General features: G+C 40.8%; 5 protein-coding genes across 14 annotated transcripts; 1 reads left to right on the top strand and 4 right to left on the bottom strand.

Moving 5' to 3' along the window:
* Positions 1-6,130: 6,130 nt before the first annotated feature.
* Positions 6,131-55,273, bottom strand: SOS1 (SOS Ras/Rac guanine nucleotide exchange factor 1). The gene is made up of 22 exons (XM_035552902.2): positions 55,161-55,273; positions 46,526-46,651; positions 44,012-44,143; positions 43,310-43,474; positions 39,522-39,731; positions 38,907-39,050; positions 36,466-36,576; positions 36,263-36,361; positions 23,832-23,959; positions 22,183-22,838; positions 17,513-17,594; positions 16,984-17,106; positions 16,344-16,447; positions 15,003-15,225; positions 14,207-14,326; positions 13,719-13,881; positions 13,241-13,358; positions 11,767-11,939; positions 10,697-10,813; positions 10,301-10,565; positions 9,091-9,209; positions 6,131-7,724 (listed from the first exon to the last, which is right to left on the bottom strand). The coding sequence occupies exons 1-22, from the start codon at positions 55,245-55,247 to the stop codon at positions 7,230-7,232; spliced, it is 3,960 nt and encodes a 1,319-aa protein (XP_035408795.2). The 5' UTR covers positions 55,248-55,273; the 3' UTR covers positions 6,131-7,229.
* Positions 55,274-59,637: 4,364 nt separating this feature from the next.
* Positions 59,638-140,932, bottom strand: MAP4K3 (mitogen-activated protein kinase kinase kinase kinase 3). Of its 4 annotated transcripts, none has more exons than XM_035552890.2 (33): positions 140,683-140,932; positions 130,845-130,902; positions 127,586-127,676; positions 120,983-121,047; positions 118,806-118,861; positions 116,096-116,143; positions 113,900-113,942; positions 113,350-113,422; positions 110,703-110,834; positions 110,352-110,414; positions 110,187-110,268; positions 109,963-110,073; positions 104,927-105,002; positions 103,897-103,955; positions 94,360-94,418; positions 93,199-93,237; positions 92,863-92,916; positions 89,359-89,401; positions 88,331-88,493; positions 87,193-87,302; positions 85,383-85,424; positions 81,537-81,621; positions 80,424-80,503; positions 77,752-77,812; positions 77,553-77,664; positions 74,904-74,962; positions 72,328-72,431; positions 71,310-71,481; positions 68,672-68,740; positions 68,461-68,553; positions 66,528-66,598; positions 63,530-63,585; positions 59,638-61,050 (listed from the first exon to the last, which is right to left on the bottom strand). In XM_035552890.2, exons 1-33 carry the CDS (start codon positions 140,800-140,802, stop codon positions 60,963-60,965), a joined length of 2,637 nt encoding a protein of 878 aa, XP_035408783.1. In that variant the 5' UTR covers positions 140,803-140,932; the 3' UTR covers positions 59,638-60,962. The 4 variants fall into 4 exon arrangements, with proteins under 4 accessions (XP_035408783.1, XP_035408782.1, XP_035408786.1 ...); XM_035552889.2 differs by having other exon boundaries at positions 77,553-77,670; XM_035552893.2 differs by lacking the exon at positions 93,199-93,237.
* TMEM178A (transmembrane protein 178A) lies at positions 140,904-144,959 on the top strand. The gene is given in 4 exon segments (XM_050709834.1): positions 140,904-141,003; positions 142,472-142,607; positions 143,331-143,459; positions 144,710-144,959. Coding segments are annotated over 4 exon segments (567 nt in total). The 3' UTR covers positions 144,912-144,959.
* Positions 144,960-147,596: 2,637 nt separating this feature from the next.
* On the bottom strand, positions 147,597-157,744 carry THUMPD2 (THUMP domain containing 2). 2 transcript variants are annotated; one of them, XM_035552887.2, is made up of 10 exons: positions 157,569-157,744; positions 157,089-157,221; positions 155,411-155,826; positions 154,125-154,202; positions 153,593-153,645; positions 153,207-153,294; positions 151,931-152,002; positions 151,194-151,308; positions 149,997-150,114; positions 147,597-148,438 (listed from the first exon to the last, which is right to left on the bottom strand). In XM_035552887.2, exons 1-10 carry the CDS (start codon positions 157,659-157,661, stop codon positions 148,123-148,125), a joined length of 1,482 nt encoding a protein of 493 aa, XP_035408780.1. In that variant the 5' UTR covers positions 157,662-157,744; the 3' UTR covers positions 147,597-148,122. The 2 variants fall into 2 exon arrangements, with proteins under 2 accessions (XP_035408780.1, XP_050565521.1); XM_050709564.1 differs by lacking the exon at positions 154,125-154,202 and having other exon boundaries at positions 157,569-157,680.
* A 2,742-nt stretch (positions 157,745-160,486) lies between these two features.
* Positions 160,487-205,952, bottom strand: GPCPD1 (glycerophosphocholine phosphodiesterase 1). 6 transcript variants are annotated; one of them, XM_050709484.1, is made up of 21 exons: positions 204,354-205,379; positions 198,476-198,627; positions 198,059-198,144; positions 191,247-191,331; positions 189,925-190,009; positions 183,533-183,608; positions 181,521-181,562; positions 180,139-180,262; positions 178,780-179,026; positions 177,537-177,699; positions 177,314-177,446; positions 177,028-177,082; positions 175,263-175,355; positions 173,400-173,477; positions 172,583-172,622; positions 171,750-171,811; positions 170,329-170,394; positions 169,627-169,763; positions 168,362-168,497; positions 167,890-168,050; positions 160,487-162,251 (listed from the first exon to the last, which is right to left on the bottom strand). In XM_050709484.1, the coding sequence occupies exons 3-21, from the start codon at positions 198,105-198,107 to the stop codon at positions 162,047-162,049; spliced, it is 2,037 nt and encodes a 678-aa protein (XP_050565441.1). In that variant the 5' UTR covers positions 198,108-198,144; positions 198,476-198,627; positions 204,354-205,379; the 3' UTR covers positions 160,487-162,046. The 6 variants fall into 6 exon arrangements, with proteins under 6 accessions (XP_050565441.1, XP_035408737.1, XP_050565442.1 ...); XM_035552844.2 differs by lacking the exons at positions 198,476-198,627; positions 204,354-205,379 and adding an exon at positions 205,761-205,952; XM_050709485.1 differs by lacking the exon at positions 198,476-198,627 and having other exon boundaries at positions 204,354-204,479.
* Positions 205,953-233,184: the final 27,232 nt, after the last annotated feature.

Consider the following 233,184-nt stretch of genomic DNA (forward strand, 5'->3'; position numbering starts at 1 on the left):
TTTGTCCATGGACCCAGAGTTTTATCAATATGGGTGAATTTCCTTCCCCACATCATCCCTATCCTGTCATGCTGAATTTACTTGCTGAGAATTATATTATTTGGATTTTGAATTTTAGTCCACTGTAATGCACTGATGCTGTCAAGGGCTCTGAGTCTTGTGTCTTCGGGTATCATACATAACAAGATCTCTGTCCTTCACAGAACAAACTTGCTCCTCACACTTGCCAGACAGATGCCAGGGTAGAAACAGCAAAACAAGAAAAACCTGCGTGCTAACATCTCCTGGGTGAGGAAATCCTTCTAGAGTGGCAGACCTTTGCTTGTAAAATGCACATGGATTTTAGCTTCTGTTTTAGTGATTTAAGGCATGGTCAGAATTGATGGTTATTATTTCTTTCTGATCCTGTATGACTTCTTACTTCCAGGCCTATATTTATCATTTGAGATATCCTGAGTATTTCCTTGTACCTGCTCAGAACTTGCAAAATGTAAATAAAACAAATGAAAACTGCTCAGCACCACAACAGAAACACAGCCTCTTGCAGGATCTGACCCAACTTCACCTTTAGTATGTGTATGTACTCTGGAATATTTTTCTTCCTGTGCCAAATAAATGTTGCTTTTAAATAATGCTGCTGTCTCTTTTACACTGAATCAGACATAAGACTGCATGCATTAAAAGGAGGAACATGTTTCCTAAGGCCCTTTTGGAGGCGACATCATTGAAAAAACCCTGTTCCCCTGAGCACACAGACTCACGTAAGAAGACTGTTTCCATACACCTTATTTCTAGGCTCTGAACCAGAACTCAGCTAAAAAGCTCTTGCTCTCTCTAGACTTCTGGTCAAGATCTGCTCCTGCTGTTGGTGCAGCTCAGTGGGACATTTCTTCAGTGCCACTCTCCATCTCTTCCTGCTGCCACTGCTACAGACGTAAGCCTTCACAAAAAAACCCACAAGCCTAATCCACTGACATACCCAACACTGTAATTTCAGCTATCCAACTCTGCAAGAGATCTTAGTGCATTCCTGTATGAATAACAAGTATGTCACGTATCAATTCAATCAAGAATAATTTTTAATGATTCCCTCTTTAATCAAGGGGGGTAACCTCAGCCCTGGTGCTTTTGCCTTCCTGTGTCACACAGTACCTGCAAGCACAAGTAACATCCCTACTACTGCTCCCTGCAGCCTTGCATCCCTCGGGACAGCAGTCTCAAAGATAAGAATACACCAGCTGAGCTTGACATCAACAGCAGAAATACAGTTCGACTCCTGTGCACACCTACTGGGGTGTTTCCTCGTCAATTCCCCTTCAGTCACGTGGATGCAGAACATGCCTACCAGCTGCTGGGAACAGCCAACGCCTGAGACAGCCCCCGAGCAGACACGCTCTCATCATGGCTGTGACTGTCCTAGATCACCTCTCCACAGCTTTACTCCCTGCTTAAGGCAGCCACCTTAAATTCTCCTCAGATTGCGATTAATTGTGATTAACTTTGACTGTCAGAGCTAGCCCAAGTTTATCCTCTCACCACTACATTTGTCTGAGACAACATAACTGAGGCTAAGTTTATAACAACCTGGGCACTTTCTCCTACTTACTTTCCCAGAGTTGCAATGTATCACGACTTCCTCTACATGTTCTTCAAGTACTTTCACCTCAGTAGAGGTTATGCAAATATTCCTTGGTAAAGGCAGGAACACTGCAAGATGTTCCAAGGAATCCAGTTCTTTTTTCCAGACACCACACAAGATACTTTGGACCCTTTGCTCATGCCTGAACAGGAGAGGAGCTGGGGCATTTGTAGCACCGTCTTTGGCCGCTGTTTGGGTTTGGAGGGGGTTGCAAGGTGGATTAGATGGAGGAAGCTGCCATGAATATAAAGCAGTTTCTACTTGCAAGTGGTTTTCATTTACTGACTCTGCTCTTTGAAAGCATGTTTTGTACGTTGCCAGATACAAGCTATTAAACATACCATCCCTTTAGTATAATCTTATTCAACAAGAAGACAAGACACAGGCTCTTAGATGAAACCAACTAGCTAAAAAAGTCATTCAGCAAAACTGAAGCAACAATATTTACCCACTGACTGCAGATCCTGCGATGCAGTAAGTTGTAACAGAAAGCTGCAGAGCAGGAGTTACACCTACAGAAAATAATCCTATGGCAGAGAACACAGTTAGAAGATGCTGTCATTATCAGGAAGCCATGTTGTGACCCCTACTGCACACACACCTTGCTTTCTACTCCATCCAGAGTACCTTCTGAGCAGAGGATGCTGTATGTTAGCATTTTACTACCCTAAACAAAACCTACATTTCTAGCAGATTCACAGATGCCCTTAATGTCAAAATACATGGTATTAAGCTTAAGGCAGCCAGTCTCAGACTACCAAGACTTTCAGCATATCTTAAATATTCAGTGTACATTTCTGGGATACATAAGGCTTTTTTATTATTATTTTTAGAACATATCTTTTAATGCCAAAACGTAACAACCACTATGAAATTTTCGCTTAAATGCATTCTGAATACCACTGCAGACACAGCATACAAAGATCATCCTACAGACAGACAGGTACACAGGTCATCAGATGTGCCAAAGGAAGTTTACTACTTCTCTTTTTCTGGACTGACACAGCTTTTAGCATTTAGTCATTTTGGCAAGTAACTGTGCCGTTAAACAAAGGCAAAAGTACACGTATACTTGAACAGACTTGTCAGAACCTAAGATTAGTTCTTTTCACAACCAAAAAAAGGCTCATTCCACCGTAACTTGAATGAATGTGTCCAAAACAATGCCGATAACATGCACCTCGATCATCTACGTTCCTCTAACCTTGTAAATATTACAGATGTTCTTTTCATAAAAGGCACATTTGGCAGCTACTGAAGTTATCATGCATCTGGGACATTTTTCCCCCTTTCCAACTTTTCAATCATCTGCTACGTGATTTCACACTTGCATGCCAGGAAGTCAAAAGAAGTGACTTTCTCTTTCCTTTGTTTGCCCTATAATGCTGCAGCAGTTGACAACTCAATTCACTGTTTTTTCTTAAAGGCAAAGGGGAAATTTGCTCACAGTTGACAGAAAAATGCACTTAAAGGTGTTGTTTTAGTTTTAAAGGAAAAAGGCATGGAATTTACAAACTAAGTTAAAAGCACTTTTGGCTTCACAACTATATTGGGCCACATATTTCTCTCCTTAACGAATATGAGCTTAAAAGGTTCCAGCCCACGCATCACCTGCGTTTTAAAGTTATAACTCAACAACTAAGAAGGGTATTTCACACCAGGGGGCATCTATAAGACTTTTCAAACTTTTTAATATCATCTTAAAACAGCCTTTTTGACTAAGCTCCTACTTGCTGTCTGGAATGACATTAGCATTCAGGAGAAAGTCAAGGAAGGATTTTTACATCCTGCAGCTAAATGCACTGCTCATGGCAGCAAAACATTAAGAAATGTTTTAACTTTCTTGTAATTTTGTAATAGAAATATTCACGAATGAGGGTTTTTTTCTAGTTGAGCTTGAATTGCAGTAATACTAAAAATACCAGTAACAGACACTGCCTTAGTAAAATGCCACACTAGCAACTGGACAATAGCCACAAAGAAGTGAACTGACGCTAATTATAACACACTGGCTTCTCGACACAGACTGCTGAGATGCAAATTTGTGCAAGCATTTCTTCAGGTTGAAAAAAGCTTCCATGTATATAACAAAACCCTCTCCCAGAAGTACAATAATCTACTGACCTCAGTAGTGGTAACTCCAGTGACACCACTGCATTAGAATCAAAACCCAACTGAACAGAAAGCCTGATTCAGATATACATTAAAAAATAATTAAACATCCAGCAATTGTCAGTCTAAACCCTGAAGTACTTAAATCCAATGCACTAGCATAGATTTATTCTTACTGAGACAGACCTCTCCCTCCCTGATTTAAGAGGGGCATATTAGAGAAACAGGTTAGAGATGGTTTCTTGAGAAGGGAGCACTCAAACACTTCCATGGTATGGATCCGTAAGTAGGACAATATTCTCTGCTAGCAGACAGTTACAGAAAACCTTTGCCTGAGGTGCTAAATGTCATGACAGGTACAGGTAGCTTGGGTCACCAGGCAGCAGAGAGCTGACTTTCCATACAGCACGCCGAATGGAAGTAAACACACCGAGCTTGCAATACTGGCACTTCCAAAGTCTCAGAGGGCTTCTCTGGGCTAATACACAACCATGGCATTCTCTCTGGAAGAAAATGAACAAACCCAGATGCTGCTGCTCTAGACTACATATGAAGTAGAAATCTTGAGGTGACACAGCACAAATCGTTAAGTACCACACCTATAAAGTTTTGCTGACCTCTGTAACTGTTCAAGCACTTCATTTTCCTACTGTGCTGACACATTTTGCTGTTGTTTTGGCTGACTTAGAGCCACATATCAGGCACTCTAGAGATATACAGCAACTCACCCAAGCCAGCTGCTAGCCTCCACGCAAGCATGTTTCTTTGTCCAGGAGGCCACCTCATCATCCCAGGCCACACCAGAACATCCAATGTCATTTACCCAGGAGCCAGATAGCATTGTAAAAATTATTTCATTTTCCATGTGAAAGTATTGTCGCTAATGCAAACATGGTCCAAATAAAAAGTCATTGTAGATTAAATAATCATTAATGCAAATGAAACTGTCATGAGACAAACCAGGGGCTTAGAAGTTGTACTCAAATCTCCTGTCCTAAATGCAACAGTTTTTTTCTCATTCTTCTTGTTTGCAGCTGAGTCGACACCATGATTTATGCACTGTATGACTGACTTGTTCTGCTGGGCTCCAAAGCACATTTAAGCTACGTTCTTGCACATTGGCCGTTATCACCTGTTGTCCAGGTATCCCACCAATAAAGGAATTTTATCCTCAAGCACAGAGATGCAAGACAGCATTCTGACCATTTCACAGAGGAAAACAGAGGCCTATTGACATTCAAGAAACGTGCTGATTAACAGGATCAATGTGAGATCCCTCTCTTCTAGTGGAGGACTTCACCAACTGATCATTCCTTTTGCTTGATCTGTCTTGACTACAAATTTATCAAGAGGGAGAGATACAGATCAGAAAGTCTAACTTTAAAGAACTTTCCCTGGTAATCCATGGATGAGCCAATAATTTATATGACATTTCCAACAGTAACAACATTTTCAACATTCATGTTGCTTACATCTGAAGAACCAATAACCTAAATCACGCCTTCTATAGCCTGAGGGTTTTTACCAAGATCCCATTTAAGAACGTTCTCCTCTGAAGCCAAGGTTTAGAGATCTTCATTTTTTTCTTCTTTGACCAGAAAAATGTTCCAAAGTAAAGTTGTTAAAGACATCAAAGAAAGAACACAACTGACACATTTCAACATTTGACCATGATGAAAACTGCTGTTTTTGTTGACGGAATTGGAACACTTTCTGAAATGTAAAGACCACACAAAAGGATCAAGGTGCATTGCTCAATGGCATTGCAGAAAGCATTAAAAAGGTAATTTCTATCATCATTCTACAACACCATCCCTAATGACACAGTTTTTTAAGATGCATCCTGCTTCCAAAGAAGAAATGTGATAGAATTTTACTTTGACCCATGAGCCATATTAACTGTAGATGAGATACTTCACACTTCACAAACATACCGTAGTGGAGATTATAGAGCTTCTTTTCTTCAAGAACTGGCATGCATTACTGTCAGTATTGTCTAGAATTGAACAGTACACAGGTTTATGGATAATCCATGTCATGATACTTATGCCAGTACATGTTCTGTCATGTGTATTTCAGACACAGAAAGCTTCTGTAAAGATTAATATAAGTTTGAATTTCCCTAGCAAGTGGAATATAAGAGGTTTGAGGAAATTTTGTAATGCGTAATAGTTCACTTTGGGAGTAAGCTAGCTTCTCAAATATTACTAAATTATTACTTTGATACACATGCCAAAACCGACTTCTATTTAGACTCTTACAACTCAAGTACATTGACAGAACTAGGAAAAATATGTACCACAATGTGTGCTTTATACCCTTCAGTGCTTACCTGAAAAGCTGAGTTGTACATTTGTCTGTGTAATAATTTAACGTATGTCAGCCAAACATATCTGTATCTTTATTTCAATTAAATTAAAAACAATCTGCAAGTATATTTATGCAACATTCACTATATACACATGATTTATGCAACTGCAAGGCAATTCTATGTATGCTGATTAATCTATTGTTAGTAAAACATGACAATAGCTATGGAAGTTGGCCAGTGAGTGCTCCTTTTCACAAGTGACTCTTTTCATGGCATGACTGAAAAAGAATAGCTACTAGCCATGAAATGGATTATCAGTAAACCTTAAAAAGAACATGACATAACCTAGCAGAGATTAACAGTCTTCTAAATGTAGTAGTATATTTACTTCAGATGATAGTGCTGCCTTTTTTTAAAAATTTGCTGTTGTTTCAACGATGTAAGACTTTCATCTGCTCTATCTAAAGAAAGCAATAATTAGACATTATGCTTCCTGGCAAAAATTTATTTTTGAACTGGCACCATAATATTTCAGAAAATAATAATAAAGTACCTCTTTGGTGAAGCCTAGGTACCCCCTACTACTCATTGTAACAACTTGTAAACAGGACCGCAATACAGTGCTATGCCTTAATTCTAACTCGGTTAGGTACCACAGATCTTCCTCACAGTCCTTCTCATAATTTTAGGAAAGTATTTTAAAGCAGGGAGTAAAGCAAAGGAAAATTAAGAAGGATATAAAGTTCCCTGTTTGAGATTTAAAAAAAGTGCATAATGTTTTCATTCCAAAAACTGTGCCACTGTATGGAACTGATGGATACAAGACTGTTTTCCTTCCTGTACTGGGCATTATAGATCATTACACAAACACAGTCTCTGCTCATTGGCCAAAGAAGTCCCTCAAGTCTGGTTTCTGGTACAATCAGTTGTCCAATTATCTTAGAACAATGTCCTGCATACTAAAAGAAGAATAGCAAGTTAACCGGTTTTTCACTAGAATGTCCATTTTTGCAATTCCATTTCTGTACACTGCATTTCCAATCCATTGGAGAGTTTTTAGTGTTTGGCATACACATCCCAACTCCTTGGCACCACCAGGTTCAGTGCATCCATTGCCAGCAACAGACGTAGCACCAGGAAAATGTGACTCCCAGCGCAGGGGACAGTTCAGGAGGAGTGGGCATTCTCCAGCAAGGGCGGTCCGTCTCGATGCATCGATGGGTGTGTGTGCTCCCTTTTGTAAGTTTTTGGAGGAAGCTTTGGGATATGTTGAGAAGTGCTTTGTCGTGGAGGAACAGGTGGTCCAGCAACAGAATGGAGGTCCACATCTTGTTGTATCAAAGGCGGTGATGGAAGATGCCTCCGCGCTACATGTGGGGAAGGTGTCTGAGGGGGAGGGGGAGTAAACGGAGAGGGACTGTTTGGGAAAAAGGTGTTACCAAGTTCGCTTTTTCTCCCCAGTGGTGGAGGTTGGAGGTGTAGTGGTGAGCTAGAGAAAACATCTGGAGTTCGCACAGGTTCTCGTGGTGGTAACACAGGAGGACTTTCAGGGGGGTCAGAGATGCAGGTCCGGTCAGGCACTGAGTACCTTGGTGAATACACTTTAGAGGTTGGTTGCCTAGGAGGGATTGCTGGTGGGCTGTCCAGGTGCGCAGAAGTAATCTGAGGTACGCAAACATTTCATTCAATAAAACTTTAGAGTGGCAGCAAAAAACAAGACCCTGCTGTGAAATGGGAGCAGAGCTCCTGCCCTGCAGATTGCTCTATGCGGTTAAGCAAAAGACACAGCAAGCAAGTGCACAATGAAGATGAAGAGTAAGGAAGCAAAAGGGAGTGGCGGTGCCTGAAACAAACATGTTTCTCAGTGTGATACAGACAGAAAAGACAAACGGACCAGATGTGCAGGAGCGGAAAGCATGGGTGTATCAATACATGACTAAACAGCAAGGGATGCAGGGAAGAAAGATGCACTGAGAGGGGAAAAAGGCAAGCCAAAGAATGATCAGAGAAATAGTTTCCGTGCTGGTTCTGGATCTGCCTGCTGGGTAGGTCTGGGTATCTTCCCCTGCCTCCCCAGTAACAGGCACTTAGGATGGGTAATAGCACCAGATATTTCTCCAAGAAAATGTGGAAAAGGGAGAGGCACATGATGCTGAACAGAGGAAAAAATGAACTATGCTCAGAAGATGGAACTAAGTAGACATGATTACTGAAGGGAATGGTTCCCAAGCTGCAGCCCACAACGACAGTTTCCACCGCCTTACTATGTTTATGATGTTTTCAATTGCATTTTGATAGGAACACAACACATCAAAGTCTGCTGGCTGACAGCAGAGTCACCTGTAGTCTGAAAAGGACATCTTGCTGAAAGGACATGCAGAAGCCCTCTCTAAAGCCAAAGATATACAAAGTAATTTTGAGTGGAATTTTCAAATCTACCCAATTCTCTGAAGCCATCAACCAACTCCCGCTGAAATCAAGAGAAATTTGACACTGTCTGCAGCAAAGGCTAGATCGGATCCCAAATGTTAACGGAAAATGCAGCAATGGCTGAAGCAGGCAGACAAGACAGGTAATGAAGGGAAAGCACTGAGCACCACAGCATCAAGGGTCAAATATTCCAATGAACCTTTTCAGGGGACTAAGGTATATTCATCACCTTCCATCATTATTTTTCAGTTCTTTACCCTGACAAATACATCCCAAAATGATGCTCCGGGACAATTATTGCAGATGGAAACATCTACCTGAAGCTTCAAGTTCTAGCAGACAAAGTGAGAGCCTAATCACAGTGAATTTGTAGGCAGGACAGGAAGACATTCTTAATCCTAAATTTAGGTCTCATCTGTTAATTCACTGGTTTGGGATCAGGACATAGTAAGGCTGAGCTGTGCAGGCCTGAAATACATGGCTGCTTACTGTTTCACATACAGTTGTTAAAAAATACACATACTATCTTTAAGAGTTCCTTTTCTATCATACCCTTCCCTCTTCTCCCAGAAAAACGCCCGTTTTTTGTCTTACTTACTTTTGATGGGGAGGATTCAGCTGGGGCAGACTCCGGTCTTCTTCGAGGAGGAACTGGAGGGGGAACATGAGCTTCATCTGAATTTTTGGTAAAGTTTATGGATGACACAGAAGCAGATCCTAGTGGGCATAAAAAGAAAAATCCTGATAATGATGAACTTTTGTTCAACACGGTATATTTCCCTTAGCATTGTCAATAAAGATATCATTAAAGGCAGCATGCTTTTACTTTAGTAAATTACTTGTTTGTAAAAAGCAGCATGGAACAAGAAGGTGTTAAAGAAATATACAGCTAAACAACCCTCTATCTTGCACATCCCAAATAAACTGCTTTTCTGAGTTGCAATCATCTGTGGCCACCAGTTCCTGTGCTTTCTTAAGTAATCCTTAAGACCAAAACCCACACCACAAAGTTGTCCTTGTAACACAAAAGCACTAAAACAATATCCTGAACCTGAAGTCAGTGGGTCAATCCAACAATGAAGAAATATCTTCTCATGAAGAAGTATTTGGGAGACCTAGCGAGGACACTCAGAAGTGCCACTGCTCTGCTAAGCAACCTTTGCTTTTTAGCAAGTCATTTCACCCCCTTGTGGCAACCAGCTCAACAGGGCACTAACCTTGTATTTCCTTTGACAGCCCTCCTACATGTACAATATGAAGTATTGAAAGCATACCATATAGTATAAGCTTCCTTGTATGTTAAGACAGAAGAAAAATAGGTGCTGATTGGTCCTGATGCATTTATAGCAGGGCAATACTGATCTTAAGACATTCAGGAAAAACATCCGCATACCCTTAAGCCAATTTGCAATAGCAGACAGCAAAATAAGGCATCCGCAGAACATTCATTTCTATTCTTATGGGTCACCATCAAACAGGTACTCACTGAATACATTCAACATATATATATATATGGCAGCAAATCCCACAGCTGTTTAGGACATACATGAGCAAGAAAGATATACCTCTGCCTTTCTGTTTTGACAGTTTGTCCAAAGAAATGTAATACCCAGCATGTCTAATTCTGTTCAGTTTCTCCCTTTACAGTGAAAACTTATAATAAAAATGGAGTAAAATGCACCCAAAGTTTTTGCCACTGCAAGGAGACTAAAGTGGCTATAGAGACAGTCAAGACTAAACATGGTTTTACCTGTTTAAGACCACAAAATCTAATACACAGTATTGGCAGACTATCCATTTTCACCTACTTGCATGAAAAGGACTGGAAGGATCTGAGTCAAATACACTGCAGGCATCGGTTGTACTCGAAGTAGCAGAAGCAGGGGGTGGGGTCAAAGGTGTTCGTGGAGAGTTTGGTGCAGATGCTGTGGTTTCAGTCTCACTCTCTGGGATGCGACTGTAACTAATTTTTCTTGGCTCCTGTTGCAGGGGCGTAGGATGTCTCATGGTACCTGGCCTTGGATTAGATGGGCGAACACCTGGGGACTTGAGAGGATAGTTGTACTTTTTGGGCTGAAATGACAAAACAGAAACAAAGCGTCACACAAAATCAAAACACACCAAACAAAATCAAAATGCCAAATAAATCACCTCTCTCTGAAAGACAAATGTAAGCATTTGGGAGGGGGGGGGAGAATACTAACAAATCTTGGTGGAGGCTTGACATTTCGTGGCTCTATCTCTAGGGACTTGTTGAACAGATAATCTGTAAATTCTGTCTCCATGCTGTTTCCCATTGGATTCAGGTTTTCAAAAAATCTCTGAAATAGAAGAAGGTAAAAAAAATTACATCAGCTAAGCTATTTCTTTGGTGCTTGTTTCTATTGCACAAGTGATCCCAACTGCTCCATAGAAGAGAGAAAACGTTCAAGTCAGAAGCAGCAATAGATTTTTAAGTTAGTAAATGCTTGTTGCCAGCCCTCTGATGGACATTCCTAGCGCTATGCTTGGCCTGAAGAAACAACTGTGCTAGTACCATAAATATTTTCTGCAGTGCAAAAAGCAGACCAGGTTAGCTTGAGCACCCTCAGAAGTTGTACAGCCCATCTCTACATTGATGCAGGGGAAGACTGCTCTCAGAACACATTCTGTCAAACCCTGAGGAGAAAAAAAATACCAAGAGAAAATCTTGCAGTCTCTTAAGATAAACAGTCCTATGGCTCTTTGAGAATACATAGCTGAAAATACATTTAAAGAAAAAGGAGAAAGAAAAGCAAGCAGAGGACTGCTTAGGGAGGAACACACAAACCAAGGAGAACAAGCACACAAGGGGACAAAACTGTGAGCATCATCACCAATACATGAAGTAAATGCAGTGTTATCAGGTAAGCCTGAAAACGTAAAGGAAGAATAACAGAGGAGGAAAAAGACAACTGGGCCCACTACAGGCCAGTGACAAACAAAGGCAACTGAGTGAAGGACAGTGAGAATCTGGCAGTTTCTGTTACTGTTAACACTGACCAGTAAGATCTATCTACCAACACTCCAACAGCTGAAATTAAAAAAAAAAACTACAACAAAAAAAACAAGAACACAAAAACAAAACAATCAACCCCCCCACCAAATTGCAAGCATTGAGCTTTCTGCCTTCTCTTACAGATGACAGAGATTTTATGGCAAGCCTTCTGCTAATCTCTGATTCAGTCTCGATCAGCTGATGTTATCACAACAGAAGTACCTCAATGTGTGGACACATGGAAATAATGCCACTTACCCTGATGTCAAATTCTACTCTTAAACAGTATGGCTGGTTCTGGTACTGCTGTATCTCTCCTGTTATTTCAGCTACCTTTCTTCTCTTGCTGAAGTTTATAAGTTCTTTCCCATGTCGCTTTAGAAATTCAGGGTTGCCTTCTTCTGTTTTCAAAATGTTAGTTAAGTAAATTCCTAACGAGAACACAAAAGAGATTCTAAATATGTAATACAAAACAAGTGGGAAGGCATATGGCTGGAATACAAAGAATTCTTAAAGAACTCAATTTGTGGATTTTAATTACTTAGAAAAATTTTCAGTTGGGGTCAATTAGTCACAGCTCATTTTCAAATAAGGCAGTAATTTAAATATTTTAATATGCCTTCTTGTGAACTCTGACTTCTGCATCAAAATCTCAAGGTTTATGTATCCTCCCATTGTTTAGGAACCTCACACAACTGAACACTACTAGCAATTTGCAAGACAAGACTACACTGAACTGAACTGCTTTCTCTCAACTATTCTGCTGGAACTCAGCTCTATTCCACCAGAGATCCCAGCTAAGCCCAAAAAAAGTATTTCTGAGTTTTATTCTTCTGTTCCACTCCTGCCCTCATAATTACATCAAATCATGATGATTAGAGAGAGGAGTTCATCTCAAGTTCATGAATGACCTAGCTGGAACTGTCATACGACTCTTCTGACCACAGCTTGAGAAGTAAATAGAACTATTCATGTGTCATCATGCTAACCTCTAGTCATCTCTGAAGCAGGACAGAAGGTTTCTTAGCTAACCTTATCTTTCCTTGAAGAGCTCTGGAGTTTATGTTTCCCAAATTTGTGAAAGGCCAAAAAAGCTATCAACACCATTTTCTTTCAACTGTGAAGTCTGTGCTGGACAAGTACAATGTACTGTGAATGAGAACTGCAGCAAATGTCCAAGCAGCAGCAATACCTTTTGCCTAACTTCATAATTTGCTAAACTTCAGAAATTCCAAGCATTCTACTTGAAAGAACTCCTCAGTCTGATGATCCAGAACAGGGTTCTTTACTAAAATCTATTTTTATTTCTTGAAGTTCTCTGGGAGTATGTGGGCATGTTCCCTTCTTACCTGCTAGTAAATATTTCTAACGCGCCCACCTTCCATTTAAGTCACAACATTTCAAACTGCATTTAAAGAAAAAATGAATAACTATGTAATTAAGATATTCCAGGTATACTTATTCTTGCCACAAATAACATATGCAATTATTAGTCAATTTAACATTTCTTTCACATACAGGCAATTAACAATTTCCTTTACACAATCAGTCCTGCTGCTAGTTTAAGCAAGCCAGGGAAAATGCTTTGATGTCTGGGCAGCTGAAATTCAAACCCGAATATCCTGTTAAAACTGAATTCTCACTATTGTTCATACTTTTGTTTAGTGCCTCAGCTCATTATTTTCCAAACGTTTATGCATGATATAGCTCGTTCAGAACCAAACATACTTACCAAAAAAAGGCACACAAGGAGGATTAATGGACCTGAGTTTTGCCAAGTATTTCTTATAGTGATCCTCACTCAGTTCATAAGCTTCTTCCAAAATCTTCTTCTGACGACTTGGAATTTGCTACAGAGAGATGAAACAGGTTATTTGGAAAACCAGTGTAATGGCGTTAAGCCAGCAACAATACTGAGAGTAAGCATCTCCCACTGATATTTAAGTCAGTGACCACTAGGACAGTGCCCCACCATCTCAGGATCTTGCTACCTTTTTCTGCCTTTCTGAAGTGAGGATTGATTTCTTTCTTCTGAAACCCAGAAATAAAAAAACAACTCTTACACCCTAATTGATTTGGTTGTTGGGAGATTTACCTTCCTTGTTCCTTCTTTGAAGGACATGCCTACTGAAAAGGTAAGCTTTCAATGTAGCTAAGGTGTACTGCATTACACTTGCATACCAAAAATGGAGAACATTTCATCACTGTACCTCAAATGTGTGATCCAACCTATACACTGCTGCAGAGTTCATTGCACTGACAATCTCAAGGACGCCATTAAAGTTGTTTAGCTCTTGAAAAACTTGCAGGATCTCAATTATTCGGCTCACTACAATTACTCTTTCCTCTAGGTTTTCTGTTTCTACAATACATCTAAATAAACAAGAACATTTGATTTTGTATTGTAGTGTTGAAGAGTTTCCCATAAGAAAATATTAAGTTGTAACACACATAAGTATGAAAAGTTTATCAAATTATTCAACAGTTCTGAAAATGTTTAGAAGAAAGTCTGCTTTTAAGAATTAAAAGACTAAAAAGCTGAAATCATTATGGTAAAATTATCTCAGGGACCAGCTGTAGCATCTAAACACTACTTAAACTGAAATTCTCCCAGAACAAATTTTTTCACAATATACTTCTGAAAGTACTGTACATGTCCAGTAACGGACTAGGTGCATATTTTAGGAAAGTCACTTACTTTTCAAACCACAAAGTGAGGTTAGTTGTATGCCTTATCATTTTGAGAAGGTTAGGAGAATTAATTTCTTTATCTTCCTTTGTCCACACACTTCCAACTAGTTCAGATGGCTGCACAGCTCTAAAAAAAAGTAGATGCATGTATCAAAAAATGTAATCACAAGTGTGAAAGAAGATACTATTTTTCCAAATCCTCTTCATTTCCAGGGAATTTGAAATTAATATTTGGAACTGAATTCTTAAGGTATCAATTCTGTGATCTTAGGCTCACCACATGACTCAAGTGACTTATATTTCTGTGCTTCTTTTCTAGCGTGTAAATATTTCTTAATTGATATGACTATTAACCACCTCTGTTCATCTAAATGAAGAATGAAGTCCACATCTCATTCACCATAATAAAATGTGAGCTTCCAGCATCTTAACAAGCTCTCACAGACATCTGGTGAGATCTGACATGGTCCATAATTTGCTTCACAAACTAGGATACGAAGGAAACCGATTTAATTCACGTTCATGCTTCTCAAAGGCTGATTTACTCAGAAAGCATAAGGAGAAACCTGCAGCACAATGCAATTAAAAGTATGCATCAGTCACAGGTACTGCACGTTCGCTTGGGGATGACAAAACAAATACTAGTTTTTAGATTTTTTGTCTGAAAAAGTAACAATTAATATACAGCATCGGTAAAGTCCCTTGACCTACCGTGGGGCTTCACAGCAGGGGCCCGCAGAAACAATTTCATGCTGGAGGATATTTTGGTTTGTGTCATGTGTTTTTCAATGGAGGAAAGTTACCTGTAAAAATCTGACTCAAGTAAAGTGAGCTGGCGAGCAATTTCTATTGGATGCAAAGTGAGCAAGTCAAAAGTCTCTGTGTGTCCTGGTTTGCTTATGTGCCATTCGATCGCTGGAGGTGGGCTTTCAAAAGTAATGTTGTGACTTGGCCCAATGGCTTGTGCCTGCTTTTTCCGGTTGATTATCTTGGTGATTGATTCAACCCATTTCTTCATTGCTTTGCCTGGCACAAAGAGAGAAAATTACTATTTAGTCTTGACACTTTTCCCAGAGGTTTGTATGATTGGGAAATTTTTGATTCAATACCCATCCCCATGCCGCCAATACAATTAAGCAACCATATATTCATTAGAAGTGCATACATGGTGTTCCCAAACAACTCTCAAAGCATTCAGACATGTTATGAAGAAACCCTCAACAGCCAATGCTGAGCACGTCAGGTTTGCCCAAGCACAATTCAGAACATCTAAATTTGGCTCCTGCTCTGAATCAGCTGGCATTTTTCTCTTTTCTGACTTTACAATGAGTTTATGGAAACTGTATGGAAACTAACTTTCTTTTGTCCAAAGTGCATTTCTGTGAACAACCTGAACTTTTTACTTTGGGCAAGAGTACATGCTTACCTCAGAAGGCATAGAAGGGAAGAATAATGAACAGGGAGAAGCTTCTCCCTCAACTGTATTTATCATCAAAGCTGAGAATAAAACCCAAAGGACAAACGCCTGTTTAGCTCTACACCATAAGAATTTCATATGTGAAATGGCAAGTCTACTGAAAATTTACCAGTAATCCACATTAAACTAGCTGCCTCATTCTCCACCTCTTCTAAATTGCTAAATAAGCATGAAATACTTCTCTACTGTAATATTTTCCTACAAACTACTCCTGTAGCAGTCCCAGTTGTTCTTGTAAGGGAATGTGAAAGACCTGTACAATCACCATTGGAAGGTGACCTACAGGCCTGATATGCACTGTGAAATACCTAGAAAACCCTTGCTTTAACAAACCAGTGGTTTCCACCAAACTTTTACAAAAATTACACCTGTGTATTGTTTAAGAGGACAATCAAAGCAATTATTCTGTCCTGAGCATCACTCAATTCTCATAATTTGTCATTGATTTCAGTCACCTTATAGCATAGAACTTATCAAATAAAGGTATAAACAAAGCGTTCTTTCTTCTGAACAAAGGCCAGACATTGTAGAATTTAACAGAATTTAAGTATTTAATAAACTGTCAGCCCTGTTTTTTTATTCACTCACTGTAGGGCAAAGTTATCCCATTCCATACCTTGGAAAAGGAATGCTTTACAAAGACCAGCACTTAGGAAAACGTAAGTACCTCTTACTGTTCCAATGAATTCCTCCAAACGTTGCAAAAGATCAGCATCTCTTTCAAAGTCATAGAAGTGGTGTTCTACCCAGTGTCGACATACATTTAATACTCTGCAGAAGAAAAAGATCAGTAAGTATTCCACATGGTCTGTCTTCATATCTAGCATTTCAAGGCTTTTAGTTCACAGGAATATCAGAATAGCAGAACAAACAGGATTATTCTACTGTCTGCATTTCATCAGCTATAAGCATTTTTTTCTTTACATTCAAAGAAGCCATAGTAATGTTACTATTCATTAAAATAACATTTAAAACATTCTCTATATATATCTTTGTGGCAACTTTACAGTGTACAAGTTTGCACAAACACGGATTCCATAAAAGCCATGAGCACAAGAAACTGATTTGCAGACTAATAGCCTAAAACTCAGCAGAAGCCTTTCCCAAGGCCTTTCATGCCATGAGTTCAAATTCCCACCACATTTTCAAGCAGCAAAGTCAAAATGTCTGACTGCTCCCCTATGCTGTCTATCAAAGCATCTACAAGAAAGGCTCCTGGCTATCCAAAAGAGCCCCTGCATCCAAAGGTTGGTTACTTTAAAAACTTAAAAGGAAGTCAGGTTGGCTCACATTGCTGCAGTACTCACCGTAGCTGCACGGGTTGTATGTACTCTTTCCGAAATCTTTTTAACTCAGCACTAAGGGGCTGGTCTCCATTCTCCATTGCAATACGATCAGCTTCTGTTGGCTCAGGCTCTGGAATTTCAAACCTAGCACAGAATTTGGGGATAAGTACCAGTCACCTATTAAACTAATCTTGCTCAAATGAGTACGTGTTGATTAAAGATAGCTCAAAATTCAGATGGTTTCTACATGTCAGGATCTTATGTTTTGCTAAACACAGGAAGATTCTAAAATCAGCATTAATATGGATTTCCAAGACAGAACTGTGGGGCACTGGAAGTTACTGAAGACACCTAAACAATCCTTAAACTTCTGGATATAACACGTGCATTTTAATTGTACTCTTTGTCATCCTTGATTTTGACAACTTTGTCAAGTGTTTGGAGTAAAACAAAGCCAACTGGAAAACAAGAATCCTACAAATTCTACTCCATGTAAAAATTTAAACAAAATATTGCACTTCATATGAACAATATTTCAACAGTGGCATACCTTTCTATTAGTAGACTCAGCAACTCTTGAGGTTTACAGAAGGATCTATATGTTGTGAGAAAAGTCCGAACAAAGTTGGGATCTAAGACAAAGAATAATGCCTGTGTCAGCAATTATCTACTGTTTTATACTTGAAAATAAGTTAATTGTATCCTTCAAAATGAAAGATGCTAGAATATCAAATGCAGAAAGAAGATGGTGTAAAATGAAACTGCTTTGGTAACAATTCACAACCTCTTAAAATAGCAATAAAAAGCAGAATTTAAAAGCAATTTTAATTCTGTTTGACAAATCATAAAAATTACTTTCCCTTCAATTATTAAAAGATTGGACTCTCTTCCAACAGCTTTGAAAATAACAGATCATTTTATTTAAGAGCCATCTAGTAAACAATTGTTTTTGACAAAGATCAAGACAAGTAACTCAGAAAACAAAACAAGTAACTTTGTATTAGATAGAAATGGCATAGCTCTCTCTTCTAGGGGAGAATGTTTTCCCAGAACAGGTACAACTTGTGACCAACTGTGGTTAAGGTAGGCTAGGTATTTTTTCAGTTAGCCTACAGTCGTACTGAGTTTATTTTACTTCCAGAAAATAAGTAGATTTCATATTAACTGATTAAGTACATATCAGTATCTTCAAAATATTCAAATCAGCTTTAGAAACAAGTATTCAAAACAAAAAGCAATGCACTTCCCTTCATTACAAAAGCAAAACCATTTGTTTTCAAGTATGAGGAAATGCAGTGACAGCATGCTGGCACTAGACAGAGCTGACTAGAAACCAAGTTAGCATTGCTATCACTAAACAAAACTAATGAGCAGGTTGCAATGGCTTTACATATTAAATGCATATATATTTTTCAAAAAAAGGTAATTTTTCTAATACAGAGTGGCTGAACAGCATATAGCACTTGAAACAGGAGTTCTTATAGGCTGTAATGCAGGAAGAAACCCAGCATTATTTGACCCAAAACTATCAAACATCAATTACACAATTGGATTTGTTTCCTGGGGTTTTAAGACCTTTATAAAAATCCTCAAACTACTTACCAGCATCTCGTCCATATGAATGAACACCCTACCTTTTTTGAAATCCCACTAAGTTCTTCGTTTAGTTTACTGTAATCTGCCGCACAGATTAACCGTGTATTGTGCCACACAGCATTTCCTTGCATTTCTGTTGTATGCTAATTCCCATTTCCTAAACAATACATCGGCTAGTATGCTTTATCATCTCAATTTCCTTCATTACTGTTTTTCTTATCATGACACCTCTCACCTCTCCTTGAAACCGTATAGTCTAAAAAGCCTTCTCAAAGGCAAGTCTCCAAATCCTTTTGCACAAAGAATGTGATCCCTGTCCCCATCGTCCTCATCATGCAAATATGTTTTTTTGTGTCCTAAAAAGCAAGAATTTAACTAAACACAGTAGCTCATGTTTTCACAGCTTGCATTCTGTAGTAGGCAGCAACTGCCCTAAACAGTATTTGTCTGCGTGAAAGCGAAGCAAGGCTCCATAGCAATTAACGTTTTCAGATCACTGCAAGCTCTGAGTCATAGCTATTGTTATTTACAGGTAGACTCAGTGTCTAAATCTACAATACATATTGAATTTCAAATGAAGTAAATCAGAAAATGAAATCTAACTCTGTTATCTTACTAGCAAAATCTGCAACTCAAAATAGCGTACAATATATGAGCAAGTGTTAAAAAAATACAGACAACACACTGGTTAGTCAGGATGTCTGCTCATGTGATAATTCTCTCTTCAATACAGCCAATTTGAAAGCTAAAAAAGAACAATAACTTGTTCTACAAGGATTTATAAATAATCACCCTTGAATTCCTTAAGAAAGGAAACGGACACTATGATGACGCACAAGCACTCTTAACATATCAAAGCCTTAAAAATAGAAGAGCACTGCCCTATAGATAAAAAAAAAAATTGCCATGACTTTCAAATCTTGGTACCACCTAGCCGAGCTGCTCTTAAGCAAGCATCAGGAGGAGGAGATGATAACCACAGAAACACATTAAAACAAGTAAAAGCCACCAGAATATGGAAATGGGGTCAGAATCTGAATTTTTAATTAGAGGGCAGCATCTGTTGGGTAAGAACACAAGGCAAGTTGCTTTAGGAGACCTCTCCCAGCTCTGCTGCTCCACCAGAGGAGGGTTTTGACAGCCTGCTGCACCTCCTGGCCAGGCAGCCCCCAGGGTTGCCTCCCTGCCCTACCTCCGGTGGTGGCTGGAGGGCTCATACCCTGCCACTAACTCCACTTTTTCAGCTATTTCCACCAAACTGGCATAACCTTTGCAACCTTATCTATTATTACTCCTTACAGTATTTGACTTGGAAGAGAAGACTCCCAACTGCAGCAACCAACTGCCTTGACATTGTCAGATGCAGGGCTACCATAACCACGCTGCATTTGAGGAAAGACACATTAAATAAGTAACAGCTTGCTGTTCTGGCATATGTACATAAAGTCAATACAATTCTTTTAAGATGATAATCACACGCATAATCCTTTGTGGGACAATAAAAAAATCCACAACTTATAGCTGTTTAGCTAGATGCCACAGGGACACTCATGTTCCTACACCTGAAAGCAAAAGAGAAGCCCTGCACTTGGCTGATGCATGCACAGAACAGCTAAAGGGTTACTATGGAAAGCTGTTGCCCTACTCACTGCATCTCATAAAATGCAACAAAACACTGAATGATTTACATAGTAAATGGACCTCGTTTCCTGTACAACAGAGCCTTTTTGGCTGAGTCACTACATCTATTCCTTTGTTTCCCTGGAAAAGACAGCAAAGAATGGTTAGAATGACTACATTTGTCCCCACAGAGAACCAACTGCAAACCAGAAGCTATGTAATGAAAGATAAGAGCTTAGAGAAATGACACACAACCGAGCAATTCAGCATCGGATCCACGCATGTTGCGCTCAGATCTCTAAGGTTACAGAGATGGGCTAAATACATCACAAGACAACCCATTTCTTTCTTTCGTTCCCCTATTTTTTTTTTGGGGGGTGGGGGGACAGATCCAAGTGCTTCAGGCTATTTTGCAGTACCCATATTCTCAGCTGAGCCAAAGAGTGGTTTGGTCAACATTGCACAACTCTAACAGGAGGCTTCGAGCAACAACCGACTTCAGGTTTTATTGAACTGTGGCTGTTGAGAGCAGGGATTTAAATGACTGCGGAACTGAAAGTGCATCTAACCAATAGATTTGGGTACAACAAGAGTCCCTCTGCATAGGGAAGATGATTTCCCAGTGGTATGCAAGCCAGCCAAAGCGAAGCAAGTGTGTCACTAAAGCAGTACTGGTTCTGCTAATTCTCTGCCAAATACAATTTTAGCTCAAAACAGAACAACGAAAAAAAAAGCCACTCTTCCTTTCTCTAACACTGAATTGTTTTACTCTAACTTCCAAAACCATAAAATTATGTCATAAATCATGCCTGTAAAATTTGAAGCCAACAGCTAAAAGTTTATAAAAACACAAGAAAATGAAGACAGGCACAAAACTTCTCTGGTAAAAACTGCCAGCAAGACATTGCATTTGTGTTTCTAATAAGTGATAGGAAAGCTAAACTGAATGAAGTATGGAGAAGAGCAACAAAAGTAATGGAGTAAACAGACTTATTTGGAAGCACTTTAAAAATAAAAGTACTAAACTATATTGATTATATTCTGTTTACTCCTGGCTTCTTCCAAACAAACATTCCTGCTCTACGCTGGACTCCAGTCTCATCAAGATAGAGCCGCAGAAGAACAATTTCTTTGAGTAAGGAGTGAAAAGACAGACAAAAATCTGCAGCTGAATATGAGAAGTACTTATACCAAGATGCATAAAGTTTAGAATAAGTGCCCATACAGGTAGAATCAAAGAAAACAAATGAACAAACCCAAGCCTATGCTTTTCGTCACAGCTTATAAAAATCCTTGAGAATTATCAAGAAAAACTACAGGCAGACTGGACTGGATGAGCCATCCTATTTCACAGATATGCCATTCACCACACATACATTAACATATCTTCACAAAAATAAACGTATCTTCACAAAACAAACACAAACCTGAAGTCAAAAGTTCTTGAATCAAATCCCCACTGAACTTCTGAATAAGGTGAAAATTATGGAAGTGCCTGCTTCTAGCAAGCTGTTATTTGATCTATTCATTTGACATCAGCATGGACACAGGTAATAGTTTATAGAGTGCAACTCTTAACTGAAGAAACTGGGCCCACAATTCTTGTCTGCAGTGCTAGCGCCCCTTCATGTGCCACCCAGCCATGGAAGTCTCAAGGGAAGGCAATTCTTGTAGCCTGGGGCATACAGGAAGAAGTATCGTCTGGAGCTCAATTCCTGCTGGACCCTGACCCCCCCCCCCCGCCCCATTCCTCACATGAGAATAACCTTATGCACATGCCTATCCCACTACGTTCAGCCAAAAAGGATTTGTATTTTTAACTGCTACAGCAGTGCAAATTTCAAATTCCGAACCTTAACTCAAAATGCATTTCACAATTTGTGCACTGCAAAGCACATTCACTTTCTACATACTGTATATATTTTGCTATACATACTTCTTACAGAAAATAGGAAGCATAAACTAGTCATCAGCTGCTCTGGCTATCGAAATAAAGTGCCTCACCTGCATACATGTGGTAAGTCAGCCTCTCGATAAGCTTGACAACGGTTCCTGCCTTGATGATCGGGATTCCGGATTTGGGCTGCATGTTTTCTTCAAACACAATGTTCTCTTCAGAGTCAGGTTCTGCAAACCTATAGAGCTCAGGATTTGGAAATCTCATCTGCTCTTCTTTTTCTTCCTGCAACATCGTTACATCCAACATCCTTTCCAGCGTGCTTCTATATTGCAAAGATATCAATGCTGCCATCCAGTTGTTTTTCTCTTCAGCTGATTTAGCAGCAAAAATAACACTGTTCTCATCTTTTAAGATGATTTCAAAAGCATGTCTGTACTCATTAGTGTCGTCTTTGTCATTGATTTGTACCTTTCGCATGAAGAACTTCTCTTTTAGACGATATTCTGCATTGCTAGCACCAGGAAGTCTTGGCTGGCCGTGATTTGACTTACAGCAAATCATCAAGCCATCAAATAGAAATATGTGTCTCTCATGCTTTGCTCCTACGCGCGTGAGCGTTCCTTCCATGATGAACTCATTACAGCATTGTCCGATGTCCTTACCCTCCCAACCATCAATATTTTTCTGGATTTCATTCATTTTCTTAATTGCTAGCTGTTTCCCCTTCATCTGCTGAGTATAGAATCGGCATGCAGATTCACTTCAACGTAGGATGGGAAAAAGGCAGCCTATTAGTATACGATGACTTAAAAATCACAATCACCACTAGCAACAAAAACACAAGATAATCTCTCTGAGTGGTGAGAGCTCCACTGAGAATACAGTTTAAACACTGAGTATCAGGTTCTTCTCCTGAAAGCACTATTACAAGGCTTGACTAACGTTTTTCATAAGTGCACCAACTGACAAAGTTCCCACTTAGCTTCTATGCAACAAATGTTTTACCTAAACACAGGCAACCAGAAGTAGTCAGGCTGTTAGTGCTTCTTAGCCTAGTACATCACTCATTCTCATAGCTGACAAACAATTTTAGAAAGCATTAATTTAAAGAAGCACATTCAGAGAAAATAAGCTGTTAAAATGCATTCATGTCCAAGCCTAAATACAACATTTAACAGTAGAAATCTTATTGGGCAAAGAAAATACTAAAACAACCTTAAGATCAAAAGTACAGTTTTAACATGTTTAAATAACTGGTTAAGAAAATAACCATTAACATTAAATCAAACGACAAACGATATAATCCAAGATTTCACTCTAACATTGCTACCGAATGTTATCTACATATCTATTTCTGTTATCCAGCTATAACTTTAACTAGCCGTTGCACATAAAGCTCTTCAAATTGCTTTAAGCAGTTTCAAATTCAAGAACATTTCCTTCTAATCACACAAATGCACTTTTAAAATATTTTTAGGGTATTTTTAATCTGAGCGTAACTTGCAAATGCTGTAGCTTTCTACTTACCAGTGAATTTTCGGAACGTTTCAACTACCAGTAAGCAAGGACACACAGAAATTCGAACGGTTTTAAAACAATAACAAATTATCTTGGCTTTGATGTCACTTCCTCTGAAAAAGCAGGCTTGTCACAAACTATTTTGTTCATTGTTTACTAAAAGAGGAAACTGGGAGCCCTGGATTTATAGCAAAGCACTAAGAGCAGAAAGCAGGAAAAATGGAAACATGTTTACCTAAGCCTTCGTTTTGCAAGACTTTTGGAGCATATCCGTTCCATACTGCTTTGAAGATTCAGTAGAGCTGTTATTGCTTGCTTTAAGCATTCTTTATCTTCTTCATCCTCACTCTTTTCTTCTAGTTGCTGTGAACATTGAAAGTCACATACAGTAAGTATTACAAGCATTTTGGTACGTGCAAATCCAGAAGTTTGACCTAAGAAGAACAAATCCAACAACTTGCTGATTTGGCGTGCTCGTATTTGTTATATAAATTAAGAAAATAATCAGGTGCATTAGTGACACAGGCAAGACACAAAATTCTCTGCTAAGCTCATTCTCAGTTAAGATGAGAGCAGCAGCCATCAGTCCCCCATGTACAGATGAACTCAGGCACACACATTTACCTAAAAGCTACTTTGATTCACCTTGCATCTCCAAAAAAGAACCCATTAAATGTGTTACCTCCTAGGAGGAGTTAGAGAGGAAGGAGATCCACATATGTACCATTCTACAGCATGAGATCAAATGTTAAGTTTGTGACATGTAGGTGACAAGCTTTTGGAACATGAGAGCTGGACGAACAACTTCAGTAAAACGTCACATTTAAAAACATAATATTACAAGGACTCTCACCTCACTAGCAATTAACAGCCAAGTCAGTAACTCAGGCAGGAAAGGACCTTACATCAGGCTGCCCAGGGCCAAATTTGAGTTTTGAATTGCCCTCACAATAGAGAGGCCACAACCTCTGTGGAAAACCTGTTACAACATCTGAAAGCCCTCACAGTGATTTCTTTTCCCCTAATAGCTCATTGGGATTTCCCTTGAAGTCTCCATCTCCCCAACCCCATCACATGGTGGAAAACAGCAGGAAGGTTCACCCCCTCCTGACTCTCCTTTCCTCCAGATTTAATAAGCCCACTCCCCCTGTTTCTCCTTCTCCTCCACCACACACTCCACTCCATCCTCCCAAGCATCTCAACAGCCTTCCAGTGGCATCGCTTCGGTATACCGGTGTCAACAATAAAGCCCAAACTGGCCGCTGGGGAATTGGGGCTACCAAATCCTTCAACCACGCTGGCTCCCCGCTTGCTAGCACAGCACAGGATGGACTTGGAGCCTTAGCTGCTGGGGGAGGATTTTGCTGGCTCACGTTCAGCTTGTCCACCAGGACTGTGAATTTCCATGTGGAAAAAAAAAAGGGGGGAAGGTAAAGAACAGTAACCTGAAGGATGGTAGGGAGAACTAAGTGTTCCTCCACGGCTATTCAGAAAATAAAGCGGCATCTAACTACAGCCAACTTGTAAAACCAGCATACATTAAGTCCCTATCGGAGAACACAGCTGTACTAACACATTTACTTCCAACTTTCTTAAAGGACAAAGCAACACAACTGTAAACTAAAACTGCAGTAAAAGGGTTAACGTTAATATTTTGTGCCTAACAACTGGCTGTGACAGGTGACTTCTACAAAACAACCTATGCTTTTATCCAAAAATCATTACATTTTCATCTTAAACCTTGTAGCCTAAAGCACAGAAGTGTTTCACCTGATACTCAGTGAAAAAAATGGTGCCTACAGCTATGGCTTAGCCATAAAACTGAGGTATCTCATATCAATCCTGTAAATAATTGATAAGCATTTCAGACTATTACACCAAAAACTGATTCCACACAACTGAAAGATTTATTTTGACAGAAGAGGTAAAAGTGAAGCGATGTGCTGGCATGAACTAGAATAACAGACACCCTTGCAATGAGTACAATCGCGTGGTTTGCTTCAAGTATGAAATGGAAGCGTTGTTTTCCAAAATCCAACTGAATACAACACATTCACAATTGACATACAAATGAGTCAGATAACAGCATTATTTTTTTTCCCTGACCAGATCTCAACATTCAGTGCAAAAGCTGTCAATGCCAGACACTGCTTTATTTGTGTTTTTAGCCATCATTACCACACCTTTCATTCTAGGCAGCTTTAGCTCACTTAGCGCAATCTGTCATACTGGAGCTAAACATTAGCCACTAGTGCCTAATCATGCAACGAGCACTGAAATAGGGCTGACAGCGACCAACGCAGGCTTAACTTCCAGAAAGGTCTAAGGAATACATCCCTCCGTGAATGAACAGTCTACCCTTGTCGTAGTCTCTCTGGATTTAACACACATACGTATCGCCTTCCCTTTATTTCAGTTGTACAGATCATCTGCTTTTAGAAATGAATCCATACAAATAAGGCAGGTGCAGCACTGCTAGCAGAAATCCTAAAAGACAGCCAAGACCAAGGTGTAACACCCTCACACCCTCCAAGCTTTTGTACTGTTCCTGCGCTAGAGTTCAAATGAGGCCCTTTGTTTTGAGCACTGCCTCTTCGTCAGCTTGCACCAGAAGGAGGTTGGCTGGATTTCCTACCATCTTCTGGCTACTGACCCTTCAAAACCAGACAGGATTGTTTTAACCCAGCCTCCTTAAAACAAGCTTTATTAGATCCTACTGTATTTTGCCACTCACTTGCAAAACAATCACAGGAGATAAGCCAAGGAGCAAAAGGAATGCTAAGTACAATACAAGTTCGATACAAGTTTGACAAAAATCAAACTTAAATGCAACAAAAGTCATAAAGTCATTTTGTTATTTTAAAACTGTCTGTATAACCTAAACGTTCCAGTCTAACAGAGAAGTCTAGCATAAAGAAGAACAAACATCCCATATCCCAAAAAGTGAAGAACGTTTTTGAAGTCTGGAAAATATAACAAAACAAACTTGCAAAGGTAGGCTAATGTGTGTAAGGGGAAAGCTAAACCAATCTGGATAATAAAAATCCACTAAGCATATAAGGATTTCATAGAAGGATTTTCTCAATAGCACAAAGGTACAATAGGTAGGGTTCAGGTTGGATATGAGGAAAAGGTTCTTCACCCAGAGGGTGGTTAGGCACTGGGACAGGCTCCCCAGGGTAGTAGTCACAGCACTGAGACTGCCAGAGCTGAAGAAGCATTTGGACAATGCTCTTCAGGCATAGTGTCTGTTTTTAGGGTGGTCTTGTGCGGATCCAGGAGTTGGACCCATTGATCCATTTAGGTTCCTTCCAAGTAGGGATATTCTATTTTTCTAGTGCCTTACACTAGAGTACCTGGAAAAACAACTGCTTGTACATTCTCTTCAGGAACGTGCAGACTAATGCTCATTGCTGTAAACCACGCTACTCCTGTGTTAAATTTACAAAAATGCTTTTAAAATAATCTCGCTCCAGTTGCAAAAAGATTTTTGCATCAGACAAATCCATGTCCAAAAGCAAACTATGTGTTTGTATACAGAGGTGGAGAGAAAGAGAAAAAGCAGTTGTTTAATGACAACATTTCTGCATCTGGATGCAATGGAAGCAACATACATTTCCAACCATATACACGAACTAAATCTAAAATCAATGGCTGTAATTACACTCCAGGTTTAATATTCAGAAAGCAGTATGTGGAAGTATGTATCACATGTAGACCAACACAAATTGCAAATCATATGGTGCGCTGAAGACATTTCTTTAGAACACAAATAGAATTTGAATTTTTTATTTTCTAGCCTGATGTAATTACCATAAACTGCTATCAAAAACAAAGAGTCTTAGTCAAAACTGAGCTTAAATCGTAGCAATGTATTTCATCTTCCACTGCCCATAGACAGTTTGGAAGAGTCGGCTATGGAAAGTGAAATGGCAACACTGGAAATGCATCCAAGGTTCTCTGCAAATCCCACTGATTCTTCTGTAGATGTGCAGTGCCCTCTAATGAATGAATCAGGTAGATGCTAGGAAGTGTACTTTGTTTATTTGTCTCCTATGAAGGATACCGTATTATTACAGGAAGGAGATGCAGATTTCTGATTATCAGTAGTATTAAAAATACAATAATGACTGTAATAATCTTACAAGTTATCAACTTATAATAATAATTTTAATCAGTAATGTAATAGGCGCAGTATCCCAGCCACTCCAGGTTACTTGAAGAAAGCAAACTTGGAAAATAGACCGCCAAAGGGAAATTTCTAATAAAAACAAGCACTCTAAGTTCTAGGCTGCAAACACTGAAAAGATAACAAGAAGGGGAAGATGGGGTATTTTCTTCTACCTGCTGCATAACGCATGGATTAAGTAATATTTGTAAAGCCAAGTAACAGGAAATTCCAGAGATACAAAAGAAATCCTCCTTATACACTGCAAGTTTACTCCACAGTAGTCCTTTCTCTTAGCCTGTGAGGGACACGTCTATCTAGAAAGACAATGAAGACAAAAATATTTACACATATGATGAGAACATGCAAATATAGCAATACTAAAAAGTGTCATGAGGGATATAAAATCTTGTACCTCTGAGCTTACTTCAAGATATAGACTGCTGTCTCCCTAGAAGATTAATCTAAACCTAACCACTGAAATTTAATCTAAACCTAACCACTGAAATTTGTGAAGTGCAGGTTCCCCGATTCATCTGAGAAGAGGCCTGCCATAAACAACAGCATACAGGAGGCAGGGAAATCATAACTGAACTTGCTTAAGACCACTTGATTTTAGGTGCTAACAAGTTGTTGTCCCCCAAAAACATCAAGCCAGGAAGCTGAATGCCTAAAAGGTCCCACATTACAAGAAAAAGCTGCATACAGCAGTTTTCAGAACAACTAGCCCAAGCTAGTGTTGTTTCAGAGAAACATCTTCAAAAATTGTTAGGCATTTTCTTCAGATATCCTGAAGCCCACAGGGAGGCAACAAAACACTTTGATAGCTAGCAAAGGAAGCCTGATCTGTAGTATGACCTAGCTATCTTCTCTGTAGGGAAATGCTACATAAATAAACAACTCTCAACATTCGTGAGAACTTGAAGCTCACTGACATTAGTTACTCCAGCTTTTGTTCTTATGCCTCAACACTTTCTTCAACGTGTTTCTGAGAATGAGGGACCTCCTGAAATGGGCTCTTTTATAACCAAGAGTAAAAAAAACAAACAGCATTTCTCTTCTTACAAATACAAGCTGATAGATTTGCTGGCATTCTGCTAAGAAAAAACAATGCTGGAAGCCAGTTTTCTTAATAGAATGGAGCTCCTGAGAGCACTGACTTCTTGCAATTCCTCCAAATAATAAAAACTCAACCCAAAGCAGTAGTATTCTGGGATAAACATGCTCTCATATCTAGAAACTTCTGTAATTTTTAGAAAGCATTGAGAAATCATCTACAAAAATCAAGTGGGGAAAACTGTAGGGAACACTATATTTCTGCAAAATGACAACAGGCTACAAGGCACTTCACAGTTGAAGCTTAAAGGAAACTCAGCGTGCCATATTCTTGGACATACATCCCCAGTTTTAATGCACTGGAATTTCAAAAGTAATTTTATTTTCATAGAAACTCAGACAATCTTGAGCACAGTGTAATAAAGATATACATGCATGTAACTTTATTTATATTTACATTACAGGAAGAGTGGAACAGAAGTTAACATATCACCAAAGCAACAGCAAAACCTTCTCCTCTCAAAATTAACCACAAATTCTCGGTTTAATTTTCAAGGGTAAATTACATTAAATTATGTAATTTTAGATAAACATGTCAAACATTAGACCCGAGATACTACATAACTAGTTACAAAGAACTCCAACATTCTCTTGGAGGTCCATTTTCAAAGAGAGAAAAGAGGAAAAAGACCTCATCTTTTATTTCACATTAAGTTTAAACTCTCATAACGAAAAAATGAGGTCAGCCCACTGTGAAGCACACTGTATGAGTAAGGCATGAAAACATGAAAATAAGCATTGTTTCAACTTTCAGTACAAGCTTCGCAATTCATGCACAGCTTGAGTATGTGACTTTAAATAGATCTGAAGGGTACACGGCAGGTTTAACTGTCAAATTTCACTTGAGTTCAAAAAAGTAAGACAATTTAAAGTTAAGCTGGTTAAAGAAAGGTGTGACAGTAAGGGATTGCTACTTTGGTTACTTAACACGGATGCTTTTATTGGCAGGACTCAGGGGAGTGTGTGCAGTAACTGAAATAAAACTGCTTCAGGAATACATTACTCTGAAGTGTTCTTTTTCAAATTAAGATGGCTACTGAGCAGAAGTCAGAAATACATAGAATGCAGAAGCCTGTCAGATGACGTTTCACCAGTTCAACACTTCAGAACTCCCAAAGCAGATTTCATGTGCCAGTCTGACACCACTATTCCCATGAATGGGTATGGCCTGTCAAGAGACCATATTTCAGGTTATATCTGCTTAAATGTGACTAGTCTGCTAGATGCTTCAGTAGAGGTCTGCTCAGCTGGAAATAATATACTTCGCTCTCAGGTTGCTGTGTTTTTTGTTTTGTTTATAAGTGGCCAAAGAAGGCATTTGTGTATGTGAACAATTTTTATTATTGAGCTTACGTGATCAACATCTACTTCAAAAAGGAACAGCAAAAAAAGGTCTTGTTTTCAAGTAAGTTTCTTGATGTTCTTGTAAAACCAATTTCTAAATATGCAGTCTTTTTATAGGCTACTAGCTGCCATATATATATACATTTTATATGCCCAGATTTCATTGCTTGGGAAATGGCTACCTTATCTACAGAAGACTTTGACTTCTGAGAGTATGGAAAACCCATGTGCTCTGCATTCTTCAAAATGATTTTGTTTTGCCCCCCCCCCCCCCTTTTTTTTTTTTTTGCATATGCTGACATCTCTTCCATGGCAGATTCATTACCTTTCTGCAACAAACGTACAAGTTCACACAGATCCCTCCAGAGCCTTCATGCTCTGAAAATCTCTTCTTTCCTACTGTCACTTTGGTTTGTCTCATCATTATCAGAAGACCTGCACAATACATTAGAAATTTAAAATGCATAATTAAGTTGATAACACATAATTAGATTTGTATTTGAAATATCATAAAATATTTACCTATGAGATTCCAAACTTGTAATTGAGGTCTTCCACTTTCTTCCAAGATTTTCCATCAAAGTAAAGACAGCTCAATTTGAAAATATCTTCCCTTTCTCTTTCACAATTCCAAAGTAGACTGAAATCTACTTTCACTGCTTCAGCGCAATTCAAGTCTGATCTTTGCCAGCTAAGTTTGCAAGGCCGTGAGCTCAAGTGGATGGCACCTCTACGTTTGGATAGAAGCACATTAATTTTTTGAATGATACATCAGATGAAATCACAGTTTCAGAGATCATTCTGGGAAGCAATCCTGTTGATTTTAAGAGAGGATTGCAAAAAAAACAGCCAAGGAAGTGAGGAACAAGCAAAATTCCATCTGTAGACTTAGTCTACAGAAACAACAAATGTAGCTTGTTGCGTTATTTCTATTCATTATTTTTTTTACATCTTTCCATGGAAAAGGAAAAAAGGACAGGGAAATGGACTACTACTGCTGTTAAGACTGCACAGCAACATAAGTTTCTCAGGGACTGTACTATGATTGCCACAGTCACAAAAACTAACGCCAACCTAAAGGCCTTGAAAGTCTCAGCTAGAATAAGCTTCTTCATGTACAATCCTGTATGGATTTCTTGTGTCAAAGCTTGAATTTAGAAGGAAAAAAAATAAAAGTTTGTCCAAGTTCCTGCAACACCCATCTAGTCTCACAGAAGTTTGTCCTTGGGTGTTCAGCATATACTGCTGCCAAGTAAGGTAAAGAGCCATCTACCATCATTAGCAGCAGCCATCGAGAACGAGGAACTGACCACCAGCTCCAGAGAGCAGTCTGCCCAGCACAGCTCTCCTAATTCCTAAAGCACCAGGGAGGTTTTGCCCTGCAGGTATGCCTAGGAAATTGATAAGAAAGCAGGCCACTGGAACTTTAAGGTTAAATGCATAAGTGAAGTGAAAAGACTCGATTTGGTTAGTGTTTCATTTGATTCTTCAAAGAAGGCATCTCGGTAAGAACGGCCTGGCACAGTGCCACCCTACCCTCTGCTTCAAGGGATCAAAGTACAACATTTGTTGGTCTGGCAGCAGAATGACAACAACACAGCACAAGTGACACTGAGTTGCAGAGTAAGCAGAGCAAAAGGAGGGATTTTTACTTCTAACTTTTGTAAGATTTTACCCAGCTTCTGCCATTCAGCAATTTTAGTGGGATAATGGATTAAAAAAAAAAACATACTCTCCAAGGTAATTCCTTCTCATTGGAAAGCTTCCTCAAAAAAGAAGTTTGCTTTTCAAAAGACCAGATGTATCTTATGCAAAAAGAAAAAAAAAAAAACTGTACAACAGAACAAGCAGCCCCACCACAGCTCCATTATACATGGCATAAGTCACTGACAAATGAAGTGATATGTGCATGCATGCATCTCAGGTATGGAGATATAGACAATCCATCAAAAAGTACCACAGCAAAAAAAGAAAGTTTCTTTACTGAAAAAGTTACCCAGAGTGTATTTACCTCAGAGACCCCAATTAATTAGATTAACAGTAATGAAGTTCATGGGATAAATATGCACACACGTGATAGAGTTTTATTTTTCCCTTACCATCTTCCCTTTGGCTGTCACACACACACACACCTATGTTAGAGTTTAAACCTGCCAGCATTATAAGGAGAAAAGCAAGAGAAATGTCATCAAAGCAACCACACAGGCAAGCAAAAACTACAGAACCTCATGTAGCTGCCTTTATCACTTCCCACTTGTACCGCAGGAAGAAGTTCTGGACCTTTACAGCACTGCAGCTGTAATTTAAATCTTCGTAGCTTCATCATATGAAGGATTTTTTCGATTTTTTCCACCTATCGTCACATTTTAGGAAGCTTCTTCTTAGACTTGAGACCACTTTTGACACCACCCCATCTTTTTTTTTTTTTCACAAAAAACACTCAAATACACTATGCAGTCCCTATTGTGCACTAGCTGCAGTTCTGTCAAGTTACATGTTCTCCAACTAGGCCTCTAACTAGGCCTCCAACAGGCCTTCATCTCTTGCAAAGACATAATTCCACATTCTCTCTAATGAAGGTAAAATTCATATTCTTCTGCCGTTACATATACAAACACATGTAAAACAGTAATACGTCTGTTTTTACTATTATTTCAAGACAATATTGTACATACAAGCTGCTGTGCTTGGAAAGACGTGGGCCAGACTACAAAGTGATTTGGGAGAACAAAATCGTATGCTGACAATAAGTAAATGCTTTATTAAAATAATTCATAGTTAGTCTGAATCTGTGTTTTTGTTCTTAATATTCATTTAAGGAGGCTTTAAGAATAGATTAAAGCAAGAGAAGCTGTTAATTACAGTGACTGCACTAAATACAAGCAACACGAACAGCATTTCAAGACAATGATCTATAACTGCAGACACTGTAAAAACTCTGCAGGCTGCCAAAGTTCAACTATTAAGACTCAGCGATTCTCCACCCTGGGCTGGGTTACACCAGTTACAGATGGGATCACAAACCAACTTCATTACATGTGTTATGCTCTGGATCACGAGCCTGGATGAAACACAGCTAAGAATCAAAGCGAACTCAGAGCCCCAAAATACATTGGGCTGTGCTGCCCAACATACCACACAAAAGCTTTACAGGATCAATCTGAAGAAACTCTAGTCCTAAACTAGTAGTGTTTCACCATCCTGTGTGTTCTCCAGCAACACATAACACATTTAGTATCATCAGGCTATGGCAAGGGTGGTTTCTTATATTGGAAGACCTTGCCAAATCAGATTTTGATTTTTTAAGTTACATTAACATAGTATTTCCACTCAAGCAGAACTGCCGGTCAGTAGAAATTGAAAAGTCATTTATCTAAGAAAAAATGAAAAAAAATCAAATAAAACCCACTACATGCTATCGTGAAACGTGAGCATCCTGAGAATTTAAGCTCATTATAGTTAGAATTCCAAGTTAAAAAATACTTGCCAAGAGACAAGAAATTTCCATTCATAAGTCATGGTAGCCAAGTCTGCACTTGATTAAATGCCTATTTAGTTCTCCTATTTTCCAGAAAGTATTTTATCCAAAATTTATATATGCTTTGAGACACTCCTACTTAAAAAAAAAAAGTAATTTAAAGTAATCTTCTATTTACCCAAAGAAACCAAAGAAGAGTATCACATCCACACAAATTTACACCATCTAAAACAGAACCTGATTCAATTTAAAATTCCTGTAAGCATCTTCAACTCATGGTTGTGAATTCTGCACTATTTGTGCCACCCTACATTCCAGTTATGAGTTCACACTTAGCAGCTTCAATAGTAAATTTGCAGCTATTAGGAATGGGCTTTTCTATTTTATACATTCAGTTTCTTATATAAAAATTTGGGGACTTTTAGGCTGCTTGAAGGAAAACACAGCCCTTAGTCATATGCTAATTCTCCAACAAAGTTACAGCAAGGAACTTAAGCTAAAAATAGAATATGTATTTGTGTTCCTGGTGCCCTGCCAGACTTCAGGAGGGCTTTAGTTTCTAAATATGATAACCATCAGTGGATAGAAATTTTATTTTTTGTAGTCTGCATAGTTAGAAGGTAACTTTGAGATGCATTTTAAACAGATAACTTCAAAGCACGTGAGATTAGATAGCATGCTCAGAGAAAAATGTTAAGCCCATTATCATTCAGAATACCTCATATTCAAGAGAAATAATTTTTTCCCCACTACATACAATACTCTGCCAACATTGTCTCCTCATGTTGAGAGATCCTTTTTTGTAGCATTTAGTTTGATTATTCATAGATATGCTTACCAACACCAAATCAGACCTCTTACCACATAAAAGAATTCAATACAACTTTGCATCAAGGAAACGTGGGGATTATACAACAGAAGAATTCCACTAATACCCTTCTGTAGCAATTTAGTCAGGCCATCTTTAAGTACAACCAAGCTGGAATCTATCTGAAGATTCCAGATGTACAAAAGAAAATTGCAGCAGAAATCATTTGAGGAAGGTATTCATATGCTGTGTACACATGCTCTAATTGACAGATGAAACTAATGCCATGAAAGCTACCGTCTCTTTTCATGCATTTATTATCAATCATTGCCTATCATGTGTATCACATCTGGCAGACCACAACGAAGAAAACCTGGAAAGCTACTATAAACAGAACCAAATCCAACTCAGCAATGTTAGATTTACACAGGGCAAAGGAGAAGGAAGGCAGGAATTTTACCTACAGCACAAGTTAGGAGTTGCAAAAAGACTGATAACCTTCGGGAGCTAGGCTTAGCTTAGACTCCAGTTTACCCTACAAATGAAGAAACATAAGCAGCTCCAACCTTCCATAAGCGCATATGACCTGTCTCCTCCGCTGTAATTACCAATGGCAAGAGGAAACACAGGATACTTGCATTTCAGACATTAATCTATGCCATGCCTATTAAGTAAGACAATAACCATGTTTACGTGGAAGTCAGCATGCAAAGCCATAAGGTACTGCATTTTGAGACTGTATGATAGAAGCATGAGCAGAGGAAACTGATCTGTATAGATACATCATACAACCCTTCCAACATACAGTCAGGAAACGTTTAATATGTTAAAGATGTCTGAAAAGTTGGACAAACAGATCAAGCATAAGTTCCAAAATTTTAAAAAAGCACGTTATATGAGATGAGCTACATGCCAAAACTGTACTTTGAGATCTATATCAGTAAAAATTGTGTTAAAACTGTAGAGACAGCCTCAAAGATGACCTAGCTACTTAGTTATCCCAAGAAAACCAAATAAACATTCAAGAACAAAAACAGGTTTCTTCAAAAGAACAGATGGTGTTCTTTTTGTATTCCTTAAGAATTCCCATTAAGTCAAAATTGAGATTCTAGTTGAAAGTTTTACTAAAAGTTCTTCTTCACAATTAATATTCAATGCTAATTGATAAATCCTCCCAAAAAAACCTTCTGTAGCTATTACCTATACACATGTATGTTATGCAGACTTTACTGTTAGCCCAGTGACGCAAGGTCTCATTACAACAAGCTCAAGAAGTCTACACACAAGCCTTCCCCTTGAAGAAAGGTAATCACCTGTATACCCATCACAGGATGGGCACTGGAAAGAGAACATGGGAAGTTTCATGGAAATAAAATGAAGTCTGAATGAAATCTTACTGTCATTTTAAACCTACAATGCAACATCTTGAGAAAGCCTTGAACACTTTCTGTAATAGTTGTTTGCCATCATTTCCTACCACTGTTCAAACCATCATTCCAAGAATATTAATACCTAGATAGATCTCACTTCCTTTCTGAATTAATACTAACTTGATTATTCAACAGAAAAAGCATTAGAAAAGCATTAGCAGCTGTAAAACAGTTATAGTGTACACCGGAGCATATGACCTGCTTTTCATTTTATCAGTTTTATTATTCAAATTCTAGCACGTTTTACACCTAAGTACACAAAGCTTTGGTATCCAACATGCAACATAGCAAAAAAAAAAACAGATTGACACAACGTTCTTACTTTTAGCAGTTCAAAATAATGAAGACAGTGGTAAACAGGGGCAAGGAGCAGCCGGGGTAGAACATACTGAACAGCTTCTTTAAAGCCTTCACCTATTGACTAGAAACAAAATAAGTTTCAGTCTTAAAACAAGCGTATTGAAGCAACCATATAATGTAATGAAAATTAATAATAATAATAATGCTTACTAAAAAGAAAGTTACCTGTAAATAAAATGCTGCTCCTGGCTTTGATAATTGGCTTAGAAAATGATCATGAAAACCAGGTCGCAAAATATCTTGTGCATATGATTCATATGGATCAAATGCTAGTTCCTATGAAGAAATACAGAATGATTTTTACAAAACTGTGATCTCAAGTGCTACACAGAAAGGAACCCTTAACCTGCTAGCTACGGTTTTCCTAGTATAACTAAGTATGAGCTTAGACTACACTACAGCAAGGGCACAGTGCTACTGCCTGAGAATCTCCAAGCCCTGTTGAACAGTGGTGCTCCCTAACCAAGCAGCTGGACCATCACATGGGGTTGTTACATCCCAGGTGCAGAACTTGATGTTTTATTTAACTCCATGAAGTTTCTGTAGGTCCATCCTCCAGCATGTGCAGGTCCCTCACGAAGAAGCACTGCCTTCCAGTGTCTCCCCCTATTTTGGCTTCATCTACCAACTGGACGAGGCAGACCTTCTCCCACTTCATTAACAGGTATTAAGCAGTATCAGCCCTACTATCGAACCTTGGGGAATGCCGCTAACCATTGGTCACCAAGTGAACTTTGTACTGCTGATCACAGCCCTTCAAGCTTGGCAGTCCAGCCAATTTCCCACCCACTTTACAGTTCAACTAGCTAGTCTACATCTCACCAAGCCAATTATAAGGATATTACAGGAGCCTGTGCTGAAGGCCTTGCTTAATTCCAGATAAGTGATAGTCACTGCTCCTCCCTTGACCAATGGAACCAGCCATCTCCTCTCAGAAGGCAGACTGGTCAGGTACAGTTTGCCCTTTGTAAATCTGTGCTGGCTGCTCAGAATCACATTCTGGTCCTCCACATGGCTGGACATGAATTTCAGAAAAATTTGTTTTATAACCTTCCCAGTGACTGAGAGGTTAATCATCTTCTGGTTTACAGGATCCTCCTTCTCAGACTTGGAGAATAGGCATTACGCTATCTCTGGTAACTGGGGACCTCCACAACTCACAACTAAACTTGAAGAACTCTGGTCAGTGGCCTCGCAATGATACTAGCCAGCTGCATCAGCATCCTGTCCTGCTACAGAGACTTACATATACCCACCTTAGATGAATAGTCCTTAACCTGATCCTTGAGTTTCACCCCTCTCCTTCAATCTTACCTGGGAGGCCTGAAAGCATATCTGGCCAGTAAAGACCAAGCAAAGGAGATTCAGAGTACCTCAAACACATTTTTTATCTTCTAAAACGGAGTGTCTCACCCCATGAGCAGGATACCCACATTTTCTATCGTCTTTCTTTCCATGCTATTTTACACATTAAAGCATTCTTGCTTTCCTTCACAGTCCTCATCAAGTTTAACTACAGATGAACCGCAGCCCTCTTAATGCCATTTCCACCTGCCTAGACAATACTTGCACATTCCTCGTGAGAAGCCTGTATTTCTTTCTGCATTTGACTCAACAGGAATCCCCAAACTGTACTCACCCTGGCCTCCTACTACACCTGGCCTTTTTCTTGGGGACTAGGAAAGCGTAATTCCTGAACACACTGCCTTTAAGAATAAGCCCACTATCCTGAGCCCCTTCTACCCTGAAAGCAACCAATACGATTCTGTTTACCCATTCCCTGAATGAGCTAAGTCTGCTCTCCCAAAAAACATGGTGTTCAGTCTGCTTCTTGTCTCCTCTTTCCTCAAGACCTTCAACTCCACCCCTGCAGCCAAGCCTGCCACTGGCTTTGACACTCCTGCCACTGCTCCCTTGCTCCAGAGAAAAGAGGTGAATTGGAGCACCTTACCTAGATAGCCCATAAGCACATGCCACAAAATACTGTCCCCATTGCCCTCCAGAAATCGCCTGGACTACTTGAACCAAAATAAGTTGTCCTCCCAGCAGATGTCACCTTGATTATTCTACCAAGAGAACCAAGGCCCACGATAATGAGATAACTCCTGTTTGTTTGAAGAAGGCTTTGGTCTGTTTTTGATTGGCAGGTCTTTGGAGGAGAAGCTCAACCACAACATTCTCTTTGGTAACCTCCCCCTGATTTTTTCCAACTGCACACTTCAGTCTCCACGCCCTAACGAGCTTAGTTTAATAGCTTTCCTCACCACCTTAGCACACCTACAGACAAAAAAAAAGACCTTGCTCCACTGTCTTTGCACAGAAATCCTGATTTTCAGCTGATTTACAGAATTCTCCATTTCTATTGGAATCTAGTCACAGGTGGTTTTGTTTGTTTGTTTCCTTCTTGTGCTAACTACAACTAAACAGCCCACAAAGACTGAGGACTAAAATTATAGAGGTGAAAGCAGTCCCCTCATGACTGAGGGGACAGTTGGAAGAAAAAAAATCTCAACCTAAACAAAGGCACCTAGAAGTGAGATGCATTTAGCATCTACGTGCAAGACCTTAGAAGACATTTGAATAATAAAAAATAAGTACTGTCTTACCTCAGCCATGTCTTCAAAACAGCTGCCTACTAATGGGTGAGGACTACCTTCATCTGTCATTTCAACAGTGTCTTCTATATGACCCAATAACTTCACACTGAGTTCGTGAATGTCCGATATACGACTAAATATATTTTCCACATCCTGCAAAAAGCAACAGAACCAGATAAAAAAACAAGGAATTATAAGTAATTTAAAAGAAAGAATATTATGTGCAAAGCTACTCTGTTATGATTAGGAAGTTAAAGACTTGTTTAATTAAAACAAGATTTTAATATATATTTTGTAATACTAGTACATAAAAATCACATAATTTATTTTTAAAACAATAACTTTATATAAGTAAGTATAAATATATGAAAATTTACAATGAATCAGAGATGGCACAGAACACTGGCCAACCTTAAATTACAGGCCTGCAAGTGAATATAGAAAATCAGGTCGTTTCTTCTACAGAAGAAGTGGCTCCCCACAAGTTCCTTTACAATTCACATTTCAGAACTGGTAAGTGGTTTCTCTACTATGGATATATTAAACTGGGCAATAGTTAGGTTCTAGAAACATTAACTTAGATTTATAGACACTATAATTTATTTATTTTTATACAACACTTACATGAGATGAAAACAGTTTGGAGTTGGAGGCATATGGCTCTCTAAAAACTCTGATAATGAGATTTAGTTCCCTTATATACTGGCGAACCTCTGCCATAAATGACTTCACTAGGTCATAATAGGTTTGCTCCCCTGAGGTGGAGGGTTCCTCATCAGATAAAGTTAGTGCACTTAAATCTTCTACGTCTTGATGGAACATATCCATTAACACCTAGGTAGCAAAGAGGGAGAAAGCCACAAAGTGACAAGAACTTCTTTTCAAGATCTACCAGTATGTTACCAGAAAAGGAAATTATTATTGCCATGAAATCAGAGCAATCAGCAGCAATATTTATGCATGTACTTCTGCAATTGGTCGAGCACTACAAAAGCAACATTCATTATTATTAATTTGCAAGTCATTATTTGCAGTGGAAATTTCTGTAGAATCCCGTCACTTAGACCGATCCAGACATCTCTCAGAATATGGTCCTAAAATCAATTATTATTCGAAGTGTTCTACGAAGTACAAAGAGATGTTTAGCCCTTAACTGTATTCTGTAACTCTGAATTAGCCAACATAATCTAAGTTTCTGAAGATAATATAGTATTTGAAGTCAAGAAGTATGCACATTTTGGCTTTTCTCCTTTAGCTTTAACAGGAAGTCATACACGATTTTGCTCAGAACCCTGTTATCTACCTGTGATGAATACTCGCTTGCCCACTCATTGCAAATGTGCTGGTTTCTATCCTTAATAGCTCCTGAGTTTTCTTGTTAAATTGGACCCACAAGGAAGGGCAGCAGCTTCAGAAAAAGCTGTCAGTCAAGGTGCAGAACTGCACAGACAAAAGGACTTGAAGAACCCCAACCACCAGAGGTCCCAGTTCATTTGTCTACCCAAGCAAGGTTTACCAAACACAAGCAATTAGTAAATTGAACTTCGAGAAAAAGACTACGTGAATCACTGAACCTCTTCCAAACATGGAATCTGAGCTAGGAGTCATTACAATGACTTAGCAAGCGACAAACTGAATTTTCTCTTCGCTTGTTGTCTATAATACCTGAAGAACAACTTAATGTCCATGTGTTGACTGCAAATTAGTAAAAGGCATTTTAATCTGAGTTATCTTTAGAAAAATAAAACACTACAGTCCGCACGCAATCTAAAGTGATGCAGCTTAAGAACGAGCCAGCAAAACATGTAGTCCAACACACAAGATGACTTAGTCCTGGGATAGACAGATGAGGACAGCGTTTATAAACAAACCTACTGCCCACAGCTACTCCCCTTCCAGGAGGCCACAGAATGTATCAAACAATCCACATGAATTTCAAAATAAATTAGGACTTAAGTGCTGCCTGCCAGCCTCCCTTGCGAACAGATGGAGGTGAAGCCATGGCAACCTACGCCTGTTGCTGCAGAGACTGAGGTGATGGCTGTCAATCACCAAAAGACAGAGGAAAAGACTGCAGGATCGAAGCTGTAAATACTCATTCGAGAGCAACATGAGGGAAGGCTAACACGTAAAACACGAACCAGAGTTTTTTAAATGGCAGAAAACAGAGCAAGTGTTTCTCAAAATAATTACAGAACTGGAGATGAAGAATTAAGCCTCTGAATGAGCCACAACAAACAACTGACATTTACCCTGGTGTTCACTGTAGAAGTCTTCCTTCTACAATGCACATTACACAGGCACTTCTCTAGAGGACGTGCCAGTTAGCCAAGCTGTTGAGTACTGGTACTGGACAAATGAGCTATTCTGCAAGAGAATACTTGGGGATTTGTAAGCACTAGGGATGGTCTCGTAGGTTCATCCAACTTCAATACTGGCAGAAATACACCTACCTAGAGCAGGCATTCTTCACCCGGGTCCTGGTCTAACAATCCTCAAAAATACAGAGGTCTAGTGGGGAGGGAAATGGGCACGCAGCAGGTTCTCTCTCTTTGTGAGTCAAAGGTCCCTGCTACACACCCTGGTCTTAAACTTCTCTGAAAGCAAAACAATGGACGTTTTGCATTAAGCCTGACTTCTTCTGAAGACATGTTCTAAGAAAAGAAGGTGATTCATCTTGTAAAGTCAGAAAATTTACATGGAACTCAGATTACAATCAGAATCCTAACTATTTCTGGGAAACAGGACATTACATAGCATCACCACTGTGGGCAATTACATGGGGTAACATAGGTATTCAAGGAGGCCCCAGCATTTATAACTTCATGGATACAGTTGTAGTACATACTTGATCTAGAAGATTCCAGGTTGCAATCACAAGGCATACCTCACTACAGTGAAAACAACAGAAACAAAGCAACCATAACCCAAGATACTGAATTTAGAGCATTCAGAAGCATGAGCAGATAGTCAAATAAAAACAGCTTGCATTCAAATGCAGGTGGGTTTTTTTGTTTGGTGGTGGTGGGTTTTTGTTGTTGTTGATGATGTTTTCCCCCTCTCGGAGGAGGTAGAATTTTTTATATGGATGGGTGGCACAAAAGCAAGTGTGAAAGTGCTTGGGAAAAAAAAAAAGACACATGGGGCCAACAAACTGTTTTGGTTGATTTGTTTCAAAAAAAAAAAAGCAGAATGCATGTTGGCAGTAAGAACCTAGCATACTAAGAAGGTCCTTGATGTGACTGGAAAAGAAAACACCTTGGGAATACCTGTCCATAGCTTGTTCCACTGTGGTAGCAAAACCAACATGCCTACTTTAGAGCCTTTCAAAAGTTTCTTCTGTGTACATATTAAAAAAAAAGAGTTGCTCCCATATAGGAGTGGCTCATGTAATGGAATTTCCCAAATTAGTCTTTTCTGCTTGCTACCTTTCCCTAGGATACAAAGACACACACAGCAACAGCACTGTTCCTGTTCTTTATTCAAACACGCGCCTCTAAACACTGCCATAACAACCCAGGCAAGTACACCCAAAAGCAAGAGGGACTAAGACAACTGTCCTGACTGAGAAATACTTTGCCCTTCTTGACTTCACAAGACATCTTTCTTTTCTCTCTTGAGATGAAGAGAAAAGCAAGACGGAAAAAAACACAAGCATGAACAAGACAAAAGAATTTGATGAAACAGAGACAATTCCAATCAAAGACACAGATTAATATAGACCAAGAAGCACCAAAAAGAGGTGATAAATCTGAAAATCCCTAGACTGCAACAAGATCCCACTCTCAGGTACCATTTCTGAAAGAATCTACTTCAAGTTTTGTTTTTTAAACAATGGAAGATTTGAGATGCTCAATGAGGTGGCCGCAGAAGCTAGAGCACAAAGGCACCTCAAAGACAGACAGTGGAACCTTCTCCAGCACTGCTGGATCACCAAGGAAAGAGGTAACTGCTTTCTGAATCGAAACACTCCTCTGAAACTACAGGAAAGACTACCTGCAGATAAAAATACGGACCCCCCACAGAGTATTAGTGATGCTTATGAAGGGATTTTTCAATTTATTTTTGACCACTGAAACACTGCTTTTTACATGCAATATAGTCTTAAGCATGGGTGGTCTCCCAAAATCATGAAATTTTGGGGTTAGTGCAGCTTCACAGTAATTTTTAAAGCATCCACACATTGCTGGGATTAGTCAAGCAATATCATAAGGAATAGACACTTAAATATTAATAAGCACAAGCAACAGCTCTATAAACTCAATTAGCTTTGCTGTATTACTGGAAACATTTTACTGCAGCAACTTCTTTCAAATATACAACACCCCATTTACCCACTACGGAATAGACACTGTCCTATCAAAACTTAACTAAAACTTTCTGTTAACATTAGAAACAAGAGTTATGCTTACCTTATCAGCACACATTGCCACTTTAATATCTTGTTTTGTAATCTCATAATGCCTTATATTTCGTACATAATTCCCAACCAATTTCAGTATGTCTGCAGAAATGTATTCTAATACTGCCACTATGTAAACAGACACTTGGTGGTCAATTTTGTAGCCTAGTACTTCCTGAAAGGAAAATTAAAAAAAATAAATCAGTGCTACACTGTTATTCACTAGATGAAATATACACAACAGGTTACAACTAAACCTTGCAAGTTTCTAACTCCTCATCATAAACATTCAAGATGTGCAGTCTATATTAGTTAAAGAAACATGGTCATCTGTAGGCCAGGAAAAGAAACAGCATCACTGTAGACTGTGGAGGTGACAACAGCCCAGAACTGTCCCGAAAGCCTCACTGAAAAGTTAGTTTACTGTCTATCGCATAAACAAAGCTAAGCACTCATTTGATTCAAGTTTGATTGTTCTTATTTCATTTTGCATGACTCAGAAAACAATCAAGAAACTTCCAGAGAAGCTCTTAAATGTACAAATGGAAGAAATACACACAATCAAACTGAAAACTCTGAAAATTAAATTATGTTGAAAACAGGTATTGCTACTGTTCTCTTATTTACATTTCAGGCAGCACGTAGACACTAGACAAAATAAAGCTGTCAACCTCCAATTGCATTCCAAGAGAAAGATTATGTCACTACTTACCTTTAATAAAGGGTGGATTTTTTCTACTGGGAGAGATAACGGATTTCTTCGTTTCCTCTTCTCAATAGCAGACTGGGCATCAGCTATTGCCCACTTATCAATAGGATGGGGAAAACTTTTTTGAACACGATCCTTAAAAAAAAAAAAAACAAAACCAGAACTAGAGGGTGAGTGCATAATCGGAATGACCTGAGCAATACTAATACGCTATGAAATCACTTCTCGTTAATTAACAAATTAGTGTCTGCTACTGTTAATATTTTGACTGTGAGAGCTTCTATAACAAACTATCATTTTGGTACATGGTGCTCACTACATTCATAAGGCTGTATCAGAGTATCATTTCCATAGAAAAATCTACTGCTTAAAATTTGAGAAATGCCAGAATGAAGTTGCCCTTGCAGGCACAATTTGCTTCCCTCATGCACATGCCTGATAATTCAGCAATTAAATACATTTAGACATAGAATGGTCACTGAATGAGATGATGGGAGCTTTGTTTCACCTTCACTGATGAGCACACAGCCCAAATTGTCTATCACTCGCATGCAAACCCCTCTGAAGACAGCAATGAAAACAATAGGAAAAGACTGCCCAACAGTTTCATAGTCTGCAGTTGGACCAATCATGCCCAGCTCAGCTTTGCCCTCATTTTTTTTCCTACAGTTTAATTACTGCATCCAGCACTCGGTGCTGGAACACACCTACACTCGCCCATGCTCTGAATAGCTCTCCTGCTGGAACTCACACATGGGTCTCTGGAGATTCAAAGCCTTGACTGTTTTTGGTAGCCCAGGTGTTTCAGAAAAGGTGCCAGAAATCTAATTTCTCAGATAGCTTCACATATTTTTTCAGACCACAGTTCCCACTGACTGTTTCAGTTGCAAGCGCTCGCTTACGTAAATATGACCCCAATTTGAGCAACCACGAAACGAGGAAGATGAAATTAATGACCACTTACAAAGAGCTGGTACAGGGCAATGTACACAAACAAAAACTTTCCAACAAAAAGAACTGGGACAGAATACAATTCTATAAAGGTGGCAACCAATGTTCCAAAGTACAGATTTGTTTTTTTTTTTTCCTCTCTCCCTTCATCATAACACTTCTGCAAGAGGAAAGTAGAAATCTTACTTAAAAAAAAATCTCATTTGATATCTAATACTGATTCATTCCCCCTAATGTAGCCCAGCCTGCTGACTGAAGAATGAAGGTGTCCTGGGGGAAAAATAACCGTGTATGACCATATAATTAAAGACAGAACCATCACACATAAACACAAAGGGGGTAAATTGAGGTTGCCTGATCATCTTTAGTTCTTGCATTTCTCATCCTAAGGGCTTGACTTCACAACCATAAGACTCTTAAAACAACACTACATTTAATCCTGGCTTTTAAACAATGCTACCAGAACACTTCATGCAATCTTCCACAAACCTCTGTTACTTCAGTTGGCCAGAATAATGTTGCAAAACAGGCTAGCCATGAGAGGGGACACTGAAACACCATTAGGTGTCAACATTCAAAACAAGAGGAAGGATGAAAGTCATGAATCTTGAACTCTTAGACAGCTTAGTGTGTTTTTTTTCTTCTTGCTTGTTTTAGTTTTGTTTCTTTTTTGGCTTTCCACCATCATTTTAATCAAATCTTTGTCCATAAGTTCTCAGCTCCTCAGCCCTCTGCGTACCTGTCAGAGCATTGCCTACACTTCTCCTCTTCTATACTTTCTTCAGAACGTGAGGAAGTTGCATCTTGTTTTGCAACCTAACCTGGCACAGCACAGCCGCAGCCCCCAAGGACTGGAAACCAACACGCACACTGCAAACGGAGTCTGCAGCTGGGCAGCAAAGTCTGCAAATCGTGGTTAAGCACAAAGGGCTACCAAGATATTCACAGGCTTAGAGTGAAACTAAATTAGGTTGTTTCTAAAATGGAACCTCTTCTCAAACGTCAAGCTGCTTTTCTGAGCAGAGGTTGTAAACCTTTGAAAAAAGGATCGTAAGAGAAGAGGCTTCCTTAGAGAAGAAAGAAGTGTTCCTCAACTCATTCTGAGAAAGCAGCTGAACTATTTTTGTTCAAATTTCCGGGGGGGAGTGTATCAGCCTGTATCACCATGCTGAGAAAGCAGCACGAGATCTCAGACGAAGCAGCTACAGTTCGCATGCTATCTCGGGGCGGGGGGAGGCAGCGAAAAAAAAGCCTTTTGGAAGGAGCCCGTCAGCTTTACGTACAGAAGTTACACTCACCAGCTATTACACAGTAATGCGGTTCACAGAGACTGTTTTACTGGGCATTGAACAACAAACCCAACTGATGGGAAAATCACCTATTAGGTAACTCAGCAGGTTTTCTGCTGAAGGTTCTGTTACATAAACATACATAATTACTGCTTCTCTTTCTTATACCAAGTGATCCTTTTCACATTGTGAAATGATTACTATATGAACTTTTTATACAACAGCTCAAATGACATTGCAAAATGCAGATCAGATTTGTAATAAATATTCTCTGTACCTCTACATCCAGAAAACTTCTGGGCTGGGCTTGACACAGCATATTTAACAACTGGAGAATTAACTCCTCCACGTACTGTAACGCATCTTCAGTAGAGGAAAGTTTAGGATGGACTTGCACCTGAACCTGTACGAAACAGAAGAATCAGTCTTACTTTTTGCTCTTTCCCAAACTACATGCTTTAGTTGCAAAAAAAGATGACAAAAGAACGAGCCAAACAGTTCAGAAAAATCCAGTGAGAACTGCATGTGTGCTGAGCTCTATTAAGGCACACCGGACAGACAAGCGAAACACTCATTTACACTTGCTAGAAATACAAACCTCAAATACTAAACGTACTCAAATGGCTGTAAGTAATATTTAATGTCAAAAAACAGCTAATTAATAACGGTGTTCAGCAGTGCAATTAGGAAAACTCCTTAAATACTCTGCATAAATTCATCTTTCCACCCCAACTCTTACACCATTTGCAGAACACGCTGTAGACATGGGGTTTTGTCCATTTACAGCTCCCTGCACACCACTGCAGCTACAATAACAAGATCCAGAACTTTTTTCAAAGGCGGAGCACTATAGAAACAGCAAAGATTTCAGCAGTATTTAGCCTTCCAATTATTTAATTCATTGTCAGTCAGCTCTCAGTAAAAGAAGATACGTTTAGAAGTCTGTTTCTGTGCTCATTGTTTTGATGTCAGATGCTAGAATTAAAAATACTCAAAAAAAGGCCACAGTCATCCTGGCATTCAGAGGTTTTGGTCCCCATACATTTACAAGTATGTCGTCGTAAGCACCTGGGAATTCTCACTGGTGTAAACCCACTGAGGCACACTACTCCTTGCTCCTCCCAAGGGGTCAGGTTACCAACTTATTTTTCTAGACAGCCATTTGAACTGCAGCACAGCTTCTCTCTGTGCTTTTGCAGGTAACAAAATAGCACTGTTTTAGCCCGTTTAAGTTTCAGGTATGCAAAGCTCAGTGCTCCAAGAGCTTCAAACTGACAGGCAGTTTAATCTCGACCCTAAGCACTGATGGCAAATATTATGCCAGAGCAAGCTGACTGCTGACTTTCGCAACACATTTCAAGCCCCAATTTCATCATTTTACCATTCCCACCGCACTCAACTCAGAATGCCTCCAGTTCTCTCAATCACCTCCAGAAGAGCTTAACCGCCTTAAACCAAACCCCAACAATCTGTCTCATCCCAATATTAAACCCACGTCTATATTCAAATTCTGCTGCCATAATTATTTAATTTCACAGCTGAGTTCTCATTCCTACTTGCAGCTATAGCAAGAATTAAATGTTATGAAGTTCAAACACGCAACAGCCTCAAATAGAAATCCACTTGCTTGCTAAGGCACTCATTAGTTTGAAAACTTCATGTCTGGGCACAGCCCTGGTGCTCACTTAGCTGCTGTAGAGAATTAAACGTACTAGATCAGGGGTTTAGTTACTTGCAGGTTGTGTACCTTGATCCACTAGGTCTTAAAGAACGCCTCTGAAGTTTGTTGCTTTTTTTAAACTTGAAAATACTGTCCGGAGAGGAGAACTTCTCCCCACGTGACTAATGAAAAGAAAAATGAAACTGTTGGGGTAATCGAAATACCAAGAACTCGGCCACGCACAGCCACGGAGTGTGTTTTTGGAGGTACCTGCGTAACAGCATCCTCAGCAGTCCCAGCGATCATTTACAATTCAAATACCGATGTCTGAAACACTGCACCAGCTCGGGACATTTTAACATCACAAATTACAGACCTGCAGAAGACCTCTCTTAAAGATGAGAGCTGATCCGAGCTGCCTGGAGGTAGCCGTCTTGATTTATTTTAAGGCAGAACTGAAAAAAAAATCTCTATTACGTGAACCCTACGGGTTTCTCTAGCATTCTGTACTTGGAGAAGTATTAAATTACCGAGTCAATCAGGCAGTAAGAAATACAGAATAGGATAAAGCTGAGTGATGAAAACCGTCTCTCTTTTCTCCTTTTCTTAGAAAACAGATCGTAGAGAATGGACTCGTCATACCCTGTCTGCCCGTAATTGTCCATAGGAGTAAGAACAAACAAACAAACACCACACCGGGCTGTGACCTGAAACATTACCCACAGTCAACCAAAACAAAGTCAACACCGATAACCTACTTCTAGTTCAGGAGATAAAGTTCCAAGCATTTTTCCTAAGCGTTTGTGTTTGGGGAGCAATTACACCGTGCTTCTCGAAGGCCACTGTCTGCTGGCAGCGCCGAGCTCTGCCTTAGCACAATATCCACCTCGGCAGAGAAAAACATCATGAGGTGCCTCCGGCTTGCCGGCACAGTTTATCTATATTAGGCAGGCAGTAAATAAGCTTCATTGCTACTTAAGTGAGATTTAGTATCATTTAGGGTTCAAAGTCAGACCAGCAAAAGCAAGAAAACAACTAGTCCGACAGGGAAAATTACAGGACGGCCCGGTGCACAGCCATCACAGGAACGTGTAATTTGGGTATCTGCGCCCCGGCAGCACCTCGAGGCCCGGGCCGAGGAGCAGGCAGTGCGTTTGAGGGCACGCGAAGCCAGTCCCGAGGAGTTCATCAGCTGGGGCATGATGCAAGAGCCGGGAAGGCGCGGGGTTTGGTAAGGGAAGGCACCAAGCGAGAACATCTGCTACTGGGCGCCACCACGTGACCCGTTCAAAAAAAAAAAAAAATAAAAAAATAATAAGAAAAGGAGATCGAGTTACCGGGGGGTTTCCATCCTTTGCAGAAAGTCTGCTCAGATTTGAAATGAAAAATTAAAATATTAATTAAAAACAAACAAGCAGGCCACCCTGCCTTATCACCCCTGAGAACAGTGAGCGCTGCGTGAATCCCACCAGCCCCCTCGCCAGCCCATGTCAGGAATAGGGGCGATAAAAACAGAGTAACAACTTCTGAAGTGTAGTGATGTTTAGATAAGATCCTTATCTAAGCATTTAACCTCTCCCTTAAATAATGACAGAACCCATCCCTTCCCTCCCACACACTCCAAAACGTCTATCTCGTGATAAGGGGAATTACCACAAGAACAGCTTAAAAATCTTTTGACAAAAGCTTCAGTTCTGCAAGATAACCCAACAAATCCTAAGGGGAAAATACAATTGAGAACGGCTAGAAACCCCTGCCTCCGTTTCACCATTTTCACCCAATTCTTTCCTTTTTTATTTAAGACATGCATTCCTTCTTCCCTTGATTTTTGGAATGGAAACAAAACCCACCAGGATTTCCTTTAATTGAAGACAAGCCAAGCAAGCCTTTCTCCAACAACTTTCCATGCTCTGTTTATGAACAGAGAAAGCGCAACACCTGCTTAAGAAAATTTGTAGCACTTCAGGAAAATCCTATGACCCTATGACTTGGCATCCCCCCACCCCCTTTTCTTTTAATAAAGTCAACAAGAGCAAAGAATTTCTATCAGGGCAACAGACTGGATGGCAACAGACTGAAAATGAGGCACCAACAAGCCTAAACTGTCTGAAAAAAATCAGAGAAACAGAAGAACACCTCTCTTTAACAAACGATGTAAAAATATCTGATCTTAACTTATAACCCTTAGCAACTTGTTTTATATAAAAAAATTAAACATTTCTGATACAGCTTTTTCAAGCAGTAAACCAGAATACACACCTGTTTCTCATAGGAAATACATGAACTAGACCAAATCCAGAAAGAGGGCTGAGTCCAAGGAAAGCAGATTTTACAGCTCCAGCTTCCACAGGGGTTTTATTTTCCAGCTGGTCCAACAGAGCAGCTCCGAGGCTGGCCACAACATAATCCAAACCCAAGCCCAGACCAATATTCTGGGGTTTATCCTGCACTAAACCGGTGTTTGTTAAATTTCCTCTGTGAGTTTTCCCTTTTACCTGTTGTCAGTCTGACTGGTAATGAACCAAGCTCCCTTCACAACAATTTTCAGTTACCCCTCCCTCATGCCTGCAACAGGAAAGGGTAATTCACGTTGAACGTGAAGCTAAAAAAAAAATCTCAGCCTCTGATGAAAGCTCTCCATCCTACATACGAAAGGCTGCAGCACAAGATAGAGAACCGCGTGCCTCCACGAGCAGCAGAAGCTTCAGAAAGGTGGATAACAGGAGGAAACCATCCTAAAGCCACACAACAAACCAAAATGAACAAGTGAAGCATCTTCTGTCGGGCAGAGAACGTCATTTCCATATCCAGGCAAGGATACCCATCTCCCGGGATTCTGGCACAACGTCAAAGTATGAATCAAACACCGAGATGCACTCAGCAAACAGGCACGCTTCGCTGCCAAGCACAGGTACCACCACACCGCGAGTTTCTCTCGGTGGCAGCTGAGGCACTTGTAAGAAAGCTGAAGGAAAAACATCGTGTTTATCACAGCGTCTGGAGAGTAAAATGGAAGAAGCTGTGATAAGACAGGCTGCAAAAGTAAAGCAAGCAAGCACTGCCCTTCCTTGCCTGCTCAGATAGCAAATGCTCTCCAGCTACCGGTGGGGGGAATCCATTATTTTCCTTGCACTCTAACATGGTGGGAAGAGGCAGGACCTCTGGCACCTCTCCCGAATCAAAGACCAAGCTGTTTTCCAAAACACAGGGCGAGACTCAACTGATTACGAGCGTTTCTCCAAACCTTCGAAATACTGAAGACAGACGTGGAAAACACAAGCCTTCACAGACAGCTTATTACATTATTAGAAGCAACCTGGTGGCAGGGCAAGCTTTTTTCTCTGCCCCCACTTGGGTTGCTCTGAGAGTCTTCACTAATGTTACACCCCTCATTTTTACACAGCACAGCTTTTGTTAATCTGCCCTCGATGACTACAGAAGTACCGACAAGCAGCTGCTTATCGCTAAAGTACTCTAGGATGAAATGTTTTACGGACAGCTTGCATGAATGAGTGTTCTCATAGAGCAAACACCCCATAAAAACAGGGTGTTTTTTTTTTCTCGTACAACTCCACTGATACCCCGCAACTCTGCAGAGCTTACTGCACTTTTCTGCTGTTTACTGAATTTTTAAGGGATCAAGCTAAGTAAAACAAGCACAGGGGTCTTAAATCCGCGCTTGAGCAACTTCAGGATCTTAACTTTATCCTCCGCAGCCATCAGAAGTACAGAGAATCCAGAGCTATCAAAACTTAAGGATGTCCTACATCTGCAGTGAAACCGTGCCAAGAACAACTACTGCTGCTCGTTACTCAGAATGGCAACTGGGCCGTCATCAGTTTAGAGAACTAGATAATTAAGTCAGGTAGAAATGTTTGTGTCAGCCACAGCTTCCCAAACCTTCTGAAGTCATTTCAGGAACTTCGCTTGTCTCTTTTGCTCCATGAAAGGCAGAAGAGATTGACTAGGCGATACACTGAGTATCTGGGAGCACACTGCCTGGAACAGTTCCCTTCACTGAAGCTGCAAATCCTCCTCAGCTGTCAAACCACTTCAATCCAATCATTCTGACCACAGTAAATTCCAAGAGCACCCCTCGTTAATTGCTCAACTGCTTCAAAACAACTCGAGGTATTCAAGTGGTGGTACTCCTACATCTGTACAGTAAGGAAGATGTTTTATTTCTCTAAATGATTCAACTACTGAAGGTAGCCAGCAATAAAGATGACACTTTCTGCAGTCAAAACCAACGTATCAGGGAAGAAGCAAGTCATAACTACACGGAGAAATTCCTACTGTACAAGAGTTATACAAGCAAGATGAAGCCCCAGGGAAAGATGTTCAAGAAAAACTATCCAAAAGGTTCTGATCAGAAGGAAGCGTGTATGTTCGCTAGCAGAAGAACACCAATGTCTCAAGAGATATTGCTGTGCAGGCGTCCCTTCCAAGCCTGTTTTCCGAGGTGTCCAGAAGCCACGTCCCTGTCTCCAGCCACCCAAGAGCTCTGGTGTTTCGTATGTCTTGAGTCCTCCGTCTTCATCGGCAGCATCTCACCTTCTGTCCATTTCTGCAACCACAATTTCCAACACCAGCTGACATTCTTACTTCCTTTTCTTGTAGCTCGTCACCAGGATTACTGTCTTTTGTCAGCAGCTGTGGGGCTCTGTGACACTCCTCTCCTGATGCTTCAAAGTAACAGTGACCAGGCAGAGAAGCATCTCTCACTACACATCATTTTCTTCCTAATTGAGTGCACTGGAGTATATCTTGACAGGATCTGAAGAAGAATGGGAAGAAAAGGGATTACATTATGATCTGAATGGTACAAAAGCTGCTTTTTACAAATGCAGCTGTTAAATGCAAAAGACAGTGCACTACAGAGCCTATTGTTAAGGCCCATGTCTAATGAAATACATGGCACATGCTCTTAAGAATTTATTGACTTAAGAAGTGATTTATTCTTACTACATATGCTTGGTTTTGTTGTTTGATAAAAACATAGAATCAAAATAACCCGGTGGGAAAAAGAAAACCCTTTGCAATTATTCAAAGCCTATTTTTAAGAAAGTCATTCTAGCATTGTTGCTCGAGCTCCACATTAGAAGCCAACGTGAAGTTACAGAAGGGTAACTGCAGCCTTCCCCAGGAGCTGGGAAGGCTCCATCCTGGTATATGCGCTTCACCGACGTTAAATTAAACCGCCGCTCTCTTACTCGGAGATAATAATTCAGCGTAGGCCTCCCCAAAGCGTTAAGTCTCACTTGCAGCTATGCAAGAAAACATAACAATCCTGTCCGTGCACCTGACAGGTTTCAAGGTGGAGCTCGGAAAGCAGCCTGCTGCCACTACCTGAGAATGTGCTCAGCTAGTTGGGAGCAGGGAAGGAAAATTCTCCTCCAGATGCACATCGGCTTCGGACAACCTGACCCCGACTGAGGGAGCGTGCTCGCTGGCAGTTTAGCGGACAAAGCCACACAGCACCGCTCTCCCTCCAGGCCAGTTCTGCCCTTTGACCTTGCTGGCACACGCTGCCACGGTCCCTATCTTACTGGTCCCACATGCAGGCTCCAGGGACAGTCCTGGTCTCTGGCTGGCAGAGCAAGGGGCAGGGTCTCAGACCCAGCCGCCGCAAAGCTTTTCCTGAGCGAGGATGGATGATTGGCAAAGCACGCACGCTGCAATTCTCCCCATCCTACCTGCCACTTATGACAGGTTCATTACGTTATGGGGCCTTTATCTAAAGGACTAAACGCCCTAGCCAACATGACTTGTACCCATGTAAGTTAGCAAAACACCCTGTTTGGCTTCTCTGTTAACAAAGAAGCCATTAAGAGAACAGCTTGATATTTTTGTCTACCATTTAGTTCCCCTCTAACTCAAGTATTTGGCTGTTCAGTGAAGCAGGTGACACGGACAGGTTCTCCATTTCTACGGGGACAGGAAGCAGCAGCAGCAGCCTGCGCTTCTGGAGCATGCTGGGCAATAGCCTGAGAGAAGATAAGAAACAGGTGGCGACCTCATGAAGAGCTGAGGTTAAGAGTTAACATCTGCTAGACAGTTGTGCGTTTGAGTGCCAAGCCTCCAGAACTAACTCCATGTCACTCCCGCTGTCCCCCAACCCGCAGCAAGGAATGGCGCACAGCACAGTGAAACCAAGACAACGTACCTTGCAGGGCCAGTTTGTCATCCCCTGTAGCTTGTCACCGCCGGCCTTCTTTGTTGACTTCAGACTCCAGAATTCCTCCTCTGCTTTTTGCCCAAGCAATTCATCCAAATCCCTCAGCAAGCATCTTTAATCCAGGGTGGCTCCATGACTGCCTTGCCCATTGGGATAAAATCTCATGCTTCAGATGTAGAGAGCAATTCCAATGTCTTCGCTCATTTTTGCCTTGAGATCCTCAGTTTATGTCCTCCTCCAGTACTCAGCACTGAGCCTGGCTCCAAGTTTGATGAATCCCTGCTACTCCATGGAATAAAACAACCTCCAAAGGAGCGAGCTCTTGCAGTTTTGAGACCTTGGGTGGCTCCACTTTCCCCCCAGGTTCCAGCTGGGTGGCCGTCCAAGAGCTTGCAAGCAGCACAAGGAGCAGCCAGGCCGACAACGTGCACAGAAGTTTACTTTCAGAAAGAGCCTACCGATGAGGGATAGGCCGTTAGCACCACAAGCTATGGATGAGACAAGCAAGAAGACTTCCAAGATCTGGACGAGAGCACACCGCTGGAGACCTCAAAGAGCACGCCCAGAAAAACGAGGCAAGAGGAAATTAGGAAGAAATACCATACCAGCACAACTGCAGCACTTGAGATTTCCAACCCACACTGGGGGACGCAACAGTTCAGTCAACCATAGGAGCAAGTGCTTTGAGCAAAAGTCGCTTTTAACCGTGAGAGCTACGTAGACTTGTAAAACGTCGCCGTGTCAGACTAGGAAAGCACCGAGGGCAGTCTGAGCAGCAGCACCAGCCACCTCCCGCTTCAAAAGCCTTCTGCTTTCGAGCTCCGGGCGCACAAGTGGAAGAGGAGCCCCCCCCCCCCAAACAACACCCTCCTGAGGAGCCCCCACAGTTTCCTCCCAGCCCCCAGACACCCCCATCCCCACCCCGAGGGCACCCAGCCCTCTCTGCTGGGTATCGGGGGGGGGGGGGGGGCCGCTCCAAACCCCCTCAGCACCCCCCCAGCGCCGTGCCCGGCCCCCTCCTCCCTCCCGGAGCCCCGCGGCCCGCTGACAGACCGTGCCCGGGGCCTCACCAACCTTCTTGAGGGCGGGCACCAGCAGCCCCCGCCACTTGGGCGCGTTCTCCTCGCTGAAGAACTCGTAGAGCAGCGGCTGCGCCTGCATGGTGCCGCCGGGCCCGGCCCGCCGGGGGCCTCGGGCGGGCGGGGCAGCGCCGGGGACGCTAGGCCGCGGCGGGAGGGAGGGAGGGAGGGAGGGAGCGAGCGGGCGGGCGGCCCCCCCCCGGCGCTTCACCTCACCAGGAGGCCCCGCGGCCTCCCGCCGCCGCCGCCGCCGCCACCGGCGGCAGGCCCGCAGCGGCGGGGGGAGGCGGCGGAGGCTGCCGCATCCCCCCCGCACGGGCTCTCGGGGGTCGAACCCGCGGCGGAGCGGGAGGGGATGGAGGGAGGGGGGGGGGTCACGCGGCGCGGGGCCTCCTCCGCCGCCGGGGCGGGGTCGGGAGCGCGAGCGCCGCCGCCGCCTCCCCGCGCCTCCGGGCTCCGCTCGTCCGCCGCACGGCTGGAGGCCGCGGCGCGTGCGCGCAGCCCCCGCGGCCCAGCAGCCTCTCGGCGGGGGCCTCCGCCCCGGCGGCGTGACGTCACGCGGGGGCGCCGCCTCCCCGCGCGCGCGGGGTGCCGTGGGGGTGGCGGTGGCGGAGCCCCGTCAGGGAGCGCGGGCGGGGCTGGCACAGAGCAGCGCCTGAAGCCGGCCCTGGCCGTGTCTGAGGGCAGTTGCACAGACACCTCGGCTCCGTCAGGCTCAGAGCCGTGCCCACCGCCCTGGGGAGCCTGTCCCAGTGCCCGACCACCCTCTGGGCGCAAAACCTTTCCCTAACCCCCAGCCTGACCCTCCCCTGTCCCAGCTCCATGCCGTTCCCTCGGGTCCTGTCGCTGTCCCCAGAGAGCAGAGCTCAGCGCCTGCCCCTCCGCTCCCCTGTGAGGGAGCTGCAGGCTGCCATGAGGCCTCCCCTCAGCCTGCTCTGGGCTCAGCCACTCTCCTACATCTTCCCCTCCAGACCCTTCACCGACTTTGTACCCCTCCTTTGAACTCTTAACTTTCACGTCCTTCTTACACTATGGTACCCAAAACCACACACAATACTTGAGGTGAGGCCCCACCAGCACAGAGCGGGACAATCCCTGCCCTCGACCAGCTAGCAATGCCGTGCCTGATGTGCCCCAGAATGTGCTCAGCCCTTTTGGCTGTCGGGGCACACAGACTCAGAGACAACTTGCCATCAACCAGAGCCCCCATATCCCTTTCCACAGGGCTGCTCTCCAGCCTCTCATCCCCCAGGCTGTACGTACAGCCAGGGTTGCCCCTTTGCAGGTGCAAGATCTGGCACATTTGTTGACTTTCACGTGTTTGGTGACTGCACAGCCCTCTAATTTGTTGTGATCTCTCTGCAAGGCCTCTCTACTCTGGAAGGAGTCAACAGATCCTCCTAATTTAGCATCATCTGCAAACTAACTTAGTATATATTCGAGTTTGATCCACTTCAGACTTGAGTTGTGCTGGAGGAGTCAATCCCCAGCAAGCATCTACATGTATCCTACTCGCAATGGCCCCGAGGCCTTGCTGCCTGCAGGCCACAGCTGGGCTCCTCATGGGCACAAGGAGACAGGTCCCATTTTGGGGTGTCTGGAGATGGTGAGGCAGTGTTACTGTGCCCCGGGGAGCTCTGTCACCTGTCATTAGAAAGATGCAGGCATCTCACATGTAGCGAGGTCAGCGTTCAAGCAGCACAAGAACAGCCTCAGGGGTAAAAAGTGGGAAAAAAGGCCAGAAAAAACAAAGCTGGAACATAAATGATGCCCTGTGGTGTAAGCAGGACAAAGTCCATGGTGGTGTGCAGGGCCTGGCAGGAGGGGAAGCGGGGCAGAGAGAGGAGGAGGGGGCTGGAAACCACAAGCAGATTCATTGTGCTCTGTTCTGCAAGGTGAGGAGCCAGGGACAGCCTGAGGACCAGAGGAGGATACAGTGTGCTGCTGCTGGGACCACAGAGAGGGAGAGAGATGTGGAAACCTTTGCAGGTTGCTGGAAGGATGGTTTAGGGCCAGCTTTCTAGCTGGAAGGAGAGCGAGGTACCCACACAGATTGCTTGGGCAGAGACTGTGGAGTCTCCCTTTTGTTTCAAGGGCTGGTCACGCACACACCTGTCAGGAATGGCATGCACATTGGGAGGCTCACTTAATTAGTGTTTGTGAAGTGCTCTGAGGACAGGAGATGGTCCCGAGACGCTGAGCAGCACTTCAACATATAATGGATGGAGCTTCTCAGAAAGAGACATCTTTACCCTACAGCTCCGCCTCTGGCGCTTCTCCTCCAGACAAATACTGCTGTCTGAAGGAGTCAGACTTCTGCTTTGAACACGCTGGGACCATGATGAAAGGAGGGGGTATTCACATCTCAGAGCTGTTTGCTTGGCCTAGCAGGCTGCTGGCACATTCAGGGGCGCCATCTCAGCATCTCGCAGGCTGCTGCACTCACCACTGTATGGTGAAAATTCAGTCTGTCAGCATTTAAATCCTGAGGCGTAGCACCTCAGCTGCTATCAAATATGTGCAGCGCTGGGTGTAAAATTACACTTGTGCTCTACTCGCCAGTCCTTCTCTGGAGATGAAGGCCCCAGGTTTTCGGTCTAAGGCTCCTAAATACCAGTAAATGACCTACAGCATCTCAATCCTTCAAACAGAAGAACACTGGGAAATGTGATATACTGGGACAGTTCAGAAGTTTGGTGAGGCCAGAGACACCCCAGGTCAGAGCTGCCCCTCCATGCAGATCCATCAGCACCAGCTGCCTGCCTTCCTGCTCCTGGCTCCCAATGCCCATTTTAAAACCCCCGCTGGACAATGCTGGAGCCTGGGCAGGAAGGAAACTCTGTCTCCCACCTGAGCACCCAGTATTGCCCAAGCAGGCCTGACTTGGGCTGTTGGTGCAAGGCTGTGGTTGCTTGCTCGGCTTTCCTTTCTGCAAAGGAGCTGAACAACCCCACTTCTCACTTCTCTTCAAGAAGCTCAGTTTGAGGTGGGACCTAACCTCAGCCCCTGCGCTGCTCACAGCTTGGCTGCCAGGTTGGCGAGTGCTCTATCGCTCGGCCACATCGCAGTGCACTTCCCCATATTAGCAACAAGGACCGATAGCTAGAAGCCAACGATAGCAGCCACAGTGGAAGGGGCTGGGAGGAGAGAGAAAACGGGAAGCCACTCAAGCTGCCAGAGAAGCTATTTGAACTAGCTATAGACAGATGTCTTGCTATAAGCTCATCTGGCCTGTGATTTGTGTTCCTGGCTCTGGCCGTGCTCCTTTCAGCCAGCCACACGCACATTCTGATCCCCATCTGACATCAAGGTAGGTGTTTTGGAAGCTCCCAGCGAGTGGGAAGCTCGAGGAAGGTTTCTGTTTGTGGCAATTGCAAATGTAGAAAAAGAGACTTCTTGCTCTACATGTTGCTCATCTCCTGGGCTAAGCACAGGGCAGCTTCCCTGCTGAGCAGCTCTGTCCTGCAGGAGAGCCAGCTCTCCAGCACAGACCCCAATTCCTGCAACAGCATAATCCCTCAAAAGAAAAAAAAAAAAAGCAGGAACCCTTCACTTCTTCCTCTTATTCCAGTCTGGAAAGCAGCACATGGGAGCCAAGTTGTCTTGGCTGTAACAGTAAATTTGAGACAGCCTGTCCTAGCACAACAATTCCCTTCCCACTTCCCTGTCCTCCTTGACTTTGGTGATCAATTCCAGCTGCATCCCAGCATGCAACCTTGTACCAAAAATGCTCAACCAAAATAAAAACCATCTTCCCTAAGCTCCTGTTGCCTGTAGTTCAGCAGTGGTCCAAAAGTCCCAAACAACAAACCAGTGGGCCCAAGCTGCTGCAGAAACCTAAGAGGAGGGAGCTCTCATTTGTACATCAGCCATACTGTACTTTGTTAAAATTTTGCTACTTTTCGCATGTTGAAGTGAAGAATAGTCCACAGGAGGGAGGATGGAAATCCCCCCTTGAGCAGCAGCAGTACAAATGTGCTGTGAAACACCCAGAACTTCTTGCCTTTTCTGAGAATTGAGCTTCTCTGCAGCAGGGCTGGTGTCACCACCTCTCCCACAAGGCGTAACTGAGGTTCAGTGCAAGGCGAGACATGGGGCCAGCAGAGCCAACAACTCATAGGCACAAAAACAAAAAACAACAATGCTGAAAAGAATAAAAATCAAATTTCGCAACCAAGAGAGGAGGGGCCAAGTTACTGTAAGGAAAAAAAAAACACAAATAAGTTGGAATTTGGAGAGGTGTGTCCAAAACACAGATATTTGTTGCTTAAGGGGAAGCAAGAGTAATAATACCTACCCTCAAGTGCTAGTCTAAATTCAGCAGACCTCCAGCAGCTTGATCATTCATACATTCCGAAATGCTCAGCGTCTGTGTTTGGCACAAACATTTAATAGCAGAAATCAAGACTGAGTATGTTCCATCAACAGATTTTAGTCTTATGTGGAAATTAGTGCAGGTGGTAATCTACTTGTACAACAACATGTTAAAAAAAGTTTATTTTACATTATATACATTAGGGAACATATTTCAAAGCATTACCAATCACAACAATAATGCAGGCCATAAATCACTTTAAATTTAGTTTGGTTTTAGTGTATATTATCACAAAAAAATATAAAGAACATATACAAAAAAGGAGTCAAATGTGTGCATTTTGCTAAAACTTGGCATTTACATACTCCATTGGAAAATAGCAATCAAAAATACTTCTGATCAAAACTAAGTTCCTGTGATGCGTAGTAACCATTGTATTGTTTGAATGAGGTAGTAACTAAATTATTTTGGCCATATGTTAACATCCTAAATTGAAAAAAAAAAGTGTGAAAATGGTTATAAGGCCAAAAAAAGTCAAAAATGACAACATCTTTGAGCCATTTCCACAATGTGGAATGTTGCTGCTTTTCATTGTGATATGAAACTATTTAGTAAGATGAACAGTAATACTAATTTTTATCATTGTATACACTAATAATTCAAACACACCTATTGCAGTGTTACAGGAAGGTACCACTAGTCTGGGATTGACACCCATCCAGAAAGTATTGTTTTCAAGCATAGAGAAGTAATCGTAAAGAGTTTTAATTAAATATAAAAATACAGGTGTTTAACTGGTTTGTTTCACAAAGAAAACTACCCGAGTAAACTTAAGGAAAAAAAAAAAAAAGGGAACTGTGAAGCCCAAGTCATATCCACAAAGTCACAGCTTACCTTTGTGACTAAATACATCACATCTCAATACGTTGTGCAAACATGAACACCAGTGTGTTGCATCAAAATTAAAACAAGATTGTAATCTGATTACAGCCTTGGTTACAATTTCTAAAAGTTAGGATTTATTTGTATTAGTAAATTACATATAATAAAATACAATAGTGTTGTTAAATGAATTATATTTGTTGCTAGCATCCCACTTTATAATAAACACACGACAAGTCTTTAAAATAGTACCCCGATTTCATTTTTGCATCCTCAGTGACTTTTACATCTGTACAGGTAAGACACTTGTACTTAACAGGAGGACTACTATCTACAAAAAGTCAGTGTAGGTCTTCAGCACGAAGTTTCACTGAAAAATACTGCATATGTACAAAGATTACATAACAGTAAATTAAGCACTTCTGTGGTATCTTAATGCTTATGTGTCCATACCACAAACAACTCTCGTCTTTCTCTCATGCCACAATAAATTATAAAGTAACTGAAGTCGGGTTACTGCAGCTTTTGTGCAATTTCAGCCAGCCATGATCGCTGCAGCAGGAGTGCTATCTTGTCATGGTGAGCTGCCGTGCGCTGTTCTCAGTAACTGTTCTCATGCCCTGCCAGGATATATAAATTGCTGTTGGCTGTTGGGTTGTCTGTCGGCCTACTCTCCAGCACCACGACCCTAAAATGAAAGTAGAACAGCAACAAAGTCAAGTTAACCTTCACTTAAAAACAGCCCTGGATAGAACTGCAAATATTCTTTCCCAGCACCAATTTGTCCACCTGATCAGAGATTGTTTCTCTTTCCCTGGAGGGCCTGTAGTCCAAAACCCACTCAAATCTAGCTCAGGTTGCTGAGAGTCTTGACCAGGCAAGGTCTGAACACCTCCACAGATCTCTCAGTCTCTCTGTGCTGCTACTCAGTGTTTTACCACTCTCAGCATGATACTATACCCCCACTTTTATCCGGCTGAAACTTCCTTTGCTGCAACGCATACCTCTCACTTCTTGTCTTTTCAGCAGGGGCTTCTGAGGAAGGTCCTGCTCCATCACTCCCTACTGCTTGGGCTTGTGCTTCCTTGGAGTCTTGCAAAGCTAACCCCTTAAACAGGCTCCACTTCAAGAAGTCCTTAGTCTGCCCCTTGCCATTGGACACAACAGATGACCATGGTCCATTCTTCCGTGAGCAATTTTAGCCTTTCCCTTAGCCCGTGTAAGCTATCTATGGTCCCTAAATCCACAGAAACTTCCTTCCAAGTCCCAGAGACACTAAAAATTGTGAGCTGAGAGAATTCTTCAAGAATGCATCATTATATGCAGAATTTTCTCTTGTACTCGTTTCTTGCCACCCACTTTTGGCCAACATTGGAGACAGGACACAGAGTTAGATGGATCTCTACTACCACTGCAAAGGCCTTAAGGGATATCCTACATCAGACTACTCTCTTCAAAGGAGAGAAGTCAGCAATCCTAAGGCAGTTTCACAAACTATTTGAGATGTTTAATCAGGCAAGAACTGCTAAAACCGCTCAGTGTACCAGGGTGTACTGAATTCTTCTCCACAAACAACCCCCAAAGAGAAGGTAGGCTGTGAGAAATCCATATCCAGCTATTGTGGATTCACCCAAAAAAAGGTTGCTTGCTTCAAAACTAATGCTCTGCCAAATGTGCTCCACAAAGGGAATAACACCTCATGCCACAAGGGATTCCCTGCTCACTGGGAGAAAATAACATGCCAGCTTTCATCACACTGATGCCAGGTTTCTTGGCTTCTCAGAACCCCAGTTCCTACGAACTGCCTAGGAAATGACGTGTTACTGGCAAAGGTTTCACAGCTCAAGCACAAAATGTGACAGACCTGCAACCAAAACGAGGTCTGAAAAATTTGCAATTAGGCTTTATTGCAGTATGAAGTCTTCAAACATTGTCTCAGATTTGGGAGACTATTAGTGCAGGATGAAAATAGACGGAACAGTGCTTGAAGAAAAGGACATTTTTCTCCAAGGCAATGACTTGCAATGTCATGTTCCATTCTGAAGCCAGGCTTGTTTTTAAATTGAGCTGTGCTGTCTCTCAACAACTGAGAAGTGACACAAAGCCGAGCTCCATGCACACCTCGCTGGCACAGGGAGAGTAAAACCCTCAGGTCAGAGATGAGTATTGCTTACAATTACTCATTACCAAAAAGCTACCAGGTATTGCACCCCCAGCCAGCAAAAACTGCCATGAGGTAGGTAGCTGACAAAGCCACAGCACCATTCAGTGCCGCTGACGTTAGAGGTAATTACAGGGCTGCGCATCAAGCTTGGGCAAACAGAACACGAGGAAAGCCTCTGGTTGCTGCGAAGCTTATTGGTAGTTCCACGATGCAACAAGAAAGTGCGTTTCCTGCAAGTGGCATAAGACAGGCAATTCTCCAAAATCAAAATCTGGCTTTGCACTGCACATGAGTATGTTACTGGTGAAACCACCATGTCAGCATGCACTCCCCAGAAGACAGAACATCTGCTGCTTTCATGGCTGTTAATGAAGTACAAAGTTCGACAGCAGGGCAGAGAAAGTTGAGGAAGTCAGTGACACTCCTAAAATAGCAGTGACTGACTGGGCAAGCTTATATCTGATGGGTCAGACAGACACAGCATTTGTGTCCTGCAAAAGAAACACCAAAGAACAGCTACGCTAAAAATTATGAAGAGCTCTTCAAGACCTGGGCTGTCTTGTTGAGAAGACAACGGTTAGAGCTCCTTCCTGAGGGAGAAAGTTAGACATCTAAATTTATTATTTTATTATTTTTTTTTGCATTTTTCTCAAGAGGTAGATACCGATGAGCTACTGCAGCAGAGCATCTGAAAGTAAAGATTTCAACAAGTTAAACAAAAGAATTATGGTGCAAAAAGGAAGACACTCCTGGAGACTGTAACTGCAGCCAAGTACAAGCTTCCTACTGCTGCTGAATACTTCTAGAAGCCCACACTTTCAGAAGATTTTTTTTTTTTTGGAAGAAAGAAGTAAATTTAAAAGACTGAAAGGTGGACATGTACACAAAGGAACGAATAAGATAGCTAGAAAAGGAATCGCAAGAAACAAGCAGAAAGACCTTCCACAAGGTAGGAGGAAAACATTCTTCTATTTTAGCATGCCATGCTCACTTCTCTTCATACCTGTCAGATCCCAGAAGCCTGAATATCCTTGTATTATCAGAAATTTCTTGTGTGATCTAGACAAAAATAAAACAAGTATTTACATGTTAAGTGCACATTTTTATTTTTAATTTTTTTAAAATCAACCTAGAAAAAAGAATTGACTATGACTGATGTTACCCATTTATTGCTCATTTAAGGTAGCTAGAGAGTTCAATGCAACTATCAGTCTTGAATGAGATCTACGTGGTTTTTGGTGGTGGTGGTTTGCTTGTTTTAATTCCTGCCATGTTATGCGAGTTCCTCTGGTAGCAACTGCAATCAACAGGCTCAGCACAGCACCTGAGCTACTACTGGTGCAATTCTCTTTACAGCCATGACTGAAATAGGTACCTGTGAGGGTGTCATTTGTCTCACCCTACAGTAGACATTTGAAATGGGTCAGGTAAGTGACACACGAAATACCTATGCATTTTGTTGAAATTCTGAATCATAATAGCGATGCAGGAAGTTCATCTTCTGAAAACCCGAACAAGGAAACAATTGAACTTGTGGCACTTATGCCCACTGTGTAAAGAAAATATAGTGTTTTGACATTTCAGACTAGTGCAATAGAGCTTTGTACACTGCTGGTGAATTGTATTTGAGATGCATCTTTATGATGATATGAATACCAAAGAAAATAGCACGTTATTAATTAAAGTCAACCAAAGCGCACTGCATACTCCAAAGGATATCAAATCACGCTGTGAAAGGGAAGCAGTGTTTACAAAGATCCCTTTCTACACAGCCACATTTCACGTTTTTGAGGACAGAAGAGATTTTTCTCTCCTTCCCAGGTCCTAGCAGCATTAGCTGACTTTGTGAATTCACTTCTGGCACAGCAAACTCAGAAAAGAATTTTAATTCACATCAGCGAAGTTCCCCACTTTAAGAAAGTTACTTCCTGCTTTTTGAGTGTCTTGTCTCAGAATTCAGACAGTTCCTTGTTGTTTCATTCTTCCCAATCAATCAAATCAAGCCACTGTGGAATGTCACAGCCACGGAACGAAAAGGTGAAGCAACTTTACAAGTAGGTGAAATTATCTTCAATTAGACCGGCTAATATTAGACTAGAGCATCTCCACTAACAATGTCTTCAAAGATAAATGTGCTGCAAAGTTAGGTTGGTCATTTTTATTCTTTTTTTTTTTAATTACCTTAGCACACAGTACAAGAAATTCACACAAAGTAATGAATGTACTAGTACAGCCAGGAGAGATAAAGAGTTGAAAAAGGCTTGAGAGCTTACCCTATGTGTGTTCTACGGAAAAAAATAAGTTTTGGGTGGCTTTCCTTCTGACAACAGCTCAGTTCTGCCGTCTGTTCTTCATTTAGGTGCTGGCTTTGGCTTGACAACAACAAACCAAGATGACAGTGTTCCTTATGGTTTATATAAACAATATAAAGCATCCATTTGTGCTGCAGCACTCTGGGGCACGTCCTCTCACAACTGGATCAGAGCTACTGAGTGCCAATGGGTGGAGTAATACGCTGAGCCTTGCAGAATGCTGCTAGCAGCAGTCTGGAGTTGGAGAAGTGCCTAGCAGCGTCATCTCCTCCTCACGGTCTGTGCTAACAGCAGGGGTGCTGCAGCTCAACATTATGAGTTCTTGGGAAAACGACAATCACGCCTGGTGATCAAACATGCACAAATGCCACAAAAAGCATTTGCAAATTTGGAAATAAAAAAGCAGTCTGACTTCAGTCCCTGGTCCAACTTGCCACAAAGACCAGAACTACTGTCAGCACAGATAAGGTCAGCTGTGGCTTTGTGCAAATAAATGGAGTTGTGTAACAATGTGGAGTATCTAAGTTTGGCATGGTGTGACTCTACGTGTACATTAAAATACAACTAGTCATAATGAGCTCGATCTCTCAGCAAATGTGACACTGATGAAACAGCTGGTTAAGTCTATAAGCAGTCTTTAATACTCAAACTAAAATACTCAGGAAAATCCTGCAAAGCACAGTGTTTTCACTAACACCTGGTTGCACAAAGTTTACAGCAGGAAAAAGGGAGTTGTAAAGGTATTTACAATGGTTTGATCCAATTTTTAGACATTGTTGAAGTGGCTGCAAAAAGGGACTGCACTGAAATTGTAGAAAATAACCGTTACATTAATCTCTTTAGATGGAAAATAATTCTTCTGAAAATGAGCACTAAAAACTTCAAAGGACTCCAAAGCCAAGTAAACATGGAGGAGAGAAAATCCCACCACAAACAATGGGCAACTCATTCAACACTTAAAGCTCAGCACTGGAGCATGCAACTACTGGCAAAGCCCAATTTCTGGTATCCACCTTGAGATGCTAAGGGACTACTGAGGTTGGTCTTCCAAGCAATTTAAGCTGAAGACTAACATAAACCAAGAATTAGGCTTGGATACATTTTATGGCATCACCGCCAGGTCTCTTATTGCTTTCTGCTTTGTACATTAGACTTGACAGTGACTCCTCGTACAGCTCCATATCAGCCGTGGCTTGCAACATTCCAGGTCAGCTCACTTCCCAATTAGAGAAGAGGCACCACTCCATTATTTCTGATCAGTTCATGAAGCTTCCTTTAAAAGATGTGTGGCCCACCTAGCAGAAAAAAATCTTGACCCGTGACAATTTGTTTTGTTTGGCTAGATTCTCCACTGCTCCCCCCTACCTGTGTAACGTGAGCATCTTATCCCACCCAAGTTACAAGGACAGCACCCCCAACTCAGCTACTTTACACGGCATTCCACCAGAGAAGGAATAAAAGGTTCTTGGTTCTCAATAAATATTCCAACATTTAAGGTTTCCTCTTTGGAACAGCAAGTCTAATTAGTTTATAGCTTACGAGACAGACTTGGAATGAGACTTCAGCTTCCAGGTCTCATGTTCGGAAGTTACTGAAATGTTTTAGTCTTTTCAGCCCACAGCTTTATGCACTTATCTTGAGCTTGACTTATATTAGAAACTAGAATTTGAAGCAAAACGCAGTACTCACCTCATTTGATCTAAAACTCCTTCCTTGCATTCCATGTTTCCAGAACGCTAACACACTGTCCTGTAGACAGACTAGTAACAAAGAACACTGGAATCAGTTTTCAGGCATAATGTCAACACTTTCAAGGCCAAAAGCATATGGCTGCAATTTCAAAATTTGTATATACATATTTTATTGTATTATGTTTATGCACACAGACTACTTATTTAAAGAGCAGGGTTTAAAAACATTCTCACTCTACTAGGAAAAGGCCTTTCTGTCTAGTATTTAGCCCTAAAAATGGTCCTCTCATGAAAAAGGAAACACCTTCCCATTCTAATACTTGCTGAAAATATACATCAAATTTTAGCGTAAAAGTTACAGGGATACTGCACTGATATTTTTCAGTCACCGAGCATCTGTTGGTTAATAGGGTCTTTACGCAACAGCTAAGCGGAGCTTTACGGAAACCTCTACTTCCCAGCCCTTCCCGTTGTCACACAAACAGAACCACACGACAGACACCTGCATTCGAACCCTGTGAAAGGAAATGGGCCCATGGCGTTCCTCAAAGACAGAGGCACAAGCATGTAGGTCTCTAGGAACAATCTATTTCTACCTGCATCCAGCACCCTGCCTCTGTCAATCAGGGCAGGATGCAGGAACTAGAGCAGAGCTCTTTGGAGACACTTGTTGGGCCAGAACAGGACAGCAGCAGCTCACTTGTAATGAGCAGAGGCAGGGCTACAGCACGTGCACAGGTACTACCCACAGTGAGCAGCTTCAAGTCCATTTACTCCTTCCTTTCCCCCATTCCTAACCAACACGAGCCATAAAAAAACGTTTTCCATGACAGTGTTTTTTGTCCTTTCCTCTGAGTTTGTGTTTGAACTACCTGAAACTTTTAAGCTTCTCCTCAGAAAGAAATCCCTCCACCTCCCTACTATTTTTGTTCTCACTGTTCTTCCTCTTCTGGTGCTACCCTCCACCTGCGCACACATCTGTCCTTGTCCCTCTCTTTCCACCAGGGCTCCAAACTATGTCTTCCACACAACTCCTCCCCCTGATCACCTAACCTTGGGTCCCTCCTCTCATCCACTCCACAGACTGGAACTAAAACTGCCTTTGCCTTCCCAACAATCTAACCCTCCATCCACTCCCACCTCTGCAGAGCTTCCCCGTTCAAACTCAGCCTTCTCCTGCCCTGGTGCCCTCATCTCTTCCCTACCCTAATCCCTCAAAACTCTTTACAATCACTGGGAGATTTGCTAGGGCAGGGTGAGGATTTTCTCCCTCTCCATTCAGTAAGCTTACGCATCCTGTAAATGCTTCTGAGACCATGAAAACTCGCATGCAATGCAGTTTCCAGCCTTTTGGTTTGAGGCTTCAACACGGAAAGGGCTGCCCTCTTGTTTGCTTCTCTGTTTGTGAGAGTTAACTTCCTCAAGAGTTACACAAGTTCAAGGTTTCAAAAGCATGTGATGTAATTCAGGTATGTAACCCCCTGAAAACTATCAAAATGGATGTATTCTGTCTTCCACAAACCTAATTCAGATTCTTTACAAGAATACATAAACAATGCCAGTTGTTAAGTGTGACGTACATAAATTTTTTGTTTGAGCTGCTTTATAAAAATGGACTGCATGAACACACATGCAGAATGAGTTGGCCACGTGTGAGTCACAGAGTTTAAGCAGGCTGCGTTAAGGTTTTCCATGCTGAAGGTCTCCATCATATTGCCAGACCATTTAGTCTCATCGGGGAAGACTCCAGAGTTATTGCTCCCAGAGAAGCATGTTATGCAGCATGCTCAGCCTTCTACTAAGCCTTCGAGCTCAAAGTGAGCATGTGATGTTTCGCATACCAAAAGACTTGACAGTTATCAAGTAATTCTGTGTTGTAATAGTAAATAATCTAATCAAATATTCAATACTAATAACAAAAAACAACTTACCTATTGATTCAATTTGAAAGTCAAATGTGAGCTCTGATGACAGCTTGCGGCTGGATTTTAACCTGCCTTGCAAATTCACTATTTTTATGCAGCCTAGACAACAAATAGAATACATCAACCAACAATTAATCTTCAATATATGACCTAATTTGAAGACATATAGTATGCATGTGCATGCATATGTATATATTTAGTTGATACTGAAACTTACAATCCAAACACACCAAAATGGTATCTCTCTCCAGCTGTGTTACATGTACAACACTTGTCTCTGTAGTGTCTGTAAAAAAATGACAGTGTTAGTTTGTAACCTAAATTACCATGAATTTGAAACTGAAGTTCCAGAGGTTGAGACAATTTAATGGGTTAGTGTGTTTTTATCTACTTAAAATAATCATCTTACCAGTGACATTTCTCTTCTGTTAGAAAGGCATGTCCACTGATCCAACTTGTTGACTGTGATGAGAAAACTGAAGCTGTAATATTAAAGTATGGACTTAATCCAGCCTTTTCTGAGCCAAGTCACAAAAGCAAACTCATGTACATTGTTGTTCTTTTGTTCTCCATTCGTCTCATTTAATATTGCTGTTGCAAAAAAAACGCATACATCTGAGTCTGTTCACACTAAATCTGAATGCTGTTTCAGTCCATTTTTCTTCTGCTGTTATTTCTAAATCTTGCTAGGAACCTTTATAATTAGAACTTAATTCTTGCTGCTCTTTTTAGACTTTCCACCCGCAGATATGAGAAACTGTGGGACAATTTCCTTCTCCAAACTTTCAAAGGAAAGGTTACCTTCCTTTCTTCTGGGTTACAACTGCAGCAATCTTCATCACAGCAAACAGGGGGATCTGACCCGCAAGCGATCAGTGGACATGTCAACTCAAAAGAGAAGTGTAGTTTGGTCCATTTGTTTGCTAACTTTAGAATTACACAAAAAGCAGCTTTTACTAACTCAGCATTGCTGCCAGTGATTCTGTAGGCATTCTTTCATACAAAAAATAGAAACTCAATAAATCTGTTAGAGTTGAGAAATTAGAGCATGCTACCTAAAATACATAATAAATTCCATGGTGCTGTTGAGAAGTAAAAAACTCAAGGATGATGGCAGAAGTGTGCTCCTTGAGACGGCCTCTCCATCTCTCTTTTGCTGTTTGGTGTCTTGGAAGGTATACATTAACGACCTTAACCAATTTCGAATGCGTGATCTTAACCAACGGTGGATATAGCCATGATGAAAGCATGCAACAAAGACTGGAGGATATACACCTGTGCAAACACATCATGTGATGTGGAAACATGCACTTCGCTGGCTGAAGCTAACAGGAGAGGGATGGGAAGGGAAGAAAGCAAGCCCCTGCAGTAAGTCTCCGACAGCTAATTGTCTGAAAAAGACTTTTTTTTGAAAGAATTCACAAATAAATGCCAAATGTCAAACAAAAAAAAATATTTGTGACCATGTGGTAAACACTTTCCTCATTAAACAAATATCTTTCTGATTGCATTATCGCCTTCCTGCCAGCAGAGGACAGGAAAAAACCAATACAACGTGAGGGTTTAAATTAATGTTAAATAAATTGAAAAAAACACAGACACAATAAGGGAAGACACAACCGACTCAAGGAAGTTTAAGAAGTATTTCTGGAAAGCACAATGCAGTGTTAAATTACCAACATTTTAAAAAAAAAGGAATTGGGAAGGGATTACTATTCTTGTATTTACATAGTGATGCAGACAATATTGAAAGAAGAATGACAACAAGATGTTATGGTTCAAAGAATTTCCCTTCAGCATGCTATTTTTATTGACTCTGCTGGAGTCACAGTCACATAAATATATACGAGCTTGAAAATAAAATGCACCAACTCTGACATAGTAAGTGCATTAACTGGCCATCCACTGATCACTTTGGTTTTGTACCAATTCTTTAAGCTGTGTCACTCTGACATATCCTTTTCAGCAGCAAAAAAGTCAGCAGGCATCTTTCCAATGGAAACTACTACTTACTGAATTCCACAGTATCCAATTAGCCAGACTGATACACACATATATGCCAGCACAGGGCAACATATAAATTCACCGTGGATCAACAAGGACTCTATGGCTGGTAATAACTAAGTTATTTACTGCTTCTAAACCTGCAAGCCATAACTCGGGTTGGCTCACTACTGTACATATGTTTTGAGAGATCCTTGCAACTCTAGAAAAATAATTCTTAGCACATTTCCTTTGCAAGAGTTTCTACTGTTACACCGAAGGTGGCCTCCTTACTTTTACAGCACACAGACCAGTGACGGACAGGTGCTTGGCTCTCTTCTACCAGTGGTTCTAGTTCTTTTCTCATTCCATAAACATCAAAACAGAAAAATGCCCCCTCACAAAAGGAGGCTGACAACACCATTTCTGACCCTACTAGCTTATTGCAGGAGAGCCAAACCACACCTACAGTGATTTTGAAAGAAATAGCTCAGAGAGTAATTCTATTAAAATCTATTAAATAAACAAAAGTCGTAGTGCCAGTGTAAAGCACAGAACAGCACAGTGGCTAAAAGTCAATTACAGGCTTATTTATGGAAATGCAAGAAACCACAACTCCAACCTTGAGACTGAGTGTAACAAAAGTCCAATTGGTTCAACAGTAGAAACATTAAAAAAAACAACAAAAACAAGGGTGCATATACAAGCAGGTACAACCAGATACCCCTTTAAACAAAAAAGGCTTATCATGATCACTTCGTTTTAATGATTTAACCATTAGTTTTGTCAAAGGAAACTACCTTTCTAGTACTTCAACTCTAATAGACAAGCAAGGAACACTTCTCAATGCAATCACAACAGCATGCACAAACCTGTTTCTGTAAACCATGAAGAGGTAGAATTTGGGTTGACAGTCTCAAACTTCACCACCTGATTGAAGTCTCTTCCTCTACTGACACCGACACAAACTAAAGGGAATTCCTGCTCTGGGACTACCAGCATTTCAAACAATCTCAGTGGACAAGGTACAGGAAAATCTATGTGCTAGATTAAGAAACAAAAAATATATATTAGAAGGGAAACAAGTTTAGTTCAAGTTGCTATTAGCTATTTAAACCATATAGTAAGTTTTATTTTGTATATTTTATAAGACTTAGTTTACTTCTTCGGATAACAGTATTAGACAGATACAGAAAGCCCAAGTTAAGAAGATTAGAAAGTCTTCATGCTGATTTGGTTAAAATAGATGGGATGCCTTTCATCATGTGTGCTCTGTGCTGCTGCTTACAGAGGACAAGAGTGCTATACCCAGGATTGTCCCCCTTAGATATGGAGGCTCTAAGCCATTGCTTCCTAGGCTTATCAAGTCATAGCAGCTGCCTGTCTTATAAAGGAGTGCACCTTGGTTCCATTTCTTCTGATGGTGTCAAAGGGGGAGAAAACAAACATTTCTGGGCACCTACAGCATCTCAAAGCACAGAACATTTGGCTACCTTCTCTCTGGTATGGAAGCAAGCCCACTTCTAACCCCTGTTCTCTCTCCATTTGGCCTTGCCTCAGCCTGCAAGCGAGAGTTTTCTATTGTGCAACTAAAAGGCAATGCTCATGCAAGGAGGGCTTTGTTCTTCAACTGAAGTGCACCACAAAAGAAAAAACAACATTCCTATATACATTTTGAGTCAGTAAATGGATATTGAAAATAGCTTTTCAAATATCTGCAATGTAATTTAACAGAAATCGTGAGAAAAGTCAATGCATGGTAATAACTAAGTTATTTACTTACGTAATGTTATTAAATAACACAGGTAATAGCCTATACTTATTCATAACAAATCACTACAAGACAAATAGAAATGAACATCGGCGTATTTGATCTTATTGCAGTATTACCTTGATTAACATGAATTTTTGCATTGGTTCAACCCATTCTAACAAAACAATGCTAGACTGTAGTGCTCCACAAAGGTACTTGTGACCTGTGTAGGGATTCCTCACTGCCACAAAAAGGAGAGGTAAGGTACATTAGTATACTAAGCAAATATAAATCATAAACAATTTTCAACTAAATAAGTTCATACATTTCTGGAAAATATCCCTCCCATCCCTACCCTAATCTTTCATGAAGGGAAGCTGCTGAGAAGTCAACATCCATACTTTGAAAATGGTGGCAGTGAGCATGCTGGAGTGGGGGCTGCCTTTCCGTTGGGCATGAACAGCAAGAAGCTGGTGCCAAATAAGCCATAATAAACAACTCTCACAAGAGAGCTGCTGCATGTTTCACCGCTTCAGCTCGAAATAAAGTTGATTTTTGTTTTTTGAAACAGTAGATGGGATTTAATACTTTAGACAATTAACTTAAAAAAGGGGGGGCACAAACATTTGAGGTATCATGCTCTAGCACGGTGGTTTGCTTAAACTCTCTCCAAATTATCATGAGAAGCTATTAAGGAATAGCTTTTTCTCTGAAGCATGGACAATTACCCAGAAGGAACCGAACAGCCACTGTCACTTGAGAACTGCTCAGCTGCCTTTCAAGCACCATAATGCTAAGTCTGAAATCCATGTACTGCATTTCTGATTAGCACTTCTTGACCAGCATGAAATACAGTTTTAAAGTGACATCAGTTTCCATTCAACTGCTCCTTTTCCATTCTTTATCAGAGATCAATTTAGAATTGTAGAGAGGACAATAAAGTTGCAAAAATTAAGCACCGTGAAATCTGGAATTCTACAACTTTAATTCTACAGTAATGACAAAATTTCACTCCCTAATGGATATGCTGGCACTGCTTAAGAACAACAAGCGTTACTTTGCACCTTGTACAATTACATCTAAAGACCAGATGTTAACTTGTAAACTAACCATCAGCCAGCCACCAGGCAATTAACAACAGAGTTCAAATAACAAGCATCTAATGCAGCACTATCTACATAGATGAAAAATGCTCATGCTACTCCACCGCCAAGAAAATCCACTCACAATCCACTGGCATCTGAAACACAAAAGCTCAATGTCGTTAACCCAAGTTCTCCTCCACCATCAAGTCAAGCCAACTGCAAAAGGCAGCAAACAACACTTGGCATGACCCTCAGTAACGCTGAACTCAGCAGCAGAAACCACAAAACAGGCAATTAGCAACACCTGTAAGCTGGAGAGACAAGACCAGAACTTCTGGTCTTTTTCTGCCTCCTATGGCACTGCTGCTTTCCCCAGGCCAAAGGGATCCTTATGCTGCCAGCAAGAATAAAGACTCAGGCTGCACGTAGTAAGCAAGGCAGTAGGTGGGGTCCTGCCTTTTGCAGCTGCCCCTGTTACAACCACAAATTCCCAGTGCCCATCATGCAAGAAGCGCTCCAGGCTTATTAGGTTAAGCTGTCCCTGAGCACCACGATGAACTCGCCCTCATCGTGCCAACTCCCACAGCACTCTTGTTAAATTCTGTGCCTGGTAGTGTAGAAACCGTAAGAATACAGAGGAGCATACCCCCATGTCCCTCATTTAACAAAGAGTTATCTTAAAACAAAGGGGCTCTGAAATGAACTTTAGTGTCAGAAAGCCAGCGCTTGTACCTGCTCTGATCCCTGCCTCTCCACATCCCCCAGATAACATCCATACCACAGAGAAGTGAGAGACTGGAAGCTTTCCTTTCAGCATCTATTAACATTCACAGCTTGACTAGACGCCTCAATTAAGGCAAGGCCTGAACGTACACAGTACATATCATTAACACCCTACCACACCCTGAAGGATTTGTATCCCAGAAAGAGACAAGTTTTAACAGGTGAGCTGGGCAAAGAAGCGATAACAAACATAGGATGTTTTAGCAATCCTGGGGAGATTTTCATCAGGATAAGCAACAGATGCTCACCCACCACTGAAAATCTCCTGTATAACTCCTCATACCAAAGACTGGATTATGGAACACCAGATGAAACATTCCCAGGGATAAGAATTTAAGAGATCATCCACAGCTACCTTTCCTCCCTTTAAAACATTCTTAACACACCACAGCTTTAATTCTTCAGTAGTTGGCACTTTGAAGACACTATGAAGTCTTCAGGGACTGTCCCCAAAGAACTGAAAACACTATTTGCTTTTATCATCCAATATAAATCATTGGATCTTCCACTAGTAAGTCAGGTTACTTAACCTGACGGTAACATCTTTAAGTCACTTCATCCATGGAGATTAGGTTCTTCCTGAGGGCTGGCTTAAATTTGACATGCATTTTGCCTCTCTGCATTTTCTTGAGAAATATCTTTATCTTCAAAAACACAGAGAAAAATGGGCAAGTTTTCATTGCCTAAATGCAAGGATTAACACGATGAGGTCACTGTCTGCAGATGCATAGTTTCATAATTACAGAAAAGCCTCTTCTCCCTTGACCTCCAAAAACCGACACAGAAATCTTAATACTGCCACCATTTGTACTGCTTATTGGCATTAACTGCAGATCTTTACTTACCAACACAACACTTCTGACACCATTTGGTGTCGGGAATTTTTGTAGACACCGCAAACTTCCTACAAGATAAACACAGAATTATCAATCAACTAAAGCAACTGAATATATTTGCTTTTCAGAATGTTGTTGCTGTGAAAATTGTACTTGTCCCCCAGGAAAGTTACACATTTATTTCTTCTCAAAACAAAATGCCTAGAACACACAGTGCGATCCCTCCACGAAGCACTGAGATGCTGCTCAGTTATTCAGCATTATGAATGCAGTTAGAAGTCAACCTATAACTTGTTGCATCTTGTGCTGGATGCTAATACAGGTAACAAAATCCATTCTTGTCCCGAGGACATTACAGTTCAAGACAAGACATGGGGACTTGGAATGTGGAAAACTATGTTGTGCTGGATAGCTTGCTGGACTACTGTCCTTGCAAACTCGCACCTTAAGATTTTTATGAAAGCTTTTCATAGGCAACACAGCATAAGTTTCAAGAGCAGGTCTGAAGGAGGACAGGAAGACAGCTTTGCAAGATCTCTCGTGCAGGGGACACTCCCTGAGAAACGACAAAAACAATCGCTTGAAAAATTATCAGATAAGCTGGGGAGATGGTGTTATTTGCTGTAAGTGGAAATCAATGCTTCTGAACAGACTAGAAGACTACAGATTGTATGGAGATTGCTCACAGTAGTAGCCTAGATGGTAAAAATAACTAATTTGACTGATGCTGCAGAAAAGATGGGAATAAGCGAAGTGATAGGTAGATGCTGTGGTCAAAGCTATGAACTAGGAAAATACTTGCATAGCATTTCAAATGAAGCTGTCCAGAAATGACTGGTAATGCAGTAGGACTGAGCAGTGTAAAAACACTATTAGCCACAGATTTTGGCTGGAGAAGTCATGAAAATCTTGAAAGGACCAACTCAAGGACATGCAAAGGAAAGAAGCTGAACAGGAGACTTACAGCAGACTTATTTTCTACTTCTGAATACTTGTCTACCAAATATCATACATTGAGCTTAGACCATTAGGCAGACAACCATACTGAACCTCGCATAATGACTTGGAATTTTACTTTGCTTCACATTTTCTCTACAGAAAACTTTGCTTTTACTTTATCTACATTATTCATGTTGTATTCACCACAGTGTTATCTAGGAACTTGCTGCGGAATATACTTTGTGGTCTGATAGGGGAAAAAAAATTACGCTTTTCTACATACTTCAAATATAATTCTGGTAGTCTGCCTGGCTAATGTTACTACCCTGACGCCTTACAGCCAAAGGATAAAGCAGCAAAATGGATTATCTAAATTAATCTGTCCTGCCTTTGAACGACTAGCTTGGCACTCGCACATTCAGGTTGTGCTGCATTTTTCTTGGGATGTGACAGGACTGAACAGGAAATTTTCTGAGCCTTCTGGAACTTAACTGAGGAGTCATTCCAGGCTGAACATAGTCTGATTTTTTTCCGCACATAATCGTTGTAATAATTATGATCATCAGTCCACTGCTGATAAAATCCTCAAGCCAAAGCCACCCCGACGAAGTTAGTTTGGAAGAGAAAGGAGAAGAACCATGGTGCAGGCACACAGAAGACAACATTTCAAAGTACAAATTATCTCCTAGGTAATATGAATTTAGCCTCTAGGAAGAGCACAATTCTTAGATAAGTGTTGCACCTATATGTTTGTAGACGACTGAACGAGAAGCCTTTCCTGAATCTGAGAATTAAATGTTAATAGGCTGTCAGCAGAACCAAAGGTAGTCGAGAATCAGGTCTATAACACAATTCGCTAATAAAAAAGCCTATTACTTGAGAAGATGATTAACTATGCCCTCTGAGAACCAGAAGTTTATCTGCAAACTAGATTAACGTTATTATCTCTTCCTCTTGAATTTGAATGGGCTCCTAAGGCTTGTTTGGTAGACACTGTACTCAGTCTCTGGGATTTTGCATGCTCTTGGTGGTAAATAAAGTTGGAGGGACTGCATGTACAATTACTGAAGGCATCTGGGGACACAAATTTCCTTGTAATACCTTCCACCCTCACCTGCAAATGACTTGCCAATGATGAGTGTCAAATCTGTGTTCTACTTCTGTTTTTCCCAGCTTTCAAAATAACCCATCAGCCCATTCCTTTTGCAGTAAGGGTCGCCTTAATCATCTTGCCCCCCTCCTTTTTTTTTTTTTTTTTTTAAACACAGTAAGGTGGGGAAATGCATTTAAGTGCAACTATTTTTTTTTTAATAGAATGGAAACAGAGTGCCCAGAGCTCAAGCAAGTAACTAACATAAGATCACCATTTCTACCTGACTGAAATATCGCAGGTACAATACTAATCTGAGATTCTGTTTCACAGGGACAATCATGACTTCCCATGCTAGACTACACTTGACAAGACCCATACCCAGAAGCAAGAGGCTTCCAGACAAGAAGGTAAAATGTACTGAAACTCAGTTCTCTGTTAAGAGTATAGTCACATCTTGATTCACGTAAACTTAGAAGTCTATACTCTAACACCCATATGAGTTACTTATGGAAATGTGTGAACATGTGAACAGAGTTCCAAATTATTTGGGATTCCCAGACTTTCACAGGCATACCTGAACTCTTAGAATTAAGATATTCTGATATTATCTGATGATGCATACTTACCTGGGAAGTATTCGGTCAGGGAGTTTATGTGCTGGAATAGCAACAGGTAACTTTTGCATTTGCCTTGCATAATCAAAGAGTCCTGGCAGATTATGGGAATATAGCTGAGAAGCTTTACCTGGAAATTAGAAAAAAACACTTCAAATACGAAAACAAATGTATACAAATATTACCACTCACAGGTGGCAGAGCAACTTACCAGATACTGATAACAAACAATTGTTCATGACATATAACCACGTACACCTTCGAGGAAATAGCTGATAGGGAAGAAAAAAACATACATTCAGTTCAGTGGACATAAAATATGAGCACATTAACTTGATCAATTAAAGTCTGCATAGACGACAGGACAAAACTAATATTGACTTGCTTTTTGTAGCAGAAATTAGCTTAAGCCAAATAATATTTACCTGGATTCCAGAGTTAATTCAGAGTAAATCTTAGGCACACACACTATATTTAACATACACATTAACATTTAGACAATTGGAACATTTTATATTCAGGTCTTCAAGTATACTATAATTAGCCCACAGTGTCATTATAAAGATCAATTCATCCTTTTTCAAAAATTTTAATAAGCACCAGCCTTTCTCCTTCAAAGGAGAAGCACTTAACAACATAAGTTTCAGTAAACAAAGCATGGTCAATGAACTAAAGCCATCAGTATTCCAAATGTCTTGAAACAATTAGAACTGGCACTTGAAGCGACTCTCCATCTGCATATGGTTACACGTTTCACTGAAGTGATCAAGGAATGCAACAAATGGTCAAGGCAGAATTGTTATTTGTCATATCAATGACAATGAATTTCTATCAATTAACAGAAAGAAGGGTCTGAAACTATCAAGACATCTTTTAAGAAAAAATTAAAAAGTTTTTTTTTTTCTTTTTTTCCTTCCTCTCACAGAGCTTCTGGAGCTTGTTGCCACAAGTGGTCATGGAAAGGGACAGTATCAACAGTGTAAATGAGGGATTAGACATACTCGTGCCCAACAGGCCCATAAATGGACACAAAGGCAAACAGGCAGGGACATACCCTCCAACATGCCTGATTCAATGCCTGTAGAGAAGTACAAGGGGACTGACTGTGAGGGGACATCAGAAAGTGGCTGAGCCCATGGGCGTTTCCTATTGCCGCTGTAGGAAACAGACTATTGCACTAGACAGACCACCCAGCAGGAGATATATAAAATTACTCTTAAAAACAAAAACTGTAATCTCCCTGCTGGTGTATTATAGAGATTTGAAGAGATATGTAGATTAACTGGAAGATTTTTCTGTAAGAGTGAGAGATCATTCTGAAGCTGTACTGACTTCTGGAAACACGTATTATTTCTGCTTTGTCCATTAGCGGAGTGAAATGAAATGGAAAATAACCAAGAATACTACTTTTGCTTTTACAGTGAATTCTATCAGACCTAGAGAGTAAACAGCAAAGTGAAACACAGGATTCAAAAATACTATTTGAGTTAAAGCCCTATTGACTGTTATCATAAATAAGGATGTAACAAACGGTCAGCACAGAGGGTGCACTTCTATTCCTGAAGTCTTCTCATAACCTAAAGACTATTAAAAAAAAGCAACATTCTAACAGCCCAACAGTATCTGATTTTAATTTGCACATTTGATTGATCTTCTGTAGTTGCATAAGCATACTGTGACTCAGTGGGTTGGATCTGAGGATTAGAAAAGAACAGCAGTACTTCAAATATGCAGGTTGATTAGGCTGCCACGCATTGCTCCAGTGACACGACTGGCTGTTTTTACTAGCACCTCTTTGTGTCTGCAAGTGCTTATTAAAATACTTAAAACATCATTTGACAATGCACTGCAGAACATTGTACTTAAAGAAAACATGGATGGATATAAGAGCATTAGTTCCATTTTATCTATTCTCCATTTTTGCCATTTTTCAAAAACCTTCGTTGGCCTGTTCGGCCTGCAGGAATTATTGCATTAGTGATATTCCTCAAGGCATGTTTTACAACTGCACTGCAGCAGCAGAGAGGTACCTGAGCTAAGTTTTAACCAGCTAACTCAAGCACCAGTATGATTATGGGTTACATGGAGCTCAGTGCAAGCTACCTAAGCCGCCTTCTCAACACAACAGACATCTCTACAAAGTCTGGACCCTGGAAAATGAACAAACACCAGTGCCTCCAGCTTACAGTGTGAAGGCTGTCCTTGCAAATTCCTCCATCTTGATGGCAGATGCATAGCTCCCTAAGTTAGGGAGAAGGCAGGAAAGAAAACAAGTCTCTTAGAGATTAACCAAAGAGCTGGAGAAGTCACCATATAGAAAAACCTGCAATTGGCATTTCCCCCTCCCCACTATCCCCTCAAAAAATTACTATTTATCAGATTCTGCAAAGACAGAGTTTTAACTGGGATTCAGTAAGTTGAGTTTCATCAGCAAAACTGTTTTTAAGACTGAAAGAATGGAATCTAGCATTTAAAGGATCTTCTCATTTCCTTGTAGCTGAAACATAACGCTTGATGTAAATATCCTATCTTGTAAAGTAAAAAAAAAAAAAGAGACCTTCATACAAAACATGTCAAGGAAATTCCATACTATTGAACAAATCATTTAACTCCAGGATAATGCAATAAAATGAAGTTCAATGCATTAATATATGCAGGCCTCCTACTTAAATATGGTTTAACCTACAAAAAAACAATATATGACTGAAATGTATAGTAAACAAGTCAAATCTCAGTGTAACCAGTGTCTATGTAACTGCAGTAAACACAGCTTTTAGAAGCACTATATTACATTAATACGAGTGGCTAAAAACTGTCAAAGATGGTGGTGGGTTTTTTTGCTTCTTTTTTTGTTTTTACAAAAGTATCTGAACTGAAACATACCTGCTCCATTGAGGTTTCATGAAGTTCATTGAGGTTCAGCGTGTAAATACCTTCTTCTGCACCAAATATCAAGTATTGATCTGCAAACACAAACAAATCCAGCAATATTGATTTTTTTTTTTTAAATTAAGTGTATGCAGTACTTTACCAAACCTTTATCAAAACTAAACTAAAACAATTGCACATGTGGAAATCAACTGACATATGATAGTTATGGTGTCTGAAAATATAACCTCACCAAGGAAGCTTAAATTTACGAAGCTGTTGTAAGACTTGAAAGAGGTTTTTTTTGTGACTAACTGGGAAAAAAACCAGCAGTAATACAACCACAAGGAAGAACTGACTGAAGTATTGACTGGAAAGTTTTCTCACTATTTGAGGGGTGCATCACTTCTTGAGCATGATTCACCTGTTGCTTATTGCAATTACAATGGAAGTTAATTAATACCCTTGTTTGCATTTGGACAGCCAAACAAGGCAGGCATCTCATATTGAGAAGATGTCAACAGCAAAGACTGACTTTCACAATTTCAGTTTCTAAAAAAGCACTAAGTATTTTTTTGCTTACTGGCTCAGTAGCACGTCTATGTAGCCCTATAATCAGAAGGTGAAACTGCAGGTAATATGAGTACAGTGTTACCAATTATCCTTTTCATCAGGCAATTTAATGAAGCACTAAAACGTATGTAAAAATGAAGAGAGATGCACCAAACTAACCTGTACAACCAAGAAGATTTAGGGGAAAAACAAACAAGAAGAAAATGATGAAGTAATAAATCTCAAGTAGGACCTCTGGAAGTCAGATTTTTAAAAATAAATTAGGAGCAGTATATTTTGGACTACAATGTTGAGAAGAGTTGGGTCACAACCAGAAAGATGTTTCTTTGCCTTTATTTAGCATGCAATTTATTCTTTTTTAATTAAAGCTGAAAATTGTGCCCCATATACTTCAATATAACTTAAAAAAAACACACTGTACTTGAGACAACAGTGGTATAATTAAAGAACTGCTTACATAAATAAAGTTACTTTAAAGGGAATAGTCGTACTTATCTAAACACTCCTGAAAGCCTATGAGACGACAAAATAGGTAAAATCGACATAACATACTACCTCTTGTATCTGGATTTATCCATGATGTTGCACAATGAATTTTTAATGGACAGCCATTGAAAACCTTTGAAAAGCAAGCACCCATCTGTAGAAGTAAAAATAAATTAATAAAAATCTACAACATTTCCAATGGGATTATTTTGATTTTGAAGTATTAACAAGTTAAGGGTAGCTTCATTTGCCACATGGAAAATAATCTCATCCAGACAATATGCTGGCAAATAGAATTTTTTTTTTTTTAAGTGATACTTTGTCTATAAGATCCTTCTGAACAAACATACCAGAATGAGCATTTCTGAAGTAGCTCTTAAATTACTAGTCTAAGCATGTACTTCCTACACATGTGAGAAACCTGAAAAGGGTTCCTGGTTTCTGTGATTTTAGAAACAGTCTGAAAAGTGAAGTTTTATTCTTGCCATATTTCACAAACATGAAACAAAACTCGAGGACATGCCACAATTAAAATCTTAGTTTTGGATTTCCTATTCGTTGTTCTGAGTTGATTTATTTACAGTACTGATAGGAAAACCTCTGGTAGAAGATTCCATTCCTTGTTTAGCATAATCCAATTAACTTCAGTTTGCCTGCTAAATAGGAGTCTTGCATAGCATATTATAGTCCATCTCTCCATCCTCCCCCTAATGAAGCACTAGCACTCAAGGATGTCTATAAGAATAATTAGTAAATTCTTATCACAATGACTGAAAAGCAGAAGCCAGGGCTTTCTCCATTCTTCCCTGAACATCACAACAACCCATCCTATTTTGTTAGGAAACAGACCTGATTGATAGTACAGTAGATAACAGGAACTGATACGGTAGAAACAAGTAGTAAAGTGAAATGCAACTATTTACCAAAAGACGGGCAAACATAAAAGTCACTCCTAAGTAAGTGTTGCCATCCAAATATGAGCAGACATCACCTTTATGCAAAGCTGCATATTCTATACAGAGCTATGGAATGACGTTTTCACTTTGTCAATACTTCATGAATTTAACAAATAGCTCTCGTGTCAACATTTGAACAATTTCTTTTGTTAAACTTCTGCTGAATAAGAAAGTCTGCACAAATTTCAGTACCTTCTGAATGCAGTTTAGTGTAAAAAAGCAAAGAAAATAATTCAGAATTAACTGTTTAAAATTAAAAGCAGCAGAAATTAGACCCCTCTTTGGGCTTTGGACATCCATCTCTTGCATCACTATCATGAAGACCATGACTTGGTCTGTATTTACTAGTGCACGAGAAAAAAAATTCAATTAATGGGAACAGCAAAATGTGAAAGACCCCATGGCACAAAGAAAAGTGGAAAGACCTCAGCACTGGTAGTATTGCTGCAGAAGTCTCAGTACCAAGGAGGGAGCTGGCTGCTCACTAGACAATGAGTTGATCCTTCTGCAGACATAAGAACATAAGAGATAAGACACAGATGACAATGCAGGAGAATGAGAAGATACTGACAAAGAGTGACCTCAATGTACACGCAGCTTCCATGGTGTCAAATCCCTTGGCATCAAGGAGTTTGAAGGGGGGAATATCAAGAAAAACAATAAAGGGATTTTTGGAACTGTTTATGGAAGCCGCCTTCCACGCATGCAGGACACTGAATGCACTCAACTGGAAATTCATCAGATGACACTCGAGGCTCTGATCTCTTGGAGAAAACAAAGCATTTCTGCTGCTCTGGTCAGCAGCTAGGCAATTCTCCTTGACCCTGTTCCAATCACTGGAGAGAGAGGCTATGGAGGAAGCTATTGCTCATTGCTAAGACCTAGCTGAGTTCTGCAGCATGAAGATGGCTAAGAAAGAAGGAATGGGTAGAAAACAGATGAGACCAGCCATTTTCCTCTGGCCTTTCTCAGCCTTGATCTCTGAGAAGCCTACAGAGCCAAGATGCTGCTATAAATGCTTTAGAACAGTAAACAGAGCCTGAGGGTATCATCTCTAAATAGCAAACAAATCCCAAGGATACAGCTGAGAATCAAGCAGAACAAATTATTAAACTCAGTTGCTGGGGCTGAGGGGGAAAAAAAAAAAAAAAACACAAAATAAAAGGTCAAAGCAAGGCAGCTTGAACTGCCTGCTGCCATGGAGGCATTCAAGTCTGGAAGGAAATTCAGGAGGCAAGGCATCCCCTCTGAGGTAGTACCTAATGCATCTCCCCTGAACTGCAAGCCATCCAAAAATAGCAGGGGGCAGGAAGGGGAGGAAAAAAAAAAAAAACAAAAAACAAACACGCACAACCAGAGCAAGTTATTAAGAAATCTGAACCAAGTGTCTCGAGTCACAGACAGCCATGCATAGATACCATTATAGAGACCCAGAACATCTCGCTACTTTAGACAGCGGTGAGAAGCAAAACACTTCCTGCCACTCTGCAGCATACAGATTTGCAACTGATTATTTGGCAGCTGATGGACACAGGAGGTAGAGAGGAGTGTGAAAGTGCCAAATCAGTCTCTAATACTTAACAGGAAGGTTAGAAAAAACTGATTATACATAAAAGGCAGGATATGATGAGGGAAGAAGAAGAGAGGGGAAAGTTTCTAACCCTACGAAGGACCCAGCAGAACCACAGAATTAATACCACAAAGATGAGAGAACATGCAGAGGGCAGTCAAACACCAAGGACTCATCCGATCAGCTTCAGAAGTTTTACTATTCAGTTAGTTTATTTTACAGCTCCGCTACATTGGCAGCTGACAGTCTCTGAATGGCTTGTCCATGCAGTTTGTAGCAAGAGTACAACACGTATGACTCGACACTTCGGGCTATTAGACTTTCTACCCTTTTTCTCAGTCCCATCACCAACTACCTCATCTCTCCCTCCCCATGATGCGATTCAGTTCTTTTCAGTGCCAGGAGTATTTCAAAATTGCTATCATCCACTAGTTTCACATGCACACATTTATGCCATGTATTTAGTTTAGCACTGAGTTTATTAAAACAGGGTTGACATCGATAACCAATGTTAAACGTATCAAGAATTTGGAGCTCGGGAACAATCCCGTGCATTTATGCAAGATATTACAGTTGTAAGAAAAAGAGGCAGGACTCCTGCCTTATCCATTCCTACTCCCCTAAAATGGTTAGGAAACAAAAAATAATATTATCTACCATTGTGCATCCTTGTAGCTATTTCATTTTCTTATGTAAAGATGAGAAACTGATCTGGCTTAGGAGTAATGTACCAAAAGGTTTAAAAACACCTTCTCTGGCTCCCTGCACAACTACATGAATGCACACTCCAGCATCGAGGAGGAGAGTGGTAAGGGCAGAAACAAATGGTCAAGAAAAGGGAGAGACTAGTTCTTCTGATGGCAGAGCTGGCTAGAAGCACAATGACAAGTCCACAGAAGTATTACAATGAAATTCTACTTTGCTTTACATTATGAAGGTGCACTTATGTGATTGTAGCAAGTTATTTCCAGCCCTAAGGCATCTACGAATGCTATGTTCAGAAGTTCCGAAACCTACAGCTGCACAGTATGAATTTAGTGTTATGTCTGCAGTTCCTGAGATGCATCAGCTCCTTACATCCTACAGGGAAAGACTGATCAGTAAGTACCTTCAGTAAACTTTAAATTAATTTATGGTCACAGAACTCTCATTTCTATTTAAATGTTGCAAACGAACCAAAAAATTTCCAGAATTTACTTAGCACAAACTCAGCTGTGACTTCTGAAATGCTATACCTGTGGATTAACATTTCCAAGAGATATTTTTACACTTTTTTTTTTTTTTTAAAATTTTAAATACAACAAATATTCAGAAAGTATACTTTCTCAGCTTTAATAAGAAAACACATCCTGCCTTAAAGATACATTTCTATGTCTCAGTAATACTCACATGTACTTTAGGTGTGGGAGGAAGGCCATTACTAATTGGTTTCTAGAAAATAAAAGGTAAAAAACTGTTTATACTCACAAGTGCACATATGCATGGACATGCATATTGTCTCCCCACACTACAGCAAAACCATAATATAAATGTATATTAAAAATGTACACGGCTGTTAAAAGCAGTTAGTGAATAATCAAGCATAATTACATTAACAGAAAATAAAAAGCCTGTATTTGTATCTACATAAATACATATAAAACCCTCCCTGTAGATTTTTTTTAGACGATAAAGATTTCTGTTGCATATTTGTAATAGAAGGCACCAGGTACCTTCTGGGACACATCGCTGTGTTCAATGTCACATACCAGATCTGAAATCCATGGCAGAGCTTTGTCTACACTCCTATTTTTGAGCATGACGTTAGGCTACAGACTTTCCTTCTAACCTACACTTCCTTATTTCCATACAACTTTGCTAACCACCCCTCCCCTACTGACCACACACCCCAAACCAGGAGCATCATCTCCCTTCGTTAAAACCTCTACTATTATTCCTTAATATCTCCTCATTGAATGTCTGCATAATCTCTTACACAGCATTCTCACGTTATGATGCTTGAAAGAATGTTATATCCAGTAATTTAAGCAATATTCTAGCAATTGTTCAACTGTTCAATACTTCAAGCAGCGTTAAGCTCTATCAATTGGTACTAAACTCATTGTTCTGTATTAACATCAATTCCTTCTAGTAACAACACTTCTGAAGAAATAGGTTTTACAAAAACACAGAAAACTTTAAACATCCAATTTAAAAGGTCCGGTTCAAAGCAGTTCAGGAAATTATACTGTCTGAAGCATTACCTGTATTGCTAGCAGTTCCTTAAAACAAAACAAAAATGTTCACTAGGTTTCTGACCTATTTCTTCTTCACTTCTCTCAAAAGCACTACATTTCAGTCTCAGAAGAAGCCACCAAAAGGTGCAGTTTCAGTTTTTCTGAAACAGGGAAACCTGAACAAGCTTCCCACTCTTTTATCTCATATTCCCACTTCCACTTTTATATAATAGTAATGAAGCAACCACTCTGGAAGCCATGTGCTGGTTTGATCGAAAGAAAAAAACTCACTTGGAAGAGGAGGAAGGGATGAGGAATATTCCCTTTCTTCAGCCCACAGCTGGTTCAGATGGTATATAATCGCATTCTCTCCAGGAGGGCAACTTCACATGAATATACACAGCTCAAGTTTGACACTGCACCTAAACTACTAAACCCTGAAACCTAGTGCTCCAAATGCCAGTAGGCAAGCAGCTCAGGTATCTGTACAACCCTCCCCAGATTTAAGTTCTTCTTTTTTTCCCTCCTGAACACCCAAAATGCTGTATGCATGCACTGGGATAGGAGGACTCATTTGGGAACAGCCCTGATGCTGTTCCTTTCTAGGATCAGCCAAATCCTCCAGCAAGCCATCAGGTGGCAGCATATTCCTTAATTTCCTCATTTGCTTATGTAGTCATTACTCAGTACAGCACATTACATCTCTTGCAAGAGCTCCCTCTCATTACACGTCTCTCAAATATGTGAATGTAAGCAAGCCTTGTATACCCACGATTATTTTAGTTTCTATTGACAAATACTGACTCAAACTTCAGCATAAGACTGTATCACAACTAGATGATCTAGCAAAAATGTGCTTTGAATAAAGTAAACAAGATGCCGTCCAACATTATTTCTACTCTAAAAAGCATACTTGCTCCTTTCCGTTGCTCATTTAAAGCAGCTGAGACATTAGAATAACATCTAGAAGCTTAAATACCCACCAGTATTTCTTTCTTTTCTTTCCTTGAAAAATTAGTGTCTCTATCTTCATTCTGTTGATGTGGTGATCCCTCTCTTTCACCATTTAATTGTACGGAAGCGAAGCCATTACCTAAAGAAATTCAGATTTAAAAATGTGTTCTTCTGCCTTAAACTGAAGAGTAGTCTAGCCTAAGAACAGTTTTGAAGGGCCAAAATTTCTGGATGTGTCATTTCCATTGATGCAAGAACATGGTCCAATACCATATTTCTAAAGCATACATGTTCCCCACACATGCACACATAACCATCTATAAAGCCACATGCAATCTCAGCCCACGGTGTTTGGAAATTAAGGTAACAAAGCCAGTGTGGACAGAGAAAGGGATGCAGTCATGGTTATAAGGAAAAAATGTTTTTAAAATATCTAAAGAGCAGCCTGGATATAGCTAACAATTCAATTACTGACTTTTAGTTAGTAGCCTCGAGGCATTCCTCAGCACTAGATACTTGAGTGTTACAGCGAAAGACTTAACACAACAACTGCAGTAATAAAGATATAGCAAGGAAGACCTAGTGAGATATTAAACAAGAGTCAGACAGCAAACTTGCTTAAAATAAGCCAGTCTAATACAGCACTCAGAGCATTAGACCTTAACAAAAGCATCAAAGGAACAGCCTGAGCAAGCAGCAAATAAGCACTATTACCTGGTATACTGCCTAACCCTGTTCACTACATATAAAAATTTAACTTGGAAAGCAAAACTATATTCTTGACATGTTTACAGATATCAAATTACCATAACAGTTGACACACAGGGCAAGAATCCGAAACTTACACACAGGAAAATTTTTATTACCTGTGACAATCTCAGTATACTACATTACGAGCACGTTGCTTAGAAAAGGAACTATGTCACCACTGACATCAGCAAGGAATCATGTCAGTGGCTTTATTTGAAAGTACATTTTACCCTCCTAAGAGTTTCTGTGCTTTTTTTTTTTTTTTTTTTTTTTAATTTTAATGCACCTTCAGTTACTCACCCACCACAAAAACACCCACCCACCCAGCATGTTTTAATGTGTGCATAGATGTAGAAATGAAATCACATCAGATTATCGACGCAATACCTCCTGCACACTTCTTGATGTAACTCTTACCTAAAACGTTAGATTTCTGTGGAGGTAACCGTGGTGGGGGTGGTCTGGGTGGAACTTGAGATGCAGATTTTGCTGGACTCTCAGATGTTGGGCATCTCTTGATTGTCCCTTGATTATCATTTTCAGAAGAGTGAGTTTCTTGGGGGATAAAGATGGATTTAGGCTGAAAAGACATAGTCGTAATAAATACATAATAAAAAAGACTCAAATACATAATAGAAAAAGACTTCTTGGTGAGAAAGACATTAAGTATTAGGATCTTGGAATTTTCACAAGTAAATCGATAAAGTAACGTTTTGCTATGAAGATTTCTTTTTTAAAAAAACACACGAAAAGGAAATGAATAGTAATAAAGAAAAATCTTGTCATGACAAAAAATCCAATTTAAAATTATATTTAAGTTATGCACTAAACAATTATTGGACATACGGAAACGTCACTGTTCATGACTACTGATAACCAAACCAGACATCTAAGTAGAAACTAGGGAATGTACAATGACACAGCCAGAAATTTGTGTAAAGAACCCCAAATAGGGAGTGCAGTCACAAAGGACAACATTGTTTAGACACTGGCTGCACTAAAGCTGCTTGTAAAATCCTTTTCAGTTATACAAAGATAATTAGTGAAGCACAGTGAGTAATCAAACCTGCAGTTTTTGCCTAGCCAACTGATAGCAATCTGACAATTATTTTTTCTTTTTAATTCTGCTCGTATTATGGTAACTTTAGTATGAGAAGATTCAGTTACTCTTTGATTGCATGCAAAACCTAATGTGATCTAGGCACACCTCTAAAGATCACCACTCATGTACCATACAGTGCAAGACTTTATGCGCATTTGCTAGGCTGTGAACATATGGGTCAGCCCCCCGCCCAAGAACACACACTTGACTTGAAACTTGATTCTAGTCCTCAAGTCACGGTTCACCTCAGAGAACCATCAGCATTTCTTCATTTATTTATTTATTTATTTATTTTTTTAAAGGCGTCCCTTTTATTCTGGGCAACAAAATCCCCCTCACTTGCCTTTGGTGGTAAAGGAGGTGGTACTTTAGGTTTCATAGTGGCACTGTAAAGAAAAGAAACACGACAGGTTGCGCTGTCTGGTATAGTTCTTTGAATTTCATATTGCAGTGATTAGGATACAGGATTCTATAAATTCTACCCAAATAACTCCTATACATACACCATTAACTTGTAAACAGCACTATTATATCAAAATAACTGCATTGTACTTGAATACCTTCAAACATGTTTCTTATTGTTGTGTGTACCACATATACTACCAGAAAACTCAAGCATCACAGATCCTTGAGAGCACAAATGACATGAACTGATTTGTTGGACATGCTTGCGTGGAAAAAAAGCAAGGAGATGCAGAGCAGGCCAGATATTTACTCTGAGAGGAAAAAAGTTTGGGATATCAGTAAGCTTTTCTAGAGAGCCATTTGTAAATACCTAAGGCAATGGGGAGTTAAAACTGATGAATACTGTTCCTCGAAAAAAATTACCACAAACTTTTCAGAACAGCCTTACAAACAAAAGTGAAGAAAAAATGCAATGTACAGCTAACCTACTGTTTTCTTCCCCGCTCCCCTCCTTCTTCCGCGAGTTTCTTTTTTCACGTTAAGTCTTTTGGGAAATATATATTTAACTTAATCATTCAGCAGGTTGGCTCAACAGTACAAGGTAGCATGAAATAAGAAAGCTGAAGCATCAGGAGTATTCTTCTGTTGGTTTTGCATTTTAAAAAATATGCTGTATTTTTCTTAAATCTTAATTTCCTAGAATTTTGATGTTTTTTACAAACTTTTGCAGTGTCCTGTTTCCTAACCTTTTGGAACAGAAAATTATTTCCATTAAATAAATCAGGAATACAGCTGTGAAAACTTGACATTCTTGCACAATATTTTGCTTATTTTTAAATTACGTTCCAAAGTTTCAGGAGAATATCCAAGTAGTAAGATTATCAGTTTGCTTGTTTACAGCTCAACAGCTTGCCTGCTTTGCATCATTCTTCTCAGGAGTTTCCGTTCTAGCATCTTATCTGCTTTTATTTTAGAGAAGCTGGAAGAGACTTCTGAGAACAGGCTACCCTGTGACAGGTACGTCAGTCACAATGAAGGTGGCAATCACCTTGAGCAGTGAACCAAGCTGAAATCTTCAGAGTCATGGGTGTCCAAGCTCCACTCTGTTTCTTTCACATCCTTCTCTGCATTTCGGACAGCCACCACAGTGTTACTGGGCAGTCAAACCCAGTTAAAAAAAAAAGTCAAAGCTTTTGCCAAATATGATAGATGTTTGTACAAAGGACTGTGTGCCCTGGTTTCAACAGCAAAGTGCACGTGCACTTTGATCACACAGGACAGTGCATCAAAACTCTCTGCCTTCTCAACTTGCATAACCACGAAGTTCAAGCATGACCAGATTAGCTGCGTGCAAGAGAAAAAAAGAAGTATCAAGGAACCGAAATCCTTAATTGAGGAGAGAATTCTGTACTATTCCCTGAAGTGTGTGTATTCTCTGCTGCTATGAATCATCCAGCTTTGGAGTCATGCAGTGGCATCAGTTTGGAGTGGTGAGGGGACAGCTGCTTCATTGTTTGTGTTCTGGATCTGAGGGAAGAAGCTATCAATGTCACATGTGCTCTTCAACTGCAGCTCCATCTCACAGAATATAAAGCAAACAAGAGCCCTGAATCTTCAGTGGGCTCCAGAGAAAGCTATGAGAGACTGAGCTGATCACACCGCAGCAGAGCTTTGGGCTCGAACAGATACCAAGAGGAGACAGGCACATGCAGAACCCATCTGAGTCAAGGTTGAGGCATCTGAGGCTTATTGCTGTGCTAACAGGAAAATTTTAGGCCCTCTCAGTAGAAAAAGAATACTAGGGATAAAATGTGAGAAGACACAAAACTCTCAAGACATTTTCGTACCACCAGCTGTGACTGTCTTTAGGGTCAGACAAATCAGAACCTCTCTGGAAGCTATGGGGTGCTTTTTTGGTCCCAGAACATGACTGAAGTAGATGATACTACCCGCAAACAGAGCAAGAAAGGGGGGGGGAAAAAGAAACAAAGCAAAAATGAACGTGGACACAGCTGTATACAAGAAACATCTAGAGATTAATACAGATGGAGGAACCAAGCTGAACTGGCTCACAGCAGTGCAGATATCCAGAGTATCTTCGGTGAAGACCAGAGTAGATCTGGCAGTATGGAGCTATAGGGGACCGTTTCATCCTACAGTGAAGGAAGCCTGATTTATCATTAGCAAGGTCTATGCATTTATGAGCAAAGGAGGCTCTTAGATTGGTCCAAATGCAGGAGAATAGATCAATGAGTGGTGTTATCACTCTCTTCCCCTTGAAGATAACACTTGGAAGTTTCATATTGTTGACAAACAATGTAATTGATCATGTCTTTATACAGCCACTTAACGAAATATGAAGAATTTCTCCAGGAATTAGCAAGGGAAAAATGCTTGCTAAAACTGACTAAAATAATTTTTCTTCTGTAAATGTCACTTGCACCAAACAGCAAACAGACTTGTGTTTTGAGAAGTTGATCATTAATCAATGCAAGTTTAAAGTACTGTCACCTAGCTGACATCAGACACTATAAAGATCAGTAGCCTTACCCTTCTTCAAGAGGGCTGTCCCTCACGTTCATTGAGGTGATAAAAGTCCTACCTTTGTTACAAGGGAACAAGAGTAAAATACCTCAAGAAAAGAAATACGAAGATATTTGCTTCTCTGGAAAGGGGTAAATAGTCCAGTGATAGAGAATGCATGTTTTACAGGTTTCTGGTATGAAGCAACAGCTTTCAAAATTATCCATTAACGGGAAACTAAACAAGGAATCTGTCTCAACGGCATCTTTTTTTTTTGTCTTTACATCGGATTTATTTAAGAATGTTAATTTCCACATACTTGCTGTGTGTTGGAAATTTTTTCGGTGCTCATCTGTCAAGTGAAAATGCCCCCAAATACTTGTATCAGTTGAATTAAATCTGAGCATAATTACTTTAATCTATGCCTATCAACACTGCCTTAGCAGTCACAAGAAGCTGGTTCTCTCTGTTCCAACATCCTCAAACACCTAAATAAGCATTCTCCTGGCTGAGAATGCGGACAGAACAACCTCAGTCATCTAGAGAAGATGGTAACACATATCTTATGTATTTTTTTCTTTATGAGCTTTACATAGTCATCATTTCTAAAAGACACATCCAGGACAGGGGTGAGATAATTTACTGTCTCAACAGAAGTACACAGATTTTGTTCAAAAATAGAAAACAAAAAGCCAACTATATCATGTGAGGAACAAGATTTTTCCCCTTAATTTATCACAAGTTTATCAGCACAATAAGCAAAATTTTGGTGATGTAACCTAGGAAAAACATTAAACATATATCTTGAATTCAGCATTTTATTATTTTTTCTTCTATTCAAGTACCAGGTTTTTTATATATATATATATATATATATATATATATATATATATATTTTTTTTTTTACAAGAGGACTTACTGTTTAGCATCATCGTCTGCATCATCATCATCTTCTAAATGTGCCACGTGTCCCCTAAGAAAATGAAGAAGGTACTATGGCTGAGTGAGTTTTAATAAAATTATTTGGATACTGAAAAAAAAGAGATTAAAGGGCTACTACCCCTTTTACAGACTATTGTCTTTTAGCTTTTTATCATCATTATTATTCTTTAAAGCACAGCTGTATTCCAGACAACTAGGCCTCTCCCTTATCTTGGCACATACAGGGACAAACAAGAACTAGTTGTGACAGACAGAAGAAATCAATGTGCAAATGACTTTGAAACACACAAGAGGAAAAAAAGAATAGAATTACCGCTGATGCAGTTCTTCTTCAACTGATTTTAAGAGACTCCTTCAGCATTAAATAAGAATAAGAAGACAGTTTAATTGTGGCACACAATCTTAATTATCAAAAGCCAAGGCAAATGCTCCCATGATTCTATCAGCAAATAACGTAAAGCATATTATTTTAGCTAGCTTTCAGAACATGAATCAAACATCTACATACAAACAAACAGAGCTGCACTTTTCCAAGTTACACAGTACACTTCCGTTTGCATTTATTAATGTATTGCTATTAAGTACAGTCGCCCTCGTTCCTTGTACTGTAAAACAAGGGCTGTTTTAGCTTGATCAAATTTCAAAGAAAACCACACTAATCAAGAAAATCATTAAAAAAAGCTGAAGTAACAAGAGCATTCAACTACTGCTGGAATAGATTCATTGTTTTGTGTCTTTGAAAACACAGACAGAAGAATAACAGGTGAAATGCAGGAATAGGAAACAACAGGATTTCTAAAGATATTGGTATATAGATTTTCCTAATCTATAAAAGATAGTAAAAAACCCGCATGCTTTATGCTTAGATTTCCTGCATTTTTAAAATATGATTTGATTTAGCAATGCAAAGGTAAGCATCCTAATTCTGACATGCATAAATGGAAATTAAGAAACTGGGTGGAAATGAATGATATCTTTGAAAACTATTTCACATGACTAATACAAGAAAATTATTAAACCTATAAAGTTAAATGTCTTTGAAACAGGTAAATTTTACTTTTCAAAGCCTCTATAATTGAACACTCCTCATGTCCTATAACACTAGGAAGGGTTTCATATAGGAACTTCAAAGAAGAGCAGTGGTACTTACTAGATGGGCTAAAATTGTGCTCTTAACACCTACCATGCAGAACATTTTGTTAACAAGCAGACCAAGATAACAGCTCTTGAAAGGAGACTCACAGCACCATATAGACAGTACTATCGACATTGCCTCAAATACTGAAAAGTGCTGTAATTCTGTATCAATTACTAATATTGTATAAATAAATAGTGACTTTGGAATCATAACTGATATATGCTTGACATTTTACTACATCCATTTCAACTGATGTGTTTAAACACACATTTGTGAACTTACATTAAAACAGCCTTGAGTGAATATACATTACAGAAAATGCCATTGCTTACTCACTTATTTGCACCCAAGAAGTAGCCACCCTGAGGACCATGACCATATTCTAGCTGTAGATCCTAAAATACAAGAGAATGAATCTTTAAGATGAACAGGTGAGCAAACACATACCCCACATCATATTGCTGTTACTCCTCTCTATAACACCTGAGCTACCACACAAACTAGTTCCTCTGGCCTCTAACACCACTCTCAAGCCCACCACACCTGAAAATCTCCTCTGCCAGTTTGCTGCACCTCTAATTCCTTTTAAAACTCTGTCATTAGCTTCTTCCTTAGCCTCACAGATCCTTTCCTCAAATAAGTCAGCTGCAGAAAAGGAAATAAAAAAACAAAAAGGACTTTGTGATGGATCAAGCCCCATCAAATTGATCACACTAGTTTTTGCAGAAGCTAGCCATCCCTCTTTGGCACATTAATAGTATTCCTTTCAGATGGGGAGTTTTTCTGGCAGAGAGCCTGAAATGCCTTTAGCACATGGCGATGTTAAAGAAATAAGCAGAGAAGACACTAAAAGGGTTTTTATAACTCTGGTTATCTGATATATATTTGAGGGATAACTATGTTCTTATATATATTTTAATAATATCTTCTATATCAAAAAGAAAAATAAAGCATTAACAGAACAGGCAGCAAAGTAAAGCACTCAAGCTATCTTAGAGGGCTGGCTACTCAGAAAAAGAAGTGCCAACAGGCCTCAGACACTACTATTCAATGGATGCCGTATGGCATACAAATTTAATTCATTAATGGGAATAAAGAGACCATACTGAGGCACCAACAACTTTGCATCTGCCAGAAGGATACTGCTATAATCAAATGGTATTGGCTTCTTCAGATGGATCACAATCTGGGAAATCTGCACATAAACTTGCCTCCCAAACTACTGTGCGTGTTCACCAGGAGAAATTAGTAGTTTATCACCTAAGTTAGTGACAAATGAAGCTACACTGCTCCTCCCTAGGCAACATTTTAACGGTCTTGTAATATCTTCTGTAGAACAGGCTTCTTTTGGCTGCAGCCTCTATCAAAACCATGCCGTCCTTCAGAAAAGTGCCCAGACAGCCACGCTGCAGGAGCTTGGACTAGGCAACGACAACTCACGGGGCTGATCTCACAAAGGCTGTTTTTAAGAATCAGGGGAGAAAGGGGGAAATGTCTCCTACATGATTTTCCAGTGCTCCCAGATACCAAAGCACAAACCACCACAAGCTTTCAGTCCCAGACTGAAGGGCAATCACTTCACACAAAGCTATAAAAGATTGTTTTCTGCTTGGCAAGGAGTTCCAGGTTTTGTTTACTGCACCCTCAACTCTACTCTCTAAAGGTAAGTAGTAGTTTCCACATGGGTGTTTCTACCACAGCTGTCAGTAGCATTTGATTGCTTCAATGACCTTTCATATTTTCCCAAGACAAGCGAGATATTGTGGAAACAAACAGCACGTAACTGATATGGTGTAAAAAGGTAGAGATCAGAGGGTTGTATAAAAATTGCGATGGCAAGCCCGAAGCTGGCATTTCCTGAACCTTGGAGAGACTGACTTGTCAGCCTTAGTATGAGTTTATTACACACCTCTTTCCAGAATTAAACAAAGAAACCCCGAACCACCAACAAACCCTACCCACTCCCATGGAAAAATGAGGTGACAGGAACGAAGGGCTCTCAAATGGCTGTGCAGGTGGAAAGCTCGCCTTCCTCCATGGCCATGTCTCAGGCTCCGTGAGGTAGCAGGTGAAAGTGGTTAGGCCTCAGTCATGGGTATCATTGATGCCTTCTGCTATCCTTATCTTCCTTCTCCACAGTTTCAATCTATTCCTGTACCCCAACAGCTCGCTCAGTGAATCTCCCTCCCCTGTGAAAGGCCATCCTAAGCCCTCTGCAATTTCAGTCTTCGTAATTCCCAGTAGCTGTAACATTACCCAGATAATTTCTTTCTGCTGGTCCTCACCATCAGCTGACACACTCCAGTCCACCAGAGGTACACTGATTTAATTCTCCTGACTGTGAGTCAGTAATTATTTCTAAGCAATCTCAAAAAGTTCCACAGCAGCCAAATGTAAGCACAGGTATTTGGGGATTCAGGCCTGCGGCAGAAAATAACAAGACTGGAAACATAACAGATCACTAGACTCACAAACAACGAGGTTAAACAGGCGGTGTGAGTCTGTGTAAGAGGATGCCAGAAAAAGGATTGTTGGAGAAAAATAACCCCAGATCGGTATAATGAAATCTGAGATTTTCGGTTTAAGTGTCAAGTGCTTTGTCTGCATGTTGCACAATCACATTAATCAAAAGCAGGAAACAGAAATCTTATGCTGGCCAGACATAAAATGCTTGTCCATTTTAATTTACACATCATGCAATGCATGACCATATACACTGTACAGCAACGACAGGAAAATTAATAAGAGAAAATAAGCAAAGAACCTTCACCTGTCACCAGACCTTACAAGCTTCACTGGATTTCTCTTTATGAAAAATGACATCTGCCAGAATTACTCATGTTTAAATTCTTTAAAAGGACAAAAGCTTATTTTTTATTCAGTTTACCACTGTGCTATTAGCATTTATTTCACTATGATTATAATTAGATATATTTTTCAATCCCTGTCCTTGACTAGCCTGTTAGCATTCTTGCAAACTTTAAAAATATTTCAGTTTTCAACCTAAATGTGGGGATGTGGGATCAAGTAACCCACTGCTAGGGAAACTTGTTCTTTTTCACTCTTGACAATCAGATATATGTTGAGAGCTAGTCAGCTTTTTGGAAGTGCTAGTTTTTGTGTGTTTTTTTCTTTTATACCATTTCAAATATATCCTGGAATTGTGACTTTATAGACCTTCTAGCTATATATTTAATACACAAACATAGGTAAGTACTGCATTTATCATGTAAACCCTCCACAGAGCTATTATACTTTATAAGAACAAAAAGTATAAGTAGATTTTTATTTTTAAAGCCAATTGTAAACATACTTAAACAAAATAGAAATATTATCAGGTATGGATTCCCACTGGGAAGAACAAATTAGCATGAATTACTAAATGATGCAACATCTGGTTTAATAAAGGCTATTACCTCACCCACATCCTTAAAGTGACCCACCAACATTATTAATCTCCATGAATATTTTCATTTAAGATACATACCATGCCAATTAGTTAACTAAAACTCTTTTCAATCAGACAACATTCACACTAAATGAATATGAATGACTTAACGTTTTCCAAAAGAAGCTCAAAACCTACAGCCAGTAGGAATGAGAAAACCGTCAATAACTTTGCTGTTAAATCTAAGATGCAACCCCAGATTACTCTGCATTCAAACTCAGGTTACTAAGGACCCGTTCCTGAACCAACATAACTGTGTACAAGACAGGCGGCTATTTGCTGACAACAATCACTTTGGAAAAGAGAGAATACAGGGAATAATCACTAGTTCTTCTCGCCATTCTGGGTATAACTAAAGGAAGAAGTCATGTAAAAAGGCAAATTACACCTTCCAAAGAAATCAACGATGCTATAAAACAAATTCCCCGAGAATGATTAAACCTACAGTATCTTCAGCAGTTGAAGATTCAAAAAAAAAAAAGGTATTGAATTTTCTGTAGAATTCCTTGATGAATTAAGCATTACTGTAAATTTTAGTCTTCTTTCCTAATCAACAGACTTGTTCTCCAGGGCTGACATATACTGAAAAATTTATTTGAAGTGTTCAGTCTTTCAAAAAAGCAAAACTGTATACAGTTAACCTGCAATTCACAGTTACTTCCCACAGCTTCTAATCCTGAAACTTTTATCTATTATTTTTTTTTAGTTCAAATGACCTTGTTTGTTAAGACTTTAAATCCACAAAGTGCTGGGGAAGTATATCTGAATTTTAAAGACTACCTACAACCTTTGACTGCAAACTTGCCAAACAAGAAGGCACATACACATCCCTATTTCTTAGTAAGACAAATGATTAAGCAGTTCCTATCATACTGCCCCATAGAAGAGAATGTTTATTTTAAGATAAGCTTAATATTGCTTAATGAATATACTATACTTTCAATGCCTTCATTAAAAATCACATTCTTTAATTTATGTGGATAGCAGAAATAGCTAATTATATATATTTTTAACCATGAGCAAAAGTAATTCCTCCCTGGTGACTGACTGAGGTTTTCCTGTGCATTACTGCTACGTAGCTATTGTTTCCCTCTTCCTTGTATTTCAGTTCTCTATAAGTCTTGTCTATGACTGTCCACTTGGCACAAACAGCACTATTTCACATCCATGTAAGAGAACATCACCACCCTAATTAACTATGGTAAGGTCTCAATCAAACAGGCACCTCTACACAACATTTTTAAACTGCCTCCTAGCAACGAAATTCAGCATCTCATCTTCCTGATTACTTTTGCTGAGGTAGAAAGTACTGAAAACACACAGTGAAGGAAAAGTAAAAGCAAAAACCAAACACACTTGAAACCCTTATATACTTTTCCCTCCACTTATTTACTTATTTTCTTCTAAGGATCACACAATTTCATTAACCAAAGCAGAGCAAAGTACAAAGATTTTCTGAAATCCAGCTAATAGATAACTAAGATTAGAACTCTAAAAACATACTACAACTAAGCAGGATTAGGAGAATATGTGGCTTTTAACAAAGTGAAAATCATACATATGCATTTGTAGAGAGGAGAAAAATGACCTAAACAAACCAAAGAATAAGTCTTCTGGGCAAAGTTTATCATCTAGGTCAGTCACTCCTCTTTAACTTAAGGTTTTCCTACAAATATGTCAATTTCAATATGTCAATTTTGTGTCAAATGCCACAAATAAATAACTAACACCAAAAAGCTATGATGAAACACTGCATTCTGAAAATTAACTGCTGCCAAAGACTATTAAAAATTATTAAATCTAGGATGTTTATAAGCAAGAAAAAAATAGGATCTAATGTATAAATACATCTGGGAAATACAACAGCAAGCACTACATGATAACCACAAATCCCTTACTGAATACTTTGCCAGAGAAATCTAAAGTGAATGCTAAGTTGACAACAACTGAAAACAATTTCAGTTTGAAACTTGACATTTTCACTTCCTCCATCCCCACTTTCTAAGAAAGTAGAATTCAGTACTTTCCACTGAACATTGAATACTCCAGACTAAATTGTATAAAGTCCAATGTATAATCATTTAATTTTTCCTCCAATACAAAGAAAAAAAGCAACTGCACTGTTATTCATCAGTTACCAAGACCAGGGTGGATGCATCCAAAAACAATTTTTCAGCTACGAAAAAGATTTTCAACACAATATTTCATTGATGATCAGGATAGCCCAAACTAAAGTATTTCTATTTGCTCAACATGACTTTTTGATTTGAAACAGGTCAACAGTAAGCTCTATTTTTCCACCAGAACCCATCTGGTGGAAAAATAACCTGGAAGAAGTTGCAGGTTGAGAAAAGAATATTTTTCCTCAAGATATTACATACCTGAGGCTATTTCTGAACTAACGCTTAAATACAGCAAAAATATTTTGACTGAAAGAAATTTGGCCCTGCTATACCCTCTCATGACTGCAACATTAGTAGCTCATCAATTTCATCATAGTAATCATTTTTGAAAATGTGCAAAACAGCACATCATAGACTCATAGAATGGCTCGGGTTGGAAGGGACCTTAAAGATGACCTAGTTCCAAGCCCCCCCCCCCCCCCCCCATCATGGGCAGGGATGCCACCCACTAGATCAGGTTGCCCAGGGCCTCGTGCAACAGAAGGATGGTCCACTTGGGAGACGTGTTCTCATCTCCCCTTTAGACCCACAGATTTTAAGCTAATGGGATATGTGACAATGCCAAACGAGATCTGAAGAAAAAAACATCAAAAAAGCAGCAACTGAAAAACAAAACAAGGCAGAACAAAAATAAAAGCAAGAAAAACCCATCCCCAAAACCAAAGCAATTGCACAGGATGAGGTGTTCCCACCACATATAGAGAAATCTAAGCTACTAATCTCAAAACAATTTGTGAAACATTTTTCCTACCAAGGAATTCCACATGAAGTTCCTTCCAAAAAGGAGTCAAAGCTCTCAGTAATTACAGTACTGAAAGATTCAAGATACACCAAGCCAACTGATGCCAAAAACAACAACAAATCACAAACAAAAAACATCCCCAAACACCTCAGTTTTCCATTTCCCCCCCAAGTATACTTATACTAAAAAGCTCAAAAATCAAAGAAATCCACTAAAACAATTTTCATCTGCTACAGAAAGTTTCTTCAGTTTTTCCACCGCATAAGAAGATGTCATAGAGTCAGAAGCATTACTTTCCTAACTACGTTGTGCCTGAAGACTAAAGAAATAAGAAAACTTGCTTTCTACGGTAATTTCCACGCTGCAGTGCTAACAACTGAATTCTTTAGCAGTGTGGTAACAGAAAATTTGGAAAATATATCGGAGTATACATGGTGCCAAATGCCATTGAAAACGCTTACGACCCTGCCTTCTGTTATTTTTATTAAGTTCATATTCATTCTGTAATATAACTACTATCTGGAGAATTTGGATATTTAAATTTATATAATTTTATAATCTTTCATGGGACTATTTAAAGGAACGACAAAAATACTAAGAGGATTTATTTTCTTTTTTAATCACCCTCCATAAAATTAACACGTTATGCATTGTAAAGCAGTTTAATAAGTTTGAATGAACGTGTAATACTGAGCCCCTTCTACAGAAGTGATTCAATGAAACATGAATATGGGTTAAACACTTTCAGTACTGCACATTGTAAGAATTCCATCCTACATTACAGAAACATAGATATAGAATAATCCTTGCACCAAATGGCTTTTACACAGATGAAAACACCACTACAACAACAGGACAAAACATGAGCTTTGGAAAAGGAAAACAAAGACAAAACCAACACTGACAAAGAAAGGCATAAGATGAAAAATACCAGGTTAGATCTTGCAGTGTAGTATATATCCTCTGAATTGTCCAAAAAATCGCTACTGTCAGGCTGTTCATTAGATAGAGATCAAGAAACTCAAGTTATTTACATTGTGACTGAAAGCCAGGTATAGATAAAGGGAAATTTTCTCGCTAAAAAGAAAAAAAGAGTTGTTAGTTGAAGCTCAAACCACGTTAAAACAGTTCAGGCGGGACGGAGGAACACAGCTAAGGGTATTGTCACATCACCAAATACTACTGATTCACACCAAAATAATGACTTACTGTTCATCACCTGAGCTGTGGTAATGGGTGACAAGCTGCCTCAGTAAGAGGCATGTATGTACCAGGTTAAAATATAAGGGCATCACCAACAATAACTCATTATTCAGCAGTGGCCCAGACCTTTGGCTTGTGCGCTCATACCCTTAAGTAAATTAGCATGAAGTTTAAACATGCCTTAGCGAGACAAGAGCAAAAGGGTCAGAAGAACTGCTTTAATGAAAATAGATTCACATTATTGTTGTTGGAAGAAGAGAGAGCATGTCTTGCTCCTGTTTCCATTTAAAAGTCTCTCTCCAGTCCCCCCCAGTGGGTGTAGATTATTACAAGTTTCTCCTTTAGCCTACTTTGTACTAAGGCTCTTTGCTAGAGCATCCATTCCTTGAAAATGCCAATTGCAATTGTCCGTTTGTTCCATGGTTGGTTTCTAACAACAAAATGCATTTTTTTCTTTTGTCTCTAGACCCAGCATCATCACTTGGAAAATAACAGTTACGCTTCTCTTCTTGGCTAACAGCAGTTGTTAAGAATTAAAACAACTCTTCTAATTCAGTCTACAAAAACAGCTACCGCAGATGCAAATATTTCATGTAAGCAGTTAGGTAACTGCAGTTACCTGTAGGTAGCCTACAGGAACTATCTATCTTGCTTGCATTTTTAGGTATGTCACAGTAATCCTGCGACAGACAAACTGATGATTGTTTCATTCTTTCCCATTCATGCTCACACGGAAAACAAACTCAAATAATTAGACCAGCACTATAGAAAAAAAAATCCTGCCAGGTAATCAGAAAGAATATATTAATCTTTTTAAGGTGAAAATTATGTAAGATGTCCTAAAGTAAACGATTTTTATATCTTGAAAGGACAAATCATGTCTGTATGCTTCATTCTGTTATGGGCACTGGGGCAGTTAATTTCTTTATTGAGAAAGATCCATGAAAGCAGTTATAGATCTTTATAGAGAGATAAAACAAGTTCTTTGGACAAGTTTGAAATATGTAAACTCTCACAGGGATACATAACAGTAAAATATTTCCTTATCAGTAGAATTAATCTGGATAGTTCAAGTCCCTTCTTGTAGCAGAAAGGGCTTCTAAGATTCTGAAGTGCAAAGGTCCTCATTGCTAACACATGCTGTGGGAAAAGGCCCACTTTCTCTTTTCCAAGCATACCTGCCAAAAAAGTGCTCTCAGAAGTCATGCTTTAACCCCCTGCAGAAAATCTCTCTCTGCTACTTAGCAATTCAGGTTCCTATGGTACAATGAAAATACCTCCCTGCCCCGGTGAAGCTGTCCAGCTCACTAGTTGGTTTGTACAGTGACTGACTGATAAAATAAAAATGAAAAGAAGTATTTTAAAACTTCAGCTTCTCCATTCACGTATTTTTGCGATTATGATTCTATATATATAAAATAAAATTATTAAAAAGCAAAAAGCATCATACTTTGAATTATATGATGCCACCAATTTTCTTAATCCAGACAATGCAGCACAGAAACAAAGTCCTGATAACTTGGAATTAGTTCAAAAATGATTCTGAGGTAACTGGTGAGTTGATGGTAGAAACACTGGCCTTCCCAGGAACAGGAAGAAACTGCCCAAGTGCACAAATGTGGATAGCAACAGCCTCCGTCACAGAAGTTACTGCAGTGGTATGTGAGAGACAGCACAGACACCTTTTCCCCCACTGCCTGAGTTCTCGTAGCCCTTGTACTGATGGACCCATAGGAGGAAAATATCAGCACTATATCGTTACACAATACACCAACTTCCAGACTCACTGTGGCTCAGATGTGATTCAGGGCTACAAAAAGTTTGTTTGCATGGGAAAATAAACCTCCCCCAAAAATCCATTTTCAAACGCATCATACTTTTTCCCAGGCTCTCAGTTTTACGATTATTTCCAATAGCAATCATTATCAAATATGAGCATGAGGGAGAGAAGCATCTGAGTACACACAGAGCAACTCTACAATTAAAACTGTAACTGTAAGCAAAGGGAATGATATATTTGGCAGTGAGGTATAAAGGATAGAGGAAACCCACAATACAAAGAGCTGTTGCTTAGCACATACATCACACCTGGTAAAGCCCACAAAGAAGGGGGTCTTGATGCGTACAGTCTAATGACACCAAATAATTTAGGACCAATATGTTCCCCCTTGTTCGAAGAATGACTACTAACTTTAGTAATGCTAAGGAAATATGCTATGCATCTTATATTTCCCCTCCTCCACTGATATTTGCAGGGAATAATGTATTGTGCGTTGCATGTGCTGCTTGTTACTCACAAATTCATGATGTGGCTCTGTTTCTTTCCTCAAAGGTGGATCAAATTTTACTTGACCAACTGAAGAGGAGAAAAGGAAAACAACAACTTAAGTTAGGCAGCAATTAGACAAAACTTTCCTCCAAAGGTTAACACAAGAAATATATTCAGTTTAATGAGTGTATTCTATGCCCACTGATGGAAACTTTTGACACGTGCTAGTATTCTATCGCAGAAGGCAGCACAATCATCATTTACCCTACCTACTCACTCTACAATCCAGAAAAGGATTCAGTGAATAGGGCATGGAAGTGCCCTCTTTAAAGGTCTAGCACAGCTGTAGTTTATAGAAAAAACATCTATTACGTGAATTCACTCTTGGATCTGTTCTTCTGGGAGACTCATTAGCACTAAAGAGCCTTGAATGCAGTTTGGAGAAAACTGATCACACCTTCTCAGAGCTCTTTGGCAGGTACTCTAAGACACCTCCCCTCTATTTTAGTTAAAGAAAACTAAAGCTGCAAGTAATGCTCTGATTTAATTCAAGCAAAGGAATGAGGAAAACTTGGGGATTTGGGGGTGGAGTCTGCTTTTAATGGCCGGTGATCAACCTTCTCTTTTCCCAGTTTTTATGTATATGTTTCAATTCAAAAGCAAACATGACAAATATACTAAATTAAGGAAGGAAAAGCTTTCCTTGCCATTCTGGTACCCAGCGCAATCTGGCATCACTCTGAATATCCTTGCCAGAGTGAGATATGGGGCTATACCACGCAGCTATCAAAAGATCTCAGGCTGTGCACTGTTCAATTAATATGAAGCAAAAGTAAGATTTACTGAAGTGCTGACAAAGTGTGCATTCAAGTATTTTAAACAAATATTTATTCTGCTTCCGGAACCTGTACCTGTAGGTGAAACAGCATAAGTTTTTATTTTGCTGCATACCAATAAAAATGTTTCTGTGTCAAATACCCAGAATACCAGTTGAAATCATAAGAGAATATTAATGATTAATTTAAGAACATTTAATGTTATCATCTACATATGCTTACAGTTTATTTCAGAGCGTGTCTTCTCTTCTCTCACATTTCTACTTGTTGAATGAATTCTATGAGGCACTACAAGAGGCTGGAAAAAAAAACAATACTTCAATATCCACGTATCCTCATTTAAAAGGCAGTATTGTGCATGTTTTTTTGCATATTTCTTTAGCATAGTATCAAAAAGAAATCAAGCAGAAGCTAAAAATAAAGATGCCCTTTTTTTGTACATTAAAGTTAGAAATATTTATTTAAAGTTAGAATTATTTAGTTACAATGTCTCCACATTACTCTGAGAATGTCATCAAGTTCAGTATAAGGGTTTTTAAACTCTGGATTTGAGCAAACAAAGATAATGCTGGCCATGATTCACTTTTGCTCGTGTAACATTTCCTTTCTGTGCCTTTCAGTTTAGTAGTATTGATAGTTTCCAAAGTAAGCTGCAATACTAATTCAGTCTTACCAGCAGATTTTCCTTTGTTTAGACAACCATATTTTCCCAGTTTTTAATCTAAACCAATTCCTAAAATGTCACCAGTTAGTTTCTTTCAATAGATGACAAGTTAGCCTGAGTTTTTCAGAGCTGAACAGAAGAGATAGTATCCCTGGTACCACGTAGCAAGTTCCTTGTGTTGTATGGCAAGAGCGATGCCATCATTTCTAGAAATTCACCTTCATATTTATGGGCCATCTCTATTTTTCCCTGGATTTCCATTTACTTCTATACCAGACGAAGCATCATGAACTTCAAGACATAGCTTTCTTTTCCTTGACCCTGTCGGATTTTTGCTTTTCCTTCACATCTACTACTGCAAGTTTTCTAAGAAACCATAACACAAGGTTTCTTAGCAAGAATACAAGACCAACTAACTGATGTGTACAATGAGGCCTCAAAATCAGCAACAGAAATCCTAATCGTGTTTTCAGTATGTCCTCTGTTACGAAATCTTACTCTCAAGAAAAAAACTCCCAAACTTTCTCCCAAGTAATCTGTGAAAATCGTATGTTTGCTATGTTTCTGTTGAATATATGCCAGCAAAACAATTTTTAATGAAGGCAATATGACATTGTAGTGTTAGAAATTTGACATGCTTGTAAGTTAAGTTTGCTTTTACAAATACTCATCATAATCTTCACCTGGCAACTTTTGACTATGAAGCGATGACCATTAGAGAAATTCAACTGGTATAATACCACAAGAAGTCACAAATGCTCTGCAACTCTGTTTACTGTTTAACCCTCAACTATTATCTGAAAGCTTTATTCCCGTCCTCTTTGCATCACACGCAACTGCCTTGTTTTATATTATAAGCCAAACATACGTACAGAGTGCTTCACCTCACTTTTATGTTTGCTTTGGTCTTTTTTTTTAAACTGGATAGGCTTCAAGACTGTGGGTGCATGAGAGAAAATGCAACTCACAGTCAGGCTTGCATTTTTGGAGCTTGTGACAATCCTCCTCTTCTATAGTTCTGGTTTGTCTATTTTGCATTCTTTTGAGCTTTAAAAAATTTGCAGTTCAATGTTTAACCTTTTTTTCCACTTGAATATTTCAAACACTAAGCACTAAAAGGTTGCTTACGTCTAGTCCTTGGTTGAGAGGCACTGCCCACCTGCAGAGGGTAAATGCACATTTGTGATGCCAGCATCAGGGGCCAGGTTTAGAGCGGGTAGAAAGCATTTTTGCCTTCGCAGCATTACTTTGTAAGTTCCCTGTATCCTGCCACAGATGTCCACAGATATTCACACTGTACTACGTGCAGAACCCGCCCTCACACTTCCTTTTCCTCGGCTAACAGAATTACTGGAAGTAGTCAAATCCTCATCACTCTGTCATGAGGACAGAGTCTGCAATTCACCTTGAAAGACCTATGCTGACAACTAAACAACAGAAGCAGCTGACACCCAAATTGTGCCCGAGGGCAAAGAAATGTAGGTTAACTTCCCAACACAAAATGCCATTTGGGCACAACGTTAAGCATGGTACAGATCTCACAAACAATCTCATTCCCAAAACAGAGAGGGTGCTAAGACTCAAACGTAATAAATAGGATTATAGGGAACAGGCAGTTGCCAGCAGCTACAATACCTTATTCATAAGGAAGTCCCAAATGGAAATTGTCTTGGAATCAGAAACCCACTGAGGTACTACTCCGTTAGTTGGAGTAAGGAAAACATCAAAAATGCCACAATTACAGATATTGCTGCCAAACAAATACTGACCGTATCCACGGGAGACCTTTCTGATTACATCCAAACAACCTGATTGCATTTCCCCACACACACTAACTGTTTCATCTTTAAGACAACACTCCAGACTATCCTACCCAAAAAGTAACAAACAGTATTCCCATAAAAGCACCATGGGCCAGGTGAAGAGCTAACATGAGTGGGCAGCAGACCTGCTAACACCACTGCTAGCTAGAAAAGCTCCTGCGTCTCCAAAAGCCAACAAAACACAGTGACCAACTACCACACACACAAGAACAAACCAGGGTGCAGGTCTAACATTCAGGATTCTCCCCAGGGTTGTTTGTACCACGCTACGTTGCTTCTTTCAGTTTTTGGTGGATGCATTCGGGTGACTGCTACTAGTAAAGGAGTGGTCATTCCCCAAGTTCAGATGAACATCTCCAGCCAGCCTGTGAGCAGACAGGTCTTGGAGCATGTTCAACCATGTATATGAGGAACATGGACATTTCTCATCTTCTCTGACACACGAGAATGACTGCAGTGTCAACCACAACTTTTATCTGTGATAGGATATCTGAAATACAAAACTTGCTCAAGATGCATCAGATAATTTATCATCTGCTTTATTCGCAGAGGCAGATTTCTACACTCGTTTATTTTGTAAGGAAACATTTTCCCATGTGTCCCTATCAATCTCATTTTGCAGGCAGATTAAAAGCCGTGATGGAAAGTTATCTGGTAACAAGGTTTGGGCAGACATAAGAAGTGACATCTAAATTGTCTATCTGATGAAGATGATCCAACACCACAGGTAATGGTATCTGAAGCCCACTGAACAGACCAAGGCCATGTGATGAATGCAGAGAACTGGATTATGTCTAGCTGTAAAGTCCATGAACACAACAAAAACCCCACATAAGCCACGTAAGGTGAACAACAAATGAACTTGCATCCAAAAGAATAAACTGAAAAGACATTCAAGACAACTTGCTCATCCCCTTGATACTGTCAACCCATACGGCTCCTTTATAAATGATGAAAATATGCGTTTTTCTCTGATCACTGTTGTTAGACAGTTTTTATTGTATTTTCTCCCCAGACAAGCCATAACTTTTTCCTGATACCAGGTTTTATTACGGGATAACTGACAAGTGATATACATCGGACAACTGAAGAGACTTCTTAAAGGTAAACCAGAATGGACATCAGAACGATTACTATTTGAAAGCCACAGATAACTGTCACTAAAACGTGTGCCGAAGTGACTCCATACAGAAAGAGAAGAGAGGTTCTCCAGCCAAGTGGCCCAAAATAAAGACATATTCTTACTGGAAAATATGTAGAAGTGACACGGGGAAATGGCACATCAATGATTCAGTACAATTTCCAGGAAAGCCACTCAGTGCAAGCTAGTCTGACCCAGACTCTTACCTAACATAAGGCACACTGAAAACAGCTATCTTACTTCTTATGACCTCTTATGAAAGCCTTATTTTTCTGGTTTCTACAGAAATACTGCTTAAGGGAGGCCTCAGAGTTGTCTACCATCACTGAACAGACAGTAAGGCAAAGAACACCACCTGATCCTCACGGGTTATGGTAAAGAGCAGAACCAAGTTCCTCGGTGCTGTCTCCTGATGGAGACATAAGGAATCAGAAACTTTTCTCTTGGAAGAGTCAAACACATTAAGGGTTTTCTTGCATGTTTAACTTAAATAAATCAAATATAATTTAGTTAGATTTATTTTACACAGCTTGACTACTTGGAATTGCTTTTAAGAGTATTGACTATTCAATCTTTATGCCTTCCCCTCCTTCCCCACTTGAAGATTGCACTCCACAATAAAAAACAAATTTTACTTATGCTTCTTTCCAGTTATTTATTTCAACTTCTAAGGAAGAAAGAAGCAGATTCAGTGCATGTTAACTTGTCCTTGATTCTACAGAACGTACAAAACCTCATTTAACTTTCAAAATCTGAAAGCGGGTATCTTAAAGTAGATGCTTTTTTAAGCCTATTTTCATTTGAAGACATTTTTAGACTAGTTTATCCCTATTTAAAAAAAACACAGACAATACACACAAAGCACAATTATGCAATAAATGAGTCAATTTGTGCCAAAAGGATTTCTTTTCCCCATAAGAGGTAATTAATTAATGAACTGTAAACATCTCCGAAGTCTTCACTAAGATACAATTAAATATGACAGGATGCAATAACAAAATAAGTCTTCTCTTAAGAATCAATTCAGTCCTGTTCTGTTTATCACCTTACATAAGCATGATATTTTTAACTTGCTGTTAAAAGTAGAAAATCAGAGACTTTGCATTTGATAAAATCATGAGGGAAAACAAGTCTCATATTCTAAGATAGAAAATAAAATCTGCAAGAAACACAGCAAAACAGTTGACAAAAACAACTACAGAATCGTTATCTTCTAAGTAAGAAAATTGCTGAGACAGTAGATTAAAAGCAAAGAAACAAGTTATATATGGATATAGAGTGATTTTATGAATGCGTTCTTTGCATGCAGGGTGCATGACAGAATGCAGGACTGGAGGAGTCCACATTTACTTTAGCACCATAAAATGTGGAAGGACAACAAATATAACTAAGATGTTTAAATCTCTCTTCAATCTTTTCTCCCTCAAACACAATGAATTTTGGTAAGTGTTTGATAAGTGTCAGAAGTCTACACATGCAACAAGAGAATAAACTGAAGTGAACAGAACGCTGCAGACCATTCTGAGATCACATTTCTGTGGCTCAGCAAATAATAATTAAGTATCTAATCATTTAGTTCTGTTGGCAAACAAAAACTCAAGCTGATTCTATGGTTAAAACGTATTCCTACCTCAGGATCGTCATCATCAAAGTCATGGTAAGTGGAATGATCAGGATTATTCATTTTATCCAGAAGTTCAATAGCAAGACTTCGATTTAGTGGCTGAGTAACAAAAGGATGCTGAAAGACAGAAGAAAAAAAACGCATTAAAATACCAATCAGTCATAATAAACACATTTTAGTTTTACACCTTCAAAAACAAAACAAATCAAAAAAACACACACAAATGATACCTGTAGTAACTTTTCAGCTGTAGGCCTTTTCTTAGGATTTTTTGTAAGTGCCATTTTCACAAAGTGATGGAAACTATTGGACCTGTAAAATGAAATGGTAAACATTAGAATCAATTGTCCAGCAAAATACATGACCGTTATCTACTGAAATGTTGAAGTGCTTACCATTTCATTTTGTCCTTTAATTTAGGAGGCTGGAAGTTGCTTTTCGTCATTAGAAAAAGTGCTCTGAAAAAACAATATTTAGGTGGTTTGCATTGTGAGATGGATACATACATGCACACACACGAGACAGATTAGTAAATACATGATTTTGTTGGCAGTAAGAAGTCCATCAGTTTAAGAGACGCTACCAGGACAATACCACATATTTATGTACCAGAAAAAGTTCTTACGATTGCTACAACCCAACATGCTTGCAGTAGCCCCAAACACCACAAGCACACACAGCCAGCCAATCTAAACAGATTATTTATGAAGCTGTGTTTATACACCAAGCTTTAACCCCTTGCTAACCTCATTGGATGTAGGTCAAACATTGGAGGCTGAAGTTCAGCAAGCTCTATAGCAGTTATTCCAACTGCCCACAGATCACAGAGTTGGTTATAGCCACCTTTTCTTTCCACTGCAGCAACTTCTGGTGCCATCCTAAATGACAGAAGATGTCTTGTTTTAGATACACTTTTCATCACAAATCAAACATTCTTCTGTATGCAGCAGCACGTTTTTCATTTCCCCATAGCTCTCAATTAATACACAGCATATATATTTATATTTTTCTGTGTATATATACACACACATGCATACGTGTACGTGTAAAAAGGTACATCATATATACATTTCTTGATTTTGAACTTCTAAATTTCAACCTGGAGACCACAAAACTGTGTCAAGTTTTTCCCTAGTTCCTTTTTTCCAAATGAATAAACACCGTGGTACTTGTTTATTCATCTGAAAGTAGTGATAGGCAAACAATTCCCACGTTAGGATCCCTCCTTCACTGTAGCAAGGATGCAGTTTTCCTCTATTACCTACCAGGAAGGAAGTGGATGAAAATCTTGTGCAGGAGCACAGGGAACTAACTACCAGTGGACAACCAAACCAGAATAAAATCCAAACAACACCCAAATACACACATAGCCCAAGAAAGTAATCACATGACTTTGAAGATAAAAACTAACTAGAAATGCAACAAAAAAGACAAATTTTCTTTCCTCCTAAAAGCATAAGGCCTGAAGACTTATTGTCAGTTCTGCAGAGTACTTCTTGTTTGTAAAACCTGCTTCACTGTTATGTCAAGGACCTCATTTAAGTCTACAAAGTAGCTTCGGATCTTCAGGGGGGAAAAACGTTTACAAACATAATCAACATAAATAGGGATACCTAAATAAAATAATTCTCTAGAAATTGTGGAATGCTTTGGATCGCCAAAGTAAACCATGGATCTCATAGTCTGATATATCAGATGTCAAAAGTGCTGAAGTTTTTAAACTTTGAACTTAGTTAGCCCAGATCACCTGAAAAGGACCAGTGCAATAGGAAATGCAGCACAATATAGGAAAGACTGAAGAACGTCACTTAATGAGTGCTACAGTAAAGCAGCAGACAGCATTACTTAAGAGACATTTCAAATGACGTATTATTTAAAACAGATTTTTTAACTGCAGATTTGAAGATAACATCAGATTTTTGTGGTATGATTTATTTCACGGTTGGCGTAAACTACATCTACATAAACTTCCATTAGAATTCATTAAAAAAATAATCAAAAAGGAGGATACTAAGGGAGGAAGGAGTTACCAGTGTAGAGGGGAAATATGCTAACTTTACAAAGATGTGGAGGAGAAGGAACACAAGGGTAAAGAGTGGGATTTTTAGAACTGAAGATACTGCACAGAAGTTTGGCCTTTCATTTCTCTCCCATCCCACCATGGTGCCCTTCCCTGCCCATACCTCTAACGATCGCTCAAATCTTCACCCTGCTTACAGCTAAATTTTCTTCTCCACAGCCTCAAGCTTTGCTTCCTCGCTCCTACTCCCCAGATCTGAGATGACTTTCAAAGAAAAACTGATGCTTTTTGTCAGTATTTAACCCATGTAATGCTTTCATAATTATTGTTTAAGGTTATGGCATGTCATTTGAGAAACGTGGCCCAGTTTGGAAGTTACATAGCGATACAGGTCAGGACTGAAGTCACTCCAGACATCTCAGTCAGGAAACAGAGCTACAGTCCAATTACACAATCATGACCGATGGGTGTTTGCACTGCTCAGGAAGGGAAGTGAATCTGTGCCTTGGCGTGACTTACACTACAGAAAAATGCTAAAAATGCTGTGCTTGAGTCTATTTCAAGACTGCATATTTGAATGTAGCTTTTTTTTTTGTACATACATTTTTCTCATAAATACTATGCTGTCACACAATAGAACTTGCGATATCTGTCTAAGAAACGTACAAAAGTGCTATCTTACAGTGAAGAACGTGCATCATTCACTTCAAGGCAAAAAGGGAACCACGTCCAGTACAAAGAGAGAGAAAAAAAAGGAAAAACCTGAACTTCAGAAAAGATAAATTATGCAAACTAGTTTACTGAGGAAAAAATAAAATATAGTACAGACTGAACTTAAACTTCAGGTTTTTTTCTATCATTTTTTGTTGTGGTGGTGTTTTTTTTTTTTTTCCTTATATGCCTAAAAATAAACAGAAGTCTTAGAGAAAACATTTCACAAGTGGCAAAAGAATCTGCAGAGACAAACAAATGAAACTCATTACCAGCTGAAGAGTTGCAGAAAAAACAGGTCTGGCATAAAAGGGAAGTAACCCAAGACACCAAAATGGATATTGGGGAAGAAAAAAATTTAAGATCAGAGTTAAAAACAGCCAAGACCACAGACAGATTTAAAATCAGACTAAACTGAGATACACTGGACAATAGTAATAGCAGAACACAGACAATATTTAAGTTTTTCAAGGTATTTGAATGTTTCTTCTGATGCTCAGCTAATTCAGGACGTGGCACAAAAACAGACATGATCCCACGAAAACTGGACGGCCTTTACTGATTAGTCTACTCAGAAAGACATAGCATGCTTTTAACACAAGATTTTCAATAGTATTATGTTCATTACTATTATATCAACGAACAATTAAAAACATAGTTACCAATATGGGGTGCCAATAAATGATTTCCTTTTGGCAATTGTAGCTGTTATCTGTGCAGACACTCCAAAATCAGCTACATAAAAAAAATAACGAAGAGTTAATAACTGATCTGATGCAATTCACTGTTTATGACCATGACAGTTTGGTTTCTTCACTTTTAAGAGTTTGCTACACATACTGGAAATATTTAACAAAAAATAAGTAACAAAAGTAAAAAAAGCCTAAGAAATATGCAGGCTGCACACAAACATGTCCCTCTTATCAACACAAGAAAGAAAAAGGCTAAGTTTTATAAAAGCCTATGATTTGATTTTTTACATCTCCTGTACAACATCAGAAAGTTTCACTTTAGTGTTCCAAAACCAGACTCCAATTACTCCGAAGATATTAATGTGATGGTGCTGAGTCAGATATTATCAGCAAGAGAAAATGAATTCTAACATTCATTAATTCCTTACCTAATTAAACAAAAAGACTGCTTAGCCTGCACACAATTTAGACTGCTTAGACTGCACACAATTTACAGCTTAACAGATTTTTATTTACTTACCTAATTTTACGTGTCCATTATCCGTTAAAAGAATGTTTGCTCCCTTAAAAGAAAAAAGTGCAGTTCAATTAGAACATGCAGATTTCCCTGATAGTATATTAAAAAAAAATCTTTATGTGAGATCTAATGGCAAACGAGGGGTCAAAAGATAAATCAAGGATTGCATGTTCAAGGAAACTGTAGCTTTATCAAGGAGATGTTTCTGAGATTATCTACTCGCCATTCTGTGATATAAAGGTACTTAGATATAAAGGGTTTCTCATGAATTTCAAGTTTAGTATCCTTTAGCCCATGGTATTACAAAGTTTCCCATTGTACACAAAGCCCTCTCAAAGAGCAGAATTATGATCATTTGCCTATGCGGATGAATTCTTACTTTCTTTTTTCTATTTACAGTGATTGAAAGGAAATAGGAACTCTAAAGGTCACGGCGGAAGTAATTTGATTTTCTTTTCATATGCAGGAGCTGGTTTTGTCTCATCTGAGAGCCATGATAATTATAGCCTTAAGGACCTCCCTTGATATTCAAGTGTTTTACAAAACTATTTCCATCTTTCTGCAGCAGAGATTCTGTTAGAGCTCGACTGTAAGCGTTCACTGCTGTGGGGCTATATGCACCACTTCAATAATCAGCTCAATAATCAAAACCAACCCCAAGCGACAGTTGATACCATAAAATTACCACACCAAAGGACTGTGAACAAACCTGACTGGAAGAAGGAAACCAGTTACAAGCAGAACTGAGCGAAGGTTGGAGATGGCTAAGCAAAGCTGGATAGAGCTACGAATGTCAGTGCTGCCCATAAACCGGGCAGAAAGGCAGCACAGAGGGCTTTCCAAACATCATTTATATATAGGCGGTGGGTTTTCACAGGGAAGAAATCAGACCTGCAGTCCTACTCCAGCCACACAACTCATTTTGGCAAATCCTGCACAAGTACAGTTAATGAGCCTCAAAAATGGAGCTAGGTAAATAGTCTAACAGCCCAGTTAACATGCTCTTGACCTTGTCCACCTTTCAAGACTAACAGGACAGATACTCTAAATACATAACATAACTAATGAGGAAAGCAAACATAACTCAGTAGTCATGAGAACTGCAGATGAAAACAGTATTTTTCGATGCTCATGAGAACAGCTTGTAAAAAAAAGCAATAAAAAACCTCACTGTAAGCATTCCGAGTGGTTTTATCAGCACAGTTCTGTTTAGAAATTAATATATATCCACTGTATCCTTATAGGATGAGAAATGATGCTTGGAAAGTATGATGAAAAACTTTCAAGTTTAGTGTCCAAATTAATCTCTCATTCAGAAATCATTTTCACGATTGCTCAAAACCCAAATATCCTCCTGCAGTCAGTGAGAACGCACCTACAGTTAAAGCTACTATGTATACTGTATCCCTAGTTTGGGAAAAAAAAACACAACTAAACAACAACAACAAAAATTACATGCACAACACAAAGGAGTCCAGTAATTTGCTGTCTGATTTCCAGGAGGGAAGCCTGCCAAGTTTAAGCCAGAGACTGAGTTTAGAAAGGCAAACAGCAGGTAATAAAACTCCAAGGACAAAAAGTCAACAGGAAGTATCAGAAGGAAACTATTAACAGAGAGTATAATAGTATGAGCAAGCTACTATTGATACAGCTCTGTTGAGATGAAGTTTTACCTAAGTCGGTGCTACGAGCCCTGATTCGTGGTACCCTCTCTAATTTTAGTACCTGAGGAAGGAGATGCAAGTAGTCAGCAAGAACCAAGCAGAACGGCAGCCACTGCCCTGCAATCTGCTCCCCAGAAAAGAGGCAAGAAGCCAAAGCAACAGCTGTTTACTCGCTGGTTCAGCCGGAAGGGTACTTCGAGCTTCTTGGAAAGGTGGGGAAAACACCGAGCCTTTCCTTCAGCACAAAGCACAAGCTCAGGGCCATCTGTACATGTGCCCTTCTGGAAGGCGACTGATGCCGGAATTCTACAGCCCTGGACTAAATGTGTGTGTGGCTCCGATCAAAAGAACAAACTGTTTCTATGCATTTTCAAATTTTTACTTTTGCTGGGCAAAATATATATATATAATATTAATAAACAGAAAAACCTTATAAAGATGATTTCCAAAACTGCTGTGTAACCATAAAGACCCTTAAGAGGTGATGGTGTAGGCTACTTTAAAAACACCGAAGTTCCATTCAGTTTTTACTTACCTTTATGTCTCTGTGCATTTTTCCTTTACTGTGAAGGTAATATAATCCCTGCATAAAATATTTACACAATAATTTAGTCCAACATTTTTCACTTTATATGCATTTGATATTTAATCAACAAACATACTTAGGATCCATTTCAGTCATCTAAATGACTTTCTGACTGAAGAAAATTCTTTTACTTCAGTGTATCTTAAATGCACTTGCAAATTCAATATACATAGTAGGGTAACATCTAAACACAGGTTGGAAGGAAAGAATACCAGCTACTAGTCTATTGAGACAAATATTTTCTATTCAAATTTTCCTCTGGACATGTTAGCTGTCACCTTTCTAGACCAAGTTAATTACTTTTAAATTGCCTAACACTGCTCTATTCAACAGTCTGATCACTAGATACCTAATGCAGAGATCTCCTAGATCATTACAGGCTTCAATTGACTCCAGAACCATGCTAGCAGGCAGCACCCCAGGGCTAACACCAGAGTTCAACGCTAATTCATGCATTTCTGCAGGAAGTATTATTCAGCTGTCCTTCTAGGTCTCTGTCAGGGCACCAAAGCATTTTAGGACTCAGTGCCTTGATATGAGTTAGAAACTTGAAATTATCTGGAAGAATACTAATGAAGCTGAAACCCTGCAAGAGGATTCAGATCTCATTGCTTTTGACGCTCCAGGCTTATCTTTAAAATTCTCTTCCACAGGGCAAACTGCAGGTAAACATCCCTGTGGCTGTGCGGTCATGAACCTCCACAAGGACTACATTTCACTGCAGATATCCATGTCAAGACAAACTTGGTTTCCCCCCCAGCCGCTCATGCAAGACATCACATAGTTGATTCCAAAAAGAAATTAGAATTGTTTTCAATGATCAGCATTTTCATGGATGGTCCTAAATACACCCAAATGGGGAAATGCTTGCTTACGTGGCTTGGTGCTTGAGACGCTGAAGTGAAATTTTCAAAATATTCTTTGTTCATATTGACAACTGTGCCACTGAAAATATAGTTTTGGGATATTTTTTTCTTCGTCAGTTCACAAAAACCTGGATGCAATATAGCTGAAGTACTAATCAATGATGAAATTCAACAGACTACAAAAGCCCTGATCGCTGATGTTTTAACCTAGGTTTTCTAAGACAAATGACTAAAGATACAGTTGGACCAATAGATTTTTTAAGAGTCCTCACTGCAGGCAGGTGTGCAGATAAAAAGTGGACTCTTTTTTTTTTTTTTAGTAAAGAGTGCAATTAAAGCATTTGCCCGACCATTGCAACAACTGGCATTAGCTGGGAGAGTCACATGTATACTCCTTACATTTAAATCTCAAGGTGCTGCTGGCACAAAAAGCCCAACAACTCACCTTTACCACTACCCAGAAAGAATCTGAGGCCACCCTTTTCAAAACTGAATGCCTAGAATAAGGTACTTTAAAGTCCATACTTAGAGGGCCTGTATTTTCAGAACCATCAGTGAGTGATTTGTGTTTATACCATTTAATGGCTTTCTAAATATGGACATCAAAAGCTAACTTCAGGCATTCCCATGAAACTCCAGACTGAAGGAAATTAATGTCAAAATTAACATTGGGCAAATCACTTGGACAGATGGACTATATTCTTTGATTTTTCACTAGGAAGAGTGACTGCTAGATTATTAACTACCACAAGATACCAGAAATTACAAACATTGTATTTGGTCAGAGTGTGGTGTAAGCATGCAGTTACAGACAACTGTAAAACAGACAAAAGAAGTATCCATTGATAACACTTAGAAAATAAACACCAAGTAGCACACTTCCTTCTCATAATCAATCTACACATACTGGCTAAGAAGGCTTCCAAACAATAAAAAAATTCACAAATTAAATTCTAGATTATTTAACCACTTTTCTCCACTCTGAGAAGAACAAGAGGGATTAAAAGTTCAAATATCAAAACACTCCCACATGCTAGGTAAGCCAAGACTTCATTGTAAGAAAAAAAGAAGTCACATCTTCAAAGTCAGCAACCTCTGGCATAGTGCAGAGAAATGGTCAGTGGCATGCAACAGAGCTGGCTCAGGGACAGAGCTATCTTGAGAGAGTGTTTGTGAGAGGCAACAGCTCTCAACTGATGGCATTCAAGAGCTCTGCATTCAGTGGAAGCCAAGAGCTGCTCTCTCACATGGAGGCAAGATGCAACAAAAAAAGCTGGTCCTCATGAAGTTTTACTGGTGAGTTTAATATTTAATTTAGGAAAGAAATATGAAAGCTAGCATGACCACGAGGAGAGGCTAATGACCTTAATTGGAACATCTCAAGTACAAAGGCATTTTTTTTTCCATTTTCTTTTTGGCACAGATCAACAATCAGATATGCAAAACTGTCTTTAAAAGTTTTCCTTCCAACTTGCAATAACTAGCTTGTATTACAAATATAGACAAATAGACTCCTCCTCCCCCCACCCCACACCCCTTAGAAAAAAATAACAGCAGAAAGTAGATGTCAGTTTTCCCTCAAATGATCCAGGATAATTTGGGGTTATACAATTATATGAACCAGTTCTAGGCTATAATAAAGGACTTCCTCAGAAGTCTGGGAAAAACGTTAAGCCCTCCAAACACTGCACTTCCATGGTATGATGTGTGTTTGTAGCTTCTACTTTTAGCTTTTAATATTTTTACATTAAATGTGAACTGTATACAACCACAAGAACCTTAGAACACACTACCTGTAGTGTTTCTCTGCTAACATATGCAATCTGCTGTTCTGAGAGCGGTCCAGTCACTGAAATGGAAGGAGAAAAAAATGAATAAAGCTCAAAATCAGATAAGATACTGTCCTTCCCAAACCCATACCTCAATTAATTTCCATTCACACCAATAGGATCTTACATCAGTAAGATTCTCAAAGTGAAAGTGCTTAGGCTTTCCCTTAGGTGGAGCATCCCAAATACTACCAGAAGGTTTTTAAAGCTCAAGAAATGTGTAGCCCTATCAGAATGGAAACGAGTTACTTGGTACATGCATATATCTCACAGCAATTAGGAGGGAGAAAATCAAACAACAAACAGAAGCAGTGATTTAAGCACAACTCTTTCCCTTGCACAAACCCATTGTGTCCAGGACTTCCAACTGAGTGACTCAGAGCTGAGCTCCGGCCCCTCTGCGCTCCACGAAGTTCCTTCCACCCTTTGCAACCTGCTCTCTCCTCCCATCCTTCCTGCTGCTGTGGGACCTGCTCTCTGCTCCTGGCCTCCCTGCAGCCACACAACCTCCTCATCCCTTTTCTGCACGAGCTGCCAGCATTATTGCTCCTGGGCCTGCCACACTGGGCACCTCCTCACACTCTTCCTCTGAGCACTCTCAGAAGCTTTCCAAGAGTCTTCCTCTCCTCCCTCCATAGCCCACGTTCACTCAACTCTCTTAAATGAAAACAATTACATTTGGAACAAATACATAAACCAAACACTGAACCACAAGCAAGGAACAGCCTGTGACCGTCCCCAGTCACCAGACTTTGATCCCGAAATTACAAGGTTTTATGACCAGACCAGCAGTCCTCACTATTTTCTCTGCAAAACACTAGAAGATTGCAAACTGAAAAGTTGGATGGGGTTTCGCAAAGGAGCAGGGAGTTAAAAATTAAATAAGATTTAAGCACCTAACTACTTAGCTTCTTCAAAACCCATGTTTATTTTGAGAAACTGAATGCTAATTAAATTAAATAGCTTTTTTTACTTGAGATTTAATTGGTTCAATTGGAATAAAAAATTGGAACATGATTAAGATTGGAAAAGAACCTTTCACTCTAGCTACTAGCAGAGAAGCCAAAAAATCAGCTGCAATAGGAAATGGCTCCTGTACAACATCTGCTCAGGCATTTAAGCAACATGAGCTCATTTCCTACTCTACAGGTGTTCCGCGAAACAAAGCCTATCAGGCACAGTGCTCTGATGTTGATCACTGGGAAGGTATCAGGGATCAACAAGGCCACACTCAAATGACTGCACCATGAACGCAGCATGAATTTGTGAATTGGTGCCTCGTTAATTGCACCCAAGTTAAACATAAAAACACATGCAAGCTGTTTATGCACAAGGAGGATGTGAAGAACCTAACATAGAAAATCTTCGCAATTTAGAATCTGGATGGAGTTCCTGTCTGAAAAACATCACCTGAAAACCACAGGAGCCAATACTTGTTTGTGACACAGTCTTTTCCTAAAGAAGTCTTATTGCCAGGGCAATAAAAAGCCCTTAAAACTGATTTTGTCTCTTGAAAACCAGCAATCAACTGACTGATCTTGACTTTATGCAATAGATTTACACACACTCCTTGTTTCTTTGACCACTCATAAGCCCAAAGCAAATATATAGGTCACCTCTGCTTTTCACAGGTCATGCATAAAAAAGGCCCTTTTGGCAATACCGCAATACAAACATACATAAGGTCAAAAGGACAAGAGCATCCATGTTAATCAATCCATTTATCTAAGTATCTGTAGGCAGTGGTATTGATTTTATTAAAGCAAAGTTCAAAAGCTCAAAACCAAAACAGCTATGAAGTAAAGCAGCGCATTGGGATACAAGCTTTTTTTTTCTTTTTTTTTTTACCAACACAACAGTGTCTAATTTTACAATCTTAGAAAAGTAGTGATTGGTATATGATCTGATGAAGGAAGGAAGGAACTTCTGTTGCTCAAAAAATCCACCCCACTATAGTTCATTGTGTTTCACAAAAACAACCAATTACGTAAATACCCAAGTAAGCTAAAACTGACCTTCAGTGGATTATTATGGATACTAAATTTAAGATTCATCCTCTTTGATTTCAAAACACTGTAATCATCTCCATTTTTTAAAAACAAGCTTTACTTAGCTTTTAAGGAATTACAGTCTTGACATACCATGATAAATATCTTGTAAAGAGCCACCTCCGCAAAACTCCATGCAAATCCATAGCTTGTCTCGTCTAAAAAGTGAAGAAAGTAATTCATTAGCTGTCAGAAATGAACTGTACCTACAAAACACAAGTCAGAGGACTCAAGCATTACAAAGCACAACATAATGAGCTCTGTATTATGAAAAGTACAAGTCAAAATAATGAATATGATTTGATCTTCAGGTGATAATGAAATACCCAAAATATTCCAGGGTTTGCTGTATTAATTGAAACACGTGCACACTAAATTTTCTTAAAGATGTACTAGGAAAATTAAACTTTTACTGAGAGTAGAGAGATAATAGTGGGTTCTCATTTCTTCCTCATTTTCACTTCTCCTCCACTTCTTTGAGAGCAGAACAATTAAAAAAAAACAACAAACAGAACAAAGAAACAAACCCAAAACACAGAAAATCCCTAGGGATATCTTTCAACTCAATTTCTTTCAAAACAAATGGAGTAAAACACTAGCACTGTAGTCAAAGCTAGGCAGAGTGGAGCCCATATCATGGACTACTCAGATGACATCTTTTCCCTCAGAAATACCTGTGGATATTTTTGGTGGCAGGGGGCACAGGGTATTTTTGATTTCTCTGGCAGAGATAATCAATTTAGTTTGACTCACTGTGCCACACTAAAAGGTGCTTTCCTAAAACAGACAATGGGCTGAAGGATTCAGAGAAACAGCAGAGTGCAAAAAGTGTAGTTATGGTTTTCATCTTCCATCTTCACTTAGTATTTTTCACTGATGAGGCAGATGTCACAAGTGTGAATGCAGAGGGGCAGCGCAGCCTGGAGATCAGAAAATCTGGGGCACGCCTGGTCATTCCTGGCCGTCAAAACACACAGGAGAGAAAAAAAACAACCACCTCAGGGCCGACTGGTGATTGTTCTGCAGCTTGCTGTGACCCCTGATCTGGGGTTTGTTGCATTGATGAGGCTTTGTGAGAATAGCTAGGACACTCCAGTGAGAAATGCCAACGTTCATGGAAGTGCTTTGCAGGGTATAGGTGTAAATGCTGAGCTTATCCTTTGGGCTGCAAGTTGCAAGGAATTCTCACCAGTAGGCAACAGCAATAACAGCTGCTGTTCCAAGGAAGAACTGTTTTTTTGGGATCTCCTCCTTATCTAAGTCTATCCTCCACAGGATCCTTAAAGCAAAGTGGCTGCTTCCACTAGTGGTGGGAAAGGTGTTGTTCTGGTGCTACAGAAGTTTTAGGCAGTGGAAGTCACGGTTACACCATACATTTGGAGTGGTTAATTAAAGCACTACTACTTTGAAATAATATAAAGACTTTTCACTGAAATAAATTATCAAAATCAGACACAGAAGCAATACCAGTACTTCTGCAATACATCTGAATTAGCAATGGCAGCAGGGGAGCAAGAGTGAAAAAGAAACCTTGAAGATGAGAGAGGCATTTGCAAGTCCCTTGTTTGTTCCCCACACTGATACAGGACTCCGATGGGGACACAATGGGAAGCACTGGGCTCATGAAAGCCAACCTTTCCCATGTGGCTACATCCTATTTTGATGCTGGCATCAAAGTGGAGAAAAGCTAGGTCAGTCCTAGCAGTCTCAGGACAGCACCAAAGCACCCACACAGTAGGAAATGTGAAAGTTAAGTGCTGTTAATTCACACCTCCGCTCACCAGGCACTAGCTTCCCCGTGGGGAAAGGCTCTACTATAAAGTAAAAAATGTAAGAGCATCAAAAGAGGAGACTGCATTTCTAACTCACCATCAAGCCGTTTATTACGGTGCCTAAGTGCTGAGACAGGTGAAGATCCAAATAAATCAACGGTAACAGTGTACACAGTTGTCTGGGTCTGCAGAGCACACAGCAAGCACAGCAAACAAAACCCTGACAGCATCAACAGTACCACTTAGTGTTTGCAACCTCACACCAAGGCTAACAGCAAGGCAGAAATTGGGCTGCCTGGGAAATCCATATGTAAGCAGAAGAAAAGCCTGGGGAGCAATGTGCAGAAAGGTGCCAGGTATAGGATATGATGGTATTTTTCTATTGTTCTTAGCACTGAAAAGTACTTGCAAAACAAAAGGTCAGACAATGAGAGGCCTCCACGGCAGCCATTCGATTGTCCAAACGAAAGAGAAGCAGTAAGTACACCATCTGCCAAAGAAAGGGGAGGAGACCAAGCAGACACACAAGAGTGCCAAAATATAAATTGTCTGTGCCAATGTTACATTCTAGGTCTACCAAGGTGTATCTTGATATTCTCTGACCAGAGGAAAACTCCCCTTTCCCCCACCTCTACATAGAAGCATCGCCAGCCTGAACACAGTACGATGAGAAGCAGCATCTGCTCAATCTCAAGACTTATATCGAAGTGGAATGTAACAATTATGTTTGTTTACAGTCCATTTTCATGTGAAGTCTCAAAAATCACCATGAACAGCTTCTTATTAGTTATCCTAAGCAATGTGTTCCCACTATGACTGGTTAGAGAGAGCAGCTGGTAAGACAGCTGGACGCATGTGTCAGTGCCTCCACAAAGCAAACAACCTCACCTCCAGGAACAAACCCAAGTGGAACAGTTATTACATTCTCATCAGAAGTTCAAGTGTTAGAAAAACAACTCAAGGTAATTTCAGCAGCACGACAGAGCCCAAGCCCTCCCTTCTTCCATTCCTCAATTACCTCCTCCTTGTAAATGTTCCTTCTTGAAAGGTTTATAACAATGACTTTCATGTTTGCGGAGCATGCAGGACTCACGTCTCACATCAAGGAAAATGTCAGTACAGCTTCCTTTCCAGCACTGCAGAAAGGCACAAAGAGGCATGCCGTGCAGCAGAAGTCATCTTCATGTACAAAAAGGTGCTCTCTTACCAAACACGGGCAGGCTTTGAGGTTGGCAAGACTGGGGAGGTATGACCAGAGGGTGAGACACACCTGGTCCCAACCACACAACTTTTGGAACGTGCACCATCTATTCAAAAGCTTCGTCACCTTAACACAGAGCTTCCAAATCCTCTCGCCTCAAGAGGTCACGATACCCCCCTGCCAACTTTACCACCTAACAAGCTGTAAACTGCTGTCAACCAAACTACAAACTCCACAAATTCTCTAATCCTTAATGTGACTTAAAGGTATGCATCGGTATTAAGACTTGGTCATGCACAACATAAAGCCCAAATGCGAGTAACGCACAATCTCGATTAACCTTCAAATTAACCTTGAAGAATCAAAACCAAAGCACAGACACTCCCAGAGAAAGCTCACAGAACCAAGTCCCTACACGTACGTGCACTCCATCTGCATGCACACCGCACAAACTTGTGCATAATGCAGCTCACAGACCGGCTCCGAATTTTTTTAAAAAAAAAAAAAAACATTCAGGCTGCCAAGACAAGCACCCTCCAAGGTATGGGATGCCAGAACAGCATGGCTTGTTGATTTTATAATCAGACTTTGCTCCTTGCGTGCACATGAGAACACAAAGAGCACACAACTGCACGCTTTTGCTAATACAACCCCCTGCCTCAATCAGCGTACAGCACAGATGAGGTTCCCCTAATGAGCTCATCGATGGTTGGTTTTCCTCTTCATTCCCATACTTTCAGTGCACTTCTATTTAACCTTATTGTGAAGATTCATTTTCTTCTCTTGGAAATTGCCTTCATGCACCATCCCAAATGATTTTTGTGAAGGACGAGTAGGACGAGGTTCTCCACTGCAGCCCTTTCAAGTGCCTGTAGAATGAACGTAATTCAAAACACAGACCCTACTGACTCGAATGACACCTGGGAGCGTGCAACACTTTTTCCCTCACTGGACAAAAAAGCTAAAAAGATAATGAAGCTGAGAATGATGCAATGAATCCCCACCAACGATAACACATGCTCTCAGGGAGCATCCGGGGCCATTCAGGGCACTGAACACAAGAAGCAGGGATAAACTCCTCAAGACACCATTAGTCTGCCTTCAGCATGTGACATCTCCTCCTCCTGTGAGGTCTGTAGGCAGGGCTTTCTCTCTTCCCCAGAACCGCCTCCAAGTTCTAGTACACTGGACTTGTCCAATCCTAGTTTTCTCCAACTACACAGACTTTCAGCGCCAAGGTCACCAGCAGCAGAAACGAGCACCCCACGCTCTCCATAACATCCTGCCCCAGTTCACCCCACAGCAAAACAGGGAACGGCCGAGCAAGCCAGGGAACACGTGTTCAGCTCTCCAGTAGCACTACAAACGTGCACCAAACTGCTGGCTACAACGAAAACACTCACTGGGATTTCCCAAGCCCTAACAGATCTGGAAAGAAGGTAAAAGAAATGTGGTATTTCAGAAGATAATTTGGCCAAAATTGAAAGGATTTTTAAACAGGAAAGGCGCACTCCAAATACAAAAGCCAACTTGTCAAATATTCCTGCTTCAAAGATGGTAATTTTTTGTTGGAAGACTTTCATGCTCCCAGACTTTTCATATGGAAACACCTGCATCTTCTCACCTTCAATCTCTAAAGCACTTGGCCAAAATTGCTCAGAAGTTTTTGGCTGCAGCAGGTAGCCATCATGGAAAATTTCAGCTAGAGTTGCTGAAGTCTAGTAAATGTATGAAATACTCAAGCTGGCATCCTCCCCTTAAGAGTAGGGTCTAGCAACCTTCACAACATGCAGAGCTATCATGTCCAATATAGACTGTCCCCAAGCAGACAGAAGACATGCAAATATCTGAAAGCAATGAGAAGCCTCTGCATTACAGAGCATTACAACTTTCCATAGACTTTTAATAGCTTTTTATTACAAGGCTTGTTACTACTATCAGATGACACCAAGTTAGGCACAAGTGTTGATCTGCTGGAGGGTAGGAGGGCTCTGCAGAGGGATCTGGATAGGCTGGACCGATGGGAAGAGGCCAACTGTATGAGGTTCGACAAGGCCAAGTGCCAGGTCCTGCACTTGAAGCACAACAACCCCATACATTGCTACAGGCTGGGGGCAGAGCGTCTGGAAAGCTGCCCAGTATAAAGGGACCTGGGCTTACTGGTCGATAGTTGGCTGAATATGAGCCAGCAGTGTGCTCAGGTGGCCAAAAAGGCCAACAGCATCCTGGGTTGGATCAGAAATAGGGTGGCCAGCAAGACCAGGGAAGTGATTGTCCCTCTGTGCCTTGCTCTGGTGAGGCCGCACCTCGAGTACTGTGTTCGGTTTTGGGCCCCTCACTACCAGAAGGACATCGAGGCGCTGGAGTGTGTCCAGAGAAGGGCTACGAAGCTGGTGAAGGGTCTAGAGAACAAGTCTTATGAGGAGCAGCTGAGGGAGCTGGGGTTGTTTAGCTTGGAGAAGAGAAGGCTCAGGGAAGACCTCACTGTATTTCAGAATTACCTTAAAGGAGGCTGTAGCGAGGTGGGGATCAAGCTCTTCTCCCAAGTACCAAGTGATAAGACAAGGGGAAATAGCCTCAAGTTGCACCAGGGGAGGTTTAGGTTGGGTATTAGGAAAAAATTCTTTACTGAAAGGGTTGTGCGGCACTAGAACAGGATGACCAGGGAAGTGGTTGAGTCACCTTCCCTGGGGGTCTTCAAGAAACATTTAGATGTAGAACTTAGTAGCATCGTTCAGTGGTGGACTTTAGTACTAGGTTAAAGGTTGGACTAGATGATCTTAGAGGTCTTCTCCAACCTGAATGATTCTATGAACTAAAATTATGACAACATTAGTTTCACAAAAATCCACCATTAAAAAGTCCACTTACCAGGCTGTATTAAGAAATAATAGCAAGTGTTCTTAGGAGCAAGCTATCAATCTTCTAAGACTTCCTCTATGGATCATGAGTTTATTGTACTTGTAACAAGTTCAAATAACAACTTACAAAAGGAATTAAACAAAGGAATATTAAAAGAGAACAACTGTATATACCACATTAATAAATAACCTAAACAAGTATGCAGCTCAAGAAAGAAAAGCAAAGATAAAAACTAAAATATCAATGGTGTTTGTATTTCAAACCAAATCCAGAACGCGAGCACCAGAGGGCTTTTTAAGGCTGCACAGTTTACACTTTAAGGTACCTCGGAGTGGGACTGTCCTTAAAACTTAACATAGGACCAGTAAGCACGGGAAAGAAAAAATGAAAAGAAACAATTCTTTACTTCACTTCCCCATAACATTTAATTTCAAGGCCTCATAGACAATTTTACACATGAAGACCAATGAGGTCAAAACACTTCTGAGAACTCTGTATTACACAATATACTTCCCAAAGCTTTGCAGATTTGAGACATTTCACTGAAACAGATTTAAAAGACATTACATACACGTTCTCTTTCTTCATATTTGTCATACTTCTGCTTAATTTTCCATTTAACGTTAAATTCAAGGCATTTAAATTGCAACTTGTTTCCAAGAAAACGTGACTACATTGTCATGAAAACATTATTTATAGAGGGAGACTGCAGCAAGCGGAATAAGTAAATGGCAAAAAAGTATGCAAGTATATATGGTATTTATTTGGTAAGTTATGTTTTACTTAAGTCGCTCTAAGAACCTGTCCTTTTCAAGGCAATATACAAGCATTTTTAAAGTGAACAAAAGAAACAAACTGTACCTGAGATAGCTGCCAAAATAAGCAACGATGTTTGGATGTTTACAGTCTTTCATCATAATGATTTCCTGCTGCACAACAGCAAAATCTTCTCCTAAAAAGCAGAAGAATGCATATTTTCATTGGCCTGCTCCATACCCGCATCTCAACTAGGCTTTCAGTACGTATTTATAAAATAAGCATTTTGAGTAATTAAAACTAATTGCCTACCAGTTTCACATACTGCAACATACTGCAGCTGTAAAGCAATAATAATTAGAGAGGCTTTAGCAATAAGTAGTTATATTCTTACAAAAACAAGTCTCATTCTAGGACAGACGGACTTGACGTCTGTGGATACCTCTTAAGATATGGGCCACATCTCTTACTAAACTGTATTCTCCTGAGGCCCCACTGCGTCCATCTGCACATGCCCTGCCAATATCCCAGGTTCTTAAAATATCACAAAGCAATGCAATTTTTGGCCACATGTCCAAGACTCATTCTATCACCTTTCTGAACAAGAAACAATAGCGCACTGCTGTGACTACTCAGTAAACTCAGTGAGCATGTAAGTTTATGGATTGTGCATAACTTATGTCCAGATAAAATACTGACATAGACGTTTCATTTATCTTGCTATTTGGTACTTAGGTTATATCTGTCTTTCTACACAAGGTTCTTACCAGATGTAGACAGAGACAGACATGTATGAAATTGTAAATCCCAAACTCTGTTTCCCAGAGATGTTTTTGTTTTGGTGGTGTTATGCACGCATTTCATAGGTAAGTTACAGAAGTTGAAAAGACATCAATATGTAAGACAACGTCAATAACACAAATTTGATAGCCTTCTCAATTTTTATTTTCTTTAAAGAAATGTCATACATTCCTTTGCAGTTTATCATCTTGCATTAGGCCTCCTCTGAAATGTCTCAAAGCATAGTAAATTATAGCTAGCCTGCTACGTTATTTCTAAAGAAGTTCTTCTGAAGTTGGCGTAGTTACTAGACATACATAGTACAAAACCAACTAATTCTTGCCAACTTCAAGGAGTTTGTACCCAAAATAAGCCTAAAGACCTAAAATAATCATTTAACTTCCTGAACAACTTCTTAAACTCTTTAAGCAAATTGCAGAAACATGAAAATTCAAAGTATATCAAAATTCTTTTAGTCTACTCCTGTAGTACACTTCAGGATAAGTGAAAGGGTTTCTAAACCAGAGGCAAAGCTTTTGTCTAAAAAAGCTCAATACAGACAATAAGCTTACATTTATCAGTTGTCACAAACCCGAATCACTTATCATGGCTGTTAAGTTTCAAATGCAACACAAATTCTGACAGAACTGGCCAAACTATTATCTAAGCACATGTGTTAAGTTTTCCCATACACTAAGTATGGGCCATCTAACAGTTTGGTACTCCTTAACCACAAATCCAATGTTCATGGGTATTTTGTTCACTGAAAGCAAATTTGGTATCACAAGCACTAAGTTAACTTCACAATCAGTTGGTTTATTGCTGATGGCTCACTGTATCCTGGGTTTATCTTCAGCCATACAAACAAGAAATTGTTTTCACATAAAAACAGTTATCTCCATGAAAGGATGCGACTCCTCCAGCGTTTGACTAGTGCTTTGATTGGCTTTCAGAATACTAAAGCAGTGTAAGCACCTAAAAACGATTAGCCCTTAATCTTCGCATGCAAAACTTGGGAAGGAGGCCAGTACTACACTTCTGGAACACGGATGCTGCCCACACGAAGCTGTGAGTCAATCCTCTACCACAACCAGAAGTGACAATTACAAAGCGAAACCGAGCTCACCAAGCAAACAGGACAACTAAAGCTCACTCTGTGCACCACTCGGTATCCAAAGGCTGCCAGGATTACTTGATTCAGTTGCAAGATGCCACTTGCTGTCCCTGTCAGTGTAGCATGAGAGCAAGTTCGCTCAGCTGCAGCGCATCCTCAGACAGTCTGCTGTTCAGATCACGCACACTGCGCGATTCAGCGAGCCCTACTCAGTGCAACAAGTCATTTTACACTTTTGAGAGTGAAAGCAGGCAGCTGAGTAAAAAGTTGCATTATTTGAAAGGTTGGCATCTTTTTCGTCTGAACTCCTGCAATTCTTTGCACACTGTGCAAGTTTCCTTCCCTGTTTTATCTTTATAGTTCCATAGGGAGACACGGCACGGCTGCTCTTCTCAGCTGGACTGAGAACCCGCATTACGCACAGCCACGTACTCCAATGGTGGGAACTGTCATGAAACATTAAAGTAGCAGAACTTGACAAGATAATCCGAGACCACGACTTTCAGTCTGAGTAAGAGATGCATGATGAATATACACTTCTGGAAGTACACTGTAACATACTGTCCAATCTTGAACTTCTTTATTTTTAAATGGGTGTGCATTATACACACACACACATCTAATCGCTCCCAGAATTTAAGAGAAAAATGGAAGAATGCAGTGACATCTTCTCCTTCTTGGCCGCACAGACCTTAAAGATAAAATCAGGTAATACTTCAAATATTCTACCACCCACCCCAACATTAATCTGTAAATGGAACACCAATAGTTAAGAAGTCAAGAAAGGGCTGGGCATTTTACTTCCCGAATTACTGTGCTCACGTTCAACATGTCTAGCTGTATTAACAGAACAGTGCTTGCAGGCCTAGAACTGAACTGCTGGGGGTAGGCACATGTAAAATCGCAACATACACATGGCTCAAGTAAAAACCTAGCATATAATAAATTTTTAATCAGAGTTTGCAAGAAAATTTCCAGAAATTTACTCAATGCCAAACTGAGTGAGTTAACTCAATAGTTAACCCAATAATCAGCTAATGCTCACCTATTATTATTTCACCATTCCTTCTTATAATTTCTCCCTCCATGCTTTCTCCAGGTGAGTTCTTTCCTGTCTTGCTACCTTCCTCATTTCTTTCGTTCTCTGCAGGTTTTTTGTACCACGTGGGTCAAAAATACAGTACTTAAGACCAAAAACCCAACTCACCTTGATTTTTTTTTAAATCAGCTTTCCTTTAACCATTCTCCAATTACTTTTTTTTTTTTCCCCCTTCATATTACATTTTTTTCTCTCACATCTTGCTCATCATGTTTGTTATTTTTGGAACAGTGTATTTTCTTCTATACTTAAAAAAAGCAGCAATTATCCGTTTTTTCAATAAGTAAAGTCAACTGATTTTGCAAAAATGTATTCCAAGCATGAAAATATTTAGTCTCAGTGGCCTATTATTTCACTTAGGAAACACTTACCTGGTTCTAGTTTTATTACTTTGATAGCTGCTAGCTCACCCGTGTTGACATTTCTAGCCTACAAGGAAAAAACAAACAAAACCAGTATTTAGAGAGCACAACACAGCAATCATTTCTGCACTCTCCACTTGAAATTCTCTGACAATGCGGAGTCAAAGAGCAACTGAGATACAGAAGGGTCTGAAACAATGAAATCATTTGTTGGGGTTATTTTGAAGCAAAACAGCCTCAGGAGGAGCCAATAAATTAAAACATCTTGTACATTTATGTTGAACATGAGGTTAGAGTTCTCTTCTAAATACACCATGCATTTATTTTTATTGGGCTTACAGCATATACTTTGATTAGGTGAGCTTCATTACTGAGTTCTGTTATATTTGAAACACTTATTTCAAATAATCCATGAATAGTTCTTTATAATACTTCATGACTGAACCAAACAGTAACATTCTAAAGATAGCAAGCTCTTCTCTAACGCAAGTTTGTAGGAAGCATTCTTCCAACAGAACTTCTCATACTGGGTTTCTTATCTAATGACAAAGCCAACCATCTCACAAACACATTAAGCAGCTAATTGGCAGTGAGCTCTGCAGCTATAAACACGCTCGGGAAACTTTGCAGTGGCACACGCTAGTCCCAATAAGGCAACTGCTTGTTCGTGCTGTACTTCCATGTTAAATTCCGTAACTAGCTGGCCACTGAGCTATTGCTTGAGAAGTAATTATAATATACACAGATCTCAAAGCAGAGCCCGGGGAGCATCACATGCTCTACCACGCAGAGTCTGTGACAGCTCGTCACAGAGAGCAATGCAACACTTTCTGCTCATTTTCCTACCTGCACCTTGATCCTTACTCTCAGCCAGTGACAGCATCCTGCCCTTTCTGTAAGGGTGCTAAGCAAACAAGCTGGCAAACGGAGCTAGAAAGAATTAAAACAGCCTTCCCCGTGGCCACTGAGCTGCTGTGTGTATGCAACTTCAGCAGCAATTACTCAGCAGCTTGATTGCATTCTGTACAGGGCTCTGTCACGCTAAAGCCTGTGTTCTACTGAGTAAACAAGGATGCTATTTTTTTAAAAAGCCATTAAGAATCAATATAAATAATGGCAATACTGATTTATCTTTTGGAATTGTTGCATTTGACTCCTAATGGAAAACCAGGGAGCCATCTGCCCTGTGCTTCCATGCTCCCATACCCAGCTATGACAAGGCATGGAAGCCATCCCCAGCCCCGACGCAGCAGCTCCTGAAAGATGCTCCAGAGCAGCGTTGGTGCCTGCAGCTGTGTGACAGACTGAGGCCTGTCCCATTTTTGCTCCCTGCCCAATCCACTTTCAAATCAACAAAAGCCAGTTCTGTAGAACTGCAGAATTTAATGATGCAGATAGGCAACCAGCTTTTAAGTTGCCAATGATCTCATTTTTAAGTCATTTAGGAGCTCAAGGCTTTTACTGAGGCCCCCCCTCCAGTATACATTTTAAAAATAGCTTCATAAAACACCACAAAGAAAACAAATACTGATCTGCAGTACTGCTTTACAAGGCCGTGAGTCTCACCAAATGCTGCAAGGTAGTTACTCTGAACAGCAGCTTGAGAGCTGGCTGATGTGATGGAAAAGAAACAAGACAGAAAACAAAAGGCTATGAAAAATAGCCAGCAATAGAGTCTGGAAATAAACACAGCGTGCGTTCCTGTCTTTAGAGGTCTGCCCAGGTAGTTCCTTGCATAGCTGACCTCAAACCTCTGCGTGTTCCTTGCTGTGGCCATGCTCTTCTGTACAGCTGGGAGTACAAGCATTCATAAATAATTTGCAGGCAGATGGTTATGAATAGATCCTGAGATCAGTGGAATCCTATACAAGTCAGAGAGTAGCCCGAACTTGATAGATTGTAGAAAGAACACAGTTAAGAAATAGAATCTGCCTGACGGCCTTTCCTGTAAGCCATTACTTGCCCGCCCCACGGATGGCAGCCGTGTCTCCAATCATCGCTTTGTGGTAGAACAAAGATGCTACAGACACTAAGAATAGCAAGAATACGAGTTCCCTTTCATCTGCAACAGAGAATGAAGGCAACGCAAGAGAGAAAGTAGCAACACTGAAGCATGAGCTAAGATTTTTTTTGTACTCCTTAGTTGTTTTCCCCACCACATTCTTTTCATAGCAAGAAACAAACAGAAACAAGATGATCATGAATCGAAGGGCAGATTTTTTTTTAACCTCCAAGGTTAACAAGAAAGATGACTTAAGCTTTAAAGACATAAGATCATCTGCAGGCCTTGCTAATACTAGAAGACACGTTTTGGGGCAGCTTGTGCTAGAATGATAAATCAATTAGACACAACTGTAGCGGACACAAATGATGAGATCCTGTAGTTATGCATCCTGCATTCAGCTGGGATGTGCAAGCCAAGCAGGAAACCCATTTCGGAGGCTTCAGGGATGTTGCTAGTCCAACAGAAAATATAAGCTGTTTGGTAAATTCCATCCCCCATCCCATGCTACGTTCAGCTGTCAGGAATTTCTTTCTCTGACTATGGCTCCCCAAGTCACTATGCTCTGCAGAACATCATGGCACTCAAGATAGAAGTTGGGTAGGAGCTAATGAACATTTTGGAGCAAATCTGACCAAATAAAACATATGAGCGTACTTGCCATTACTCACCATGTGGTGGTGATGCCAGGAAAGCTATTGATAGTAGAGATGGATATACAGATATATCCATAGCAGGACGAGCATAATGCCAGCCAGAGGAATAAACTGTGAGCAACAGGCAGCCTCGCCAAACCTGCACTCTCCACACCCTGCGGCTTATACCATCCCTTCCTGTTGCAAAGATTTTTCTTCTTTTGAGTACAGGACATCAAAGAGCTGTTCCAAATTGTGGGCAGGAAAGAACAAATGCTGAGTCTTTTCAGTTTCAGATTTCCTCCCTTCTCTATCACCAGCAGTAATGGGACTCTCTGGCCAGCCGGTCGTTCTCTCAACCAATACTCTCCTAGGCTCTTGAAAACCAGAAAGGAGGAACAAAATCTGATTTAATGTCACCGACATCCTCAGAAAGGGCTGACTACCAGCTGCTTAAGGGCATGAACTGTTCCCTGAGACAATATGACTGAGTTCTGAACAATCAACAGAATGAATGAATGAATTCAACAATCTGAATGAGTTATCAGCTGGCATCCTACTCCATTTGGGTTATTAATATTGAGTGCGTGATCATCCTGATTGCAGTGCTACAAGGGCTCCTTGCAACAGATGAAGATTAGGTACCCTGACAGGTATTACCTGAGTTCATCAAATGCCTGTGAAAACACCTGTTGAGAATTCCTTGCCTAAATTCACTTGAATGAGAGGTCAAAAACCATAAACATGACATGTAATTTTCTCAACATGCACCGAAAAGGGCAGCTGGCTCCAACTCCTACTTGGAGGGTGCTTGTATACATACCATACAGCAGCTCAGTGTGTTGAGGACACTGCCTTATGCCTTCTTTTAGTATAATCACAGTGAAGTTGCAAATTACTTATGGGTTTTGAAATTAGAGCATAAATAAGGCATAGCCGGCTGAAGAACAATTTCAAACAAGTATTTTTGAGTCAGAAAAAGCAAAAAAAAAAAAAAAAAAAAAGAAAATTCCAAGAGCCTCATGCTGTCAGAAAACACCCGTTCATTTTGGGTTTCCGCCTGCACCCAAAGTGCTCTAACTCCTAGCCTTTGTGATGATCAGGTAACAGCAGCAGCTGACCGTCCCTTCTCCCATCCCTATCTCTACGAGCAGGAGCCTGCAACTAACTCCTGCAAATGCAGATTTCACAAAATATAACCCTTACTTAGGTCACGCTGCGGTAATGATGGCAATCTAGAAATCAAAACTAGTGTACAATTCACCTGTCTGGTTCCAGAAGTGGGCTAAGCCAGGGTGAACTCATTACACGGGTTTTCCAAAGCAAAGATGCTGCTGTTGGCCTGGCATCAACGCGCAGTCATACTGCTCAGTGTATACAGCGCTTACACAACGTCTGCTCTGGAAAAACCATACAGAGCTCCTTATCCTAAGCGGTGCCTAAAAGAGTGATGCTCTTCTAGAGGCTGGGCTGCTGTATCTGGGGAGGATAAAACAAAAACAAAAGAAAAAGCAATGATGAAAAAGCAACCATTAAGTCGAGCTGAAGGAGCACTGACTGTTTAAACAGGAGATAATTGCTGTCTCTGTGACAGCAGTAGGATGTCAGATCAAAACGCTGCACAAAAAAACAACCACCCACTATAAATAAAAGCTAGAAAAGTCTATTTTTTTAATGCATTATACAGAAATTTGACATCCAAAATGCCTCACAATTGGAAAGGCCTTAGGACTCCAGAACAGAGAATGGAAAAGCAATGAAATAGGGCAATCGTCAGATGGGCTCTATGCAGGAAACAGCAGTCAAGCAGAAGATGTGCACAGTACGTGTCTGACAAGAAAAGGAGGGGAACAGAAAAAGGAAGAGGAAGGCCAGTACGTAGTACTGCGCCTAATATATGTCCCAACACTTATAAAAAGGAGAGGCCTGTGCAGTATAGACATAAAATCCAAGGTCCAAAGAGGTAAATCTCTTGCCAAGTTTATATTTGTCTTTCAAATGGAAGCTGGCAATATAAAGCATACGATGCTGTGAGAAAAACTAGGCCAAAAAGCAGTCTGAGACAGCTACAACAGGGTGCTTCTCCTTCTGACTCCTTCACATGAGGATTGCTGAACAAGACGTGGACAAGCAGTTTGTGAACAAGTCTCTATGCCACGGGGTAACTCGGGCACAGCACCGAAGGACCCAGGCCGGCCCTGCTCCCCAGGACAGCACACCCTAACAGCTCCCCGACCCCGCTGCCTGCAGCCACGGTCCCAGGAGCTGATTCAGCTCTCAGCCAGCAGCAGTCTACCTGCCTGCTTTTCTTTTTTTGGTTGCTTTTCTGCCAGGTTAGCTCATCGCAGCGGCTCAGGCGGCATGCTGAGCTCCAGCGCAAGATAAGTTGTGGGAGCAGAGACTAGAGCTGGGAATAGGGAAGGGAAATCCCCCGGCTCCTGGGCAAACGTAAGCTGTTACATCAGGTCAGCCCATCTTACGACGAAGTCACAGCTGTAATTAACCCGAACTGAACTGCTAAGAGTTACGATAAAAATAAACGATGTTCCACATCCTGGTAGGAGGCACGACACCAAAGCCTGAGCTACAATTTTAGAAAGCAATGCTCTGATGAAAGTGATGTTGTTAAGCAAAGAGATCCTAAACTAAAGCAAACAAAATCCCTAAGCAGGGCGCTCCTTGGTTAAGGAAAGCACAGCCACAGAAATCAAACCCAATAGTACTCAATGCAGTAAAAAAAAAAAAAGGGATGGGAGGATATCCACCCTCTCTGCCTGCCTGACAAACTTCGAAAGGCTGCTAAAGCTGAAACAGAGATCCTTCCAAACAGCGATGTACTCCTAGCAAAGTCAAAAGGAGCTTGAACAGCTGTAAGGTACGTAGGAAGAAAGGAAGACTAAAATGTGCATCCAAAAGCACACAACTAAAAGTCACAGTTTAAATATTTCAGGAGAGAAGACGTACAAGAACTGATAGCTTACTGCATCACCCCGGGCAAGAGAAGCAAGGGCACTCACCCACGTGAGAGAAAGGAATTGTGCGTGTGACTCTGCAAAATGGAAGGCTCTTCAGGTTAATCTAGTGTGGACATACTCCCTTCAAGCACCACAGAGGAGCTATCAGAAACCAGAGACTCTGAAACAAAGTTGATAGCAGAAAGGAGAAAGAGTCTTCAGGCATTTCCTAGAGACACTCACAGAATCTGAGAGTGTGCAATAGCTGAGCTGGTAAATACACGACTTCTCTCACTACAAACACCCAGACCAAAGGACCGGAGAACAGAAAATCAGGCTCAATTTAAAATGAGACGTCAAACAGAGTGAACACTACAAAGTTCTGCGTCTTCATCTGCCAACTCGCTGAGACCAGAAACAACGCAAATAGCTGAAGTAACACAGCCGTGATATAACCGATACCTTTGCAGAAACAACAGCCTCGCTGAGCCTCATATGAGGCTACATGAGCTTCAGTAAAGGGGAAAGAAGGGCTTTCGTTTTATAAGATGCTGAAAAAACTGTGGAAAGGTCTACCGACATTAGACGAATAACCTGTAAGATGGCAAATGAAGCAATTTTTTTTGTTTGTTTTTAAGATACGCTGTGATAAAAATGAATGATATGAACAAATGAAATGGACCTACAATTGCCTCAGAATACACTTCAAATCAATATGCAGTTACCACCAAACACGAAGGTGTTCGGGCAGGAGCAAATCAGCGAATTACAGCACAGTCATTTAAATTATTAACATGGCCAACACTGCACACAGCACTTGTAGACCAAAAATATCATAAACTACAGACGGCTTGGGTACAGGGGTGATTAAACTGGCATTTTCATATCAAGACATAAAAATCTTTCTAAATCAGAGATGAAATAAAAGAGTAACTACGCAACTGCTTCATTCAATACCAGAACTATTTCCTCCAACTGAGCAGAGTCGGACAGCATTTTTTTTCACAACTGAAAAAGCCTAACTCCTCTTTTACATTATGCTGACCGTGCCACGCAATGGAACAGTACTTAACAGTGAAACATAAACGCAGAAGGCAGAAATGACTGGTATGGCACCAGAACAAGTTTTCACCCCTTCTTGCAGGTCTCACTTCAGATGAGAAAATTCATCAGAAACAGAAGATGAAAATCAAGAATTTTGCTGACGCGTACCTGCAATCAGAAAAGTAATTATGCTGCCAGTCTCTAAGCCATATTTCATAGGAAGCTAAATTACTTGACAAGGGAGTTTATTGAGGCATAGGAAACAAAACCAGAAGTGAAAATGTGATATGCAAAACTAAAGACTACTCAGCTCCAAGGAAGCTCTATTAGCAGATCATCTGTGCTATGTTACAAATGCACCAACTCCAAAGTATTAACTTGATTTCACCATTGACTTCTTTTACCAATCCTGACAAGAGACAGCTGTTGACAAGAGAATAGATTTTAAGTCGTACGTTTTACTTAGACACCTAATGAGAGCTTTGTAATGTTAGTGTTTTATCTGTCTATCATGGTAACATATCTTCACTGAACACTTGAAAAAAGAAAATCTTCTAGATCTCTTCCGGACCTTCACTGAAAAACTGTCTTGTGTCCAGTGCTTACATGCCTGAGATACGCTAATAATTCAGGAATCTAGGTAAAACTTCATCTCCCGCAATGAATTTGAGTTGGTTAGAAGAAATATTGTTGACTACGCATATCTGATAAAGAACTAACCACACAAAAAAGCTCCCCGTTACTTTTCTTACTATGAACTCACTATCACCTTCTCCAAGTCCTCTTAGAAACCTGAACTTCGGTGAGAGGGCGGATAATTATAAAGCACTGTTTTAAGTCAAAAATCTACTACTTGCCGTGCACTAGCACATTTCCAGGTACCATCCAAACAGCGGGACTCACACCAGTGGGGCGGTAACAACCCGACACATCCTCATTCCCACTGTATTTCCTTAGTTCAGTCCACACCACACACTCTGAGTTTAAAATCTGAAACCTTCAGAGTAGATACTCCACCTGTTTTGTTATTTCTTCAGCAGATCAAGCGTTTCACCTAGATAATAGTAGGCCCACGCACTGCTGTAGCTCAGTTCAGCGAAAAAGGATCAAGGAAGTAGATGCCAGTCTGCTCAGCTTTCAGCTCCTCCAAACTTTGCCAGGAAAGCAGGTTACAGAAAGGTCAGCATTTAGTAAGAATGTCAACATAACAAGATTGTCATCTTACTAAGGCAATAATCCCTACCTACCAACAGCAGAAATGCCTCCCTACAAGGCTCTCTCCCCCTGCTAAGGGGGCAAAACCACAAGTTATAAAGAATAGTCTGAAGCTGCCAGAGTACATCCAGTACTTGGATCAGACCTGCTGAAATCCCACCACCGATGAGTGCCACGTTCACATGGCTAATCTCTGCTTCAACCAATTATTTCATCAACCGCTAAATTCAGCTATGGAAGATAGGATGAAGCAAATCAAAAAGGCTTTATTAAACTCCTCACAAATTTAGGATAAAGCCCGAGTATGCTCACATGCAGATGACACATACGGCTGTATTACTTCCTCTTTGTGACATTACCAGCAACCAGCTTGCATTATTATTTTCAGGCTAATTTCACGCTCCTCTTTGAAGGCACCTTGGGCAACACCTTGCCTCAAAACGAAACACACAGTAATTCATCCAGTAGAAAAGCACATCCCATTTTCCCTACGCTGCCCACAACCTGATCAGAAAGCTAGGAAGTGCTTCTCTCATCAAGAAGTAAATAACTATAATGCTGGCCTAGCGTATCCTTGTTCCGATATATTTCCCTCCATCTCAGCTGCCACATGCAGCCGTGAGCTGTATGTTCTGTGCCCCCAACAAGAAGTTATAAATGCCAAATGCGCGCTGAACTGAAGGTGACAGCAAGGGAAGTATGATAATCACCGAGAAAACCTTGTCAATTGCATTGGAAATTAACAGGTTTGGTATGTATACTAGTACCGCAAATGGAGATATTCAGTCTGTGGTTAGAGGTAACATCCTTAAAATTAAGCTGTAATCACGGACGACAGTTAACCCGCATCCATCAAAGTCACATGCAGAGCACTGAAAAGATGCGATCAATAAGACAGCACAGAGTCAACAGGCCAGTTTTAAACCGCAAGAAAGCTGAGTGCATCGAGACAACAGCTTGCAGAAAAACAAGAGCCAGAGAGTGGAGCAAGCAGCCGTGCATAATTAGAACAGCAGCATCATACACAAATACTCAGAGCAAGCTGGCAAGGTAGGGAAAGCAAAACAATAAATCTTTTCAGTTAAGCAATTAATAAAGTAGGGAGTAAGTGCTCAAAGGGCACAATAACAAGAGGATTGAGGTCCTGAAACTCACACAGCATTCAAACGAGCCGAGATTAAACCAAAATTGCCCCAGCCCAAACAAGGTTTCATTCTGGGCACATTCACTCCAAATCAGAGGTAACGTCGGCGCTACTTTTATACGCAGCGGAACCTCAAATTGTGGAATACCTCTAAACCTTTTGTCACAGTCCTGCCTACGCATACCCATTTCCTTAAGCAAACAAACTGGGATTACAAAACCAGACCAAGAGACACTGGGAAGCACCCGGTTGAAGCAAGGCTTCCAAGGGATTGCACAGGCGATGAACCTCAATCCTCCCCTCTGCTCTGCCACCGGAGGTAACCACCGGCACCCGAGGCAGCTGCATCCTCTCTGCCAAGAGTTCACCCAAGGTACACCACCGCTGAGTGGAAACCAAGGAATATGAGGAAAATAAGAAAGATGAAGTTATGTTGGGGTGCTTTGCTTTAGCTCTGCTTTTCCTACGTTTGTGAGATCAGGGTTATGGAGGGAGCTGATGCCAGGCAGCCTCAGCAATGCCTTCCCTGACACCACAGGTTGTCCAGCCTCACCTTTTGTAGGGGTACAAGCGGGAACAAGCGGCATTTCGAGGTAAAATAAAGGATTAGCGTGACAGCGGGGATGCACGGCCCTGCTCATTTTTGGGTACACGTCTCCCAGTCTCCCGGGAGAAGTGGGCTCGGGGGGGGGGGGGGGGCTGCCTCGGGGACCCTCCTGAGGGGACGGGGAGGGTGACAGAGAACAGGACAACGCTCGCCAACGCCCCCCCCCAAAATAATACGAACTTTAAAGGGGCGACCCCGCCGCTCGCACCCCGGGGGGCGGCAGCGCCGAGCCCCCCGCCCCGCTACCTTGTAGACGTCGCCGTAGGTGCCGCTGCCGATGCGCTGGATGAGCTCGAAGTCCTCCTGGGGGTTGCGCCGGGACAGGTCGCACACCCGGCCGCCACCACCACCGCCACCGCCGCTCATGGTGCCGGGGGGCCCCGGGGGGCCCCTGGGGGCCGGGTGAGGGCGGAGGGAGGTGCCCGGCGCGCAGCGCTCACCGCCGCCCCCTGCGCCGCTCCGGCAACATGGCGCCGCGCCGCCCCACCGCGCCTGCGTGCCGCCCCGCCTCGAGCCCCGACCCACCCCGCTCCTCCCCGGCGGGAGGCGCATGCGCGGGGAAAGGGGGTGAGGGGGGTTGGTGGTTGAGGTGCTGTGGGGGCGCTGTCACTCTGTCGTGGAATCATTGGGGTTGGAGAAGACGTCCCGGATCATCTGGTCCAACCACCCCCCTACCACCACTGTCACCCGCTAAACCACGTCCCTGAGCACCACGCCCAGCCTTTCCTTGAACACCCCCAGGGACGGTGACTCCACCACCTCCCTGGGCAACCCGTCCCAATGCCTGACTGCTCTTTCTGAGGAGAAATGTCTCCTCGTTTCCAACCTGAACCTCCCCTGGCACACCTCGAGGCCATTCGCTCTAGTCCTATCGCAAGTTACCTGAGAGAAGAGGCCAAACCCAGCTCCCCACACCTTCCTTTCAGGTACCTGTAGAGAGCAATAAGACCTCCCCTGAATCTCCTCTTCTCCAGACCAAACAACCCCAGTTCCCTCAGCTGCCCCTCACAGGACTTGCATTCCAGGCCCTTCACCAGCTTCTTAGCCCTGCTCTGGGCACACTCCAGGGCCTTGATGTCCTTCCTGTACTGAGAGGCCAAAGCTGAACGCAGTCCTTGAGGCGCAGCCTCACCAGAGCAGAGTACAGGGGAACAATCACCTCACTAGACCTGCTGGCTGCACTATTCCTGATATAAGCCAGAGTGCTGTTAACCTTCTTGGCCACCTGAGCACACTGCCAGCTCATCTTCATATGAGCATTGATTATCATCCCTCAGATCCTTTTCCTCTGCACAGCTTTTGAGCCACTCTCCCCCAGTCCTGTAGCACTGCATGGGGTTGTTGTGGCCAAAGTACAGGATCTGGCACTTAGCTGTGTTGAACCTCATTTCATTGGCCTCTGCCCATCGACCCATGCCCATCTGCCTACCCTCTGGTAGGTCAGTAAAGTCTCCCCTGAGCCTCCTCTTCTCCAGACCAAACACCCCCAGTTCCCTCAGCCGCTCCTCACAGGACTTGTGCTCCAGGCCCTTCCCCAGCTTCATAGCCCTTCTCTGGGCATGCTTCTGAAGGGAAGAGGAGAACCTGCCTGCAATGTCCACCAGCTTCAGTCAAGCTCACACACACCAGGAGACATGGAAACAGCTCTTACATTGGGAGTTATCCCAGTCGAATCTCTGTGGTGCCCCCAGGGGTTACCAGCCCTCCCTGCTGCCAGCAGCACCCTGCGGCCACAGAAGATACCTGACTGGGGCTGTGCGCTCACAGCCCATCCATCCACCCACCACTTGGATCCAAAACGCTACTTCATGCCCCGGAGGAAGCACAGAGAGCGAAGCTATTTCAAGGGCCTAGTTGACTCTGGATGTGGGAGACTGGGATGAGCAGGACAGAGAAGAAAGAGTGGGCAAGAGGTAAGCATGTGTCAAAGAGATGGGAAGGACAAAGGTGTGTAACAAGGGTGAGCACCAGGAGAGGGGGGACCAGTGCTGTTTTGTTACCTAGTTTGGGAACAGCTCACCTTCCTCTCCAGCAGGCATCACTCAGAGATGTGTTGCTGTCGAGTACCACTTCTCCCAGCCAATACACTTACATAACATCCTCATCAACCTGACGAAGCTGATCCAGCAGAACAAATGGCATCTGCTCCATATATGATCAGAACAGCCTGCGCTCTCCATTTCACAAGGAAAAGGCAGGAATGAGACACTAGTTTGCTGAGGAGGCAGGGTCCCAGCAGGGCCCCACGGTCAGCAGTGCTCACCCTCATTTCTACTTGCAGGCCACACACAAGTGTTTTTAAGCTTGTTGAATGTAAGCTGGTTGCCTTTTCCCTAGCTTCTGCAAGGGTCTGTGGACCTAGGGTTGGAAACGTGCTTTCTGGTGTCTCTGGAGGACATCCAGCAGCAGATGTTTCAGGAGCTGACGTCAGAAGCTACACGCTAAACAATTATGGCAGAACCTGTCTGAATGGAAACTCCCAGGCATTTAGAAACTGGAGCATTTCTGTCTGTCCAACTTACTTTAAATTTAACTCTAGGAGGAAATAGAGAACAAAGTGTATCACGGTGTGTCTGCATAAATCCATGCTGCACCCACATCCTGAATCTTACATGGCCAAAGCCGTATGATTAAATGGCTCATGTAATACTGGGAAGTTCACAGCACAGCTACAAAACCACCAGCCTCACTGGTTTGATCATGGCGAGATCACTTTCTACTTAGAGGCACTTGTAGGTCTGGGGTTACCTCCTACTGTGGGTCTGCCTGGCACAGGCCAGCTGTGCTCGTGCCTGTTTTTTAAGTGTTCCTCCCATTTTTCCTGTGAGGGAAGGAATGTCGGCAGTAACACACGCCTTTTATTTCTCAGTTTTGGTGGCAACAGACTTGAGAAGTTTCCTGGGCATGGCTGCAGCTGTTCTCTGCAGGTGCATTGTGGCCACAGTCAGCTTCTTTTGGGAGAAAAGCCTCACCCAGCATGTCACAGGTTGTCTGTTCCTGATGACAGGTAATGGTAATGCTTCGTTCTAGCGAGCTAATTACAGGTGAAGACTTCATCAGGTTTCCCTTGGGTAGGCACCGTGCAACGCCAGTAAGTGCAGCACGCCTTTCCTTCTCATCTCCAGTTATTGTGCCTTGCGTGAAGCGAGTCATTTACTTGTACAAGTGGAATAACCAGTAATTAAAAAAAAAGAACAAAACTGAAAAGTGTTCTAGGCCTCATGCAGCAGCAGGACAGGACCATGCGGGTAAAACAACCATTCCCTCCCCTTTACATATGGAATTATCTCTCTTCTCCAGAGCTGAACAGTCTGCAACTTGCAGACCTTGGTGTTGTACTAAATACTTAATGCTGAAATAGGAAAGGGGAACACTTTCACAAAAAAATCTTAGTTGTAAAGTTAAAGGTCATTTAAAGAGGGAAAGGTAAAATCCCTCAACAAGAAACCAACGCAAGTTTTAACTATCCCGACTCACAACACTATGCACAATGCTTTCTCCCATGCCAAAGGAAATACTTCGATTTGAGTGGTTGTAATGCACAGCATACTTTTTTTTTTTTTTGAGTTTGGAAAGCACAGGCCTGAGGAAAGGCTCATTTTGCATGGCTAATTTAGCTGCCTAATGAAAAACATAGCCTAATGAAAAATGCCTAATGAAGAGTGACCCGACAGAAACCTGAGGCAGGGAGATGGATGCCTGCAGACAGCTGGGGGCTGACTTAACCTCAGTGGTTCTCTGCAGAGTTACACCGTGGGAGGCTGCCGAGGGCCACCCACAAAGGTAGATTACCTGCTCTATAACCTTCAGATCAGATTATGTGCAGCACATGCAAAACAATTTTTCCTGGCTCCCCTGAGGCATGCAGCAGGCTCTGCTCCTGCAGAGGGGATTCCACATCACAGCTCCAGCATGCTCGATCCGATTTTGCCACTTGGATCAGGTTTGATCACAGACGGAAGCTTTGGCTACTTTGCCTGGTTTGTAAGGGCAGGCTTGACTGAAGTCACAGAGGAGACTCCTTCAGTCTTAAAAGTAGAAACCAAGTTAACAGATTATAACTCACAGCCACAGAGCTACAGCTTAGTCTTGCGTAATTGGGTAACACATTGTAACTCCATGAATAACAGCAATTATAACCTGTGTGCTACCCGAGATAACTTATATCAACAAAGCTGGGTGCAAGTTATTTGATTAGTAAGGCTTAACATTTAATTTGTTATTCACGCTATGCTACATCCCAAAATACCAATACAATTATTTCATTTGCAAGCATATTTTGCACTGTATCTCTGTGCCCTTATGCAGCCAGCATTGCATATGACCTGAACTACTTCCCCAAGTTCATCTATAGCCTTCCTGATGACACAGAACATGGACACAGCTAGTCTGTATTTTGTGCCTGGTGCAGTCGGGCATTTATAGTCGCAGGCAGGTGTCTTTGCACAGCTTACCCTTTCATTAGCAGGAGCTGAAGTACACCAGAGACTCCTCTGTGTGACTGCTCACCCACTGCCAACACCCTCCAGTGATGGCTGAAAAACATCCTTAGGACTTACTAAAAGAAACAGAAGTGAAGGGAAAATGAAATTCAGGATTCCAAGCACAAAAGCCTGATTCTTCAAAATCCAACCATCGCGTTTTACCGGTTCAGCAAGCTGTTGTCCCATGCTGCCCAGTAGAGATTTGAAGAGGAGACAGCTCTCAGAGGACAGAGATGGCACAGAATCAGATGCTTCAGCTCAACATGCTACATCTGTGAGGAGCAAGACATCTGCAACAGAAGGCTAAAGGGGGAAGAAAGCTGGTGTAAGAATTTAGGGCTATTCCTATTTTTCAAGGATCTGTACATAAAGGAATCAAAGAACAGTCACTGTTGCCAAATGAATCCTAGACAGAATTATACTTCTTTCCCCAGGGCATCATGTGTAATGACATGATTCAGTACCTTTTGCATTTGATTTTAAAGGTAGGCTTTGGTGCCCCCCTTCTCTTCTGAATGCCCAAACACACCTTTTTCTTTTAAACCAGCATGTACTTGTGTAATCTTTGTACATGAAGGTCCCGTGTAATTTGTAAATAAGCACAATTTCCATTCTGAGCCCCCAAGCCACACTGTGGGAAGGATTAAACCATTCCTGTCCGTTCCTGCTTCTGAGGCATTAGCCTCTTTGTCAAGTTACAACATCTAGTAAAATACCCACCTCTGTCAAAATCATTGCATCAACTGCAGTTTCACGGCTTGGAAATGGTCACTCTTGCAAAGCAGAGAAAGTTCATAAACCAGAAGGGTTACAGCCTGGCGCTTACACCAAGCAAAGCAGCAGGAAGTCAGAGCCCAGAGAACCTCTCTGTCTGGGCAAAGAAGCCACTCGCAGCAACAGAGGGGCAGTGAGTGCTAGAAGGGCAGCAGCCTTGCATTTTCCAGCACTTAATAGAAGTGACGTGCAAGTTAACTGATGAGATCACCACGCTAATCTGTCAGGCAACGTTCAAGCTGACAGTGCTAGTCCCCATAATTAAGGGACTTTGGTGCTACGTTGATGCATCTGTCACAACTCATCCAAAAACTACTATCCTCTGCCATCACCTAAAAGACAGCATTGTCCTCGACACATAGCATCCACGCATTCATTGCTGAAGAGGTGTTTCACACCTGCTGGGCACAGGAAAGAGTGGGCTGGAAACCTGTAAGGTCCCTTGGGCTGCCTCGCAGAGGGCACAGGCTGTCAGGAACTGAGCAGATGCTGCTGAAGGAGCTGAGCAAACTCTACCGAAGAAGCTGAGCAATCAGAGAAGCAGTAAGGTTGAGTAATACAAGATGAACACAAAAAGGAATGATAGGGGTGAATATTGTAAGCACAGGGTTTGGAAGAGAAGAAGGGAAAAGTGAGAGAAGGAAAGGTTGTTTGAAGAGCGAAGGGGTGGGAGAAGAAAGAAGGGGAAGTGAAAGAGAAGAGTAGTGGAACAGAGAAGCATCAGCTTAATGCAGGTACCATCAATTAAATGATAACAGAAACAGTCAGTGGAAATCAGGAAAAGAAACAGAGCCATATAAAGGAGACTAACACCCAACAAGATCAGTAAATTGGTCTGACAGCAATCAAGATGCCAGGAGCAATGACAAGACAAACCAGCATCAGCGCTGAGCACAGCTTTGGGGGTAGTCTTGCCCACATCTCTGTGCCTGGCCGTACTGCTGAGCACAGCGCAGTTTCTCAGCAAACACTGTCAGGTTCTGCTAGAGCCAGATCTTACCCGCTTGCATGTTTGTCTTGCCATAAGCAGATGAGTGCAGAAATACTCTCTCAAAATGGTTTATGCATCTAATACAACACCGAGAAGGTTTAACGAAAAAAAATTGTTTCTACCTTGGGTGAAGAGCACAAACATCCATGGGTGACACTGAACTGGGGGGTGGCTGTCATGGTAGAAGGCACAACCTCCACCCAGAAGGGTGGCAGCCAACTTGAGAAGCGGGACCTCACAGCGTTCGAGGAGGAGATGAGCAGAGTTCTGCTTGTGGGGTAACAAAACCCCATGCATTCAGCCAGGCTCGGAGGTTTGAGCCGAGACAAGACATGAGCTGCACAAGCAGCTCTCAACAGCAGTAAGATTTATTCTCCTCAAGTGCAATTAACCATGAAGAGTCAAGTTTTTTCCCTTTCCCAGCCAATGTACCAGAAGAAAAAGAAAACAAAATACAGAAAATCCAGACAGACACTTCTAATTGTATCTCCATACTCCTCACAGCAGAGGAACACAATGCATGAGTCCATCCCAGCTTGCCAAGTTGCAAGTGCTTGTCCAAAATACCATCTGAAAGCAATTTACAATAATTCTCTACAGAAATACTTCACTGTCAGCTCAGCAACCCTGGGAAAGCTTTGAATTAGACTATCACCCCCAAAATACCTTTTGCATAGACTGAAAGAATTAAGACCTCTCCCTTTTCAGGAAAATTTTTCCATATGATTCTCTGCAGACAGAAGCCAGCTCTAATTGTTCACTCAGTCTGCAAGTTTTTCCTTTTGCCACGCTGTGCCCTTCAAGCAGCATTATCAAGCAAGGAAAAGTATTATTTTTATAGAAAGAAGTCTTCACACTAAAAAGCTAAAGCTCACCCGATTGAAACATGCTCACTCCGCAAGGAATTAATACGAAAAATAATTTATTTTCCACTCCAAAAATATCTGAATAGCGACATTTCACATTCATCACAAACTAGCTTTGAAATAATACAAGACTGCAAGACACACAGGAAAGCCCTCCATCAGGTCCTGAAGAAGAGGTGGAGACTTCTTCACAAGTGTTTCTGAAAAACATTGCTGAAGGTGAAAAACCATTTACATGTAATACTACCATATACATCTTTGCAGTATGGCAAATGAAGTCTTCCTCTCCCGAATAAACTCCTCACAATATTGAGAGGCTTTGCCTAAACAAGGATTTGAGGACTCTTCCTCATTACAGTATTTTACATTAAAAACATTTGAAACTCTAGCTGGTATCTTCCACCTCTCCTAAAAACCGAAGAGACAAGCAACAGCGTAGTTCACCCATACGAAGCGAAGTGAGCCAACAAATGGCACAGGGTTTGGATCAGCGGGGTTCCACCAGTTCACTGCCATGCTGCTTTCAAGTATATCAGGATTCACGTACACCTTAGACAGTGCACGTAGGCTACTAATTCCCAGCAGCAGAGATCTTCCTGTATTTGTATATGAAAGCAACTGTCTTTCCAAGGCTAACTTCATAGATGCCATCCGGCACCAGCGACCCAAAACATGGCTGTCTGCTGCTGAGAAAGGGTTCTTCGACACCTTTCACCACGGAGGAAGAATTCCCATCATTACTCGAGGTTTCCACAGCAGTCGTTTCACCTGCTCCATCAGAAATGGCATTAGGAGATTCGTTTTCACCACTCTTGCTAATGCTGTCCATGCGCTTATGGAGATCTTGACTCAAGAGCAATACAATAGTCCCTCCAACACGAAGTACTCTGGCAATTGCAGGAAAAAAAAGAAATAAAGGTTAGGTGTTCATCCCGCCTGGATTCATTCATCTGTGCACAACTCGACAATAGCAATACTTCAGGTGCCAATTGCACGCAGTATAACACCTAAGCGTGTTAAGGGTAATGGCTCAACCCAGTAAGCTACATTTCCGAAGGGAATTTAAATTCCCCGTCTTTGTAACTCTTGCTGACTGGGAAAAATGGGCCCTTTATTGATTTCCAAACATTTCTGACCTCAGGAGTTGTCCATTTGTTGAGCAGTGAGGATGGACTCAGCTTTTTTGCTTTTCGTGTTGTTCCAAGGACCAGGGACACAATCAGCTTCAAAACCCATTTTTGAGCCTCGCTACGAGAAGCAAGCCCTAAGCCTCCACCAGCACGCAAAGGAACAGCTTCGCGTTACAGAAAGAGAGAGAGCTTTTCACATTGGTAAGGCAATGCTGAAGCTGGCCTTTCCCTTTGAAAGCTTTAAAAAGTCTGTCCTTTCCACATTGCAGTGACCCTTGAAATCTCTCAAACACAGGAAACCAAAGGAAAGTTAACCATTGTTTGTAACTCAGTTTTTCTTAGTACAGAAGGAACTGCTACACTTGGCTTTGAGAGAGGAAAAAAAGACTATCCTGGCTGTGCTCACAGCAAGTGCATTGAAGGGTCTTACTGGTGGGACTCTCTCGTGACAATGGTCCCTGCCTCACCTCCACCTTCCCAAGGAGATATTTTGCCTAGGATGACCCAGCAGAGGAAATGAGACCAGAAGGTAAGAATGTCAAACAAGGCTAAAAGGAGGGATGGTCAGCGTAAGACTACCCTGCCATTCTGGGGAGCCACCTCGCCGCCTTTACCATCTTCTCACCACATTCCTGCACTGAGTGTGATCAACACGCACTGAAGTCCAGTCCTACAGAAAGGGTTTGTTTTCAGCAAAGAACTTAAATAAGGAGACAGATAGTTTGAACCACCCGTTAGAAGCAGCCTGCTATTAGCTTGGTTTCACTCTGCCACAAAATGACAGAGTGAGATATGAAAGGAGACGTCTAAAAGATGACCAGGTGGCTAGCTGGATTATTGCAGTACACTGCCAGAAAGGAAAATGCCTTTCACCATTTTCCCATCTGAGATCTCTCCTGCCAAGGGAGGCTGGTAAAAGCTTGGTTGTGAACCCAAAATGAAAGCCTATGATTTTACACAGACCTCAACTGAGAAAGGATTATTGCTTTATTTGCCTATCTACGCCTTCAGTTTGGCTAGGTTACCCTCTTCTCTTTCTTCTTTCTCTCACCATCGTGCTGTGGAAAGAATATTTTTGAGTGTGGTTCAGCCAACAAGCTCATTCCTTGCTGGCTTGCACTCCCATCAGCGCTTCCACAGCTTGTGAAACAAGTCACAACAGCCACTAACCAACGAGTAAAGGACTCAGACTTTCACAGCCTGCGCAGCATCAGATTACAGAGCTAGAGAGCGTTTCAAATAAAACAAACCTGGAGCTGACTGAACGCTTAAGATCACAAACCATCGTTACGTTCACATCAAAGGCCACACATACCTCTCCATCTCCTGGAGAATATCTGGCAGGAATCGTACGTCTTTTGTGATCTTGAACTTCTTCCCAAATGGAATATCCGAAATCACGGCGTCAAAGCTTTCTGAAGGCAACGGCAACGCTGCAGAATAGAGGGAGGTCTTTACACCTGACTATCTGAAAAATGAACAGCAGCCACTGCGTCGTTCACCTTACCAAACTGCCTGCCAGCTCTTTCACAGGTTACACACCCAGATTCACAGCTCCTTCTCTCTATATCCTCACAAATAACACCACAAAGCTACCAACCCAACGCAGACTGGGTACAGACAAACCCATAAGAGCATAGCTTAGCTTGTGATCTTCCCTGTTACTGGTGTTGTGCTTGCTCCAACAGCAAAAATCTCCTAGCAGGGCACTGCACGGTTCCAAACTGCTGCTTCTCAACGCAAGTGAAACTTTATAAGCAAAATGCAAACGAAGAGCTGAGCTCGCAAGCACTTTGCTTAGCACAGATGTTCAAACGAACACACATTAATGGCAAGGAGCCACATGTTAAATTCCCCTCCACCCCCTCTTTTTCCCAAGAATCTACTTAACTTTCAGCCAGAATCACTTGGATTCTGTTGGAACTCATGTCTTTGAAGTATTTCCGCAATATTGCTGCATCCTGGGAATATATATTTTTTTGACTGTGACACAGCAGTGCACCCTTGTGGTGATGATGAACAGCCACACACCAGGCTGGCTTGCCCCGAGCAAAACCAACATGTGAAAGGAAAAGACCATGGGGTTTTCATCCCTCAGGATGCTCAGAACTTGACTGGATAAGGTGAGCAACCTGAACCCTGCTTTGAGGTTAGCCCTGCTCCAAGCAGATTAACAGGACTAAAGACCTCCAGCAGTCTCTTCCCACCTAAACCCTGCTGTGATTCTATGCCAGCCTTACCAGAACTGGCTTGAGATGCTTCTTGGACCATTTTGTGGTTGCAAATTTACCATTACGATAGAGTTACTGCCCAAGTCTGAAAATTATTGTTTTCATTGTCTTCTGCTGAGCTTATTCTTGCCGAAGTTCAGAGGGGAGAGAACAAAATTACCCGGTCACCAGCCAGCTATTTAGAGTTTGTTCTATTACAGACCACCTCAAGAGTACCTACGCTACCCGTATAACCACAGAAGACTTCAAACATGCCTCACCTTGAAAGCTTACAGACATACCTTTCACAGAGGCTTTAAGTAACTCAATCTTATCCATCAAACCTGCAGTCTTAATATTCACATCTGCGCCCTCTAATTGTGAATCACTTATATCTGTTCCCCAGTAACAGGCTTCCTGTTCAGAGAAAAAGAAAAAAATAGTTAACAAACGTGTATTTATTTAATAAAACCTTCACAGACTTGCCTTGTTGCACAGCTCTTCCAAAACAAACCACTTGCTTTACCATCTACGTAGAGCAATACATAGATTAAGACGACAGAGCAATGGAGAAGTTTGTGCTATCTTCACTCCTTTCATGTTCTGGGCTACTCAAGACACCTGTATTTCACAGAAACACTGAGGCTATGTCCTCACAGATGATCCCAGCTGTCTACAAACAGCCTCACTGCCTAATAATTTTCTAATACTGAAAATTCACTGTACTGTCACACTGACACCTCCGCCTGGGCTTATGCTGGAAGTGATTTTAAAAGAAAGCCCAAGGTTGCCTCACACAAACCCTGCACTATCGATACAGGGCTCCCAGCACCCACTCACACAGGTATGTAGGACTTTATTTTGCATTCCTGTGGAGGAATGTCTGAACTAAAGCACTTTTAACAACTGTCTATAAAAGACCATTTTGGTTCCAGTGTTCCATTAATGGACATCATTATAACTGTGGCACAGATGTTTTTCTTGGCACAACTACAAGAAATCTTGCAAAGCTCCTACCTATTACGACTGCAATACTTACGGGCCACTCTGTGGCAGCTTCCAGCAGAATTGTTCCTAGCCCACACATGGGATCTAGCACAAAGTCACCTGCCTACAAAAAGAAAGGGGTTATTGCATCCCTGTTGTGGTTTAGCCCGGCTGGCAGCCAAACACCACACAGCCGTTCGCTCACCCTCCCCCCTCCCTCTCCGGGATGGGGGAGAGAAACGGGAAAGTGAAGCCTGTGAGTTGAGATAAGGACAGTTTATTAAGACAGGGAAAATAATAACAATAACAATAATAATAATAATAATAATAATAGTAATAATGTGTACAAAGTGATGCACAATGCAATTGCTCACCACCCGTTGACCGATGCCCAGCCTATCCCCGAGCAGCCGGCCCCCCCACCCCGGCTAGCCACCCCTATATATTGTTCAGCATGACGTCAGATGGCATGGAATACCCCTTTGGCCAGTTTGGGTCAGCTGTCCTGGGTCTGTCCCCTCCCAGCTCCTGCTGCACCCCCAGCCTGCTCGCTAGCAGGACAGAGCGAGAAGCTGAAAAGTCCTTGGCTTGGTGTAAGCATTGCTCTACAACAATTAAAACATCGGCATGTTATCAGCGCTCTTCTCATCCTAATCCAAAACATAGCACCCTGCCAGCTACTAGGAGGAAAATTAACTCTGTCCTACCTGAAACCAGGACAATCCCAAACAAGATAAGACTTCTCCCTCAACACAAAGCATACTCAGTCATGGACTGATCACCTGCACAGTCCCGCTGACTCCAGTGCAGGTAAAAACAGTCACTGCTTTATCAGGCCAAACTTGCAGATGATACAGTAAAGAAGTATGACAATACTGTAAAAAGCATAAATGGCTTTACTAGAGACAATGCATCACTGCATCTAGTCTTGAGGTGACATTTAGGAAAAAAATATGACTAGACTGCAGACAGATACTGGCATCAAATTAACCTGTGGAAAACATCACACTGGCTTCCATTTTTACTTGGGAGAACAACCCCAAACAAGCTTTGACATCTGGACAGTGACAAAACCCCTGCAATTTAACCATATATCTGTACAGAGAGTAATAACTATCCTTAGAAGGCCCTTGGACTAAAGAAGATATGAGGTTGAACACCAGGTGACAGTGCAGTCTAACCACACAAAAATTTCCAGCTCTGTCCATGTGGATTAAAGCATGAAGAATTAAAATCACCACGCTGCTTCAAAGCTTCCAGCTTCAGCCTTGATGAGCAGCAAAGGACTCACTCAGGACTCTACACTTTTGCCATGAACATTCACTTACACTGATTTCAGCCAGAGATGCCATGGCCCACGCAATTGTTGACCGCAGCCCTGCTGTTTTGATATACTCTCTGTTTGCCAATGGAAGCCTGTAGACAGCAAAATCAGTGTAAGATAATGGTACAACAACATAGAAAAGCCTACGTAATATAAAATACAAAAAGAACTGAACTTCCCAGATCTGTAATCAGAAACCACAGTCTGCTTTTAGCCACTCACTGCAAAGTCTGGAACATGTGCTCAGGTTAACTTCAGACAGACCACAAGACGAACACAACAGTCCAGTGAATATTAATCCAGAAGATAAACACAGTGGACAGCAAGACTATTTAGAAATTGTGCCTGTTCTGGTACTGCCAAAACAGATCTGGTGATGAGAACACTCACCTGAAAAGAGGAATGCCCACAACCGAGTGCATGTCATTAAGATGTACAAAGATCTGAAAGAGGGAAAAGTAACATTAGAATTTCTCAACTTGAGATGACAATAGCTTAAACTCATTTAAACCAGACAGAAGATATTTCTATGAACTTCTGATCATACCACTTAAGAACAAAAATACATACTCTACAAATTTATGATTATTTGGAAGAAATCACACTTGATAATCTGAATGCCAGTTTAAAGATGATTTAAGATTTAAGCAAACTAGGAAGGGATTTGTCAGTCAGGGATCCATCAGCAAGCACTTAAATTTCTCCAGGAAGTATCTTCTTGATATTTTTAACTATAAAACCACTTACTCTAAACAGAAGATTATTCACTGTATACTTGCACTCAGCTATTTTTTTGTTTTTCTAGAAAATGAAGTGCCATTAAGGAGTGTTTTACATGGAAGGCAGACATATATAAATATATATATATTTTGGGGCAATTCTGGAAGTAGCAACAGGCCGCCTGGCAGACAAGTGCCACTACCTCTAGATCGGGGTTCCGCAGATCAGCCCGCCACCTAAACTGCTTCATGAGCGCTATGCCAATTGCTCTTCCAATCTCCTGTGAAGGGAAAGACCAGTAAAAGACATTAAAAATAAAAAAATTAAGAAAAATACAGATCACAACCTTGATTACCCAACCCTCATAAGTACCTGGGAAAAGAAAAAGTCTTTCTTTACTGCTAGAGAACAATTTATACAAAGACCAGAAGAGGTGTACCAGGACAGAGTGATAGAAACACACCTCAGGATAACATGACTATTGCTCACCTGGAGTGTGGGAGGCTGAAGTTCAAGTCCTAGCCAAGGTAAAACAAACAGCTGTAGTCATTTTAGAACTATGTATCACACGTGAAGTATTTCTGATGACTGTAAATTAGATCACCTGAAGGAACCTGTCAATGCATAACTGCGACTCTCAGTTTTAATGCTTTTATCACCTCTGGAAAGTTGTACCTTCAGCATAAGAATTCAAATGCACAGAACCAATTTAAACAAACACTGGTGTTGGCAGGCTCACGTGTCCCATCTTCCCAAGATACCAGCTTTAGTAGAGAGAAAAAAAATCTAACTTGTTATTTTCAAGTAGGAGAAACCTAAATAAACTGCAGCTACACATTAATTTCCATTTCTTATGGTGAAAATACAATACAGATGAGAACAGTGTTGGACAGAAGGGGCCTCTAGAGATCTCTACACCACCTCTCTCAGAATGGTTGCGGCTCTTCAAGGCTGAGTGCTGACACCCCAAGGACCAAGATGCACCCTCCAGAATGTGTCTCAGGGCTGCACCACCCTTCTGCGAAGTTCTTCATGATACCCAAAAGAGCACCCTTCCAATCTGCATATTCTGGCTTTTGCCCCTTGTTACGCGCTCTGCCTCAACTGAGAGGAGTGTGGCTCCGCTGTCCTTGCTACGACCCTTCAAGTAGCTGCAAGCTACTCACAGATTTCTCTTCAGACTCGACTAGGTTTCACCTGCCCAGCCACTCAACCTCTTACCTTCACTTATCCTTATTAAAAGACATTGATTCGAAAAACTATTCAGGGTAATCATGCCTTGAAATTAATAACAGCACTTGTATTTCCACTTGCTTAACATAAATGCAAGTTTTATGAGTTTTTTCAATTTTTTTTTTGAAGATACAGAAAAAGTTCAGACCAGTTTGTTATTCCAAAACATACAAAACACAAATTAAATTGCAAATAAACCACACGCCTCCTTTCACTTTCACTACATTCTTTTAAAACACAGATACTTTAGCATACCTGTGAAGTAAGTATTTTGGCAATTGCTCCACTACAGCGACAAGAAACTCGGAAGCTGAAGCTATGCTTCTCATTCTCAACAGGTTTCTCTCCACTGCTTTTGGAAGAGTCTTCTAAAGAAGTTTTGGTTTCAGTTTGGCCTTCCTCATCACTCTTCCTGTCTGGTACCACACCATTCTCTCCAGCTCCTGCTTGACATTCCTCAGACACAATCTCTCTTACTCGCTCTGTTTTCTGTCTTTTAGTCACAACATTCATCTCTTCTTCTGATTTTCTCTTGCAAGGTGATGGGTTTTCCTGAGAGACACCATCTTTTTTCCCCTCACAACCACGAAGGTTTTTCCAAGTAGCGATAACATCCAGCCAATCCTTTGGTTCCTCAATGACAAGACTTCTAATTTCATGCAGTATTTTCCCTGGAAGAAAAGGCTAGTTTCAGGTTAAGTAGTTCAATCTCAGCATTTGATGTTCCCACAGAATGAGAACATCTGTCAGAGACTTTGTTTAGATCTCGATAACGTGTGAATCCACGAACTGCAGCAGCACACATCACAGACACAGCCAAGCTCTCAACACCCACAAACCCTATCAGCTGAAGACCCACACATCCATCTGATTACAAGCTTTGCAGAACCAAGAATAACTTTTGCAGGGCTTGAATTCTGCAGAAGTTCAGCAGCTCTAGAAAGCCAGACTACCTCAGAGTCATTCCCAGGGATGGAGCACCAGCCTACCATATCGTCGTCCTCTTAGTCCAGAAAAACACTTGGTCCAGGATTAGAGATCCAGGACACTTTCCAGGATTGACAGACATAAACATGAATGGCTTTGATTCGGCTCAGAATAAAAGTCACAAGTTTATTCTTTTATTAAAAAAAAATATCTCCTTGCTATTAATTACTCTTCCTTCAATCTTGCAAAGTCTCCAATGCACACCTAAACTTACACCTACCTGTAGTGTGTCCTGTTGACTTAGCTATGACAAGAGAGGCACGAGAAATACAGAGGCCAATTCATATAAAAGTCTTGACTCTGGTCAGGGAAAAACATTTAAGTATTTCTATTTCTCATTTTAAATTTCATAATCATAGTAAAATTTGATCCTTAGAGCCAAAAGCCTCTTGTAATCTTTCAAATAAAATCCTACCCCCATACAAATATCAATCAATCTTACTCGAAATTCTTATTTCAACACTGATAGAGAAAGTGACACATAAATACTTGAAATTCACAAGAAATCTGCATACTGAACAGTTAAGTGATGCAGAATATGTATGGATCCACATCACCTAAAAAAAAATGACTCACTGTTAAAACACATACAAGGGGTCCAGAATCGGACTTCAGTTTTGTTAATTTTTTTGGTGTGGGAGTGGTATTATACATATATACATGCGTACTATGCCAGCAGAATGTCAGCTGGTAAGACATGTATTTCAAACATTTTTAAGCTGTTTTCAGCACAGAAAAACATATTTGAAAGCATAGCTGGGCAAAAAACAACAAAAACAAAAACCACAACTTCAGAGTTGATTCTTCTCAGTTAGAGCTACAGATGATGAAATTGATCGAATGTTAATTTTACAAATAGGACATGCACTTACACTTGAAGTTTTTGAACCCACGTCCTGCATGCAAAAAGAACAGGATGACTCGAAGGGTACAGTTAGCGCAGTACCTTTATTTCCTGAAACGGGAAGCGGGTCGTGTTTCTTAATCAGCAAAAACAACCTCTCTCCAGACTTGATTTTCTTCAGTTCGCTCGGCTCCGCGTCAGTGGTGAAGAAGACTTTTCCCGAAATATAGTCCACCTTAAAGGGAAGGGGAAAAAAGAATATTTTCTGTGAGCACTTCAGCGGCTCAACAGCACCACCGTGTGCCCTACCACGTCTTCGCACCGAGAAGAACCCAGCAAAGCACAGCTAACCAGAGATGGCGAGGGGACGGAGATGTTGGTCAGCACAGCCCTCAGAGCTGCGGAGCGCGGTTTCGTGAAATAAATCATTTTAGTGCCTCTACGAGCCGGCTTCTTCCTGGTGTCCTGTCATGATTTTACTCCCTAGCATCTCCTTGGCGAACACAACAAGAAATATTTAATTTTACCGCACGATATATTGAAATTACAACGGACTCGCAGCTAACGAGGACTGCTTCTCACCTCCGTAGCTCCGAGCCTCGCTCGCAGCTCCCGGGCCAGGAAAGGCTCGAGGCCGCGACCCGCTGTGCAGAAGTACCGCCCGCCCGCCGCCATCTTGTCCCGCCCCCGCCGCCATTTCGGGCCGCCCCCGCCCAGGGGGCAGGCTGAAGGAACAGCAACACGTGCTGAGGGAGGGAAGAAGTACCGAAAAAGTGGGTTTGTTTCAAGTTTTTTATTCCCGCGCTGTTCACACATGACAGCGGGCAGAACAGTTCTTCATGTCAAAGTAATCATAAACACCGGGTTCTTGAAAGCTGGTGTGACGCCCGTGCCACCAGGGCACATCACTGGAGCGTCATCTCCCTTTTAGTCCTTGCCTCAGCGAGATGATCAAATGTGAGATGATCAAATGTTCCAGTGCGGCTATTGCTCCATGTACTTCAGCAGAAGACTGTATGATCTCTTCAGCCCAGGCTGATGAAGAGAGGGAGAATTACAGCAGCATTCCTCCTTCTGCAGATGTTAAAATAATATCTATGTCCACACAACTTAGGAAGAAAATTTGCTGATACCCCCTGGGGTGACTCGGCACCCACAGCTCAGGAACAAATGGCAAGATGTCAGTTCAGGCCCAGCACCGACAATCTTACATGCTGCAGCATCCATGACCCCACATCTCTGCAGTCCAAAAGCACCAAAGCCACCCAAATATTTCTGTAGAAGTGAGCAGGCAAGAGAGGATCAGCAGGAACAGACTTACTGCCACCAGCGTTTAAAATGCTATTGAAAGACCTTGGGCTGTGCCTGTCCAAAGCAAGAGTGATGTATTACGGAGCAGGAACCAAACCCTGATCTACTGCTTTCACTTTCAGGAGGCTGTGTAGTCTAAATAAAATAAATCAAAGGAAAAATATGTCTGCCCACAGAAGGACAGCAGGAACATGGCCTCTGGTTCCAGGGAGTAAACTAGGAAATCACGGCCTTGAAGTGTAGCACTGGGGATTCAGGTTAAAAAAATCAGGAAAATCTAAAAGCACTAGGGAAGATCAAATGAAGAGGGTTTGGTATCTCCAATACAGCTGCTTTTAAAGTGGGCCAGACAAACCCATTATGAGTGGTAATGTATGGAGATGGACTCAACTTTTTGTCTATGTTCTATTTGTCTTATTTTATATTATGCCAGTGAATATTTCTGTTCATTTGTTAAATTAGCAGCCTGAAACCAAGCCAAGCCCCCAACTCTCTCACATGGGAAATGCTACAAAAGAGACGCACACAAGACTGGCAAGCAGAGAGTTTTGCTTCCGTCAGCTGAAATACTGAGCCTGGTCCAAAATAAATGTCACGTTAACTGCTTACACACATACCCATACAAAACAAACAGGAACTGCGTGAGAGGTCGCTGTTTTGTTGGCATCTGAGTACAAACAACGAAGGACAAAGGGATGCATGTGCTGTCACTTCCAGAAGCACCTGCAATATTTCACTTGGGGGACAGTGGTTTGAAATACAAAGAACAGTCAATGGAAATGCAAATACAGGGGATCTGCACACAGGGCAAGCACCAATACATCGGTCAGCAGCAGGTAACACAACTGCATCATTAGCTGCTGCGTAAGCCACCGTCCCAGGGACAAATCTACTGCTACACTGCTACTGCAGCAGAGGTTTGCAAAGGACAAATCCTGTCCTCCTGGCCAAGAGGAAAAGTTGAATGTGAAGGTGGGTGCGCTTCACTCCTCACATACATCCAACACACAAGTGTTAACTCCTTTCCCCAGACCTGTCCTTGTCTCAACCTTACCAGAAGTTTGTCACAGCAATTAAATATCTTGTTGTCCAATCACTCGCATGCAGGGAACTTTTTCTCTCCCAACTACTCTGTCATATTGGGCAATTTCATCATTCCCGCTTCTCTCTTATTTAAGGGGAACCGACCCAGAGGACAAAGTAACACAGCTGTCAGGAATCATGTAGTCCAGCCTTTGAGACCAAAAGACAAGAAACTCCAAAGGTAGAAGTGAAATTCTCTCATCTACCACAGTTCTCAGAATTCTGGATTAATTTAGAAACAAATTTACTTTTAAAAAATGTAGCAGTCCGTTTGCTGGAACAAGCAGCTATGCTCCAGCCCACACTGGGCTCCAGAAAACACTCAAGATACAACCAGATCCTAACCAGCCAGAGGTTACCACATTCCAGCAGAAAATCCAGACTTAAAAACGCTTGCTGCTTAATTCCGTTCCCTCCGTTTGAAGGGATTTTCCTGCTTTTTATTCCTCTCTAGCTGTGCTCTTGGCCACCAAAAGAACAGCAAACACTATCAGAGCACACTGCAGCACCAGCCCAGCAATGGCCTGCGTCAACATGACTCCAGTAGCCAAGGCCAACACTTCTGGAAGCAGAGAGCAAGTTCAGTTATTGAAATAGTGGGTGCTGAGCATGTTTTTGTCTGAAGGTGGTTGTCCACACTCAAACACCCTGGAAAACACAGGTGCTCCCAACAAAGCCACTATCTTCACCTATTTTTGTTTTGATGTCTGTGAACTGCAGGAGAGTCAAAGAGGATTAAGCTTTTGGAGGACTTGGAAGCATACAACAACATAAATCAGATTGATTTATACACTGGCCCAATGAAAAACTAACAGCTGCCTTTCCAGGCATACACTTACCTTAGTGACCTGCTACCATGCAGGAAAAGAGCAGCTGCCACAGCCACTTAGTTGGGAAAGTCCTCAAAACCCTTCAAAAGAAGTTCTCAGGGGTACACAAATTATAAACTACTAAGAATTAATCACACACATTGACAAGTGAGGAATCTGGACTTGCTCTATCAGGTAACAGCTGCAGGCGATCATTGTTGATGTCAAGAATCAGGTTCAGAGCTCCTTCCCAAAAAGACAACTCTCACACTTTGAAACAATTTTTTTATTTTTTATTTTTTTTAATAAAAGACAGCTTCCAGATACCTAATCATGACTGTGCTGTTTGTGCAGGACAAACTTTAAATACTAAAATGTACAAGGCAAATTGAAACAAGCTGTTTGTTCCAAACTGCTCAGTGGTGCAGGCTCAAGCATGTATCTGTAATGGCTTTACTCTTTGTACAATCAGTTCTAAGTAGCAATGACTGTATATAAAGAATATAGTACACACTATTGTTTTCATTGTCAATTTACAAGAGAAAAAAATAAATATTTTTCATTCTTATTATACATTAACACTTCAGTAGAAAGTTACAGCTGTTGTGTTGGCATGACCTGCAACTTCAGGAGGAAAAAGGACATGCATATATCTATTAAGAATTCTAAACTATGACTTCATAATAAATTACAAAGGATAGGTATCAGCCAACAGCATACAGATTATCTGAATTCAGTACAGTTGTAATTCTTGCTCCAAAAAAAAAAAAAAAAATCAGATCTTGCAAAATACAAAAGCTAGTGGCTTATATTATGTAAGAAAGACAAACCATGTATGGTATAGCCTTTTTTTTTTTCCAAATGTTTGTGAATAACAGGCTTGTGGTTTTAGGCAAAGAAGGTTAAGTAGTTTAGTTAGTCCTTGCACCCTTCACATATAACTAGCACCGTAAAGATGCAAGGACCTCAGCAAACACCTAAATTTCATGCTTAAAAACTAAAGCATGCATTTTCTAGAGTTTGTGCATGGTACATATTTCGTTTATTAAAGTTACTGTGCAAAAAAGATTCTCAGCCACTGACAGGTGTTTCTGTAATTCTGTTAATATTAAAATTATGAGCAACATTCCTAAAGTTTAGCAGGCTTGTGTGAGACTAATGAAAAAATATTCATACTTGTGGTTCACCCCTCACTACTAAACACAGACACCGTACCACTCAGTTGGCAAATCAGAAAACAATGGCAGCAGCCTAAATGTCCATGAAGGGGGAAAAATGAGTTAATATGCGCTGTAATTTACTTAAAAGTGTAGAGTTTTTTTTAAATGGCACAAAGCTTTATACAGGTGGATCTATCAGTGCAAATACATATACAGATAGAGGTACCGATTTATTCGGGCTAGATCTAATTTTACGTACCTTACAATCACTCGTAATTTCCTGGTGTCATGTACAGGCTGATGAGCTGTACTACTGAAGTAAAATCAAAATCAAAACTTTTTTTTTAAAGCATTTTCACCATCAGGTCATTGTAATTTCTCTACAATTTAGTTTTTTAACTTCCACTCCTTAGAGTGCTTAATTTTTTTTTTTAAAACACACTTAGTGTTAATACTAAATTTACTGCTTCAAAATTTGAGATTTGATTATGGGAAACTTAAAACTGTGTATGTAAACTGCAACAACTATAACTGGCTGAATATTTTAACATTGTTTGAAACTTTAGCAAGTATTGTCAGGAAGGAGGAACACAGTTATTGCTATTTGGGAGACTTAAACAAACAAACAGTCAAGGCATGGAGAGCACTGTTCCAATGGTCGAAGTTAAACAGATACAAAACAGCATTCTGCCTAGAATCAGTCCTTTTGCATTTGAACACTCTGCAAGTTATCTACAGTTTTCTCTTCCAGGCAACTATGATGACATTTACATGGAGATATGGATTTGAAGTGGCTAACTGTGGGACACACACAGCTTTTCAGCTCTGGTAATTCCTTCTTTAGACGTTCCAGTTGCTCTACTTGGAATATATTTGGTTGTTCGGGATTTGAGTCATATATCCTGAATAAATGAGAAAAAAAAGAGACAAACACTTATCAGTATAACCTGACAGTTCACAAGGCAACTAAATGAAGCTACTCTTGTCTTTTTTTCCTCCTAATGAAGTCATATACCAGCAAGTCTACAAAAACAGGATGTTTGAGGTTAGTACCTTATGTTTTGTCTCTAATCTTCCAATATAAAATGGCATGTCTTCTACACAATAGTTGATTTATGGTTGTTTAAAATTACTATTACAATATTAGGTGAAGAGTAAAAAACAAAACCTGATCTTTATTCATACCTAACGCAAATTCAACTACTTACATCATTTAAATAATAAATCCTCTTTACTTGGAGTGAATGGCACTTTATGGTGAAAGAAAGGAAGAAAAACCACTGGTCTACTTTGGTATAAACTTACTGCGGCCAAAATAAAAAGGATACAATCTAATCATCGACATTACTTCTAATATCAGTATGTTATTTATACCCAAAATGTAAACGCTGGCAACTTTCTTCAGTCCAGTTCCCTTCACTTTTATCTACTGCACATATACGCTTTCAGATATTGCAGGTCTCCAGGTTTATCTCCTTCCAAGAAAACTTCTGGAAGGAATTACTGTGGCTTCTGCTTCACCATCTTATGAATATTCATACTGCCTCTCATCTATGATTCCTTCAATCCTTTCTTTCACACAGCAATTTCAACCTATGTCCAAACACAATGGCACAACCAAAATAGAATGCCAGGTGCCTTTAAACCTCAGCAAGACACATTCTGAACTGTTGTAAAGCCTAAGACAAAAATAATAAGCTGCTCAAGGAGTGATATAGTAAATGAGCTCGGAAACAATTCTACAGGGCGTACAGATATTGATCAAGTCCCTTACAGTAAGACCAAAGATAGCAAGCTGTCCAATTTTAAGGTACACGAACCAAAGGCACAGAGTTCAATTACTTGCACAGCACCTACAGCCTAATAACAGACAGGACTATGATACGAACCCAAATTGTCTGACAGAAACTATCTGCAATACAACCTTTTTCCCACGATGCAGATAAGACCTTTGCTTTCTTTAGTTAACCTAGCTCACGTATTATCAATTGTTTTATGCATTCAAGACGTAGCGCTGAAGTTAGGAGAAAGGATTTTGTTTGTTTGTTTCTGTTGTTAATATAGCAACACCCTTTTATGAACTGCTGTTTTTAAGCCCTTTCCATCAGATAGACAATGGAAAAACAGAGGCATGTTTCCAGGCCCCTTGGCTCTGGAACATGGCTAGGCATGCTGCTAGGCAGCTTCTAGCAGGTATTCTATTAGTTCTTTGCTAAGGCAAGCAGAAATTCTGTAATTCTTGCTTCGTATTCAATTCTTTTCAAGGAAGACTGCAGAAGCCAGCCTTCCAAGCTCCTTTCAGACTGTTCACTGGAACATCTGCTACAATATGCATAGTGCTTCTTTATGCTGAAGGCAGAGAAGACCATTTGAAGCACAACTACTCTTACACCTCAGAATTTCGTGTTCCCACTTTTTGTTTGGGTCCCCTATTCTACACCTTCAGCAAGGCCACAGCTCCAGGATCTCTCTTACGAATTATTTCAAAAATCAAAAAATCAAAAATATAGTCAGTCACATGGAAATAGTGTTTTCACGCAAAAAAACTGCACAAAATGACTCAGATTTAATCAGTCTTAGCTTTGAAAAGTTTTTGAAATGCTTTTGCATTTATTGCCAACAAAATTTGCATTCGTTTTTGAAAATTACTGATACAGCACAAAGCTTTTGTCTGGAACCTGCAAACTCAACACGAAGCCATAAGGAAAAGCAGTATTTAGAGGGGAGACAAACACACTGAAAATACTCATCGAAAAGCTTTTGGCAGAAGTGTTTCAGGATTACTGGCTTAATGATTTTCATGCAGCTGTATGTATTATTCAATAAGCAGAACTTAGATCATGTAGAGAGAATTAAAAAAAAACGATGACAATGCAAAGCCAAGTCAGCACCCACTCCCTCTCCACATTGGTGTTTAATATGTAACCAACTCCTTATAAGAGTTTAACTCAGTAAGAACAGTCTTAAGTAAATTCAAACACAGAAGTATCTTCTGGACCATTTACAAAGTTTATCCAGGAGAAAAATGCCAGATAATTCCCCTCCAAAACCCTGTTTTAAAACACTTTTTTTTTTTTTGCCAATCCAGAGAATTTGTCTGTACAAGGTTCAAGTTTCTTCTTTCAGTAAATATAAACACCAGACTAATAATGAGTTTTTACCATGAGATTTAACTTTTGGTGTTAACAGAAGATCCACAGATGTGCCTTTAATGTACTTTTCTAGATTAGGGCCCAAATAGGAGCCTGGATATTGAGGCAGAGGTGTCACCTTTTCTATAGATTGTCTTTTATACAAGTAGTTCTGATATTTTAAGTTTTGAGATAAATGCTCACTGAACATAGGAAAAAAGCAAAAATATTGTCCTGGAAACTGCACTAGACCATACATTTCATTTAACGACTTTGGGTATGTCTAATAATCTGCAGCCCAAGTGGAGAAAGGATGGTAAAAAAAAAAAATCTTCCCCCTGCACCAGTGAGCTGGTTCTTTTAACAGCAGTGGCATTGTTAAGCTTCTCGGATTCAGCCTTGCAGCTTTTCCTCCATGCAAAACGAAATCAGACCCTCCCTACCTGTGTTTTTTTTTCCCCGACACTTGGTATCAGCAACTTTTGGTATTCAGCACAGAGCTTTTCTCCCATCTTCGTGAGTGGCTACATTCATTTTGCTCATCTTTACACGGATAACTAAGTTCAGAAAAATAGCTTACAGAAATCATCTCTACCCAGACAGTTCATAATATTTGACATAATTACCAGATGCTAGCCATAACAATAACCCAGGGTCATATCCAAACAACCTAAAGTTCACCTAAAGATTTTAATCCACATGTTCATTTCCTAACATTCTCACAAACAACACTTATGAAGATGGTTTAAGTAAAGCTCTAGTGAACAGCAACACAAAACACCAGGCACAGGACAGCATCCACCTGACACTTTCAGAAGTATCATTCATGTTCCTTCTAATGGATCTATATTAAGCTTAAACTTAATTCTATTGTTAACTTTGGAAAATAATTAAGGATCATAAAGGAGCATTCCAATATTCGTTTTTGCCTACAGAAAAAATCAGCAGTGTTTAGAAACTATAGTTAACCAGCCTGCAATAGTTATACTGAAAAAAGTGATTGTTTGCTACTCAGTCACACTGAGTAAAGAGAAAAAAATACACTATTGAACTACTGTGTTGTTTTTTTTAAGAACAGCTTTGCAATTGCTATTATTTTTGTGTTCCTCTCAAAGTGTGAAGATGTAAACAAGGTAGAAGAAATATGGGGAGCAAGTGGGTCAGAGAAGTCACGAGTAGTATTACGAATCTAGATGGTCTGAACAGCGCATGAAGGTGAAAGATTTTTTTTGTTTGTTTAACTCCACAAGGCAACTCAGCATATAAGCAATTCCAATGAACTGGTCAGTCATCAAAAGGTGAGGTAAAACGTGTTTTGCTATCATGCTGTAACTTAAGCCCACTAAGCAGTACAAAAGAGGCCACATGATGACACTTCGCAGACTTGCAGCCCTGGCATAAATGCAACATTATTTCAGTAGCATTGAGCAATTACGTATCCGAGCAGGGGAAGCAGCACCAAGACAGAAATAAGGCTGTCACGCATTTTACTGTTTTACCATGCTACTGCTCATCTATTACATCGGGAGTAATTAAAAACTCTGAAAAGACTGGTTTAGTAGTCATTAGAAGCACAGACATCTCAAGAAGAACCCTTTAAGCAGTGATATTTGATTAGAACACCCCACCTGTCCACAGACCAATGATTTATCACTTCAAGCATGGCACAGAATCAAGTTTGGTAACACCCATACGACCGTACACTAAGAGCCAGAGTACCAGATCTTGTGCACACCAGTCCAGAGATTTTTCCATCCACTAACAGGGCCTAAATGTTGAGAGGTCTAACAAGCAGCACTGCTGCAGCAGGGGAGATGACTTGATGTTTCAGTGATTTAAGTCTGAAGCTGCTCCCCAGTGCAAAAGTCTCGTTACTCCTTTTTACCATCCACAAGAAGAGGCAGACCTACTACAGGACAAGGAGGAAGACCACTGGCAAACCAGATAATCTCTACCCAGTCTGGAATGACTCTCAGTAGTCAAGAATGGATTGAAGGGAGTTCGGTAACTTTTTGCACTAGGAGACTACAACTATATAAGTAAGTGTATTTGACTTTTTGACTCTAGACATATTAATCTGACTTTCATTTTTCACTTTGCAGAGAACAGAGACCTTGACAATTACCTGATCTTCCTCGCCTTTTTTTTTTTTTTTTGGTGCACCATGTGCAAAGGAATACCCTTGCTAAAAGTTTGCAAAGTTTGCACAAAGTTTGATGGTTTGAGTCTTGTATAGTTTGACATCTTGACTACACTTAATGCTTTCCTAATTACATATTCTTTGTAATTAGACTGTCTGACAAATTTCAGCTTTCCAAGTTCAAGATTCTTCTTGTAAAAGTGAAATAAACACTGTTTTTGTGCAACTACCTCCTGCTATTAGTATCTTTTAAGATATAACACCTGAAACTTCTGATTTTTGAAAAGACTTGAAGTCGTTTGTTCAAAGATTTACCACAGTATTCTGATGTCCACCTGAGCTGCAGAGATACCTTAACCTCTGAAGTGATTATTTTTGGCAGTTTGCCCTGAGAGTCACTCCAAAGGTATTTTAATACAAAAAAAATAGTAGAACTATACATGAATGCTCATTGCAGCTTTTCAGTACTTGAAGAGTAATTATAAAAAAGATGGAGAGCAACTCTTTGCTCAGTTAGATAATGACAGAAAAAGGAGGAATGGTTTTAAACTAAGAGGGGAAATTTAGATTAGAGGTTAGGAGGAAATTCTTTACTCAGAGGGTGGTGAGGCACTGGAGCAGGTTGCCCAGAAAGGCTGTGGATACCCCGTCCCTGGAGGTGTTCAAGGCCAGGCTGGATGGGGCTTTGGGCAGCCTGCTCGCTCTAGTGGGTGGCATCCCTGCCTATGGCAGGGGGGTTTTAACTAGATGATCTTTAAGGGCCCTTCCAACCCAAGCCATTCTATAACTCTATGAGCTCTGAAATACAATTTTCCCCAGCCTTGTGTTTAGTTAAGTGTAATTCATTTGTTTAAAAGTTGTGTTAACAATTTCCATCAATAAATGTAGACAGCTGAAAATTTCAGTCAGACAGTTAAAATAACACTGTCCTCACCACACTGTAATGCACAGTTGAAAAATTACTGTCAGAAATGTTAACAGCGTACTGAAGAACTAGTGCATGGCCTACACATTTAGAGTTAGATTTTATTTACATTAGCCTCATGAGAAACAACAGTTATTCTGATTCATATACACAGCTGAAAGAATAGGAATTAGTATATCTTTTTCTCCAACTGGTTTTATGGACTTGTTGTGTTTATAGTAGAAAAGGAAGATATTCTGCACCTAGTCAATCATAAAGGAATGTGAAGCTTCACAGGATTCAGGATACAACCATTTCTTCAACTGAACTATTCTACTTTTTCTTTTTTAAGCACAATAACATACCTGTCATATATTAGCCCATGAACACCATATTCTCTCAACTTCTTCCTGTTATCTGGGTCATTTGCATCATCTCCCCACGAGAAAATAACTAAGCCTTTAGATTTGGCTCTTTTAATGAATGATGGATTCCTCAGCAGGTCTTCAGAATGCACATTAACTCCCTGAAATATAAAACACTCCAATTAAAAACCTGTTTCTGAAAAGTTCTCACATTAGCTTTTTTATTGACACTTGTAGCTTCTTATAATAACTTCATATAGTAACTTAGTACAATTAAAGGGTTTAGCCCTGTATTTTTTAAGCAACATACTAAATAGAAATTTCAAACAACAGACATTATTTTGGTAGTTACTAATGTTAACGCATTTATGAGTTTGTTTGCCATTTTGGGTAAAAAATAATGGATTTGCAACAATCAGTAATAATTCAATTTAATTTTATTGCAGAGAAATACCAGAGCTTGTCAGCTTACCAGCAAGTTTTCAAACTGTGCAAAAGTAATGGCAATTGGAGTTGTACGAGATCTGAGATCCATAAGTTCTGGATAGAGCTTAGATTCTCCTTGGGTGAGAAATAACACAGGATACTTGTTTTGCTTATGCCGGACCCTGTTATAAAAAACGTTTGCAAGTAGGAAGTTTAAAAGCAGTGAAATTCAATCTTACTGTTTAAGAATTACTCCCTTTACTGCATGTGCATTTGAGTGGTGCAACAAGACAGTACTCCATTTTCATAGCGAGTATGTGACAAACTGCTCCAACAGTTTGCCATCGTCAGAGATTAAAACACAGTTGAAGGGAAGCTTGAGTTCATGTTCAACTCCAATCCACACCCACAAAATGTTTACATAAAATCCTTGAAAGCTATCCAATTCTGTAATTTTCTTCTCAAATGTACAATAGAGCAAAACAAAAACACATGATAAGAAACCATCGTGTTTAATGTACAATATTTAACCTTACTAATGTAATTTTCAAGATGGATAATACCAATTAGGGGCATGAAATGACAGTAGATGGAAACACAGTTTCGGGATTAATGTGTTATACACTTTCACGCTTGTTTTGTAATTCTTTTATCAGTACCTTGATTTGGTTTTGCCCTATTTATCCTTCCATAGTATTTCATCAATGCAGACTCTTGTCAAATGATGTTTCTATTAAGCCTTTCATTAATAGCGCTCAATCACTTCTTGTTACAAAATACTATAGCATCTTGTTAATTCACATATATCCCAACTGTTTGTTTCCCAGTTATTTCCTGTTTTTTCTGTGCTGCAATATATCTGACATTCCACAAAAGGAATTCTGCTTACCAAAAAGAGCCACCGTAGGTAATTCAAAGCTATTTAATTTTCTGTCCTCTTAAAAAGGCAGGTACATTGAAAAAAATCTAACAATTTTTTGTTTGCAAATTAGGCTTGTGTACCCCTTAAGTATAACTGAAAAAGACTTGGTGATACCGTAAGACACCCTTAATTTTTCTTGTTGTGTTAAGACTGAAGCATTCAGGAAGGCACTTGACAAAAATATCTACTTGGACTTCATTTTCCTACTTTTTGTCACAGCTCAGATATCAAAGGGGTCTAATTCCTTGTTTCAATTCCCATCTATTTTTGTGCCCAAATTTTAGGTCTAACTGGAACTTGTTATTAGTGAATAGTTGGCTATACCTATGTTGAAAGTAAATTTAATCAAATTAAAAAAAAAGAAAATATATTGTTTCTCCTTAACTTACATTGTACAAATATCGGCATTAAAAGAAGAAAAAACAATTCTTCTTCTTCCAGCATTCATCAGAATCGTTTTTAGAATAATATCTAGAAAGAGGTTCATATCAAAGTAAGTTGACAAGTTGCCATCCCACTGTCCATCCTATTAAAAAGAAAAGACAAGTTTCAGCCATTTTAATTGATGCTTACTAAAATTACTTTAACAAGCTATAATCTCTCTTTCAACTTGATTAAACAAGAACTGAGTTTGCAAGTCTGAATACAGAAGTCACTCCTTCAGTCTCCTGAATGCCAGTTACAGCTCTACAGGACTGTTTCAGAAGAGTAGCTGAATTCGAACAGCAGGATTGACTGAAAAATTCAGTCTTCCCATCTAAGGGGAAAGCTGCTATGAAGTCTTCTTTAATTTTGAAAATACAAAGGAAATCCATGGAAGATCATTAAAAAAATGCAGAAAAAAGCAGAGCTGCACTATGAGCTAAGTCCTACATGTAGTCCTACAAGTCACACATGCTTGTGTATGTTCAGTTGCAAGAGCGGAGGTGATATACTCTGTTTTAAAGATAGTGAGCCATAAAACAAAAGGGTCACACTAAAATAAAAATGCTTCTTTGTTTGTAGCTCATAAGAAACTGTCATATCAAATTGCAAGCCTCAGCCATGAACACAGCAAAGTATCAAAGTAAATCTCCTGTACATTCACTTACCCTTTGTTGGCAGATCCATTTTATTTCTATGTTGAAGCCAACATCTTCAGAAACTGACTCCAGGACCTGCAAAGATTTCATTATGAAGAGACTCCACTGCTAAGGGGGGTCAACTAAGTACTATTGGGGTAATTACTGGGAGAATACACTGGAATTTAACCCCAATGGGGTCTAACAGTCAACTAAAAACAAACAGAAAAAACAAACTAAAACACACAACACCAAAAAACCTTAATACATTTACTTTTTTCTACTTCAGTTTAAAGCTAGGAAATAGAGATGTTCTGATAAATTTTCTTCTCATGATTTGATCAAGTACAAATGCAAGTCAATTCACCTTTAACACTTGTGACAAATGCCCCATTTATACTCCTGAAACAAATGTTTTATACTTCTCTAGAAAGTTTTTTTTTTAAATACAAAAAGTAAAAAGTACCTTCAGTAACAATAGTCCTAAGTATGAAATCCATGAGCTTACCATTATGATAATAACAAAAAAGTGAAATTCTTGTAAAGAAAGCTTTTAATTAAAAGGTGACTAAGTCAAAATGCAAAACTAACAAGAATGAAATTAAAAAAATGCTAGATGGTTCTTTAATCCTACGAATATGAAGGTACAGAAAAGAGTAACATTCCCTTTCTTACAGGAAGAAAGTCAACTTTGGAGAACCAAAACGTGTAGGAATTGAACCTCAATAGTTCAGTCCATTACACAAAGTTCTTTATTATATGAATAATTTATATTAATTCTCACATAATTATTAACTGGGTACTAATAATCGTTATAGTCCAAATAGAAAGCAGTATTACTGTATAAAACAAGTCCCTAAAAGACATGCTAAATGAGCAGTCTAGACATTAGGAAGAGAACATGAAGGGGAAACAAAAATAGCAGTTCCAGAAAAGACGTTGCAAATGGTATCAAGCTATTTGGACAGTAGTTTCTGGGAAAAACAAATCAATACAAAGCCAATAGTTTGCAAATAGTCACAAAGAGAAACATTTTAGATATTTACTTTTGTTTTCTTTACGTCTGGCTCTGCTACATGGCCAAGACTACACAATGAACTCACAAAAGCCTTTTCCCCACACAAACCTTAAATTCAGCAAACAATTGTCAATGCATTGAAACGCCATGCCCAGATGGTTAGCCAGCTGCTAAACTGAGCGTATCCTGAGCTACACAACTTGGGATTCTGAATTAAGAGCCTTTGAAGGTATGGAAACTACTGATTTTATGTGCTGGAGAGGCTCCAGTGTCCAAAAAAAAAAAAAAACCTAGATTTTCAGTTCCAACACTAATATTGGATGGTTAAAATAATTATAAAAAAGAATATCCATCAGTACATGAGTAGCACAAAGAAAACTGCATGTTTGCGTGTTCTATAGTTATCATCTCTTGCTCTACGTTTACTGCTTACTCTCTGCAGAGAAGGAAACGGCTGGGTCTCATAAGCAGAATTTTCTTCTTCTTTAAAAGATGCTGAAAATAAACACAAAATATTGGATCAAAATAGATAGTAACACTCCTAATCCCAGCAAGAAGTAACTGGCTCAGAACCACAAGACCTTTAAGAATGAAAAACTGAACCCGGTTTATCTTTTGATTGTTTAAGTCTTCCCTCTAACACTGACATACTCCCAACAATGGTGTTGACAATTCCTGTTCTGCCAGCAGAAATTTTTTTTGGAGAGTATTTGTCAGAAGCAGCTTCTCCCATACCTCACTCTTTTAGTCACTGAATCACATTCAGTGGAAGCAACCATGCCTGTCAAGGTTTATTATTTTCTCTTTTCCCAGACAAGTAGGATATGAGAGATGCTTTGCACGATTTTGACGTCCCCGTGAAGGAGATGAATTACAGCCTGAGACTTATAGACAGCACAAATAAGATGCCCCGTAACAGTTAGCAAAGTTCTTGACTGCAATTCTGCAGAGGTGCCAGAAAGGCAGAGAAGCATAAGAAAGAAGCACTATGGGCAATTACACTTTGAATACTCATCAATATATATTTAGCTATGCAAGCAACTTCTACCCTTCTGTCCCCTCTCTTCCAAGGGAGTGACTCCCATTCAGGTGTTTACTTCCCAGCAAAAAACTCTACAGACAGCTTAAAATTAAAGTAACTAATTAAGCATTTATACACTTTCAGGGAAAAGCCAAATACGATTAGAACAAGTTACTGCAATTACTGACTATGTATCATTACATTGTAATAAATTAATCCCAAGACTCTTGCCAACAAGTACGCACCATTGTGATCTTTAACTTTCAGGGCAGTCACATGAGCCAACTAAGAAGCATAAAAAGAATAAAATTAACAAGTGTTCCACCCACAGAGATCATATTACAAGTAAAACACAATTTCCTTCTGATTTTTTTTAAACTTTAATTATTATTATCTATTTATTTTAAGTTTAGAAGTCCATTACAGACACAGTGGAAGTAACTGGAAGTAAAAACAAACATCATTCTTGGTTCAGCCAGCTGCTTCCTTGACTGAGCACAGGTATCTCAGCTTGGTCTTCAGTGGCCCAGTCTTATCCCTGTCCCCCCTTTTATGCAGGCAGACAATTTCTGTTTGGAAGATGCAGTGATACCCAATTTAATTAAAATCAAGTAGTTCTAGCCAGTTTGTCCAATCCAGGTTGTTGAATCACGGACCCTTCTGAACCTCTACCTGCGCCTCCAAGAAGGAAGCCAACATAATCTGGATCTCTCTTGTTAACAGGGAAATATAAGAACTATACAGACTTGATGAATGGTATCTTTCTTCCAAAGCATCGACTTTAAATTAACTCAACCAACACTTTTTTTTTTTTTAAACATGAATGGTAGCATAATGATGTGAACCCATACAAGTTGTTTGGATGCTATTTCTAGAAAACCTTAGTAATGATATTTATTCAAGCTGTAATGATGGTACAAGAGTACTATACTTGAAATTAACTACTTATTCTACTTGTACTACTTGTGAAGCTTATGCTCTCCCACACTATGTGCAGTTACTCCAAAAATCAAAGCTACAAATCCCACACCTAGTGTATCAAACCAGAAAAAGTAACGATACCTTCAATAACTGCAGTTGATCAAATGTGAGCTCTTTGACTGCAATCTCAAACAACTCCAAAGGCTCTGTATCCAGTTTCTTTGAAGAGAAACAATACATAATGAAGCATCACTGAAAAGTACTAAAAACATATATGTTTTTAATGTTAACATGAAAAGCCATTAGAATTTTCTGACTTTTACTGATAACAATATAAATGCTATAGTAACAACTAAGATGATCAGTTATCAAAAGACAACGTAAGCACTCAGAACCATAAAACAGGTGTCAATTTGAAAACCGGGACTTGGTCATTCATGAAAGTCATAGGTTCAATGTTCTTCCATGTTAACCTTCAAAAAAGGTTAATACATTTATTCTGTAAAACTTGATCAGCTAATTTATTCAGGAAAAATTACATCCACAAGTAAAGAAATCCATTGAAATGCTCCAAGACAGCTCAGCTGATAATTATTTATCCAATGTCTCTGAAGCTTATACAAAGAGACAAGTGTCCTGGTAAAATTGAGACAGCCCTCCCCCCTCCAAGAATCTATTGCCAAAAAATAAATAAATCTATCAATATGGTTTTCACTTCCTTTTTTTGACGATAAAGAAATTCATACTCAACAAAACAACACTGATTCACTGTGTAAGTACTTCCCTTTCCAGAACTGCTCAAACCCAAACTTGCCTCTTTGCACTGTGGTTGAGTACAACTATTCTGGATCAAGGGAGAAGACCAGAAGGAAGAATAGCTCTGTGTTGAAGTCACCAGCTCTTAGGCCTGTACTTCTCTCATTATTAAAAAGTGGTATGTCACCATAAAAACACTCAATTTTTATGCTTCGTGAAACTTGGATATTTAAAAGGCAACTGTCTGGTCAGAGCACCATTTAAGGAACAATTATCCATATGCACGAATAACAGTACTGTTCACTGCTTACATTATCCTACTCTCAATGCTTACAAAAACAGCAGAAAGTTTTGATTGAAAAAAGTAACTACTGCAACAACTGATAACTTGAGCTAGGAGAGGAACAAGACGCTTTCAAGTCCTGTTTTCCTGCTCCTAGCACATCTGTTCTAACTCCTTTCCTTCTGTCCCACCAAGCAAACCAAAGCAGTTCTTCAGCCTCACTTACTGTCCCCACAAGGCATGAAGTATACCGTTTACCTCACAGGTAAAGGAAAGATCAAAATGCAGAAGGAAAAGAGGTTCAAGAAAGAATGAGAAAAATTAATAGAAACCTAGCCATTTGTGGTTAATCCAATTTTTCAGAAGCTTTCTAAATCAAGAAGATTCACTTTTCTTCCAATTTTCTGCTTTCCATCCACTGGCCACTAGTGGGACACAAGGTAGACTCTGGTTTAAGCTAATGTGCATTTATGAGTACGTAACACTATAGTTGTTCTAAACAGTTAAGTACCAGCAGTGGTGAGAAAGTCATGCTGAAAATCACATCAACTCTCCCTCAAAAACAACAAAACAAAAATCAGATCGGAACAAAACAAAAACCCACAAACCAAAACCAACCCACAAACAAAAAAACAACCAGAAGGTCTTGGGATCCCTTAGCTTCTCAGAGTAAGAGGTACTACTGATCCCAGTGGAGTTGTGTGCATTTTTCTTTCAAACCATAAATAAACAAAAGCTAAATAACTGCAATTTACATTTAAAGAGATACAGATCAGGCATCTGAAACACTGTTGCTAAAACATCAAAAGGAAGAACTCAACTTCCCAGCCATACTTTATGCATACAGTAACACTACATATTTATTTCCTTTCCTTATTTCCCACAATTATTTCTATGAGAAAGAAAAATTAGTTTCTGGATTGGTCACACCAAGATAAAAACACAGACATGATCATCATCCTTACCTTTTTCATTGCCATGCAACATGTGAGATCATGGTAGACAATAGGCACATGATCTTTAGAAAGGTGTACATCGAATTCCACATATGCTGCTCCCTACAGAAAACAGAAAAACATTCACAACCGAACAAAACAAAAACCCATTAACAGTTGATGCACAAGGACTCGAGAACTGCAGAAAACTCAGAAGACAAGTTTCCAAATATATGCAGGTCCTGGACATCTACCAGAAGTTGTATGCAATACTGGTCGTTACCAGTCACATCTTACTCAAAAATTAAAAATAAAAATTAAAAATAGGGAAAACAAAAACAAAAACCAAAAGGACAGAGCAGCAGCACTGTAACACGTGCAAGAGTAGAAACTGCTACATCCAGTATTCTCCTATCATTTTCACGTTATGTTATTTTTATGTTGTATGTTATTTTTGTTAAGCTTAAAAGGGAAGAAAGATTAAACGAGAGCTCCAAGTATAATCTTTATGGACATGAAGGCCCAGAAACAATGGGAAACACAAACAATTTTTGACTTATTTTGACTGTCTCCAAATCATTCCTTTCTCAGCAGAAATATTTTTGTAGTGGTGGCTTCCAGTCTTCTCATTCCGCAAATAATTCAAAATATTTTTCTGGTGATGTTATTATTTTATAGTAAATTTCTGCCTCAATATACTTTCTGCAGACTTTTTAAAAGCGTCTAGAAACCTGATGTATCTACCGGAAAATTAAAAAGTACTATTTAAACAGATCATTTCACAACTGTAGTTTTCATTTGCTCTCCAGTCAGTGTGTGGTCTAGACGCTGTCTTCAAATTCTACTCCGCCTCCGAAATGAGGCTCTTGGGGAATTAACGTGCTCAAGAATAAGAAGCCAATAAACATAAAGGGATGGCAGAAGAGTCTGGAGTATTAGTAACTACAAAGGATGTCTGGTAAGAATCCACGCTAGTGGATTCTTCTGGTACTGTTATAGTACCTGAGAAGTCTCAGAAACCTACAAGTTAAGCAGCACGTGATCTCATAGCAGCATCTTACTGTGACTGTAACCACAGCTCTTCAGTGAAAACAGGAGCTACACAAGGAATGTCTGAATGTGCTCCATAGCACTGACTCCAGCTACTCTGCCTCACTGCCTCTTTGTCTAGACCGATCTTATCACAGATCACTTCAAGAACAAATTTTTGGAAGGAATAAAACCAACCATCTAGGTCACAGAACTTAAGCACTGGGGGAGTGTATCTCCAAATTAAATATCCCTCACGTGTTTTAAGATCCTAGGAGTCAAAATCTTCATTATAACAACTACTGGAACAAAGGGCTGTTCTATTCTAAGAACTTATTCTTAGAACTCAGCTCTCAAGTCCCTTTTTTGTAAACCAGTTTGAGGTACTTTGCAGTCCCTGAGTGAGACCTTTACTGCCTAAGAGTATGCTGGCTCTAGAAGAGACAGACTTCATTCATCTGTTCAAAATGATTCACAATCCTTCATCTCTGCAGGGTTGAAGTTAAAATTTTCCCTGTATTAGAATAACACCAGAACATTTTGGATGGGAGGGGTTTTTGAAGAACTTAAGAATTAAAGTTTAAACTAAGCTATTTTTTCCCTTCTTATTCCTTAGGGAACTTCCACAGCTTCATAATTTCATGCCTTTTTCTTTTTTTAATCAGCATATTTGAGATTTATTGTACTGAATCTTGAAAACTAAGCATACAAGCCAAGCTAGTTTTAACCATACAAGCACTGTGTTCATGTAAATGTGTGTACGTACATGACTTGCAGCATTCCTCAGAGAAGCGATAGTGTTCTCTTGAACTTTAGCAAGTCTGAAATAACAGCAAAGGAAAAAGTTTTATCAACTGCACCATGAAGTTCACTGAAGCAACAGAAACACAAATTGGAAGTCTTTGTTCTATGGAACACTCATGTTAGATACAGAAAGAGTTAAAACAGTTATGGATTGTAGCTTTTAATTTGAAACCAGCTGCTTCCTCAGTTGGTATCCATGAAACCAAACATTAAACAAAACAAACAGATTAAAACACAAATGAACTTACTTAGCTGTTGTTGTAGAATTTCCTGCTCCCCTGTGTCCAACATCTAGAGTTGTTCTTGGTTTCCAGTATTTTGCATATGAGGCCTTCATATCGCAAGTGTATCCCTGGATTGGCTTAATAATTATGTAGTCCACTACAAGGAAAGATATCAAATGCTTCACATGTCATCAGATAATGGGTGACTTCCACTGAAGTTATCTACGTCTGTTTGCATCAACTGTACCTCGAACTTTTCCAATTGTCTTCCTCGGATTTCTGCCCATGATAGCAAGTGTAAGAATTCCAGCACTCTTTCCAAATTCTGCAATTGTGGATGACAGGAGGCAGGCAGAACCTACATGACCTGGAAGCTCATCATCTTGCAGTACTTTCTCACCTAAATCTTCCTAAAAACAAAGAACCAAAACACCTACTGGTTATATGCAGGTGAGAATACTAACCAACTCTGCTTTCCCATGGAAACCTTGGTCCTCAGCAAAACCTACACAGTCACTAACATAACGAAATCTCCCATGTGTTACAGAAAACACAAGTTTCAGACTAAAATTTTTCATATAACTATGTTGCAAGTTACAAATAGGAACATGAAATTGTTGTTTGAAATCCAGAAAACCACGTACGTTAATCTTTGAAAAAACTCTTAGATATGGTAACCTTTTCAGACCAAAAATGCAATGTATGGAATATACTCTCTTCTAAAATGCCCAAGTCACATTTAGAGCAAAGTTCAACTTAAGTAATATGTAAGTTTGAAAGAGCTCTGTACTCATTTGCAGAGAAGGAAGACGGCAACTAGCAAACAGAACAGGAACTTGATCATTGTTAATTTCAGGAACTATGTAGCAACTTTACAATTGCAATTCTAAGTGATTTAAAGGCATTTTTTGACCAAAGAGAACGCTTAAAACTTTCTTCTCCATAAACAGTATGAAAAGACCAAAGTTATTTTCTTTAAAAACTATGAATATTTAACTTTTCCTGAAATATTTTGAGTGCAAAATAACTAGCAAATGAAGTAGCGAGAATCTGCAGTTTTAATTTGTACTAATTAGTTCATATAATTTTTTTGTAACTTAAAATCAAGATGAAATGGTTGTATTTTAACCAGTCCCTATATACATTGTTAAAATTCAGAGAGGATAAGCAGAACTCACCCATTAAAGGATAAAAATCAAGCTAACCTAATTATATGCAGTACTGCACACTAAGATTTGAGTCCAATTTGTATTAACTATTCTCAAGAAGGAAAAAATGTGAAACTTTGTGTCATACTGAGACAACTCAAAAAAAAATCTGTAAAATGGTGCATTAGCAAACAGACTCATAAACCATTTACATAAGTAGCATCCCAAAGATCAAGTTGATCAGTTTGCAGGCTGATGCCATCAGCGGAATCTTCAAAGTAATTGACTCCTTCAACTCCAGAATGCAGACTAGAGTTGCTTGTAAGTGGTAAAGCGACATACCTCGAAAAAATCAAAGATTAATTCCAAGTTATCAGGCTCCATGGTTTGTATAGTGTATTCTATCCATCGATCGGGCTGCAAAGCATAACCACAGTCTGGTTGAGAGTGTCGGCATTTATATTCATTGTTGGTTATTAAGGAGAACTCCACAGTGTTTGCCATTTTCTGAGGAACTGTAGGGGATGTTTTTTCTTGGCCCTCTTCATCATCCTCATCTTTCTCCAGGCCTTCTAGAGTCAATTTTACTCTACTCAATCAGAAATACAAAACAAATGGTTAACTTACAGGCGTGTCTTCAGAAACACCAAAAAATTAGAAAGCAGCTTGAGCAGAAACTCATACAACACAAGAAGTCTTCTTGACACCACCAACTACAGAGAGCTGTGCATGCAGCAGGCCCTAACAGGAGTAGGATTTTGGAACCACTGCTGTCTAAATCCTATTTCAGTCATGTTTAAGTGCTCAGTTACTTCTAGTATCAATTACTTCTAACACTGGAACTTGGGTAAATGGGAAAACTATAGTAATGGTCAGAGAAACAGCCAACACTACCTACAAAAGACACAAAGCCTTCACCATGTAGTACAACTCTATGTGCTGGGATAAAGCTTAGCAACCAGAGTTCCAAAAAAACATGCACACAGGAAGGGGAAACAGGGTGGGGAGGTGGGAAGAGAGAGCGAGGACAAGCGCCAGATCACAGAAATTCAAACAGGGAAGGAGAACAAACACCTGGGTCAATAGTACAGTCCTCAAAAAACAAAACAAAACAAAACAAAAACCACACGCACACACACACAAAAAAACAACATAACTCTCCTCCCCCAGCTTCCACATCCAAGCTACTCCTTCGGAGAAGTTATGAAAAGGGAATACAGAAAACTCCCTGAAGTATAGCAGACCACTACTTAAGAATGCTACAGTTCTAGCCAAGAAGCAGGAAACAAACATCAAGGCAAAGATGGAGTAAGTATTTGTGAAGGATGCCTGTTGTTCAACTTCTGCCATCACAATTGCTTCATACATTTTTGATAGCTTGGAAGCAACCAGTAGAATCGCAAGAGCTAAAAAGTATTAACTCAGCAGTGAGACCAAAACAGTTTTAACTTTTTGACTTCCTTTGTTAAAACACAAGAGTTTGGACACTTTTTCAATAATAAAATGAGGAAACTGAAACATCACTGATCTAATATTATCACCACATTTTTACAAAGCACTTAAATACCTGGAAATTGGCCTGACAGCACAGCCCTATTAGTAACCATAATGCTAAAGGCTAAATTCATTAAGAAAAAAAGAACCAAAGGTACTGACAATTAACACAAGGTAAATTGCTACCAAAGATGAGCAGGCTCTTACCTAAACCTTGATGTTTTAAATTTCTTCTTTGTTATCACTACAGGGGGTTTCTCAGAATAATGCAGACGCAATCTGATTTCTGTTTGACAGGTCAGCCACCCAGCATCCACAGTTTCAATGCCATCTGTCAAAGAATAAGCAACAGGAATTAGAAAGACAACTTAATAACTTGTTTCACTTTCTAAAGGAAGATCTAAACAGTTTAATATAAATATAGTTCCTCTGACACCACCTTCTAGCCAATCCTCCTTTATCAACAGCTTTATTCAATAGTCTTTCCAAGGCAAATGTTGAGAGCATCCTTTCACCTCTTTTTTCAGAGCTAGCCAGAACAAGCAACAGATACTGCAGTTGCTCACTGGGTTTTAAGGTAAAAAAAAATAGGAACACTGATCCTTCCCAACTTCACGTGGTAACTGTCTCAAGAAGAGTATTGCGTATTCCAGTATTAATTTTATTTATGGTATTAACAGCTAAGTAAATCTCTACAGGTACACAAAACCATCCCATATCCAGGGATATCTCAATACATGGATGAAAACTGACGAACTCTGCAGACTCAGAAGCAACTTGAGACTGTTTCAGTTGAGATACAAATGTCAAATTAGCTCATAAGCAAGGGCAGTAAAGCAGTTTAAGCATGCAGGACGAAATATAGTAACAGATACAACAGGGAAAAAAGCAGGGACGAAAACCCTCAACCTAACCATCAGGAGGAGGAAAGCCTACAAAGAAAGCATAAGCTGCCAGGCCTCATGCCAAAGTAGACTCTGCAGTTTCCAAGAGTTGCTAGAAAAATGTATCCTTTGATGATATGAGAAAAACTGAAAAACTTGAAGACAAGATGTATGAGACATGATAAAGAGTTAACTCAGGTGCCAAGGGGTTGAGCATTAACGGGGAAATGGGTTCTAACAGACAAAAAGCAAGATACATCCATGCACAAGAACATGAGGTTTGAGCTTATGAGAGGTTTTGGCAGTTACGTGCACACCTGAAGAGGCACATTTTTGTACATTTTGTCTAAGTGACATTCTAGTCGGGAAGAGTTCTTTCTAAGGCTAGTTTCAAAGCGAAATCTAACAGCCTAATCTGCATTTCCAAAAATACATGCTTATAATCTAGAGTTCACAAATTTTGATCTTTAACACCGATACACTGATAATCTTTAAACTCATCTTAGCAGTCTTCTATTAACATTAGGAGTTACGGCCTGAGCGTGTTCACAAATGCTAGATACAAAACCAACCGTACAAGCCGAGGAAGCAATCACAAGCAGAAAATTCATGTTTAAAACAAACTAAGTATTTCACAATATTTTGCAACTACAGTGCTTCATCTTGTTAACATGTATATGGTAAAGATGAATGTATTTCACTTACTATGGATTCCAAAGTATCCATCGTCAATGGTCATTTCATTTTCTAGAATTGAAAGGAGGGGAGAAAAGAATGAAAGATGCTAATTAGTATTCATACTAAAAGGAATCATTGCCAAAGTTAAATTAATTCTATTTTTCCACTTCATTACTAAAAAACATATTTAATAAAAAGTAGGAAAAAGTGAAACAGACAAAACAAGCATGTCTATTGCAACCTTCTATAAAGTTTTTTCCAATTTTATGCTTTTTCTACAGGAAAAACTTATCAACACACAAAATGCCCTAAGATGCCTGCGTTACCTGAAGTAATCTGAACTGAGAAAAAGCAAGAAGGCTGCATAGTTTTGGAGTTTGCTCGTAACATCTATGTCCTACTAGAATCTAAAATGCTTGTTAGTGTCCAAGACATTCAAGTTTCTTGCAAACGTACAAGAAAGCTGTTCTCCTGCACATTTAAAGCTTCTAAATCAAGTTAGTCACAATTGATTCTGTCCAACCTGCTTATTCTGTCCATGTGAGAGAAACCCTATCCTAGGATGAAATAGTCAAATCGCTCCACAATTACTTTCATCCTTACCCTCTCCAGTTTTAATAACTGAAATCTTTAGGCACTAAGCAATTCATCAACGTTAACAGAATTGCAGCAGTCTGCACAAACTACAAGTTACTCAAAACAAACGTTAACAAAATTTTGTCTCTACAGCCATGAGCCCTATCTTTTTCCAGGAAGAATCGTAATCCTGCCCTCCATTTTTAATAACCATTAGGCAACAATTTAGGATTGTCATGACCATCCTGGTTTTGCTGTATTTTCTTAAAAGACTGCTTATGAAGAAAGCCCCTATTTCATAGGAACAGATCCTGGGAAAAATTAGCTTCTGTGATAAAAGTTAATTTAAACTTTATGGTCTGTTAAAAAAAATATTATGCATCTTTAACCACAGAATTCTGCAGAGGCTAGTTTTGACATGAATCAATTACTAAGGAGACAAAAAGCATGGAGTGTTACTTGGAAAAAAAATCCTAACTGTATGGAACGGATTTATTTGAATTTAGAAAGTCTAAACCCTAATAGAGAGTAGGCTGCTTCCCTAATTAGTTCCTGACGAATACAAAAACGTCATTTTGTTACAGGAACACAAACACTTAACTGCACTAATTAAAATGAAATGAAACCCCCCAAAACAGTGATCATGGCACTATTCACTATTAACAGTTTCTTTAATACAAGCTTCTTTCTAAAAGATGTATTCTTTCAATGAATCAGAAGATATTTAATAGATGTATACTTTTAAGTGTGGAGAAAACAACATTTTTCATATCCTAGAAGAGACAAGTGCATAAAATATGCCATCCTATAGCAGCATAAGATATCTAAATTACAAGCTACATTCAAAGGTTATTTCAATCACTCTTAAAAAAGTAAAAAAAAAAAAAAACAACAAAGAAACCCCAACTTCTCCCATCTCAGAAAAGCATTAGGAACTTGTATGCAAGTCTGCATGCCACCCTTTCTTCCAGCAAAATAAATTTCTGCTAAATTGCCGGGTAAATTAAGGTAAATCATTCATGTCTCTATTTACATGAAGCCATTCATTTAAAGAAGCCTAATTAAAAAGTTTTGCTTTAAAATTTTACTAGTGGAATAGTATTTAAACAAAAACAGTAGTGAATTCACACCCTCCCCCTCCCCACATTCTCTGGAAATGAAAATATGGATCCTTAGTCTCAAAGAATTAAATTATAAAAAAGATTATAAGTTAATAAAAACAACCCACATCACCTTAAGGATGGCAGCAAAGAATTTTACACCCACTCAATTTTTAAGCCACTTAAATATATATATTTTTTTGAGAGTAAGGTCCATGTTGTGCAAAAAGAAATGTTTATATCTCCAACACAGTAATACATTTAAGTATATTAAAGCTTTCATTATCAATCCCTCTAAACCAATGTGCAGCATATTAGCAATCTTATGCATATGCCTCAAACAGATGCAGTTGATGCCCATACCTAAAGGGGTAATTGATCGTGGTTGTAGATGAGTCTCCCACGTGTGAACTATGACTTCGCAGGGACCATCGATAGTCTGTAATTTAAAAGTTAAATGTCTGCAATAATTTCTTTTGTTATATCTGATTTTCTACCCATGAATTTGTTTGGGATGGTTGTGAACTGAACTTATAGATTTAAGAAAGAAAAAAGAACAGGACAGAGAGAGAGAATGAAAGAGAAAGAAAGAAAGCAAGAAAGAAAGCAAATAGGTCAGGCTTGGTTCTTACCCCTTACAACTGCTGCTGCTGCTATCTGATATGTCACACTACATATGACAAAACTTGTGAAAAAGTCCAACAGGATGGAGACATTAAATGGAACTACTAAATCTTTGTTGCTTATAGCTACTCCGCTGAACTAGCATAGTCTCCTTTGAATACAAAAAAGTGTCTCTGAATTCATTACGTGCATTTTCTACTACTGCAGCAATTTGTAAAAAGAATTCACATAAGCCACATCTCTGCAGTTCTCAACAGCACCCAGCATCTATTCACGCAGTTAGGAGTTGCTGGGGTGGTCTCTCCCTCACAATTTGCTCAAATAATTCCAAATCTATCTAACACAGTTATTCTACTTGTGGTATAGAAGAACAAGTTAGCTACCATCCAATTAAAGCAGAAATGGAATTTTACAGCCTCAGAAGGAAAAATACACTGGCACAACGCAATCAGCCAGCAGTGAAGCTCCCTGCAGACTGTTCTGTTTGAAGCAGGATAAATTAGATTCTTCCATCAAAAAACAGTTTTGTTGACAAATGTAGTCTAGACTCAGACAGATGAACAGAATAGTAGCTCAATCTCTTCTTTCAAAAACAATATCACCTTGAAAATGCTTTCCAGGTTAAAACTTTCAGGCAACCAGTGCTTCAGAACAGAAAGAATATGTCTGAATCCCAGCTCAGTCACCTTACGAAGTTGTCACGTTTCCCTATCATCATATGGAGTCATTAAAAATGCCATCAAATAGCTGGAGAATTTGTCCTTTTGGTGCTTTGGGCCTAAGTGGCTCATTTCCAGAAAGACTAGCTACTACTGCCTACCTGAGTCATATCGACTTCAATGTCAAGTTGTCCCAGTACTTCAGGTTCTTGTTTAAACAGATTTCAGATCAACACGCACACCCAGACATGATTCCAAGCCAGCATATCTGGGTATCTGAATACTTTGTTGTCTTACGGCCTACTAAATAAATTCTTAAGCAACTGATGGTATTTCTTGACCTCCATCAAACACATTTAACCGACTATAGTTTGGTTTTGTAAGATTAAGTGCCAAAGGTTTGAGAAGTGCTCAGGAGGAAGGGTTTGCACTCTGAATCTTAGCTAACAGCAAACTGATTTTTCTAGTGATTTCAGAAATGTCCATACTTAACATTCATGTCAGTAGAAAACACAGATGTTTGAAGTTCTGCTTTAAAGATACAATACAGGTAAATATAAATATAAATAAAATAAGATGGTATTATTGTTTTCAGTTGATTCCTGTTACGGGGTAGTTTTATTGCTCCTTTCCTCTGCTGTTGCCACAATACTTGTTCTTACGGACTTGTAGGAAAGCTCATAAGAAGTTTTCCCCCACCCGTTTTTCACAGCAGATCCATGCTTGCGTATACAATCTCCATTTTCAAAGCTGAAACCTGTGTTTGCTAGCAGAGGGGCTACCATTTCCTAACACCACGTAAGCCTGCAAGCTCTCCAACAGCAGCTCCCATAAACACATGCAGAACCTGCAGTTTGCAAAGCTGGGGAATGAAAATCTGTCCTAACATGCATTAGGCTGTTTCCTATTAAAGGCAAATGAAAGCTTCTACTTGAAGAAACAATCAACATATCACGTTAAAATACAATAACAGCTTATTTCTGAAAGGATAAATACACTACTATAGTTCCACATTTTACTTTTACATTAAAGAAAATTAAGAATCAAAATTTGAGTAACATTATTCCAATAATAAGCACAACACACTGGATACAGTTAAAATTTCAACCCCTGGAAGAGATACAGTAGGCTGATTATGCATTTAATCCAGAAACCCTCAATTTCCATACTAAAAACGAGGAGATAAGCATAACTGCCTGGAAAAAAAGGGAAATGGATTAGCAAGCGTGAGCAGACGTGACAGAGTTCTCTCACAATCCCTAGATTTTGTGCCTATATGAATTTAAATCTGCACCTGTTTTAATTACACATAAGAGAAGTCATTGTTCCAATGATGTTAGAATACTGATGCAATTTCAGCGATATATGCCGACATTAGTCCTGTCCAGACCAGCCTGTAGCAGACGATGATGCGTCATCAACATTCATAGCATGGTAACGTTACCTAAGAAGCCAGCCTCTGCTAGGACAGCCTTTAGAGGACACCTACCCAAGTGTCACATCAAGCATCCCTGTGGGCACTACATGGAGATTATACGGAGTGGCACTGTATGTCATGAACTCCTCTCTACCAACACAGAGAATGTATTTTAAATCAGGTCCATAAAATTATGTTCCTTGATCTTTATTTGACTGACCATTTAATGCAATTTTAAAAAAGCTATGAAAAGACTTACAAGAATCTTCTAAAAAGTTAAGTCCTCTCACACTATCAAAGGCTGGGGATCCCCCCAGTAAGTCATTAGACATTTTGAAATGAAAGGTAAAATGCCTACATAACATGAGGTGGCTTCCAGAAGTTCAAAGCAGTCTGATGAAGTGCTTGGGTGCTCAGCACAATTGAAAAATTAAAGCACTTCTGTGGATGCTTAAATGAGAGTTTAGGAGGCCAGTGCCAAGATTCCTGATCCAAGGCAACAAAACAGAGTAGACATTAGGAAAAACAAGGTGAGCTTAAAAAGCAAAACAGAACAAAATAAACAAAGACCACAACAACATTAAACCAACTGCACTTCACAGCTAACGTCTTGAAACTCTCTTTCAGGAGTGGGTATTAACCTCCCTCAAGAACAGGACAGAGCTAAATGAATTAGACTTCACTGCCTGTGTTGGATTTCGGACAAAAACACCTCCAGATTTCAGTACCACATAAGAGACAATAATTAAGCAAAAGACCAATGAAACAACAATAGCCATACAGTCAGCGTCACTCAATTCACAAGGCAACAGCACCTGTAAGATACTTCAGGCAGCAGCTGAACACAGCCTGCTACCTCAGCACACTCACAGCAGCAGTGCTCCTCTGTTACCAGCAGGTTAACCACCAGTTATCAGCCTGGCAAAAGGTTTTCTTGATACTAAAGAAATTACTGGGCCTAGACCTAAATTTCACCCTGATTATTATATTCCAAGCACTAGATGGATTTGACTTGTTTGTATTTCAGAAAAAATGCAAGTCTTATTTAAAATATCTATAGTCAAGCAATATTCTCGCCAATGTGAGACATTCACCAATACAATTTTTTAAAATCCTACTATGCACACAGATAGCTATTTCACATTTCCTTGAAAGAAATAACCCTGAACTTGCGTGCTTGCTTACTGCTGGAAGAACAAATAAGAACGCAGCTAAACAGAATAAGGTATGTATTGACCTTACTAATGTTTTCAAACGTATCACACAAACAATACATAAAACATTTTCCTCAAACATATGCTATACACAAGACTTAAATTTGAAGCAAGGTAAGCAGGTTGTTGGTGTTTTTCTCCCTCTTTCAATCAAACAGAACCTATGTTTAGAATAAAGATTGGAAGACCATCACAGTAAGGTAACTGGTACTGGACTGTGTTTAAGACAAAAACAAACCTGGAGCAAACCAGGTGAAATTACTGTCTTGTTTCATCAAATCCTTTTACTTACTTCTCTTTTGAAAGTCTTAGGATGACTCATATAATCATTAAAATGTTCACAATGTTAGAAGCTCTTAATATTCAAGGAGCCAAGACTTGTACAGATTTTTTAGTAAGGTATTTTTTATGTATACGTTCATTTATTTGTACTCCTACAAATATTCTACACATTTCTATGTTAAGTATAAAATAATGCTCTATTTATATAACCACAATCATGTTAACATCAAAATAGTTTACTGCCAACCAACCAAACTTCCCGTGACATTGTACTATCCTTCAAGCAAAATAGTAACTGACAGATCATACTTAAATGACAACTTTTTTTTTTTTTTAAGTGAGAAAAATACTCTTTGTTTTTTCCAAAATGTGAATTACTGTATGTATTTTCACATCTAGTCTGTAGTAACATTTTGGATATGGAAACGATCATTTCTCTGTGTAAACATGCACCACCCCCACTTGGCCAACGTGCACCCATGCCGATGTGACTGTCTCAAGCATCTTCAAAGATGCAGTTGTTTCAGAAAGGAAGGCTATGGTAACTTAAAACAGATCTATCTTCAACATCACTTTATTATGTGGTGTAAAATAGACATATTCAGACTTTAACGTGTATTTAAGTCTACACATAGTTAAGTTATCCAACTACAGACCGTGACATACAGAATTGTACTAACAAAATGTTAATTTAGAAGGATCTTATCCTTAACAGGGTTGTTAATGCTGAAGTCCTCCACAGACTCATTTGCATTCTAGGGTATATTACATGCCTGTTAGAATGAAAAGACCCTGCTTTTTCATTGTTGTTCAAAAAAAAAATACAGAAAGGAAAACATTGAGGGCAAAGACTCCAACTACAAAATACTGTATTTTATGAGAAAAAATCCTGTGGTACTGTATACTTAACAGGTGCAGGTTAGAGACTGCTAAGCAGATAACCATGTACCCTGGCAATTCACGTACTTGGTTTTGTAGCGTGTTTTTTCTACTTTTTAAAATATAGGAGCCCTTTATGCTGTTATTTCATAAAATTCATACTTACCTTGGCAGACTCTGCATCACACGGTACATAAAGCGTGCACGATACAGAGCACCTACTTAAAGAAACACACTCACCAATACATATTGTAAACTTATTCAAATGTTAAAACAGAAGCTGTGTTGTCTATGAGCAATTTTTTCTAAGTGTGCTTTTCCTAAGGTGGTATTGCTTACATTTTAAGCTTATAGGCATTTGTGAGAAAGATGAGTCCCAACAAATCTACTAGGCCATAAAAACTGACCTACTTTTGGCCTCAAAAAAAAAAAAAACACCAGAAAACAAACCAAAAACTATTATTGGCCTTCCCTTCTTTTACCTCAAAGTAACAACACAAGTATCAGTTTCAGATTAGACTGTTTCACTTGCCATAATGAAAAACGGAACAGTTTCAAGTTTCATTTCAGATTAGTATCCTTCACTGAGAATTTTCATGCCACCTCCATTAAATGCTTCAGTAAAAGAAAGCTGAGTTCAGCTGACAAAAGCTTTCACACTCTTCAATAATTTAAAATATTAAAAAAAAATTATAGACCAGATAATTCCACAACTCCTCTGCATGTTTAGCTGTAGCCTTCATAATCCCTATTTCAAAGAACTGAAGCCCAAGGTAAATAGCTACAGGATATTAATAGAGTAAGCAAGACAGCAAGGATAACTTTAAACAGATTACTTCTTACAGCTATTATGTATTATTATCAAGAAAAACAGCTGAAGAGTAGCTGCTTAGTTTTCCAAATTAGTCTTGACTTTTTTATTTTTCTGTGTGCAATCTCATCCCTAGTCCGAAAAAGAAAGAGCTTCCTCCGCCATCCTAGTACGATCTCTACAGACCAGTATACTGCCACATATATTCAACTCACATGCAACTTTTACATCAATACCTGTAAAAACAAACAAAAAAAAGCACATCTCTGCCTCTTTGGTCAGGTCATGCAAATAGGTGTATACAAACCTAGAGAAAACACTGGGCTGTCCCATTCCTTGTTTCATCTTCACTCCAAGAAATTAACATGTATTAATTATGCAGCACAAAGGCTAGATAATACTTCTCATATTTCACCAAAATATCTTCAGCAGTTTTAAAACTGTAGTAGATAAGGCAAATTTAAATAAAGCTGTTCACATGAAGCATTTTTCCTCCTATCACTTGCATCCATGCTAAAGATCCTTGCCCTACCTAAGTCTGCATTTAAGTAAGTTGTTGTAGCCCTACTATACCTAATAAAAAATTCTCCATACTGCTTAAGCTTTATAATAGTCTCAGGCATTTCACTATCCTTGGAATTTTTAAAAAGCATCAACAAGGGTAAAAGACAAAAGACATTTTAACCAAAATAATTCAAGTTAACTGTATATGGTCACATATCTCCAGAAGTGAATTGTCATTTCCACAAGCATTTCAATGTTTCATATGTTGCAATTAACATTTCTTTCTAAAAACTCAAGATTAACTCAGAAAATCCTTTTTATTTCAAATCACAGAAGATGAGTCAACTTAAAAAAGTTGTACATACCTTAGGTTCTAAGAAGTACCCTTTAAAATACCGATACTTAACGGGAACTCCTCTAAGAAGCTCTACAGTAGCTTTCCATAATTCACTGTGGAAAGAAAACAATTTCAAGAATTTGACCTCAAATTTTCTGAAGTTTTATCCAAAGTTCTAAATGCTATTTTAGCTTAAGAGCTCTACTGTCATCTAAAAATACAAACAAAACAACTAAATGGTTTATTAATAGAGACACAAACCACATTTGTTTGGATTATCATTTTTCTATCTGAGTACATTTGTCTTTTCTCACTTTTTTGTTGCTTTCCTTTTTCTTTTTTTTTCTTTAAGTCAGTACAATAATCTATCCTAGAAATATAAGCATAACAGTTAAACAAATACTGTGGCATTCCTTGCAACTTTGATGACAAAACTGAGTTTGCATCATGGTATTCAAAACAGTAGGTGAGGCTCAACATATTTTACAGGTTACTTCATATTATGATTTAGTATCAAACTTAATTGGTTTAGCCATTCTCTGTCGACGCTTCAGCCATTCCCTACCAATGCTGAAGTGGTGACTGAGCTGTTAAGAAAGACCCAAGGGTAGCCAAGCATGCAAAAAGCACAATAAATCCTTAGAACGGAAACTGTGCTTTCTAATCTACAGATCTGAAGAGCTCTCATCTTCTTTTATCTGGTAGGGAAAACATGATGAAATTCAGGGATTCACCGAAGATGAGCAAGCCACTGACAGAACTACAGATACATCCTTTGAGCCCTACTTCCTGCATCATACAGATGAATAATGATAGGTAGGGCACCATTTTAAGAAAATACTGTATCCTTCTGCCACGTCTAGACTGTTTTTGTATACACTCATCTTCATATAAATACAAAACACTTAAGACTTTTAATACAACTCTTGTTTTAAAATAATCTCATCTCTTTATAGGCACTCTAAGAGCTTGTACAGGTTAAGAAGTAAACACTATAAACATCTCCCATAACTTCCTGTATGCTCCACTGCAGGAGTGAAAGTGATCCTTAGCAGCCTCCTTTTTGAAGTGTCTACGACTGTACTTCTGAAACATGCCACGACAATGGTAGAAACATCATTCATAACTAGAAAACATACTCAAGTTAAACATTACCGTAGACACATTTCTAAGCATTCAAAGTGTTCAAGGGCAACACAAGAAATTCTGGAGAGTTTTACAAATAGCACATATAGCCTAATAATTTAGGAACTAAGAGCCAGAACAAATTTGTTGCTGCAGAACTGCAGTAACTTCTAAGGAAAAACAAACTAATGAACAAAAAAAACCCACCACAACAAAAAACCTTACCAATCATCAGTTTGGAGGACTACTGCAGCTTGTGGATTCCAGTTTCCCAAAGCACTGCAGCTCCCACATATTGCAAATACTTCTCCTAATAAAAACAGAACAAACGGGAAAAAAGAAGACATAATTACTCAAGCCTATACGGAATTACTAAACGCAGTCTACATGGTCAAACCTTCAAGTAATTTGAACACATGCACATTGTCACCCATCCAAACTCCCTCTTTTTGGTTGAAAAAGGTATTTTTCCCCACCCAAAATTAAAAGTGTTGTGTTTACCACCAAAGATCTCTCTGAGAGAGGCACTAGTAACAAGCCAAACCCCTAAAAAGGTTGGCTTCCAAATCTTCCTAGAGTTACATTGTCTGAAAAAAAAATATATTGGAAATAGAAGGCAAATTTTTACTGTAAAATTCTTATTATCAACATAAAACATTTTTTTCATACATATGTGTGTGTGCAAGTCCATACACAAGTACTAATGTACAAGTCAAAAAAGTAATTTTCTAAGATTCACATGAATAATCTAGAAGTACAGGCAAAATAGGAGGTTGACAGCATCATTCCCAAAAGAACATTCAGCTTCGTTCCTGTGAGAAATAAAATCAATTTAGCTGCTACACTTTCATTTTTTAACTGCAAATAAAAACATACGGTTGTCACACAAAAAGCATTGCATACTGTCTACCATAATGCATGCGCACAGTAAAAAAAAACAAACAAACCAATAGCATAAAAATACTTAACTCTGGGAAATGCAAGAGTTGAAGTTAACACTGCGATTTATCCTTGCTTTTCAACATAAAACCAATACACAATTAAAACAACAACAATAAATACAACTGGAAAGGATAAATTAGTATTTTGCTTTCCACAGCAATTCAACAATAATTTTAGAAGCAAGAAAAAAAATCTATTACAGGAGGAGGAAGTATGAAGCTGTTATGCTTATTCATCATCTGCTTAACCTTTTAGTCTTTCTATGCAAAATAGAAGAACTACCAAAGCGCTAGAGCCACTTCTCAAAAAAATGTATTAACGAGAACATGTACTGAAATGAACTTCATTATCTAAATGGCACGTATAAATGTGACATTTCAAACAAAGTAACCCTTACACCACAACAGGCATGAGGACATTCAGCTGAAGTTAAAGTAATCCCTTAAGGTTATTTTAAGGTTAGGGGTGGTGGTGCCTGATGAACAGAAATAGCAGGGATCAAACTGATAGCTGAGAAGTCTCAGAGAAACAAGTATCAGACTTGACAAAGCAAGAGGCAAACATCTGATGGTGATTTCCTGTTCTCATACTGAGAAAGCAGTAGTAAAGTGGTGGGGGTACAATCATCTCAATCTTAAAATACAAAGTGCAAGATGTATATTACGAAGACACTACCTTTTACTACGCTAAATATCGCAGCTGGTACTTCAAGACTGAAATAAGACCTTCGAGGATGTACTTATGCCTCTAAAAGAGAGTCCATTCTTTCAAACTATACAGGTTCACCTAATAAAAAACACCACCAGGTTTATTTATGAAAAAGAGCAAACACACAAATGTGAGGAATTGAGATGAATTCCTTGTTTTTAAACTAAAAAAAAAGTGAAATAATTTGAGACCTAAACTATTCCCCCCCGCCAACTAAAAATCTTGTATTCCAACTCATTAAAAAAAATCCAGGCTTTTGCATGCTTGCTGTAAGTATACAAAAGCTGATTTTTTTGTCTGTGCAGTATGAATACATTTTTTGTGCAAGTTACTGCACACAACTGCCAGTCAAGAGTTTTACCCTTTCCACCCTACTGGGGCACGTAACTGTTTTTCTGCAGGGGAAGATGAAGGAGGAAGGGAAGACCACTTGAATACCACACATCTGCTGACTGATGATATTAAACAGGAGTGAAAATTCTTTTAATATTCCTTTAGAATGGCAGCATTTATTTCATCTTTGTGTAAATGCCAGGCAATCCCTGAAGAGCAATCTAAAAAAACCATCCACCACCACCAAACAAACAAAAAAATGTGAATGTATGGTGAAGACTTATCACTCCGCAAGGTACAACACACACAAGTCAACATTTGAACAGGATGCACAGTCACTCCTAAACTCACTTCACATCACGTGGCTGAATTGGGATTTATGAAATGCTGCTTACGGAAAAGCACAAGAGAAATGCATAAAGGGGAACCGTCTTCCCCAAGGCAATTCTAAACTCAGTAGGCTTGTTTTTGTTGTTTATTTCTCTCTTAGCTAATCTTCAATCCCCTAACCATCTCTTGGTACAGCGCTGTGCCCCGATGAAGACCTACATGAGTCACAGCCAGTAAACAGTGGCAATTTCCGTTCTGCTAAGATGAGACAAAACCGAAGTCCTCCATGTCATGAGTTTATGCCAACACGTATGCTTCACTGCCAATGTTAACTCCAGAAGTAGTCTGGCTAGAGGGAGCGAGTCGAAGCTTCATTCCTCTGCTGCGGATGCCCTTCCACACTGTAGCTGGAATCACTGACATCAACAGGAAATACGAGTGATGAGGGACACAGCACCTGAGCATCCAAGGTGAGGACTCACTCCTGTCTCACCAACTCCTCACCAAGGGGATCTGACAGACTCAGAGTGTGGTGTTTTAAATAATTGTTGCCATTCATAGAACTGCTGACAGCTCTAGAAACCCTGAGCTTCTTCTCTCCTTTCATGAGGCTGCATCTCAACGCCCTCCTGCCTGGTCAAAACCAAGCACATCAACACTGTCATAAGCAGAACCAACCTCTTGTCAGCTCTTAATGCTGTCCAAATGGCATCTCCAAGCAATTCTTTGTAACCAGCCACTGGGGCAGGATCTACTTCTTCCTGATGCTATTTGTTGTTGCAAATCTCAGCAGTAAAAGAAAGTTACATATCCAAAGTCAACTATGCTAGTGACAGCACCATCACAACAGTGGAAACAACACTGCAAACAGAGCCAAGAGAGCATGACTTGCAACACTGCACTGGTTAGCTACACTAATGCCTCATAGGACCTGGAGTTCTATTCACTTTTTATTTTGAAGTTTTCTCCAAAATTCTATAAAAACATTGCTCCTTACCAAAGGCTCCATGTCCATATTTTGTGTCAATGTTCAGTTCCCAAACTCTCAACACAGAAGTCTAACATGGCACAGATGTCAAAACTTTTCTGATGTTTTAATCTTTTCTTCCCCCTCCCCCCCACCAGCTACAACAGTTATGCCAGCTGGTATTTGTCTGTAACAGGAATTTTGCCAATCTGTACATAATTTCACATTTAGCTGCTTCTGTTAACTACCATTTTTGTTGTTAGCTTCCTTCAGTGTTCCTAAAGATGAAGTTCAAAGTAATACGCACAATTTAATACCACTAAATCTTGGTGTTACACATGATCTGACAATTTGTATTCCTCAGTTAGATTACAAAAGTGATTTTACACATTTTTGCCACACAGCTTTCATAAACAAGCTGTATTTTTAGCAGTAAGTATTACATCAGGCTCGCTACAGAAACAAAGCTTACACAATCCTGTTCTTTGAGCACATACAACACTAATAACATTTAAATTAATTTGATGCTGAAGGTCAAGATTCCAATGTGTTAATGTCAACAGATACATGGGTAAAAAGGGAGGTATACACGGGAGCTACTGAACGAGAAACCTGCTCTGAAGAGCTGAGAAAGGATCATTTTTTCAATCCTAAACCCACTTCGAACACGTCATTACTCAAACAGGGACCACGGGATGTTTCAGTTCTTTACCACTGGAGGATACCTGCACGATTGCTGCGCTGTCTTTTAGATGCTTACGACAAAACATTTTTGACTGAAATACTTCATTAATTGGATTGAATTCACTCATCACTTGTCTCAAGAAATTAATGTTTCTACCTGTTTTAACAAAAGAAAAAGGAAATTTTATGCTATGCTTAACCTTGCGTCTGATGAAAGATACGGGGAAATGCTATTTAAAGCTGTAAGAATAGTGACTGAAAAGGAACAAAGAATCATTTCTGAAACATGCTCCAAAACCAGAAGCAACAAACTCCTCAGCCAAGCAGCATGTTTTTTCCTTCTCCACTCCAGCTAGTTAATTAGTTTCCCACAACATTCTCCTCAAGAAACTGGCTGCTCGGGGCTTGGACTGGCGTACGCTTCGCTGGGTTAAAAACTGGCTGGATGGCCGGGGCCAAAGAGTTGTGGTGAATGGAGTCAAATCCAGTTGGAGGCCGGTTACTAGTGGCGTCCCCCAGGGCTCAGTGCTGGGGCCAGTCCTCTTTAATATCTTTATCGATGATCTGGATGAGGGCGTCCAGTGCACCCTCAGTAAGTTTGCAGATGACACCAAGTTAGGTGCGTGTGTCGATCTGCTCGAGGGCAGGAAGGCTCTGCAGGAGGATCTGGATAGGCTGGAGCGATGGGCTGAGGCCAACTGTATGAAGTTCAACAAGGCCAAGTGCCGGGTCCTGCACCTGGGGCGCAACAACCCCAAGCAGAGCCACAGGCTGGGAGATGAGTGGCTGGAAAGCTGCCTGGCAGAGAAGGACCTGGGAGTACTGGTTGATAGTCGGCTGAATATGAGCCAGCAGTGTGCTCAGGTGGCCAAGAAGGCCAACAGCATCCTGGCCTGTATAAGAAGCAGTGTGGCCAGCAGGTCTAGGGAGGTGATTGTCCCCCTGTACTCGGCTCTGGTGAGGCCGCACCTCGAGTACTGTGTTCAGTTTTGGGCCCCTCGCTACAAGAAGGACGTCGAGGTGCTCGAGAGAGTCCTGAGAAGGGCAACGAAGCTGGTGAGGGGTCTGGAGAACAAGTCTTACGAGGAACGGCTGAGGGAGCTGGGCTTGTTCAGCCTGGAGAAGAGGAGGCTCAGGGGCGACCTTATCGCTCTCTACAGGTACCTTAAAGGAGGCTGTAGCGAGGTAGGGGTTGGTCTGTTCTCCCACGTGCCTGGTGACAGGACGAGTGGGAATGGGCTGAAGTTGCGCCAGGGGAGGTTTAGGGTGGATATTAGGAAGAACTTCTTTATGGAAAGGGTTGTTAGGCATTGGAAGGGGCTGCCCGGGGAAGTGGTTGAGTCACCATCCCTGGAGGTCTTTAAGAGACGTTTAGATGTTGAACTTAGTGATATGGTTTAGTGGAAGACTTGTTAGTGTTAGGTAAGAGGTTGGACTGGGTGATCTTGGAGGTCTCTTCCAACCTAGACGATTCTGTGATTCTGTAATTCTCACTCATCAGCTCAAGGGGCCAATGCTGGGCTTCTTCAGAACCCATAGTTATTTTGCACGTTAGGGAATCTCTTTGTCATGATAACTGGGGACAAATGAAATTTTATTGCTTCATATTATCTATGTACAGTTGAATTATTGTCTTCAAATCAAGGTTTCTATTTAAGACTCAAATGATGAATTAGACAGTTATTACACCACCACTGGTGGCTCAGAGACCTTGTAATCTCTACAGAATATTATGTGCGGATAATGACTTGCTGTTGTGGTAGTGTGCATTTTAAATAACTTCTTCTTCTATGCCTTACACGCTGTTATGACTCCTAGTTGCCAGATTACAATAGTTAAAATCAGCAAAATATGGAACATTAAGAGGACGTAACAGAAGTAGGCAGGCAGGTGATACAAGGGAAGATCTGACGTGGGGTTGATAAATGCAAGGCAATACAACAAGTGGAAGAATCTGAGCTATTTACACATCTCAGAAGATTGTGAAATTAGTTTACCCATGCAGAACTAATTTTTCCTCATGGTAACACAGCAAAGAGCGACAACATGTTAATGCATATATAATAAACACTCATAAAAAAATGAAATATTTTAATTCCCCTATTCAAGTCAGGTATGCTCTGGGTTTGTATAGCACTCATTCCCCATTTCTAAAGAGCATAGCTGAAACAGAAAACAGGAAAACTAAAAAAAATAGTATAGAAATATTTCTGTACTCTGAAGGACTAAAACATTTCTGAACTCAGACTGGTTTTCAGTAACATAAATACAATGGAGGTTAGAGGGCTTTATAGGGTGAACAGTAAATAAAAGAGCAAACTTTATCCTTTTCCAGAAGTCAGGGAAATTCACCGAAAACAACAGGAAGTAATTGTGAATTATGAGTTATGAAAAATGAGTTATTTTATATATTAAACAAGGATTTGCTTAGCAGAACTTCCTACGACAGATTGCTATTGAGACATTAAGTTTATCAATTTATTTCTAATGGGCATTTACAGAAATGAAAATCTCTGTGATAACATTAGGCAAAAATACGCTATCACTGTCAAAATCTCATGGTCCAGGATGCAGGGTAACAGCTATACGAAAAGAAATTATGACCACATGACACTGTCCTTATCACCTGAATAATTACTTATTTCTATCTGATGTATTTCAAAACAATAGTGAATTAGGCCACATGGTCTTTCTGCTGCCAACTCCCAGTAGAGATCGTATCTTACTACAAAGAATTTTCAACAGGGACACACAAAGTATAGAAAAAACTGAACAAACGTGTCACTGCATGCCTCTTACGGTCCAGAATGTAAATACTCCCTCTCATTGAATAAGAAGCCAGTAGAGAACACTGATTTTAAAGCAGTCATAATTATTTCAGTGCACTATGAAATTGTTTGGATTTCTATGTCAAATTTTTTCCTAATGTATTTTACAATGACTTATTTTGATAATTGAACTGGCATGTTCCTTTACCACTGAAAAAAAAACCAGGTAAGACAACTTTTGAACATTTTTCTAACCAGTTTTCTTCTAGTTCTACCATACAAGAAGAAAAGCTTGATTTGGGTACCTGGTGCTGATGGTCCTCTTACTTCAAAAGTGACTTGAGATGAGGTCATATTTGCAGAACTTTTGTCTTAGGAAAGCTGAAATCTCCTACAGTGGGGGAAAAAAAAGAACTACATTTCAGGAACGATACATTACTTCTTCTGCTGTCCTAAGGAAGAAGAAACATCAATCTCAACCACTTATATGGAAGCATGCCAACTAGTGGCATTGCCGTTTGAGTAAGCAGTAAAAATAGCAAGCTCTTCAAAATCAGCAGCAGCCACAGAAAATAGCATCCAGCTGTAGAAAACGCTGTTGCAACACTGGAACAAGAAAGAGACAACTGAAAAACATAGCATATGCAACTACCCACATCACGCAGCATTCAGTCTTGGGACTCAATTTTATTTTTTTTATTTTTTATTTTTTAAAAACAAACCTCTGTTATGACTAACTTTGATCCCAAAGTTTTACTGTAAGACATTTAAAATGGGCTTTGGCAGCCCATAACTTCTGGCTGTCTCCCTGTGCTATTCTTCAGCATCCTCCTGAAAACAACACACGAAGAGTTTTGCAGATGAGCACTCCTACCTGGAAGGAAAAAAGGAAAGAACCCATGAGAGATGACAGCTCTCTGCTGTCATAGGCAGAGAACTGCCCACCACCTTGGGCTCCACGCTCCTACCAAGGCTTCCAGCCTTTCACCTGGAAGAGCAGCAAGCAGAAACACCAAGCATCCTGATCTTCAAGTCACCAAAGCAGGAAGGGACTGCCAGTAAACTGTAGCCAGGGCAGTTGTTGGAGGACTGACTGACTGACTCCGCCGCAATTTTTTACCCTCCTCCAATACACAATAATTTCACAGGAAAAAAAGCCACCAGAATCCTACCCTATTAACATAAAATATCCTTTAATATTATTTATGAAGGTAGTAGTCCTATCAAAGTCTGGGCATTTCCAGACTGACTGTAATCACCCAAGTATGTTCCTCTTGATACAGGTTGCAAAACAGTTGGTCATACTAATTATATGCAGGATCAACTTTGCAATGCTCTCAACTAATCCATTTCTTTATAGCACTGTTTGTTTTCCTCCCTTTCATCCAAGCAAGCAGAATGTTTATACTACTATTATTTTTGAACAGGACAAAAGCAGGACAAATGCTCTAGGACTAGCTCTACTGCAAGCCTTTGCCTTCAAAGGGCACAGTGTAGATCAACAGAAGTTAAAAAAAGGCCCTAAAAACATGAAAAGCTGAAGAAAGTCAGCTGGTAGGAAAACACACATAATCCTCACTGATCCCAAGTAACCAGAAAGTTAGCTGTGGTCTGAAGCTTGAACATCTACAGTTTTCCCTGCAGATCTTCTACACTTCTAATCCTTTTTTCATTATTGCCACCCCTACATTCCTTTTTCTCCTCCCTTATTTCTCTCCCACCACGTCAAGGGAGATGACTCTTCAGCAGCAAAAGAAGAGAAAGAAAACGGTAGCAATGTAGGTATTTCTGGTCATATATCCTCATTCCACATGTAAGCTTCAAAAGTAACACTGCTGTAAACAAACAAACAAAAAAAAGGTACTGATGCTAGAAATAAATACACCTAATAAGCAGAAATTCCATGAAGGGCACACATCCTTTACAAACTTTGTCGTGTCGTTGTCATTAGGCGGTCTGTACGTTAGCAGGGACACACTCTAGTATTTGTTTAGCAGCTATTTATAGACACGAGAAGGTTAAAATGCAGCACATTTCAGTGCCAAAAATAAAAGCACAGTTTCAAAATTGGTTCAATATGACACCAAAACTTCACTTTGAAGCAGAAAATACAAATGACTGGTGTGTATTTGTAGTGACACCCAACAGCTCATGGCCCTGGCTGGGTTTGCTGATTGGTTTTGCTTGGACACCCTTTAACTGGGAAGGCAGAAGAGCCGAAGGAGGCAGAAGTGACTTGGCAAAGGCTACAAAGCAGGTGGATAGCGGCTGAAGCCTGAACCCAGTTCCCCAAAGCAAGAACAAATTTTCACCACGTAAAAAAAATCTGTTACCAAAAGGCTCACGCAACACAACAAAATTAACCTCGATGAAAAACAGCATGACTATCCTACTCCAAATTAACTACCTACCCATCCATTCCTAGAGAAAATCTGAAACCCTGTCATTAAATCTATAAGGCCCTTTACTTCACATTGCAAGTATTCTGTGTACCTACTTGTGGGATGTAGCCTACATTTGTGGGCTTTTCCAAACAGACAAAGAACATTACTTTTCTATGTAACAGTAGCTAATTGTAAGGAATTTTAATGAACTCACTTTGAAAAGTTTTCAAAATTCTGCTCAAAAAGTCTTTTGTCTTGAAGACCTTCTCAACCTGCCCAAGGTATCAGGAGAAGGAAAATTCTAGTTCACACCACTAAACTCAGGCATGATTTCTAGCAGACCTGCAGCTACACGTATTGTACTTACATTCATGTTTAGGTCTAAAGTGCTACCTCCTTTTAAGTAAGTATCTTCTCTAGCAGAGCGGTCTGTGCAAACATACAGTAAAGAAAAAATAACGTCTGTCCACCCAGCGACTGTATTTCATTAGAGATCTGCTTTTTGTTAATGAATCAAAGCTATGTTGTCATCATGCACCTACAAATCATTCTGCACTTTAACGTGATATAAAAAATGCTTTATTTAGTTTCTAAAAACCACAGAAGTTTAACTGTCCAGGTCCTGACTGCTCCTGAGGAGACAGAGGTTAATTCCCAGAAGGAAACCCTAGACTCAACATTAAAACCCTCTGACCAGTAGGTGTCAGCCGATGTTTTAAACTATACGTTCCCTCAGGCTTTCAGTACCTCACCTTTGGGGAGGCAGAATAACAAAATCCTCTACTCCCCACACCTGTACAGACAGACTGCTGGGGAGAACATAGAGCTCAGCAGTCATTACTGACTGTCCAGGGGAAATGCACTACCTTAGAACAGCTTTGGGGAAAAGTGTTGTACATTTCCTAATCAGCAAAGATTAACAAATTCAGTTGAGCAGATTTATCAACTTGTGCGACCACTGTTTTTAAACAACCTCTGGGTTCAAAAGCTTTCCAGGTGAATTCACATCTTCTGCAGCTATGCATGACTAAATGTGAGCTTGTGCTGCAAAGAGCTGCCCCCCAGCTTACGTCCCGCTTCCCCCCGGGTCAGCTTTTATTGGTACTGCAACTAAACCCTTGTGCAAGCAAGCAATGACCACTTGAATCTGACATCTCCCCATGAGATACACAAATCTTACCCAGTAAACATTCACACAGCACTACCAGCACTTCACTTTGGGGGAAAACAAAAAACAAAGAAACAAACAAACAAAAAAACACACAAGTGTTTCTCTCCCTAGAGATTCTTGCTTCTCCAACAGAAACAAGTTCATTTCCCCTCCACGCCACAGTCACTCTCACACACTTTGCCTTTACCTTTTACAGCCTCTGGAGGCTTCCCGAGGAGATGGTGCCCGCACAGCAGCAGCGCCCTGACTGAGCCCGGAGGCAGTGCTGCCCTGCCTTCTCAAGCTGGACTCGGAGAACCCTGCCCATCAGCCAGCCTCGCTGTGCACAACGCGCTGTCGGCAAGGCTTCAGGGCAGGGGCAAGTCAGCAGCTGAGAGGGCAGGGTCACATGCAGCCTTGGTTCCCTCGCTACAAGGCAGAGCTTTCCTCGGGAGGGGAAGCACTGTATTGCAGTTTCGGAAAACCACTGACTTGCCTTCATACACCCATAAGAAAAGCAACCAGAACTTTTAAGCACAGTAACCTGCATGCTGAAGAATAGAGAAACAGTTCTAATATGTCCCGTAAGCCTTTCCTTCACCAATCTTCTCCTCCGCATGGACACCTGAAGGAGTCCAAGAGTGGCAGGAGGCAACATACTTCCCTAAGTAATAGTTTCTCCTCTCCTCATTCTAGGAAGGCACCTCCAGAAGATGCAGACAAACAGCCATGTGCCCCTAAAGGCACTCGGAAGAAGAGAAAAGACAACATTTAACACTCTCCTTCCGGCATAACAGAGTCAACTATTAACATATCAAAATATCATAGCTTTTTTTTTTTTTTTTTTTTGAGGTAGCAAAGATTACAGAGGTCATCCTGGATGGGGAAGACCACGATAATTCTTTTTGCTGTAGTCAAAACATACCAGAACATGGACTTGATTAATTCCAAGCTTGGAGTTAACTTGAACATTCTGGCTTACGGGTCAGCATTTCAGGCTTATATAATAAACACCAAGTCATCTGGGACAATCCTGGAATATAATACCATAGCCTGCAGACACTGAACACATTGTAGCCTCAGAGAGTATCACAGACTTACAAGTCCAGAGGCCTCTAAGTTTCTTTTTTTTTTTTTTTTTTTTTTTTTTTTTTTTTTTTGTTATAAACAGGCAACTTTCAGAAGTAGGCAGGAAACATTTTAGGCAACTGTACTAAGACAGAACTCCATGAAAGGCTGACTTTATCAGCTGTGAGATGTCTGTAAGGACTGCAAGGTTGTTGGTGGAGTGTATATATATATACACATACATATATATATATATATATATATAGCAGGAAACTACGTATTCACATCTAATGGGGGGGGCAGAGAGGGGAAACAAACAGACCAACCCTCAGGAAATTCTTCATTAGCTTTCTAAAGAGGGGGAACAAATGGAAGATTTCTGTATTGAAAATAGTAAGACTTCAGAAAAAAGATTAAGATTAAAGGAAAAGCAAAATACTGCTCTTTCAGTACATCCAGCTTTGTAAACTCTGTTGTCTCTACGTTACATCTAATGGACTAAACCAACTTCATTTAAGCTCCTAGAAGCTAGATGACCCAGGCTGTGAGAGATTTGAGCCCTTTGCAGTGACTTTGTCCATTAAGGATAATCTATATTTGGCAAACTAACACTGAGAAAGCCAAAGAGAAGCAGGCTTATGCTGAAAGACACTCTGGGACACCTCTTCCCCACTTGCCTGCCCAAACCCTAAGCGGTGAACTACTGGCAGAAATGTCTGACGTAAAGCCACCATCCTGCAACTCTCCCAAATAACGTCACATTTAAGGATGACCCAGGTTGAGTCACCTTCCCTGGAGGTCTTCAAGGAATGTGCAGATGTAGAACTCAGTAGCACGTTTTAGTGGTGGACTTCAGCTCTAGGTTAAATGCTGGAGTAGATGATCTTAGAGGTCTTCTCCAACCTGAATTATTCTGTGATGACTGGATAAGACAAAACATAACCTTTTTCCCCCATGAGGATAAAACACAGCTTACCGAAGTAGCTTTTTAATGTGTTATTTTTTTAAAAAATATATCCAGCCATCTAAATTTACAGATAGGTATTTAATGGGATTTTTCAAAGGTGTTTAGATAGAAAACTTAATTAAAATTAGCAAGCTAAGTACCTGGGTACCAGATAATCACATAATGTACTTTAATACCTTCAATCATCTGGTCCTTAATGTAAGAATATTTTTAACCACTGTATTACTGAATTTGCTTAAATATCTGTAGGAAAATAACAGCCAATCGGTGTGCAGGCAGGCTCCTTCATACCGTTAGCACACATTTCATCACCAGTCCAGTGCAGACTACTGCAATACTGCAAAAAGTAAACATATGCTCAATTATTTCAAAATATCGCTACTCTCTTGCATACATAGATCAAAAGAGCAAGATCTGGAAGGCTGCTGTATCTTTGCTTGTATGTTCCTTGCTTTAAGCAGATATTCTCCACCTTAAAAGTACATACTGGCGAGACTTATCAGCGCCAAGCAGAGGTCCAGCTCCAGCCTGAAGCAGGGGAAAGGTGCCGCAATCCCAGCCAAGCCGTTCAACAGCTAGGAACGTGCGGTGGCAGGAGTGGGGCCGACGCAAGGCACTGCAGCCCTGAACCTCCCTCCCGTGGGAAGCCTGCGTTTGAATGCTACCAGGCACTGCGGGGGAAAGCACTGCACTTACGTGCTGCCTTCCTCCAAGCTGTGCTGTGCGCCGCAAGAGAAAATCTAGCACCTGTCAGAGCTGGTGCTATGCTCAGCACCACAGAAATAGGAGCCTAGCCAAAGAAAACTACTGTTTTAAGACACACTTTTGTCATTTTTACTCACAGTATTAGACTATCAACCAACCCGTGCTACTTCAGACTGTACTTTTAATATTTAAATGATATCGATTCAAATCTGATTAAACCTGTAATATATTAAAAAGATTTTGTTGCTTGTTGTTGCTCCTTAGAAGGAATCACAACATTATAAAACACATCTAAAGTACCAAATTATTGTAACTCAATTACATACCTGGTTAGCAACACCTGGGTTTTAGAGCAATGTCAGAGGACACTCTGAATTGTCAGGACACTGTCTGGCAACCGGAGGAGAATTTTTAGAAACAGTATTACAGCATCACCTCCCTCATCTCCAGCTGAGCCACCAGGCGGATCTTCCGCCCCCAAACGCCCTCCCCTCACCCTGACTGCACTGGAAAGGACGGCCACAAAGTCAGCAGCTCGCTCCTGCTGCATTGCAGCATTAGCACCGGACAGAAAACAAACTGGCACATGAGATTCGGACACACTGCTCTGGTCCAAAGGCAGGAATATTACCAACATGCCTCCTTCTCAACGTCAGCAGAGTCAAAGCCCGAGTGCTGCTTCCAAAACAAAACAGTGTCAGTTTTGTTTACAGTAATAGTGAAATATCTTGAAGATGCTAATTTCAGTATCTAGTTAGCCAGCTGCTTACAAGGCCAAGCCAGCTCTGGGAATCAAACACAAGATCCTTCACTGGCATGCTGGGTGACCAAAAAAATCTGCTTGGTTCTAAGCAACAAAAACTTGAAGGTTTGCAGCATTTCTCCAATTCCTGTGCAGGCAGCACGGACAAGAGCCTGTGTTGCCTCAGCTGTGCTAGAGCAGTTTTTCACACAAAGTTCTTGAAAAAAAGACAGGAAATGGGTTGGGGTGCATTCGCAAGAACACCGAAACAGCCTCCGCTGGATTTATTTCTTCGGCGAAACGTTCATTATGAACACGCGACTGACAAGGGCTCAACCACGCGGAACAGAATATAAAAAAAATAAATAGAAAAATAGAACTTGACGATTCCCTATAGTTATGCACAGCGTAGAAGAGACACTGTGCGTTAGGAACCAGCTCTGAGGGCGCTGCCCCCCCCCCTCCCCAAGCACCTCAGCGCCAACCGCCGCCAACGGCCGCTCTCGCGCCGAGCCCGGGGGGGGGTGGGGGTGGGGGTGGGGGTGGGGGGGGGGAAGTGGGACGCACGCGGCCACAGACCGGTTCCAGCCGCCCCCGGCCGAACCGGGCCGGGGAGGGAGGGAGGGGCGGGGCGATGCGGCCCCACGTGACGGCCCCTCCCGTCCCCGAGGCCCCGCCTCTCTCCGGAGGCAGCCAATGAGAGCCCGCGAGGGGAAAGGAGGGCAGCGGGGTTTCCTCGAAAGCTCTGCGGAGGGAGCGTGGCCTCCCAGAGGAGGCGTGGCTTTGCACGAATAGGCGTGGCCTGAGAGGAGGGGGCGTGGCCATGCCTCAGGAAGGGGGCGTGGCCCGGCCTGAGGGGAAGGGGCGGCTACGGGGGGCAGGGGGTGCAAAGGGCCCCGCGCCTCCCCTCGGCCGGGCACCGCCAGCCCCCGCCCCGGGACCTCCGAGGCCCAACCGCTCCCCTCCCGGTCCCCTCCCGTAGCGGACTGACCTGCCCCGGGCTCCGCTCCCGGCTCTCCGGCCCCTTTGTGCGGCGCCGCCCGCGCTCCCTGCCCCTCCTCCCGCCGCCGGGAGCCGCCGCCGCCGCCCGGGGCCGCCTGACAGAGCGGGTGGGGGAAGGGGGAGGGGGGGGGGCGCGGCGCGGCGGCCACCGGCTCCCAGCTGCCCCCGGCCGAACCGGGCCGGGGAATGAGGGGCGGGGCGGGGCGGCCCCTTGTGACGTCACCCCGGCGGTTGCGTCACTCGCCGGAGGCTTCGGCCCCGCCCCCTCCGCTCGCGGCAGCCAATAGGAAGCTGGGCTTCTGCCTCGACAGCGATGGAGCCGCGAGGGGGTGTGGCCACATTTGGAGGGCGTGGTCAATACGAAGGGGGCGTGGCCTACCCGAGGGCCGTGGTCGGCTAGGGTGGCCAGGTCTACCTGGGGGTGGCGAGGTCTACCCGGGGACCGTGGCCATGCGGTCCGTTTCCCTCAGGGGACCGACGGCGGGAAGCGGCTCTGTCGCTGAGGCGAGGCGAGGCCGGGCTGGCTTCCATCTTGTTGCCCGCCCCTCTTGGTCCCCTTTAGGCAGGGTTGGGGCTCTGGTAGCCAGCCTGCCGGCATGAAGGCTGCCCAGGGGATGGGGATTTCCCATTTCCCTGTAGCTGCTAGGGGGATTTGATCTCTTAGGCAAGCCACAATGGCAGTTTTTTGGAGCACAAGCACCACACAGCAGTCATTTGCTGAGGAGAGCCTTGGTCTCGGTGGATCTGACCATGGCTGCAGCCTCCCACGCCACAGAAACACAGGGCGGCAGCGCTCGTGTTCCCCTGCCCACCCGTGATTACCCCGCTGTCCTGCAAGCACTGCTTTGTTGTCCACACAGGACCAATTCCCCCCATTGCACAAGCAAAGGAGCTGTCATGGCACAGCTAAAAACATGCCTCTGCAGCAACAGCCGCAAAGCGAAACGGTGTGGGAGTGCCCATACTGGAATTTTGGGACCGCGGGCAGAGCTTAAGCTTGTTTTTTGTGTCTGGTTTAGGGCAGCTGAGATGCCTGCATGAGGAAAATGAACGCACAGGGCTTTGCTGCCCTAAAAGGCAGCGCTGTGTTCTGCACTATCATCACCTCATGGCCTACCTGAGACCTGATTTTCCTTCCGAGAAAAGGAGTATCCTATTGGAATTTACTCAATAAAGTATTGAGAAAAGAATTTCCTCTGCGTTTTTGAGGGAGCTTGCAATCAGTTTCGTAGCAGTGCTATGGAGCTGTGATAGTATGGCCAGCCCTGTCACTCTCACAATAATAAACTTGCATAAATAGTTTGTTAGGGAACTTGTTTCTGCTTTATACAACTTGTGTCAGTTGACAAAGAAGCTGCAGTTTGAGTATACCGTGAAACCACTTATCCTCTGTCTTACGTTAGGAGCTAGCGCCGTAATAGGTATGCTGCTCTGTGCTGTCCTTCTAGCTGCTCTTTAAATAAATATATGGCTCTTTTCCACTCATTCATTCCCTGCAAATCCAGACATGTTTCTGAGCAATTTGTGGCATACACCTAGATGTTGTAGGGAAAATTAATATTAATATCAGATGTTACTTACCAGTAAAGTGTGTAATATTTCCAAGTTGTTGAGGTCTTCATGTGACTATTGCAAAATTGGAGTACCTTGCTTAAATGAGAAAAGGCACGGGGAGGTTAGCAGTAAATGGATATGATGGCTGAAATCAGTTTGTGCCAAAGCCAAAGGGAGAGGAGGAATTCATCTGGGTAAGGAGGATAGAGGGTTGGTGAAGTGTTTGTTGGAAAGCAAGGTTCTTGTTAAACGTGAATATGAACTACTGTAGTTACAAACCCTTGGTAATTAAGTAAACATTAGGAACCATCACTTCTATGGCTGTAATCAACACTGGGCTGAAGAAAGAGGGAAGGAAGAAACTATAGAGAAAATACTATTTAGAAAAGTAATTACCTTCTTGATGTAGTTTTTTTTTTTCTTGCCCATTTTTAAGATTTATTAGTTCAAGTAATTTTTTTCAAAGCAGGGAGAGAAATGAATACTTTCAAGCATGCTTGGGTGAGTTATATTTTTCAAAAGTAGGCCTTTGATATGGTGCCAGCATCACGCTAAAAAATTGTACCATTAAATTTTTGTTATAACCAGAGGTGCAACATTTGGTCTCTTTCAGCTCTAGTATGTACTCAGAAAAACCACCTGTATCCTGTCAAAACTATTATTGCATTTCCTACAATAGTTTAATATGGCCAAAAATTGAAATTTAAGCCTTAAATGTATTCAAAAAATACGTATCCATTTTATTAAAGATTCTACATCTCCCTCCTTATTCGCTAAGTTATGAGAAACTAATACAATCTGCTCAGTTGAAATGCTTAGAGAATTATTTTTTTCTCTCCTTATAAGGTTTCAGTTAGAAGCTGACATTCTTTCAACCAAACCATTTTTTATTTCTTCAGGTATCTTCAATAATTTATATTTATTCATTTGTAAAGAATGCTAATAGGAATTTCTTTGGTGCATTAAGAGAATCAGCTGATTCCAAACAGCAGGATTTGTCAGACAACTTTCAAGCACTACTTTTCTTTCTAATGGTGACTTGAGTTTGTCAAAATCTAAGATGATGTTCTCTGTTTTGTAATCGATAGGCTTTACAAAGGGAAGACTTTTTTGCTTTATGATTCATTTCTCTGGACAATTAATGTTACCATGATTGCATCACTAGGTTTGAGGTCATCTACTCTCTTTGCCTCAACTTGTGCGATCCCTATCTTGCCTTGTTCTGAAGCCTTTCACTGATGTATAATTTTCAGTAACTTTATTCCTATAAATAATACCACTGCACTACTTCTTAGCCTTACCAAACCAAACCAACTGATTAAGAATAACGATTAAGCTTGTGCACAGTGTAAATTAGAGCAAGTAGGGAGAAGGTGGGATGGGAAATATTGCTATGTCTAGGCTTAACCTGAAAAAAAAGAATCTACATTAATTAAGTTTGCCTGCGGACATTTTATTTTTTTTGTCCTTCCTTGAGGAGCTGCTGCAATATGGTTGGGTCAGATAAGGTCATATGTGCCTGCCGTGTCAGAGCAAGCAAGTCTCAGCTGTTCCTTATGATAATATAAAACTGAAATGTAATTAGAGCACATAGATGAGTTTATAGAACTTTTCTTAAGCATCTGTCCAAAAAAAATAAGATTGGTGCTCTGCTTTTCTTATTTACATAGCAATAAAATGAAAACAAAGGAAATGGGGTTTAATATCATACAGCCTTAGATGAATTGAGTTGCTGTTTGCAAAAAGTCCCAAGGCGATCCAGAAAGACATGGCTCCAAGATCTGCTTCAAGTGTGCAAACACAAGCTGTCTATTCACGTGTGAGCAATGAAAAGCTCGTCTCCCCTTTTCCACTATAGTAATTTAAGAGTTACTCAGAGAACTTGGCCACCACTGTCTGGCAAGCTGCTGTCTTTGTTCCTGCGACTATCAAACCTGTACTGAAAAGGCACTAGGGAAATGCCTCTGAGGTTTTTTGTCCACTTCTGTAGCCCATGTAATATTTTCTTCAGCTGCCAGAATTAAAGATTCAACCTACAAATCAAGCTTAATTTCAAAGTATAAGCAGTTATGATTCGACGTTCACAGTCTTTCTACATGCTCCCTCCTCTCTTCACAGTTTGCATTAGCAATTCCACTGCCACCAGTGCTTGCAGCTGATGAAAGCTGTGCGTATTGTGATGAATTGCAGTCCCTATCGTACTCTACTTGATTTTCTGCAGTTGTCCTGGCTCTGATGGGTTATTGTGAATAATAAAAGCTTGTAAAATTATGCAAATTTATGCACAGCATTAGGCATGCAGTACCCAGTTAGAAAGGATGCTATTTTTTTAATCCTTTTGTAGAATCACTTATTCTTGAAAATGCACTTCTGACTTTTTCTGTCACTGAGAATATTGCTGTATCATTATCTCGTGGAATTTGGACAACTTACAGACACTGTAGAAAAGTGATGCTATGAGACTGGAAGGTATGAAGCAAGCATAAAAAATTCAAGACAGTAGAACTGCCATCAGCATGGCGAAAGCCTCCTAGTCTCATGGAGAATGACGAGGAAGGATTAATAGAAAAGTGTCTGTTGTACAATGGCATTTTCTATGTAATATATGCTATAATACTGTGTAATATCATTTGCTCTGTGGACAAATTGGCAGCTGGGGAACATAGAAACACATCAGAGAAGTGGGTGATAAGAATTAAGAAATAAATAAAATAATAATAATAAAAAAAAACTTCTTTTAAATGGATGCAATGGGGAAACCTAGAAGGTAAGTCAAAGGTGTGGAGGGAGTGGAGGAATGCTGCTGTAGATGTGCAGGAGCACATTTAATAACAACACCCTTAGGTGGTTACTGTTAACGATTAGCAAATTCGTGACATGAAAAAGAATAGTTACAGATATCCTGCTTTCTCCTGCAGAAGATTCAGTCATTTGCAAATGATGTTCATTTTCATGTAACATTGTCTACAACTGGTGTCAGATTATACAACAGAAAATTATCCCCTCAAAACCCGCATGTTAATACAAGGTTGCAGAAATGAGATTTTGATTGAAAAGAAGACATTGTAATCTAGTCTTCAAGGTGCCTAAGAACGATTTGCTTCTTGATCTAAGCTTTTTGATAGTTGCTAAAATGAAACACGTAAGTTTTATGGTGAAGCATTTAAACGAAGAACTGAAGTATCAGACCATCAAAGCACCACATCTAAACTGGCCAAAAGTGACTACTAATACGATACTTTTTTGTTTATAAAAATGAATATATAATGAGTTATCTAGTAAGTTTTATATATAAATTTAACTTTATATATATACACACATGTATATATGGTATTGTGTAACTCCCAGCTCTGTCTGCGTGCCAGCTACAAGCCACTCTTCAGCCACTTGTATGAACCTTCCTGTGTTCCTCCAGCCTCCATCTGGTTGTCTCTGAAGTTACGATCAAGAGCTCCCACGCTCCTTTTGCCAGCAGCACCCATTTCACCGTGTCGGAGACAAGCATGCCCAGCAGATGAAGAACAATGGCAGCTGTGGAATATGACACTGATAGTGTTAGGTTTCTTTGCTTTGTTTTGGTTTTATCGCAAGAACAGGGAGGAACACCTGCCCTAATGCAAGGAGAGGGTGGTTTCCTGTGATAGCAGGCATGTATGACTCTGTTGTGGTTCAAAATCCGCTTTCAAAGGTCGTGTTTGCGTTTTACATGAAATGTGTGACTGAATTTTATGCTTTGCCAGGTAACAATAGTAGTGGTGCAAGTGCTTCCTTTGGACTCTGCAGGTCAGGGCTAGTGATAATGCTGGGCAGCAGTGTGCTGGTGCCCCGTGCTCCTCAGGGGTGAAGGATACTGGTGCTCCCAGTGCCCATGTGAACAGCAAGGGGGCCAACAGGGGCAGAAACGTGCCACTTCGTATTGTCTGCTGGAGCTCTACTTCCAGACTGAATGTTTCTTCAAGTATGCCTTTAATGAAGGTACTTACATAAAGAAAGTAAGTGGGGGACCTCAAATTCAACAGGGGCAAAAGTTAGCTTTTCCTGTCCTCTTATGCTTTTGTTCCCCCTCCATCCACGACAGAAATACGTGTTTAAGTTTCAGTCATTGACATGACATTCTGTAAAAGCACAGCATTAAAAATGTCTAGAATTAAGACTTTCAAAGCCAACAAGATACAAACCAAGAAAGCCTTTGGAGCAATTCTCACTCTTACTATACTCACTGGAAAGAAGTAACAACTCCCACCTCCCAACTTCTGCAGATACATATGAATGTATGTAGCTGTAAAGATGACAACATCCCTTGTTTTGCAAACCCAGACTGACTTGCAAGTGGGCTGTTGCTCCAGCTGTGTCTGACAGTTCTCCCCAGTGTGTGTGCTCACATAAAGCTGCTCCCAAGCTCGCCATTCACATTTTTGTGAAAGCTTTAAAAATTGAGAGCAACCACAATCAAGATGTAAGATCAGTGATAAAAGTGACATGCTGTACAGCTGAACAATGCATAGCCTTGGTGTAACAGCAGCAGAAACTGGTTTATCAGGTTCACCCCAGACACATAAAGGATAGGTAGTCCTTTAAACAGTACAAAATCTGTTGGGATATGGGCTGGTTTTCTCACCAAACAAAAGAGTACCAGGACGAGTAAAACAAAAGCTGTGAAATCTGGGCTGCAGCTGGTACTAGGCAGTGAGATCTCAAGAGTGAGCTTGTTGGTTGGGTGTGAGCACTCTTTTCTGAGAATCATGGACAAGGGCTGGAAATATCCCTGGCTGCTCTCGGCTGTGAAACCACAAGAGGCCGAGGTGTGCCCGAGGACTGGCCGTATCCCCGGCCTGTGCACAAAGGCAGCATGGATGAAGCTGTGGCTGAGGGGCCGCAGGCAGAGGACCAATTAATTAAAATGTGCAAGGCTCTGCTTTGGTGATGCCAGTGAGATTGCAGCCCTGAGATTGCAGCCATTCACGCCCCAGGGAAACTACCTGGCGCTGGAAAACAGGGCTGAAGGAGCAGCCCTCGGTGCTGTCTCAGCCCTTCCTCTCAGGACCTGACCTTGCCAGGGGGAGTCAAGAGGAATAATGTCTAAAACTGCCTGTGGGGATGGATCCCAGCGAGGAGGAGCTGTGCTGCAGTCCCAGGCTGAGTCTGGCCATCCTGAACCCAAGCTGGTGCCCTACAAAATGCACGAAGCACATTCCCACTGGTCACCACTGGAGGAAACAGCCTCAGTCCCAAGGCACTGTTTTGAGATGCAACCTTCAGTCACTTGAACACGTAATCTGCATGAATTACTGTAAAGGACCATTGAGACAGAAAATATATTTTCATATCTTTATTGTCGAAATTGCCCCATGCATTTCTCTGGGCTGCAGAAAATCCTGCTGATTTGAGGGGAGGTAGTCTGGGGCTCCTACCAATTTTGTTAACCACCCCCTGGAGGTGGGACCATATGTAGCAGCAAGGCATCCTGCCCTATAAACAACAGCCACATCCAGAGTGGAAAAGTATTTGCCTTGAAAGTCTGCTAATGTTGACTTATGGCCAGTTTGTGTTGTTGTACAAAAACTTTCACATTTTTAAGCTTTCGCATTTGTGTGTTAGCATGAGGAGTAAAGCAAGTTCCTGGTCACACATATGATCAATTTTAGTGTTAATGGCAACCTCATATTGTTTCCTTGCTCTCTTCCAGGATGAGAAGCAGCTATAATTATCTCTGCTGTTTCCCTTCTAAGTATCACTCCACAAATAATTATAACCACTAAACATCAAACCAGTTTTAAACATTATTAAAACAAGCCAGTGTCTTACTATCTATGAGAACATAAACTGTATTAAGGGATCGTATGACACTCAAAAGACTTTGTGGACACTAAACGGTCACCTTTTTACAGTGGAATTATGTAGATTAAAGAATGTCAAGAGTCAAACAACAAAAGCAAACGTGATCTTCCACTGGGTTCCTCTTTGTGGGCCATGTCCCGTACTGCATGCACGTGATCAAAATCTGCCGAGGTTCTTAGACCCAAATTGAAAGGAGGAGTGTAGCCCTTTTAGGGTATGGGCATTGAAAGGCACTTCCAAAATCCCATTGTTTCCACCCAGGGACTGAACTACTGGAAAGGCTGTGCACAGGGCAGGATGATTCTTAAACTGCCTTGCCTCAATGAATTGTTATGTTAGCTTTCTAATTCCTTTATCTCACAGATCTTTTGCAAACAATTCTGAACCAAGCCAAGGGTCAGGCTGAATTAAAGTAATTGAAAAGCCAGTAAATGAGTCAAAATTTGACATAATCTTACACACAATTTGTGACTTGTGCATAGGGATCATCACCTCCAGCTGCCGAGCTGAGATAAAAAGTTTATTTCTTCAGACTCTCTAACGGGCAGAAGGGAATGAATGATTCAATTAAAGCAGGAGAGGAAAAGCAGCAGTCAGAAGGAAAAAAAAAAAAAAAAAAGAGAGAGAGAGAGAAAAAATCCTGGAAAAAAATACACAAAGGGAAAGGATACAGTTTAGAGCCAAAACAAGGGGAACTGACCTTAATATGTTGTGGCTACTCAGCTGCGTATTTCCTGTTTATTTTTGTTTACTTTGTTTTGCAACATGCTCCAGACATTTAATGTTTTCTAATCTAAACAAAGGGTTATGATTTGTTTTGTGAAATAACTGTATCAAATACACAGCAGACTTTTTTTTTTTTTTGCAAAAGTGCGTATTTAGAAAATGCCTTTTGTTTCAGTAAGGCAAGCATTTTGGAAAATATTACAGAAACGAAGCAAATATATCTTTTTTTTTTTTCCAAGTCATGCAATTGCACAAGTTGTCTGCACTGCTCAGAGATGTTTTATCTTTACTAAGTGAAAGCACAGATTTAAAAAAAGTGTTTTAAAATGAAATATTATAGACAATGGAGCTAACAAAGGCTGACTGTCAGCATCTCTTTCCCACTTCTGTGTTTTAAAGATTAATTTCATGCTACAGGCTTTCCTTCAGCAGTGACACATGAGCTGTCCCTCCTGTCCTGGCTGTGCACCTCGTGTCGTAGGACATTGAGATCCTGTTCTGCACTGGGAGGGCTGAGAGGGAGAGACAGTGCAGGGCTCTTTCCAGATCTCAGTAGGAAACGCCCAACAACAAATGATGTAATGAAATAGCTGTTTCAATACGACAGAATAAAAATAGGTGGTGAGTAAATCTTTCACCCCCTGAGATGCTGGGAACCCCACTTTCATACAACATTGCACAGACTCTGGATGGATTTTCCTACAGCACACTGTGCCGATCCCATCCGTGATCTGCCACCCTCCCATGCTGTGGTGTCCTTTGCTTTGTGTAACCAACGAACCCATGCATCTTCTCTTGACAGGCTGGGCTGTTACCTCTGTCTGAACACCCACCAGTGCACAGCACAGGCCGACGCATCAGGCCCTCCAGCAGGTTCCCTTGCAGCAGTTGCTCGTGCAAACCTACAGGCTGCTCAAGACCTAAGTATGAGGCCTGGTAGGGCAGGCATGGTCTTTTCATGCTGCCTAAATCCTTTAATACAGTGTCTTCTGCAAGGCTCCCAGTGCAGATCCCCAAGGCCCTTTCCCCTCAGTCAATATTGTCTGAAACCAGTGGGTAGATTCCAAATGCGTTGGGAAGCAGGAAGGGACAAGACAGATGAATGTAAACACACAGCCTAGTCACGTAAACTTCCAGTTTCTTGGAAAGCTGAACTAAAAAAAAATTGGCATGTTAAAAATAGAAAAACAAATTAGGCACTGACAGGGAAGATAGCAGGGAGAATGACTTCCACAGAGTAACACTGAGCTCCTGCAAAAACCTTACGCCCTAGGGCTTCATGAGGTTGTCACCTTTTTTTGCCCAGTCACAGACAGGTTAGAACCTCAGCCACAACTTTTGTGACAATAGCAATCTTTAAAATTAAAACTGTGGCTTTGCACTAAGAACAGTTTTGCTCCTAAGCTTGCGAAGCAGTGAAACATCGTGACTCATGGCTGTCCTGACTTCATTATCTAACTATTTCTAAACAGTAATTAATGGCTGTGCTATCTTATGTTGTTTATTTTGAATCTTATCTCAGGACTTCATCCTACAGTCCTTAATTGCATTGTAATCCTTGCTTTCAGTAGGACTGCCTGCAAGATGGAGGATTATTCATGTGAATAAATTATTAACTGGAGAGTGTGTGTACAAGTCCCCACTCAGCTATTCCCAACTCAGGAAGTAATTAGTTATTTGCTAAAGGCCTGACCCAGCATCTGTATCAATCAGTGGATATCTCTTGGCTTCAGTATGCTTTAGTTTGGGCTTTAGTACTGCGCTCTCATCCTCTGAGGCCTGGTAATGACTTTCACATTGCCTCCTTTCTGGAGGACAAGGGTTGGGAACGCTGTGGAGACACTACCCACAGCTGTCATGGGGGAGAAAGGGCCCCGTGCTCCTCCCAGCTCAGCAAAGCCTGCAAGGACAATGTGAGTGCTCGTTCACTTCAAATTTAGTGTGTCCTTAGTCTTTTACTGACTTTTACTGTAAGTCGTGTGGTGGCAGTTTCCACAGGGCTCTCACTCACCACTCGGTGGCCCCTGTTTGTCCACACGGGTGGTGTTTTACCTGCAGTCACCCTCCCAGTGTAATACCTCCAGCAGAACTGGCACTGTATGGGAAAGGGGAAGGGAGATGACACAAAGGACACCAAATTATGGAGCCCTGTGTCTGGTTTACCCATGTTTCCCCTGGCAGGGTGCTGGGGTGAGTCCTGAAGCCCTCATCTTCTCCAGGGGAGTCCTTCCACTGGTGAATAATTCACCTGGTGGAAAGGCAAGCCCCATAAAGCATCTCCTGAACTGTTTTCAGCAGTTTTAAATCATTTGTTCAGTATTGCAGAAGGCTGGTGACCAGATGGTACCAGCAGTACGTTGCTGTCCCATGCGGGCAGCGGGGATCACTTCAGAGACCTGCTCACCGGGCCTGACCACGTGTCACATGCGTAAGGCCAGGGTAAAGCCCTGAAGCATCAGGTGGCTGTATTTGTTTGACACCAGGGTTTGCAAAATGAACGTCGAGGGTTACAGCGCCTCCCCATCACTGGCCTCAGAGCCTCCTAAATGCCTGCAGCCCTTGCTGCACCAGCCTCGCTCAGCAGGAACTGAGCACAACCTGCTCTGACTTTACAGAGGCAAAATAGAAGGCCTTGTGTGCCTTGCATTGGTAAGTCGTGTACACAGGGGGCAAAGCCTTCAGCTCTGCCGCCTCCACATCATGCTGACCCATTTCATTCTCCTCTTTCCCCCAGGGGAAGTGGCCACACGTGTCACCTGGAGCTAGCCCCATCAAGGGGAGAGCAGCTTGACAAGGGAAGACGCAGAAGGGAACAGAGAACCAACTGAGGTGAAATGTGCCAAATTATGGGCTCTCTCCAATGTTTGTATGTGTTAAAGCAGCCATTCTTCATCTATCATGGGCAGTAGCTGGACGTGGCCCTGGGCAAGCTGCTCTGGGTGGCCCTGCTTGAGCAGGGGTTGGACCAGATGAGCTGCAAAAGTCCAGACCCACAGCAGCCATCCTGTGTTTCTGTGATTCTGTGAGCTCAGAGATGGCTGGTGGAGATTTTCCTGCACAGAGAAAAACTCTCAGCTGGTTCATCAACTCAGAGAAGCGGTGTTTTTTCCATCTGTGCCCACAGCGCCAGCAGGGGATGTGTTTAGGAAGCGAGGACACAGGGCAGATGTGGAGTGGAGCTTTTATGCAGTTACTTGGGGAGGTGGTACCCCTTCTGGGGAGCACAAGCAAAGGCAGGAATTGATTTCAGAATGTGGTTCAGACACAACAAGCTACCTGTGGGCATTTAGCAGGCAGAGCTAAATGAACCTGTCTTTCCCAGGACACAGGAAGGACGTAAGAAATGGCTGTTCTTAAATTTAATGCTACCATAAGCCACATTATTGACGATTAATACAAAAAATTGAAACAACACATTCCTTTTTAGATATTGACTATTTTCTGCCATTTGGGTGCTTGATAGCTTGCAAACATGTAAACATGAACTGGTTTAGGAGCAGTAAAGTATCACTTTTATTGCAATTGACTATTCAAAAGGCAAGAGGAAGTAATTATCATTGTTTACATGAACCATTGCCTTGCAACTATTGTGTTAAGAGAACAAGTCCTGGGATAATCAGTGTTTTGTAACTGTTTTTTTCCAGCTAAAGTGCCTAATCTTTGTGTCTTCTATTTCTTGTGGTGATGAAGTCTTGCACATAGGCAGACAAAATCGTAAAGTTGGGAAACAGGTGAAGAGTTTAGGAGAGCTGAGTGTTCAATGAGAGTCTGGAAGTTGTCTTATAGTTGTCTGTAGTTGTCTTTAGTCATATTCATGTTGCAATGAATAGACAGGGCTTTATTATTTTCCCAGACAAAATGCCATGGCATATTTTGCACTTGTAAGTTATCTAACATGATAGCAACACTATCTTGGATAAGGATAGCAAAGGAAGCATGGGGTATGAAGGCTGGTTGATATGGGAAGACCATAGAGCACTGATAGGATATTCTTCCGATAGAAGAAGCGGTTTTTCTGGACAAGTTAAAGAAAGATTATGAGTGGTCTCTCCATCCAGGGTGCATGTGCATTTTCCTACTTGCTTGTCTCAGATTCCATGTTATAATTCTGCTTGATAGGTAAAGAAATGCAAATTAAGCCAGATTCACAAGGGAAATGCGTTCTGCCTTTCGTCCAGAGATGAGTTGAGAACATTTTAGATCTCAGAGCTGTGTCACAGCTCAGATACCCAGTACCACTTTAAGGATGAACAGAAGTGCCCCACCTCTCAGTATAAAACATGCATATTTTTTGCTGTGATTGCACCATAAAGGAATATGCTTTTAAGGACTTCTAGACTAGTTTCACTCTTTTCATTGTAGTTTTGCTCTTTTCATCCTATGGTTAGACCAGTTACACCCCTTGGCTGCCCCTGCCCCTCCAGAGCAAGGATGTAGATAAAAAAGACAACCTGCTTCTCAAAGAAACAAACATTAAAAGGTAAAAGGAAAGCTGACATGGCAACTTAGGCAGCTTTTAGACTCCAGAAACCTCAGCAAATCTCACCAGCGCCCTCCTAGAAATCTCAGAACTTAAATCCAGTGCTTGGGCTCAGAAGCTCCAGCTGTGCTGGGCCAGTGCTGGAGAGAAGTATCCTGAATACTTTGCTCCGTGGGCTTGAGAAAAGCAAACAGGATATGAATTGTAAGCAGTGATGTCTCCTGCTCATGCTTTCTCCATGTGACGGGCAAGCAGCTGGGTGTCTCCACTGTTTCTCACAGGCAGAAGCTTACAGACAGCCACTACCTAATGTGCCAAGTGGTGGGTTTAGCTAGTAGTGGCAGTGCAGCAGATTTTTTAAGGGATTGCTCTTTTAGGATATCATTTATAAATACGTCCCTCTAAGAGACTCAAAAAACCTGCCAGCAATTGTCTGTAGAGGGGAGGAGGAGGAAGACAGAAGAGGAGTGTTAGCATTAGGACTTCACTTCCCTGTGGGACAGGCTTAGTGAGCACAAAAGTATAAGACTGTATTGCAGATTTGTGGTGGTCAGTGCCAGACCTCAAACACTGCTACATAAACGTGTATTCATGTGAATACTGTCCATAACAGACACACCTGAAGAAATAAGAATATGGTGCTCGATTCCAGGACTTGAGTGTATTGTCAGCACAAAATGACAAATACCAGGAGCTTTCTGGTGCAACGCAGCCAAGTTCCTTCAGCTGCAGGGAAATTGTACTGATGGCCAGCATCTGTCCTTTTAACCCCCTTTTCAGCCTATCTGCTTCCCATAGTGTTTCAAAGTTTACCTTGGCAGTTATCTTGTTTGATCTTTTCAGTTCTGCTTCATACATCCCAAGTGTGAAACAGTCAGTCACCTTTAAAAAACAAGTGACTTTCTATTGTCACGCTTGTAATGAGCTAATCAGCAGCATCACCTTTTTTTTTTTTTTTTTTTTTTTGCCAGTTGAGTGGCACAGACCTACCCCAAAACAGGAAGCAGATTCTTGCCCAAGTATTGCTGAACAGAAGTTGCTAAGTCAACACTGGCAAGGTCTGGTGGGTGTTAACTCGGTGTGATAATACCTGTGAACAATAAGCATCTGGGGCACACCTGCGGAGGAGCCTGCAGTGGGTGGCCAGCAATCCTCATGAGAAACCATGCCCTGGGTTCCTGGAAGCTGATCAAGAAAGGTTTGAAATGTCCTCTGCCAGATAACAAAAATGAGCTGGGGATATATCTTAAACCCCTTCATATACTCCTATCACAAAAAGCTAGAGCAGGTGAGACACTGCAAACTTGGAAGAGACCACTTCATCTGAGGAATGCTCAACATCTCGTGCTGAATTAAACAATTCGATCTGTTCTCCATCAACACCTCGGTCCCATTCCTGTTGAACGCACTGGCAGAACTCCCTCAGCTTCCAACACAGACCAGAACCAGCGTCAAATTTGTGCTGCCTAATACAAGCCTTGCCATGAGGCTGTCTTGCAAGAAGTACTGCTTTCGGATGCAGTTCCCGGGGTGCTCCGTACAGTCGCCAAAGTGGAAGAAATGGTGGCTACAGCAAAGATCTTGTTCCAGCAAACAATCCAGCTCATTTGTTTATTTTCATAGGTAGTTACAGGACCTGGGTTTCCAGTCAGATGTATGAAATGAGGAAGGGAGTAGATAAAGGTTGAGGCTGAAGAAAGAGGCCAAAGTTTATCCAGGGAAAAAAAAAAATCCTAAACCCTTTGTTTGCTTTTGTTGTCTGTCTGCACTTCAGAATTCAGCTCCAGGCAGTGAGATCTAAAATTGTGTTAAGATCTTTCATTTTCTTAGATTTTTTCAAAGCTGTGGAAAGGGTTCAGATGCCCAATCCAAGGCCACAGGCAATCTCAGCAAGAGTTTTTTTGTGTCCCCACCATACATAACGAAGGCAGCTATATTTATATGTAGATTTTGTTGTCCTGGTGGGTGACTTTGTAAAGCATGGTATCTCCGTCCCTGGTCAACAGCTGCCAGCTGATTTTCCTCTCATCTTGCAGGGCAAGGGAAGAGTGGCAGCCTGGCTGGCAACTTCAGGAGAGGAACTGGAGCCGCCGGACCCAGGTCAGTACAGTTCAAGCCACTAATTATAAATGTCGTCCTTCCATGTATTCAGGGAAGCCACGACTGTTTCCTTGACCGGGAATGTCAGCTAGGGCTTCCTGAAGCCACACAGATATTTTATACCTCACAGGCAAAAGAGCTTCAGGCTGGGAGTGATCTCACCAGGCTTCTCCCGGGGACAGACATCATTTTTCTGAGGGAGTAAAGGGGATGCTCTGAGGGTTGAGGTTTGTTTCACTGCACATAACAGCTGTCTACAGCCAAGCATCTTGTTTACCCTCCCTTCCTTGTCAAGGGAAGAGAAAGCATTTCTAGAGAAGGGTTATTCTGTACTATTTAGGTGTCTCCTTTAGGCTGTTACAAGTATAAGTGCTTGTTGCCTTCCACCAACTGAAAATCTGCTTGGCTTACTATAACCCAGGAGCCTATGCTGTTGTCATTTCAAGTAAGGAGAGATGAGTCTCCTGCACTACTCCATGAACCCAAATCCAAGCTCATCGGAGTGCTCTGTGAGTATGAGTACACCTGTGGGAACACAGAAGTACCCTCTCTTATCTGAAACACCCAGGTCGAGCCTGAACTCAAACTTATCCAAGGTCAGCTATGTCCTTGAAAGGTGCTCAGGGAGTCAGTTTTCAAAAAGAAAGCTGAAAGAAACCAGACTGTTTTAAGGAGGTGATTTTCAATAAAGATTTGTCAAGCAGAAGTGCAGCCACGGGCAAAACCAAGGTACATGTTCCTATGGCCCAGTCACAGCCATGGAATGGTTGAGGTGGGAAGGGACCTTTGCAGGTCATCTGGTCCAACCCCCTGCTCAAGCAGGGTCACCTAGAGCACGTTGCACGGGATCACATCCAAGCAGGTTTTGAATATCACTAGGGAAGGAAGCTCCACACCCTGTGCCAGCACTCTGTCACCCTGGCAGTAAGGAAGTTTTTCCTTATATTCAGATGGAACTTCCTGTGTTGCAGTTTGTGCCTGGTGCCTCTTATCCTGTCACTGGGCACCAGTTTACCTACAGAAAACCCAAGCAGGACAGAAAGGTTTTTATCTTCCAGCTACAGCAGAGCAGGTGAGTATTAAGACATAGTAAGTCGTAAGTAATTTATTCCCCAAAAGGATAATTACTAGCATTTTTCTTTCGGCAAAGTAGCAGCCGAATATTGGTGTTGATTTTAATTAACTAGCCAATGGGAGGCAGGATGTGCTGATGAGAGATCTCATGAAAAAGTTAATTAATGCTCTGACCTAGTTTAAAGTGTTGCTTAAGTGGAAACCAGGGGGAAGGCGACATCAACCAGTTATGGATCTTTTAGCATGGGTAATCTGTATCACCGGTCAGTTAATGAGGCTGTCCATAAGTGCAAAGTCCTGCCATGTGATCCACCAGCACTTAAATTAGCATCCTAGAAGAACTGAGTGAACACCCAAGAAATAAGAAAGTCATTTCCAAGGCAAACGTAATTCCATCTTCATGAACACATCAGAGAGAGAAGAGGAAAAAGCTCTTCTTGCTCAAACCAGGCACCGGTTTGCAATAACTTTTGTGTTCATTTATTTTCCCACTACTGAAAATAAGACACTTCAGGAATTTATTTAGTCTTTTTTCTGTTTGGAAAATAGAAGATACTTTATCTTACTGATCATTCATAAATTCTTCGTATAAAAGCAGATTTCTCCTCGTCTCCAAAAAGCAGGGCCCTCTGTGATTCTTACCCTGGGCACACAACTGTTTATAACTGCCTAATGACTTCTGCAGACCAATGCCAATGAATGCAGGACATTGATTATTGCCTTATTATTGCTCATGGCCTGCATTTTGCTTGGCACTGTCCCTGTCTTGAAAAGTTAGCTATCTGAATAGGCGGAATAAATTCACTGTGGGAGAAAGGAGGTTTTAGTTCACTCCGATTCACAAGCAGGGATCTGAGGCATGAGGACGTGAAATGACTGTACCAAGGTGACACTAGTGCAGAGCCAAACCATCTCATCCTTTGCTCATTCCTCAGCACTACATCAGCTTCCTCTCAGCTGAAGGGAAGACTGGCAATGTGCACTTGGGACTACTGCAGTCGGAAGGGAACAGGGAGACATAATTTTAAAATTAGTGTATCAGGTTAACTACAGCCTTAAAAGAATCTCTTCCTTTTCATAAACAGCTTCTTCAAGGTGGTTGGGAGTCAAATCCTGAACTTAAGGTTTGTGAATGTTGACTCGCTGGCTGGGCAGCTCTGTTTGAAGCGCTGCACATCGCTGAATCACCGAAGCAAGCTATTATCGGGCAGCTGAGCATCACATCCTTGTTTAGGTCACTCCACAGATAAGCGATGGTTTTTATGCTGCGCTAGTGGAGCCTCAGAGCCTTTTCTAGGTCACTCCACAAAAAACATATGAAATTCTTTCTCTGCAAATCACAGCCTACTGTTTTGTTGGAAGCCTGAGGTGGCTCCTTCCTGGGAGGCAGGAATTACATACCCTTGGCACCTGACTTCTCCCTAACATGCATCCCAATCCCAGATGGGAAATAGATGTATAAACTTTTCTGAATCCTATTAAACCCTCTGCATTGAGGATACGTTGAATATCTATTTTCTCTTCTTATTCTGTAGGGACATGCAGAATGCCTTTAAATAAGGTCTGTTGTCTTCTTGGCATTCAAACAACAAGAAGATGGAAAGGTTCTTGATCTGCTGCCCTGCCTATAGTACCTGACTAGGGAAGGGGAGGCTGGAAGGTTCCTACAAGAGAAGGGAGAGCCAGACACAGCTCTCCAAGGAGTGCTTTAGGTTTGTAAATAGTCTTGGGTGTGGGGAGGCTTCAGCTTCATGCTGCTAGGATTTTGTCACAAATAAGGGACCAACGGCATGCAAACAGTCTGAAAGACTTAGATGGTGAGTCCTGGGTAGCAGGGAAGGTAGGCTGCCTACTTGAGTTACCCTTTTACCCTTTTTACACTAGAGAAGGGCACCCCATGAGCTCTGTCACTAAAACCAGGGAGCATTGAGTGGTGGTATCCATATCCGCATGGGGAGCAGTGCTCTCCCTCCTTCTTCCATGAGTGCTTCCCAAACTCTGGGCCTTTGCTTCATGAAGATGGTTGGGGCTGAGCTCCACAGGGGTCTCCTTTGACATGCGCTTGTACAAGATTTCCCTGAGTACAGCTGAGCTAAGCTGGACCTTGAAAGAGACATGCTTCAGTGATGCTTCTTGCCTTTATTTCTAATTTTTGTTTGTTTACCTGGTGATGCTCAGTGCAGAGAAGTAAACTTCTTAGCTCAAAAAAATACTACCTTCCACCTGTCCCATGCATGAGGGATGCAGGGGAACTGAATAGACAGCTGTTAAGAAATTCCTGGCAGAGGATCTTGCACTTGGCACCATGACCCAGGACACACAATCACTTGGCTCTGTCCACACACACACACGGATGCTACGTGGCTTGTTTGCAAATACTGTGTGACTCCATCTGAAAGGCGCCAAGTGCCCACAAACATCCAGCAGGATGTTGGTGACTTCCTTAGTGAAGAATGTCCCATCCTTGGTGCCAGCGACAAAGCCCTGGCATGACCAGGAGGCAGAAGAACAATGTAATAGTAGACTTCAGCCACTTGAAGGGCAGTTGAAAAGGTGACAGAGCCAAACTCTGCTCAGATTCAAATTCTTCTCAGTGGCGTGATGGCAGAGATGGTGTAACAAGAAGCAAAGGACACAAATTGTGGCTTGGAAGGTTCGGGCTGGGTGCTGGGGAAAAAACTTACCCATGGGGAAGGTGTGCAGCCCTGGGACAGATCACCAGAGAGGTTGGGGGAACCTCCATCCTTGGAGGCATTTCAAGAATCTGCTAGACAAAGCTGCAGCTGACCCCATTTAGCATTGGCAATCACCCTCCTCTGAGCAGGAGGTTGGAGTAAAGGCGTCCAGAGGTCTCATACTCATCTGATGACAACGCTTTAGAAAATAAATAAATAAAATTCTGCTCTTGCCCGTTGGCACGTGCTGCAGGAAGACGTAGGACGTGGCCTCTGGATTTCCAAAGCCTGACAAGCCCATGCAGTGGGAGGAAGGGAGTGGAGGAAGGAAGAACCCAGACCAGGTACCAGTTGCTCCTGGAGGGCTCGCTTGCTGTTTCACCAGCCAGCAACCCCTCTGGCCTTTCTCTAGACACGGGGCAGCTGCAAGGACGGGTCTGTGCTCAGAAAACACCCCTTGCAGTATGGATGCACTGGAGCTAAGAGCAGACAAACGAGATATTTGCCCCTTTCTGATGCTCTCACAGGGTGAAGGGGAGGAAAAGAGCTAAAGAACATCACAGCTGGTGAACCTGACTTTCTGTGCTGGTAAAAGATTAATGCACAAGTTCAAATGTTGATTAAAACCAATGATACACCTTTTACCTTCCCTGCCCGTATCTTATCCAAGTCTGTCCAATACCTATGCATGTGTACCGGCCTAAAGTTTATGCTAACATGTAACGTATTAACTTCTGGTGCTGATCGGGGCTACCGATTGCGATCATTCAGAGGTTGTATTACCTCCAGGGATGGTATTGCATTTCTGGAGGTACACAACACGTTACGCAGGGCCTATTTTGGGCTTAATTTTGTCCAAAAGCTGTATTGAAATGCATTTTAAAAAAATAGTTGTAACACAATATCACTACAGATGGTTAGTCTATTTGACATTCAGTATAATGAATCAATGGTTAATTATTTCATGGCAGAGACGTAAAATGACTGTCTTTAATTATATTTGAAATAAGACAGCATGTACATCCTGAAAGATTTTTTTTAAGTTAGTCATCCTGGGCAAGAGACCATGTAAACAGTATGGATTTTAACCTCTTTTTTTGGGGGGGGTGGGGAGAGAGGTTGTAGCTTAATTTAAACTGTGCTTTGAAACCATGACTGAAGAACTGGACATGTGGAAGCAGCACATGTTATTGTGACATATTTGACTGTAATTTTAAGGGATTGCACAATAAAAAGTATTTTCAAGAGGAAAATTCAGATGAATCCTCCATGTTGTAGTTACACAAGGGAACTGGATGGGTAACTGCTATTAGTGCTAATGTAAAATCCACTGCACTTCACCTGATTTAAAGGCATCTAAATGTACCACCAGCTTTAAGAAGCCTCAAATCAATGATATCAGTATTCATGCTTGTCAAAAATGAGACTGCAGGAACAAGGAGCAGTCTCTGCATGGTGAGTTTTTGTCTGGCAGATCACACCCTGGGTTGGAAGGGGAATTTGGGCAGCTGTTGGGGTCAATTCACAGCCTTCAGTGCAAAGGGTTCTGCTGGCACCAGCTTTTGGGTGCAAGTCCATCCTTCGCTCACTTCTTGGCCCAATGTAGCTGTGCAGGCATCACTGCCTGTCTCCAGGGGCAGGTCAAGTGGCCTCCTTGGACCTGCCTGCGCTGCTTCAGCATGCAGTCCCTGGCCATTTTGGCACATTTTGCTGTGCTCTGTTCCCTGCAGAGGGGTTTGCCCTGCCTATGACAGTTCAGTCGTCTCCCAAAGCCTTGGCTGTTGCTGTTGAACTCAAGGCTGACGTGCAGCCATGAACACAGCAATCTGTGTGATCTTATCCTGATCTGGAGACAAACATGAGGGTACAGCCCCCTGCCAGCACCCCATGCTACCCCTACCCTTGTTTGAAACTGGGGGGGCTCTTCCACTGGGACAGTCCATCCCCATCAGGACTCTGACTCCTTGTGACTCACATTTCCCTTCTGTGTCGAGTGTGGATGGCACAGAGAGCAGCACCAGCCCTGGTAGCACAATACATTTGGGGTGGGGGAGAAGTACATGCACCCATATATACTTTACAGCAGCTCTCAGGGATGGGGGAATCCCACCCTGTAAGAAGCATTAGACCTCATACTTTTTAAAGCCTTTTTTGTTGCCTTACAAGTCAGATTTTTTTTTCTCCACCTTTAGTCTTGGTTAAAATCACTTGGGTACACATGGAGACATGACTGTGCTAGCTCCCCATGGAGGGCATATCTTCTTTCTGCTGCCATTAGGGTTAAACTTTGCTTTCAGTAATGTGCTCCTGCTAATAAGGTGGGGGTCTCTTACACAGAAGCCCTTTTAAGGGGCATTAAGAGTTGTAAATAAAGCTTTCATTCATTTCTGAAGCCTTCTTTATACTGAAGCCCATGAATCATGCCAGCTAATGCCAGCTCGAGCACTGATGGCCAATGGTTTCAGTGCTCCACTTAAAGCTCTGCAGGGAAAGTCCCATAGATTTTTAAGTTTGATCCCATTATCATCAGTTTTCACAAGACTTTCGATGGATTTGATATTTATGTAGATACAGAGGACAACCAGGGCCTCTCTCTCTAGCATCTGTTCTGATCCACTCAGTTCTGGGCTTCAGATCTAGCCTGGCACTTTCAGCTGTGGTTTGGAGACTTTTGGATGCTCTGCTTAGGCAGGATTTCTAAAGGGAATATTTTTTCCACCATCTCCCAGTGCTAATAGAGAGTTGCCGGCAGGGATATTCCAAAGATATTTTGCATTTTTTCTGCTGCCTCGTGTCTGTTTTAGTTGCCTTTCAGTCCTCAGCAGTTCCTCGAGTTTGTGATTAGAGTCTCATTTAACATCCTTTGCTATGGAAACTTGTATTAGTGCCAGGGAACTGCTAAGCAAATGGCAACACAGAGCTTAAGAGTGGGAGGGAAGCATCATGAGACATAATGTTTATGAGGGAAGTGGAAGGTGGAATTCCTTTCATGTAAAACCAAAAACCTGCAGCAGTACTTTCACTGTGTCAAATTCCTCCTCCAAATCTTTCTCAGGTTCCTCTCACTTTGCACTTTTGTTCCCCTGAGTGTCTAAATGATTGTCCTAATTTATCCAAGAAACAAGGAAGTTTTATAAAGGAAAATTGAGGATATTCTGAAGGACACAAAGCCTGCTTTGCAAATGCTGTCCTCTTCCTCAAAAAATGGTGGATTGGGACTGGGAAGGGAGTGGGGTAAATGAAGGAAGGAAGTAAATGAAGGCAGGAAGGATGTATGGAATGCAGAGCAACGGTCTTGCAAGAATCATGTAGCTATATTTGTTTCTGTAAAATGAAACATGCTGTGCTCTAAAATGACAAGCTTTATTTCCTATCTGTGGGAAATTGCTGTCATTTAGCAACTCCAGGTTTCCCTGATGGTGCATTGCTATTAAATGATGTGAATCATGGAAATTACAGCTCTGCAGAGATCCAGCTCTGGTGCCTTGCTCCCGTCTCCTTGCGTGGTCTTGGCTGTGACAGTTCTGCCATAGGCACAGCCACTTAAGGTAGTATAGAGACATGCTGGCTTGCTTTACGGAAAATATTGTGACAATGGAAAAGAAAGTCACAGACGTTCATGGGGGCAAAGAAGGAACCGGTTGAGCTCTCCCACCTCCGAGTGACTTGTGCTGGTACATGTTTATCAAAGCTCCAGCTGGAGAAGTAAACAAGTACTTCTCACCATGGGATAATGCAGAAAGAAAGGTACATTAGCTCTCGTAAAGAAACCACAGCACCAGAGTAAAAATGAATTCTGTGGGGAAAACATTTCAGCTGTTGCTTTCTGCATTAAAAATATGAAAAACCTATTTTTGGTTTAAATACAAGCTTCAGCAGTGATTTGGAGGCTTAAGTGCAGTTACGTCAGTCTGTTAAGTTATTGATTTGTTCCTTGCAAGTCTTCAAAAACACATTAGAGGTGTCTTGGCTTGCTTGACTGTACTGGCGCTGTCATTTGGAGTGAAATCTTGGCTTCAGACTTTCAGAATTGTGGCAACAATTGCAGTGGGCAGCACCTGCCCTTTTTATGCTGGGCCCTGAGTAGCCTGGGACAGAAGAATGGGACTTGCTGGGGCTTCTGCACCATAACCATGGCTTTCTTTTTTCTTTTTCTTTTTGATCTAGTTGGGTAATAGTGTATTTTTTTTTTTAAGTGGGATTCATTATTGATGCTGTGACCATGCATCAGGAGCACTCCTGTATACTGTTTTTCACACTTCACCCAATCAGCAAAAAGCTGCTGAACTTACCTTTGTCTGGCTGAAAAAATATATATGCACCTTATAGATATGAAATTGATATGTATAGGTTAATCTACTCTAATAGCCAGATGCATTCCTCTAAAATGCCTGCTTTTCAAAACTTCAGCATTTCTTACCAGTTCAGTCATCTTTAGAGTTGGAAACATTTGCCTTTGATCCCTTGGGCTGGGGTAAAAAAGCCTTGCAGTGCAAAGCCGGTTTGGTCTCTGCAACTCAAAGTGGGATTTTGGTCTGGAAGAGGCAGGCGGCTGCTGTCTTCTCCCCTGAGAAGGGAGGTTTGTGTGAAGCTGAGCACTTGGGATCCTGCACGGTTAGGATCCTCCCTGATAGGAGGAAAAATCACTAGTAAAATCCTGATAGGGCTTTGCAACAAGCCAGAACAGTATTTCATGAACACAAAGAGGTATTCATTTAGGTAGCTGAAGTATCCTGCCTCCCAGCTGTTTCAGATACCTGTAAGCACAAACAGCCCAAACCCTCTGTTCATCACCGGAGAGGAGCTGTGGCTTGCCAGGTGCCATGGTTTTGAAGACCTGATCAAAGCAGACAGCCACAGCTAGCTCAGCGTTCAGGCGGTGCTCATGGCTCCATCATTTTTTTCCTTCAAAATTGTGAAAAAAGGGGTAGCATGCTCCCTCCCTTTGAGGGGGGAAGAAAGGGTTCTCCCTGCTCCACACTCTCTTGCTTTTCAGGGGGAGAAACCAGTCAAAAATGCAAGAATATGTCAGCAAAACCTAGCCCTGAGGCACGTGCCAAATTCCACCTGCTGCAGCCTGGTCTAAGAAGTGCTGAGAGGCCAGGACTCCACGTTGGCATCACCCAGAAGAGAGGTCTCCGCCTGGAGAGTTGGCTCTATTCCCAGAGAGTGAGCCAGTGACTGAGTCACTGCAGCTTTGATTTTTATCCTTTTTTTTTTCTTTTTCTTAATTAGAGGTCTTTGTTCCCATGCCTGCCCAGGTCTAACCCTGTCTGTGATCCAGCTAGTAGAGAACAAACCGGTGTGGTGTAACCACAGACGCAGCAGAGCGTTCAGTACTGAGAAACAAAATCCTCAGAGAAGGTATACAGTGGGCATCTAGCAATCCCTTAAAAATAGCTAATCTAAAAATAACAGAGATTAGGGAGGGAGCTCTCCTGCAAAGCAGTTAAGGAGCTTATGTCTGGAGACTAAGGACAAAGAGCAGGGCTCTATCTGCTCTGTACCTTTGCTTTTAGGCAATAAATAAGTCTTAGGCCAGAGGGCAGGGCCTCTTCTCTCCCTGCTCTTAGGCAGAGCGAGTCCACTGCTGACCCAGGAGTTTGTTGCTTTGGCTTCCCTGGAGGAGTTCAAGGCCTTCTCCAGCTGACTCAGGAACACGGTGTGTGAAACTGCGCTCCAGTAGGACAGAGGCCTTGTGGGGCTCTCCTGCCTCAGGCTGTGTCCAGAGCTTTTTTTTTTTTTTCTTCTCCCAAGCTTTCTCAGCACTGGGAGTGGAAAAACGGGCGAAACCCTCCGTGTTTCAAGGGACTAGCTGGGTGCAGGAGGAGAACAGGGTCTGTGAGGAGTTGCCGTGGGCATGTGCCACCTCAGGAAGCTGCACAGCTCCTCCTGCTGAAGTGCCTCCAGACAGTTCCAGGATGGCCTCTCTGTACCAACTGGAGGTCAAGAATAAATGCAACTAGCAGGACACCAGAAATAGCAGCACAAAGCCAGCAACAGGGGTCCGATCTCTTTTTCTGTGAGGAGCGTATGCTGTTGGTTCAAATCTTCCAGTGCCAGCGGGGCCTTTAGGAGCTGTGAGGGTTGAGTCTGGAGGTGAGCGTGATAGCTAGGTGTCCTTTCTGAGGTGGCCGTGTAGATGCATGATAACACATGCCCGGTGTTGGTGACACAGGATCAGGGTAGCTCAGGTGAACACTCACAAGCAGGCCGAAAGCTGCCACAGACTGAGGGGAAGATGGTTTATGTATTAATACATTGCTCTGCCAGGTTTAGCTTTGCTTCCCTCTCAATCTCCGGGTGGGGAGAGAATTTCCATTGTGCTTCTGCTCTGTTCACAGCTTGGAAGAGGAGGGCACAAAACCACTTGACAGCTGAATAGTCTAAAGCAAAAAGGTAGCAATGAAGAAAAGCCTTGTCTTCCCTTGTGAGATAACCATTAGGCCTCCCAGATAGGTCAGAAGGACTCGGTGAGCATTTCACAGCTCAGGTTCTGAATAATATGGAAAGAGCCTTGCCCTGACCAGGGGGAGATTGGAGAAGAGCCAACAGCACTCTGAGCATATTCTTGCCACTTCCCATCAGCAGCACGCCTCTGCAGAGAGCTGGAGCCTGGCAGTGCCCCTTTCATGCAGGGGCACTGGTGCAGGACCTGATTTTAGTCTTCTAGCTGCGACTCAGAATACAGGCACCAGAAATGGGTGTGTTTTGAACGGACCTTTGCAGAGGGCTGTACCTTGGCAGCCGTAACCTCATAAAATCACAGGAAAAAGTGTAACTAATCCAAAAAAAAACCACCACCCAAACACAGCTTTTCATGATGTATGGAGCAGGTAATGAGCCTGTCATCTCAAATCAAGATGCACTGCACAGGATCAGACTGCAGCTTCCCTCCTAAGTTATAAAGATGCTCTCTAAGAATTGACGAGTGAAATTAATACCAAAGCCTTTGTCAGTCCTATGCCTTGTGAATGAGAACCTCAGTTAATTAAAGCAATACAATTTGCAGAAAGCTGCAAAATCTAGTTAGAAGCTCTCCGAAGCAATACACTGGAGATAACTGCAGGGGCAGACAACACTGTGTAAGTAGAGGGTTATTTCCTTCCAGCACTATTGCTTTCTGGCCTTCAGTTTCTCTCTATTCACCATAACCCCACTTGCAGGACAGCAGCCTTTTAGATGAAAGACATGACTTTTATCTTTATTTTTAGCATAGCTTCCAAGGGAAAGAAAGCCAATGTGGTTGTGCTTTTCTCAAGTTACTTTTGAACTCTTTGATCACATCTGTTAGACAGGTAATGATCTCGGAGCTGATGTGCTTACTGTAACAAAACTCTGTTACTAGACAGAGGAGAGACTTCAACAGTGTAGAAAGCCAGTGGGGGTGGCTCAGCTCCTAAGCACAGGAGGACTTGTGGTGAAATGCTGTGAATACCGCAGCTGACCTTTCTTGCTGGACCTCCCTACTGCAGCAGGCACTGGAAAATCCAGGCGAGAAGCCAGGCTTTATTTCTTGTGCTCTTGGGACTATTTACTTCAAGTCAGGCTAGAAGCATCTTTTGGAAATTCCCTAAAGACCTAAAAGCATAAATACATGAGAATATGACAAATCTTTGGGGATATTTATGTGTGGAGAGACATACGTAGGTCCATCTGTAACAATTTCCATGCAGATCCCAGGGATTACAAGGTCTGGAAACTCAGACTCACACTCCATGCCAAAGAATTAGGAGTCCAGTTGCTGACTGCTGTGGATTGTTTGGTGACTGAGAAGCTGAAGAGACTGTAGATCACTGAGTTCATAGAGTTGAGAATGAAATGGGATAAACAGCAGATCACCAGTGCTTAAAGGGTTGTTTTACTCCAAAAGCAGAATGAGAGGTGAGCCTAGGTAAGACCTGCCCTGTTACTCCAAATGTCTCTACTCTTTCCATGTAGTTCCTCCATCACAGCTGCATAGTGCAGGATTGCCATCAGACAGCAGCTGCGTCACAGGCACTGGCAGAGCGATTAGGATGTGCAAAATCACTGGGGAGCAGGAATGCATGGGAAGAGCGTGGGTGCCAAGACTTAAATAGACATATATTGCAAGGGGGGAACTCTGGAAGAAGCAAATAAATGCTAGTTATCACAGCCCCAGGTTGTAGTTGGGTACACGATGAGAGCTTAGCTACAGTGTGCTTTGTGTCTAACCTTGCTTCACATAGTGCTTTTCTTTTATGGTCGGTGAGATGCAGAAAGGCTCTTTGTCAGGAGCGAAAGGGGCCCCACAGAGCCCTATGCCTGCATCTACTGTGCTGAAAGTTTAAGCAGAAAAAGAAGAATAGTGTTAGCGTCCTAAAAAGCTTTCCTTCAAAGAGGATTCAAACGACAACAGATGCAAAGAGGGTAGCACAAAAGAGAAGAAAGGTAATAGCAATCAGAGCACCAGAAGAAAAGGAGAGAGGCAGGATTTGGTGTGGGGCTGTAAGAAATAGGTTTGGCTCCCTAGTTTCTGGACCCAGCACTGATGTCAGTTTCTTGGACCTGTTGGTGGAGTACGCAGCTGAATGTGCTTGTACTGGAGGCTCCCTCAGAGCGGGGAGGACCAAGACCATATTCCTGTGACATGGCTTCAAAATGGTGGCAGGATGAAGAAATCCCCTAGAAGGCTGCACCAGAGGAAACTTCAGGGGAGGAAGAGGAATGCTTTTGCTTTTTCTCAGAAAGCAGCAGGGAGCTTTGGCAAGGGTCATTTGGATGAAACGCCAAAGCAAGCAGCTGGTTCAGAGGTCACAGCTGGTATTGGCACAGAGGAACTTGCAGGCGCTGGAAGGAAATGGTTCTCAGAAGGTCTGCAGTTGCCAGAGCTCAGTGGGGTGAGAAGCCTCAGAAGACAAAAAGGGCCAGGGAATGTTTCTCATGAGAATGAGGTGAATGAGGAAGGGAGATGGGCCATCATGGCAAGGAGGAGTGTTGGGAAA

This window comes from Cygnus atratus, chromosome 3 (genome assembly GCF_013377495.2).
Source record: "Cygnus atratus isolate AKBS03 ecotype Queensland, Australia chromosome 3, CAtr_DNAZoo_HiC_assembly, whole genome shotgun sequence".
In the NCBI taxonomy this organism is placed as follows: domain Eukaryota; kingdom Metazoa; phylum Chordata; class Aves; order Anseriformes; family Anatidae; genus Cygnus; species Cygnus atratus.

Bases quoted from the DNA above. Each gene is read 5' to 3' on its own strand.
- SOS1 (XM_035552902.2), bottom strand. From the start codon at position 55,247: ATGCAGGCGCAGCCGCTGCTCTACGAGTTCTTCAGCGAGGAGAACGCG. The intron at 39,051-39,521 runs GTAAGTGTTGTA...TGCTTTTTGCAG, and splicing joins CCAAACTGTTTTCATCTCAT to GATGTGGAAAATATATTTAG. The intron at 36,362-36,465 runs GTAACTTTCTTT...TTTTGTTTCTAG, and splicing joins GAGCAGCATTTTATTTACAG to TCAATAGGTGAAGGCTTTAA.
- MAP4K3 (XM_035552889.2), bottom strand. From the start codon at position 140,802: ATGAGCGGCGGTGGCGGTGGTGGTGGCGGCCGGGTGTGCGACCTGTCC. The intron at 110,415-110,702 runs GTTAGCAAGGGG...TTGTTTTTTCAG, and splicing joins TTTGACCTACATCCAATGAG to AGCACTTTTTCTAATGACGA. The intron at 68,741-71,309 runs GTTTGTGCATGC...ATTTTTTTACAG, and splicing joins TTCATGGTTTACAGAAACAG to ACACTACAGAGACAAGTGTT.
- THUMPD2 (XM_035552887.2), bottom strand. From the start codon at position 157,661: ATGGCGGCGGGCGGGCGGTACTTCTGCACAGCGGGTCGCGGCCTCGAG. The intron at 150,115-151,193 runs GTATGTCTGTAA...TCTATTCTGCAG, and splicing joins ACTTAAAGCCTCTGTGAAAG to CGTTGCCGTTGCCTTCAGAA. The intron at 148,439-149,996 runs GTATGTGTGGCC...TGCAATTGCCAG, and splicing joins ATTCTCCAGGAGATGGAGAG to AGTACTTCGTGTTGGAGGGA.
- GPCPD1 (XM_035552844.2), bottom strand. From the start codon at position 198,107: ATGACCTCATCTCAAGTCACTTTTGAAGTAAGAGGACCATCAGCACCA. The intron at 190,010-191,246 runs GTAAGGTTTTTT...TTCTTTCCACAG, and splicing joins GTCCTCCAAACTGATGATTG to TGAATTATGGAAAGCTACTG. The intron at 172,623-173,399 runs GTATCGTTACTT...TATGCTTCTTAG, and splicing joins ATCAACTGCAGTTATTGAAG to TTGGCTCATGTGACTGCCCT.